Source organism: Xiphophorus maculatus, chromosome 7, assembly GCF_002775205.1.
Source record: "Xiphophorus maculatus strain JP 163 A chromosome 7, X_maculatus-5.0-male, whole genome shotgun sequence".
In the NCBI taxonomy this organism is placed as follows: Eukaryota; Metazoa; Chordata; class Actinopteri; order Cyprinodontiformes; family Poeciliidae; genus Xiphophorus; species Xiphophorus maculatus.
The window spans coordinates 31,133,066-31,388,367 of record NC_036449.1 but is presented as its reverse complement, the minus strand read 5'-3'; the positions used below and the strand labels follow the sequence as shown (position 1 = coordinate 31,388,367).

The 255,302-nt window shown below is 44.6% G+C and overlaps 6 protein-coding genes, 1 non-coding gene and 1 pseudogene across 15 annotated transcripts; 6 read left to right on the top strand and 2 right to left on the bottom strand.

Annotated features, from left to right (window-relative positions):
- The first annotated feature begins 15,564 nt into the window (after positions 1–15,564).
- Positions 15,565–23,085, top strand: LOC102224211 (ARP3 actin related protein 3 homolog). Its single transcript, XM_023337313.1, has 12 exons — positions 15,565–15,749; positions 18,576–18,631; positions 18,722–18,846; positions 19,262–19,372; positions 19,456–19,551; positions 19,627–19,734; positions 20,695–20,838; positions 21,172–21,345; positions 21,455–21,547; positions 21,625–21,750; positions 21,871–21,954; positions 22,493–23,085. The coding sequence occupies exons 1-12, from the start codon at positions 15,706–15,708 to the stop codon at positions 22,586–22,588; spliced, it is 1,257 nt and encodes a 418-aa protein (XP_023193081.1). The 5' UTR covers positions 15,565–15,705; the 3' UTR covers positions 22,589–23,085.
- A 3,257-nt stretch (positions 23,086–26,342) lies between these two features.
- LOC102222048 (inactive dipeptidyl peptidase 10-like) lies at positions 26,343–111,362 on the top strand. Of its 3 annotated transcripts, none has more exons than XM_023336891.1 (26): positions 26,343–26,494; positions 80,741–80,855; positions 83,129–83,224; positions 95,362–95,456; positions 97,162–97,236; positions 97,826–97,878; positions 98,854–98,935; positions 99,156–99,276; positions 100,522–100,676; positions 101,368–101,465; positions 102,311–102,434; positions 103,088–103,126; positions 104,229–104,336; positions 104,421–104,512; positions 104,625–104,672; positions 104,769–104,890; positions 105,485–105,529; positions 105,763–105,861; positions 106,200–106,269; positions 106,589–106,783; positions 107,051–107,105; positions 107,179–107,278; positions 107,717–107,775; positions 107,923–107,995; positions 108,306–108,379; positions 108,460–111,362. In XM_023336891.1, the coding sequence occupies exons 1-26, from the start codon at positions 26,435–26,437 to the stop codon at positions 108,595–108,597; spliced, it is 2,391 nt and encodes a 796-aa protein (XP_023192659.1). In that variant the 5' UTR covers positions 26,343–26,434; the 3' UTR covers positions 108,598–111,362. The 3 variants fall into 3 exon arrangements, with proteins under 3 accessions (XP_023192659.1, XP_023192660.1, XP_023192661.1); XM_023336892.1 differs by lacking the exon at positions 26,343–26,494 and adding an exon at positions 48,158–48,498; XM_023336893.1 differs by lacking the exon at positions 26,343–26,494 and adding an exon at positions 60,443–60,468.
- A 1,971-nt stretch (positions 111,363–113,333) lies between these two features.
- On the bottom strand, positions 113,334–154,322 carry LOC102221776 (inactive dipeptidyl peptidase 10-like). 2 transcript variants are annotated; one of them, XM_023336889.1, is made up of 26 exons: positions 154,151–154,322; positions 141,702–141,813; positions 141,541–141,636; positions 137,479–137,573; positions 137,209–137,283; positions 134,207–134,259; positions 134,055–134,136; positions 129,547–129,667; positions 128,813–128,967; positions 128,182–128,279; positions 123,299–123,422; positions 123,179–123,217; positions 121,010–121,117; positions 120,818–120,909; positions 120,617–120,664; positions 120,390–120,511; positions 119,880–119,927; positions 119,312–119,410; positions 119,125–119,194; positions 118,341–118,535; positions 117,426–117,480; positions 117,241–117,340; positions 117,092–117,150; positions 116,910–116,982; positions 113,682–113,755; positions 113,334–113,580 (listed from the first exon to the last, which is right to left on the bottom strand). In XM_023336889.1, exons 1-26 carry the CDS (start codon positions 154,205–154,207, stop codon positions 113,443–113,445), a joined length of 2,388 nt encoding a protein of 795 aa, XP_023192657.1. In that variant the 5' UTR covers positions 154,208–154,322; the 3' UTR covers positions 113,334–113,442. The 2 variants fall into 2 exon arrangements, with proteins under 2 accessions (XP_023192657.1, XP_023192658.1); XM_023336890.1 differs by lacking the exon at positions 154,151–154,322 and adding an exon at positions 143,467–144,360.
- A 7,313-nt stretch (positions 154,323–161,635) lies between these two features.
- Positions 161,636–174,779, top strand: cops8 (COP9 signalosome subunit 8). Of its 2 annotated transcripts, none has more exons than XM_023337364.1 (7): positions 161,636–161,744; positions 167,372–167,442; positions 167,712–167,760; positions 168,442–168,574; positions 173,937–174,098; positions 174,168–174,230; positions 174,460–174,779. In XM_023337364.1, the coding sequence occupies exons 1-7, from the start codon at positions 161,673–161,675 to the stop codon at positions 174,537–174,539; spliced, it is 630 nt and encodes a 209-aa protein (XP_023193132.1). In that variant the 5' UTR covers positions 161,636–161,672; the 3' UTR covers positions 174,540–174,779. The 2 variants fall into 2 exon arrangements, with proteins under 2 accessions (XP_023193132.1, XP_023193133.1); XM_023337365.1 differs by having other exon boundaries at positions 173,991–174,098; positions 174,460–174,658.
- On the top strand, positions 171,139–172,503 carry LOC102222566 (annotated as a pseudogene).
- A 1,817-nt stretch (positions 174,780–176,596) lies between the features above and the next one.
- Positions 176,597–176,670, top strand: trnai-aau. Its single transcript has one exon. It is a non-coding gene; the product is annotated as a tRNA-Ile (tRNA).
- A 9,824-nt stretch (positions 176,671–186,494) lies between these two features.
- LOC111609315 lies at positions 186,495–194,944 on the top strand. The gene is made up of 2 exons (XM_023337019.1): positions 186,495–186,600; positions 188,067–194,944. The coding sequence occupies exon 2, from the start codon at positions 191,072–191,074 to the stop codon at positions 193,631–193,633; it is 2,562 nt and encodes an 853-aa protein (XP_023192787.1). The 5' UTR covers positions 186,495–186,600; positions 188,067–191,071; the 3' UTR covers positions 193,634–194,944.
- A 72-nt stretch (positions 194,945–195,016) lies between these two features.
- On the bottom strand, positions 195,017–254,766 carry col6a3 (collagen type VI alpha 3 chain). 5 transcript variants are annotated; one of them, XM_023337014.1, is made up of 45 exons: positions 254,580–254,766; positions 249,223–249,330; positions 242,819–243,415; positions 240,586–241,176; positions 239,008–239,616; positions 238,320–238,919; positions 222,479–223,090; positions 220,486–221,106; positions 219,807–220,403; positions 218,067–218,678; positions 217,601–217,935; positions 217,438–217,516; positions 217,209–217,354; positions 217,025–217,117; positions 216,886–216,939; positions 216,731–216,802; positions 216,606–216,632; positions 216,483–216,527; positions 216,322–216,375; positions 216,169–216,231; positions 214,670–214,735; positions 214,535–214,588; positions 214,419–214,454; positions 214,276–214,338; positions 214,036–214,098; positions 213,890–213,952; positions 213,610–213,672; positions 212,617–212,667; positions 212,443–212,478; positions 212,307–212,369; positions 212,144–212,206; positions 210,422–210,454; positions 210,274–210,310; positions 210,166–210,177; positions 209,590–210,083; positions 209,413–209,515; positions 207,873–208,574; positions 207,699–207,789; positions 207,564–207,619; positions 206,403–206,663; positions 205,329–205,388; positions 204,739–204,924; positions 202,221–202,280; positions 201,751–201,936; positions 195,017–195,564 (listed from the first exon to the last, which is right to left on the bottom strand). In XM_023337014.1, exons 2-45 carry the CDS (start codon positions 249,305–249,307, stop codon positions 195,527–195,529), a joined length of 8,832 nt encoding a protein of 2,943 aa, XP_023192782.1. In that variant the 5' UTR covers positions 249,308–249,330; positions 254,580–254,766; the 3' UTR covers positions 195,017–195,526. The 5 variants fall into 5 exon arrangements, with proteins under 5 accessions (XP_023192782.1, XP_023192783.1, XP_023192784.1 ...); XM_023337015.1 differs by having other exon boundaries at positions 195,017–195,561; XM_023337016.1 differs by having other exon boundaries at positions 238,320–238,916.
- Positions 254,767–255,302: the final 536 nt, after the last annotated feature.

Sequence of the window (255,302 nt, the reverse complement as noted above, 5' to 3'; positions counted from 1 at the left end):
AGGCAAAAAAACAAAGAACGAAATAAATCTACTATTTATCTCAGAGAAATTAATAAGAATTTATTTTTAGTTCCCCCACTACCATTATTAGAACAATGGTTCAGTCCAAAGTAGGAGGAGCAACAGCAGCTGAACGGCGCAGGCTGTTCAGAGCTGCTGAAGAGAGCAGCTAGCTGTTAGCTGTTAGCTGCTAGCTCTGCAGCACAAACAAAAAACCCTCCAATAAGTAAATACTTAAAGCAAAAGACATGTAACACCTTTTATTTACTTTCACTGCTCAATAAGAAGAAACACATTAACAATAAAGATCAGACTGCAGTTTGTTATTTTCTTACTTTGGCTGAATTATCATTAGCAAAACTGCTACACTGCTTTCATAGACTTGAGCTTTTTTTGTTAACGGTAGCAAACATCTCATTCATATTTAACTCCTTAACTTTTAGTTCATTAGAAGAGTTTGAAACGTGAGGAGAGGCAGACAGCTCTGTAGGAACCGAGAACAGATAGAAAAAAGAAAGCTGTGCTTTAATTTCTATCTGTCTTCAATGTAGAGCCTTTAAAACCACAAAATAAAATTGAATATTTTTCTATATAAACCCTGGTGCTTCAAGTGCTACGTTTAAGTTATAATACCCCCCAGATATTCATTTCTATCTACCTGTTGGTTCTCAGCCATCCAGGGCATGGCAAAACTAAAAAAGGCTTAAAAATAAAGCAACTTAACACATTTTAATTTAAATAGCCCATAACTTGTATTGGGAACCATTTCAATAAATCAATATTTATGAGGATTTTTATTAAGAGCAGTTACTCATTAACGCTTTTTTATTGAGAAAAAAGCTTTTCTCAATAAAAAAGAGAAAAGCTTTATTTTCTCTTTAAAAATAAAGAGAAAATAACCTTGGCACCTTTACAAGGTGCCAAGGTGAAATTGGCACCTGTGTGCAGCAGAGATTAGATCAGACTGAACAAAACTCGTATCTAAGCAACATTTAAATTTTAGTTTTATTTCTCGGCAGGCTGTTTACTGAGAATAAAACATGTTTGATGTGCATTACTAGTCATTTTTGGTCCTGCAGCTTGAATGTGGTTGAAAAACTTGTTAAACCACATTTTACGTTGCATTTCACTGGGGAACGTTTTTCTTTTGCGTTCCCTCGCAATATGCTTACTGCAATATTTGCTGGTCTATTTTGTATACAGTCACAAATGTCAATTTAAAATGTCAAATATATACACATTTAAAGAAGTGTTTATTCATTACAGAGAGGACATGGGGAAAACATTTCTTTTGCATTCCCTCGCAATAATGTACTGATGAGTTCATGCTGCATAACTGAATCCTGTAAGCCTTTCTTACTGCATAGTTTGTCCTGTCAGTCTGTCACAGTCCTTGTAAAGTTTGAAGCATAATAATCAAAATGGAATAAATCGATAATCGTGGCCTGGAGCAGAGATGATTGACACCCGGACAGATGAGATTCCCTGAGTTAACCCAGTGCTGCTCTCATTTAGGCTCTTTAAATGTGTATATATTTAAAATGTTAAATTGACATTCGTGTCTGTATACAAAATAGACCAGCAAATATTGCATTAAACATATTGTGAATGTGAGGGAACGCAAATTTTTTAAAATAAATTATTATTTATTATTATTATTAGTACCTGTTATTAATGTTATTACTAACATTTATTAATACAACTTCAACTTTTTTAGTGTGTCAAACTAAATAAATAAATAAAATAACATTGTGATATTAGCTGACAGGTTAAAGAATGTCCGCCATATTGGGTATGGAAACACCTAAACTGGTTATAACATTATTATAATTGAATTTTAATCTTTATTGTTTTAATCTTTATTGCAAATAATGACAACTGTGCATTTAGTATGTTATCATAAAGAACAATGATATAAGGTACAAAAAAGGAAACAAATTACAAAGCTTAAAGATAACATAAGTACTTTTGTGACAAAAGGAAAACATGACAAGTGTTTCTAACAAGAAAAAATTAAATCACAATAATTTAGTCACTGGAATTCTGCTTTATTAAACCTTTTAAGGTTTCAAGGTATTTTATCAGTTTCCCCTCAAGGTTTGTTCTCATTTTTCTTGTATCTTCAGAAATAGAATTATAAATTTAACTTTTGAGTAAAAATTGAATAAAACATTTGAGGTTTCAGTTCCACTAAATGATTATTTGTGTAATGATTAGATGTGCTTTAATAAGATTAATAATTTAGAATATTATTATTATTATTATTATTATATAGAATAATATTTAGAATTATATACTTATATATACTTATATGGTTTCTGTTATGGTGTTTAATAAGATTTAATAAGATTAATAATTTAGAATAATTTCAAATTCTTTTCTATATATATATATTGTATATATATTATATATATTATGTATATATATACTATATATATATTGGTTTCTGTTGGATCATTCTCAATGCTGCATTCACATTCTCAATGAGGCTTTCTGATGGTACTTCACTCAGCCGTTGTAATTGGATCATGATTCGGGTCATGATTTTCTCTCTCAGGTCAGCAGCCGTCTCGTTCAGCTGGGGGCCGTGTATCCCCTGACTGGGTGGGGACCTGTAGTTAAGTCCCCACAGTTCTGACATCCAGGTTCCTCCTTTTTGCCGTAGCATTTGTGTTGTATATCGTCAATTTCAAGTTGTGATAGCAGTTGCCGTTTGCGGATGTTCGAACACTGAGCTACTAGTTGTTTAGCGCTTAGTGTTGACTGGGGATGTCGAAGTAACCATTCCTTCACCAGTCTTTCCATGTAACCTCTCTGATTAGGGTTACTTGAGTAGTAGCATTCCAACAGATCCACATTTTCATCTCTCGCCCATTTCCGTCTTGTTCCAGTAGCCCATTTATCATCAAGGTGCCCTGGTTCCCCAACACCTGACGCAGACCTTGTTTGGCCGGGCGACGTCTGAGCCGGCATGTTATGCATTTTAGTATCTCTCATGGTATGAGGTAGGCAGTAGCTTGAAGGGTCTTGCCTAAGGACCCAGACTGGATTCGAACCCCGCCCTCTCGGCGGGGTTCGAACAGACATATACTGATGTCTTATCTATTGAGCTATCCAGTAGGCTAGTAGGGTCTCACTCCCAGAAGGAACAATAGCAGACATAGAGGACAGTTACAAGTACCTAGGTATACCACAAGCAAATGGCAACCTCGATGAGGTCACAAGGAAAGGAGCCACAGCTAAATACCTCCAACGAATAAGGCAAGTCCTGAGAAGCCAGCTCAATGGCAAGAACAAAATCCGTGCGATAAACAGCTATGCCCTGCCAGTAATCAGATACCCTGCTGGAATAATTAGCTGGCCAAAGGAGGAGATAAAAGCCACGGATATTAAGACTAGAAAACTACTAACAATGCATGGAGGGTTCCATCCCAAATCCAGCACCCTGAGACTGTACACGAGCCGCAAGGAAGGAGGCAGAGGACTAGTGAGTGTGAGAACCACAGTCCAGGACGAAACAACTAAGATCCATAAATACATCAGGGACAAAGCCTCAACAGACAATGTGCTCAGTGAATATCTCAGACAACAGGGAACGGAGGTTGAGGTGCCAGAGATTCCATCATGGGAGGACAAGCCCCTACATGGGATGTACCACCAGCAAATAACCCAAGTGGCTGATATCAGTAAATCCTACCAATGGCTGGAAAAAGCTGGACTCAAGGACAGCACAGAGGCCCTCATCCTTTCCGCCCAGGAACAGGCCCTAAACACCAGAGCAATAGAGGCCCAGATATACCACACCAGACAAGACCCAAGGTGTAGGTTGTGCAAGGAGGCCCCTGAGACAGTCCAGCACATAACAGCAGGGTGCAAGATACTGGCAGGGAAAGCGTACATGGAACAACATAACCAAGTTGCAGGCATAGTGTACAGAAACATCTGTGCAGAATATGGACTGGAAACCCCGAGATCAAAGTGGGAAACACCCCCAAAGGTGGCGGAGAACGCCAGAGCTAAGATCCTGTGGGGCTTCCAGATCCAGACAGACAAAATGGTAATGGCGAACCAACCAGACATTGTCGTAGTGGATAAACAACAGAGGAAAGCTGTTGTGATAGATGTAGCAATACCAAGCGACTGCAACATCAGGAAAAAGGAGCACGAGAAACTAGAGAAATACCAGGGCCTCAGGGAGGAACTGGAGAGGGCCTGGAAGGTGAAGACCACAGTGGTGCCTGTGGTCATCGGGGCCCTCGGGGCAGTCACCCCCAAACTGGACCAATGGCTACAACAGATCGCAGGAACAACATCAGACATCTCAGTCCAGAAATGTGCAGTCCTTGGCACAGCCAAGATACTGCGCAGAACCCTCAAGCTCCCAGGCCTCTGGTAGAGGACCCGAGCTCAGAGGATAAGAACCACCCGCCGTGGGTGAGAAGGGAATTTATATATATATATATATATATATATATATATATATATATATATATATATATATATACACTGCTCAAAAAAATAAAGGGAACACTTAAACAGGTGTTTAACACTTAAAGTGTTCCCTTTATTTTTTTGAGCAGTATATTTAACCAAATGTTAAACCTTTAGCTGTAACTGACAGTGGTGACTGGTTCCTCTTCCTCATGATGAAGTCATCATCACTTCACTTCTTCCTGTTTTTGGTTGCCTCAGAAAATGGAACAATAAATTTAAACATGACATTTTAACGGCGCCTCTTCAGGAATTTATCTCAGCAGAATCTGAAAGTCCAGACGTTTCCAGGGCTGCTGCTGCGTTTACCTGCTTGCTTTAACTCACCTGTTGGTTCGTTCATGTCGTCGACAGCTGAAGCTGCTGAGGTGTGAGACACCAACATTTGTTTTTAAACCAAATTTTATTGTAGAAACAGCCAAACACACACTTCTTATGCAGCATCTTGAGTGACTAGCAGTAGCAAAAAACCAACAGGATCACAGAATGACATGAAGCCAAATGACACAACAGGTGATTATTAGAAAACTAAATAAACATAAAGCGTAATAAACAGCTGGAGTTATTGTATGGGGTCTTAATCATTAAATAGATAAATGTCAAAAACCAAACAGGACAAAGTGAAAGAGCACAGCAGCATCTTTGTCTCGATCATTTTCACAGAGTTGAACAGAAGTGAATTATTTTTACTTTATTTTTTACGAATCCTGGGGGTCATTTTCAAAAGTTTATATTTGTGTAGGTAATATCTGGTTATTAACTATAAATTCCAACTTTGTGTACAAAAGATAAATGCCCAATTTAATATTGTTGTAAGTTAAAGTTGGAATATTTAAATTGTTGGTTAGCAACCAATTATGAAGATCCTTCCAAAATTTAGTTGCATAACTACAAGAAAAGAATAAATGTTGCAAAGTTTCTACATCAGATTGACAAAAGGTACAATCATTTTCCTCAGACGGCGTCTGAAGCGCAGGACCGAGTTTCCTGTAGAAAAACAAAAAAGAAAAATGGCTTTTGGTTTTCCATCGTCTTTAAGACCCTTGAGTTGAGAGAAATGAACGATAAATTGGCTTTCAGAGAAAACATTAAACTGTAGCAACAAGAAACAGTTCTGAGTAAATTAAAAATCACGAACAAGAGGAAAAGTTTTTTTAGGTTGTAAACTAATAGATTGATTCTAGTAGAACCAGTTGATTCTGTTACTTTGTGTTTCTGTGTTTGTAATGACGTAAAGCAGTTTGAAATGACTTGCTGCTGAAATGTGCTACACAAATAACATTTGATTTGATTTGATTTTTTTGACTTTAATAAATTATTCCTCTTTTGAATACGATCCCACATATCTGAAGTTTGTTTGTTACAAACAGGATTCAAATCTGGATGAGGCGGCCATTTCTGTAACCATGAAGAAAAGGCTTTTTCTCCCGCTTTCCTATTGGCTGATGTGAGGCAACAGCCGCCTGGCAACCAGATCTTCCTTCCTTAGATCCTCGGCTAATTTAACTCCAGCATCTTGACAGATTTTCAACTCTTCATCTTCCCAAACGTGTCCCTGAGGCGGCGTCTGGAGAACTGGATGATGATGTTTTCTACTCCATCTGTTCCCCGGGCGGTGCACCGTGTCCTCCATGTCCTCCGTGTCCTCCATGTCCTCCGTGTCCTCCATGTCCACCGTGTCCTCCATGTCCTCCGTGTCCTCCATGTCCACCGTGTCCACCGTGTCCTCCATGTCCACCGTGTCCTCCATCCTCTGCTCCCAGTGCGGCGCCACTTTACTCAGCAGGTGAACCACCTTAGCTCTGGTATCTTCACTTAGTTTTTCCTTTAAGCCTTTTAGTCGGACATTCCATTTTCTTTTATATCAATCTTGTTCTTTGAATTTCTCCTTTAGCTCCACATTTTCAGCTTGTAGCTGTTTAACATCTTCCTCCATCGCTGCCAGCCTGGACTGACCGTCTTTAACCTCTGAGGAGGTGAATTCAGAGGCCTTGGTGCCGATTGCAGCAGATTTAGCTGCATGCTAAGCTCCTCAATCTCTTCTCCTGCATATCAAATCTTGCAGCAAGTGTATTAATTGCTGCTGGGATCGCCCTTCAAAACCTAAACCTAACGAGACTTCATCTTCGTTAGGTTCAGCTATTTTTTGTGGATGGTGTGGAGGCCGACAGGCTGATATTCCAGCTTCTTTTGTCGCCAGAGCTTTTGGTCTCCATGTGGTTTCCTTGCGTGTAGTCATGTTCCATTTGTTGGTAGCATGTCGCTATATTATATTTTAAAATTGGAGGGGGGGGTTCTAAAGTTCATTAACTATTATTTGATGAATTCTTTAAGAGAAGAGCACTAGTAGAAGTGCTCAGCCTGCCATCTTGCCCATCTGTTAGACACCAACATGTCAGCACTTCCTGTTGCCTCCCATTCACTTCCTCTGTTTATTTTTAGTATGATTGACCTCCATTACATGTTGACGGTGCAGAGTTTGATTTGCTCAGGTCAGTGTAGAGAGGCCTGTTAAATGGTAAATGGACTGAACTTATAGCTGTCATGTTCCTGAACTGGGAGGAAGCTGGAGTACCCAGAGAGAACCCTCACATCCACAGGGAGACCCAATAATTCAATTCAAAAAGTGAAACTCAGTTAAGATATAGATTAATTCCATACACACTTAAAATGTTTATTTATGTTATTCTAATGATTTTGGCTGATAGATAGATAGATAGATAGATAGATAGATAGATAGATAGATAGATAGATAGTGTAGAAGACTGTGTGCGTCTAAACAGGCGCTAAATCCAGATCTCTCGTCAATCGACTCTTCCTCGGTTAGAAGGACTAGGGCGACTCCAATGGTGCAGCTCAAAAGTTTATTGATGTTTTGTATATGAGGGTGTGTGTGTGTGTGTGTGTGTGTGTGTGGTCATATCATAAAAACGCACACAGGTTTCGTACACAAAGGACCCAAGATAGGTTGATGGTGGATGTCAGCGGATGCCACTTTCATGCCACCGAGCCACACAGTAGCACAGAAAAACAAGCCACTCAACTACGTGAAACGGAATCACAAAATGAACAGATGCATCTTGGGTAATGTAGTAAACTAAACTAACAGACGGACTTTTAACAGCCGCCCCTGTATTTGCAACAAATACACTCATACAAGTCCGCTAGTTGGAAGGACGATCCAAATCTTCAGGCACTTCAGGAAGCTCCACCAGTTTGGTTACCGGGCGAATGTAGAGACTGTCCTTGACCTTCACCTCAGCAGCTCGAACGACACCATCCGTCCCAGGGAAGACCTTGGCGATGGTCCCGACAGGCCATAGTCCTCGGGGAAGGTTGGAATCAGCGATCATCACAATTTGTCCCACAGCAGTATTATCAGTAGATTTCCTCCATTTCTGTCTTAACTGAAGTCCTGGGAGGTAGTTCTGGATGAAGCGTTTCCAAAAATGATCAATGACAACCTGACTGTGTTGCCATCTTCTTTTGGACAGGGCATCATGAGGACCATACACTGCTTGTGGTAATCCTGCATCCCGCCGCCCCATTAACAGAAGGTTTGGCGTGATGGGGTCCGGGTCAGCCACATCAGAGGAGGCATAACCGAGAGGTTTAGAGTTAAGGATGCCTTCAACCTCCATGAGAGCTGTTAGAAGCACTTCCTCTGCCACAACCTGGTCTTTCAGGACAACTTGTAAAGCTGATTTGACTGACCTGATTTCCCTCTCCCAGGCTCCCCCAAAGTGAGGAGCATGCGGCGGGTTGAAGTTAAAGTTGATGGTCTGTTTGGCTAACTGTTGCTGCAACACTGGGGCCATGTTTTCAAAGGCGCTCTGCAATTCTTTGTGGCCTCCCCTGAAATTGGTGCCTCTGTCGGACCACAGCTCATACGGCTTTCCCCGGCGAGCAATAAACCTGCGTAATGACATCAGGAAAGAGTCGGTGTCAAGGCTAGGGAGGAGATCCAAGTGAACACATCGAGTGGTCAGACATTTGTAGATGATCCCCCAGCGTTTTTCTCTTCGACGTCCAATCTTGACTAGGTAGGGTCCAAAACAGTCTACGCCTGTAGACCAGAATGGGGGTTTGTAGAGTCTCAGACGAGCTGAAGGAAGGTCAGCCATCTTTGGTGTGGAAGGTGAGGCGCGCCATCTCCTACATTCCACACACTGGTACTGGTGTTTCTTAATTGCCTGCCGACCTCTGAGAATCCAATATGTGCGCCGTATCTCTGCATAGAGTCTCTCTGCACCTGGGTGAAGCAGCTGGGAGTCGTAGTGCTTTATGAGGAGACGAGTCAGAGGATGATCAGGAGCTAACACAACCGGATGGATGCTGTCGGGGTCTACATCTATAGCTTGGCGCAGGCGGCCTCCAACTCTGATCAGTCCACTGATGCTGTCATATTCAGGGGAAAGAGCACTAAGACGACTGGTTGAGCGGACAGAGTCACCTGCACGGAGGGCTCGGACCTCTTCTGGGAAGCTGTCCTTCTGTGCAGAGCGAAGCAGCTGAGTCTCTGCCTCTAGACGCTCAGCAGCAGTGAAGGAGGTGGCAGCTGTCCCATGTAGAGATTGGTGAGTGGCCAGAGCCAGGTCCTCTAATGATGTGCTCTGTGCAGGATCTGGTAGATTTTGAGATATAGATGTGAAGCTACAGAAAGCAGTCTTTCTGAGTTCGTCACTGCCACAATCTGGGAACTCTGTTGGGGGTTTTGGCCAGGTGTCAGGAGTCTGTGTGAGAAAGTGTGGGCCCTGTGACCAGCGGCTGGAGATAGTGAGCTCTGACAGTGGTTTCCCTCTTGTGATATCATCAGCTGGATTTTCATCAGAGTTCACATACCCCCACTGCTCTGAGGAGGTCAACTCCTGTATTTCACAAATCCGAGTCCCAACAAAAACTTTGTACCTACAGGAACTAGACTGGATCCACTGCAGCACTGTAGTAGAATCCGTCCACAGGTAGATAGAGTGCAGGGGTAATGAGAGTTCAGTCTGCAGAACTTTGGCTAGTTGGGCTCCGGTCAGCGCAGCACACAGCTCCAGTCGGGGAATCGACACCTGTTTGCGGGGTGCAACTCTTGAGCGTGCCATGATGAAGGAGGTGGAGATGTGTGCCTGTTGCTCTGTGGCTCTCAGATAGGCAACAGCCCCATAGGATCTCTCAGAGGCATCACAGAAGATGTGAACCTCGTTTGTAGCACCAGTGATGCTGTGCGGGCTGTAGCAGCGAGGGATGCTAATCTGCTGAAGATTAGACAGTTCTTCCTCCCATTCAATCCAGGACTGAAGCAGATTTCCTTCTATGGGCTCATCCCATCCTCTCTCTGTACTCCACAGGGCCTGCACAATGAGCTTTGCTCTTGTGGTATAAGGACAGATATAACCCAATGGGTCATACTGACTGGCTAGCACCTTATAAATATTGCGCAGCGTGACAGTTGTGTAGGACACTGGGCGATGCTTGTATCCCAGGACATCAGTTGGGCAGTGCCAGCTGAGACCCAATGTTGACTCCTGTGGATCAAGGCTGTTGAAGTTCAACCACAGTTCACAGCTTTCTGACCTGGCCGTACTGGGCAGATGGGCAACCACTTCAGGGAGGTTACTGGCCCACTGTCTTATTTCAAATCCACCTTGGAGGAGCAACTCTCTCATCCTGTTGATGAGCAACTTGGCCTCTTGTGGGTCAGAGAGGGACTGCAGGCAGTTGTCAACATAAAAGGCTGTATGTACAGATTCATAGATGTCCTTATGAGTGTCTTGATGCTCCTTCACATGTCTCTGAAGGGCAAATGTAGCACAGCAGGGGCTACATGTTGTCCCAAAGGGCAAGACTCTCCACTCATATACATCTGGGAGCCTCTCTGTTTCACCATCTCTCCACAGAAACCGTAGCAGGGGACAGTCTTCAGGGAGCAGGCGGATCTGGTGAAACATGGCCTTTATGTCTCCGCTCACTGCCACAGGATACTGACGGAAGCGGAGGAGTACACCCAGTAGTGTAGGCCCCAGTGTAGGGCCTGGCAGGAGGTAGTCATTTAGGATGGTGCCCTGGAACTCAAAAGAGCAATTAAAGACCACCCGAGCCTTGTTGTTATGGTGTACCATATGGTGTGGCACGTACCAGGATTCAGTAGAACTATGAATCTCTTCTGGAGTCAACTTCACCACATAACCAGAATCAACCAACTTCTTGATCTCCTGGTTGTATGTGTGGGCCAGGTCCGGACGTTTAATCAGCTTCCGCTCTGTGGACCTCAGCAGACCTTTAACTACTTCTGGAGGGACGTGCATCCGAGGGAAGTCCTTCTTCCTCAGCAGAGGAGTGGCATATCTCTCCACGCCATCTACAGACATCCTGATGGTCTTAGTCTCTAACATGGCTATGGCTTCTCTGTCCTCCTTTGAGCGTGTGACCTCCTTCTCAGGTCTGTGTATGGGAGCGTCTAGTTGCCACAGACGTTGAACGTCCTGATGCAAGGCCTCAGCAGGAGAAAGGCATGATATATTCAGGCAGTGCATGTCTCCCTGCTGTGTAGGCATACTACTACTTGGACCTTGGATGGCCCACCCCAGCTTGGTGCAAACAGCGACAGGAGCACGGGCTGGGCCACGCCTGACTGGACGGACAGGAGTTATAAGGTGAGCATTGTCTGAACCGATTAACACAAGAGGCTGTATCTGCTTGAATCCCTCCAGCTGCACTTGCTGCAAGTGGTGATACTTCTCCTTCAAGAGCTCCACTGGACACGACTGTTCAGCTAGGCTGAGCTGTTGAGCAGTAAAGGCCTGTGTTATTTTATAACGCAGTTTTGGTTGGGCCTTCGGGGACACCTGGAATGAGACGTTGCCTCCCTTTATCTGGATCACATCTTGACGGATGGTGCGCAGAGATAGAGTTTCCTCTTCTGGTGATAAGCCTAATAACTTAACTGCAGCTGGGAGTATGATGGTTTTCTCTGAGCCGTCGTCGAGGAGAGCATACGTGTCTAGAGATTTCCTCTGATGGTGTAACTGAATGGGCACAACCTTGAGCATTACACGGCCAGAGTGACTGACAGGACCCAAAAATACTCTGCTGGTACTGACTGTTAGGATGTTAGGGTCCCGCCTTCTAGCCTCAGCCAGGTCATGAAGCACTAATAAGTGCTGTTCTCCACAGGTTGTGCACGGCTTCTTCAGAGTGCACTGTTCTGGAGTGTGTTTACGGCCGCAGCGCCAGCATTTGGATTTATCCTTTAGCCAAGTGGCGACAGCTGTGAGGTCTAGCTTCTTAAAGTCTACACAGCCACTGAGGTAGTGTTCTGTTCCATCACAGTATGGGCAATATGGCTTAAACTTCTGTTTCTTCTTGGAAGGGGAAGAAGGATTCACAGTGTCTGCCTTTGGCTGTATTTGAGCAGGATCTGAGCCATAATATATGGATGCAGACTTACTCTGTGCTTTAGATCCTGTGGGTGCTCTGAAGTTACTTCTCTCCAATCGTGGTCTGTCTGATGACTGAGGCTGAGTCGCTTGCCTGGATAGCTGAAGAACGTGGGACTTGCGTTCGAGCCATTCAGAGAGGTCATACATGTTGTATGTGCGGCTGCTACCAGTGCGTATAATGCCACGTGTGATACAGTACTCGATGAAACTATCTCTGTAACTAGGAGGGAGTTTAGTGAGTAACCTGTCTACATGTGAACCACACTGGAGCTCACTGGCTGCTACATCATCCATAGTACTGAGGAGACCTACAAGGCTAGACACTGCCAGGGAGAAATCTTCAAAGGCTTGAGGGTCACCGGCCTTAACAGGAGAGCAGTTAAGGATAGCACTGAGTTCACTCTGGATTAGTTGTCGAGGCTGTCCATATCTCTGCTCCAATGCTCGAATTGCACTAGTGTAGGGAGTGCGGTCGTGAATATAGCGCCTGGCAACTTGTAGAGCACATGGATGCTCTAAATGATCCAGCAGGATGTGATATTTATAATCCTCTGTGAGGTGTGCATGGGGCCCTAGCAGGCTGTCCAATCCTTTCTTCAACAGTGCAAATTCACTCTCTCGGCCTGATTTGAATGTTACCAGTCTAGGCTTTGGGATGCCGTATGATGATGCCACAATCATCTCCAACAGCTTTGGCTGGTTGACTTCTGCTGTTGAAGGTAGGGAGGCTGTTGGCTGGTATTCAGCTGGAGGTGATGGATAGGCAACAGAGTAATGTCTGGGAAAATCAGCAGGTGGAACTGCATAATGCTGGCTGTAGTTCTGTTGTGCTGCCACTCTCTCTGGTGGCTGATGCAGAGGTGTAGCGGAGGCTGCAGCGAGGTTGTATGATGGTGCAGGGTGCAACTGGTTGACGCAGCTTGGTAGCTGCGGATGTTGGTATCTCTGACTGTATAGAGACTGAGCTTGCTGTGGTTCAAGCTTCCCAAGCTGCATGGATTGTGATACTTGGATGTCAGGTTGTAGAGCAGGCTGTATCACATGGTTCACTCTAGGAGGCGGAGCTGGTAACGATGCTGGCTGGATCGCTGGATAAACCGGAGGGCCTCTTGGCTGTGGAACAGGTGAAGGTACAGACTGACCTACAGGCTGGAAGGCCGTGTTCGTCCAAGGCTGGGACGCAGATGGTGACTGAAGCATATGCGGAGGTGCTGTAAGTACATCTGGCTGTGGAACTGGCCATGGTGCTGTCTGTACCCTGGGGCTTGCCTTTAGAGATGAGAAGGATGCAGCAGGTTCTACTGGTCTTAGTAGGTTTACAGGTGTTCTGTTGTCCTGCCTTGCTGGTGCCATTATGTTCAACTGATCCCTGGTGTGACTGCTGTATGTATCCACACTGCTAGGATGTGGTAGGAATGCAGGAAGGGATTCTGCTCTACCATGTTGTTGAGCGTGACTGTGTGGTAGGAGAGGGCTGCATGACTTACATGTTCTCTCTAGTTGCTCCACACGCTTGGTTAATGCACCACTGGTCTCCTTCATAGTGACTTGCATCTCATTCATTGCTTCTAAAACGCTGCCCCATACTGCCTCCATCTTGTCCCATCTTTGCTTCTTATCCTTATCAGGTTCTTCTGAGCTGCTGCTTGTTGACGACTCTGACTCCTCTGGATCAGGTAGGTCATGGTCATACTCTGCCAGATGTCCCGGAAGCTTCCTGCTCCTGCGTGGACGGGGACTATGCTTGTGACCTTTCTCCTGAGAAGCGTTGTCTTGTGAAGTTGCCATGTTGTTGATTCGACCAACGAGACTCCGGCTCGAAGGACCACTTGTAGAAGACTGTGTGCGTCTAAACAGGCGCTAAATCCAGATCTCTCGTCAATCGACTCTTCCTCGGTTAGAAGGACTAGGGCGACTCCAATGGTGCAGCTCAAAAGTTTATTGATGTTTTGTATATGAGGGTGTGTGTGTGTGTGTGTGTGTGTGTGTGTGTGGTCATATCATAAAAACGCACACAGGTTTCGTACACAAAGGACCCAAGATAGGTTGATGGTGGATGTCAGCGGATGCCACTTTCATGCCACCGAGCCACACAGTAGCACAGAAAAACAAGCCACTCAACTACGTGAAACGGAATCACAAAATGAACAGATGCATCTTGGGTAATGTAGTAAACTAAACTAACAGACGGACTTTTAACAGATAGATAGATAGATAGATAGATAGATAGATAGATAGATAGATAGATAGATAGATAGATAGATAGATAGATAGATAGATAGATAGATAGATAGATAGATAGATAGATAGATAGATAGATAGATAGATAGATAGATAGATAGATAGATAGATAGATAGATAGATCGACCTAGGTCTGCACCATTGGCATGCTAGCACAGCAGGAGTTGCACCAGGTGGGCGGAGTTCCTTCATGTTCTAAGTTATAACAATCATGTTGCAATGTAAATGCTAAAAATGAAAATAAATGTTAAAATTCATAATACAATGAAGTCACAAAACTAGTTGAAAATGATATTCATGATTTCCAGTAATGAGCAGATTATTTCTCCCTATTGCCCATTTATATTAATGATGTCATGGGGGGAAAATCTGAAAACAAACAAACACAACAAAACACAACAAAAACCCAGCTGGAACGGTCCCCAAAGTTCTGACACGGAAAACAACAAATCACCAAACCGAAGTCCAGTTCAATATGGCTGACATGTAAAATCTAAGAGTTGCAGGTTTATTTGCACTTTCCACTTTCTGTTTCCTCTTAAATCTGCCGCATTGAGGACAGTCTTCTGTTATTAACTTGTTCCTTCTTCACAAGACATTAAACAAAACAAAGAACCCCAAACAACTTTACTCTGAGTGAAATTTGTTTCTACAACATAAAGTATAAGTGACCCCAGACAGAGGTGTCCCTGAGGACAGAGGAGATAGAAGAGCTTCAGAATACAGAAAATGTCCTGATTTTAGAGGAGCTGCACTAACTCCTCCCACTGGGATGCAGCAGGATGAAAACATGGTAACACTGGTGAGCCCCGTTTGGGCGCGGCTCCATTCCTGCATCAGAAATGTTCAGTTTCTCCAGTTTTATCAAAATCCATCCTGAAAAAAGGCACAAGACACCTTCCTTTGTTTCACTGGATTTATTTAACCTGATTTCAGATAAGTTAACAAAAACCTTCCCAACTTATTTACAAATTAGCAACTTCTGTGGAGTTGATTATTGTATTCTGTTAATGAATACAATTTAGTCACACTAGAGTGGCTTTATTCACAATAATCAAACAGAAACTGAGCTGACAGAGAGACAGGGAAGACATGCAGCAAAGGTCAAAGGTCAGGAACTAACTGTTTAAAGGCCTACCTCTACACCAGACTTAGTAAATTAACTCAAACATGACTTTACATCCAAAGTATAATTCTTCAACATTTAAGGGAACCCAGAAACTATTTGGATTTGTTTAAAAGCTTAAGAGATTATTTTTTAGGAACCTCCGGGATTTGAACCAAACATCGAACCTGAATCGTTTGGGTGACGCCGCCTGCTCTCGGGCCGCCCTAGCTGCCGGCTGGCTGCAGAGGAGCGAACCCCGCTGAGTGACAGCCGCCCCGCCTCCGCCGCTCCGCCCGGCCTCCGCCATCTTGCCTCTCCCTGGATGCCAGAAGCCGAGCGCGGAAGAGGAAACGGTTGTGTGCGGGCTCAGCAGGGTTCCGCCTGTCCTCCAGCCTCCACCAGAAAGCAGCGCTTCAGCAGAGACCCGGGGCAGAGATGGCTGGACGGCTACCGGCGTGTGTGGTGGACTGCGGGACGGGGTAAGCATTTGGAGCCGGGAACGGAGCGGCGGAGCGGGGCTCAGTCCGGGGCTCGGTCCGGGGCTCAGTCCGGGGCTCGGTCCGGGGTTTCTGTTTACCGAACTTTGACTGACAGCGCTGGTTCTGTACGCTGGTTCTAAGCGTACAGAACAAACGGAACCAACCAGAACCGGTTTAGTTATTACGGGTCGGTTTCCTTCAGGTTGACGCGATGGCTGCTCTAATTTCCCAGTAAACCAAACATTATAAATCTGTTCAGCTACGCATGCGCGGTGCTACTTCCTACACTCAACCTGCACTTCCTCATTCAGCCTTTTTAGTCCATATATGGTTGTGACTCGGCACCAGAACCCGGTTATTACACCGGGACAGTACAGGACCCGGTTCTGGTTCTGACAGTGGGTTCATCCTGCTGCTCTGCAATCGGGATGGTTCTGGACATTTGGATCCGATTCTTGTGGAGACACTTCCCTCTGACTGCAAACCAGTCTGCAGCCTCTGACCCGGTTCAGCAAAAAAAAAGTAAAAAAAGTTCTGGTTCTGTTAGAGCTGATGCAGTACTGTGCAAAAAGGCCATTCTTGTTCTCCTTTAAGGTAGTCCTGAATAGTAGATCTGTTGGGTTTTTAAGTTGGTTCTGATCAGTTGGATTTCTGGATGATTTTCAGTTATTTTTCTAGACTTTGCTTTGTGGATGATTTGCAGTCCAGTCCAGCAGAACCTTATGGGCCAGCGGCCTCCTAAGCTTTTGGCCAGACTCGGTCAGTGGACCTGATGTTCAGCCGGTTCTGAAATGTTTCTGTTTGTGCAGCAAAGGGGAAAAGTGCCCGAGGCCAAAGAAAGCGGAAAGACTTTGAGAAACCTGGAGGAAAGATCGCGTCTCCTAGGAGACGGACTGGCGGACGGACTGACCGACGCCCGTCCTCCGTGAGACCCAGCACAGGACCGGTTTCTGCTGATGAGCTCGGTACCAGGAGGTTCTGATGATGCCATCAGCTGTTGCTGTCCACAACATAGACATAAATAAAGAACAGGCGCCTCATGGCCGCTCCTGCCTATTGTAACTGACAAGTTTTAGGACGGCCATCTTGGAGAGGTCGACCGCTCCACTCAGCGTTATGTGTTTGACAGGCACAATGAAGTATCAGCGCATTTAATCGATCATAACTCGCTAAATACTAAACATATTTTCACGATTTTTTAATGTCAACCTCATTCAAACAGCTTTCATAGCTACATTTACTAGAAAGTTAGTTTTTAAGTATTTTTGTACTGACTGATACATGGTTGAGCATATTTACAGAATAGATTTGGAATAGAATATTTTGATATTGATGAATGATGAGCATTTTACAAAACATACAACCAGTCATAATTTTTAAAAATATATTATTTAGTAATATCAATACATATTTATATAAATATACAAACAAAATAATACAATCATAGAAAAACAAAGATGATTAAATAATGATGAACATGGTTATATACATAATATCTACATAGGTTTTATTCATGTTTTCCAGCCGAGGAGAATTAAGAGACCCATCAGCAGAGGATCCGTCTCTCCTTAAACACATTTCTGTCTTTATCAAACCTTCAAAACTAAAACGGGAGCTACCTTACTTTAGACAGAGTGAAAGAATTACACATTAATAACAGTCTTTCCACCTTCTGTCGCATAATCTAAATCAATGTTAGAGAAGATTTACAAAATCTTAGCGGGGCTGAACCCGGTGTTACACCGTTAGCACTATAGATAATATTAGCTGGCTTTTTGCCGGTGGATATAAATATTACAGTTTAGTAATATTCTATTCATAAAATATAAACACTAATATGTCCATCTTACTTGTGAAACGTTATCCCCCGAGATCTCACGTCAATAGTCCGTAGATCTGAACAAAAATATCCGGCAGTGCTGAGGCTCCTGCTGCCGTTTTGGTTTAGCCAAGCAGGAGGGACGACCGCTCCAAGATGGCCGCCGTGTTTCCCAGAGCAGCCAGTGCGGGGTCTGTGGTCCACAAAGTGAGAATTTCACTTCCTGTTCTGCAGCGGTTCTGGGTTCAGCCGGACGGGTCGTCATGGTGACGCCGCAGCAGAGTGGACCTCTGTGCGGTTCCGACCCGGATCAGAACCGCGCTGCGGGTTGGGCTCCCCGGCTGCATGCGCTGCATATTTGCGGCGTGTCGCGGCAGGTTGCAGCCGACATGCTGGGACTGTTCTTTGAAATGAGCCGGGTCAGACGGGTCGCAGCAGAACCAGCAAAATGTTCTGACAGTTAGAGGCGGCGCTCTGGTGGTGGGGATGATGATGATGATAGTGACGAAGGGCACCAGTAGAATAAACTAGCATCATGCTGGGTTCTGTTCTGGCCCGGTTCAGGAGCTCTTCCTCAGATTCCAGATATTTGTCTGTAAACAGGAAATGCTTTGATCAGGTATTGGATCACATCCTGTATTGTTGGAGCTGCTGTTTGGACCTGGACGGGTTCTGTTGGGTCAGACAGACCAGTGGACATTTGGACCCAACAGGAAAGTGGTGGAGGTGTGGTAATGTGGAGCCTCAGTTTTCAACAGAACTGCCTAGTCAAAGTCCAGACCTCAGCCTGATCTCAATGCTATGCTTGGACTGAAGGTTCTCCAGAACCGCTGCCAGGTTCTGATAAAAAAAACTTCCTGCTGTCCAGAACCTGAAACAACATGGAGAGCATTGACTTCCTGTTGGAGCCCAACCAGAACTAGAACCATCAGCAGATTAAAATAACCGGGCCGATCAGAACCTCTGGGCCGGGTTCTTACAGTAACTGGACTGTTTTCTTCTCTTAGTTACACCAAGCTGGGCTACGCAGGAAACACCGAGCCGCAGTTCATCGTTCCCTCATGTGAGTAGAAAGGAAGTCCTCCTCCTGCGGACAGGAAGTCCTCCTCCTGCGGACAGGAAGTCCTCCTCCTAACACTACTTGTTTCTTCAGGCATCGCCATCAAGGAGTCGGCGAAGGTGGGCGATCAGGCCCAGCGGAGGATGATGAAGGGAGTGGACGACCTGGACTTCTACATCGGTGATGAAGCTGTGGACAAACCCACGTACTCCACCAAGGTAAGAGGTCAGAGGTCAGGAGTCAGGTTTGAGCAGAACCTCAGGGGGTCACGCCATCGTTAATCAGCAGAGAACCGTCCGGAACCTTCTGGATTTATTTATCCACACTTGGCGGCCAACCAGAGCAGCCAAACTACTTTACACTTTACCCAACTGGACCGGTTCAGCTGTCTGCGGTCCATGTACGCTTTAAGTGGTGGTTCTGGTGGACAGGACGGGTTCTGGAGGTCCAAACAGAGCAAGGGTCATCAATTTGGTCAGGGTCCGATCCTCCATCCAGAGTTCTGCTGATACTGTGAGCTAGATCAGTTCTGTTGGACCTTCTGGTCGGTCCAGCTGGTCTCTGGGCCAGGAGGTTCTGCTGAGTTCTGGACCATGCTGTCCTGTTGCTGACCTCTGACCTCTCCTGCCCCAGTGGCCGATCCGCCACGGGATCGTGGAGGACTGGGACCTGATGGAGCGCTTCATGGAGCAGGTCATCTTCAAATACCTGCGGGCCGAGCCGGAGGACCACTATTTTCTGCTGGTGAGTTCTGGACAGGCCACCAGACCAGACCCGGGCCGGTTCACGGCCAGCCCGGTGGGTCTGACCCGGTCTCCTGTTTGCAGACGGAACCTCCTCTGAACACGCCGGAGAACCGGGAATACACGGCCGAGATCATGTTTGAGTCCTTCAACGTCCCGGGGCTCTACATCGCCGTGCAGGTCAGAGGTTCTGGTCCTGATCCAGCTTTTCCTGGTTCTGTTTCATGGTTCTGATCCCTTCTGTGTGTCCTGCAGGCCGTTTTGGCGCTGGCAGCCTCCTGGACTTCCAGGCAGGTCGGAGAGCGGACCCTGACCGGAACAGTCATCGACAGCGGAGACGGCGTCACTCACGTCATTCCTGTGGTGAGTCCTCCATGGGGACGTCCTGTTGGACCCTGCAGGTGATTCTGTACGGTGGCCTGGAGGTCCAAAACAGCTGCAGACTCAGGAAGCTGCTTCTGGTTCTCCTGCATGTGTGGTGGCATGCTGCTGCCACCTGGTGGTCGCTGTGGCTCATTGCAGGTCGATCTGATGGCTCATTTAAAGCCCAGCTCTGCTTTTCTGATGATTCAACAGTTTTCTAAACGTTAAACCAGCAGAACCGCTGAGTTGGGTTCATCAGTTTTTCTGAGGGATCTCCTGTTCAGCATCAGAGACGTTTTTAAATCTGCTGCCACTGCTGAAATAACATTTTTATTCAAATAAAAATGTTAAAACTGAATTTATTGGAAACATGAAAACAGTCCAGATGGAAACTTTACAAACTAAGTCACTTCAAAGATGAACGAACAAGAACCTGATATTTGAGACGATTTCCTGAACATCTGTCCCCTCCGTTCCCTCTGTCCTCCTCCGTCCCCCTCTGTCCCCCTCCGTCCCTCTCTGTCCCCTCTGTCTCCTCCGTCCCCCTCTGTCTCCTCCGTCCTCCTCCGTCCCCCTCTGTCTCCTCCGTTCCCTCTGTGCCCCTCTGTCTCCTCCGTCCCCCTCTGTCCCCTCTGTCTCCTCCGTCCCCCTCTGTCTCCTCCGTTCCCTCTGTGCCCCTCTGTCTCCTCCGTCCCCCTCTGTCCCCTCTGTCTCCTCCGTCCCCCTCTGTCTCCTCCGTCCTCCTCCGTCCCCCTCTGTCTCCTCCGTTCCCTCTGTCCCCTCTGTCTCCTCCGTCCCCCTCTGTCTCCTCCGTCCCCCTCTGTCTCCTCCGTTCCCTCTGTCCCCTCCGTCTCTCTCTGTCTCCTCTGTGCCCCTCTGTCTCCTCCGTCCCCCTCCGTTCCCTTTGTCTCCTCCATCCCCCTCTGTCCCCTCCGTCCCCTCTGTCCTCCTCCGTCCCAGGCTGAAGGCTACGTGATCGGCAGCTGCATCAAGCACATCCCCATCGCAGGCAGAGACATCACCTACTTCACCCAGCAGCTGTTGAGGGACAGGGAGGTGGGCGTCCCCCCGGAGCAGTCCCTGGAGACGGCCAAGGCGGTCAAGGTGAGTCCTCAGCTGGACGGAGATGAACGTTCATATCACCCTGAATATTAACCTAAATATCACTGAAGGTTGATTATATCAGTCTGGCTGTTTGACATCAAGACAGAGCAGGCTCTGCTGTTCTTCATGTGGCCACCAGGTGGTGCTGTTGGTCTGTAACTGGTTTTAGTTGGACATGAACATTAGCCGATACGAAACTAAGCAGCTTCAGGTAGAAATCCACATCCTGAAGCTTCACTGAAGCCGGTCAAAGACTTTAGATCCACCAGAGCTCTGGTTCCCCTCATTCATCTCCATGTTCCCTCTGATGTTCCCCCTCTCCTTCCCTCTCAGGAACGGTTCAGCTACGTGTGTCCGGACCTGGTCAAAGAATTCAGTAAGTATGACTCGGACGGGTCCAAATGGATCAAGCAGTACACCGGGGTCAACGCTGTCAGCAAGAAGGAGTTCACCATCGACGTGGGCTACGAGCGCTTCCTGGGCCCGGAGATCTTCTTCCACCCAGAGGTCAGTCTGGTTATTATTGCACAGCGACGCAGCGGGTCATGGTTCTGACCGCATTAGGACGACCCGACCCGACTGTCGGAACCTTCTGACCCGCTGTCTCTGGTCCCAGTTCGCCAACCCAGACTTCACCCAGCCCATCTCAGAGGTCGTGGACGAGGTCATCCAGAACTGTCCCATCGACGTTCGCCGTCCGCTCTACAAGGTAACCGCGGCGTCCCGGCATGGCCCGGCCCGGTCAGGTTCTGCGGTTCCATAACCCAAATGTTCCTCCTTCCTCAGAATGTGGTTCTGTCCGGAGGCTCCACCATGTTCAGGGACTTTGGGCGGCGGCTGCAGAGAGACCTGAAGAGGACGGTGGACGCCCGGCTGAAGCTGAGCGAGGAGCTGAGCGGAGGAAAGCTCAAGGTGGGAACTGTCGCCGCAAAGTTCCCAGGCCTCGTTTCACAGTAGATGTCTGTTAAACTTTCCAGGCTTTGCTTTCCGGTTCTGTTTCCATTAATCAGCCTGGTTCTGTTCTCTCTGCAGCCCAAACCAATCGATGTTCAGGTCGTCACTCATCACATGCAGAGATATGCCGTGTGGTTTGGAGGATCCATGCTGGCATCGACGGTAAGCATCTGCAGACGCTAACATTAGCGTTAGCTGTTTACTCAATAATCACACTACTGATGTTAGCGTCCACACTTTAATGGTCGCCATTAACATAGCTAACAACATGCGCTCCAGCGTTCCTCTCACAACAGCATGAACAGTTCTCGCCCCGCCTCCTATTACCTCGCATCCAACACATGCGCAGTAAGCTACTTACAACTTAACATTAGCTGCTACCATGGAGGCTAACATTAACGTTAACTGTTACCGTGGGTGCTAACATTAACGTTAGCTGTTACTATGGGTGCTAACATTAACGTTAGCTGTTACTATGGGTGCTAACATTAACGTTAGCTGCTACCGTGGGTGCTAACATTAACGTTAGCTGCTACCGTGGGTGCTAACATTAACGTTAGCTGCTACCGTGGGTGCTAACATTAACATTAGCTGCTACCGTGGGTGCTAACATTAACATTAGCTGCTACCGTGGGTGCTAACATTAACATTAGCTGTAACAGTTTCTGGTCAGCTGACTTCTTCTTCCTCTGCTCTTCAGCCCGAGTTCTACCAGGTCTGCCACACCAAGAAGGACTACGAGGAGATCGGGCCGAGCATCTGCCGCCATAACCCCGTGTTTGGGGTCATGTCCTAACCTGCTGAACCCACTGCATTCTGACAGCGAGGGTCTGAACGGCGCCGTCAGGCCCGGTTCCATGATTTTCAGATGAGACCAAACTGATCAGCCGGGAAATTTATCCAGAATTTTTGTTCTGCTTCTTTTGTATTTTCTTCTGAAATATGGGAAAAGCGTTTGTAAGCCAAGAATATTCCTGGTTCTTCGGACCTTTGGGAACAATATTTATAAATAATAATCTGGACTTCAGGCTCAGTTCCCCTACAGGTACAACAGATTGTTGAGTTTTTGTCCGACTTTTTCTTTCTGCTCCAGCTCGGTTCTAACTGGTTCTGTTGATCCGCTTAGAGCCTGTTTTTGCTTCTTAAAGTTTTTTATGTTTCAGTCCATAAATTGATGCCAGTATCAGTACCAGGCAGAACCTGCAGCAGCTTTTAATAAATTCAGACGATACGTTCTGATCAGTTTGTATATTAATGCAACGTTCCAATAAAGCCGACCCGTTCTGTCTAAGAGCTTCTGTCTGGAAATTCTTCATCTCAGGACAGAACTCTAGCAGGTTCTGACTGGACCAAAGGACAGATGATGGAGCCCGTCCTGCTGGTTCTGACGGGCCACCAGAGACCCGGTCGGGGATCAGGTCCATTAATCGGCTGATGAGAGAGGCGGCAGCGGCAGGATGGTTGCCGTAGCGATGAATGTGTTGTTTCTAGATGGATCTGCTGAAAGCTACTCTTCTTGAAACTTCATCAGGAGGAAGAGGATGGGCAGCGCCGCTGACGGCTCGGCTTTACTCCGCATGACGGCGATGAAGAGCGGCTCGGTTACACATCAATAACTCAGGTTCTGGTTCTAAAAGATGTTCAATACACTGTAAAACATTAATAATAATGTTCAATAAAGACCAAAAGTATTCACACCCCAGCAGATTCTCCTGTTTCTGACAGGAAGGGAGTCGGCCATCTTTCAGGAGAAAATAAACTTTAAAAAGCAACAAATGAAAAAACCTGACATTTAAAATGATTAATGCTAAAATCATAAATCCATGGAAGATCGTCCTGACCAGAAGAAGAATTTTTATAGATTTCATGGTCCCGGTTCCGAGTCCTCCAGGTCCCTGCCAGCCGTTCTGCAGCGGCCTCCTGCCTGTCTGGTGAAACGTGAATCTGGTCGTCTCTGCTGAGCCATTTGCAGGCTCCAGTAAATGAACTGGGCTAGTGTTGGTTCTCCTGCTGGTTTTTATGGCCTCCTTGAGTCTCCCAGTAATTATTTCTGCACCAGTTTATCATCCGAGAGAGAAAGAAGAGCGCTGTGGACCGCAGCAAGCCTCTCTCTGTTTCCCTCCACAAACAGTTTGTGCCAAGAAGCAGATTTATCCAACAACCAGCAGCTGCTGCTCCCTCACAGCAATGTTTGGACTAAAGTTGCTCCATGTTGCTTCGAGTTCCTCCAAGTTGCTCCATGTTGCTTCATGTTGCTCTGAGTTCCTCCAAGTTGTTCCTAGTTCCTCCATGTTGCTCTGAGTTCCTCCATGTTGCTCCGAGTTGCTCCATGTTGCTCTGAGTTCCTCCATGTTGCTCCATGTTGCTCTGAGTTGCTCCATATTGTTCCTAGTTGCTCCATGTTGCTCCGAGTTCCTCCATGTTGCTCCTAGTTGCTTCATGTTGCTCCATGTTGCTCCTAGTTCCTCCATGTTGCTCCGCGTTGCTCCATGTTGTCCGAGTTGCTGATGACCCGCTAACAGATGCTAACGGCGCCGGTTCAATGTGCTGACTCCTTCACCGGTCGGCTGGTTGCTGACAGGTCAAAGCTCACAGTGAGTCTGACAGGATGTCACTTTTATATTTCAGATTTCTGTGTTTGGTTTTTTTGGGAATTGTTCTGATCCGAAGCGCCTAAAACTTTCCTGCACTGAAAATAAAACTGAATCTGTTCATTTATCTATGGTGGATTTCTTCATTAATCAGTGAAACATTAGTAGCTAAATAATGAATAATAATATTTCTGCTTTATTATCAGTATTCTGTGTTTCTGAGATCATCACTGATGATGATGATGATCCAGAATAAAGTCTGTTTATTGGCTGCTATGAAGCAGTTTCTGCCTCGCTGCTCCGTCCCGGTGGAACCCGAGGTAATTAAATCCCTGAACCATAATTAGTCTCTGCAGCGTCCTGACCCTAAAACGCTGCTGATTAATTACTTCGATTAGCCGCAGAGTTCATCGCTGGACGGCTTCATGTCGGCTCACAAACTCCTCTGGATCCGCCGTGACACGTTTACCCTCCGCTAAACTTTCTCCACTTCATCACACCTCCAATAAAACCAAACAAACTATAGAGCATCTAAGAATCAGCAGCGCAGCAACTGGAGCATTTTGGTGAAATATAAAGTCTGTTAACCAGCAGATGGATTAAAACGTCTCATTCAGGGTCAGTAATTCATGAATATTTCTTAACTACATCTTCATCATCTTCAATTTAAAATCCATTTTACTGCTAACTTACTGAATAAACATCCATCAGAGATATTTACAGATTTCATCTTCAGGTTCTCCATCAGTTTGGAGCAAAGAGTTTTTCTATCCAGTCAACTTTCCAGAGTTTCTGAGATCATTCACGGACATTCTTTCCAAATCTGAACTGTGTATGCTAACATTAGCATTAGCTGCTACTATGGATGCTACATTAGCATTAGCTCATACTGCGAACACAGACATTAGCATTAGCTGCTACAACTTTAACACTGAGATGCTATTATAGGCTTCAATAGCTTCACTGACATCAGCCATTTTGTTTGTTCTACCTCACCTGAAAAATGATGATGAAGATGAAGATAATGATGAAGATGATGAAGATAATGATGAAGATGATGATGAAGAAGATGATGTTGATGATGAAGATATTGATGAAGATATTGATGAAGATGATGATGAAGATGATGATGATGATGATGATGATGATGATGATGATGATGATGATGAAGATGATGTAAGTGCGCTAAGCTCCCACTAGTCTGGCCCCTTAAAGCTCTTTGATACGCGACACGTTTAAAAACAGACATCTTGGATCCGACGGTCATTTTAGGTCTTTACTGAAGATAAAAGAAAATAAAAATAACAAACAGATTCAAAACAAATAGAAAGTGACGGTCAAAAGACTGTGTTACTCTCCAGGTGCCAGACTTCTACAAAGAGCAAGTACTTTCATCTTTCATAAACTAATTAGTCACTAACCAATCAAAAGGCACCATGTCATAAGATCAAACACAATACAATTACAGACGCTTATCTTTTATTTAAATAACAGAGTCAAACTTAACTCACATAAACACAAAATAACATTTTGTATTAAGCTCCAAAAATGTATATATGGCTCCTACAGAAGATGTTAATGATGATGATGAAGATGTTGATGATGATAATGATGATGAAGATGATGAAGATTGATAAAAACAACAAGAAAAAGTTTGAAAGTTTATTCAAATAAAGTGTGAAAGTTCTGCCAGAACCCAGAACCCAGAACCTGGTTCTGGTTCAGTTTGAGCTTCACATCATCCAGAACCCAGAAACAGAACCAGAACCTGGTTCCAGAACCCCTCCTCTCAGGTCTGGTACCGCCTCTGGTTCTGCAGATTAAAGTCCATCCAGTGAAAACTTTACTGTTATCTTCTGACCCCCCCTTCCCGGAAGTCGCCCCCCCCACCCTGGATTTCCTGCGGTCGCCCCTGGTTACTGCTGCTGGTTGCGCACGCAGCTTTCCCCGCGCAGCGGACTGAGAGCGGTTCGGATCACATCAGTTCTGCTGGACGGAGCGGCTGGCTGTTCTCCTCCAGGCTCGGTTCGCTGGACGCTTTGGACCGGAACATGAACCAAACGGCCACCGTATCCCACCAGGTGAAATGCCAGTCCACGAAGAGCATCAAGGTGAGCTTCCCGCCATCAGGCTGGGCTGGCATGAAGGAAAGTTCTGCTGAGTTTCTGGTCACATTCTGGTCAGGTTCTGGTTCGGTTCTGCTGGCGCGCTGTGGAACCGGAGCTCCGGGTCGCCGTGTCCGTCCTGAAGTTGCGGCTCCGGAACACGCTGCGTGGAGCCGCGGCGGGTTCCACGGACCTGCAGGCGGACAGTTCTCATTCATGTCACGTCCCGGTTCCGGTTCGGTTTGGTTCTGGTTCGGCTCCCACTCGGATCGGTCAGAGAAAGTCCGTCCGCAGAGCAGAACTTGGAGCAGGTTCCGATGGCACTGAGGGTTCTGAAGGTTCTGGTTCCGGACCTGTTGGGTTGTGTGTGTGTGTGTGTGTGTGTGTGTGTGTGTTGCCGCAGTGTTCTGCGTTGGAATCTGCGCAAAATGCGATGTCAGTTTGCGGCTGTTGAAGCTGGACCACCAGGTACCGGTTCGCTCAAACTCAAACTCTGAGCCCCGACATTGATGAACTGGCATCCAAGAAAAGATGCCAGGTATCTGGCTTGGCTGCATCAGAGTAGATCAGTGTGTCGCAAAATGAGCAATAAATAAGTTTTCTATGCACCTTTTCTTGTTACTCCAAGGCCTGAATGTTTATTCATAGTTTATTTAATGATTTATTCATAGTTGTTATGTTATTTTATTTTCTAATTTATTAGTTTGTGTACGAAGCTAATTTTGACATTTACCTCAGAAAGGAGGCTTTCAATTTTTATTTAAACTTTATTTAATATGCCATTTATATGTTTTATTATTATTATTAGCAACTCAATTTTGCACGCCTGCACTTTTAAGTTATATAAGCCTTGCTTGTTCAATATTTATTGTTAAATCAAAACTTGTTTGGGTCCATATTAAAAGATTCATTTGTTCAACCTTGGCCCGCGGCTTTGTTCAATTTAAACTTTTGGCCCACTGTGGATTTGAGTTTGACACTCCTGCTTTAGAGGCTGATTCTGCAGAGATTTTTAAACTTCTCTCTGATTATTGATTAATTATTAATAATTAGTCCTGACCGATGAACTGATCAGACTGCAGGATTCTCATTTGGTCTCAGGTGACCCGTCTCCTCCTTGGATCAGCGGTTCTGCAGGCTCTGCAGTCGGGTCTTCCAGAACCTCGTTCTGACTCTGAGCGTCTTCTGATTTATTCTGCATCTAAAATAAATCCTGCTGACAGAAACCACTTCCTGCTCCTGAAATAGACTTCCTGTCAGCAGCTGGAGCCTTTGATCCGGTTCTGAGTCCCAGATGTTCTGACGGGTTCTGATGCTGCAGCTGAACAGGAAGTTGAGCGAAGAGGACGGAGGCTGCAGAACCTCCTGCCACTCATCAGGAGGTTCTGACCTCCAGCCTTTGCTTCCTCTTGCAGCTGACCCTGTGAGGTTCTCCGGTCCAGAACCGCCTGGTTCTGGAGGAGTTTGGTCCCTGCTGTCTCATCGTGGCCTAAGGTCTCGGTGGTGGCAGCTGATGCTGAGGGATCCTGAGCTTGGTGCTGCAGCCTGTTTGTAGGAAGAAGAGCTTTCCCACGTCTTCATTTGGCCTAGTTAAAGTCCCAGTGGAATTTATGTTTGTGACGGTAGGACAGGAGAGGCCTCCTACTGACGTCATGGACTGGCTGCTCTGGTTGCTATGGAAACGTGGAGACCAGCCCACCAGCCGACGACGTGGCGGTTAGGTTATTTTCTAGAAACCAAAACCTGGACCGGAGTTCAGAGCGACGGACCTGGAGAGACGACGATGAGTGAACACATCGGGTCACATGGTTCCGCAGCGGTCTGGAGGATCAGAACCTTTCCTGGGGAAGGCAGGCCTTCAGAACCGCGGCGTGTCAACGCTGTCAGCAGGTGTTGGTGGATGGAATCGCTGCAGGCTTCAGTGGTTCAGATGGTTAACCATAACCCTAACCTGGTTAAAGGGTTGACTGGCCTCTAAGAGGATGATGATGATGATGATGATATCTGGTTGTTCTTTGTGTCTTCATCAGCAGTAAAATGTATTTTTAGACGTTTGTTGTTTTGTTGTGATGAAAGCGACTTCAGAGTCTGAAGATCTTTGGCTCAATGTTTCCATCATGATGAAGGCGAAATAACCTGCAGTCGCTACATCACACACACACACACACACACACACACACACCCACAAACACACACACACAAACACCCACACACACACACACACACCCACAAACACACACACACACCCACACACACACACACACACCCACAAACACCCACACACACACACACACACACACACACACACACACACACACACACACACACAAACACCCACACACACACACACACACCCACAAACACACACACACACACAAACACCCACACACACACACACACACACCCACAAACACCCACACACACACACCCACAAACACACACACACAGTCACTGATCTGATGAGGTTGCATCATCCATCCATCAATCAATCAATCATCCATCCATCAATCATCCATCAATCAATCAATCATCCATCCATCAATCATCCATCATCCATCCATCCATCATCCATCAATCATCCATCCATCATCATTTCAGTTCCGCCCCCAGAGCCGCTGCTAAAGGTGCTAGCTTGTTATTGCTAATGGTGCTAGGGCTAAGGGTACCAATGCCAACAGAGCTAGCTGTAAGTGCATTTATGCTAACGGTGCTATCCCACAGCTAACAATGTTAACAATATTAACAATATAATAATGCTAAAGGTTGTAGCCTGCATAGGACTAGCTCAAACAAGTTCAGTGCTAACATTAGCATAGCAAAAAACGGTAATTACTGTTGGACCAGTGCAGGCTAGCTTTTATTTTAATATTTACAAAAGACTTGGTTTGTTTTACAGGACACAAGTTAGTAAATAAGAAAAATAAAAACTAAACTAAGTAGAATTAATATTCTGAAACGTGAAAATGAACCTAAAAGCTAAATTACAAACGACGCTTAAACTAGAATCTGTTGCTAAAAGGATCTTCTGGGCAGATTGTAGATCTGTGATTACAGATATTTCCTGCTCTGTGATTCTCAGTGGAAGATCAGAGAACAGCTGGTTCTGACCCAACATCAGGGCAGGACGGGTTCTGCTGGGTTCCTCTGGGTTCTGTCGGAAGCAGAGCTCTCAGCAGGTGTGTGTTGGTGTTTTTAGAGACTTCTCGCCTCGTCATGGAGCAACACGCTGCTGCTGCTGAGGTGTTGATTGGTCCAGGCTGTGAGAACAACGAGCCAATCAACACAGAGTTTAAAGCTGCTGATGAAACCAGAACCTCCAACCGGTTCTGATGAAACCGGGCTGCTGGTTGTTCCTGTTATTTCAGAACAAAGTTCAGCTTTAGAGTCTGAACTGATTCTTTCAGAGACAAACAGATTCCCATAAACCAGACCGATTCATCTGAACCGTTTCAGTTTGGTCTCCCTGACTTCCTGTTGCCTGCTCCCGCTGTTCCCGCAGCAGACTGCCACCTAGTGGTGAAGACAGGAAGCGTCCAGCTGAATGTGGCGTTTCTGTGCCTTGATGAAGCTACTACCGGTTTAAAGTTCAGGGCCTCATGCATAAAACAGTGCGCAGTTTTCACACTAAAACTTGGCGTACGGAAAAATTTAGAAAAGTGCGGCGCAAAAAAAAAAAAACAACAAAAAAATAAACCAGATGCATGAAGTCGTGCACACGCACGTGGCTGCGCACCTTTCCTTTTTAAATCATAATAAATCATATAAATCATAATAGCTGCTGGTCCGCCTGTCGCCACCATCTTAATGTAAATTCATATAAATACCCGGATGTCTGCCGCCATGGCAACGTCCTTGTTTGTAGAAGTAGAAGTATTTATAATAATAATAATAAATAATCCTATATTTTATGAAAAATGTGCTTTCAGGGCACAAGGTCTCCTCACAAAAACAAAACTAATACATTTTAAAGACAAAAAATACAAATTAATTAAATAAATAAAGAGATTCTGTAAATGCCTGTTAGAACATCAAAGTGTTCAGCTGAGATTTAAAGACTCAGAGTCACTGAGAGGAAAATGGACGTTTATTATAAATAGTGGAATCATGAGCAGAAGTTACATGTACAGAGTCCAGATGATTTCTGTCCATAAGGCGCATTCACAAAGCAGGCGGCTCCACTGGAGGACGGCTGCAGCTGGACCGGTACCGGTACCTGCTTTAAGTTCTGCTCAGAGCTCCAGGATGATCAGTCTGGATGAATCTAAACACTCAGAAACCAGCAGATCAATCTGATCTCTGATCAATGGCTCCATGTTCTCCATCAGAGCCAAAGCTCCTCAGGTAGCGGCTCACCTTGATGCAGCTACTGATATACCTGGGATTGTCTCCACACCTGATCACCTGATCAATAATCAAACTGTTTGGAGTTAATCTGCTGATCCAACCATGTTTTCTTTTATTAGTGAGAATAAATGACCCATAGATGTATTTCATTCGCTTCGACGTGCAGACCAACGTTACATCTTTATGAGACACAGCTGAGGAAATGTGTTTATTACATTCCAGTGAGGTTTTCACATCCTACCATTTTTATTTTCTTTATTGTGTGTGTGTGTGTGTGTGTGTGTGTGTTAGCTTATTGTCTGAGGATAAATGCGGTTCAGTTTCATCGTTTATGTTTAAACAATAAAATATTAAAATCATGAACAAACATCAGGTTTGATGCTTCTTGGTCTAATTAACTGAATGTTGTCAGATTTCAGTGGATTTATGAGTTTTGACTCTTTGTAGTTTATTGTCCACAGAAAAAGTTTGTTACTGCTGCACATTTTCACGCCAGCAAAGGTGTATATTTACACAAACTTTGACGTAAAGTTAAATTATACATGCCGACTTGTGCGTAAAATATGGCGCCGCACAGTTTTTTTGCGCACGCTGCTTTATGCATGAGGCCCCAGTGCCGGAAATAAAAGATGGCTGACGTCCTGAGGTCGAATCTCCACTGCAGGCCTAACGGCCAGCTTGGTGCTGCCACCTTCAGGAGGAAACAGAACCTGTTGAACAGCAGCCAGAACCAGAACCAGAACTAACATGGAGGCTTTTCTGGATCCAACCATCAGAGCAGCTTATCACCGAAAACACCTGTCAGTGTAGATACTAGCATTAGCATTAGCATGCTAACCCCTCAGGTCAGATGTTTCTCATATTTCCCATCATGCACTGAAATTCCAAAATAATGGCCATTTAGCAAGATGGGTGCCATTTGCGATCCTTTAAAAACAATTATTGATATAAAACGTGTTTCATGACCTGGATGACCTTTATGACATCAGATGATTTCCTCTGGTCATAATATTAATGCTGCTTGAAACTAATAAACTGTATCAGAATCTGAGGACTTTGCTGCTGGCGAGTTTCACAGCCGCCGCCCGGAAGGAGAAGAGAGACGACGACTCGACCTTAGCGTTAGCTTCAGCTAATATGTTTCGTGGCTAACTGCAGTGAATATTTTGAGACTGAATTTGTGTGAAAATGAAAAATTGCCACCAGTTCCTCCCAACATGCTGAATCATTACAGGGATGAAAGTATCAGATCCAGACGATGTTTCTGCTGCAAAATCCAGAAGCTGATTTTAGGAATCTGCTTTTTGTCCATACCATACCATACCAACTTTATTTATAAAGCACTTTAAAACAACCACAGCTGATACAAAGTGCTGTACATCAAAACACAACATAACAATAAAAAAAACATAAAATAAAAACTTACAGTTTATAAACAAAAACATACAATTTAAAACTAGATCCCGCTAGAGTTGAAAGCCAAATAAAATAGATGGGTTTTAAGACGAGCTTTAAAAGTGGACAGTGACGGGATTTAAATAGCTGTGCGGCTTTAAAGGTCTAAAGTTTCCATCATCAGATCTCCTTCCTGTCCGATCTGATCCCATCAACCTGCAGCTCCAACAAACTCTGCCAGCTTTAATCCAGGGACGGCCGCCGCCCGATTACATTCCCCGGGCCGAGGAAGACGAAGGGGAACGAGGTTAGGGAGCGAAGATTAGCGCAGGCTAATTGCTGCAGCGCTAACAGCTGCAGAGACCAGGCTTTCTCCCAGCAGCAGTGTTGCTCCTCTGAGGCCTTTACAGAGAAAAACAACTGGGAAAACCTGGAAGACCTGGAAAACCTGGAAAACCTGAAACCAAACAGTGGTGTTTCAGACTGAGCTCACTCCAGCCCAGTTCAGTCCGCTTTAATCCGACTCCGGTCCGTTTGTTCATAAAGTCCAGTCTGGCTGGTGAGGTGTGAACGCTAATCGACCTCTGACCTCTGGTCCTCAGAACCTCGGTCAACAAAACCGACGTCAAAACCAATCGACCCAAACTGTGGAAATAAAAAATAAATCACAGAATGTTGTTGAACTTTTCAACATTCTTGTTTCCATCGGCTGTAAAACGTTCTGATCCAAATCCAAACGTATCCGACTCTGAGAACGTGAGCTGTGGTTGTCTGGGAGATGTTTGCTACATCTTCAGTTCAGCTATAAATCATCAATAACATAACAAAAGATCCAGAATAAATCCTGCTTCGCTGCAGAGAAAATTCAACAAACTTTCATCTTCATGTAGAAAAGAAGCACAAAGGAAGCGAAGCCAGGTGGAAGTGATGCTAGCAAAGCTGTCTAGCACAGCTAACGTTGAAATATAATTCAAGCTGGTAGCTCATAATGTCTTTGTTAATGTCAGTGATTTAATTATGATTTTAATTATTCCAATAATCATAGATGTGATTATTGTGACGTGATTTAAAGTATCCATATCTATTTTCATTCACAAATACAAAAATGTATTCATTGAGCTGCAGTTTTTTAACCGCCTGCAGGATTTAAATCCCTCCGATTGATTCCTTCAAATACAGCAGGACCGGCATCAGCCACCAGGGGGAGCCACCGCCATCTCCATGAATTACCCTACCGATACCTCTGCTCATAATAATAATAATAATAATAATAATAATAATAATAATAATAATAATAATGTTAAATACCAAAAAAAGCTAAGAATAAACAGGCTTCCAAAAATAGTAAATATTAGCATAAATCCTTTAAAACAAACTAGAAAACTGCAACAAATAATCATTCTTGCTAAATCACAACAAAATATGCTGAAACTAAGAAATAAATAAAAAACAACATGATTAGAAAAGCATTCTCATTAATCTAAAAATAGTGATGTAAACCAGAAAAATGCAGATGACGAACATTAATTAAATGCAAAAAGAATTATAAAATAATGCTAAGTAATCAAAATGTGAAGCTAGTTTTTAGCTTTACATTTGAATATTTCAGCATAATGTTCAGCTCATTAAAATCATAAGCTGTTCATGGGAGAGGGTAACATTCAGAGGGAAACTGATTCTCCTAAAATCAAAGTCACTGATCTGTTATCAAAAAGCAACAGCGCCTCTGCTGGACGGGACGGGCACTGCATGTGCAGAGAGACTAGCAGCTCTGACTGGTTCCAGCAGCTGGAAACCATTAAAGCCTGCGTTACCTGAGCCGGTAAGCTGACCCGGTTAGCGCCAGTTAGGATCCAGAACGGATCAGACTCTGAAGTCCAGCTGCAGCAGAACCTCAAGCTGAGGATCTGATTGGACATTCAGAGCTCAGCTTCAGGAGGAAGAGGAGGAAGAGGATGTTAGCATGGACAGCAGAGCCGCTGAATGCATCAAACCTGTTGGCTGCAAGTTTCCTTCAGCCAGACAGGAAGTAAGCAGCTGAAGTCTCATCAACTTCCTGTGTGACTCTAGAGCTGCTGGACCTCTAGCTGCTCTAGACCTACTGGGATTTACAGGGAGGGATCTGGTCAGCAGGCTGTTGGTATTCAGACGGTGAACCTGTTTGGCTGGAGTGTGGCTGCGCCCCCTTTATCTGAGCGGAGTGAGGCCTCCTGTTTGCTGCAGCTGCCCTTCATCATCCTGCTCCTCTGCCTCGCTGCTTCACACTTTCATCAGCTAAGGAATCAAAACGACATAATAAAAAAAAAAGTTGGATGCAAAGAAAGAATTTTCCTTGATTTTCTCTTTAAAGTTGTGTTATAATGTTACTGTCTGGAGTGTTGCTTTGTGACATCGATTAATCTCCTTGGCAACCATTCAGCTGCTAAACACCTGGGTGGACCTAGCCCCGCCTTCAAGGCGCAGCTCCTCCCCCACTCAGCTCCTTCAGACTAGCCAGCAGCAATTAGCAAACATCTGCTGAGCTCATCATGCTGCTGGTAAAACCGTTAAAGGGTTAATAGAGGAGCCATGTTGGGATGACTTCCTGGAGGCGGAGCTTCAGGAAGAGCAGGAGCTTCTTAAAGAGACAGAGGCCCAGTTTCAAGGAGTAAATCAGAAAGTCAAATTCAATTTATGTCATATTTGATACATGCAGCATTTTCATAACAATTGAAGGAAATATAGTTATTGCTATGAACATTTATAAACACTGTCCCTTTAAATGGGACGCAGTTCAGTTGTTTAATAGTTCATTTCAGGGTTTGCAATTAATCGATAAAATATCAAAATGATGTCTGTGTTGTTGCTACATGCTAGCTTTGAGATGCTATTTTAGACTAGTATAGCTTCGCTCATAAGCTACCTCCTGCTAGCATCACGTGAACACAACAGTCTTTTCCAGCGTCCAATCAGATTGCTTAGAAGCAGAAATAAACCGAATCAGCTTCATTGCTGCTGTTAGCGGCTGTGCGTCACATTTACGGCTGTACCAGAAACACGTCAGTAAAAAGGTTCCAGGTGGCAGAATGAACCGTTTTTTGTTTGACTTGCTTAAAAATATCCAAACATTATACTAGTAACTTATGTTGGACAGAAACAGCATTATACATTAGCATGTCATTCGTTCATTCATTAAAAGATGTATCCCATCCAGTATTCCAGGAATATTCCTGCTTTTCCAGGCAAACAGAGGAAAACCGTTTGAGGTCAAATCTCCAGAGTGTTCCTGAAATAAACAGATCGTTTTCCCAGAACAGAAAACGTCAAAACGCTGAAGAGGAAACACCTGCTGATCTGATGCTCCATTAAATCCCACAACACTGATTCCATTTTCCACATCATTTCTCTAACAGCCGAGTTCATCGCCACCAGGAGTCCAACGCTCCAAACAGCAAACCCCACGCTTCAGCACAGATCCTTCAAAAGCAGGTCCTGCTTCCACTGACACTCTCTTGGCCTCAGATCAGACAACAACCATAATAACTCGTTACTGTTTCCATCTGGAGGTTTGATTGTAAATTTGAGCCATAATTTCCACCAGTAAAGGAAACATTTCTGTCTGAGCCAGAAGAACCGGTATCTATCAGAACCTCTGCTGCTGTTTCCGGGTCAGCCTGTGTAGAACCCGTTCCTGTGGTTCTGGTTTTAGCTCTGCAGCAGAAATGTGTTTTCTCTCCTCCACTGAGTTTCTCTTTGTGAAACAGAAGAAAATTCAATCCAGAGATTTAAATGATCAGTAATCAGTTTTTCTCCTTTGCTGAACAGCGAATGGCCGTGTTGGTGCCGCAGCAGCTTAATTGCTGCAGCTGCAGGCAGGGAGCCGCCCACCAGCTGTCAGAGGATTCCTCCCGCTGCACCGCTCGCTGGCGGCAGAAAACCTCAAGATGTGGAGAATGGATCCACTGAGTGGGCCTGAAACGGGCCTGGAGTAATCACCGCGCTCTGCTCCATCAGATGGGCTAATTATGGCTCACTGGAGCACAGACTGCTGCTGCACCACTCTGATTTCTGCAGCTGCTTCAAGCTAACAGGGAGCAACAGCTACATGCTAACAGGGAGCAGTAGCCACAAAACATTTCTCCCTCATCTTCCTGGTCACTGCAGAGGACTTCCTGTTTCTGACAAACACCAAACCTTAACCAGGTGGACGAAGACGAGCAGAAGATCTACACCATGCTAGAGCTAATGCTAATCCTGGTAACCACAGTTTTAGCATCATTCTTTTTCTCACAGCACTAAATCAGAATGCTTTGTGTGCTACTATTTAAAGCAATGTAATGAAGGTAATCACATCTCTAACAGACACAATGACTGAACTGCACAGATATGCTAAAGTTAGCATTAGCATGCTAACTAACATTCAAAGCTAATTAGTGATTTTCAGATTTGTCTAAATTTTGTTTGACTTGTTTAAAAATATCCAAACATTATACTAGTAACTTGTGTTGTACAGAAACAGCATTATACATTAGCATGTCAGCTAGCATCCACAACTACTCAGTGATAGTCTTGTCTAAATCATAACATGATTTTAAAGTTTAAATCTACAAATGTGTTGGAATGAAGAATAATAATGGAAATCACACAAATCTGTGAAAATGAACCCAGAGGCCTGTTTTTGCTTCTGAACGATCTGATTGGATGCTGCAAAACACTACTGTTGTGCTAAAGGGAGTTAGCCTATCAGCAAAGCTATGCTAGCCCAAAATAGCATAGTCAGTCAGGAGGGAAGCAGTAAAGATGTAGCAGCTAACACTAATGTCAGTGTCCACAATAGCAGCTAATGCTAATGTTAGCATCCACAGTCCACAACTCTCCATGGATGATCAAAGAAACTGGAAAGTTGATTGGATAGCAAACCTCTTTGCTTCGATCTGATGGAAAACCTGAAGATCAAATCCATAAACGTCTGATGGATGTTTATTCAGTAACTCAGCAGATGTTGCTGTTTTTGTCGATGAATTGTGAACTCTAAGCCTTCGGATCAAGTTGGTTTAAAGAATCCAGCGTCCAGACGAAGCGCAGCAGCAAGTGAAGGTGAAGCCGCAGACAGAGGGAAGTGTTTGTTTGTGCCGCTCTGATGAAAACGCTTCACCAACTTTGTCACAAAGTCTCTGCCTTCTGTGGTGCAGCAGGACAGGCTGCGCGGCGCCGGCATACCGATGAGGCTCCGCTGCCAGGCCCCGCCCCCGCCTGCTGCTGGGCCGTCTGTTAGCCACACTGGCAGCTGATGGGAACCCAGCTGCATGCTGGTATTAGAGTGAACCAGACCAGCAGAGGAACAGGATGTGACATCACCTGTCAGCAGATGATTACTGCTGGAAAATCCTGGAGGAGTCGCTCCGATCCGCTGCTCACATGGAGAAGAGCTAGTCGCCGAAAACCTGCAGCGCAGAGGAAACCAGCACAGGCCGACCCTGAAGACTAGTGGCTGCAGCCCGAGCACCCAGCAGATGGACGGAGGAGGAAAGGTTTCCTGATCTGCACTTCGTCTCAGAGGTCCTGCGGTTTCTGGAGCTGGTTCTGGTTTCAGTGATAAATGGAATCGGACCTGCAGAAACGGCCGGATCATTCCTGACATCAGAGACACACAGAACCGTCTGCTACTCATCGGGGGCCTCATGCATAAAGCAGCGTGCGCAAAAAAACTGTGCGGCGCCATATTTTACGCACAAGTCGGCATGTATAATTTAACTTTACGTCAAAGTTTGTGTAAATATACACCTTTGCTGGCGTGAAAATGTGCAGCAGTAACAAACTTTTTCTGTGGACAATAAACTACAAAGAGTCAAAACTCATAAATCCACTGAAATCTGACAACATTCAGTTAATTAGACCAAGAAGCATCAAACCTGATGTTTGTTCATGATTTTAATATTTTATTGTTTAAACATAAACGATGAAACTGAACCGCATTTATCCTCAGACAATAAGCTAACACACACACACACACACACACACACACAATAAAGAAAATAAAAATGGTAGGATGTGAAAACCTCACTGGAATGTAATAAACACATTTCCTCAGCTGTGTCTCATAAAGATGTAACGTTGGTCTGCACGTCGAAGCGAATGAAATACATCTATGGGTCATTTATTCTCACTAATAAAAGAAAACATGGTTGGATCAGCAGATTAACTCCAAACAGTTTGATTATTGATCAGGTGATCAGGTGTGGAGACAATCCCAGGTATATCAGTAGCTGCATCAAGGTGAGCCGCTACCTGAGGAGCTTTGGCTCTGATGGAGAACATGGAGCCATTGATCAGAGATCAGATTGATCTGCTGGTTTCTGAGTGTTTAGATTCATCCAGACTGATCATCCTGGAGCTCTGAGCAGAACTTAAAGCAGGTACCGGTACCGGTCCAGCTGCAGCCGTCCTCCAGTGGAGCCGCCTGCTTTGTGAATGCGCCTTATGGACAGAAATCATCTGGACTCTGTAAATTAGACTTAGACTTGTACTTTATTGATCCTTTGGGAAGACTCCCTCAGGAAATTGAAGTTACCAGCAGCTCCCAGGCAAAAAACAAAGATAACACACAGTAAGCAAAAGTACAAAAGAATACAAAAATACAAATTAAATACTAAGGTACACACTAAATGTGAGTAACCAAAACCTTAAATTATGCAAGAAACAAGGAATAAGAATATAGAATATAAGTAAATATAAATACAACACAAAAAAAATATAAGAATTTGGTGGATAGATTGACCAGTGATATCGTATTGCACTATGTGGTTTGACCTGATAAGTATGGAGAAAAATACAAGGGGTCACTACTCCTTCTACCCTCTGTCCTGTGTCACCCCCCCCCCCCCCAATGAGGAATTGTACAGTCTGAAGGCATGGGGGACAAAAGAGTTCTTAAATCTATTGGTCCGGCACTTGGGAAGCAGCAGTCTGTCACTGAACAGGCTCCTCTGGCTGCTGATGACGGCGTGTAGAGGGTGGCTGCTATCGTTCATGATGTCCAGCAGTTTGTTCAGTGTCCTCGCCTCTGCCACCGTCACCAGAGAGTCCAGCTTCATGCCGACCACAGAGCCGGCACGCCTGGTCAGTTTGTCCAGTCTGGACGTGTCCTTCTTGGATATGCTGCCTCCCCAGCACACCACGATGTAGAAGAGGACACTGGCAATCACAGACTGGTAGAACATCCAGAGCAGTTTGCTGCAGATGTTAAAGGACCGCAGTCTCCTCAGGAAGTACATCCTGCTCTGCACTTTCCCATACAGGTGGCTAGTGTGTTTTGACCAATCCAGTTTACTGTCCAGCCACAGCCCGAGGTATTTGTAGGAGTCCACAACCTCAACCTCAGTTCCCTCTAATGCGACTGGTCTCGGCTTTGGTCTGGACCTCCCAAAGTCTATAACCAGCTCCTTTGTCTTAGCGGTGTTGAGCTCCAGGTGGTTTGTGTGGCACCAGAGAGCAAAGTCCCTCACCAGACAGCGATACTCCTCCTCTCTGTCGTCCCTGATACATCCGACTATGGCTGTGTCATCAGCATACTTCTGTATGTGACACAGCTCCGAGTTGTAGTGGAAGTCAGAGGAGTACAGGGTGAAGAGAAGAGGGGCCAGCACTGTGCCCTGGGGGGCTCCTGTGTTGCTGACCACAGTGTCAGACACGGTGTCCTTCAGCCTGACATACTGCGGCCTGTTGGTGAGGTAACTATGGATCCAGGTGACCAGGTGCAGGTCTACTCCCATGCTGTTTAGTTTATCCTGGAGCAGAAGGGGCTGGATTGTATTAAAGGCACTGGAGAAGTCCAAAAAAAGGATCCTCACCGTGCCGCTGCCCTTATCCAGGTGGGAGTGGGCCCGGTGCAGCAGGTAGAGGATGGCATCCTCCACACCAACATCTGACTGGTAGGCGAATTGCAGGAGATCCTGGGCATGTTCCACCTGGGGTCTGAGGAGGCCGAGGAAGAGCCGCTCCAACGTCTTCATCAGGTGTGAAGTAAGTGCCACGGGCCAAAAGTCATTCAGCTCGCTGGGCCTGTTCTTCTTGGGCACTGGGACGATGCAGGATGTCTTCCAGAGGGTGGGCACTTCCCTTAGCTGCAGGCTGAGGTTGAAGATCCGCTGTAGTGGCTCTCCCAGTTCAGTAGCGCAGGTCTTCAGCAGCCTTGGACACACCTGGTCCGGCCCTGCTGCTTTCCTGGGCTTGAGCTTCCTCAGCTGTTCTCTAACCTGGTCTGTGGTGATGTGGGGCGGGGGTTGTGCTGAGGTGTGTGGGGGGGTTGTCAGTGTAGTGTCGTCTGGGGGGAGGTGTGTGGTAAGGAGCAGGGGTGGCTGCAGTGAGAGAGGGGGTTGGGGGGCCATGGACTGGTTGAACCTGTTGAAGAAGTTGTTCGGTTCGTTTGCCCTCTCCATTGTTCCCCCAACGACTCTGGTCTTTGTGTTGAGGCCAGTGATGGTCCTCACACCTTCCCAGACCGCCTTCATGTTGTTCTCTCTCAGCTTCTGCTCCACCTTTCTCCTGTAACTGTCTTTTGCTTCCCTCACACACTGTTTCACCTCCTGCTGTAACTAAATGTAACTAAAGGAGGAGGAAGAGGAGTTAAACTGCTGCTACCTGTTGAAAGCTGGAGTTGATCCCAGCTGGTTTAGATAAAGCAGCTGGAGGCGCTTCGCCAGCACAACGGGAGAAACACTTCAGATACACACACACACCAAAATAAAAAGTACATATACAATCCATACACTCCAGATTAAACTCCAGATTAAACAGGGAAGTTCAGCTCTTTACATCCAAACCTGGTCAGGGAGGAGCAGCGACAGATGGGAGGGGAGTCAGGTGTGTGTGTGTGTGTGTGTGTGTGTGTGTGTGTGTGTGTGTGTGTGTGTGTGTGTGTGTGTGTGTGTGTATGTGTGTGTGTATGTGGCCACTGACAGCGCAGCAACTCGGGTTGTGATGGAGGAGGATGCAGTACCGCTTACAGACAGCGGGGGGCAGTGTTGCTCCGGGCCCTGCGTTCAGGCTGAGGACAGGAAGCAGAAACTCAGCAGCTCTTTAATCTGCGCCTCTGGGGAGAAATCAGGAATCTCCCAGGATTCAGAAAATCTGAATGAAATGAGAAGTTTTCGGGTTTTATTAAAACTGGACGATATTTAATCAGTGTTAAAATCATCTGCCCACAAATCAAGCTAGGCTATTGAACAAACAGCTGGTTTGGTGGTCATTTCCTTGAAAACCTTCATCGTGCCTTGAATGCTAATCTGATTATAATCTTTGAAATTCTTCAAGTTCCTCCTCAGTGAGATTGTTAGGAATCAAAATGTTTCAACCTACAGTTAAATGTAGTCAATATTTTTTTTGTATTTATGCTTTAGCATGTTTTGTTCCTCGACCAATCAAATCAGATTCTCTTCAGTCCAAAAACTGTCTCTCTTCTTTAGTTGTCTGGAAATTATTTTTTCATTTTCAGATTTTCTCTTATTAGTTAAAAGTTTTCCATTCTTTTACCATGTTAAACCAATAAAGTCTTTCAAATTAGTTATTCCTGAGATCTTACTGGGTGTCTTACAGTATCGGATAGTATTTTTGCATAAATTTGTAGTTTTTTAAGCTTGTCGCATTGTTTACTTCCTGGTTCGGTAAAGGGGTCCTGAAAAGCCACGCCCACACAAACATCTGTATTTCCCAGCTGCCGCCACCAGTTAATCTATAACACCGGCTCACACATGTTTGTGTCTGATTATTCTCTGCAGCTGATCAGATCCAGGAGTGAGTTCATCAGTTCATGTGAAGATTAAATCACACCTGGCTTACCTGGGCGGTTAGCATACGGCTGCTAACCATCCAGCTAGCAAACAGAAACAAAATTAAACAAAATCAATTCTAACGTATCTCAAAATTGTTACATTTGCTATAATAATCCCGCATAACTTCTATTTGACTAATATCTACTTTGTTTCAAATGTGTTTATTGAACTTTGGATTTAGATCCATACATAAATGGAGCAACATTACAGTTCCTCCAGCAGGGGGCGCTGGAACCGCCCAGACCGTCTGATGGTCCATCAACATGAACATGAAAATATTTGACCTCAGTCAGTGACAAGTGAAGCGTTTATTGATTTCTAATTGATCAGCTGTCCAATCGGATTGCTCCCAGTTCAACTTGTCTCTGAAGTTTGAAACAAACTTCCTGAAGATGTTTTACTTTGACTTGGCCGCTTGTGAACCTGCTCCCCAGTGAAGGTGATTTAAATAACTCGCTCATTAGCCGCCGGCTCTCAGGGCTGCTCTGGCAATTATCAGTTGCTCCCTGCAGGCAACGGGCAATCTGAGCTAATTGAGCTGCGCCGCGCTGCAGGAACAGAGAGACAAGGAGAGAGACCTTTCCATCCGGCCTGGAGGAGCCCATTACACAGGATTCACTGGGAGTATAACTGCTTTAACTGGTCTCCTATTGATGGTTTGCTGCTTTAAGCTCAAAGTGAAACATCAGAACCAGATGGAGGAAACTCTCTGGATTGTGTCGGTAAATCTCTGTGGTCAGAGTCACAGCTGACTAATTAACTGTCCTGATAACTAGCATCTCTGCTAATGTGACAGAGGCCTTAAAGGGACAGTGTCTGGGTTTTACATAAAATCATTTATAGCATAATGCAGTACCTATGTTTTCTTCAGTTGTACATGCTGTGTGTATCAAATATGACTTCAGTGGAATTTGACTTTCTGATTTAGTGCCTTGAAATTGGGCCTCTGTCTCTTTAAGAAGCTCCTGCTGTTCCTGAAGCTCCGCCTCCAGGAAGTTACCCCAACCTCTATTAACCCTTTAATGTTTTTACCAGTGTTTCAATGAGCAGTAGCTCCTATAATGATCTTCAGACATTCATCCTGAGTTCTCTCTCATTTAACTCCCTTATTTGAATAAACTATGTTTCAGTGATTACGGTGGATCATCTAGTTTGAAAGTTAAAATTCAAATATTTACGTAGTTTTAATATTTTACTGAGAATAAAACAGAAAACCATGATATTATTCCATAGCGTTTAACTGTGTGACTGAAACTGCAGGTTTATTTTAATTAAAGCAGCTCTGCTCATTAAACAGAACCTCTGACCCGGTTCTGTTCTGCCCAGTTAATTGGGCCGACCGGTCAGGGTTAGCATAATTTCCTGTCTGAACAGAAAGGATGGGACTCTGAAGGGGGCGGGGCCTAAAGCATCTCTCCTGGTTGAAGACAGGAAGAACGATGCATCTGCTCCCTCATAGTCTGCTGGATTAGTGGAACTGTCAATAAACATAGAGCCATGCTAACGCTAGCTAGCTGTCAGGGCAGAGCTCCAGAAGTCCAGCAGCTGCTTAGAGGCCTGAATAAGAGCAGAGGCTGGAGGGAGGTATGGAAGTGGAGTGTTTTCCCTGAACTAGCTAAATGTTAAGTTTGGAGTAAAATATTTAGTTGGTTAACTCAATGTTTAATATGAAAACAATATTCCTTGTATGCTTGCTAGCTAAATATTTAGCTTGAAGCTTAACTTTCAGCTTCAATTAGCTAACTAGCTTTTGACTTTGAAGGTATACATTTAGCTTGCTGGCTGAATATTTAGCTGGTAGTTATGAATGAATGAATGAATGAATACCTTTTCTTAGTGAACTTGAGAAATGAACCCCCTGGTTTTACTCTATGACCGGCTAAATAACCCAAATTATTGCTCTCACTTTCTGACTAAGTTTTCAGACTCATTCCTCCCAGGAAACTGAACCTCTAACGTTTAGTTTCTCCTCATGTTTCTGCCATTTTGTTTGGTTTTCTGATGTTGGAGAGAATATTGATGTTGACATAGTCTGAGCCTTTAGCCTCATCAGGCAGATCTGTTCAGAAACTAGCAGCTCAGCTCCTCCATCTTTATGAAGTTCAAGTTTCCCTGCAGAACTTCCTGGTTCAGTCTGCAGTCGACTCTCATTGGTTAAGCTGTCAGCAGCACCAGCGTCGGGCCGGACCAGGTTCTGCCGGACAAAGGCAGCTTTATCAGGCTTTCTGTTCTGCATTCAGTCGGCCGGTCGGCGTCTCCGCCTCCTTCCAGCAGCAGAAACACAAAAAGCTGCATTCACATTCAGATCAGACTGTAACGTCCTGAAGCCGCTCCGCCGCGACTCGCCGCATCATCAGATACATAAATTATGTCTCATTTCACAAGATTCAAAGTCACAGTGAAGCTGCAAACTAAAACGTGTCAGATTAACCTGGTTTAACTCAGACATGCTGGTTCTGGTTAGCTTCAGGCTAGCTCCAGGTTAGCTTCGGGATAGCTTTAGGTTAGCTTTGGGCTAGTTTCATGCTAGCGCCAGGTTAGCTTTGGGCTAGTTTCATGCTAGCTCCAGGTTAGATTTGGGCTAGTTTCATGCTAGCTGCATGTTAGCTGTAAGGTAGTTTCAGACTAGTTCCTGGTTCCAGAATCATCTGTAAATCAGCTCAGAGCAGCTGTAGCTTTAGAGCTGGACTGAATGCTGAAGATGATCCAGTCCTGATGAAGGCCAGCAGCAGGAAGACCCTTTAATGTTCGACTGACCCGTCAGAACCAGAGGCCCAGCTGAACCAAACCAACCTGGTTCAGAGTTGGAGCTGGAGCAGAAAGCAGTCGATCTGGAGTCTGCCGCAGGAAACGTCCTGACTGTAGTTTGTCATTATAATCGATCAGCAGCAGGAACACTCAGATGATCTCAGTCCGGTTTTCATCCTCTCACTGGTTCACCGTCCAGCAGTCTAGTCCAAGTCTTCAATGTGCTTCACATCATGACAATACGAAGCAGTAATCAGTGGAGATAATCCTGGATGACATTAGTCCTCTGGTTCTGCAGCTGGTAGAAGGCCCACTTTAGAACCATCTTTATGTGCTCTGGAGGTTCAGAGTTCCTCACTTCACCAGGTTTCAGGCAGAAGCTGGTTCTGGTGCTGGTTATGGTGCTGGCCTCCTCTAGGTGAATCGTCTTGTTGAGTTCAATGGCACCCTGGGGTGCCAGCAGCAACTGCTTGTTAGTATGTGCTGGCGTTCTGACTAAAACCAGGAAGATAGAGCACATAACACCAGTTCTAAAGTCTGGCTCCCTGTAGCTCAAAGAATAGACTTTAAAATCCTGTTGTTAGTTTATAAATCACTGAACGGCTTAGCACCACAATACATTAAAGATCTGTTGTTGTTGTATCAACCTTCCAGACCTCTCAGGTTCTGGTTCTGGTTCTGCTCTGCATCCCCAGAACCAGAACCAAACGAGGAGAAGCAGCTTTCAGCATCTATGCACCACAAATTTGGAACAAACTTCCAGAAAACTGTAAAACAGCTGAAACACTGACTTCTTTTAAATCTCAACTGAAAACCCACCTGTTTAGGATTGTATTTGAAATGTAATCAATTACAAATTTATTGATGGAACTTGACTTAATGATTGATTCTATATTACTTTGTGATTCTGTGTTTGTAATGATGTAAAGCACTTTGAAATGCCTTGCTGCTGAAATGGGCTAATCAAATAAAATTTGATTGATTGATTGATTGATTGATGTTATCAGGTTTTTAACATGTTATCAGGTTGTTAGCATGTTGTTAGCAGTTTGTTAGTATGTTGTTAGCATGTTATTATCAAGTTGTTATCAGGTTGTTAGCATGTTGTTAGCAGGTTTTTATCAGGTTGTTAGTATGTTGTTAGCAGGTTTTTTTATCAGGTTGTTAGCATGTTATCAGGTTGTTAGCATACTGTTAGCAGATTGTTAGCTGGTTTTTATCAGGTTGTTAGCATACTGTTAGCAGGTTGTTAGCAGATTGTTAGTATGTTGTTAGCAGGTTCTTAGCACATTTTTATCAGGTTTTTTATCAGGTTGTTATCATGTTGTTATCAGGTTGCTAGCATGTTAGCAGGTTGTTAGCATATTGTTAGCGGGTTGTTAGCAGGTTTTTATCAGGTTGCTAGCATGTTAGCATGTTGTTAGCTTATTGTTAGCAGGTTGTTAGCGGGTTGTTAGCATATTGTTAGCAGGTTTTTATCAGGTTGTTAGCATGTTGTTAGCTTATTGTTAGCAAGTTGTTAGCTGGTTAGCAGGTCTTTATTATGATCCAAACGGTTCTCCAGCGCCGCTGCAGCCTATCACAGATTTGAAGAGAGACAGAAATCTGCACTTCGGCTGATTTATGATAATTTCTCTGATTGTGGTTTTCTTTTCTCTGTTCTACATGCAGTTATACTCTGATGCTTTGTATACGCTGTTGTTTTTAAATTTACAGTGAAATGTTAACAAAAATAATTTGGATTATTTAGTCTGTCAGTAGAGAAATAAAAGGGGATTTATTTTTCAAAGTCATATTTTTTTATAAATATTGAGCTCAGAGCTTAGAACTACATATTTAGTTAGCAAGTTAAATATTTAACTACCTCCGAGCAAAATATTTAGCTAAATTGTAAATTCACTTCCTCATAATTGGAAGTGGATTATCAAAATAAAAGCTGGGCCTGGAACTCTTTCTGGTTGCTCCTCCTGATGCATCGCTGTCGCTTCAGTTCATTGCAAACATTATTGCTGGTAAAATGGCTCATGATTTATTTAGCAACCAGGAAAAGCAACAATGAGAAAGAGGCAACATAAAGATTCAAAGCAGGAGTTTATAAAGACACAGCTTTTATTTTGGCAGTCCTTTTCTGGTAATCAGCATATATCTATAGACACCATGAATTTCAGGAGTTTATTTTACTTTCTCTGTGCGTCGTTTGTGAGTTGGACGCTTTCTGTCATGAAATATGGAGATGATGAAACTGACAGCAGAGATGCTTTTATCTTTAAATAAATACTGCTTTGTTTTCTCTGCTGTCATCCATTATCATTTGCTAACGGTATATAGGCTAAAATTAATTTTTCATGTGAATTTATATATAAATTCACTAACGGTGCTAATGGTATAGCTATAACTGCTAAAGGTGTAGCTATAACTGCTAACAGTGCATCTATAGCTGCTCCGTTAGCAGCTACGGCTGCTAACGGTATATAGGCTAAAATTAATTTTTCATGTGAATTTATATATAAATTCACTAACGGTGCTAATGGTGTAGCTATAGCTGCTAACGGTGTAGCTATAGCTGCTAACGGTGTAGCTATAACTGCTAACGGTGCATCTATAGCTGCTCCGTTAGCAGCTATACCATTAGCAGCTACGGCTGCTAACGGTATATAGGCTAAAATTAATTTTTCATGTGAATTTATATATAAATTCACTAACGGTGCTAATGGTGTAGCTATAGCTGCTAACGGTGTAGCTATAGGTGCTAACGGTGTAGCTATAGCTGCTAACGGTGTAGCTATAACTGCTAACGGTGCATCTATAGCTGCTCCGTTAGCAGCTATACCATTAGCAGCTACGGCTGCTAACGGTATATAGGCTAAAATTAATTTTTCATGTGAATTTATATATACAAACTTTTTTTGAATCAGTTTTGGATCAAATAAATTTGAATCTTAAATATAGAAAAAACTTTTACTGTAGAAAGTTCTAAAGTAAATCCATCTGTCCTTCATCCTGATCATCTGATTATCAATATTAAAGGTCAAAGATCAATATCGGTATATTTCACGTGTGATCTCTTGTCTGTCTCATTCATGACGTCATTATGAACAGAACCTCATTTATCGATACATAGTTATTGATTTATGATTCCAGACTGGGGATTCCTGTCTCAGGTCTTTGGATCTCAGTTCAGGTTCTGGTTCTGGTTCCGATGAGTCCCGGACTTTGAAAGCTGTTTAACTGGCGGATTGTCTGGGATTGGTGGTACCGAACCTGTCAGAACCCGCCGGGTTCTTCATGACTCCATCAGAACCGTTCATTCTGAGGAGCTGCAGCCCGCCCCTCCCTCTGACCCTTCATCACCTCCTCCTCTTCCTCCTCTCAGGCTGCGTCCTCCAGAACATCAGCCGGATCGCAGCAGAACCTCCGCTGCTCTCTGAGAGCGTCTCGGTTCTGTTTGTCCGGAACCAGCGCGTCTGAAAGTCTCCGGAGGAGGAGGCGTTCAGCCCGGTTCTGCTCCGGTTCTGCCCTGGTTCTCCTCCAGGCATCATCTCCAGTCGTGACGCTTCTCTTTCGGATTCCGCAGCGGAACCGAACCGGGTCCGGTTCTCCGTCGGTTCTAGTAGGTTCGTTTTGGAATTGGACCGGGTTGTGGACAGCAGGGGGACCATGACCGCCACCAAGGAGCAGCAGAACCAGAGACCGAACCAGCCGCAGCAGGATGAGGTGAGCCGCCGCCGCCGCCGCCGCTGCTGCTGATTTCAGGTCCAGAACCCGTCCGGTCCAACAGAACCGGCGGGTCTGAGCCGCTTTTGGGTCCAACAGAACCGGCGGGTCTGAGCCGCGTTTGGGTCCAGCTTTCTGTGCAGATGATGATGATGGTGATGAAGATGAGGAGCGGAGTGAAGTTGCAGCAGCTGAGGGGGTGATGAAGAGGAGTGATGAAGAGGAGGGCGCAGAGTCCAACCTGCAGTCTGACCGGCAGGGGGCGCCGCTCCGCTCAGCTGCAGCTAATGCTCATTAGCAGGAGGCTAACAGCTGATGGAGCAATCAGACGGAAGATCGTTGCTCTGATAGTTGCTCTGATCGTTGCTCTGATCGTTGCCCTGATTGTTGCCCTGATCGTTGCTCTGATAGTTGCTCTGATCATTGCCCTGATCGTTGCTCTGATAGTTGCTCTGATCGTTGCCCTGATCGTTGCCCTGATAGTTGCTCTGATCATTGCCCTGATCGTTGCTCTGATCGTTGCCCTGATCGTTGCCCTGATCGTTGCTCTGATCGTTGCCCTGATCGTTGCCCTGATCGTTGCTCTGATCGTTGCCCTGATCGTTGCTCTGATCGTTGCCCTGATTGTTGCCCTGATCGTTGCTCTGATAGTTGCTCTGATCATTGCCCTGATCGTTGCTCTGATAGTTGCTCTGATCGTTGCCCTGATCGTTGCCCTGATAGTTGCTCTGATCGTTGCCCTGATCGTTGCTCTGATCGTTGCCCTGATCGTTGCCCTGATAGTTGCTCTGATCGTTGCCCTGATCGTTGCCTTGATCGTTGCTCTGATCGTTGCCCTGATCGTTGCTCTGATCGTTGCCTTGATCGTTGCCCTGATCGTTGCCCTGATCGTTGCTCTGATAGTTGCTCTGATCGTTGCCTTGATCGTTGCCCTGATCGTTGCCCTGATCGTTGCCCTGATAGTTGCCCTGATAGTTGCTCTGATCGTTGCCTTGATCGTTGCTCTGATCGTTGCCCTGATAGTTGCTCTGATCGTTGCCTTGATCGTTGCTCTGATCGTTGCCCTGATAGTTGCTCTGATCATTGCCCTGATCGTTGCCCTGATCGTTGCTCTGATCGTTGCCCTGATAGTTGCTCTGATCGTTGCCCTGATCGTTGCCCTAATAGTTGCTCTGATCGTTGCCCTGATCGTTGCCCTGATAGTTGCTCTGATCGTTGCCCTGATCGTTGCCCTGATAGTTGCTCTGATCGTTGCCTTGATCGTTGCCTTGAACGTTGCCCTGATCGTTGCCCTGATCGTTGCTCTGATAGTTGCTCTGATCGTTGCCCTGATCGTTGCTCTGATCGTTGCCCTGATCGTTGCCCTGATAGTTGCTCTGATCGTTGCCTTGATCGTTGCCTTGAACGTTGCCCTGATCGTTGCCCTGATCATTGCTCTGATAGTTGCTCTGATCGTTGCCATATTGAAATAATTTGTGTTGCTGATCTCCACTCAGTGGATTTAAAATTTATTGATATTTTTGATACATTTTGAAGAAACAACAGTTAGTTTTGGGATAATTTAATGTTATTAATTGGAATTTATGACGAAAAAAGATGAACGATGCTACAAATTAACGGGGTTTTTATCACTAGGAGATTTCATCTGGTTTATTCCGGTTTGTTCCGGTTTAATCCAGTTTAATCTGGTTTATTCCGGTTTGTTCCGGTCTATCGGCTCAGAGGCGTTCAGGTCCAACTGGTTTTCCAGAGCCGGGTTTGGATCCGTCTCTCTGTCCTCCAGTTCATTCCTCCAGAACCAGTCGACCCAAATGGACCCAGAGTTTCCCCCAGTAAACCTGCTCAGCCCGGCGGGCGGTCCACCATGTTTTTGTATTAAAAGATGTTAAGTTGACAGGAAATGTAAAAATATTACTGGGTAATTAAATGTTACTGGAAAACATCTCCAGTGAAACGATATTTAAACCCACAACTAGCCTGAAAAACAACAAATCAAAAAATACAATTAAAATGAATATTAATTATTTATTAATAATAATGAATTATTATGAATAATGAATAATTATTCATAATAATTATTATGAATAATAATTCATGATGTAAATATCCATACAGGTCAGCCTGAGTCCAGTTTGGGTGAAAGGAGGCGATCGATCGGCTGTGATTGGTCCGCTCCCTGTGGGTTTATGAATTGACTATAGATCATCTTTTAGGAATAAATCTGCTCCGCCAGTGAAAAGCTCAGCACAACAGAGAAGCTTTCAGTCCTGCTTATTTAAACAAACAAAAAAAGCAATTCTATTACTATTATTGTCCTTATAACAAAAACAAGCAGCGCTTAGCCTGGCGGGCTGCCAGGCTAATAATACACTGAGGGAAACCCAAGCAGACTGAGTCCAGGCGGTTCTGTGAGACGTTCCTTCTAAGATCTTTAGTTATTTTCCAGAAGTTCATATTGAGCTTCGTTCTCATTTATCCTTCATCAAACTTCCTTCCAGTTTTTCTTTGATTAGATCTGAATCTGATTAAAGTTTGTTAAATTGAATTAAATCAGATTCTGATATTTTTCTGTTTCTTCCAGCTGAATAATTGGAGCCGTTTCAGTTTGTCTGAGTTGATCAAATTTGATCACTGATGGCAAATCAATGAGTGTAAATTAATAAACTGCAATGACAATAAATCCAGAATATTGCACTTCATTTATTCTCACTTTTATTAATGTGGATAAAAACCAGAAACATTAGAGAGGCAGGAGGAGTCTGAACCAAATATGGAAATGAATAACGCAGCAGTGAAACATCTGGACCGCATCGCTGCGAGCTGCCAGGCCTGAGAGGCAGAACCCAGAGAGCCGGATCAGTCTCAGGATCAGTTTAATCATCCTGCTGAAACAGGATCTTTCTGCTCCGATACTTTAAAAAATAACTTGATTACTGATTACTCCTTGAAAAGTAACTTAGTTATGATAGGTTTATTTTCATTCCTATCTAGCAAGGATTCAGACCAGTCGTGATTGTCTTTTCTGCAGAAAGGAGGGAAGATCCGAGACGCGACAAATCGCTGTAAAACACTGTCTGGGATCAACTCTGCCAGATCTTTCTCTGCATTTGGCTTTATTAGAAAATACAAGGAAGGAGGTTGGGCCTTCTCACATAGTCACACAAAGAATTTGACCAATGACCTTTTTCTATAGGGTGCTCTGAAACCTTCTGTGGGCATGCCCTTAAAAGGGCATGGTTGACCACAACTAATCAGTTACAGATGGAAGCTGATACCACAGGAATGTGCAAAGTCTCTAGCCTCCAGGCAAACATCCTACAAATGGTTAATAGAATTTCACAGAAGAAAAGAAGTCAAGTAACATCAAATAATAATATGAAAACATAACCTTTCAAATAAACTCACAAGTAAATGAACTTAGATAATTATTCTAACAAGTTACTTTACTGATTACTTCCACCTGGTGCTGGAAATTAGCATCTGGCTAATCTCTGTGTATTATTAGCGTCAGTATTAGGTATGATTAGTTATGATATCTAACGATAAATTGTCCCAGATGTCCCAATAAACGATAATACTCTCTGCTAACGATGCAAGATCAACTGGAGCCGGAAAACATTTTAAATATCCAAAATAAATAAACAAAACGAATAAAATGAATTATCAAGTTTCTGTAAACAAACTGAGAACAGAACTTCATCGTCCAGTTTTTAGAAAAAAATCATAAATCATGCAAATAATTCTCATTTTAATTTATCATGTGATTGATGGATTTACTGCGACAGCATGAATTGAACGTTCATTAATATTTATTTTAATATTTATTGACCCGTTCACAGAAAATCAATTCAATATCTAACAAAAACTTTCATCATAAATGGATTTCTGCTGGATGTGTTGATCTGTGGGTTCATAATTAATATGTATTTATGCTCTAATATCATAATTAATATGTATTTATGCTCTAATATCATAATTAATATGTATTTATGCTCTAATATCATCATTAATATGGATTTATGCTCTAATATCATCATTAATATGGATTTATGCTCTGTATCCAGTTCATGGCTCAGCTGGATGGTAGTTTGTGTTTCTGCAGCTTCAGTCATCGATTCGTCTCCCACAGGCTGATCTGACAGCACCACACACACACACACACACACACACACACACGCACACACACACACACACACACACACACACACACACACAAGCACACACACACACACACACACACAGTCCTCTGAAATATTAGTTTGTATTTATATTTAGGTTAGTAAAGATGTTTTCCCTTAATGAACCATTAATTTAGTTTCTATTAAAGGAGATATTAAAGTTTCCATATTGTTGTTTTAATGATTTTGCTTTAAAACGTAAATACCGGCTGGATGAATCCATAAACATTCATGTGTCCATAAACACATTTTTAAAGATCAACCGTAATATAATTGAGCCGTTACATTTATCAACGCAGATGGCTAGCTTAGCTCTGGCAATAATACAATATTATAATTCTGAGTATTATAAATCAGATTGTTTTACATTTTCCATATCAGCTTTGGATCTGTACCATGTGTGCAAATAAACTAGAAAAGCAGCTCAAATTATTAATTGAATTTCTGTTTAAAGTGTTTAAAAGTTTACATTTCTTTGGTAAACATTTTTTTGACTCTGAAAGGGAGAGACTGAGGAACCGTCTGGCACAAGTTATTTCAATAATAGTAAAATCTGCAATTTTTTAATTCTGCAATTAAGTTAGCAGAAGGTGAGCATGCTAACATTAGCATTTGATTGACCGTTTAAAATACGGCTTCAGATCACATTTACAGATTGTCATGTTGAGGTCAATCTTTCGAACCCACATGCGCAGAACACACTCTGGAGACGGGTAACGGTAAAGGTGATTTATTAAATACTGTGCAAACAGGAATGTACAAAGGTGATCCGGAACTGGTGCTCGTCTGTGTGGTTCTGGATTTCTGGGTGGAAATAAGACAGGTAAGAGGGGTTTCAGAGATCGTGGGAATGCAGTCCAGCCAGAGACCTACTTGCCGGTGAGCTCGTCAGAGCACGGAGAGGTGAACCGCTAGGATCCGGAGCTGCAAGCTGGAACGAGGGCGTGAGTTTCTCTAGAGGGCGGACAGGTGGATGGAGGGAGATCTCTGACAGGTGCCGGAAGGGATCCGGTTCGTAGAAGTTCGGAGATACTCAGGGCTTCACGGAAACAATCTAGGAAAGGCAGCACAAGAGGAGGTTACTTGGAGAATAGGTGGTCGGAGGTGAGCAACAATGATAGTACCATCACAGGCTAACACTCTGGCACTGGAGTGTCGGCGGCTCCATCCTGATAAACCCCTCCAAACAATGGTAAGTGGCAGCAGGTGTGCCGCTCCAGGTTCACGCCCTCCGGAAGGTCCCAGGATGCCCCCTGGTGGAGAAACTAGAGACCCCCCAACCAGCCTTCCCCAGATCCTAACAGTACCCCCCCCTCAATGACCGCCACCCGGCGGTCCAGCAGACCCAGAAGGGAGAGAGGAACGGTAGTCCGAAATCAGAGACGGGTCAACAATATAAGAGGAGGGAACCCATTGACGGTGCTCAGGGCCATAACCCTCCCAGTCCACTAAATATTGCCAACCCCTACCCCGCCTACGGGAATCGACAATCTGGCGGACAGAGTAAACGGGGCCCCCTTCAAACTCTCGGGCGGGCGGAGGGGGTTCTGGTGGCGGGTGCAAGGAACTGGAAACAACGGGCTTGATTTGGGAAACATGAAAGGTAGGATGAACTCTGAGTGAAGAGGGTAGCTGCAGACGGACCGCTGATGGACTGATAACCGATTCGACTTTGTACGGCCCAATAAAGCGGGGGGACAGCTTCTTAGACATAGATTTTAGCGGTATATCCTTGGTCGAGAGCCAAACCTGTTGACCGGGAGTATAGACAGGTGCAGGTTTCCGTCTGCGGTCAGCAAACCGGCGGTTCTGTTCCAGGGTGCGATTAAGGGCGGACACCGCAGTCTTCCAGATGGCCCTGCAGCGGCGGATGTGGTGTTGCACTGAGGTGACAGCAATGACCTTCTCATCTGAAGGAAACAACGGAGGTTGGTAACCTAATGAGATTTCAAAAGGGGAGAGACCAGTAGCGGAGGAGACGTGAGAATTGTGAGCATACTCGACCCACGAAAGGTACTTGTTCCAGTCGGTGGGGTTGGTCGATGTGAGGCATCTGAGCATAGCTTCCAGCTCCTGGTTCATGCGTTCAGTTTGGCCATTACTCTGTGGATGATAACCAGAGGACAAGGAAACCTTAGCCCCCAAAGCTGCACAAAAATGTTTCCATACCCGCGCTACGAATTGAGGTCCCCGGTCAGACAGTATCTCCTGCGGGATGCCATGTAGTCGAAAAACGTGCCTGACCAGGAGCTGAGCCGTCTGAAAGGCAGAGGGGAGTTTCTTTAAAGAGATCAGGTGGCAAGCCTTGGAGAACCGGTCAATAACTGTGAGGATGGTGGACATACCCCCCGAGACGGGTAGTCCTGTAACAAAATCCAGAGCAACGTGAGACCAGGGTCGTTTAGGGGTAGGAAGCGGTTGGAGCTGACCAGCCGGAAGTTGATGGGACGGTTTATTACGAGCACAGACGGAGCAGGCTAACACATACTCCCTAATGTCCTTGTAGCTCGACGGCCACCAGAATCGACGGGATATGAGCGAAATGGTTCTACTGACCCCTGGGTGGGCAGAGAACTTGGTGGAGTGCATCCAATTGATGAGTCTCGGTCTGACAGAAGCGGGTACATAAACCTTGTTGGGAGGACCGGTACCAGGATCGGGTTCAGATAATTGGGCCTGTTTTATCAGATCTTCAACCTCCCAAGTGACTGACGCGATGGAACAATTGGGGGGCAGGATGGGGGCCGGAGATCTGTCAGAATCGTCAGGGGAGTACAACCGGGAAAGCGCGTCTGGTTTAGTATTTCTAGAGCCAGGGCGATAAGAAATGGATAGGTTAAACCGGGAGAAAAATAACGACCATCGTGACTGTCGGGGGTTAAGGCGCCTAGCAGTTTTCAAATAGGCAAGATTTCTGTGATCGGTCCAAACCAGTACAGGGTGCGTTGTGCCCTCCAGCCAATGTCTCCACTCTTCAAGAGCCAGTTTGATGGCGAGCAGCTCACGGTCTCCCACATCATAGTTTCTTTCAGCTGGAGACAATCTGCGGGAGTAAAAGGCACAGGGATGAGTCTTATGGTCAGAGTCTGAAAACTGTGAAAGGACGGCTCCTACACCAGAATCTGAGGCGTCCACCTCAAGGACAAACTGTTTGGTGGGGTCAGGTTGGACGAGTATGGGTGCATTAGCAAATAACGATTTTAGCTTCGAAAAGGCGGCGTCTGCTTCGGGAGTCCAGGAGAAGGTGGTCTTGAGTGAAGTTAGAGCAGTCAACGGCAGGGCGGTTTGACTGTAATTTCTAATAAACCGCCTATAGAAATTTGCAAACCCGAGGAACCTTTGGAGCTGTTTCCTGGTTTCCGGAACCGGCCACTCTAGAACTGCTCTGATCTTGTCCTCTGATGGTCTGACCTGTCCACCCTCTAAGACATAACCGAGAAATGTAACAGATGGTTGATGAAACTCACATTTCTCAGCTTTGACGAACAGCCGGTTCTCCAGTAACCGCTGGAGAACAAGACGGACATGTTTCTGGTGTTCTGGAAGACTTTTAGAATAAATCAGAATGTCGTCAAGGTAGACAAACACGAAAACGTTCAGAAAATCCCTCAGGACATCGTTTATCAGGGCTTGAAAACAGGCTGGGGCATTAGATAAACCAAAAGGCATGACTAAATACTCGAAATGGCCTAATGGGGTCTTAAATGCAGTTTTCCACTCATCCCCATCCCGTATGCGTAGGAGGTGATAAGCATTTCTTAAATCCAGCTTAGTAAAGATGGTGGCTCCTTGAACAGGCTCGAACGCAGATGAGAGGAGGGGTAATGGATATTTATTTTTAACTGTGATTTGATTGAGACCTCGGTAATCAATGCATGGTCTGAGAGACCCATCTTTCTTTTCAACAAAGAAAAACCCCGCCCCTAACGGGGAAGACGAGGTGCGGATTATCCCTGCATCAAGGGACTCCTTAATGTATTTTTCCATGGTTTCTCTCTCTGTCCGGGAAATATTGTACAAGCGACTGTTAGGCAGGGGAGCTCCGGGTAACAGATCTATCACACAATCGTACGGCCGGTGCGGAGGGAGTGACAGTGCTTTTACCTTGCTGAAAACCGCGGCTAAATCGTAATACTCCACCGGAACAGCTGAGAGATCAGGTGGGTCTGCCTCCTGCTGGCCCTCCGGTGACGGACCTGGCGGCAAGGCTGAGCGGAGACAAGATGAGTGACAGTTAATGGACCAGGAAATTATGTGTCGTTCAGACCAGTCGATGTGGGGATTATGACATTCTAACCAGTCGAAGCCCAGGATGATAGCGGAACTGGCTGCGGGAAAAATAAAAAATGAAATCTTTTCATGGTGATTACCAGAGATCAGAAGATTCAGCGGAACAGTTTGGTGGGTTATCTGATGGAGTGCTCTGCCGTCCAGAGCTGAAACCTTCAAGGGGACCTTTAAAGGAACAGTTTCAATGGACAGTTGTTGCGCGAGGCTGGAATCCATTAAATTGCGCTCACAACCGGAATCAACCAGGGCTGAAAGCGTTATAGATTGATCGTGAACAGAAAGAGTGATGGGTAATAGTAAACGAGGAGATTTTTCTTTAATTTGATAGTCCGCCAGCCTCCTCGCATCTACCAGCGGACCCTGGCTTTTACCTTTGTTGGACAGGAAGCGATGAAATGGCCCGCTGCGCCGCAATACAAACAGAGTTTGGCATTCATTCGTCTCTGCCTTTCTTCGGGGGAGAGGCGAGTGTGCCCTATCTGCATGGGCTCTGCTTCTGCTGCCGGCGGAACGACTGCAGTAGAAAGGTTTGGTGACAAGCCCTCCACAGCCACTCTCACAGATGGATTTCTTTTACCTCTAGCCCGAGCGCGGGTTCTGTTATCCAAACGGATAGCCAAACTAATCAACTCCTCCAGGGTCTTGGGCTCGTCTAAAGTTGCTAGTAAGTCCTTTATGTTATCTTGGAGGGCGTTGTAGAAAGCACTTTTAAGTGCCGGAGGGTTCCACCCAGACGCCGCCGCTTTAATGCGGAAGTCAATGGCAAACTCAGCTACGGTTCGCTGACCCTGTTTAATTTCTAGCAGATCTCGGGAACTTAAAGTCTTGTCTGAGTCTTGGTTAAACGCTTGTTTAAATTCTTTCAAGAACTCCTCAAAGGTGCAATCATAAGTTGTGGATGAAGAAAACCTCGACTCTGCCCAGTCTAACGCCTGGCCTGATAAGTGGGAAATTAAGAATGAGATCTTGGCTCCGTCATGGGAGAAACAGTGCGGGGAGTGATTAAATAATATAGTGCACTGGAAAAGAAATCCTCTGAACTTACTCCCGTCACCTGAGAATCTTTCCGGGTTAGGTGGCCAGAGTGTTCTGTCATGTTGAGGTCAATCTTTCGAACCCACATGCGCAGAACACACTCTGGAGACGGGTAACGGTAAAGGTGATTTATTAAATACTGTGCAAACAGGAATGTACAAAGGTGATCCGGAACTGGTGCTCGTCTGTGTGGTTCTGGATTTCTGGGTGGAAATAAGACAGGTAAGAGGGGTTTCAGAGATCGTGGGAATGCAGTCCAGCCAGAGACCTACTTGCCGGTGAGCTCGTCAGAGCACGGAGAGGTGAACCGCTAGGATCCGGAGCTGCAAGCTGGAACGAGGGCGTGAGTTTCTCTAGAGGGCGGACAGGTGGATGGAGGGAGATCTCTGACAGGTGCCGGAAGGGATCCGGTTCGTAGAAGTTCGGAGATACTCAGGGCTTCACGGAAACAATCTAGGAAAGGCAGCACAAGAGGAGGTTACTTGGAGAATAGGTGGTCGGAGGTGAGCAACAATGATAGTACCATCACAGGCTAACACTCTGGCACTGGAGTGTCGGCGGCTCCATCCTGATAAACCCCTCCAAACAATGGTAAGTGGCAGCAGGTGTGCCGCTCCAGGTTCACGCCCTCCGGAAGGTCCCAGGATGCCCCCTGGTGGAGAAACTAGAGACCCCCCAACCAGCCTTCCCCAGATCCTAACACAGATAATCTAAAACATTTCAGACATCTGTGGAAATACTTCAGATGTTAGCCTGCTATGCTAATGTTAGCCTCACAATGACAATGTTAGCCTCACAGTGCTAATGTTAGCCTTACAATGACAATGTTAGCTTCAAGGTGCTAATGTTAGCCTCACAGTGCTTTGACAGCATGACATATTGACATGATGCTCCAACAAACCAACTTTATTCCTAAAGCACTGTAAAACATGAACACCTGAGACAAAGAGCTGCACAGAACTGGAAACTGTAAACAATCAAGGAAACATTGCAAAAGAAATATGACTACAGCAAAGACATGATTTACTAAACTCTGATATTATTTACCTGACCTGATGTTTTAGTTGTCCCAAACGTTATGCAGGAAATGTTTCAGTTTTGGCTCCTAAACTTTAATTATTAGACATTTTTAGCTTCCTTTAAAATAATCTTTGTGCACTAGTGTTGACCCAGTGTAGATTTATGAAAGCTTTAATATCTGCTTACTGTGCAGCAGACCTGATGATGTTTCAGTGAATATCATATAAACTTCAGCTGAAGGATCGATCTGGATTCAGCTCTACAGCTTCGTTTGTTTTTCTGTTTTTGTGGAGAAAATGAGCTTTAAATGAGCAGCTTCATAATCCAGAGGGAAATATAGAGAAAATGAAACAGAGCCTGGAAAATGTGAGCAAATATTATCCACTGAGAGCTGCGCCTCCTACAGGCCAGCTGGTGTAATAGCTCTGTGGGGTTGATCATCCTGAGCTTTAGATCAGATCGCTGTCTCCAATCAATCTGATTGACCAGTTGGTGTCTCTCACCTTTTATCTCCAACTGACAGGTCAAAGGTCACAGATTATCTCTGAGACAAGCACTGGAGAATTTGCTGCTGCAGATTTTGCTCTGATTTCAACCACAACATTATAATAAAGAGCCCAATAAACTCACAGGATTCCTGGAAACTGGACAGATCCGTCTGCCTGGTTCTGTTTGGATAAAAAGGTGACGTCAGGCGTCAGAGTCTGGCACTGAGTGTTGGTTCTGGTCATCAGACCCGAAGTTCAGAGTAAAACTACTGCAGGGTAAACAGAAAGAAACAGACATGGTGACCAGCAGATGCTCTTCTTCTTTTTCTTCGTGTGAGAGGAGGGTGTGTGGAAGAGCGAGTGACAGAGTGCTTGTATATTTTCTATGCTTTGGTTTTTTCTTACTGTTTTTCTCTGGTGTTTATGTTACTTGTTTAGTTGTGATTTTGTGTTAGTTTGTCACGCTTTAAGGTTTTTTTTGGGTTCGGTTGTGGCCGTCAGGTCGGCGTCTCAGGACGCCATGACAGCTGGTGGTGGGTCTTCCTCCATGCTGACACGGAAGAACGGCATCAAGGTGGGAGCTGGTTCTCTGTGCAGCGTGGAGGAAGTGTGTTTTTCTGTGGGTGAGGTGATCGGACATTGGTCCATGGACCTTACCAAGCTCCGCCCACAACCGACCCACCTGACCGCAAGTCTCACAAACAAAGCCTGGTTGTTTCTCTGTAAACATGACTATTAGTGAATCATTTCTAGCAGATTTTCACAATAAATCAGCTACTAAATGGACAGAGGAACTAACAAGTTCATGTCATCATCTGGGAGGAGGTTACTGGTTTCTCAGTCACAAACTGGTTGCAAACCTGAGGCCAGCAGGTGTCAGTCCGTTATGGTAGATCTGAACTTTGACCTCAATATGAGAAGCTACAGACTGATAGGAGGAACCAAAGAGCTCTGTAAAGGTAAAGGCAAATCTTCTGAAGTTGGGATATAATTCATTTAATTTCACATAATTACCGCGGTAGAAGCCATTTGTTTGTTAAAATTTAATGAAATATATTTGTTCTATTTGATGTTTGTTGTGAATGACGTAAACTCACAAACTAACGAGGTAATTAGTCCAACGTTTAGAAACTACAGCGGCTGTAATGAGCCACAGCAAAGGGAAACAAAGGTAAAATAACCTGAACAGGTGATCAACTCAAAACCACTCCTACCTTTTTACTCTCTCTCTCTTTGTAGTTTAAGCACACCTGTTACCGTGGCAACCGCCTGCACCCCGCAAGACAAGCAAAGATTACGTTAAAAACATAACATTCAGTTCGTTACGGTATCAAGTTTCCAGGCTTGATATTTATTTATCGATTATTAATCAGAGCTTCCCTGAACACAGCGATGGTTGACTGACTAGCTGTACTTGGTGCTAACGTGGCTAACAGGAGTAACAGTTTAGTCCAAAGCCTTTTCTGCTAAAATAAAATCTTTAGTGTATGTCAGATACAGACACATTGCATGTTGATCTGTTTAGCTAACGTCAGACTGTGTAGCAGACAGGCTTCAGGGTGTAGAAGTTGTATCAGTTCTGCCTTTATGCTGCACTTAGCTAACGGGAAGCTAAGTGTGTTTGTGAGACGGCCACGCTACTACGTAGAATGGGCATCAGCCAATGAAATGCGGCCCTGTTATAAGGTCCATTAGGTCAGCAGCTCGAATGAGTGGAGCTGCCGTATGTTTCGTTGAGAAAGTTGAACAGGCTCAGCAGTTGGTGGAAGCGGACATTTCTATTAACGGCTTGTTTTTACAGGTTTCGCCACAACTAAGGCAACTCTGTCAAAGGTCCCTCCGTTCATTAATGACCAGTTTTTGGTTAAACAACTGTCTCCACACGGCAAGGTGATGTCACCGATTAAAAAAAGTTCCATCCGGGTGTAAATCACCTTTGTTAAAACACGTTATTTCTATTCATGTTGTTAAATCGACGCCACGAAGAACTTAATTTGTGCTTTCATGTCAGAATAGATGATTTTGATGACATCTTGTTTGCTCATCTTCCAACATGAAGTGTTTTGGTTGTGGTCAGGAGGGTCACATTGGGCCGGACCGGTGTTATGGATTAACTGGTGGCTAAATTAACTGGTTGAAACCTATGCGCACCGCAGATGTTTCTAAATTGTAGGTGGCTGTGTTGATGCCTGTTTAAAAATGCTACTTGTGTGACAAAACCGTTTGCAAAACTTTACTATAAATTCCATTTGAAGCAAATATGTTTAATGTTGCACGTGAAAATTATATTTCAAAACAAGTTTCTACAGAGCAGCGTTGAGTTCGCTTCAAAAACATCACATTGGAGCAAAACCAGATCAATGAGTAACATGACAATCCCATTCACATTCAGCTTCACCAGAATAAATTAATTCCAACTCATGAAATTAACATGAGGCAACCACAATAAGTGGAAGGTTTCTGCTTTTTAGAATAGAATGGAATAGAATAGAATAGAAGTACTTTATTCATCCCAGCAGGGAAATTACTTCGCAGTTACAGCATAGAGACAAGAGACAAGACACAATAACAACGTCCGGGTGTTTAGTCTGGAGTTTGGCTGCGGTAGAGCTGATGACGTCACAGGCCACCGCTGCATCAGCTGATGGGGGAATGTAAACAGCGATCAAAATGGCGGACGTAAACTCCCTCGGTAAATAACACGGCCGCATTCCCACAGCCAGAAGTTCAATGTCCGGGCTACAAATCTGTTCCTTCACGTTAACATGACCGGGATTACACCACCTCTCACTCACATAAGTGCAATCCCACCGCCCCTCTTCTTCCGACTCTTGGAAGGGAAAATCCAGGAACCTCCACGCTGCAGTCCAGAATAAGCGAGTGCAGCCAGGTTTCCGTGAAGCAGAAGATACTGCACTCCCAGTACTCCTTCTGGGTCCTAACCAGCGCCGTGAGTTCGTCTGTCCTATTCCCCAAAGACCTCACGCTCCCCACAACAATCGCCGGTACCGCTGGTTTGTGCCGTCTCCTCTTCTCCCTCCGTTTAACTCCAGACCTGCAGCCCCGTCGTCTCCTCCGTAACTCCTCCGGAACCACAGGCCCGTCTCCGGGCAGCAGCAGAGGCCCACACAGCGCAATCAGCCGTTCACGCAAGCAAACAATGCCGCCACTCCGTTCGGCAAGGTTCTCCGCAACAAAGAGCAGAAAAAGCAGCAGAAGAACGCGGAGAACAGCGACAGAACCACATCCAGCCACCGCGGACAGCCCAACCGACGATCCATGGGTTCTTTAAGCACGGATCCTTAAGCGGTTACAGCAAATATACACAGATTAACACACATGACGGGAGCTGCGTCTGCAAGCAGCCAGCTGTGCCGGCACCATCTTGAAAGAAACCTTATCTTATAAGATAAGATAAGATTTATTGTCATTGTCATCAACAGATTACAACGAGATTGAGATTTGCTCGACTCGAGTTAAGATGCAGGTTATGTGTATTTACATAATATACAAAGATAAAGAAATAAATAGTACAAAATGAGAAATAAATAGACATCAGAAGATGGTTGCAGCGCCTCGAGGTGTCGAATTTACATTTTTAACCAAGTGGTGTCAAGAGCAGAAGTTCTTATGCCTTTGAATTTAGTGCCATGATTGCCATCGGGTAAAAACTGTGTTTTAGGCGATTTGTCCTGGTTTTTATTGCTCTGTATCTCTTGCCTGATGGCAGCAGCTGGAAGAGACCATGGCCAGGGTGTGAAGAGTCATTTAAAATGTCCAAAACTTTCTTGTGGAGCCTGGAAGTGTAAATCTGTTCCATAGTGGGGAGGGGGCAGCCTATGGTTCTCTCTGCTGCCCTAACAACCCTCTGGAGCGCCTTCTTGTCCGCGGATGTGCTGCTGCCGTACCAGACACACAGACCGTACATGAGCACACTCTCTATGGAGCAGCGATAGAAGGCCTGCAGCAGGTCTGAGGGGAGACGGTTCTTCTTGAGTATTCTCAGAAAGTACAGTCTCTGCTGTACCTTCTTCAACAGCTCCTTGGTGTTGGTCCTCCAGGTTAGCTTGTCCTCCAACTCCATGCCCAGAAACCTGAACACTGGGACCCTCTCCACACAGGTCCCACTGATGGTGAGAGGCTGGATGTCCGTTTTGTTCTTCCTGAAGTCGATCACCAGCTCCTTTGTTTTGGAGGTGTTGAGGAGCAGGTTATTGACTTTGCACCACTCTGACAGCCGCTTCACCTCATCCCTGTACTCCAGCTCCCCCTTCCCGCCTGAGATGAGACCAACAACAGTCGTGTCATCTGCAAACTTTATGATCTTGTTGCTGAGGTGGTTGGAGACACAGTCATGAGTGTAGAGGGTGTAGAGAAGTGGGCTGAGCACGCAACCCTGTGGCGATCTGGTGTTCAAGCTCAGAGCAGTGGAGGTGTGGGGGCCCAGTCTGACCCTCTGGGAGCGACCTGTTAGGAAGACCAGGATCCAACTGCAGGTGGCTGATGGGAGCCCAAGGTTTGCTAGCTTGGACACCAGACGTTAGGGAAGTATGGTATTAAATGCTGAGCTGAAGTCCACAAAGAGCATTCTGACGTAGCTCCCCTGCTTCTCTAAGTGGGTCAGGGCAGCATGAAGTGCAGTGGATACAGCGTCCTCTGTGGACCTCTTTGCTTTGTAGGCAAATTGGAGAGGGTCCAGCTCAGCAGGCAGGCCAGCGAGGATGTGACTCCACACCAGTCTCTCCAAGCACTTCATGATGATCAGTGTGAGTGCCACTGGACGGTAGTCGTTCAGGGTGTTGATGTTGGTTCTTTTCGGCAGGGGGACAATGGTAGAGGACTTTAGGCAGGGAGGGACAGTGGCTTGAGACAGGGACTGGTTAAAAATCTTTCCAGCCAATTGGTCTGCACAGTCTTTAAGCACCCGTCCCGACACACCGTCAGGTCCCGCAGCCTTCCTTGGGTTCACCTTCCTCATCACCTGCCTCACTCTCCTCTACTGTGAGAGCAGAGCTGCTGTGGACAGGCAGCTGTGATGGAGCTGTGGTAGGTGTCGCCTCAAAGCGGGCAAAGAAGATATTCATCTCCTCTGCCAGGGAAGTGGTTCCCTCCGTGCATGGCTGGTTGCTGGATCTGTAGCTTGTGATGTGCTGAACACCCTGCCACACCTGCCTGGTGTTGTTGCTCCTGAGCTGCTTCTCTATTCTCCCTCCGTATGATGCCTTAGCTTGGCAGATGCCTCTTCTCAGGTTGGCTCTGGCAGAACTGTAGAGTGCTTTGTCCCCAGACCTGAAAGCAGCGTTCCTGGCTTTCAAGGGGCCCCGGACCTCCTTAGTCATCCAGGGTTTCCTATTCGGATAGATCTTCATGAGTCTGTTCCTGGTGACATTGTCTGTGCAGAACCTGATGTAGTCCAAGACTGCTGAGGTGTAGTTCTCCAGGTCCTGATGTGCAAAATCCTCCCAGTCAGTTCTCTGGAAGCAGTCCTGTAGTTGGTGAGAGGCATCCTCAGGCCAGATGGTGACAGTCCGGGTTGTACTGGGGACACGTTTCCACAGGGGGGTGTAACCAGGGATCAGTAGCAGGGACACGTGATCAGACTGGCCAAGGTGTGCTAAGGGTTTAGCCCTGTATGCTTGTCTGATGTTTGTGTCCAGCTTGTCCAGAGTTTTATCACCCCTGGTTGTGCACTTTACGTGTTGATGGAGTTTAGGGAGGACTGATTTCAGATCAGCATGACTAAAGTCCCCAGAGACGATGTGAACAGCCTCGGGGTTCTGGTTCTGGTTGTTGCTGATAGCATCATGCAGGAGTCCCACGGCCGAGCTAGCGTTAGCATCCGGTGCTATCGGGTCTGCATTTAATTGTGATGAACTCCACGCCTGGAGAACAGTGGCTAACAACTACTGTGGAGTTCGTACACCAGCTGTTATTTACATAAACACATAGTCCACCTCCTCTTTTCTGACCGGAGCTGCTGATCGGTCCTGTCGGTGTGCTGTGTAGCCTGCTAGCTCGACCTCCGGTCCGGTATGGTTGGATTTAACTACGTCTCCGTGATCAACAGGACGCAGCATTCCCGGATGAGGTTGTCAGTTGCAATCCACAGCTTCCATTCGTCCAGTTTGTTAGCGAGAGAAAGATGCTTGGTAGCGGTGGTTTGTGTGGCTGTTTCCTGAGCCTCGCTAACACGCCGCTGCGACGCCCCCTCTTCTGTTTACATCTCTGCGCCGTCGCCCTGTCGCAGATACTGGGATTATAATCCAGGGAGAGCCCGGTGTCCGAGCAACATCGACCGGAATGTTGCTGTGGACACGGAAAAGCTCCAGTGACAGACTTCCCCCGATTGCTTGACCAATGGCCAGTAAATGTTGTCGGTTTTAGGTGTTTTTAACCAGCAAAGTGGAAAAGACGAACTTGGAGTCGCTGAGCACAGAGCCGCTGCGTCTACGCGCCGCCATCTTGTTGACAAGTAACCAGCACTGATCAGGAAAAATATTGGAATTGATTCTCAAGTTCCTGTAATGTGATTTATTAACACTTCTAGGCTAGTGAGTGTTTTTGGATCAGATCCTGTAATGCAGCCGCACTGTTTCTGGACTTTTTAAAAAATTTTTTTTTAGCACACTACCGACAGTAAGTGTCGCTAAACAATGAGGTTGATGTCATCACATTTAATAAAATTTAAATCACATACCTGATGGTGTTGCTTGTGGTGTTTACGTGTCCAAATAGAGAGGAATATAAAGTAATGTCTATTAGTTACACTGCAATAAAATCTCATCTAAATGATATAAAGTTAACAGCCAATGTTGTAGTTGGTGGTTATATCCAAATTGACGAGCCAAAATTATAATTATAAATGTTCCTACATTATACTGTCAGATACCAACAGATTATGATCCATATCTACAGTATTTATCTGTGTTCTCTACTGGGAACCAGTTTGCAGGCTGGTGACCAGGGGAAATAAACTTAAAAACAAAACGAGCCTCATTAAGACTTAGATTAACTAACGGGCTCCTCAACAAAGATGTTTGTAAAAAATTAGGTGGCTGTGTCGTTTCCTGATCAAAACGCTACAAAAGTAAATAAACAGAGTAGAAAATGTCTCTTTCTCTATGATCTCTTCAAAACAATCATAATTCTTTGTATGTGAAGGAATATTGAAGAATATATTAAAATATCACCAAAATATACCAGACTTCAGGAGGAGACTGAGCTAAACTAAGAATTTCTACCATCACCCAGCATTTAGAGAACTGATGATTATTTTATATTTTCTCGGTCTTATATTGACTGATATGTTCTGCAAACATGTCAATAAATGTAAACGGTTCTGATATCATGAAAACTAATTCTTTGCTCACTTAATAGAAGCCACTTTATTTCGTTTGCACCTTAACTGGGCTGCAGACACAAAGCTGTAATTTAGTAATTTCACAAAATCCTTACAGTTAAAAGTTTGCCTGGCAAACCTGCTAAACGATGTTACCTCCAAAACATTGGCAGCAAGTGAATTTTATTTTTTTTAGACAATGAAATAAACTGGTCCAAAAAGTAAATCAGACTAAATCTCTAACTGAACTGGAACCAGCGGTCACTGAGTTCAGAGAGCCGTTTTATCCACTAAACTATATCGGCCAACAAAAATCCAATAATCACCTGTTATTGATCCTGATCTATCAGACACTCTGCGCTTTAAGAGGCAAACCTGGATTAACTGGTGACACTTTCAGAATCTCAGTTTGAGTGAAGATTTGAACCTGTTTCTGATGTAAAAGTATAAAAGACAATAGTTTTTTGTCTCTTATAGTTGAGTATTAGAGTCACTTGATGAAAAGAATAAAGATGTTAAATTATGAGAAAAAATATTGTAACAATTCTGTGTTTTAGTTCTGCTGGGGTCCATATGGTTATGTGTATTTGTTATAAGTTGCATTGTGATCCTTTTTGTTATATGTAGAGTTATGGGCTTCCCCTGTCTGACCGCTGGCTCCCACTCTCATGTGATGGGCCCGACATGTGGGCGGGGGATCGGTGGAGCGGCAGGACCAGGACTGGAAGTGGGGAGAGTCCAGAGTTGGGTTAGCAGTGAAGCTATCAGTTGAGTGAACCAGTTTGTTGGAGGCGTGAGCTGCAGCCTCAGGAATATTTTAATAAACTCTGTTCGGCGGGACTACATCTGCGGTGTTGGTGTCATTACAATATCAACAATAAAGAAGAAATGACACTGCAACATAGATCTGCCATGTCTTCTGTAAATGAACTAGGAAATAAACTATAACATGTTACAAAAACAGTGTCTAAAAAGATTTTGCTATAGTTTCTGTGGATATCTAATTGAAATATACAATATGAGGGAGATGTGGAAAACAACAGCCAGTCGATCTTTTTAAACATTTTATTTTAATCCCATGGGTCTTCAACATTTATGTGGCTTTCAGGGATGCATCTTTGCTTTCAGATCTGCTTATGGCATCTTGAGATCTTCCTTTGATGAGTTTCAACCTCTGAAGCAACACAGAAATCAGGACAAATTCTGCGTAATTTACCTGTTTTGGTGATTTTGCAGATTAATGTAAAAAAATAAATAAGGCAACATGCCATGTTAGACCAATAAAAGTCTTTCTACTTAGTTATTCCCGAGATCTTAATGGTTGTCTTATGGAATCGGATCGTATTTTTGCAAAGATTTGTAGTTCTTTAAGCTTATCGCATTGCTTACTTCCTGGTTCGTAAAGGGGTCCTAAAAAGCCACGCCCACACAAACATCTGTGTCTCCCAGTTGCCGCCACCAGTTAATCTATAACACCGACCCCTCCGAGTTCCACTGCTGCTGAGCGAGGAGGAGGAGCAGGAGGGGGAGGAGGAGGAGGAGGAGGAGGAGGAGGGTTAGGGGCAAGGCGAAGCAAAAGGAGGAATGTGGTGATGCTGTGCAGGTCAGCAGGCAGGTCAGCAGGCAGGTCAACAGGCTGGTCAGCAGGTGTGATGGATTGAAATGTGGTTATTTCAGAGGCTGGCTAGTCTGATTTGGCTGAAGCAGTGGTCAAATCCAACCAGCAGGGGGAGTCTAGCGCTTGCGCTAGCTATAGTGAAGAGCACCGGAACTTCCTCCTTAGTTAATAATAACCGTTGGAGCAGAAGCACCGTGTCCAGCTCTTTTATTAAAACACTCCCCTTCTTCAGGTATGAGTATATATATATATATACACACCTGTATATTGTAAATGAGTTTATTGACTTTCAGAAAGCTGTGAGTTCTTTTGGCACTCCGAATGTTAAATTCTGTTGTTAGCTCCGTTGTTAGCGCTGTTGCTAACATACTGCTGTTAAATCGAGTTAATAATAACCGTTGGAGCAGAAGCACCGTGTCCAGCTCTTTTATTAAAACACTCCCCTTCTTCAGGGCATTTACATTTGGAGGCACCGCTGGGATGTTGATGGTGAGGCGCTGGAATCCTACAGCAGAGGAGAACGCCCCACATCAACCATCCCATTATCAAAACCCAGGTAGTGGAGAGTGCAGCTACAACAAGGTGACGCCCAGCCAGGAGGACTGTGTATTCTGAGGTGCAGAAAAGCTACTAGGAAACAACAGTTCTGCGGTAACTGGCAAACACTGTTCTTCAGCACACTTTACCACTGACGTAGAAGAAGAAAAAAATATATATACATATATGAAAAAAATGGATTCAGAAATGGACAATCTACAGTTTGAGATTAAAGGAGCCCTCTTCCAACTTACCAGTGACCAGCTGAGCGAAATATGTGATTTCCTGGGAATTTCAGGAACAAGCAAAGACAATATTACAGGCAAAAGTCGTAATATTCTTGTTTCAATGATCAGCAAGTATGTTGAAAGTGACGAACTGAGACAATTAGAGGATGAAGGAATGTCAGCTTTGCTGAGTTTAATGGACATGATAAAATCAGTGCAGACAGTTGTCAAAAACAGCGCAGCAGAAAAAGAAAATGAGGAGGAGGAGAAATTAAGCAGAGAACTGGAACAACTAAAACTCATAGTTCAACAGAAAGAAACTGAAATGAAAACCCTGGCAAACAAAAATACAAAGGACATTAGAACAGCGTTTGCCCAGGCTTCCCCTGCCCATGAAAACAACCCCCCATGGAGAAAAGAATTTAAGATCTCAGGTCAAATTGGCGACCCTGGACAAAAGGACAGGTTAACATTTTCCAGTTTGGCCCGCCAAATAGACAATGGTCTTAGCAAAGGTTACCCTGAACCAGAGATAGTGGATGCTGTCATTAGGGCAATAGTACCTGGCCTACAACTGCGCAGCTACTTAGAAGGAAAGAGTGACCTGTCCCTTCCCACTCTTAGGAGAATCCTTCGTTCACATTATCAAGAGAGAAGTGCAACTGAGTTATATAAACAACTTACCACAGAAGTGCAGAGCAGCAGAGAGACAGCACAGAATTTTGTGATCAGAGCAATGGACTTGCGCCAAAAAATATTGTTTGCTTCACAAGAGGCTGAGTCTGGCCTTAAATACGATCCTGCATTAGTGCAAAGCATGTTCATGCACACGGTTCTCACAGGCCTTCAGAGTGATAACATAAAGACTGATCTCCAACCTCACTTGTTGAAATCAAGTACTTCAGATGAGCTGCTCTTAGAGGTTCTCAATACTGCCTCTGCTAATGACAAAGAGAGACAGGATAAGAAGAGAAACACCACACAAAGGTCCACCGGTGTGCACGCAGTTCAGTCTAATGATACAAATAATGAAAGGAGACATGGGGGACACCAAAATGTTGCTGCACTTCCCCCAGATGTGCTGTCTGACCTGAAAGAAATCAAAGCAGATATGGTTTTGCTCAAAGATCTCAAAACTGAAGTTGCACAAATCAGAGAATCCATTTACAACAAAGAAGATAAAACTAAATTACAACCTGATGTGTGTCAAGAAGCAGAATATGGTTTTCCCCACCATAGGGCTTATGCTACTCCACAGCTTGCTCCCTGGAGCACCGAGGGTGCAGCTGCTCATCATCAAAGAAGACCTCTGCAGGAATATCAAGGAACCTATGATCCGAGTTCTTATGATCCGAGTTCAATTAGAGCAGGGGTGGGCACTCCTGGTCCTCGAGGGCCGGTGTCCTGCAACTTTTAGATGCATCTCTACTTCAACACACCTGAGTCAAATAATGAGGTCGTTAACAGGACTCTGGAGAACTTGACTGCACTTAGGAGGAGATTCAGCTGTTGGATTCAGGTGTGTTGGACCAGGGAGACATCTAAGAGTTGCAGGACACCGGCCCTCGAGGACCAGGAGTGCCCACCCCTGAATTAGAGGAACTACTCAATTTCAACAGAGATTTGCACCACAAAGATACCCAGTGCCACGCCCCAGACCAAGGTGCCTTGCATGTCAGCAGCAGGGAGAAAATTTCTGCCAGCACTGCTACAGGTGTGGAAGCAGCGAACATTTCCAGGCTGGATGTAGAGGATATCAACGCACGCCCTCCACTGCAAGAGAACACCCTTTAAACGAAGGAAGGTTGCCCCCGAGGGACAGGGAGTAACCATGTGCACCAAAACGTCCCAAAAATGTGCCAATTGTGGAAGAATGGAAGGATCCCAAACGTTTGGACAATGTTCAGTGTGCAAAAGAGTACTTTACTGTTCCAAGGAGTGCCAGGAGAGTCATTGGCCAGAACATAAAGAGTGTAAGCCACCCACAAACACTGAAACAACTGCTGAAAACATACATCTATGCACAACTATGACAGGTAAAAAGAAAAACACACTGTCACAGAAAGACTCTACATTAGTTGACCTTGTTGGGAAGAAGTGTCTTGTTAGCTGCTATCTACAGCAGAAGAAAACACAGGCGCTCTGGGATACTGGTTCGCAGGTTTCTGCAATTGATGAAGCCTGGAAAGCGGAGAACATCCCAGATGCGAAACTTCGAGATATAGCAGAAATTGTTAACTCAGATGATCCCCTACAACTTGAGGCTGCTAATGGCACAGAAATGCCATACATAGGATGGGTAGAAGTAATGTTTAAACTAGCAGCTGGTCTTGAAGGGTTCTATGTTCCAATGCTTGTTATGAGAGGCAGCCATCTTCCCCGTCCCATAATAGGCTTTAATGTTATTGAACGTATTATTATTAACAGACAGAAACAAATTAACTATGAAGAGACAGAGGAACTTTTAAAAACAGTTAACATGGCTTTCCCAAAACTAAAAAAAGGAAATGAAAAAGCTTTCATTAAAGCAGTGAGTGTGGAGCGAACAAGTGAGTACCTAGTTAACACAGCATGTCAGAGAATGACTGTACCAAGCTGTAGTACCGTCCAAGTAAAATGCAGAATAAATGTCCGACCTTTCAAAGAGGACACAACTCTAGTGTTTGAGCCAGATGAAAACCCACTGTGGCCAGAGGGACTTCAGTTTTGTGACACACTATTTCGAATACACAGAGGTGCACAGCCCAATGTTATCCTTAGTGTACAAAACCCCACTGATCGTGACATTACACTAACAAAAAGAACAGTTATAGGCACAGCACAGTCAGTTACATCTGTGTATCCATTCAGCCTAAACGACGATTCACATTTGTCTGCTTCTGTAAATCAGATTCAGACCCACCATACCAAAGATGACGCTTCCACAGAACCCTGGGATCCACCGGTTGATCTCAGTCACCTGAATGAGACTCAAAGACAGATCGTACGTGAGATGTTAAGGGAGGAGTCAGATTCTTTCTCCCTATCAGACAGTGATATTGGCTGTATAGAGAAACTACAGTTAAAAATTAAACTGAAAGATTCTGAACCGGTTGCTCGTACCTACATGTCTGTTCCTAAACCATTGTACAATGAAATGAAGAACCACCTAACTGATTTGATTGTGCAAGGATGGATTGAGAAATCTCACTCATCCTATGCTTCCCCCATTGTTTGTGTCAGGAAAAAGTGTGGTTCGTTGCGTTTGTGCATTGACTACAGAGAACTAAATCGGAAAACTTACCCTGATCGACAGCCAATCCCCAGAGTTCAGGATATTATGGATGGACTTGGTGGAAACACCATGTTCTCACTGCTTGACCAGGGAAAGGCGTACCACCAGGGGTTCATGGTGAAAGACAGTAAGGAGTTGACAGCTTTTGTCACGCCCTGGGGCTTATATCAGTGGGCTAGGATTCCATTTGGGCTTATGAATGCCCCAGCAGCCTTCCAACGCTGCATGGAAGAGTGCCTAGAAGGGCTGCGTGACAAAATATGTGTACCATATTTAGATGATACACTAGTTTTTAGTAAAACATTTGAAAGTCATGTTAATGATGTTCGAAACGTTTTGCAAAGACTCAGACAACATGGGATAAAACTAAAACCCAGCAAATGTGAGCTGTTTAAGAATGAAGTCCGTTACCTCGGGAGGATTGTATCAGCCGAGGGAAATAAGATAGATCCTTCTGACACTGCAGCTGTCCAGGTTTTAAAAGACAAAGAACCAAAAACAGTCGGTGAGTTTAGGCAAATTTTGGGACTGTTAAGTTACTACCATGAGTATATCAAAGATTTCTCCCGCATTGCTGCCCCTCTGTATGATCTAACTAAGGGGCCAGTTAAAGATCAGAACCAGTCGTGCTATAAGGGGAGGAAGTCACAAAACTGCAGGAATGCAAAAGTAGTGCCATCCCACACTCCAATTGAGTGGACAGACAGTCACCAACAAGTTCTTGAGCAACTGATAAATTGTCTGACTCAGCCACCCATATTGGCATTTCCAGATTTTTCTCTCCCATTCGTTCTTCATACAGACGCATCCAGTAAAGGCCTTGGAGCCGTACTGTATCAAAAACAAAACGGAAAGTTGCGCGTCATTGCATATGGATCGCGAACACTGTCAGCACCAGAAAAAAATTATAATCTTCATTCAGGCAAATTAGAATTTCTTGCTCTTAAATGGGCTATCACAGAGAAATTTTGCGATTATTTATACTATGCCCCCTTTTTCACCGTTTACAGTGACAACAACCCCCTAACTTATGTGTTATCAACTGCAAAGCTGAATGCCACAGGGAGTAGATGGGTTGCAGAGCTCGCCGACTTTAATTTCACAGTTAAATATCGTCCGGGCAAAGAAAACATTGATGCTGATAGCTTGTCTCGGATGCCACTGGATGTAGAGAACTTGATGGCTGAGTGCACAGAGGAGATGTCTTATGATGCTGTAGGAGCGACTGTAATGGCAGTAGAGACAGTTCGAGCCAAATGCCTCCTGGTCAATGCCTACCTCTATTTGCAGTATGCTAGACACTCAGGGGAACTCTGTTTCATTAGCCCCAGCAGCTATACAACAAGACCAAAAAGATGATTTACTTATTGGGGTGGTGTTGCAGTCCAAATTGTCTGGAGTGAGACCCCCACGACATGAGCTAAACAGGCTTGGGCCACAGGGTCGGTGTTTAGTAAGGGAATGGGATAAATTGGAGTTGGATGAATCTGGGGTGCTTTGGAGAAAGACTGCCCACAGGAAGCAATTGGTTCTTCCAGAACAACACAAAGCAAGGGTCCTAAATGACCTACATGATCAGATGGGCCATCAGGGCACCGATAGGACAGTATCATTGATCAGGGATCGTTTTTTTTGGCCCTACATGCAACGCGAAATAGAACAGTATGTAATGAGATGTACCTGTCTGAAACAGAAAAGACCTAGCCGTGAGACAAGGGCTCCCCTTGTAAACATAGTCACCACACAGCCCTTTGAACTTGTGTCAGTGGACTTTCTCCATCTAGATAGGTGTAAAGGTGGCTATGAATACATATTAGTGATTGTGGACCATTTCACACGATTCGCACAGGCATACCCTACAACATCAAAATCTGGAAAGACAGTAGCTGACAAAATATTCAATGATTATGCACTAAGATTTGGGTTCCCAGCACGGATCCACCATGACCAAGGTGGCGAGTTTGAAAACCAACTTTTCTCTCAGCTCTCCAAATATTGCAGTATGGCAGGATCAAAGACTTCCCCATACCACCCTCAGGGAAATGGTCAAGTCGAGCGCTTTAATCGGACACTGATTCAGATGCTCAAAACCCTCACAGACAGGGACAAGACAAACTGGAAAGACTCTCTGAATAAACTTGTCTTTGCCTACAACTGCACACGCACAGAGGTGACAGGATTCTCACCATTTTATCTGTTATATGGCCGCTCCCCAAAACTACCCATTGACTTGTTGTTCGGTCTACCAGCAGAAACCGGTAACCAGGATCACCATGCTTATGTTGAACAGTGGAAAGAAAGGATGCAGCAGGCGTATGCCATTGCACAAGAAAATGTGCAGAAATCTGCCCAAAGAAACAAAAGAATCTATGATGCAAAAGTAAGGAGCTCAATGTTGTTTCCAGGAGACCGGGTGCTAGTGAGGAATTTGACTCCTCATGGTGGTCCTGGTAAACTCAGGAATTATTGGGAGGATGTCATACATACCGTTGTTCGCCAAGTGGGAAAAGATGTCCCAGTGTATGAACTAAGACCTGAACATGGGAAAGGAAGATGTAGAACACTTCACAGGAATCACATCTTGCCTTGCGATCACTTACCACTGGAAACTAGGACAAACAGACCTGTAAAGAATAAAAGAAAAGCTACAGCAAAAGAGGACACTAGGGAGGAATGTGAGGAAGAGGACGATGAGGATGATTATTATCCCATGAACTTATTTCATTCATCAATTCAGCCAGCGACATCAGCAAGTGAGGCACCTGTAGCTACACCTGATTCTTCTGAACCAGCACCAATGGAGCGCGCATTGGAAGCTCACCAGCTTGACTTTGATTCTGAACATCAGTCAGGAAACCAGGTGATTCAAACTCAACACTCACCTGATACTGGTGCAGCGACATCCATGACCCCAACTGATCACACTTGTTGCTCTTCTGAATGTGAAATGGACATAAGACCACATCGACCACAAAGACTGCGTCGGCCCCCAAAGACACTAAAATATGATAAAATGGGTTCTCCATCGTATTACAGTATTGCTGCACTTCCCTATTATGCAAGACTTCCAACTTGGATGCATCCTGTACAGCTATACAACAACCAGCACCTTTACTTGTATGGACTGTAAAATGAAATATGTGGACTTTTTCCAAATGTGGCACTTAAGAAGTGATAAGGAAAACAGACTGGTTTTGAGGATGCTCAAGGCACCAGAAGTGAGGACATTATAAACTTGCTTATATGATTTGTAAGAAATACTGTGAACTGACTTATGTGGAAATTTAAAATTTCAATGTTCTTTAGCAGTGTTCGTGAAGCTTTTCTAAGTTTATCGAGTGACAAAATGTGACTCAAAAGATTGTATGTTTCATAACTCCAGGTTTGTAAGACTCATTGTAGAACCGCCCTTATAAAAGTATTTCATGATGTTGAGGACAACATCTAACTTTGAGGGGGAGTATGTGATGGATTGAAATGTGGTTATTTCAGAGGCTGGCTAGTCTGATTTGGCTGAAGCAGTGGTCAAATCCAACCAGCAGGGGGAGTCTAGCGCTTGCGCTAGCTATAGTGAAGAGCACCGGAACTTCCTCCTTAGTTAATAATAACCGTTGGAGCAGAAGCACCGTGTCCAGCTCTTTTATTAAAACACTCCCCTTCTTCAGGTATGAGTATATATATATATATATATACACACCTGTATATTGTAAATGAGTTTATTGACTTTCAGAAAGCTGTGAGTTCTTTTGGCACTCCGAATGTTAAATTCTGTTGTTAGCTCCGTTGTTAGCGCTGTTGCTAACATACTGCTGTTAAATCGAGTTAATAATAACCGTTGGAGCAGAAGCACCGTGTCCAGCTCTTTTATTAAAACACTCCCCTTCTTCAGGGCATTTACACAGGCTGGTCAGCAGGCTGGTCTGCAGGCTGGTCTGCAGGCTGGTCTGCAGGCTGGTCTGCAGGCTGGTCTGCAGGCTGGTCTGCAGGCTAGCTTCTTACTCAACATGGATTCTTTTAAAATAGCATCTTTGAATCTTAACGGGGCGAGGGAGGCTGAGAAACGTGCTTTAATTTATCAAACACTGAACCAAAAGAGAATTGATGTCATTTATTTACAAGAAACTCGCAGTGATGATTTAAGTGAAACCGACTGGAGCAGAGAGTGGAGGGGGAGGTCATGTTAAACCACAGCACCTCCCAGAGGACGAGGCCTTCCTGTTCTCTAGAGCTTTCACCCCAAACGCTACAGAAATTCAACACGTCCTTCAGGGGAGGTGTTTTTTAGTCAGAGCGAAGTTTGATCATTTTAACATGGTTTTTATTAATATTTATGCTCCTATCACTAATGCAGAGAAAAAGCGTTTTTTTTTAATTGGGGAAAGGTTGGGCGATTGTGGATCTGAGGATTTTAATTGTACAGAAAATGAATTTTTAGATCGTAATCATGCAGAGCCGCATCCAGCGGCCCAACACGCTCTGGGTCAGCTGGTCTCGTCTCACGGCCTGGTGGACGTATGGAGGAGGATGAACAGGCTCCAGGCAGCACACATGGTCCCACATTAAGGAAAACTGAATCTCTTTAGCTCGACTTGATCATTTTTATTGTTTTAAACAGCATTTTAACGTGTTTAAAACATGCCAGATTTTACCGGTGGCTTTTACAGATCACTCGTTGCTTTTAGGTGGTTTTTATCAGAAACATTTTACCTAGAAGCGCTTACTGGCATTTTAACTCAGCTTTAACTTATGATCAGGGTTTTAAGGAGATTTTAGGTTATTTTTGGACTGGTTTTAGACAGAGAAAGTCCAATTTTACTTGTCTGAGACAGTGGTGGGACCATGGGAAAGTTCAGATAAAACTGCTGAGTCAGCAGCACACTCTCAATGTTATCAGTGACATCACCGGATCTATCAGGGATCTGGAGATGAACATCGTGGAATTAGAACAACTTAGTGAATCCACAGGAAATCGAGAGCACATTGAAGCTCTCAGATCTAAAAGGCTAGTATTAGCAAACCTACTGGAGAATAAAGTCCAAGGCGCTTTGGTCAGGTCCCGGGTCCAGAACATCACAGAGATGGATGCTCCCTCTGGCTTTTTCTTCAGCTTGGAGAGGAAGCACGGGCAGAGGAAGCAGATCCACTCTCTGCTGTCACAGGGCAGCAACTGAGTGAACCAGGGCAGATCAGGAGGAGGGCTGTGGAGTTTTACCGTTCTCTGTTCCACAGCGAATATGAGGAGAACGAGGAACGTTTAGAGGAGTTCTGCAGTGAACTGCCTCAGGTCTCCGAGGAGACCAACACTGACCTGGAGCGCCCCCTGGGGATCCAAGAACTCCACACAGCCTTCCTCAGCATGCAGGGCCAGAAGTCCCCAGGCATTGATGGGCTCACGGTTGAGTTTTAAAAGGCCTACTGGGATCTTCTGGCCCAAGACCTGCTCGATGTCTATAATGAGAGCCTGCTTACTGGTTCACTCCCTTTGTCCTGCCACAGGGCAGTTATCACCTTGCTGCCCAAAAAGGGAAATCTGCAGGACATGAAGAACTGGCGCCCTGTGTCCCTCTGGGAAAGACTATGGAGCAGGTCATCCACCGGGATCAGACATATTGCGTCCCCAGCAGGTCCCCATGGTCCATGGTCCCCAACGTCCCATCTACCTAATTCGGGACGTTGTGGAGGTCTCTGGTTCATTGGGTCTAAACACTGGCTTGATTTCACTAGATCAAGAAAAGGCTTTTGACCGCGTTGAACACGGCTTCCTCTGGAAAACCATGAGGGGGTTTGGGTTCAGCGAGGGTCTTATCGCCAAGATCCAGGTTCTGTACAGTGACATTGAGAGTGTGCTGAAGATCAACAGTAGCCTGTGTGCTCCTTTTAGGGTGTGTAGAGGCGTTCGACAGGGCTGCGCGCTCTCGGGGATGCTCTACGCACTCTCCCTGGAACCCCTCCTCCAGAAAATACGCTCGAGTGTTTATGGTCTGGATTTACCTGGTTTTAAGAACAATGTGGTTTAATCTGCCTATGCTGACGATGTTGTTTTTATAAAAGATCACCAAGATGTCACTGTTTTAACCAAGATCACAGAAAAGTTTTCTACTTTGTCCGCTGCGAGGGTGAACTGGGGAAAGAGCGAAGCTCTGGCCGTTGGCTAGTGGTCTGACGGGCTCCCAGTTCTCCCTCAAGGTATTTTATGGAAGAAAGACGGTTTTAAATATCTTGGTGTGTTTTTTTTAGGCAATAAAGATATTGTGAGTAAGAACTGGGAAAACATTCAGCAAAAAATTAAAAGCAAGTTTGCAGAGTGGAAGTGGCTGCATTCCCAAATGTCCTACCGGGTCAGGGTGCTGGTTTTAAATAATCTTATTACATCACAGCTGTGGCACAGATTTTAACAATAGCTCAAACATCCACTTTTCTCTATGCAATATGTAATTCTAGAGGTAATATACGATTCAGTCCAGCATCGATCCGTTCCTGTTCCTAACTTCTGTCCAGGAGGAACCACTTCGTCTCCCATCACTTCCTTATTGCTTCAGTTTATCATCATTTCTGCTCATGTTTTGCTTCCAGTGGTTGTTTTCTGTTGCTTATTTCTCTTTATGGCATTTTCTTGTTGATGCGTTTGTTTGCTGGTCAGATTTGCATTTCCAATTGGCTCCGTTGCTAGGTAACGCAGGATGCAGCCACCCCGCCACACATCAGCAGCATTTGGTTTTTAAGCCTTTTTCTTTTTATTGATGTCTCAGAAAAATAAAGACTGAAAATCTGATTTTATCAGGATGAGGGAGCGACCCGCAGCCTGTCGCCATGACGTTTACGGCAGTAAAGATGGCCGCCGCGGCGCTCCGTTTATGGCAGATGGAAAATTCATGTTTAAGTTTCATAGTCTGGCTGCATTAAACATCCTGAAGTGTGATGACTGGACTCTGGGACCAGTCCGGTCTGGGACCAGTCCGGTCCCAGCAGGGCGTTCCCCACGGTTCAGTCCTTGGACTCCTAATATTTAGCATCTATTATCTATAATCAGATCAGTTACCATGACAACGCTCTACATTATGATGTCACCAGGAGACTCCGAACCATCCAATCACTGAACAGATGATGATGAAACAGGATTCAGTTTTCATTCAATTGTGAAACAAATTGTGATCAAGATTACCTTAGCTAACAGAGGTGGCTTGGTTCTGGTCCTGGTCCTGGTCCTGGTTCTGGTCCTGGTCCTGGTTCTGGTTCTGGTTCTAACCCTAACCGGTCCGGCTCCTGGTTCTGGTTCTGGTTCTGGTCCTGGTCCTGGTTCTGGTTCTAACCCTAACCGGTCCGGATCCTGGTTCTGGTTCTGGTTCTGGTCCTGGTCCTGGTTCTGGTTCTAACCCTAACCGGTCCGGATCCTGGTTCTGGTCCTGGTTCTAGTAATGGTCCTCGTCCTGGTTCTGGTTCTGGTCCTGGTTCTGGTTCTAACCCTAACCGGTCCGGGTTCTGGTTCTGGTTCTGGTCCTGGTCCTGGTCCTGGTTCTGGTCTTGGTGTTGGTCCTGGTTCTGGTCCTGGTTCTGGTTCTAACCCTAACCGGTCCTGGTCCTGGTTCCGGTTCTGGTCCTGGTTCTGGTTCTGGTCCTGGTCCCGGTCCCGGTTCTGGTTCCGGTCCTGTTCTGGGTCCCGGTTCCGTTCCTGGTCCTGTTCCGGGTCCTGGTTCCGGTTATGGTCCCGGTTCCAGTTCCGGGTCCTGGTCCCGGTCCTGTTCCGGGTCCTGGTTCTGGTTCTGGTACCGGTCCTGGTTCCGGTTCCAGTTCCGGTCCTGGTTCTGGTTCTGGTTCCGGTCCCGGTTCTGGCTCCGGTCCTGGTCCTGGTTCTGGTTCTGGTACCGGTCCTGGTTCCGGTTCCAGTTCCGGTCCTGGTTCTGGGTCCCGGTCCCGGTTCTGGTTCCGGTCCTGTTCTGGGTCCCGGTTCCGGTCCTGGTCCTGTTCCGGGTCCTGGTTCCGGTTATGGTTCCGGGTCCTGGTTCCGGTCCTGGTCCTGGTTCTGGTTCTGGTACCGGTCCTGGTTCCGGTTCCAGTTCCGGTCCCGGTTCTGGCTCCGGTCCTGGTCCTGGTTCCGGTCCTGTTCCGGGTCCTGGTTCTGGTCCCGGTCCAGGTCCTGGTTCCGGTTCCGGTCCTGGTCCTTGTCCTGGTCGTGGTGCTAGTTCCGGTCCTGGTTCCGGTCCGGTTCTGCTGAGTAACTGTGGTTCTGCTGTTTCAGGACCTGGGCGCGGTCAGCCCTCCTCAGAGGAACTGGAAAGGCATCGCCATCGCTCTACTGGTCATACTGGTGGTCTGCTCCCTCATCACCATGTCCGTCATCCTGCTAAGCCCAGGTAAGAGCTGGTTCTGACCCGGTTCTGACCCGGTGTCCTAACTGTCTGTGATGCGAGCGTCGCCTCGGGTTCTGCTGACTCGGCAGAACTCTGGTCATATCATATTAGTGGTAAAATCTAATATTCTAGAAGTTATTAGTCCAGATTTTGTTCTTCTAGTTGAATATTGCTGTGATAATATTGGTGATTATCAGTGATTATCGGTGATTATTGTTAGAGAGAACATGATATTTTCAAGCTGTTTGGCTCAGGGTCGGGTCACTCTGGCCGGTGTGAGAGAAGACACACCGGCCAGAACCAAGACCGGCCAGAACCAACTGGAGTCAGAAGGATTTTCTGTTTTCGGCGCCGCTGAGACGGAGCAGATTTTGATTTCCAGGAAGTCCAAAACCGATTCCTGGAAGTCCAAAACCAATTCCAGGAAGTCCAAAACCTTTTCCTGGAAGTCCAAAACCAATTCCAGGAAGTCCAAAACCGATTCCTGGAAGTCCAAAACCAATTCCAGGAGGTCCAAAACCGATTCCAGGAGGTCCAAAACCGATTCCAGGAAGGCCTGAAACCCAAATAGTAGAAGTTGAGCCAGAATAAGGGCAGCAATGCCATTGGTCCAAACGTTCCAGTACACACCAGTAGAGATGAAGCCCAATAAAAAGTGATGTATCCAGTAAGAGCTGAGAGATTTTGGATATTTGTTACAGATGTGTTTTGTGATTCCACAGACATGCGATTAAATCTCTTCCCACTCGGCCTGAGCAGGGAAGAACCCGAGTCCTGTGTGTTATTTTATATTCATATATTCCATAGTTAGTCACTTTAATTCTCCTGTATTATTAGTTCCGATTTATAGTCAAGCTGCCAATGGAGCTGGTTAAAAGCCTTAACCTGAGTTAGTTTGATTTCATTTACTGATGAAAAGATGTTTCCAAACCAACCAGAGGCCTGAGAGACGATGACAGGAAGCTGAAGTCCTGCAGCTTGTTGTTGTAACCCTAACCTTGAACCTTGACCTTTCCCTAACCTTAACCTTGATGCTTCCCTTACCCTAAACTTGACCCTTGACCTTTCCCTAACCCTGACCTTTCCCTAACCCTATCCGTCCCTTACCTTAACCTTGACCCTTGACCTTTCCCTAACCCTAACCTTGATCCTTCCTTACCCTATCCTTGACCCTTGACCTTTCCCTAACTCTATCCTTACCTTAACCTTGACCCTTGACCTTTCCCTAACCCTATCCTTACCTTAACCTTGACCCTTGACCTTTCCCTAACCCTATCCTTGATCCTTAGTCCTTTCCTAATCTTAAACCTCAAATCTTTCCCTAAGCCTCTTAATTTTTTTCTTTTTTTTTGTCCTTTTATTTTTATTTAATTTCAAATACTCAATTTTAAAATTTGAATCTTAATTTAATTAAAATTTTTATATACAAAAAGTAATATTCAACAACTAAATTAAAATAGAAAAACAATCAATGCACATAAAACCATGGTAAAAGATTTAAAAATATCACGCAGTGGAACGTAGGGGGTGGAGCCTCCCAGGGGAGGAGAGTATAAATAGGAGGGAGCGCTCTCTCTCTCCCCTCACTGTGAGCGACAGCGAGACAGAGACGAACATTAACACAGAACAGTCTTCCTGTGTGCCTTTGCCCGATGAAGACTTATTAAAGTCGAAACGTTGCGATAGGCACACATTTACTTAATAAATTCATTTAATTCATCACTTTTTTTGCAAAACAAACAAATATTTGTTCATTTTTTTTTCATTTCTTTTTTCTAAAAAAATACTAAAAAATTAAAAAAATAATAGACACAAAAAAATAATTATAACTAATTAGACCATAATAATAATAACATATATACAGATTATATATAAACAAATAATTATAGTTCACATAATATTTTTTAAGTAATAAGCCTAACGGGAAACATAATACAAAAAACCGGAAATGTGGCAAGAGAACGAGTGGCAGGTGGTGCGTTATGGGAGGAAACGCAAACAGCGTCCCCCTACCCGCACGCATTTTGATGGGACATGGAGAAGGACGGACCGCGCAGCTCCTGTTCCCTATAGGGAGCAGGCTAAAACCTTTTTTCTTAGCCCTAACCCTAACCCCAGCCTCAGGGAGAGGACAGAGCGTGTGACCCACTGCTGGAGCTTTGACCTCTGTGGCAAACAGAGGCAGCTAAATTATGGATGTTTAATTTGAAACAAACTGTATGTAACTGGATGAAGAGTGGAAAGTGAAACCTGTCTGCTTGTGTTTGTGTTTTCAGTCGATAGCCAAGCCAGCAGCGACACCAAGCTGACCGTGGAGGATCTGTTCAGACCAGAGTTCAGGGTGCACGACCCGGAGGCCCGATGGATCAACGGTGAGCGGAGCTAATCTGGGTTTGAGTTTAATCTGCCAGCTCTGTTTGATGGGGGAAATGGTGGATTATTCCAGCAGCTTCCCTCTCGCTGCTCCTTGTTGATCAGGTTTTGCCGGGATATGATGGTTGCAGCAGCAGTCAGTGCTGCAGCTGGTAGAGTGGCAGCTGGTAGAGCTGTAGTTGTACCAGGAACGGCTGCAGAAGCAGGCGGCCATGTTTAATCTCTTCATGCTAATCCAGACGTTCCCATTTAGATTCCCAGCGCTTCTTTTAGCCGTATTGATTCCTGATTTGCTGGAGCCGCTGCTGACCTTGGCTGTAAATAAACAACATGAGATCAAACCAGAGAGCAGGGAGATGGATGGATGATGGATGGATGATGGATGGATGATGGATGGATGATGATGGATGATGATGGATGATGATGGATGATGGATGGATGATGGATGGATGATGGATGGATGATGGATGGATGATGGATGGATGGATGGATGATGGATGGATGGATGATGGATGGATGGATGATGGATGGATGGATGGATGATGGATGGATGGATGATGGATGGATGGATGGATGATGGATGGATGGATGATGGATGGATGGATGATGGATGGATGGATGGATGATGGATGGATGATGGATGGATGGATGATGGATGGATGGATGGATGATGGATGGATGGATGATGGATGGATGGATGGATGATGGATGGATGATGGATGGATGTGCAGAGCTCAGACAGAAACAGAACTAATTTGTTTTTCTGCTATAAACTAAATTTTTTGGTGTTTTTAAAATCGTTTGTCAAACTGATCAACTTTTTTATCTGATAAGTTTATTAATTGAGTGATGAATCGTTTTTTAACTCACTGAATGATAAACAGGATTCTTAATATTCACTGTTTATTTTGGGGAAATGTTGTTTCCAAATAATTTATCCATCAATTATTGATCATCATTATAATGAAAAATGTTTAAAATGATGGAAAATATGTAGAAAAATCTGAACTTTATTATCAGTGGAAACCAAAGTGTGAGCAGAGAAAATTCAGCCATTCATCCTGGTTTCATGTTTTCAGAGGAAGATTAAAGTTTGTTATTTCATGTTTTCTGACGTTTTAAACTCCACCGTTCTGAATAAAACATTCTGAATTATGATCAGCTACAGATAATAAAATACACTTTACTCATTTAAACCAGAGTTTTAGTCATCATCACAGAGGAAAAAAACATTTTTAAAAACTAAATTTATAGAAACGTGTTTTTGTTTTGTTCCCTGCTCATCAATAAACGCCGTGGCCCTGGTTTCCATGGCAACACGAGAAAACCAGGCGATCACTCTGTGTTGCATGGGACATTTTTGCGTCTTTGGGGCCGCACAGACTCGGTTCCGGGGCCATGAATGGCCCCTGTGCCTCACTTTGAACACCCTTGCTTACAGTAGTGGCAGTTCACTGAATAAATGTTATGTTGTTAATTTTAGGCAATAAAATGTTTAGTTTCTCATTTAAAATGAGCTAAATTGTTTGTTTATTTGTATCTTTCAATGTTTTTCTAATATTGTATAAAATAATCATCAGAATATTTTTATCTGATTATTGTTCAGAATCGACTTCCTCAGTTCAGCTCCTGGTTCCCCTCTGGTCTGCAGTAAACCTCCACCGATCAATAACCAATCAATACTATTTGCTTGAAGCTGTTTGTGTTGGAGGGTGCTAGCAGTAGTTAGCAGCTAACGGCTATGAGCTAGCAGCTAGCTGACAGATGACTGAGCGGCGAGCGACTCCCCGGAGGAAGTGGCGAGCCGGCCAACAGGAAGCAGGAAGCGGTCTGGTTCCCCGTCATGTTTTCAGGTTTCTTCTCCTCCGACTCTCTCAGGATTTTTGCTTTTTTCTGATCAAACATCTTGTCATAATTTAACAGTTAATCAGAAACTCAGTGTTTATGTTCTGTCAAGTCGCCCGACTTCCAATATTATTGAGAATTTGATTCTATTAAAGAATTGATCGGTTTGAACCCGATTATTAAAACAGATTAATTAAATGAGTTGGCGCCCCCTGCAGCGCGGCGCCCTGTGTCGTAGCCACTTACTGTTCTGCTGCCTGCAGTGAACAGGATTTCATGTTTATCTGAAGATGATCGGGTCATGGAGCTCCTCGGACTTCCAGAACCAGAACCAGCTGTTCTTGTCTTCTGGGTCGCTCTGCTGCTTCACCCCATCTAGAGATTCTTTCATTAATTTAATTAGCTGCATGATTGGTCTAATCAAAGTCTGTCCCTCATGGTTTCCATGGCAGCAGGAGATGAAGGTGCAGTCAGTGACCAGCAGGAAGCAGCAGCGGCCCCTCCTGGTTGTGGTTCTGTTCAGATCCGGTTCAGAACCCGTCTACTAGCAGCAGCAGTTAAAAGTCTCTTCTCTCAGTTCAGGAATGCAGAACCAGGTGATGTAGAACCGGGTGGTGTAGAACCGGGTGGTGTAGAACCGGGTGGTGTAGAACCACATTAGTAATCTGGTCCTGGTATTGTTCTGCAGCTGGTGGAAGGCCCACTTTGGAACCGGCTTTATGTGACTCTGGAGGGTCGGGGTAGAGGTCAGAGGTCAGCCTGATCTCTGGCTGACCTCCATCAAACTGAAGGGAGTTTGATGGATTATGGATCCAGATTATTAAATGCAGATGTTTTCTGGTGATTATTAACTCTGATCAGGCGTTGCCTGACGGTTGGGTTGACTGGACTCTTGTTGCCAGATGAGTTGCTGACTGTAAATGTTGCGACGTCTCTGCAGCTTGTTGTGGATGAACAGCAGCCAGGCTTCAGGTTCAGCAGTTAGCATCAAGCTAAAAGTGAGAACAAATCCTGATTGTTTCTGGAGAATCAGCCGCTGTTCATCAGAGAAACTTCCCAGCATGCCGTTCTTCACGCTGTTATTAATAACTCATCATGTTTCTGGAACTGCAGCGTTTTCTGCTCCAGGTTAGTGAACAGCTGCTCAGGTTAAAGAGCGGCGCTCTGAGAAATGCTGAGTTTCTGGTTACCATGGCGATGGCAGGACAGGATGCAGCGTTCATAGATCCGTTTGGATCCTGAGACGAAGGAAGGCTTTAGGTTTTATTAGCATTAAATAACATTTAATATCAGAAGAACGTTAACCGCTAAACAGCGTTGCTATGGCGACAAACAGGTTAAACTTCATTGTTCTGTCCTGGATCAGAAATATACATACAACCACTACCTGGAAAACCTGGAAAACCTCCTGACTTTCTCTTAGGGCAGAAAGAAATGAAACTGAACCTGATATAAACTGTAAAAACAAAGAAATATTAATAAAACAAAAGTCAAACAATGAGATTAAAAGAACCAACATGGCAGAAATAAAGAAAACCAACAGAAACAGAAACACGTCTGATTCATAACAGCAACGTGTTTTTGTTTGTAACGTTGGATGGTTACAGCGTCTGGAGCAGCAAACCGATAATTCATTACTCAGAGCTACTGGTTGGTTTCTGTACTGGTTGGTTTCTCTACTGGTTTCGCTGCTGGTTTCATCGTCTTCTTCCCGTTTCCATGGAGATTCCTCACAGTCAGAAATATACAGCTTAGAGCCGCACTCTACGTCTGTCGGTGAACGCCTCACTGCCGGGCTGAGTGGGGTGACCTGGTGACCTCTGACCCTCCAGGCGAGGTCGTTTGTCCCGTTTCAGCTCAAACCAAACGGTCGCTTCATGAAAACGTTGGAACAAAAATGTTTCATAAGTGGAAACAAATCAAAAAAAATTTCTGATGCTTCAAAATAAAGAAACGTAGATGAAACAGGTTTACTGTGAGAAACCAGTTGAGACCAGTTGGGACCAGTTGGGATCTCCATACGAGTCTAAAGTTCCAACCACATGGAGACTCAGAAACTGGTTTCATCCTGAGGCTGAGAAACTGATCCCACCAGATTTGATTCTCCTAACTGAACTCTGATTCACTGACGACCAACAGCAGCTGCTGGTTAACAAGTCGCCTGGTAACGAGTCGCCTGGTCAACGAGTTGCCTGGTAACGAGTCGCCTGGTCAACGAGTTGCCTGGTAACGAGTCGCCTGGTCAATGAGTCGCCTGGTAACGAGTCGCCTGGTCAACGAGTCGCCTGGTAACAAGTCGCTTGGTAACGAGTCGCCTGATAACGAGTCACCTGGTCGCCTCCTGTCCAGGTGCTGGACTCGGTTGGTTCTGTCTCTCCCAGTAGAAAGGCTGAGGAAGTGATGGGAACACTGGGAACAGTGACTGTTATCCTCCACGATTGTGTGTGTAGCAGTGAAACTTTTGTTAATGAAAAGTGCATTACAAATTAAATGTATTATTATTATGAACAGTGGAAACAGAGGCAGTCAGTCTGCAGGTTTCTGACTTTCTGGATGTTTTATTCAGATTTTGAATCTTTTAGATCCTGGTCAACCTGCTGCAGTTTGTCCATCTGGACCTTCAGCTGCTGTTCCTGTTGAAGTCTTCCTCTGCGCGGCTCGCTAATGTCTGCAGCACTTAGCGCATCTGCATTTAAAATGCTGTTGCCTAGCAACACTAACTCAGCTGGTGTGTGATTAATCTTCTATCAGGTCGTTTGTCCCGAAGCGGCTTCCAGCAGATTTATCTCTCGTCCGTGGCACCTGGAGCTGGAAACGTCTTTCTATCAGCAAATATTAAAGTTTTCTAGTGAATCCCAGAGAAAACACAAAATGTTTCCCTGCAGCAGCAGCAGCTGCTTCAGTTCCTGTCACATCAGAAACCTCCAGACCAGCTGCATCGTCCTCTGAACCTTGGCTTAGCTGTTAGCATGTAGCATGCTGTCAATGTGATCCTGGCGGCTTAGCTGTTAGCATGTAGCATGCTGTCAATGTGATCCTGGCGGCTTAGCTGTTAGCATGTAGCATGCTGTCAATGTGATCCTGGCGGCTTAGCTGTTAGCATGTAGCATGCTGTCAATGTGATCCTGGCGGCTTAGCTGTTAGCATGTAGCATGCTGTCAATGTGATCCTGGCGGCTTAGCTGTTAGCATGTAGCATGCTGTCAATGTGATCCTGGCGGCTTAGCTGTTAGCATGTAGCATGCTGTCAATGTGATCCTGGCGGTTTAGCTGTTAGCATGTAGCATGCTGTCAATGTGATCCTGGCGGTTTAGCTGTTAGCATGTAGCATGCTGTCACTGTGTTACTTCCAGAGCTCGTATGAAAACGATTTCTGCTGATGAAAGCTTCCATAACCCAGCAGGTGAACAGGAAGATGGATCTGGGATCCAGTCTTCTAAAAGCGAGCCACACTGACCTTTACTTTGAAGGAAGCCCCGCTAAGTGCTGTAGCCGAGCCGCTGCGGGCGGCGGCGGCCATCTTTCACCTCCGAGTCAAGTCGTTTCATTATTCATGGCGCTGCAGACGTGCAGCATTAATTATACATTATAGTCTGTTCTTTTTTAGCTCTGAATGGTTCATTATTTAAAGAGACAAGTGCAGAGAACCAGAGCAATGTTTTAAAGATCACTGCAGCCATTTCTTTTGATCTTATTCATCTGTCTCCCAGTGAGGAGCCGCGTTAGGTCTGCAGGAACGGCACACAACACAGTTTAACTGTAAAACCAGGTTTGACTGTAAAACCAACTCAAACTGAAAAAAAATAGGGATTTATTGTGATTTCTTCTCACCGCCTCAGAAAGGTGGTTTATAGGCCGTTTGCACACCTGAGTGTCCGGTAGATTTGGTTCGATTGGGGACCAAAATTGCAACATTTGTTCCATTTTAGTTGGTAGAGTTTTATATATATATATATATATATATATATATATATATATAAAAATTCCCTTCTCACCCACGGCGGGTGGTTCTTATCCTCTGAGCTCGGGTCCTCTACCAGAGGCCTGGGAGCTTGAGGGTTCTGCGCAGTATCTTGGCTGTGCCAAGGACTGCACATTTCTGGACTGAGATGTCTGATGTTGTTCCTGGGATCTGTTGTAGCCATTGGTCCAGTTTGGGGGTGACTGCCCCGAGGGCCCCGATGACCACAGGCACCACTGTGGTCTTCACCTTCCAGGCCCTCTCCAGTTCCTCCCTGAGGCCCTGGTATTTCTCTAGTTTCTCGTGCTCCTTTTTCCTGATGTTGCAGTCGCTTGGTATTGCTACATCTATCACAACAGCTTTCCTCTGTTGTTTATCCACTACAACAATGTCTGGTTGGTTCGCCATTACCATTTTATATATATATATATATAGGAAAAAATAAGACGGAACTATTTAGTCTATCAACTCTAAAACAATAAATCATAATCATAGAATCACATTATCAACCATTTGTGAATAGAGCAGATTAACAAGCTATAGGTAAATGTTGTCATTTACAGGGGTTGGACAATGAAACTGAAACACCTCTCATTTTAGTGTGGGAGGTTTCATGGCTAAATTGGACCAGCCTGGTGGCCAATCTTCATTAATTGCACATTGAACCAATAAGAGCAGAGTGTGAAGGTCCAATTAGCAGGGCAAGAGCCCAGTTTTGCTCAAAATATTGCAATGCACACAACATTATGGGTGACATACCAGAGTTCAAAAGAGGACAAATTGTTGGTGCAGGTCTTGCTGGCGCATCTGTGACCACGACAGCAAGTCTTTGTGATGTATCAAGAGCCACGGTATCCAGGGTAATGTCAGCATACCACCAAGAAGGACGAACCACATCCAACAGGATTAACTGTGGACGCAAGAGGAAGCTGTCTGAAAGGGATGTTCGGGTGCTAACCCGAATTGTATCCAAAAAACATAAAACCACGGCTGCCCAAATCACGGCAGAATTAAATGTGCACCTCAACTCTCCTGTTTCCACCAAAACTGTCCGTCGGGAGCTCCACAGGGTCAATATACACAGCCGGGCTGCTATAGCCAAACCTTTGCTCACTCGTGCCAATGCCAAACGTCGGTTTCAATGGTGCAAGGAGTGCAAATCTTGGGCTGTGGTACGGTGGCCGACAGGTGCAAATGCGCAGCAAAAGAGAAAACATGCAAACAAAAAAGAAGACACCCCCGAATGAAATGCAGCAAACAAAAAGTGTTGAAAACGGAAGTGCTCCAGACCACTAGGGGGAGTCAAAGAAAATAGTATTCATTTCTATGGGACCAGATGCAAAATTCTTCTTCTTCTTCTTGGTATTTATTGGCGGTTGGCAACAAACTTACAGTAGCATTACCGCCACTTACCAGTATGGAGTGTGGTTCGAGATGGTCTATAAACTTTCACTTTCTACCTTTTCCCTCCATTAACTCCTGATTAAACATACCCCCACACATACACACCTGCTTATATTATCCAACTTGCTTATAACTTTATATACCCCTCTTTGATATTCTTTACACATTCACACCCAACTTGCTCTACTCATATCCTATGAAATAGCTTTGTTTTTTTAAGATACCGAATAATTATTTGAATATGTCTACTCCCGAAATCTCTCCTCAAAAATTCTATTAAATTAAACCTTTCTTTAATACCTACACACTCTCTCAGCATGCATCTTCTCTCTTCTTCATACTTACAACACTCTAAAATAACATGCTCTATTGTTTCAGACTTCTCACAATAATCACACTTTCCAGATGCAAGATTCAGAGAGATACCTTTACTTTCTTTCAAATTTCTTTCTCTGAATCTTGCATCTGGTCCCATAGAAATGAATACTATTTTCTTTGACTCCCCCTAGTGGTCTGGAGCACTTCCGTTTTCAACACTTTTTGTTTGCTGCATTTCATTCGGGGGTGTCTTCTTTTTTGTTTGCATGTTTTCTCTTTTGCTGCGCATTTGCACCTGTCGGCCACCGTACTGTGGACAATGTGAAACATGTATTGTTCTCTGATGAGTCCACCTTTACTGTTTTCCCCACATCCGGGAGATATATAAACAAACTTTGTCCAAAAATGTCCATTTAACAAAATATCATGTGGTGCGACCATCAAGAAATTATCATTTTTGGACTTATATTTTGAAATCCGGTCACAAACAGGATGTTGCATCATCCAACAGTCTGCCAAGAACCCCTGAGACAGCAACAGGTTTGTTAATCTTTGTCAAACTTCAGAAAAAGTGTCACTTTCAGCAGGAGGCCTGTAGTTGCCATATTTAGGTGTCATGTGGTATGACCTCAAAAAAACTATTAATATTTAAATATTCCTACAATTTTCTGTTTTGATTATAAATTTCATATTTGCCTTGTGTGGGAAGCTAGCTTGTTTTTTTAAGGATTCAAATTATTTTCCTGTTGAAAATGACTGAACATGAAAATATCATTTGGTGCGACTGTTGTAATGATACATTTATGTTCTTGAAGGGAAGTTTCTGTGCTTTTATTTTGGAATTCAAGACTCAAATGCAAAAGAAATACTTTGCATGACCATTTCCAGAATGTTTGTAGTCTTTTTTGAACAATATCATGATAAAAATACAATGGAACATGGAACATTACGGCATGTATTTAGTCATTTATTGTTTTGATCTTGTTTACCAGACGCTGCTGTCATCAGACTGAGCTGTGATGAAGAACCACAGGTACTTCAGGATGTGGGAGAAGAAGTCCAATCAGCACCACGCCTCAGTCTGATGACAGGAACCCGTTCACCTGCTCATCAGAACCAGAACCTCATGGAGCTCCAGCCAAGGCTGCTTCTATACCTGCTTCTAAAAACTGCTTGAAAATAAACATTTCCCTTCATGCCGATCGATCGGCCACCGATCATAATTGACCGATTTCTGTGAAAAAGTGTATCAGTGATCACTGATCAGAAAAACCGATCAGCTCATACTGGGCAGCCTGCTTTTCCTTCACACTGAACAAGTGGAGGTTTAACGCTCAGGGGAAAAATCACTCAAAATGCATCAACACAACAAATGTGACTGATTTCTGTTCCTGATTGTCCTTTAGACTGAAGGCTTGCTGCATTGTGCCTGCATGTATTGTATGTTTTTGTCTAAATTGGGTGATTTTATGGCTCCATGTTGCCAAATCACAGAGTGTAGTTTATACCTAAAGCGAAAAATTAACAGCCAATCCGAAGATCAGTATTGTGATGTGTTGTTTTTGTGTAGCGTACTGTTACTGGATGTAACTCTGTCTTTATGTGTTAAAAGGATTTTGACCCGTTTCCTGGCCGACATTTATTATATAAATCATTTGGTGCGACAATTAAAGAAGTGAATGTATTGAATTCAAAATAGAATATCTAGTATCTGGAGCATAAATTTTAATCACTAAGGCAGTATCCTCAAGTGACTGGCATTTTTTATTTATTAGCACAGTTTGATGCAATGGTGAAGAAAAATATTGGTCGAGTCAATTATAAATGGAATTTGACAGTTTTTGGGTAATAATTGCCAGAAAAACACAAAGAAATTTAAAAACTTTGTTTCTAAACACCTTAAATAAATGGAAACTTATAAAAGAAATGTTTAGCACATCATGGATAAAATACCTTATTTTAAGATAAATCACAGCCAAATCATATTGATGGAAAACCTGTGAAAAGTCTCATTTTAATGTGAAGTTATGATTCTGTGTGCACATTTCAAACATTCTAGTAATTGCAAGGGATATGAGGACCAAGCAAATTTCTCTTTTATATTGGTGAATAATTAATAATTGCCGCTGTTAAAATTAGTTTGTCAAAATGTAACAAACCATGAATCATGCTTTATGAAACGGTTTGATGATTGTTATTAAAACGAGGTAAATAGTTCAGTTTTTGTCATTAAAGGTTTTAAGGTGACACCGGCTGCAGTTCGCCACGGCAACAGGAAAATAAGCAGTAAAACAACTTTAAACCATTTATATTCTGCTTTTTCTCGCTCTCTGTGTCGGCACGCAGACCCGTTGCCATGGCAACCAACACAACATCTCCGTTAACCCGCGGAGAGTAATATATTACCCAGAATGCCCTGCACTGTAGCCAACTTCCTGCTTGTGGAGCGGTCTCCGGTCCGTTTTGCATTCTCACTGCCTGCCAACCGCATCAGAGTTCACTTCAGAGGTTAGGGTTAGGGTTCAGAGGTCGAGGTTTTCAGGCGGATCAGAGTTTTGGATTCAAATTTGCATTCACACTCCCCAAACGAATCAGACTTTCTAGACAAACAAATTAGAGTCTGATTAAAGCGAACTAAACAGGGCAGGTGTGAATCCATCCATAGTTCACAGTGATGAGAAAATCCTGACCCGCTTCCCCCTTCGTTCAGTTCAGTTCAGTTTTTTGGAGTCGTTTCGTCTGGAAAAGTTCATTCATTTTGATCTGAGTTATCAGTCAGAGCATCAAGTTCAGTTCATGATTCTAATTAGTCCAAAGTTTCTATCTGAGGAAACCCAGCAGAGTGTGGCGACATCACTCCTCCTGACCAGCAGGGGGCGACAGTGGAGAGGGAAACCTCTCATTTAACAGGAAGAAACCTGCAGCAGAACCTGAAGTCTGGTACCGATACGTTCTGTCAGCAACATCTGGACCGATCAGCTCTCTGATTATATATGAGATAATCTGAGATTATAATCTGGATTAGCAGGGAGTCGATGAAGAGAAATCCAGTCAGGATCCAGACAGTAGTTTTCCACCAGAACCAAGTCCAGTTGGTGGAGTACAGAGGTTCTGGAGCCAAACCCGGACATGATTGACGTGCTGTTCTCACCTTGGTGTGGCGTCGTCTCCAGAACCGGTCCAGACAGGACAGCTTGATGGTTCTGTGACGGTCGACCCGGTTATCTCCATCAGAACCGATCTCTGGTTCTGATGGTCCCTCCATGTTTCAGCAGCGAGGACGAAGGCCTCCGTCTCTGGAGACATGAAAGCAGGAAGTTACCTCACAGTTTGAAAAGTTCTACAAAGTTCTGCCTGTCCGCCCCGCTGAGCATTCTGGGCTTTGTAGTCCAGAACAGTTGGTCCATTTGGGGCAAGTCAGTACCTTCCGCTCTGGAGGGAACCAGATGAAGGTCCAAACGTTCAACCTGAAGCCAAAACCTGGGATGAAGGTTTACCTGAGCCTGGCACCCAATCACAGCGGAGCGGCCCAGCAGGTCCGACTCTGGGACCAGAACCGGTTCCTGCGATGGCTCATTAAGGTAATTATGGAAAGAGGAAGTGGAAGTTTGCCGGAGGATCAACCGACACAAAGAAGGAAACGCTGAGCGGAGGATCTGACAAAGATGCCTGGCAGGCAGAGTGATCGTCTACCTGCATCCGCCGCCCGCTGGACCCTGCCCAACGCTAATTGGTCTCCATGGAAACGGTGATTATTCATCTCAGGAGTCACTCTATCTGTGCCCAGAACCGCCGGACCATCAGGCAAACTGTTAGAAATGTGAAGGCAGAGAAACAGATTTCTGCTCAACTTCAGCCTGAAACTGCAGACGGGTTCAAGGCCTGAAAGTTCTGGTTCTGCCGGGCTTCTGCTCGGTCCTGCCGGTTAGACCGACCCAATAAACACGATTCATGATGGAGAACCGTTCCTCACCTTACAATCACGATCAGGAACGGGATTAGCATGGCATGTGGAGAACTGCAGGGTTCTGGTTTAGGTCCAGTTCTGTTTGGCTCGTTCTAGAACAATGGGTGGATGGATGGACAAATAAATCTTCACACCTTGTGAAGATATTTTTGTTCTGAACCAGATTGCGACTCTGTCGCCAGAACCAGAACCTGAGACTGGATCAGTGAAATCTCTTTACCTTCAGTGTTGCTCTGCTGGATAAAACCCAACGACTGCTTCATTCTGACTGATTCTAGATGTTGCCGATGGTTTCTGGATGTTGCTGATGGTTTCTGGATGTTGCTGATGGTTTCTGGATGTTGCCGATGGTTTCTGGATGTTGCCGATGGTTTCTGGATGTTGCTGATGGTTTCTGGATGTTGCTGATGGTTTCTGGATGTTGCTGATGGTTTCTGGATGTTGCCGATGGTTTCTGGATGTTGCTGATGGTTTCTGGATGTTGCTGATGGTTTCTGGATGTTGCTGATGGTTTCTGGATGTTGCCGATGGTTTCTGGATGTTGCTGATGGTTTCTGGATGTTGCTGATGGTTTCTGGATGTTGCTGATGGTTTCTGGATGTTTCTAGCAGCATTTCCTCATCTCAGTGTTTCTCTTTCCAGATTCTGAAGTCATCTACAGGAACAGCAACGGCCATGTCATCAAGTTCAACCTTCTCACCAATGAGACCGAGATCATCCTGCCAAACACAACATTTGTAAGTAATCCCGCTAGATGAAACTCATTTCTCCGTGTTTTATGCTGTTACCTCTGGCTCTCTGGTTAGGGGGGAGTGAGATCCCTCTGAAGTTCCTCAAAGCTCTGGTTGTTTTTGGTTGAGTTGGTTGATGGACTCTCCAACGTTGCGTGGAGTTCCCCTTGTTCAGAGTGGTGTTGTTGCTCCTATCTATCAATAGTTCCAGCTACGTCACAGTGCTCAGCCCCCTTGTCCGGTCAGTCCAGCAGTTTTGGAGAGGAGAGACCATCAGATAGTCCATCCTGAGGTTTTTGAGCACTGTGGTTTTCGTGCTGGGAGTTCGCCCAATCAGTCTGCATGTCCATTTTGCAGACCTGGGGAAGATGTTGGGCTGTGTAATTCAGGAAGGTACAGGGCCCTTTGATACAGGGTCCCTGACCGGTACCAGTACTTGGTTCAGACTGCCAGCAGTAAGTCAGGCTCGTTTTTGGTGAGAGTTGGACTTGCCAATGCTAACCTTTGTCACCGATTCTGTTCATAACTTGAATATCGGTTTGTAGACCAACCAAGGTGTGGAGGGGGTCCGTTTTGGTTTCCTTAGGATCACATCTGCTTTTTGTGGATGATGTGGTTCTACTGGTTTCATCAGGTCGTGATAGACAGCTTTCACTGGAGCAGTTTGCCACTGAGGCAGCCAGGATGAGGATCAGGGGGGATGTCCTGCCCCAAGGGGAGGAGTTTAAGCGTCTGCAGTGAAGCGGGCGCTGTACCGGTCCGACGTGGTGAAGAGAGAGCTGAGTCAAAAAGCGAAGCTCTCGATCTACTGGTCGATCTACGTTCCCATCCTCCTCTATGATCATGAGCTTTGGGTCATGACCAAAAGAACGAGATTGCGGATACAAGCGGCCGAAATGGGTTTTCTCCGCAGGGTGTCTGGGCTCTCCCTTAGAGAGAGAAGCTCAGTCATCCGGGAGGGACTCAGAGTAGAGCCTCTGCTCCTTCACATTGAGAGGAGCCAGTTGAGGTGTGGTTAGGGGTTCATGTTCCACCATGAGGAGACCTGGAGAAAGACCAGGACATGTTGGAGAGACGATGTTCCCATCTGGGTACGCCTTGAGATTTCACCAGAGGATCTGGACTCTGATCAGAAATCGGGTTCCTCCCATAAATGAGCTGCTAAAAATGTTTTGTTAAATATACTGTGAGAATAAAAGCTGTTAAACCGTTCTGCTCTCTGTGGTCTGGAAGGTTATTTGTGTTAAACAACAACGCTCTCGCCTCTGCTAACACCATTGACACATACATGCTACGCTAAGTGCTAACTTTAGCTATGGAGGGAGACGTGGAGAACCTGAATGAAATGCCCAGAAAACAACAGAAACCATCAGAAATGTGGAAACATTTTAAACTGAATTGAAAAGATGACAAGTCAGTGCAGCACTGCAGAGCAGAGTTAGCTTTCTACAGCAGCGCGTCCTCCGTGTCGCAGCTCCTCAGCTGGGAACTGACCCTGCAGACCTCAAACTGTGTCGCCAACAGGAATCGTTCATTTTATTCACCTCCATCTGTGATGATCTGTAGCTAACGCTACATGTAGCAACTGATCATAGAAGCTAGCTGGCAGAGTGTTAGCTAATTATGCAGTTCTTCATGTGAATGTGTAAAATGATGATAAAAAGTCATCAAGGAATAATTATTGTGAATTATTGTGTTTCTGCTGTTTCAGGTGAATTTCAACGTGGCAAAGTTTTCTTTGTCTCCAGATATGAAGTACGTTCTGTTCGCCTACGAAGTGAAGCAGGTGAGTCTGTTAGAGACAACCACATGCTCTCCAGCCGCCATCTTGGTTTCTTCTCGTCTGCATCTCACCTTGAACAGGTTTAGCGCACTTAGCACATTAAATAGCATGTTAGCATACGCTAAACAGCATGTTGGTCTGGTGCTTCGGCGTTAGTGGAGTTCATTTTTAGGGTTAGGACAAGCACAGCTAGCGTCTAGTAAATGCAGCTAGCTTGTAGTTAGCTGATTGTTCTGGTCAGAAGAGCCTGTGGTTCTGCAGAGAACGTTCCAGAACGTAGCTGCTGCTTCGATGCTCTGAATGCCTGGCCACACTCTGGCCACTTTATTAGGTACAGCTACAACATTTCCAGAGGTTTCCTGTGTTTCCTGGTAGCCAGCGCTCCTCCCTTGGGTTGTGTTTAGGCGTTCGGACTAAAGACATTTGTCCTCCCTTCGTCTCCAACCTGAAGACGCTCTCTGCCACCATGTGAAATGAAACGTCTCGCCATTAACTGTCAGCATGCAGATGAGATGCTCCAGGCTGAATCAGAAAGCGGCTGCTCCGCCTGAGTATTTCCTGCTGATGTCGTCCTTCTCTGCTCTGTCTGCAGGTTTACCGTCACTCCTTCATGGCGTCCTACAGCATCTACAACATCCACACACGGTGAGCAGCTGGACCACAAGCTGCAGGGAAATGTTGAAACGTTCCTGTTAACCTCAGTTCACTGGGTTTAGATGGATCCAGGATGTCTGTGGCAGCATGAGGAGTCTTGGAGTGGCTGAGCTACAGTAGCAGTTGGCCTGCTAGCTAACAACAAGAACATTCAGGTCCGGTTCAGATGTCCGAACCAGAAAAGGACCTAAAAACGTTTCCTGGTTCGACTTGGTCCCCCTGCTGGTCACAGACAAAACTTCATTTCAGTTTCTTTATCCAAATTAATAAAACAAAACCCAAAATAAACGAGTTTGGCACAAAGAAAACGGTAGTTAGCTCCAGAGATGATGGACGGAAGACAGCAAGAGGGTGGAGAGACGGAGGAGGATCAGATTATAAATCTGTGTTTCTGTTTAAATCTTTGTCTTTATTCTGCTAACGTCCAAAATGGAATTTTCATTACATAAGAAATTAAATCAAAATCACTCATGAATAAACTTGTTCACATGTTAGCGCTAAAAATTTTAATCAAAAAATAAAATTGGTAGAGAATTTATGTTCACATTTCAATTGACTCAGTTCTTTGGTGATCCGGGATGGCTGCAGCAGCGATCCGGGATGGCTGCAGCAGCGATCCGGGATGGCTGCAGCAGCGATCCGGGATGGCTGCAGCAGCGATCCGGGATGGCTGCAGCAGCGATCCGGGATGGCTGCAGCGATCCGGGATGGGCTGCAGCGATCCGGGATGGCTGCAGCGATCCGGGATGGCTGCAGCGATCCGGGATGGGCTGCAGCGATCCGGGATGGGCTGCAGCGATCCGGGATGGGCTGCAGCGACACAAACTGAGTTAAAAAACTTTCAAAGAATTCCAGAAAATGTTCCAGAACGCTCGGAGAGCTGATGGAAACTTCTGGAGCAGATTCTAATGTACTCCAGTCTGCCTAGAGGTCAGCCTCCAGCTGACCTCTGGCTGTGTGTTTCAGGGAGGTGTGGGAGCTGGACCCTCCGGAGGTGGTGAACTCGGTGCTGCAGTACGCTGCGTGGGGCGTCTCTGGACAGCAGCTGGTGAGGTCCAAACCCGGTTCTGTTTTATCCTGAGACATTAAAATAAACCTGAACCAGAATATCGGCTGATGCATGAAGGATTGGTGTTGAAGCTCTGCTGCTGTTTCCTTCCAGCCTTTATGTCATCAGATGTTATTGTAAATCATGGTTGGATGCTCCACAGATAAAGTGCTGATCTATTCTAGGATCTTATTGTTGCGCCCGTATGCTGTATGTGCAGATCTACATATTTGAAAACAACATCTACTACAGATCTCACGTGAAGAGCAACTCTCTGCGGCTCACGTCTTCAGGAAAGGAAGGAGTCATCTTCAACGGAATCGCCGACTGGCTCTATGAAGGTTCAGCCCGTTCCTACTCCGTCTAGATCCAGAACCGAACGTTTTCTATGTCAGTTCCATGTTCTAGATCAGAAGTCTAAAACACGGGCGTCACATTGATAAAATACGGAGTGATACGGTGGCGGTGCTTCCCGTCAGACGGTTGGATGAAACTTGTTCTCAGTTCAAAGCAGCGCAGAAAATAAGAAAATAGCTTCTGTTTTATATTTTTAAACGTCCTCTAAGTACATGGAAGTGATTCCATGAAGTTTTGTTATTGTTATTTTATGAACCAGCTTTATGTAAACTATGCTTGGGGAACGAAAATACTGTTCTGCGATGTTAGCTTTGTGGCTAGCATGCTAGTTGCCCCGCTAGCTTGTTAGCTAGCAGTGGCATTACTTGACAATAATATTATTCAAACGTGAAATATATAAATAAATATTTATATATAAACGTCGACCTCTGTTCTAGGTTACAATGACTTGTGTTAAGTACAGCGAATGATTCAGCTGAAGGAGCTGCTGGAATATTTCAGCATGAGAGAGAGTTATGAAATATTCATGGTTTTAGTGCAGATTTCTTCCCTCTGGCTGAGAGGAATTCATCTGTGTTTTTACTTTAAACCTAAAAATGAGAGCGGCTGCTGTAACGGTTTCACTGTTAATTATTTTCTGAAGTATAATTAGATACAAAACTGCAGCCTTTTTCAATTAGCAGCTGTTTTTTTTCTACCTCTGTTTATATCCGTGGCAACACGAGAATATATTTAAATAATATAAGGACATGGAATATTTTAACAGCATAAATGTAAATCATTTAAAACTAGAGATATATGGAGGACGAATACTGCCAAAATTATGAAAATGAAAAAAGTCAGTGTAAATTAGAAATACTTATTAAATGATAACATAAAATGAAAAAATATAGTAAATACAAAATATGAAAAAAAGACAAAAAGGAAACAAACCTATAAGATTGGAAATAAAATGGAAAATTAAATAACAGTGACATGGTTAAAATAACACTTTAAAATGATAAACAATAATTCATATCCTACTGAATAATCAAATAAGGATCCAGTATTTGCCACATTCTGTCCTTTATAAAGCCATTTACTTATTTCTGCATTTACTGCCAGTTTTGCCAGGATCAGTCCTCCATAGAGGCTGGACCAAAGATAAATATCGTTAGCAATAGCTCTGAGCTAAACGTAAACATGCTGTCCTGGTTGTGAATAATAACTGGCAGTTTGTGTGGGAACAGAGGAGATCCTGGAGAGCCATGTGGCCCACTGGTGGTCTCCAGACGGGGAGCGGCTGGCCTTCCTGGTGCTCAACGACTCTCTGGTCCCCAACATGGTTCTGCCGCGCTTCACCGGCGCCACATACCCCAAACAGAAGCAGTACCCCTACCCCAAGGTACCGCTTCTACACACACCGTCTGGGACAAATAAACACACCTGCTTCAGTTCTGGACGTTTACATCTCAAAATCTGATTTAAAGCAAACAAATCATCACCAGCTGTTAAAATAAGGAACAAAAACTCATCATGTTACGCCAAGGCAGCATTTATTTAACAAAAACTGTCAGTAACAACCTGCTGCTGCCCGTCAACCTGGGAGGGGTCAGAGGTCATCTGTAAATCATCTGGGGTTAAAGACACAAATGGAAGGTGGTGAACCTTTGTTCTAAATGGCTTTTTATTCCTTTTAATTTTGTAACTTGATATTTAGATAAAAATGTTTTTCATTCATGATTCTTCTTCTGTTTTTTGGAGGAAGTTTGTTAATGTATTGTGTTTGTGTTGGTTGTCCCTGGAGGGACCACACACCGTCTGATTTGAAATAAACAAGAAAGAAATCAGGGATGAAATTCATCGTCTGAGTGAATGTTGCTGATCTGGACGTTTTTATGCTTCCTGAAATTAAGGCATCGATCATTTTACCTCTTTTTATTAACAAAATATGACTTTAGCCAAAAATGATGCCATAAAAAGAGGGTGATGTTTGACTCGTGCGCCGTTATTTCATGGAGGTGACGATGTGTTCTCCATCCGGAGTGGTTGGACTTCCTGTGTGTGATCAGCGGTGTTTCTGATTGGCTGTTCAGGCGGGCCAGCCCAACCCGGCCGTCAAGCTGTTCGTGGTCAACATCTACGGGCCGACCCACACGCTGGAGCTGATGCCACCGGAGGCGCTCAGGCTGCGGTGAGCAGAGCTGCCGGAGCGCCGCTCCTGCCAGCCATCGTCATGGCAACAGCTGCCAGCATCAAGGGAGACAGATTCACCCTGAGGTCACAGAGTCAGCAGACTGAAACATAAACTGGATTAATGAGCGTTTTAGTGGCAGCGTCTTCATCTGGTCCACCGTCCTCCTCAGGTTGATGATGACTTCCTGTTCCTCTGCTGATCAGACCGACCTGCAGGCTGATGATGGTGCTTACAGGCTCCAACAGGGACGAATCATCAGCCAAGCGCTCTGCAAACACAAACACAAATTCCAACAGAAAAACGCTGCTGCCTCTCCACTAAACCTCCAGACCACTAGGGGGAGTCAGTGGACCAGACTGGAAAGATGGAGGTCCAGGAGAAAGAAGAGCTATGTTATGCTCCACATCTTTTATAATACCATAGAGCAGACTCCATACTGCCCCTGCTGGTGTGGAGGACTTTCTTTTTGTGGAGCCACAACTTGTTTTTACCATTAGTTGCATTTTTTCCATTAGTTTCTATTTCTGAGGCTGCAGTATTTTTCTGTTGTGTACTTTTAGTCTCAGTTCAGTTTATTTATATGTCAACAATTCACAACAAAAGAATTTAAAAAAATAATCACTTCATTTCAGTCACTCAGTCATTTGCCTGATGCTAGTTAGCGCAGTGAGCTAACGTCATTATTCACATCAGATTAAAACGTTTCTAAGGAAACTCACTCCTCCTGACCAGCAGGGGGCGGCAGCAGAAAATCACTGCTTTCTCATGCCGATTGTCCTCAGAGCAGAGACTTTAACTAGGCCGCTGAGCAGCAGCAGACAGTAATGGTGTTGTTCTCCTAGGGAGCATTATGTGAGCACAGTGAAGTGGATCAGTAAGACCCGGACGGCGGTGCGCTGGCTGAACCGGGCCCAGAACGTCTCCATCCTGACGGTGTGTGACACCACCACCGGAGCCTGCGTCACGGTGCGTCCTCTCCTCACGCCACACACTGTAGACAAACCTCCAGAATCCGCCTGTATCTGATCAGAACCAGCGCTGACTGCTGCAGAGCTGATGAGTCTTGGTTTAACAATGTAGCACGCCCCGGTACTCTGACACCTCCAAATAAAATGTGCTGAAGCCTTCAGAGGGCCCCTGATCAGAACCAGAGTCCAGATCAGGGGTGGGCACTCCTGGTCCTCGAGGGCCGGTGTCCTGCAACTTTTAGATGCATCTCTACTTCAACACACCTGAGTCAAATAATGAGGTCGTTAACAGGACTCTGGAGAACTTGACTGCACTTAGGAGGAGATTCAGCTGTTGGATTCAGGTGTGTTGGACCAGGGAGACATCTAAGAGTTGCAGGACACCGGCCCTCGAGGACCAGGAGTGCCCACCCCTGGTCCAGATGTTCAGGTTTGTAGTTAGCTGCTTTTGGACAAACTCTCTCTAGTATCTGAAAAGTTGCTGGATGTAGCGATAAAGTTAGCAACAGAGCTACCTAACTGGGCCAGGTGGTTCTGGTTGGACCCACCCAGTTCTGGTCCAAGAGAAAGCCTTTGACCACACTGATAAAACAACCCAATTGGAGAGGCTTTTATTGTGAAGTGGCTAACCTTGTGCTCTTTGTGTTGCAGAGACATGAGGAAAGCTCGGAGCTGTGGCTGTCTAAGCAGGTAAACCTTCATCATCATCATCATCACCATTTAAAAAGCTGATTCAGTTTTCTATTATTTCTGAGAATCATTCATATTTCTGGTAGAAACTGAAGCTTGAAGTTATAACTTCCTCTGTATGCCTCTGTGGAGGAAACGGGTCGAGCTGCTGCAGGAACAGTGTCTAAAAGCAGAAGCCTGCCCCTGGTGGTAGCAATGAAAATTACAACCTACGCCGTCCAATAAGCTCACCTTCAGAGAACCAACGCTAGGGGGCACCGCTAGTGTTCAAGACTAAGAAAAAAATTAATTACATGCATAGTCATAATAATTACCAAAAAACATGTTTTGTTGTATGACTTTTTGTCATACGACAAAAAAGTAATTTCAAGAAAACAGGCATAGCAATACAAGATGGAAACTTGTATACTGAATAAATTCAGATGTAGCGAACGCTGCCATCCACTGGTGGGTCTGAGCATTACCAGAGGAACCAACCTGAAACATTTCAAACCCTCCAGCTGGGCAGGACTCTCTGCTGCATGCTAGCTAGCAACTTCTACTTCCTGTTTACTACAGCCATGCGTAGCATCAACGCTAGCCTGGTTAGCCTGGTTGGTTCACTCCGAACTGGGAGATGGAGACATTTTCACATTTTCCTCTTCTTTCTCTTTTTTCAGAAGTTTGACCAGAATTTACCCTTTCAAAATAAGAGCATGAATATAAACACCTAACCCAGGGGAGCCCAAAGTGGGTCCCTGAGGGCCGGCATACTCCATGTTTTAGTTTTCTCCCTGGTTTAACGCACCTGGATCCAGTGATGGATCATTAGAGGCTGAAGGAGAACGTTGACCTGCTGAAAGGTTGTTACTAAAACCAGGGACAGACTAAAACATGCCAGATCCGGGCCTCCAGGAGCCTTTGGGCTCCCCTAGCCTAACTACTAACGAATTATTAACCGTCGATAAACTTCAACACAGACATTGGACTTTACAAAACAGTCAAAAAAAATTTGCTCTTTAGAATCCACGTAAGCTAATGCGCTAAACGTTTTCAAAGTTAGCTAAAGCGCATAGCTAAAAGCCGGTTCTGACCCACAGCCGGTTCCATCTTGTCTCTCCAGAACCAGCAGCCCGTGTTCTCCAGGGACGGGTCCCGGTTCTTTCTGACCGTCCCGGTGAAGCAGGGCGGACGGGGCGAGTTCCACCACATCGCCATGTTCACGACGCAGGTCAGGCTCCGCCCACACACGCGCTGACACGCCCACAGCCTCCGGTTGCCATGGTAACCCCAACCACTGCTGTGTCCGCTTCAGTTCAGGGCGGATCAGAACGAGGTCCGACACCTGACCTCTGGGAACTGGGAGGTGACCCGGATCCTGGCCTATGACGAGCCCAACCAGAACCTGTGAGTACCGCAAGGTTGGTTCTGACCCAGGACCGGTTAGAACCTCACTGGTTCTGTAACCTGTAAACCGATTAAATCAGAACCGGACTGACTACTTCCTGTCTCTTTACAGTTACTTCCTGAGTACTGAAGGGTCGCCACGGCAACGGCAGCTCTACAGGTCGGCCTGTCTAAACATTTCCAGGAAGCGGTTCTGTTTGAGCCGGTAACCAGTTTGGAGCGGCTGATTGTTTTATTGTCATTGTCATCTGCTCAGCGTTAAAACAGTGGGTCTGTTTCCACGGCGATGCCTGACCTGTGACCTTCACAGAACCAACTGCCTCTACTTCAGCGCCGACCTCAGCCCGTCCAACCAGAATCTGCTGCTGCACTGCCAAGGTAGGCCCACTTCAGGAGCGGTTCTGGTGGAGTGAGGTCCAGTTAGAGTGACAGACTCGGTTCTGATGGGTTGGTTTGGCCCAGACTGATAGAGCTGTGGTACTGGTTCTGGTTCTGCTTCCAGTACACAAACAGAACAGACAGCTGGTCCTGCAGTAGAACCTCTCTGGGTCACTGTTCGACTCGGTCCATCACAGTTCCCCATCAGAACCGATCCGCTGTGATCTGGACAGACGGTGCCTCCCTGGTCCAAAGTTCTCCCTCATGTTGTTAAGAACCGGACCTAGTTGGGGTGTGCTGTGGTGGCGCAGGGGTTAAGCACAACCCACATATAGAGGCCTTAGTCCTCGACGCGGCTGTCGCAGGTTCGATTCCCGGCCTGGCGACCTTTGCTGCTCCTCTTCACTGTCAAATAAAGGCCACTAGAGCCAATAAAACCTTTAAAAAAAAAAAAAAAAGAACCGGACCTGGTTCTGGTCAGACAGGCAGCTGCAGTGTAACTGTAATGTTAACCATGAACAGTACTTTGTTTGTCCTCCTGTCAGCCAATCAGCAGCCAGCGTTTCTCAACCTGCTGGTGTTTTCCTCCTGCAGGTCCTGAAGTTCCCACTGTGATCCTCCACAGCCTCAATAACTCCAGTAAGCTAACGCTCTGCTATCTACTGCAGCTCATTGTCTGTTATTTTCGTCATGTGGTTTTACTTTTCTTCCTTTAACCGTCTAGCTAACATTGGCATGTGATTAATATGCACTGTCCCTTTAAGACAGAAGTAAATGCATGAATATACTTGATTTTGTTTCCGTTCTCCACCAGATAAACCGTCACTCTGCTCCAGATTACAGTCAATTTAATCTGTCATGGTCCTCCTCAGATTACTATATCCTGGAGAACAACTCAGTGCTGAAGGCAGTTCTGAAGAACAAACGGATCCAGAAAAAGGAGTACCAAACCGTCCGGGTCGAGCCTTTTGGTGAGGACAGAACACTTTGCTACTGCAGGAAGCCAGCAACAGGAAGCTAGCAGCAAAATGCTAGCTGCAATAAGCTAGCTGCAGGGTGTTAGCTGCAGGAAGCTAGCTGCAGGGTGCTAGCTGCAGGTTGCTAGCTGCAGGGTGTTAGCAGCAGGAAGCTAGCTGCAGGAAGCTAGCAGCAGGTTGCTAGCAGCAGGGTGCTAGCAGCAGGAAGCTAGCTGCAGGAAGCTAGCAGCAGGACGCTAGCTGCAGGAAGCCACCTAAAGGGTGCTAGCTGCAGGAAGCTAGCTGCAGGAAGCTAGCTGCAGTCCAGTCTGATGCCTCCTTTGTGTTCCCAGATTTCCCTCTGCAGATGTGTTTCCCTCCAGACTTCTCTCCGTTGCGTCAGTACGGCCTGCTGCTGGTCATGTGAGTACCGACCAATCAGGACGCAGCATCACTGCTTTTCTCTGATGCTGAGTCATGATTTCATCTTATAAACAATTGAAGTACTTCACAGTTTAAAGGTTTAATTCTGGAGCTCTGGTTGACCAATCAGATGATTAGTTTGGTTGACACCATAGTTGACCCTGACGTGCTGTGTGACAGGAAGTTGACGTGCTGTGTGACAGGAAGTTGACGTGCTGTGTGACAGGAAGTTGACGTGCTGTGTGACAGGAAGTTGACGTGCTGTGTGACAGGAAGTTGACGTGCTGTGTGACAGGAAGTTGACATGTGGTGTGTGCAGTGACAGCGCCCCCGGTGGCCAGGCGGTGAGCGAGCGCTTCTCCCTGGGCTGGGACTCGGTGCTGGTCAGCTCAGACGGCGTCATCGTGGCCCGGCTGGACGGCCGGGGCAGCGGCTTCCAGGGCCAGCGGATCCTGCATGAGGTGCACCAGAGGCTGGGCACGGTGGACGTCCTGGACCAGATTGCGGCGCTGGAGTGAGTGCTGCTGCTGCGCCGCCAAAACCCAACCACCCCTGCAGGCTTTTATTAACCTTTACTGGTTAAAATCATCAGTTTGTCTTTTTACATGTCAGATTTTAATCATTTAAAATAGTTTTATTGTCAGCTTGAGTTTATTAAAACTGCTGGAAATTGAAACTATAATGAAACTTAAATGAAGGAAAAATAAAAGCTCAGTGTCCTGCAGCTTGTAGTGAAAAATAAAGTTTGGATGTTCAGGATGTCGGCCATGTTTTCCTGCAGGTTCATGATGAAGTTCTCGTACATCGATCGCTCGCGCATCGCCGTGTTTGGACAGGTGAGCAGACAGGAATCAGTAGATGCTGACATCACTTCCTCTTGGCCTGGACTCACCAGTCTGTCGTGTTCAGGGCTACGGCGGCTACCTGGCGCTGATGATGCTGAAGTCGACAGACAGCCTGGTGAAATGCGCCGCCGCCATGTCGCCCGTCACCGACTGGAGGCTCTACGGTGAGTCAGCAGCTTTCAGACCAGAACATCAGCTTCCCCTCTAACAATATTTTACATGTTTTAACATGCTTTGTTACAAAATATAAAAAACAATGAATTGGGTTCAAATTTTGAGCACAATAAAATCTATGTAATTTATTTTTTCTGTTTGTGTTTAGGAGTTTGCATCATTCATATGTTAACTTCGCGCTAGCAGCGTATTAGCTGTGTGCTAGCAGTGCTTTAGCTGCATGCTAGCAGAACGTTAGCTCAGTGTTAGCAGCTGTCAGCCACTATAATAAACAAAACGTTGCTCCATATCGGGAGAATAAAAACACTGGAACTGAACTCAAGCTTTTCTGAAAACAGAAATGATTTGAAACAACCTGAAGGTTTCAGCCTGAGCTCCCGTTTCCTGTCCAGTTAGCAACCGCTAACCGTCTGTGGTTCCTTCCACAGCGTCGGCGTTCTCAGAGCGCTACCTGGGCCTGCCAGTACGGGACGACAGCAGATACCAGGTGAGCTTCCCGGCCTTTGACCTCAGCAGAGCTGCAGCAATCCTGATCTGATCACTGAATATTCATGGATTCTGTCTGTGCAGAGAGGAGTGTATACAGGGCTTCTCTGAGTGTGTGTGTGTATCTGACCGGCCTGTCTCCCTGCAGGTGTCCAGCCTGCTGCAGAGCGTCCAGGCGCTCCGAGAGCAGACGCTGCTGCTGCTGCACGCCACGGCAGACGGTGAGGCTGAGAGTCCTGGGAGGGAAGGGGTTAAAAAATCATTACTGCTGATGCAGCCTGGACCTGCAGAGGACAGTGGTTCTGATGGGTCCGTCCGGGTTCTGAGACCAGCTGATGTCCTTTCTGTCTTCCCTCCTTCCCTCCTTCCCTCCTTCCTTCCTTCCCTCCTTCCCTCCTTCCTTCCTTCCTTCGCTCCTTCCTTCCTTCCTTCCTTCCTTCCTTCCTTCCTTCCTTCCTTCCTTCCTTCCTTCCTTCCTTCCTTCCTTCCTTCCTTCCTTCCTTCCTTCCTTCCTTCCTTCCTTCCTTCCAGCAAACATTCACTTCCAGCATTCAGCTGAGCTGGTCAAGAGCCTGGTGAAGGCCGGAGCCAACTACTCCATGCAGGTACCCCCACATGCTAACAGGCTGCTGCTAACAATGTCGAGCTAACAGGCTAATGAGGAGCGTTCTCCTCGTCTCCTCAGATCTACCCTGATGAAGGTCACTTCCTGTCGGCGCCGAGCCGCCAGCACTTGTTCTCGGCGCTGAGCGGTTTCTACAGAGAGTGTCTGAAGGAGGAGCTGCTGCCGCTGCCTGACGAAGACGAGGAAGAGGAGGAGTGACAGCTGCCGGTTCTCCGCCTGGACTCAGCCGCCGGAGCTGCTTCGGCCCGAATGAGCGCTTTGTTGTGTGAATGTATAAATATGTGGACATGAAGGACAGCGGGACGCCGCGGGGACAGCAGGGGGCGTCCTCGCCTCTAGCATCAACTTCTTCTTCTTCTGGATCGCTCACGATCCCAGCTAAGCACACGGAGAACTTCCTACGTTTGTTCCAGGTTCTTCAGACTGCAGCCCTCCACACCAAACACGTGCACCACCGCCGCACTGGTCTCCATGGAGACGGCAACACCGCCATCACCGCACGACAAGATGGAGCTCCACCTGACGCCAACACTGTAAACCGATGGGAGCAGCGCACTGATGAAGAAACAATGCCCTGTTAGCATCCAGTTAGCCTCAGATTTCACATCCTGTTAGCATCAGCTGTTATCCTCCAGTTAACCTCCTATTAGCTTCAGCCCTTAAAGGGACAGTCCTCCTGACAAACTGGGTTTCTGAGCTGTGACCTTCTGCTGACCTTGGATGTCTGGGATGAAGAAGTGAAGCTTCATCTGCAGGTTCTGCTGCAGAACCAGAACCAAAACCAGAACTTTCTCATTCTGGACCCATCAGTTGTTGACATCAGATCTTCAGCCTCGAGAGTTTTCAGACAACCGGCCGATCTGACCTTTAACCTTCATTATTCTAATAATCATTCCACAGTCCGTTTCCTGCAGTGAAGCAGCGAATCAGAACTGAGTCAGTAGTTACAGTCCAGTTCCAGAACCAAAGGTCCAGTTTGGTTGTCCAGCCGACAGAAACCAGCAGAGTTCTGTCAGAAAACACACCAGACTAAATAATAATATTAATAATAATAATCAATGGTGGGCTGTGCTAGCTACAAAGCTAGCTGCGCTAACTCTAACGCACAAATCATAGTCAATGTTTCTGCTAACGCTAAAGTGCTAACTTCAATTGAAATTATATTATCCCTTAAAACACCAAAACCTTCCAATTTAATTTGGGCATAATTTAAATGTTCTGTTATTGATATTGTATTTATTTCTAGTTTTGTCCATTTTATTTTGTTTCTGTATGTTTCTTGTTATTTTTGTTACAAAACATGACAGGAAGCGGAACTGGCGTCACCTACTTCAAAATAAGAGCATTAATGTAAATGTCTAAACTTGATAAATTATTATAATAATCAAAACATCAACACAGATGTTGAACTTCAACAGAAAGTTTCTAAAACAGACAGAAAAATGTATCTTAAAAAAGTTCATTTATAAAAACCTCAGTGCACAAATGCTAAATAGAAAGTTAGCTCGACTGTTAGCCGATTAGCTCCATTTTGTCCTGTCTGAAATCATAATAAGCCATAGATAGTAAAATGTAATTATCTACCAATATATTGGAATTAGACAGCAGAGAAAACAATAAAAAATAAAACTAAGATTTTGATTTTTCTAAAGTCATCATGTAAGTTCCACCTTTTTGAGTTTTCTATCATGTTATAAACACCTGGAGTGTTTCCTTGATCGCAGGCTTGCTGCTCGAGAACTGGACCAGTTAAAGTAACGGATAATGTGGAAGGACAGCAGCGAGGTTTAAATCTGGTCTAATTAAACCTCCAGACTGACCCAGTTCCATCACAACCCAGCCAGCCATCAGCTTCACTGAGCAAGCACACGGCGACAGTGGAGACGAACAGTTTGGACAGCTAAACCTAACAGCTGCTGCAAGGTCAAAGGTCACGTCCAAACAAATCTGAAAGGAGCATCAGTTTATCACTTCCACCAACAACTCTTTGTATATTTGTAATAAAAAATAAAAGGTCAAGTATGGGGCAACATTTGGGCCAAAATTAAGACAACAGCCCATCCAGCTGTAGCTACTTCCTGTAACGATTAGCATGTCTAGGCTAGTCACTTGCTGAGTTAAATTTTTTTTTGTTTCAGAGAAAACTTTATTAAAGAAATGGGTTGACATTCTTTTAATTTTGGCCCTGATGGCGCTCCGTATGCTGGAACACGTCTGGTCCAGCTGCTGGATCAGAACCAGCAGCTGGATCCAAGAGCTGGGTCAGAACCGGCTTAATTTTTAGTTTAGCGCTTTAGCTAACTTTGAAAACATTTAGCACACTTAGCTTCCTCTAAATGTAATTTTTCTGGATAAATTATAAGGCTCTAATTTACTTTGTGGTTTTTGTAATAAAGTTGAAGGTCCAGCTGCTGATTCTGACCCGGCTGCTGGTTCTGGTCCAGCTCGCCGCGACACACAGCCCAGATTAATCGGATTTTCTCTTTAATCTGCACCTACTCAGGCTCTCCAGAGGTGGCGCTGCAGTCTGTGTTATTCCGATATGGATGGCAGGTTCGGATGAATCTGGTGTGGAGCCATTTGGGTTCTGGGCGGTTCTGGACGGTCCGGACCGCCGGTAGAAGCAGGTTGTGGTGTCTTCAAACTAATCTGGATCACTCCATGGACTTCCGGCAGCAGTTCCGGTGTTTGCATGTCCCTCGCGGGGAGCCGTAGTTTTGTACAGCGGAGTCCAGAAAACAGAAATCTATTTTCAGATTCCCAGAGATTCAGTCCGTGATTCTCCTGGATTCTTGTATATTTCTTATTGTTTCCTTTGGGCGGTTGGTTGATTTTCCTCCTAGGACGGATTTTGTAATTTTGCTTGTTCCGGTTCTTTTTGCTGTACTGGGTCGGGTCGGGTCGGGATTATTGTGATTGTCCTCTGGTGATGATTATAAATGAATAAAAAATGTAAAACTGTGGACCTGGTCTGTTCTGCTCTACTCCCGGATCAGCACCAGTTTCCACACCGTGATGGGAACATTGACCCAAACTGGGCAGATTGGGAGGATCCTTCAGTCCTAGTGGCCTACTCAAAGTCCAGACCATGAGTTAACTGAGATGCTGCGGTGAGTTCAGGCTTTATTCTGGTCTGTTTCACATTAAAGCTCCAGGATATGACATCAGAGTTCTGTCTGCCCAGGCGGCCATCTTGGAATCAACCTGAGAAAGTTTGACGGCAGGAAGAACTGGCTCAGATTCTTATAATCAACATTTCTACTAAAATAGCCTCACTTGTTTGTGATGATAGAAATCGGCTCTTTTTAAGAGAACTCACTTTGGAAATATTCAAATTAGTCAAATTTTCTCTACATTCATGACAAACTGACACTTCCTGTGGAAGCAGAAGGCCACAGCCTGGATTTAAAGTCAACAAAGGATTTGGAGTGGCCTAGTCAAAGTCTGAACTGAGGATTTTGGGGATGTTGAAGAGATGGAAACAAAATGGATTGAAAATTTTCCTGATTAAATCATCGCCTGAGGTTTGGTTTCCTGTGTGAATATTTTATTGATTATTGAACGACTCCCTGGGGTGTGAATACTTTTCCCAGCTTGCTCAGAAACACAGCCATGGATTTGAACCATCAACCTACAGAAACCAACTGGGACATAACTGGAGTTGGACGAAACCAGAAAGATTTTCCAGTTTATTTCAGAACCCGACAAGAACAAGTAAAGCCCAGGGTCAAAGGTCAGACAAACACTTCCTGTTCCTGTGTTCTGGGGCTATCAGCCGGAGCCTGATGGTGTCCGCGACCGGCTGCCGAAACCATAATCCAGATTAATTTCTCCTCAGCAGGAAGAACTGTTTGAATCATAACTTCTATCTTTTATTGCAAACATTTTTCACATTATGGGCTTTTATTCTGAAAATAAAAACAGATTACAAGAAAGAACAGGAAACTCCCACCACTCTAGGTCCTTAAACGCATCATCCGGCAGCGTGGCGCCGCGTTCTGGTTCCGATGGTTCGGGCCACAAACAGGAAAATCTCAGAATTCCTTCATTTTCTGCAGCAGGACATTTAAGGAGACGGTTGAGTCGTCAGCTGGCTGACAGAAAACTCTTTGCCTGGAACCAATAACTAAAAATGGAGCAATTTTAATTGATATGGAAAGTATTTCTGCAGCAAAGGAGAGACGAGGCATCCTGGTTTTCTACCGATGTTAAACCTCATGAGGACGACAACTGAACTGTTTGAATCTTTGTCAAATGTTTTAATTACATTAATACATTTATTTCCATACCAAATAAATCTAAAGCTTTGAACATAAATTCATGTTCTATCATGAATTTATGATAGAAAATCATACATTTTCTATGATTACAAGCTGAATACTTGTAATCATTATTTATTTTTATTGGCCTTAAAATATCAAGACTTTTATCTTTTCTGGGTTTGGGAACGAGATTGATGACACTTTGATTCATAAACTTTTCATAATAGTTCTGAAAACCCCTGATGGCTCGTTCTTTTATGTTCTGTTGTTTTTATTGTTCTTTTGTTCTGTTGTTTTTATTGTTTTTTTTGTTCTGTTCTTTTTGTTCTGTTGTTTTTATTGTTCTTTTGTTTGGTTCTTTTGTCTCTTCTGTTTCTCGGCCTTTTCAGGTTTTTCAGAACTGAGTACATCTGATACCGATACCATGTTTGTTGATATTAATAAATACATTTTCTTAAAACAAATTAACAATAAAAATAGAATTTCTGCAGCAGGAAGCAGCGTCGCAGTTTGATGACATCATCAGAGTCCAGCTGCGCTCTCTGGAGGCTAACGCTACCAGAATGTTCTGATGATCCAACAATAATAAATAACAATGAATAATAATAATAAAACTGAATAACAATAATAATAAAATGTAATAATAACTAATAACAGTATTAATGAGCTAAAGTTCTGCTGCAGCTGTTGGGAGGTGGTTATTTTTCATTTCTGGTGTTTCTTCTTTTAAATGTGACATAAAGACTGAAGTGAAGTCAAAAGGTCGTGATCCTTTGAGGCATCAGTCGTCCTCTTTAGATGTCTCCATGGCAACAGCCGCCTCCTCCTCAAAACAGCGTCTGAAGAAGCTGAGCAGCGAGGCTAGCATGTAGCGCCGACTCTTTACTCTGATGAGATGGTGACCTTCATCTGGGAAGATCTGGACACACACACACACACACACACACACATACACACGGATCAGAGGTTTATTAGTATCTGCTCTGCTGGAGGACAGAAACCAGCTGGGCGGGTTTCTACCTGCAGGGTGTAGTTAAAGTTTCGGGCTGAAAGCAGCTGGACCAGCTCTGCTGAATGCTGGAAGTGGACAGAGGCTGAAACAGAGAACATTGTTAATCATAATAATAATAATAATAACACATAGTATTCAGCTCTTATAATAAATTAAGTCTTATAAAGACTGAAATTTAACTAGAAAAATAAAACTATAACTAAAGAGAGTGATTAAATAAAAAGTATGAAAATAATTAGATGAAACAAATAATTAAGAAATAAAGCTAAATAAATATGCATTTATGTGGCACTATGAAAGTCAAATTAATCAAAATAGTAGCCCCCCATTTTATTTTTATATCCAAAGTAACTTACAGTGAGAAGCTATCATTAAAATCTATTTTAATTAAAATGTATCATGAGTTTCGCCAGCAGAGGGCGCTCACAGCCATGTGCACCAGAGGTTGACGCTCTGGCCGGCAGAAGAAGTTGAAACAGCTTAGAGCAGAAGGACCGAGAAGGACCTGGCTGCAGCAAACAGGAAGGGCGGGACGGACCGCTGTCAGTCTCAGACCTTATTTAGAAATGGGACCATTGCACTCCGGAAGTGAAGGGGGCGCTGTTTCCTATATTATCCGCGGTCTCCCGTTTTTATTTTCTTCTGAAATCCGTGATATATCTTCACCTTTAGGAAGGATTTTCACTCTCAGCATGTATTTGAACTTCTCTCTTTTATTTACTTCAGCTCAGCTCACAGTTTTTAACACATTCTGTAGCTTTCTGTGAACTTCTAAATCTGCTCCTTAGTCACATCTTTTCAGGCCTGATACTGCCTCTAGTGGCGTGGAGGTGGTAAGACGACTAATATAATCCATCCATCCATTTTCTTACACCCTTGTCCCTAGCGAGGTCGGGAGGTACTGATGCCTCTCCAGCTAACGTTCCGGGTGAGAAGCGGGGTCAACCTGGACAGGTCGCCAGTCTGTCGCAGCAACTAATATAATTACATTACTAAATCAGAATAGCACAGAGTCTTTATTATTTGCTATTTATTCCAGTATTACTGGCACCGTAAAAGATAAATTCTCTAATAAAACACCATAATTTTTTATTTTCCATCCAACGACTCTAAAGAGATAAAATAAAACACATTTACATAATCACAATATCAACCATTTGTTCATAGAGTAAAACACTTAACAGGCTATAGGTAAATGTTGTCATTTAGTTTGGTTATGAATAATTATTGCACTGTCACTAAATGATTTCTAAAAGATGTTCTTAGTTCCCAGAGGAAAACAGTAACACCTTCATGAGCTCAGAGGGTCAAACTGATGAATAAAGAGGATGGAGGCTCTCTGCTGAAATATTCCTGCCATCTTTCATGTTCTTTCAGCAAACAGTTGAGACAGAGTTGTTTTTGGTTTCATCACTATTTACCTGCTGTTATACCTGAGATTGAAAGTTTTCTTAAAAGATTGTCTGTTATTCTGCAGCTCATGTGACCAATCCAGACGAGGAGATGAAAAGTTAAAACTTGAGTTAAAATGTTGTTTTAACTTGAGTTGAGTTAAAATTCAAGTTAGAACGTTAAGTTTTAACATTTTAACTCAACAACCCAAAGATCACTGGGTCTTCCAAAAAGACAGAGTCTCTGAGAACAGTTCTTAAAGATATAGCCAGAGTTTTCAGTGTTTTGAGCTGACTGTCCAGGAACGACAAGGAATTTAATATTTGCCTCAGTTTCAACAGGTTGGCCATCAAGTGAAACTGGAATCACTTTCAGGTTTTGTTTATGTCATTTAATTAGCTTGACTTCCTTAAGAAAATGAAAAGGTCTGTTCTTTTGTGAGGGAATTGATCTTTTACTGTTTCAGTAATGCCAACATTAATAATAAATAATAAAGACTTTATGGTATTTTGATTTAGTAATGTAATTATATTAGTTGTGTTACCACCTCCACGCCACTAGAGGCAGTGTCAGGCCCGAAAACATGCAACTAAGGAGCAGATTTAGAAGTTCACAGAAAGCTAATGAAAGTTAGATACATGAAGATGCAGACAGTATTATCAGTGGTGATAATGAGAACTGTAAACTGTTGGGCTATTCTGATAATTGTGTTTTAGGTGAAAGTGTATTGTGCTATTAAGAAAAAGTTGGCCTTTGCTGAGGAAGCGGCTTAGAGCAGATAGTGGGTTGAGAAACAGTAAAAAAAAAAAACAAAGACAAAAGACAAGACTAATTCTGATTCAAAAATAGAATGTATTAATTTTATTTATTGTTTTACTGTTTCTCAACCCACTTCACTAACCCTGTTAATACATACCCTATTTTTGAATCAGAATTAGCCTTGTATTTTTCTCATGTATAGAAACGTGTTTGTTGTGTGCATGTATCTTCTTGCCAGAGGGGGCGCTCTCGTGCCGCTGTGGTCTAACGGGGAGAACGAGTTTCCTGGCTCTGGGCATGCGCGGCTCAGAGTAAACAGCTCTTGCCAGAGTAACGTTGTACCAACTTGCTTCCTCTGTGATCCAGGATTCATCTGTCTGTGCACCGCCTGGTTCTGGCTCAGATTCCAGGTCCGGTGCCGGTAGCACAGACATGACGAGCAGCTGCTCCAACCTGCTGGCTTTGTGTTTTAGAGTTTATTCTAGATAAATATGATACAGTGGAAGTGACCCGGCCCATCATTCTTCGCTGTGCGACATGTATAATCAGAACATAAAACACAATAGCTACATATCCAAATAAAGGGAATATAAATAACTAATAAATACTCTGAAAAGAAAAGAATGTTGTAAAACATGACGCAGAAGAGTATTTCATTAGTAGCTGAACATACTGCTTATTAATGAGCAGTAATTAAAATATTCTTAATCAGGTGGATAAAAACATTAATCACTGAATAATAGAGAAACAATAAAAGCATTTTTAATTTCTGCCTCTGCATTAAATGCATAATAAGAGAAAACATCTGATGAAACGTTATTTCCACCCCATAATAAACAGGTTTCTATGGTTTCCTGCTGTCGTCTCCTAGCAGCAGGAAATCCTGGAAACAATCAATGGATCTGATCCTGCAGCGCCGAACTGGGACTAAACCAGTAAACCCAGTTAAAACCCTACAGCTGCTCCAAAACCCAGATAGCAAAAGTTCTGATGGAATTAGAATACTGAAAAGAACTGTTCATCTTCATGAGGCAGTTCCTAAACTGAACTGTTCAGAGAGGTGAACAGGACTGTGCTCTGCTCACCGTCGGCCGTGCCGTGGACAATCAGGAAGTCCCGGGGACCGGGCCCTGAGGAGCCCCGGATCAGACTGGACAGCTGGCAGAGAGAAACAGTTAGCATGTTAGCATGTTAGCCTGCAGGAAGCACCGTGTCCCTTCAACCTGCAGCTGGAGGACAAACAGGAAGCGTCATCTGCTGTTCCTACCTGGTAGCTCAGATCCGCCTTCACAGGAAAACCAAAGAAGCGCTCAGAACCGGCAGATCCTGGGACGGTCCAACAGAACCAGGAGAGCTCAGTTCATTATTTAGTTTTGATTATTTTGGTTCTGTTACTGGGACTGATGGTTTCCTCACCACAGAGTTTCCAGTTGGTAACTGGAGCCACAGCGACGCCGCATTTAATCACTGAGCTGAAGGTCAGGAGAAGGGCGGACGACAGGAAGCCTCCATACGCCTGCAGACACAAAAATATCACACATTTAGATGAATATGCCCCAAAACATGAGTCGATGGTTCTGGAGCAGCAGCAGGTTTGTCACCTTTCCGTAAACTCCCACTCGGCTGCGGTCGATGTAGGGAAGCTTCGTCAGACGCCTGACAGGTTAGAATGAGATCAGTTAGACAAACAACCCGATTCACACCGACTGCTTTGTTCTCTTGTCTTTCCAGTTTTGATGAGTGGCTGGAAGCAACGTTCCTCGGTGTTACACCGTCTTTATTCCCCAGGGAAACATGACGTTTAGAGTTCCTAGTCACATTTATTTAATGGGATCTTTATAGGAGCCATGAAGTTTCTCTCCTGCACAAACGGCTCAGAATCATTTTCAGACTGATGATCTGAAAATGATTACAAAATGAATTGATTTAAAATCTTTTCACACATTTTTATCCAAGTGTGACAGAAATGTTGCATTGTGTCTCTGAAACATCCAGCATGGTTTTACTTCCTGAATGTTATTTTTTGATTTATGTTTCATTAAACTCTTGGAGGCTAATGTTGTAAACTTTGGTAAAATTCCCAAACAGCTAGGCTGGTTTATGTAGAACCATAAATGACTGTTGATGCATATTCTACACAGACCAAGGATCATTCTGATCAGATCCGCCACTTGGCTGCCATCTGGTGGTCAGAGTTAGAACCAAATTTGATCATTTGAATTGTAAATACCAAATTTATGTTTTATTTGCGCTGTATTAAAACAACAATACAGCCAATACAAACAAGCCTTGTTTGTTCAAATAGACATTTTATTTTCTAAATAATCATAAATTCAGGCAGGAAGGGCTTAAAGGTCTTCCATCAATTTTTACAATAAAAACCAGAAAACAAACCAAAGTCATTTTATCATCAGGCTGAAAAACTCCAGATGCTTTCATCAAACTTTGACTTGTCCTCTATGGATGATAAATAATTAGCATTAGCATGCTATCTGTGTTTAGCTAGCAGAACCTACCGCAGCGCCGCGATCTGGTCCTGAACGTCCACCACCCCCAGGTTCTGGTAGACGGCCTGCAGGACATCCTGACCCCGGCCGGCGCTGCCCCGCCCGTCCACACGGGCAACCACGACCCGATCAGAGCTGACCAGAACCGACTCCCAACCCAGAGAAAAACGCTCGCTCACCACCCGGCCACCAGGGGCGCTGTCTCTACAGACAAACATGTTCAACAGAAAAATTCAACAGCAAAAAAACTCTGGGGTCAGTGGTGGGAACCACTAACGGGACAGCTAGCTGCGCTAACCTTAAAGCGCTAGCTATTAACATTAGTTCTGCTGACGCTAATGCGCTGCACATATTTGAAATGTTTCTATGAATCTGTTTACCAGCCTGGTTGTTCATGTTGGTGTCGTGTTCCTCCATCTACCGCCTTCATTCATTCATGTAAACAGAACTGCTGCTTTACCCACTTCAAAATAAAAGCATGAATATAAATGAAAAACTACCTGAAAAATTCCTGACCAAAACGTCAACAGAGACGTTTAACTTTATTTCAACTCAAAGTTTACAAAACAGACAAGAAGATTAGAGATTCAGAAATGATCCAGAAAGATTACTTTAGAGAAAGCTAAGCTAGGCGTCTTAAATTAGCATTAAGCTAAAAATTAGCTCTGCTATTAGCGCATTAGCAGAGGTAAGCCACCACTGCAGGAGGCAAATTAATAGTTATGTTTTAAACTTTTAAAAAGAGCTTCACTAGTTTTTATATTTAAATGTGTGAATGAAGTGACGGACGTACAGCAGGAGTAACAGCGGATGCTCCGTCGATTCGTCCAGGTCCGACGGAACCAGCAGCTCCAGAACCAATCCTGAACAAGGAGCAGAGAGACAAATTACACCCAAAGACGGTTCTGATGGTTCTACTGGTGGTTTTGATGGTTCTGCTGTGTGCTGGACCTTGCAGTGGACTTGGTCCGGGTTCTCACCAGAGTTATTTATCTGTATGGTTCTCCGGTCCGCCCTCGGTACCGTCCTGTTTGTCAGAACCCGTCTCAGCTCTGCGTTTCTTTCCAGAGTTGTAAATCCTGCCGAAGTTCAGAGAGTCGAGATCGATCAGCAGAAAAAACTTCCAGCAGCGCGGCGAGCAGCTGCTCTGATGCTTCCACGCAGGAAGTTTGGCGGTGAATTGAAAGCGGTGGCAGGAAGTGATGAGCAGCGGCAGGAAGTGATGATAGCGGCGGCAGGAAGTGATGAGAGGTGAGCTGCGGCAGGAAGTGATAATAGCGGCGGCAGGAAGTGATGATAGCGGTGGCAGGAAGTGATGAGCAGCGGGAGGAAGTGATGAGAGCAGCGGGAGGAAGTGATGTCAGACTGATTGCAGCTCCGATCTCCCTGCTGTCATAGGGAGCTCAACGCTGCAGTCCTAAATTCTTCTCCTGTGAGGCGGGTCTGAGTGCTACAGATCTATGTCTGTAATACCAGATGTGACCATCTGGGAATCTGACCGGAACCAGAGAAACACCTGGTGCAGGTCAGTGACCTGAGGGGACTCACTGCTCAGGTCGTCCAGCCGGTGGACGGAGGTCTGAGGAATCCCCGGACCTGCAGGTGACACCCAGAGGAAAGCTGATTATCTTTCATTTTTCCTGATATTCATCCTTCACGTCACTGAGTTATGATCACATTAGTTCACAGCTTTCCTGTTCTGAAATCCTGACCTGCAGTCCAGGATTATTAAAACGTTTCACATTAAAACAAAAGTTTAAAAGTTAAAAGGAATTTTTCTACATTTAGGAACAATTAGAGCTTTTAATGAAGCCGCCTCGTGTTTCCCCTCATTACTGTCTAAACAGATTTTCTATTGATAATGCTAATGCACTAACAGCAGAGCTAGCTATTTATTTAGCATTTCAGCTTGCTCAAAACATTTAGCGTAAATACAGAATAAAAACATTTAAAGAGAAATAAACCTGAAAACCAAAAAACCTTTATATATGAGCAGCCCTGCTGGTTTACAGTGAGGCAAAAGAAGGGTTGCCAGGTTTTCAGGTTGCCAGGTTTTACCTGTGCAGCTGAGCAGAACATGTCGGTGATCTGGAGCAACGGCGGCCTGGTAGAAGCTGCATTCGGGTCTGAACAGAGAGCAGCTCAAACATTCTTTATGGAAACCATTCAACACAGAGAGCCTGAGGGAGCAGAGCAAAGGTCAACATGAAGGTTAAACCCTGGGCTGGATCAGGTTAAACCCTGGGTCGGATCAGGTTAAGCTCTGGTCCGTATCCTTTACCAACCTGTACAGGTGCTGCTGAGTCGATCCTTCTTCTGAACTCAGGAAATATCTGGAAAACAGAAGAAATCATGTGGTTGAATAATTAAGTAAGATATTTACTTCTGATATTACTAATAAGAGAAAAGCTGCAGCTCCAAATAAATCAGAACAATTCATCTGAAGTCATTTAAATTTGGACACGGCTCTGAAACTAGAAGCTCACACTGATCTGGAGATCTCATCGTAGGACAGGACCTCAGAGACGTCCCAGCTTCCAGAGGTCATCTGCTGAACTTTGACCTCTTCCCCGTCAGACTGAGAGTAGAGAGAGCAGTGTTAGCACACATAGCACGGCTAGCTACCACATGCTAACCCTGCAGAGTGCCTCCAGGCCAGCAGAGGGCTCTGCATCTACCTGGCTGGAGATCATAACGATGTGGCTGAACACGCCATGGCCGCCGTCACGCAGGGCGGCGCTGATGAAGAACGTAGAGCAATCTCTGGAGAACAGCGGCTCCTGGTGCTGGGAGGTCAGAGAGACAGTCAGCCAGGTTCTGGTTCTGGTGCTGGTTCTAGTTCTAGTTCTGGTCCTAGTTCTGGTTGTGGTTTTGGTTCTGTTTTGGTGTAGTTCTGGTTCTGGTTCTAGTTCTGGTTCTAGTTCTGATTTTAATTCTGGTTCTGGTTCTAGTTCTGGTTGTGGTTTTGGTTCTGTTTTGGTGTAGTTCTGGTTCTGGTTCTAGTTCTGGTTCTAGTTCTGATTTTAATTCTGGTTCTAGTTCTGGTTGTGGTTTTGGTTCTGTTTTGGTGTAGTTCTGGTTCTGGTTCTAGTTCTGATTTTAATTCTGGTTCTAGTTCTGGTTGTGGTTTTGGTTCTGTTTTGGTGTAGTTCTGGTTCTGGTTCTAGTTCTGATTTTAATTCTGGTTCTAGTTTTGGTCCTAGATCTGGTTCTGGTCATAGTTCTGGTTCTGGTCATAGTTCTGGTTCTGGTGCTTGTTCTGGTTCTAGTTCTGGTTCTGGAACTGGTCCTAGTTATGGTTCTGGTTCTGGTCCTAGTTCTGGTTCTGATTCTAGTTCTGGTTCTAGTTCTCTCCCTAGTTCTGGTTCTGATTTGGTTCTGTTTTGGTTCCAGGTAACTTGTAAATCTCTGTTTCTGTTTGTTTGCTTCCGTTGAATAAAGTCAGCCATCTTTGTTGAGGTTTTGGGAAATCTGTGTAGACGTTTATATTCATGCTCTTATTTTGAAATCTATTTATGCAGCAGTTCCACTTCCTCTCTTCTTTTTCTCCCCAATGGTCTCTTTGCACCTCAGCTTCCGCGTTTGGGGAAAAGCGGCTCAATCTTTTCCGATCTATTGAAAATGTCTCTTTCCACTGGTTGTGTCCAAGGTAACAATTAATGATGAATATCGATCCGAAGCCCCGACAATAAGCTGGAGAAAGGTTTTAAGATGTTCGCCTCCTTATACACAGATATGAAGGTGAGTTTTACTTTCTTTAAACTTTGTGGCTAACATTAGCTTTAGCTTATGCTAGACATTTTTCTTGTAAAAATGTATCTAAACATTTTTCATCCATTCTAACGGACAATATTTTACCTTGTGTTCAAGTATATTACGTGGTTTATTGTCGTTAGTGTCAGAGACCAAGTAACGGGGATTTTACGGTTCAGGCTTTTTGCTTCTGCAGCCTGAGGAACAACAAGCCCATAGCTTAACAGTAGAGCAGCTCTGGTGTCGGAGTTCTAGTTCAGCTGACGGTTCAGGTTCAGTTGTTGCTTTTAGAAAAATATGGCCGTGTTCCTTAAGGTCTCCATGTTATTTCGCTTTATTAGTTTTGCATGTTTCTAGTGAAGCAGGACGGTGTTTCCAGCAGTGTGTCCAGGCGGGTCAGTAGCTCGGCTGTCTGGCTCTGGTCTGCTCTCTGGTTCCCATAAACTCTTTCAGGCTGAATACAGAAGTGAGTCCATGGAAATAACACAGGAGGCTCCTTTACCTTCTGCTTTAGGCTGAACAAGTTGATCCGGAGTGAAGTGAAGGCTGTAAACTTTGCTGTGCTGCGTTAGCTTTAACTGGTAGCAACAAATATTTACAAGCCACCGTCTTCTTAATTCAGGATCGCTTGGAAATCCATGAAAACTTAAAAGCCCTTTATATTAGGAAGACAGCAATGTTCATAGTATTGTTTTATTTGCGTCTGAAATAAGACTTTGACTTTTCTAGCTGTCATGGTAACTCAGAGCGAAAAAAGAGAGCTGGATTTGCGCATGCAGTTGTGACGTCAGCGCAGCAGGTGCAAAGAGCCCGTTTACCACTAACTACTGTTTATAGGTAGCACTTTAGGGCTAGCACAGCTAGCTTTTTGTTTGCGCTGTCCACCATTGAGGGCTGGTTTTACTGGTGTTCAGAATGTTCTGGTCCTGGTTCAGTACTGAAACCAGTTTGGTGATCCAGATAATGTTCATACTGGATCCTTTCTGAAGGAAGAATCTGTTCAGGAACAGGAAAGATCCACATCCAGCTGCTGATTCATCAAAATGCGGCATTAAAACCCGGCTAAGAGGAGAAGAACCATCCAGAACCCTGACCTGCCGGTCCAGCCACGCCTCTGATGTCATCAAGTGTTTCTGGGTAAACGAGAAGAAGTTGGGTCACTGGAGCTCCATGTTTGTCCTTCCTGGGTGACTGATGAGCGTTAGGCTTCCTACCGTCACGCAGGCACCTGACGACGCTTCACACAGAGAAAGAATCGACATGTTTTGAGCTCGATTGACCCAACGGACGCTCAGGTTCTGCCCGGTCACCCATTTCACCATGGTGACGTAGAAATCGCTGCACAGAGATGCAAACAAAAGCAGACTGGATCCCAGGTTGTTCGGTTTGTAGACAGAGACACTCGGCTCTGGACACATCAGACTACATGTTAGTAATCTGGACCTTCACTGATCATGATGTAAATCACAAACTATGTTTTTAATATCTAGAATAATCTAGTTCATGTTTGAAGTTTGTCATAGACATGATACGTAGACGCCTCATTGAGCGCCGAGTCCTACGTTACGTGGCCGCCATGTTGTGTGTGGCAGCAGATCGATCGGAGCTCCGAGTCCTGTGCTGTTCGGACTTGTTTCAACCGTTTTACAAAACAAACTGAATTCATTGGCATTACCTTTCACAGGTAAGGATGAAAGAGCAGAATTACTTCACTTTGCAGCCAGAAACTCGCTTCTAAACAACCGAGAAATATTTCCTATGTAGCTAAATTGGCCCGAAGTAACCACTGATAGCGTAGCTAACGTTTTTATATTGTTTTAATGAGAGAGAGCTGATGAGAAACCGCTGTTAGAGAGGAAGTGCATTAAAGACCAGGGGATTTAGAGAGGAAAGGTCAGTCAGGGTCAGAGCTGGAGCTGCTGTTCTGTTTCACAGCTCAGCTTCACAACGCCGCCATCTTTAGCTATAAAGATGCTACGAGTCAGAGCCCAACACGATGAAATTGTCTTTTTAATGAATGGGAAGGAAAAATAGATGTATTTTCTATTAGACTTTTGGATCATTTCTCTTTTATCCTGGGCTTTAGCCTGAGTAGCAGGACGTCTCAGAACTCACTGGACCTCTCCCAGTGTGACCAGCAGACTGAAGCCCTGCCTGTGGCCAGTGTTCCCAGTATAATAAATAAATGTTTTATTCTTTCACTTTTTGTGTATTTTTAAATATCTCAATCTGAAGTATTAATACAGCATATGTACACCGGCATACGCTTTTATACAGGAATTTTTAGAACATTTTAAACTGGAAAGACAGGAGAGCAAGATTTTAACTACCCATCGTTTTATTATTTCTGTTGTTCAGGACTAGGAACCAGTGACTCCAGTGCGCGGCCTCCTGTATGGAGACGCCACCGCAGTTTGGCGCAATGTGAGCCATCCCGTCCTTCCAAACAGACTCCAGGATGTCATGGATGGTGGCTCATGGGATCCTCCCGGTCAGAGCCGTTATGCTCCCGCGGCATGTCGGCGACGTCCATCTGCCCCAGACCCGTTTGTGGCGCGCCAGAGTCAGTGAGGCTCCTGCTGTGGGAGTGCAGCGCTGCTGTGGACCTGTAGGCGAAGGCCACAGGTAAGGGAGGTCCTCGATGCAAAGCTAGTGCTGTACGGCCGTGGTCCCCAACCCCCGGGTCGCGGCCCGGTACCGGTCCGTGGACCAATTGGTGCCGGGCTGCACAAGAAATAATTAAATATTTCCGTTTTATGCATTATTTGAGTCTAGAGGATCTTTTATTTTGAAAATCCTTTAACCGGATTCTCTCGGTTCCGCCAACATGGAGCCACAAGCAGCAAAATGAGTCAGAAACGGATCAGATTGTTTGGAAAGTTTCTTTGTGAAGGGAAAAGGCCCAGAGAAGAGCCAGGAGGATGGATTTATCCCGGCAGGTGATTCCCACAGTCCAAGCTCTGCATGATATGGTGACCGGATGTTAATGAGGCAATGAAGCTTCAAGCTGCTTCTCCACTAGAGACCAAGAACCCGGAGCATCAGCAACACTTCCGGTCTCATTGTCTCTCGTCTCTCCCAGATGGACCGTCTGGTTGCAGAGAAACAAGCTCAGGGCTCCATTAGTCGTTATCCTGAGTTAAAGTTTTCACCAAAGTAAAATGTTCGTTTTTGTGGCGCATCTGTATCTTATTTTGAAGGGATATGTAAACGTTACCATAGCGACGAGAGTCAGAGAGCGTTAGGGCAGTGGAGAGACGAGAGGAGAGGAGCTTGTGAGTTTTAGGTCTGGTTCACACCATTTAAGGATTGTGGGCCGATTTTCCAAACCTCTGTGACCACAGAGCCGATAAAAGTCCAACAGGTTCGGTCGGTTCGTGAGTCCAGCAGCAACACACCACAGAACCGATTCCAGAAGAAAATCCAGTAAAACCCCAACAGACCAGAATAATCAAACAGGATGATGATGTAGAAGCAGCAGTGATAGTTTGTGGCTCATTTTAAGCGATAAAAAAGAAAAGATGTTTGATAAAAGATGGCGGAGCAGCTGCTCTATTTGCTGCTCTATGATTTGGAAGTGAGTTATGTTTTTTTGTAGTTAACATTTTTAACTGAATAAACAGAACTACATATATAAAAATAACCTTTACACATAGTAATAAATATTTCCACATATCACCTCCGATGTCCACCGGACTCTCGGTTGCCATGACAACTGTCTGGGATTCCCTCCATTTTTACGCCACTGCGCTTTCTGATTGGCTACCTGTCACATTCAACAGGTTGCGTTTCGCTCCCAGCCAGTAAAAACCCCACAGGCTGCAATAATCAGGCCAAGACAATGTTGAATACGAACGATTTTAGATCGGGCGTATTCTTCCTCTTTCATGGAAGAGGAAGTGTGTTAGTTCCCCTTCCACGTAACACACCACACACTACAGCAGGGGTGTCAAACTCCAGTCCTCGAGGGCCACAGTCCTGCAGTTTTTAGATGTGTCACAGGTACAAAACACTGGAATGAAATGGCTTAATTACCTCCTCCTTGTGTAGATCAGTTCTCCAGAGCCTTAATGACCTAATTATTCTATTCAGGTGTGGTGCAGCAGAGGCACATCTAAAAGTTGCAGGACAGCGGCCCTCGAGGACTGGAGTTTGACACCTGTGCACTACAGGATGTTGTAAGATTGTCGTAAATGGAAAATCAAGACAAAATAAAAAGGCTTTAGCAGGAAAACCAACATGCAGAAGCAATATCTGACACCCCCCACCGGGCCGCAGCAATACTGCCAAGTCTTGACCGGTCGGCGGTAATAAAAAGGCTGGGGACCACTGCTGTACGGCAGGGGTGTCAAACTCCAGTCCTCGAGGGCCGGTGTCCTCCAACTTTTAGATGTGCCTCTGCTGCACCACACCTGAATAGAATAATTAGGTCATTAGCAAGGCTGGGAGAACTGATCTACACAAGGAGGAGGTAATTAAGCCATTTCATTCCAGTGTTTTGTACCTGTGGCACATCTAAAAGCTGTAGGACAGCGGCCCTCGAGGACTGGAGTTTGACACCTGTGCTGTACGGGGTGAGCCACCGGAAAATGGCGAAAAAGGACTTCACGGAAATGTGGCTCACCCTCGCCACCATCAAAGACGCCATATAGACCTCCAGAAACTGGCTGGTAAGCAGGCGCAGGCAGACGCCCCCCAAGGCTGTGATCCGAATGGCGGCACCAAGAAGAGAAACATCCGGAGCTGCAGGTGGAGCGCCAAGGACCCAGCCACAAAGAAGAATCGCCCGCGCCTCTGTGGACAAAGGAGCCGGCGCTCCACAGACAGAGGACCCAGCGGTGGCGGCGGCCTGGCTCTCCGGGTGAGGCAGGAGGGAAGGAGCTTTGGGGAGGGGATCCCCTCTGAGCACCAAGCGCTGCTTGGAAGGACGGGACAGGATACAGCTTATGTAATGAAATAAAAATAATTTACTCTGTTAGAATTTCTTTCGCTCTGCTGTCTGTAGCAGAGTTGATATATTACATTGTAATAAATATTTTTTTCTGGAAAAAAGAAAAATATGTAGTTTAATGTTTGACAATGTTTATAAATATCTAAAAAATAAATACAAGAAAATTATTTTTTTTCTTGTATTTATATTATACAATATATTATATATATTGAAATGTTGAATGTACATTAAATTATGGAATCATGTAAATACTTTAATAAAACACTGTAAAAGTGTGTTTGTTCATCAATGTCAATATAAAAACTATCTAGCAACTATCATTTCTAGCAAATTAAAACAGTGTGCTCTTTATTCAGAAATCCCCCAAAACAATTAAATAATCATATCAAAAGTTAGAAACTCTGACTTTAGTCATTTCTTTATATTAGTGTGTGTGAGAAAATGTGTCAATGACAGGAATTAACTTAAAATACTTAGTAGAACCGCACTTTATGAAGTTCGGTCCGGTTACTTGTATTAGCTTACCGTCACATAGGCCACATTCAATATGGCGGACGCTGTGACGTATCGCAGCAACGGGCCGACCTGCTCCATAAGGCGTCTGCGTATTCATGTCTATGGAAGTTTGCAAACTAGAGCTAATGAAAGATGCTAAAAGTTGTGAAACATTATCTAGAATCACTCAATCAGAAGCTAACTTCAGCTCCGTGATGAAGCACGTTTCATGTCAACATCACTGATGTATGACGCTACAGATAATATAAAGTACAAGTCTCAGGTAGCCTGAGAATGCCAGCTGTTAGCCTATCTAATGCTGACGCTAGCCTAGCCAAGGCTAATAACCTTGGCTAGGATAGCTAGAGCTAAAACTAACCTATCTGTGCTAGTAGACAGTAGACTACGTATACAACCCAGAAGATGGCCAGTATTGGTATGCTAGGTGTTAGCCTATCCATGCTAACACACTCATCTATCCAATGTTAATGCTATTCAAAACTAACGCTAGCCTATCCATGCTGTGTGATCCAGTATGTGACCAGCCTCAGAAAGCTAGTCAGCAGCCTCTCCAAAGCTAATGCTAATGCAGCTAGCCCAGTAGGAGTTAGAGTGGTCCTGTGTGTCTGGAGCAGGGGTTAAAGGTCAGACCTGTTCTCCAGGCTGTCAGGAGGCCTGATCTGGATGGAGGCAGAGCTGCTGTCTAAAGAGACGACATGGAGGCTGACGCTGGGATTGATCTGCCCCATCTGCAGGAAACAAAAACAGGATTAGCATTAGCAGCAGAGGACTTAATGAGATGATAGTAAAGGTAGGAGCAGGGTTTCCACGGCCGTCTGGGGAAGATGGGAGTTTATTTCTGCCCTAGGGTTCTGAGGAAACGCTTGTTTATCAAAACCATTAGAATCTGCTTTGTAAATATATATTTTTATTTACCAGTGGAGAGCCGCTCAGCCTGCTAGCTTCTGCTCTTCTGGAGGTAAAGCTGATGCTAACTATGTTAATGAAGCAGTTTTATTGGTAGAAGGCAGAAGGGGCGATTAAACTGATAACTACCTGAGAGCTGTTCTGACCGTTTTCTCTGATCTGAGGATCAGGCAGACAGGCTGAAATAAACACACTGCTCTGATGAAACGCCTCAGAAAGTCAGATCTCAACCAAACTTCCAGGATTCCAGGATACTTCTGGAGATCTGCAGATCTTCTTCCTAGACTAGTTTCTAGGACGTTAAATGTTGCTGCAGACTGATGTAAGCTAACACATCAGCTGGGTCTGAGCCCACCTTGGGGTAGGGGTATTCCGTCCCTCGTGGGTAGAGCGAGCCGGTGAAGCGAGGCAGCATCATGCTGGGAACCAGCGAGTCGTCGATGGTGAGGTAGGCCAGCCTGGAGCCATCAGGGGACCACCAGTGGGCCACCGGGGAGTCCAGCACCTCCTCTGGACACGCAAGGCAGAGTTAGCATAGCATAACATGGCCTAGAGTACCATAACCTAGTGTAGTATAGCATAACTTAGTATAGCCTAGCCTAGCGTAGCATAACCTAGAAAACCTAAATTAAAAGCAGATAAATAATTTTATGGAAATTGATGGGAAAAAAAAGGAATTTAATCTGATTTAAAATTAAAGATCAACATAAATAAATTGAGACAGACATCTTTGTATAAATTTTGATTTAATGCGATAAAGACAATCTTTCAAACTTTTTTTGAATTGATTTTTAAGTGATATTTGTTACATTTTCTGTCGGGAACTCATTTAAAAATATTTATATATTTCTACAGTATCTTCTAAATTTGTCAGCTTCAGCCCTCCGTAGAAGCTCAGGTAGCTGATTTCAGTGAATCTCAGCTTTTTCTGGAGTAACAATAATGACTGGAATCCCTCCTGTAAAAATGTTCATAACTGCATTAATAGAAACAGTTCTGCTGCTACTAGCTTCCCTATTTCTGCTGCTAATGGTTCAGCCAATCAGGTGAACCGGGTCGGCTGTAGTCTCAGCCAATGAGCTGCCCTACCCTCGTAAAGCCAGTCTGCGATGCCGTTGAAAATGGCAGCTTCCTGTCCGGACGAGGTCAGCCTCCAGGAGAAACTCCGGCTGTTGGCCTGGTAGTAGATGTTGTTTTCAAAGACGTAGAGCTGGAGAAGCAGAGACAATAACATATCTACCAGCCATATATCTATCAGCTGATCAGACAGGAAGACACCAACTGACCAGCGTCCAACATGGCTTCCAGCGGCTGCAGTGACTATCAGACTCTTTTGTGTCTTAAAGTTTCTGTGGTTTCAGAAACTTGGAGGATTAATGCTGCAGACAGCCTCTGGTAAAGGTCAAAGGTTAAAGGTGATCAGAGAGGTTTCAGCCTCTCGTACCTGTTGCTATGAGACACCATCATTATCATCTTCTTGCAGGCAGGTTAAAGTGATAAAAGTTGTTTACATTTCTGCTGAAACTTTTTAAACAGTTATTAAAGATTTTAAACTAATTATAAAAGTTTAATTTTCTGTGTGAGACCAGCAGACTGATTACAGAATCACTCTGACTTTGGAGAAATGACGTTTCCTTTGCTCTCACGTCTGAATCGTTTTCTGAAGCTCAGACTAAATATGAGCCATAAACAGCTGAATGAAACCAAACAGCAACTAGATCAGACATTGATTTATGCTGCTTTCTGCTAATTGTTTTTATTATCTGCTCCTCTGATTGCTCTGCTGCTCGCTCTGGAAAATAATGAAAAATACTGATTTTTGAAAACTGACAAAATAAGACAAACAACATAAAAATGAGCACAAAACATAAAAAAATGTCTGAATATTCATCAGAAGCAGCCAATATGCTTCCATTTGTTAATGGGATTAAATATATTTTCATTCATCATGTATAAAGAAAGTCTTTATTTTCATTAATGTCCCTGTTTGATTTTCCACTTTTTATATTATTTATAACTGGAATTAATATCGGAATAAACAGATTATTGCATCAGACAATGAAGAGATTCAGATTTGGTTTTAAAGAAAAACAGACCAGTCATTATGTTTTAACCGAAAGATAAGAGCAAGTGTTGCTAGTCTCCTGTCAGTCAGCACTTTGGGCTGAAATATCCCACGGACAAGAGGAAGAGGAGGATTATATTCATCTTTGTGACTGAACTGCAGCGCACATTCTTCAGAACCGGCTAACGGCTAACAGCTAAGGCAGCACAACACGGACTTTACCGCCATAAACTTCGTAGCCCTGGGACAGCGGAGCGAGGCACATGTTTAGAGCTGTATTAGTTCGTGGAGTTGGCGTTTTTATGTAATGTATTCGTGTTTTGTGTCAAACAAAAGCACTTAAGCAAATGTATTTTGATTTTCTTTTAGTTTTCACGCTTTTTTGGATGCACTTCAGCAAACGTGGTTACGTACGAAGTAAATGTGAATGTACTGCTCTCCGTGTTTTCTTTGGTCTGAGGGACTGCTATACTGTCCACCTTATTCCTGGGAGGCTTACTGGGGAAACCATTATGGGTCTTACTTCCGGCGCATTCCGGATGTAGCAGTATTTCATTGTAATTTGTAGGGTTTTTTGCTAATCTATATTCATGATAGAAGTTACATCTCTCTTTTCGGTTATAATACAATATTTAGTTGAACTTGTTCACGGACACACCGTCTGCTATCAGAGAGCTGCTCAGTACAGAGGATCGTAATTGTGACGGGGAGCAACAGGAACACGATCATTACGTTTTGTTACGGAATGACCGTGAGTTAGCAGCGCTGCTAGCAGCTCGTTTCTCTGAAGAACTGACAGTAATAAAGAAGAGAAAAGCAGAGAAGCTGGTCAGAGATCTGAGCTGCTGTTCTGCGCAGACAGTGTAAAACACCAGAACTACATAATATTAGCTTGGTGTGATCTGAATTTTATGTTTCGCTTGTATTTAAAAAATGATAAAGTTCATGATCTGAGTCTTTATCATTATGCCAGGAATATTTTTATAAGACAAAATAAAATATCTGGGTTCATTTAGTCCATTACAACCGGAACCTCGAGGTTCTCTGTTGCTGAGTGTCGCTGCAAATCAGCGGAGAAATGACCGCAGCTGCTGCGCTCCAGACGGTAATACAGAGAATCTCCCCACTGGACCAGAACCGAACCGAATCACACATTGACCTGTTATAGAGAGCAAGTTGCCACTGGAAAGTGTCTGCCCTTTCGGAGCTCAGTAACTGTTGTGCTGTTCGTGGCTGTACTTTAATAATCAGACCAGGTTTAATCAGTGGCAGCAACAGGTGAGTCTGGAACGGCTCCTAAAACAAAAGCGGTGGTTTTCATCGCCCACCGACAGGTAAGGAAACAAAAAGAACTTGGCTAAAAGTTCTAAACCTGAACATAGAACCCAAAATGCTTTATGTGATCATTTCATTGTGTGGACAGAAAACCAAGGGAAGAAAACCCGCGTCTGCATCCGAAGCAACTGAGTCAGTGAAGGAGCTAACTATGCTAGTGCGGGTAGCTAACTATGCTAGTGCGGGTTATTTACGGCCATTTCTTCAAGTCGCCATCCCTCCCCGCATTAGCTGTAGATAGCGGTAAAACAATATTGCCACATGCAAGTCCCACATATTTCATAGCCTTTACATCATAGGTGTCAAACTCTGGCCCGCGGGCCAAATTTGGCCCGCAGTGTAATTATATTTGGCCCGCGAGGCAATTTCAAATTAATATTAGAGCCGGCCCGCCGGTATTATACCGTGGCAACGCTGTGACGCTGCACTCACCGCTTATACTACAAATCCCATAATGCTCTGCTGTTTTTTGGCGCGTCGATCAGGACAGAGAGAGACACGCCTCCTTCTCTGTGTCAGTAGCACTTATGGTAGCGGACATGGATGTATTAGGAAGGTGGTGATCCGTCTTTCACTCCTTGGGTGAAAGCCCCGGCGCACCCCGCAGCCCCGGGCCTCTCCCCCAAACCTCACTGCGACCTCAAACTACAGCCGTCACTGTGTTACCCTACCAAACAATGGCAAAAAGAAAGACAGAAAACAGAACTTTTCTGGACAGGTGGGAGACAGAATATCTGTTTACATATGTATGTGAGCAACTTTTCTCCTCAGTGAAGATGATGAAAACGTCTCACAGGAGACGTCTGACTGACGAACACCTTTGTTCGATAATGAAGGTTTCCTCAGCTCAAACTCTGAGCCCCGACATTGATGAACTGGCATCCAAGAAAAGATGCCAGGTATCTGGCTTGGCTGCATCAGAGTAGATCAGTGTGTCGCAAAATGAGCAATAAATAAGTTTTCTATGCACCTTTTCTTGTTACTCCAAGGCCTGAATGTTTATTCATAGTTTACTTAATGATTTATTCATAGTTGTTATGTTATTTTATTTTCTAATTTATTAGTTTGTGTACGAAGCTAATTTTGACATTTACCTCAGAAAGGAGGCTTTCAATTTTTATTTAAACTTTATTTAATATGCCATTTATATGTTTTATTATTATTATTAGCAACTCAATTTTGCACGCCTGCACTTTTAAGTTATATAAGCCTTGCTTGTTCAATATTTATTGTTAAATCAAAACTTGTTTGGGTCCATATTAAAAGATTCATTTGTTCAACCTTGGCCCGCGGCTTTGTTCAATTTAAACTTTTGGCCCACTGTGGATTTGAGTTTGACACCCCTGCTTTACATGTTAGCGAGTTGCTAACATGTAAGCAAATGGCAGTTCCGGTTAGAGGCGGAAGTCGCGCCCATAAATCACGCAAAGCCTCATGGGGGCTCGGAATAAGGTGGATATACAGTGAACCCTCGCTATAAGGCGGTTCACCTTTCACGATCTCGCTGCTTCGTGGATTTGTTTGTGCAGTTTTCTTTCACAGTGCATTGTGTTCTGCGTCCTGATTGGCTAAACAGTCTCCGCGCTTCTTCTCTATATACCATAACGTGCCAATAACGTTACGGTATTTAAATATACGTAATACAGCTTGGCAAATTTTGGCAAATATTTTTGCCCAGAATAAAAAAGAGCAACAACAACTACCAATAACTATGTTCTTCTCTTGAAAAAACTCACCTGCCGCTCAGGCTTCAGAAGAAAAAGCCACTAGAGAGCGGAGTCAGGCCGCAGCGTCACAGTCAGAGGAACAGAGAAATACGCCAGTCACAATTTGTCCTACTGTACTTTGTATTGATGATTAAAATGATTATTTTACCGTAGTTATTTGAAAGAAATTGTTCTATTTGTTAAAAACATGCTGGGACCTGAAAACAGGTTTTGTTCTTTGGTTTCAATGTAGAGTATTTAATTATGCTTTATAATAATTGTAAAAAATAAAGGTAACTACTTCACGAATTTCGCCTATCACTGGTTCTTTTCGGAACGCAGATCCCCGCGAAAAACGAGGGTTATTGCAGCCATTTGCTAAAATCAAATGGTTATATTATTTCTCATGTTTACACTCAGCATGCATCTGACAGAAAAAATATTTTTTTTATTAAAACATAAAAAGTGTAAGACAGTCCTGAATGTCTCACCAGCTGCTGGCCCTGAACGCCCCACGAGGCGAACTGCAGGACGGAGTCTGACACCTCCGGTGGGTTGAGCTCCCACACTTCCCTGGACAGTGAACGCACCGCATGAAGCATCCAGAGCGGCTGCAGTGCCTGACATGAGGGCAGCGGCTCACCTGGTGGACAGGTCGTAGATCAGGAAGGACGCCAGGAAGGAATGCTTGTAGACCTGGAACCCAAACACAACATCATCAACCCGTCTCCATGTCAGGTGAAGCAGTGTGCTGCTCTGACCTTCAGCCATCTTGACAGCTAACCAGCTGAGTTTTTCCTCTGCAGACTATTCGCTCTATCAACAGCTGTTAAACACAGAAGCCATAAAATTTCTTCTTCTACATTCTGATGGATCAAAAATATTTTCAAGATATTTTAAATAATGTCAGATTCATCATTTAAAGAGTCACACATCTCAAACGTAACTATGATGAGTTAAAATGACATTTTTATAAATATGTGATTTAAGAAATTACCCACAAAGCCCCTTATTGAGCTGTCCAAACTGATGCCTGCAGGATAATTGTGTTTTAATTGTGGTCAGAAACAGCTGAGCAGTTTGGGAGAAAACAGAACGAGAACTTCCTGAACTTTACGACTGATTCAGAAATCTGAAAAGAATTTCCTTTTTGTTCTCTACCAAGACACAAACATTTTAAACGGCTTTAAAAAGAAAAGGTGCTGCTGGCGACAGGATCAGTGGAGCAGTTTCAAAAACCTTTTCATTTTTTAAATGTAAGCCTCCATTTGTGAAATGTTTTGACAGAGTAATTATTCCAGATATCAGTGACTGACTAGTCAGAATATTAATTCAAGATATGTGAAATATGAAAACCGTTTAGATTCAAAATGTTCCAGATATCTCTGAATGTTTTGGAGAAACCTTTAAAGCAGTGGTCCCCAAACTACGGCCCGCGGGCCAGATGCGGCCCGCCTCCACATTTGGTCCGGCCCCCTGAACAATACCAGAGTATTTTCATATATGTGCATTTTTATTTGATAAGTTGGACTTTTGCAATAAAATAAATGTTCCTTAGTAATGAACTTTATTTATTATTAACTACTAGTTAGTAACTATTTTATACATGCATATAATTGACCCTAACCCTTTTTTTTATGTGGAGAACCCAGTGTTATTTGGTTATTATTTATTTCATAAATAGTGTTATTTCCTAACTTTTGTTCTCTGAAGAATCCAGAAAAGGTTATTTGATTGTGCTTTCTGAAAAACAATACATTTTTATGTTTAGCACTCTTACAATCGTCACACTTTTTCTGTTACAAACTGACCCCGGCCCCCCATCAGAGAAGGGACAAGTTATGTGGCCCTCACAGGAGAAAGTTTGGGGACCCCTGCTTTAAAGGAATCATGAGTTAATTTATCTGAGTCTGCATATAAATTTGCTGATTTATTTCTGATCCAAAATACGTTTAATGGGAATTATGAGGAGTCAGAATGTAATCATCTTATTATGTCTCGTCATAAACAGCTGCAGATATGTGCAGTAACTGGTGATGATGTATGCTTCATGACAGTCGCGAGGTTTTATTTTAACTTCTAGGTTTTCTTATAATATTCCATCAGTGCTGACCTCTGCATAATTTATATATTTATGTTTTTTTTTATTTTATATTTGTTAGATAGTTTTGAAAATTTAGACAGAAAAAAGAACTACAACAGGACAGAACGTATACAGAACAGATATAGAACAAAAACAGGAGGCATGTAAATAGTTAACAGCAATTTGAAAAAAGTAACCCACTTATATATAAACTTAAAGATATAAATTATTCAGGTTCGCATTACTGGCCTTTTCATTTTGAGAACTCAAGAACACGTTCCTATTTTTTAAGAGCAAAAACTTTCCTATTCAGACAATATCTCAATCTCTCTAATACAATAATTTCAGAAATTAAGTTTTTCCAGTTGGATCGAAGGCCGACACGACCGAAACGTTTCATCATCCTGACTCTCTGGCCAAAATCAGCAGGAACTGCACAGTGTGGAGTATCCAGGTAACTGGGTATGAGCCTGAGGAGACCCAGCGATGGGCTAATGCTAACTGTTAGCTAATGCTATGGATCTGTTGCCATAGCAAGCATACTGCTAGATACTTTAATCCTGCAGGATGGAAACAGCCTGATGACTGCTGCTTCTCCCTGGTCACAGGCCTGTTTCTCATTTTTTATGTTAAACATAATGAAGAGTACGGAGAGCGAAGAGTGCCAAGTCTAAATAGATAACCAATTAAATGATTTAGCATGTGTCATTAATTGAATAAAATTTAAAAACATGAATAATAATAATAATTTGCCAAAATGCCCAGAGGAGGCCCGCTAATGCAGACGAGCCCAAACTAGAAATATTCTAAATAACCAGAATAAACCAGCAGCTGTTGTTTTGTTAGATTATTGTGATTTTAGTAACAAACTGTTTATTTCTGAACTATAAACTATAGAAGCAGAATGTTTCCTCTCATTTCTCCTGAAGGAAAGTTAAATCTGCTTTCTCCTGAATTCAGACATTTTCCCTCGATTGTTCCCGTTCAGTCTCTACCAGGGCAACGTTAATCAGCCGTGTTCTGAGACTTACAGAACATCGGATCGGTTCTAATGGAGCAGAACCCGGCGGCCATCTTTTACTCCCCCTGGAGGTTAAACGTTAAAACGAGACATTAATCAGCCGCATTCTGAGGGGGGAGGATGATTATTGGTTATTGTTCCCAAACGGCTCCATCCAAACTTTCAATCATGACCTCAGATTCACTGATTACCTGACCTTTGACCTTCCAAAGGGACACTGTTGAGTTCCTGCAAATTAAACACTAAATCATTTTTTTCCTGATTCTTAGAAGCCAGATGTAGGGTTTAGTCACATGATATGAAGGAACCAATCAGGGACGTGAAGAGCCGTGACATCATCGTCTGGTCTTCCTCAGATCATTTAAAAGGTTTAGTGATAAATAGCATAACAAATTGTTCTATTTAGTTACTGAAACAGGAAAAGTTTTACTATCTGATTTAAAGTTTTAATATCTGATTAGGAATAACTTATGATGTTGTTATAACATGTCTGAACTTTAACTGGTCCGGTGTTTGGACCAGAACCAGACCTGAGACTCACCGGCTGAACGTTGTATCCCAGCAGAACAAACTTCTTGTCTGGAGAAACTGCAAACTTAGTAGCCTTAAACGTTGCCTGTACAGAAAAAGAAATTAAATATTTCTGCTGTACATAAAAACATCAGCCAGAAATAAAACAGCAAATTAATTGTTTACTGGAAAGAGCTGATTGGTGGAAGACAGGAAGTTTAACAGCAGGGTTAGAGCCACCAGCCCTCCACAATAAGAGCTTACTTTTGTTATTTTATCTGAATCTGTTAGTTTGACTCACAAACGTTGAGTTTTTCAGCAGCAGCTCGGTCTCGTTGCTGTCGACGTTGAGTTTGAAAACGTCTCCGTTCCAGCTGCGGTAGACGACTTCGCGCGCTGCAGCGACAGAAACACTAAACGTTTATTTAAAAACAGTAATTAAATATTATTTCCTGTCATGTCGGAGCTGAACCTCAGAGCTGCACCAAGTCCATCAAAATCAACTGCTTAATTGCTTATTGGTTTTTATTCTGTTGTTGGGTTTCTGCTGGTTCTGTTCAAAATTATTATTTCATAAAAATTTCAGATTAAAAGTATTTTATTGCTCCGTATTCTGTCTCAATAAAGATTTTTTAAAACATCCAGACTGTGTTTATCTTTAAGATTTCAGCTTCAAATCCTTCAGAAATGTGAACTATGGACGCTAACATTAGCATTAGCTGCTACTGTGGATGCTAACATTAGCATTAGCTGCTACTCAGTGGTGGGCTGTCAGGGCCTTCTCTGCTACCCCTATAAAATCGAAAAGAAAAAGTGTAAAATGTTTCAATCATTTTTAATTATATCTATAATTTAATTTTGATTCTACAATGGCATGACTGACAGACTAATCAGCCAATCAGAGCTGACATCCAGTGACGGTCCGCCCCGCAGGCCCGGCTTTCCCATCGCTGTTGTGAACCTGGTGTTTACAAAATGGCTCCGCTTCAGCTCCGGTTTACTAGTTGCTGACTTATCAAAATCGCCTTTTTGACGACGCTCTTTCACCTATAAAAAATAAATAACTAAAAATGGAAAAGCCACACCAAGCCTGGATTCACTAACAGACCAGTAAGAACTTTGTGAGGCCTTTTAAAGACTATGAGCGCTACGAGTGGCTAACAGTAATGGGTGAGTGATTCTTTTCTGTTACATTCTCATACAAACTTTACTGAACAGTTATTTATTTTTATTGTTCACATTTAAAATGTGAACAATTTACATTGTTCACAGAACAAGCAAATTATATAAAACATATGATTTAGTATTAACTCTATGAAAACTGATTTACTGACAAGAAGTTTGCTATACTTCTTGTCAGTAAACAATAATATGTACATACATATTATTCTGTATGTACTTATACAGAATAATTTAACATAATATTATAATATAATATAATTTAACATATATTATTAGGACACCTTAACAGAGATGTAGTGCAGTAATTACTAACAGCCAACATTTCCATTTTGGCTACAACTGCCCCAGATAGTATTTAGTTAAGATGTGTCTAGTCATTTTTTAAACATTTTAAAATGGTATCAATAGATGTTTTCTAAGTCTTGTATTTATTTCCCCTTACTTATTACGTTTTCTATTAAAATTCACAAATTTTCTTATTACTGAAAACATCTGTGAAATTCCACGCGCCGTCATCATTCCTGTGTCATCCCAGTGTTGTTGTGACTTCCTGCTAGCTTAGTGTTAGCTTCCCCCTCCCGGACTTTCTCTCTCTCACACACACACACACACACACACACACACACACACACACACACACACACACACACACACACACACACACACACACACACACACACACACACACACACCTGCATGAAACACTCCCTCTTCATGGGGAACATTTTCTCACCTTCTTACCGGGCAGCAGCAGCTAATCTGAACTCTTCCTCAATCTGTCCCTGGTCACGTCTCTCTCATCCTCCTCCTCTGACGATAATAAATCCCCTGAATAATAATTAATTCTCTGCTCCAGCGGTAATTAACATAGTAATGTGTGTGTAGTAATTAACATATCGGATAGTTTGACGCGTATCTCTGAACGTTGCAGTTTTCCTGACCCGCCCCGTCTCTCAACCTCTCACTTTTCTCGGACTCCGGCTAGCAGCTAACCGTTAGCTGAAATGGCGCTATTTATAACCTCGGAGGGGATGGGCGGGCCAAGGAGAACCGAGGAATTTCATTGGATAATCTCAATGTCCGTCAATAAAATCAACCAATGGGCTTTCGCGGTCGATAAAAAATTATATTTAATATATTTTTTTGTTAAATTATGACTGCCTAGGGCCGTCCCACACACAGTATGTGTATCAGTCTGTAGTCCAGACGGTCAGTCTTCACCTGGACAGAAACTAAAACTGATCAGTTTTTATTCTATTCAGCTTGTCAACCCGCCACAGTTGCGGTGAGTTGCTCCAATGGTCTCTTTGCACCTCAGCTTCCGCGTTCGGAGAAAAGCGGCTCAATCGTTTCCGATCTCTTGCAAAAGGCTCTTTCCACTGGGTGTTAGCAGGGCTTGTCCAAGGTAACAATTAATGATGAACATCGATCCAAAGCCCCGACAATAAGCTGGAGAAAGGTTTTAAGATGTTCGCCTCGTTATTCACAGATACGAAGGTGAGTTTTACTTTCTTTAAACTTTGTGGCTAACATTAGCTTTAGCTTATGCTAGTAGGCAATATTCTCTGACATTTTTCTTGTAAAAATGTGCTATTTAAGTATCTAAACATTTTTCATCCATTCTAACGGACAATATTTTACCTTGTGTTCAAGTATATTACGTGGTTTATTGTCGTTAGTGTCAGAGACCAAGTAACGGGGATTTTACGGTTCAGGCTTTTTGCTTCTGCAGCCTGAGGAACAACAAGCCCATAGCTTAACAGTAGAGCAGCTCTGGTGTCGGAGTTCTAGTTCAGGTTCTGGTTCAGGTTCAGTTGTTGCTTTTAGAAAAATATGGCCGTGTTCCTTAAGGTCTCCATGTTATTTCGCTTTATTAGTTTAGCATGTTTCTAGTGAAGCAGGACGGTGTTTCCAGCAGTGTGTACAGGCGGGTCAGTAGCTCGGCTGTCTGGCTCTGGTCTGCTCTCTGGTTCCCATAAACTCTTTCAGGCTGAATACAGAAGTGATTCCATGGAAATAACACAGGAGGCTCCTTTACCTTCTGCTTTAGGCTGAACAAGTTGATCCGGAGTGAAGTGAAGGCTGTAAACTTTGCTGTGCTGCGTTAGCTTTAACTGGTAGCAACAAATATTTACAAGCCACCGTCTTCTTAATTCAGGACTGTTTGGAAATCCATGAAAACTTAAAAGCCCATTATATTAGGAAGACAGCAATGTTCATAGTATTGTTTTATTTGCATCTGAAATAAGACTTTGTCTTTTCTAGCTGTCATGGTAACTCAAAGCGGAAAAAAGAGAGCCGCATTTGCGCATGCAGTTGTGACATCAGCGCGCAGGTGCAAAGAGTCCGTTTACCAGACTTTTACCCGCATCTGGCCAGTGGGGGGTGCTAATTTACACCCCTGGGTATGACGTCTATTGAAGGCCCTGACTGAAACCCTGCGGCACGGCGTTAGCTGCTACTGTGGAAGCTAACATTATTGTTAGCTGGCACTGTGGAAGCTAACATTAGCATACGCTGCTATTCTTTACGCTGACATTAGCATTAGCTCCTGCATGTTTATATTAAGATGCTAATTAAGGCTAGCATAGATTCGCTGATAGGCTAACACTTTTTAGCACAAGTTGAACATGACAATAGTGTTGCCCAGTATCCAATCAGATCATTCAGAAGCAGAAATTAAGCCAGGGAAGTCTCTTCCATCGCTGCTGTTAGTGGATGTAGCTGTGCGTCAGATTTATGGCCGTACTGGAAACACAATGCAAAGGTTCTGGTTCTGGACCTCAGGATGTAAAAATATAAGAGTAAAGCGATTAATTGCATTAAACTTTTTTTTTTTTTTTTTTTACCCCTCCAGGGGGTCTTTTGTGGCTCTAGTGTCCCTTATATGACAGCAGGCTGACAGGAAGGGGGGAAGGAGAGGGGGGAAGACATGCGGCAAATGTCGTCGGGTCCGGGAGTCGAACCCGCGACGGCCGCATCGAGGACTCAAGGCCTCCAAATATGGGTCGCGCTAACTGCTACGCCACCACGGCACGCCCAGCATTAAACTTTTAATTTGTTAATAAATGAAAATTTACAGTTTCAAATGATAATTTTTGGAAAACATCTTTGCTGTTGTCTGATCTGCTGCTCCCCCGTCATGGCTGACTGATCGATTGACTGATTGATTAAAACTTACCGCTGATCCATTTTGCCTCCGGATCGTGGATCTGGAAGCTCTTCTGGAAAAGGTCATCCAGAGCCAGCGGCGTGACCAGCGGCTTACGTGACCCATCTGAGAGCAGGAAGGAGAAATGAGCGCTCAGCGAAGGAGAGAAGCAGCTGCTGCCATCGACTCACCTTGAGACAGCAGGACTATGGAGAGGCCGATGCAGGAGAGGATGGCCATGATGACCATCAGCGAGATGCCGATCCCCTTCCAGTTCCTGTCGGGTCCGATCAGCCCGATGTCCTGATGAACAGGAAGGAAGGACTTCATTAACTACAGGAAAAAACGACGAGTTTACATTGATCTGAGAGCCTGAGGGGAAACATTACTGCCAAACATAACAGCAGGAAGATGGTTATTTAGCCGGTAAGGAGCTCCTGATAGCTGCTCCTGTTAGCCGCTACTGTTAGCTGCTCCTATTAGCATCTCTCATTAGCTGTTCCTATTAGTAGCTCCTGTTAGCAGCTCCGTCTCCGGCTGCAATGTGAACAGTCCAGAGGATCAGTGGGAGGAAAAGTTGGGTCCAGGTTTAATGAATTAATCTGACGTTCCTCCCAAAGTGAGTTTCTGCCTCCAGACTCATTTGCAGAGGTGAGCGGCGCAGATTGAGGTCAGTAGATGCTATCGGCCTGCCGCCTCTCCAACCACCTTTTTAATTAAAAGCTGCTTTTCTCTTTCCCTGAAACTGAAAGTTAAATCTGTTTCCAGGACGGATATCATTTGATTAATCTGCAGCAATAATTGAGAAAAAATATATTGGGAAATCAAACAGACATTTGAAGGAGGATTTCTGCAGAGAAAATTCATTTCAGGACAGAAATGGCTGAAAGGTCAGGACAAACAGCAGCAGATATTATTAGTTGGGATCAATAAAGTATTTTGAATATGATCCATCATTTCATCTGTTCATCATTCATTCATTTTGCTGAATATCTTGCATATTAAATTGAATTCATAACTCATCAAATGAATCCAGCTGCATCGTTCCCTCCAGTTCTGTTCAGCCTGCTTCAATCTGACTCCAGTCTGTCTGCCTAGTCAAAGTCCGGTTCAGTTGGTGAGGCGTGAATGCTAATCGACCTTTGACCTCTGGTCCTCCAAACCTCAGTCTGGGTTCGGTTTGAATGTAAACTCCAAGCGGACTAGAGACCGCTCCAAAAGCAGAAAGTGGACTACAGCGCAGGGCATTCTGGGTAAATCTAACCAAAGCTAGCGTGCTAGCCTAGCGCTAGCAGCAGAAATGGCTCCTGGTCTTTAGTCAAAGACTAAAGAGAAATCCTCCAACACTAAAATCTGACGCCTCCATCTTGTTTCCATCTGGTGAAGAAGGAAGTTGCTCTCAGTGTCTTCAGAGGTTTTTGTGTCGTTTCCTTCAGTGGTTCTTGGTGCAGCGCCCCCACAGGCCAGGAGGGGAACATTTTGGTTTGGGTCAGAGCAGAGAGAAAGAGAACCACAGCAGCTGGAGGTGGAGCAGATGTTCTGGTTCCAGTAGAACCGGGTCGATCGCACCATCAGGAGGAAACCAGACTGAGTTATCATCACGATGTTCTCTGAGTGGAAAGTTGAAAATGTCTCCATCTAGTGGTCTGTTGTGACCTGTAATTTGTCATGGTTTTTACAAGATGGACGGTATTTGGTTAACTCACCATCTGGTTGTTAGAAAGACACTCATTTAATTTAAGCATCCCATAATTTAATCATTTTCTGATCTGCTCTGACACAAACACTCAGGGATTCGTTTCCAGGCGGCCGCCCGCCGATCAATTCACCCAATCAATTAAAGTCATCAGTTTCTATGAAAACAGCCTGGAGGAAGAACTGATTGATTCCAGTTAATGTGGACATAATTATTCCTGCCGGATCCTCTGAGGCCGGCAGCGCTAAGCTAACGCTCACCTAAGCTTCCAGGAAACATGTCATCTTCATTGTTCTCCTCTTCCTCCATCAGCATGACTCTACTTCCTGTTTCCTTCATTTGCTCTGTGGTCTGATGCCTCCCGTGGCTCCGCCTCGGGCCTCCAGGTGGCGCTCTGCTCACACGTTCAGACTGACAGAAACATGCTTGACTTGATTCTGTTCAGGATCATCACCGACTGAGGAAACCTGGAGAATGAAAGCTTCAGGTATCTGATGGAGCAGAGGAGACGTTCCTCCGTCTGGTGACCTCCAGCTGCTGAGGTCAGACGGGTCAGCAGGGAACAGCCTTCATTGCTGAACCCAGAGCTGCAGTGATGAGGAGGAGGAGGAGATCAGAGCGTTAGCTTAGCAGATGATGTAGCTCAGTTAGCGTCTCCCAGGAAAATGACTTCACTGAGGTCGGAGTTATGATAATTTAATTATTTTCACAATAAAAGCCTTCATTTGCATGGATTTTAACAGTGGACTCTCACCTATTTATGGATTTGATTCTGAAATATTTTAAGAAAAAGCAGATTTCTGTTTGTGCTTCGTCTCTTGAAAATGAATCAGCAGAACCAAACGCCGACTTTATGGAGACACAAAGATAAAAGTTTTACTGATGTTTTATGGGACGAAGCTGCAGCATAAAATAATATTACCTCCATTTTTATAGTTCCACTAAAATGTCAGTTTTTATTTTAAATATTATTGCTGAAGGGCTTAAAAGGTTTTAAAATGCTTGTCTAAATCTGAGTTTCCATCCAGCAGGTGAGTTTTATTTAACATGCAGCTTCAGAGACGTGCCCCGCTGCAGCGCCCCCGTGTGGACAGCAGGAGTGATGAGCAGAAAACAGAGCAGTTACAAACCAACAGCATTTATTTTATTTAGGCTGACGTAAAAATACTAATGGAGATTCATTTTACAGTCATATTTTCACCATTCATTTAGAAACATCTCAGCTTCACACTAAATGTTTAGCTTGTTGAGAAAAAGGATTAATTTTACTGCTTAAATACAGTTAATCTACAACATTTGTAACAGTTATGTATAATACTCTTATTTGGAACAGGTCTCGTCTGAGATGCAGGGCCCTTTGTCTCCCCCACACCAGAGCAATAAAATTTACATTCCGATGGGGGGGGGCAAGAGACTTCTTGGCGCCAGGGATCGCCCGTACCAGACAGAGATGACCGCGAAGTGGTCCGCCCTCGGACTTAGATAAAAACCAGACACCTTTGCCAGAAGGAGGGGAGTTTTCCGGGGTTCTTTGGGGGGCCGAACAGGTCCCGGATTGGTCGGGGAGCGGAGCGCCTTCTTTGCATATATTAAATGGGGAAACGCCTCTTTCATTTAAGGGTACGGGTCGGCGAGCCAACGGGGAGTTTTTTTCATCTTTTCTTCACGTGGGCGCCTTTGTCTGTCTTTGTGTTCGTTTGTCTTCCCTTGTGTGTCTTATTTTGTGATAAAATGCATATCTTTGTTCCTCTGCAGCTTTGTTGTTGATTGCTTTGTATGAGATTAAACTCTGTGATCTGTGACGTCAACACGCTTTGTTGTTGTTTCGTTTTAGCAGCACGCGGTCGCTGCACGTCGCTGCACGGAGAGCGTCACTCGCCAAGGACTCGAGGAGAAAAGAGGAAAAGAGCCAAACGTTTTGTCCAAAGCTAGCACTAAATGATCCTCTTTTTTAATAAGCTCTGAGCTAAACATGTAGCACAGACATAGTTAGCTTACTCAAGCTAACTAACCCTGAGCTAGCGGGCCTGTGTAATAGAGCTATATATTAATTTAGCTCAGAAATAGTTACCAAGTTATTGGCTAGCTATAAATTTAGCGCAGCTTTATGGAATAATTAACTATTTCTTAATTAAAAATTGGAATAATATTTCTTGGACAGATTTAGCTTGTAACTAAATATTTAGAAATGGTTCATAACCTAACCTCACTTTATTCACATGAAAGATAATTAAAATCATGTTTTGTTTTGACCACATATTTAGCTCAGAGCTCAACTAAGTAGCTAGCATAATTATTTAGCTGTTTAGTTTGAGCTATTCATTTAGCTTGAAGCTAAAGCTAACATGCTAACTTAATATTTAATTAGAAATTGTGACATTTATTTCTCTTCCGCCCAAATTATTGTTAATTTCCTTTCAGGTCTGAAATTCTTCCATCATTTATTATTTAAGCAGATTTTCATATTAGTAACACCTTTAGTCTGAATTAATGTTAATAATAATTCCTTTGGCAGCCGTTATATTTTTCCAAAGCTTCTGTTTTAGCTCTGTGAGGCTGAGGTTTGTCGGCTAGCAGAACCCGGTAAGGTCCGATGAACTGGACCACCGCAGCTTCTGAAGGCAGATCTGAAATGATCCAGTAAATAACTCCCAGCTGATTCTGGAACAGCAGACCATAAAGACGAGATTTTACCAAATTCATGTGAATAAAAATCCAAGCTGTGGTTCTGAAGGTTCTGCTGCATCACCATCATGGCTGTTGATCTGCTCCTGCAGCGGGAAGCGGGCCGGTTCCTCCCAGCAGAACCTGCTGCTGGTCGGCAGCTCAGGCATGAATAATAGATCCTCACATCAAACAAGAGGCCTCGCTCAATTTTTTTACACTGTGCAGTTTTTCTAAAGATTGAGATACAATGAGAAACCTGTAACGCCGCTTTTGCCGTTTGTTTATTGTTGCCATGGTTACCTAGACATTCGCAAGACAAGTCGCTGTTTGTGGTCAACCATGGTTACTTTAAGGTACGTCAGGTGTCTGTAAGATGTTTCTTATAATTTATGTAGATTGAAATAATTTGTTTGATAAAACAGCGAACCTGAAGTGAACTGAGAGTCCATTTCCTCAGGACGGGTCCATAAAGATCAGAGCTGCAGCTGTTTTTCTTCAGGCTTGTTTTGCAGCTCATCTCCACAATGTCTGCGTTTAGATGCTGAGTCAAAGCCCCATATGTTTTTTCCTGAATGTGAATGAATCAGGGATTATTTTCTATTACACTGTTAGATCATTTGTATCATTCCTTTAACCTGTGGCTAGCCAGATGTCTCAGAAAGCCCAGTCACCGAACTGCTCCCAGTTTGACCAGCAGGCTGAACCCTGCCTGTGCTCTGGGTCGCCAGTATAATATAAATACATTTGTAATGTACTGTACATTTTTCTCTATCACTTTTTGTGTATTTTAAGTGAAATATCTCATTTGAAGTATTAAGGTATTATGACAGTTTATGTAAAGAAATGAAAAATACTTTAGTCTGTTAGATTTTGTTCACACTGCTGTCTATAGCACAGTTGACATATTACACCGTAATAAATATTTATTTTTTTTACCCCTCCAGGGTTTTTTGTGGCTCTAGTGTCCCTTATATGACAGCAGGCTGACAGGAAGGAAAGGAGAGGGGGGAAGACATGCGGCAAATATCGCAGAGTCCAGGAATCGAACCCGTGACGGCCGCGTCGAGGACTCAAGGCCTCCAAACGTGGGTCGTGCTACCCCCTACGCCACCACAGCACGCCAATAAATATTTTTTTTAAAGTAAAAATATGTAGCTAAAGTTTGACAACTATTATCAAAGTTTGTCTTTACAATAAAATGCCTAAAAATTTAAATGAAGTTACGTTTTTTAATTCATATCTTGAAATAGCAAATGCACATTGAATTATGGAATTGTGTTAATATGTTCATGAATACATCACTGTAAAGGTGTGTGTGTGTTCATCAATAAAAACGATTTATCAGAATCAGCTGTATCAAATGTAATTATTGTGCCACAAAACAATGAAATAATCACGTCAAAAAGTTTGAAACGTCCTTTGTTTTTGTTTTTCATTCCTATATAATAATGTGTGAGAGATTGTGTCAGTGACATTCATTAACATAAAAATACTTTGCAGAACGACACTTTACGAAGTTCAGTCCATTTACTTCCATTAGCTTGCTGGCAGACAAGCCACTTCAATATGGCGGACGCTAAAACGTATCGCAACAACGGGCCGACCCACTCAAGCGATAACTTTTGGTTCAAAAGCGCTGTGGTCCAATCAGCGATCTCCCAGAACTCCAACTGGGACATACCCTTTCCGCTTTTGTTAATGTTGTAGTGATTTGCACCTCAGGGCCACCGTAGAAACCTGATAGGAAGACTGATAAAACTGCTGCTGTATGTTTACATCTGATTCAGATTTAGATCTGGATTACCATAACAAACCTGAACATGAACATCTGGTCTAGTATGAGCGTTTACAGTTGCTGATTATCCAGTAAAACAACATTATGTCATTAATAAACTGTTCAGATTCTGGGCTGCATTCAGGACACTGGTGGACAGCTTTGTGGAGTGGTCTGACCAGAATCACCTGAGGCTCAACATTAGTAAGACCAGAGAGATGGTGATAGACTTCAGAAGGAAGAAGATACCTTCACGGCCACTAAAGGTCAAAGGGGAAGTGGTGGAGGAGGTGGAGGATTACAAATACCTGGGAGTTGTAATCGGCAACAGACTGGACTGGGCATCTAACACTGACGCTGTGTGCAGGAAGGGGATGAGCAGACTCTATTTTTTAAGGAAGCTGAGATCCTTCAATGTGTGCAGCAAGATGTTGGAGACCTTTTATCACAGTGTTGTTGCCGGCGCCATCTTCTTTGCTGCTGTGTGTTGGGGAAGCAGCATCAGAGCCAGCGACTCTAATAGACTGGACAAAATCATCAGGAAAGCTGGCTCTGTACTGGGACTAAGGCTGGAGTCCCTGGAAACTGTGGTGGAGAGGAGGACACTGAAGAAGGTTCTGTCTATTATGGACAATAAGCAGCACCCTCTCCACCACATAGTGGACAGACAGCGGAGCACCTTCTCACATAGGCTGCTCCAGCTCCGCTGTCGTAGGGACAGATACAGGAAATCCTTCCTGCCACATGCCATCTCACTGTACAATAAAAGCTAAATCATTGTTCTGCACTAATCAGTACAATTTTGCACAACTGCACTGTGGCACACTGCTGTATATATATTTACATATACATATCTGCATTTTGAATCTTTGCAAGGACTGCTCTAAGCTGCTTTTTATATTGACAGCATGTTATATTTTTACAATTTATAGCATTTTATATTTTATTTTTTATTTTATCTTGTCTCTATGCTGTAACTGCGAAATAATTTCCCTGCTGGGATGAATAAAGTAATTCTATGATCTATGATCTATTCAGAGTGACGCTGCCCCCTGCCGGCGGCGCCACGTCATTACCGCCTCCACACTGACCTACATCTGGCCAGATGTTGCAGGTCGGCTTCATCAAACACTGCAGGGGAGAGACGGCAATCAGGACCGGTACTGCTTTGGTTCTGGTGGTTCTGGTGGTTCTGCTTTGGTTCATCAGCTTTGATAATATTTACATTTTTCTGTTTCTAACGTTTTTATTTTTCATTTTTACATTATTTGATTAATAATAAATATTCTTAATTACTTTAGTTCCCAGTTGTTTTTTCCCATTATTTTTGATTGAAGTGTAATTTTCTTTGATTGGTTCTAATTAAACATTCAGAAATCTTCTGAAGTGAAGAGAGAGAAACTCCTAAAGCTTCTCTCTTCTATCTCATTTTATTTCTCGTTTGTTTTCTGGGATTTTGTTGTTTTCGGCGTCGCCATGGCAGCCATCCCGCTGGTTTCTGTTCACCAGCAGAGAAACTCCTGAGCTCTGATCATGACTGGCAGGAAACATCAGCGGCCATGTTGGATATGCAACAGTTCACGCTTCGCCGCCACAGAACATCAGAGACAAACGGCGCCTCGATGATCCCTGGAAATGATTCACAGAACAGAACCAAGGTTGACAGGAACCGACCGGACCCAATCGGACCTGCAGCAAGCGAGGCGGGTTCAGGGTCTAAAATGGGAAAACATGAACGATGGAGACAGACGAAGTGAAGATTCAAATTGACAACCCACCAATTAAAGAAGAAACTCCTAGCTCTCAACGCTAACCCAGGGGTCACGCTAATGCTAAGCCAAGGGTCACGCTAATGCTAACCAAACGGTCATGCTAACGCTAACCCAGGGGTCATACTAATGTTAAGCCAAGGGTCACACTAACGCTAAGCCAAGGGTCAAGTTAATGCTTACCCAGGGGTCAAGCTAACGCTAACCAAGCAGTCACGCTGACGCTAACCCAAGGGTCACGCTGACGCTAACCCAGGGGTCACGCTAATGCAAAGTCCTTTCTTGCTAAATGCTAACCAGGCGACTGTTTAGGACCTCCTAGCCACCAGGGGGCTCTAAACTGCCCGTTCAGCCTCATCTCAGAAAAGTTCAAATGTTCTATTTTTATCTGAAGTTATCTTATATATTTATTACATCTTTTATATGTTTAAAAAATAAACATTGAATGCAAATAAAACAAACTGCCATTACTAGTCCGGGTGTTTCTGGGTGCTGGTCAAATGACTGACAGTTGGCCGTCATTCCTATTAGCTGACAAAGTGGCATCCAAGAGACGCCTAGTGGCCCAGAAAAACAGAAGAAAAGGAAAATGCAAAAAGAAAAATGATCAAAGGTTAAAGGTGACACATTTGTTGGCGTTGTAGGCTGGATTATTTTGCTAGTAAGGTTTTGGCCTGCTAGCTAGACTCAGATTATTGCTATCTAGCTAGCTGAGGTGAATAACTCAACTTTAGCGTTGAATGTCAAATGTGATTCAGTCTGTGTTGCCATGGGAACATCTGACTCCAGACGTGTTTATTCAGATTCTAGCCGTTTCTATAAAACTCTGAAAATATTCAGGATTTTTGTTGTAATAAAGTTTTAAAATGTGTAATTTTACCTGCAGCCTGTTTTTTGTGTGTTTCTCTGTTTGTCTCCCTGATAAACTGACCTAGTCAAAGCTTGAGACTGTTCTGAAGGCAAAGAGCTCGCATTACCCAGAATCCACCAGCAGGGTCACCATGCTCCCGCTCAGCAGATAGAGCTGCTTTATGCATTCAATGTTCAATGGGCTCTTTGCACCTGCGCGCTGACGTCACAACTGCATGCGCAAATGCGGCTCTTTTTTCGCTCTGAGTTACCATGACAGCTAGAAAAGTCAAAGTCTTATTTCAGACGCAAATAAAACAATACTATGAACATTGCTGTCTTCCTAATATAATGGGCTTTTAAGTTTTCATGGATTTCCAAGCGGTCCTGAATTAAGAAGACGGTGGTTTGTAAATATTTGTTGCTACCAGTTAAAGCTAACGCAGCACAGCAAAGTTTACAGCCTTCACTTCACTCCGGATCAACTTGTTCAGCCTAAAGCAGAAGGTAAAGGAGCCTCCTGTGTTATTTCCATGGACTCACTTCTGTATTCAGCCTGAAAGAGTTTATGGGAACCAGAGAGCAGACCAGAGCCAGACAGCCGAGCTACTGACCCGCCTGGACACACTGCTGGAAACACCGTCCTGCTTCACTAGAAACATGCAAAACTAATAAAGCGAAATAACATGGAGACCTTAAGGAACACGGCCATATTTTTCTAAAAGCAACAACTGAACCTGAACCGTCAGCTGAACTAGAACTCCGACACCAGAGCTGCTCTACTGTTAAGCTATGGGCTTGTTGTTCCTCAGGCTGCAGAAGCAAAAAGCCTGAACCGTAAAATCCCCGTTACTTGGTCTCTGACACTAACGACAATAAACCACGTAATATACTTGAACACAAGGTAAAATATTGTCCGTTAGAATGGATGAAAAATGTTTAGATACATTTTTACAAGAAAAATGTCTAGCATAAGCCAAAGCTAATGTTAGCCACAAAGTTTAAAGAAAGTAAAACTCACCTTCATATCTGTGAATAAGGAGGCGAACATCTTAAAACCTTTCTCCAGCTTATTGTCGGGGCTTCGGATCGATATTCATCATTAATTGTTACCTTGGACACAACCAGTGGAAAGAGACATTTTCACAGAACTCGTGGTTTATACTGGTTTGTGCTGGTTTCGTGGTTTATACTGGTTTGTGCTGGTTTCGTGGTTTATACTGGTTTGTACTGGTTTCGTGGTTTATACTGGTTTGTGCTGGTTTTGTGGTTTTTTAGCTCTGGTTTTCTTGCTGCCACCAAACTGTGTGAAACCTGATTATTGAAGCTTAATTTCTAGTCGGTGCAGGTTCTTCATTCCTGGATCCTCCCAGCTTGGCCCAGATTCCTAGTTCAGAACAGAACCGAACCCGGCCCGGTTCTGCTGATCAGAACCAGCAGCTGGTCTGGATCAAAGCCTGCACTGTGACAGTTTCTTCCTTTATGAATATATTTCTGTTTTCTGAAGCTGGTAAAAATAACTGAGGTTTGCTAAATTAAACTTCCTGAAGTGAAACGATTGTTTTTTGTTGCTTCTGCGTTTGATTCAGGAAATAAAGAGTTTCTATTATTAGAGCAGCATGAAGAGAACCATTAATATTATTACTTTTATTATTAACTCTAATGTGTCAAATCCTGACCAGTTCTCTCAGGTTTTTCCAGAATGTTTCCCAATTTGAGTGTCTGACTCTGGTTCTCCTGATCTGTCCTCACTTTATTCTCCTACTGCTCTGTTATTATTTCCTGTTATGTTTTATTTCCTGCTGCTTCTGATCTGGATTCTGATTGTCTGTGATACCAGGCTGCTGGGACTGACCCGGTTCTGGATTTGGTTCAGGTTCAGGACTGCTCCTGTTAAAGGGGAGGTTTTCCTCTCCACCATCGCCCCCTGCTGGTCAGGAGGTCTGGCGTGCGGGTCAAGTGTTTCTATAGAAACCTTTTACTAATCTGAATAATAAACTGGAAGTTCTTTGAGACATTATTAGAAATAAACTGAATTAAATTATTGATGCATTTTAATTAAAACACCCAAAGTTACTGAAAAATCCAACATTTCTCCTAATTCCACGACAGGAATTATTCGTCTCTTCAGCTGAACCGTTTTGAATGAAATCGGAGGAATTAAAACCAAAGTTGCATTTAAAGTTTGCAGAGATGAAATTTAATATCAGAGAAGAAGAAGCGGCTTTGGGGAGTTTCTTAATTAGCTGAATCACTTTAATGAAGCAGCAACACATGAATAATCCTCCACTAGAACCATCAGCTGATCATCGATCATCAGCAGATTATTGATCATCAGCTGATCATCGATCATCAGCAGATTATTGATCATCAGCTGATCATCGATCATCAGCAGATTATTGATCATCAGCTGATCATCGATCATCAGCTGATCATCGATCATCAGCAGATTATTGAACAGCGGCCTGAGGGAGGCTAATGCTGTTAGCATGTTAATGATCCTTATTGAAATTTAACTCCATTTAAAGCGTTTAAAGTAAATTAACTTGTTCATTAAAGAGCATTTCTACCTTAATGTTAAATGATTTCATCTCCTTATTTTATTGTAGTTGTTCAAATAAAGTTTTAATACTTTATTCATGAAGTTTCTATGATATATTCTCTAAAGAAACTTTTTAACCAACATGAGTAAAAAGCTGAACTCTGATAATGAGGATTAATTGATTTAATTTAGAATCAGAGCCGTCAGAATCAGAACCTTTAGAGTGAGAACCGTCAGAATCAGAACCGCCAGAATCAGAGCCGTCAGAATCAGAACCGTCAGAATCAGAGCCGTCAGAATCAGAACCTTTAGAGTGAGAACCGTCAGAATCAGAACCGTCAGAATCAGAGCCGTCAGAGTCAGAACCGTCAGAATCAGAGCCGTCAGAGTCAGAACCGTCAGAATCAGAACCGTCAGAATCAGAGCCGTCAGAATCAGAGCCGTCAGAATCAGAACCGTCAGAATCAGAACCGTCAGAATCAGAGCCGTCAGAATCAGAACCTTCAGAGTGAGAACCGTCAGAATCAGAACCGCCAGAATCAGAGCCGTCAGAATCAGAACCGTCAGAATCAGAGCCGTCAGAATCAGAGCCGTCAGAATCAGAACCTTTAGAGTGAGAACCGTCAGAATCAGAACCGCCAGAATCAGAGCCGTCAGAATCAGAGCCGTCAGAATCAGAACCGTCAGAATCAGAACCGTCAGAATCAGAGCCGTCAGAATCAGAGCCGTCAGAATCAGAACCGTCAGAATCAGAGCCGTCAGAATCAGAACCGTCAGAATCAGAACCGTCAGAATCAGAGCCGTCAGAATCAGAACCGTCAGAATCAGAACCGTCAGAATCAGAACCGCCAGAATCAGAGCCGTCAGAATCAGAGCCGTCCGAATCAGAGCCGTCAGAATCAGAACCGTCAGAATCAGAGCCGTCAGAATCAGAACCGTCAGAATCAGAGCCGTCAGAATCAGAACCGTCAGCGTCTCTGTCTGTAGAAAAACCAGCAGCGACTTTAAGATGTTCCGTTTTAATCCATAAATCCTCAGAACTTCAGTCTGAAATCTTCCTCCACTCTGACGAACTTCCAGCGGCTCGGTTCCGTTCGGTCCGGTCCGGGTCAGAGCGGCAGCAGGTCAATATTAAATCTGAATAAGTGCAGAGCCATGAATTATTGATGCAGCCGCAGAAGTTCTCCATGTTCTCCTCTCAGCCCGACCCGGGTCAGGAGAACCCGAACCGAACCCACCAGACACATTCACCGCCTTCAATTGAACTTTGAGCAACTTTCTGGGACTTGAGGGAGCGGCCTGCAGCAACTCACCTTAGGGTCAGAGGTCAGAGGTCAGCTTACCTTCTCGTCCAGGGAGAAGCTCCCGGTGTGCTGCGCGGCTCCGGCGCTCTGGTTCATGGCTCCGCGGTTCCGCCGCTGCGCTGCTCCGGATGCTGCTGCGGGGTTCTGGATGCAGCTCGGAGTGGAGCCGCTGCTGGACGCTCCGCCTCCGCCCGCGCTCTCACGCAGCCAATGATGCGGGGCGGCGGAGCGGCGGGGCGGCGCAGCGGCGGGGCGGCGGGGCGGCGGAGCGGCGGAGCGGCGGAGCGTTAATGCCGCTGCGCCAGCTGTTCCCTCAGCTGTAGATGAAATCACACGGAAAGGTTTAAGGTCCATGAAGAGGTTTGTGTTTGTTTGTTGGATCAGAACCAGAACAACAGAAATCTGTTAAATCCACAGAGAGAGATTACATAATCTGAAACAATAAGTGACTTCAGCTCTGAAACCAACAGATAATAATAATAATAATAATAATAAATCTTTCTAAGTGAGGGAGCCAGAGTAATGGTTCAGAGAAAAAGTATATTTTATAAAAATACACAGAAAAAGTCTGTTAGACCGTCAAGATCATCAAAAATCAAAAATAATTCAGATCCTAACAGCTGGAATAAACTCCATATTAGCACATTTCATTTGATGAACATTTTGTTTCCTTGTCCATTTTTATTTTGTATTTTCTGTGGAATAGTTTTGGATATATTTGTCTGAATTATCTTGAATATATATTTGTATAAAAGTCAATGTTTTTAAGAATATTATTAATTTGTGATGAATTTCACTAACGCACTAAAAGTGTTTCTGGGCTCTGCAGAACTTTTTCCTTCTGCTTGGTCAGTTTGATCTGGACCTAACAGAACCTCTTTCAAAAAACACCTGACCTAGTTAAAGCACAGCTCTCCGAAACAACTTCACCTGCTGCCTGCTGGAAGCTTTGGCAGGCGAGCTTTGGTTAGCATGTTAGCTCTCCAAGCTCGGCAGAAACAGGCCGGCTAGCAGCTGTGGCTAACCTGGCTAAGTGGATAATCCCTGTGGTAATCTGGGAGCAGAGAGCAGCTGGACTGATGTAACAGATTATTTCTCCCTCTGAGCTCGCCGTCTCTGTTCCACCTCACTGATCGGTTTCATCTCTGGCTTCACGCTGCCATGACACAACCTGCTCCCTTCATCTGCCATCGGTTGCTGTGTTGCTGCAGAGCGTTGCCGTGTTGCATTGCTGCGTTGCCCTGACCTAACACTCAGCAGCAGGATCATTAATAAATTATTCTGTGCATCTCCGTCGTCCTTTCCTTCCTGTTGCCGGGCAGATTACACTCTGACCGGCTCAGCACTTATCTTCTGTTTTCACCATTTCTTTATTTAAACAATAAACTTTTTATTTTATTATTTTGAATTTGTTTTTTCAGATGAATATTTCTGTTTGCTGCTAAGCTGAAGTTTTTAAATTCTCTGCTCTAAACTTGAAGAAGTTTTTTGTTCTCCTGAGATAAAAAAAAGTCGTTCTGTTCATTTTCTACCTGCAGCAGAATATTCATGTTCATAAATTTTTCTTCCTTTTAATTGTTGAATTAAAACAAAGTGAACACATTTTAGCTTTATGTGTTTATATTTTTATTTTTCTGAACTCAAAATTGAATCATTTAAATGTAACTTCATGACTAAAACTAGTGTGTGGAGAACTAAATAAAAATCTGCGTCGTGTCGTCAGATGAAACCAACCGGATCATAAAGTTTGATCAGAAACAGAATAAAAAGAACATGTTAAAACATTTCTGTTTGTTAAAACTGAAACGTTCTAACAAACAGAAATGCATTGAAATCTTTGGGTGTTTTTGCTGCTGTTCACTTTTCAACAGCAGGAAATCTGATCCGATCTGGAGAACTGGGAGCGAATCTGAGCTCAGACTGAAATATGACTTTCATTTATTAAATGAGGATAAAAAAGTCCAGAAGCAGATTTTATAAAGCATCGGTGCTCTGATAATAAATCATGATGTTTATGAACTGAATGAGCTTTGATGCATCAGCTCTCTGTGAAAACTCTAATAAACCTGAACCTGAACTGAGTCAGATTATGGGATTATAGGCGTTAATCTGGCAGATTCCTCCTCAGGTCTGCAGCCTGTTTAACAGAAAATGTTGTTCGGTTCCAGTTTGTCTCAGATTAACTGAGAATCTTTTCACTCTGTCAGTTTCAACTTTTAATTCAAAAATGTTTGTTAGAATAAAAACCTTCAGATTCATCAGATTAAATCTGGTTCTGCCGGTTCTGGTCGTCTGGAGCTACTTCTGTAGTCATGCTGCTACAGCAAACTTCTCCTACTACAGTTTTGTTAGAAGAGTTTCGTTCCATCAGTGACCATTACAAGATGGCGGCGCGTGTAGACGCTGCGGCTCGGAGCTCCCGTGTTTTCGTTTTTTTTAGCCTGTTTTTATTGATGTCTTCGCTCAACACACTACTGGAAGCCGTTACAACTTACAGCAGATTAGAACTGTGGGACATAGGAACACAGTTTGGACTTCACACACCCACCAAGCTGGACTTTATTCCTCCAGAGCTGCTACGAACACCTGGGACTATGATCATTCCCCCCCTGCTGCCAAGGCGACGGAGGAGGCAGCGCAAACAAAAGAGGGGTAAGAGAGCCGGCGTGCGTGCTAGGCTACAAGCTAGCCCTCATAAACCGGCCCTCCCCAGCCTCTTCCTCGCCAATGCCAGGTCCCTCGTCAACAAAATCGACGAGATGCGACTCCGGATCACTTCTCGCCGGATGGACAGCTGTGTGACTGTTGTCACAGAGACCTGGCTGGAGGATAACATCCCGGACGCAGCGGTGGAGATAACGGGGCGCGCTCTGTTCCGGGCGGATCGGACTGCAGCTTCGGGTAAGGGCAGAGGCGGAGGTTTGGCATTGTATGTACACAATGCCTGGTGTACAGCCACACACTCTGTCGGAACATTCTGCTCTCCTGACTTGGAATATCTGGCGGTGAAATGCAGACCCTTCAAGTTGGTGAGAGAACTCTCGTCCATTGTGATCGTGGCCGTCTACATACCACCGAGGGCTAATGCTAAGCTAGCATTAGAGGAGCTGTACTGCCTGATCAGCGTGCAGATGAACTCCAACCCGGAGGCGGCCGTGATTGTGGCGGGGGACTTTAATCACGTGGAACTGAAGGCTGTGTTTCCCAAATTCCACAAATCCATAAACTTTCCCACCAGAGACAATAACATTTTGGACCAGGTCTACTGCAATATCCCCGGAGCCTACAAGGCTGTAGCAGCTCCACATCTGGGCATGTCTGACCACATCTCAGTGGAGCTGATTCCTGTCTACAAGCCTCTGGCCTGCAGAACTAAGCCGACCACCAGAATAGTTCAGGTCTGGACTGAGGAGGCCTCCTCTGCACTTCAGGACTGCTTTGAGCATACAGACTGGAGTGTGTTCAGGGACGGCGCAGACTTGGAGGAATACTCATCGTCCGTTCTGTCCTATGTTCAGTTCTGCACCGACGCTGTGCTCCCTGTTAAGACCATAAAAGTGTTTCCAAACCAGAAACCATGGCTGGACAGCACAGTACAGGCCCTGCTGAAAGCCCGGGATGCTGCCTACAGGTCTGGAGACAGGTTGGCTTATAGCAGGGCCCGGTCGGAACTGAAAAAAGGTATTAAGCAGGCCAAGCTCCAGTACAAACAGCAGATTGAGGAACACTTCATCAACAACAACCCCCGAAGCATGTGGAGAGGCATTAGAACCATGACGGACTACAAACACAGCACTCAGCTGACCAGCCGCGACCCCACCCTGCCTGACACCTTAAACAGTTTCTTTGTCCGCTTTGACACGGCGGGCAGCAGAGAAGCTGTACATCTACCCCAACTGGAAGAGCAGCACCAGCCTCTCGTCCTGCAGAAGCATCAGGTGACGTCCACCTTGAGGAGTATCAACACCCACAAAGCTCCAGGACCGGACAAGGTGTCAGGCCAGACGCTGAAAACCTGCGCCGACCAGCTGGCAGGAGTGTTTCTGGACATTTTCAAACTGTCCCTGCAGCTCGCCATGGTTCCTGAGTGCCTCAAGTCTTCCACCATCATCCCTGTACCGAAGAAGAGGTCCATCACCAGCCTGAACGATTACCGGCCTGTCGCTCTGACCCCGGTGATCATGAAGTGCTTTGAGAGGATTCTTCTGAGGTACATCAGAGACTTCATCCCCGCAAACCTGGACAGCCTTCAGTTCGCCTACAGAGCGAACCGGTCAACAGAGGATGCTGTCTCCATCACTCTGCACACAGCCCTGACCCATCTGCAGCATCCCAACACCTACGTCAGGATGCTATTTGTAGACTTCAGCTCAGCATTTAATACCGTCATCCCAGACAAGCTGGTGCTGAAGCTACTCGAGGTGGGGCTGCCCGCTTCACTGTGCCACTGGATCAGAGACTTCCTCACCAACAGGCCTCAGGTGGTGAGAATAAGTGGCTCAACATCGTCCCCACTGGTCCTCAACACAGGCACGCCGCAGGGCTGTGTGCTCAGCCCAGCTCTCTTCACCCTGTTTACACACGACTGCGTGGCCATCCACCCCACCAACACAGTCGTGAAGTACGCGGACGACACAACAGTAGTGGGTCTCATTTCAGACAACAACGAGACCCACTACAGAGAGGAGATTCTGCAGCTCACTCAGTGGTGTTCAGCCAACAACTTGGTGCTGAACACAGGGAAGACCAAGGAGGTCATTGTGGACTACAGAAGGTCCAGGAAGACGGATCACACTCCCCTTCTCATAGATGGAGAAGTGGTGGAACGTGTGGACAACATCAAGTTCCTGGGCCTCCACATCACGTCTGACCTCTCCTGGAACACAAACACCTCCCACCTGGTGAAGAAAGCACAACAAAGGCTCTTCTTCCTCAGGAAACTGAGACGGGCTGGACTTTCCTCACGGCTGCTCGTGAACTTTTACAGGGCGATGATCGAGAGCATCCTCTGCCTCAACATGACTGTGTGGTATGGTAGCTGCACAGCACTGGAGAGGAAACAACTGACACGGGTGGTGAGAACAGCACAAGGCATTGTGGGATGCCCCCTCCCAGACCTGGACTCCATTTACACAGACCGGGTCAAGAAGAGAGCTGGATCCATAGCCATGGATTCCAGCCACCCGGGCCACAGACTGTTTGTGCCGCTGCCATCAGGCAAGCGGTACAGGAATATACGGACTACAACAAATAGACTGAGAAACAGTTTCTTCCCCACAGCCGTCAGAGCCATTACTCCCTGCCGCCCCCCCCTCCCACACATATCATAACCTCGCAGTCACACATACATATCCCCCACCCCCACACAGCTATATTGTTCTGCACTTTGCACTGTCACATTATCTGTACTTTGCCATAATTGGACCTGCTGCTACTTCTTTGGTGTGGTTGAGTGCCTTTAGTTAATTTAGTTGTATATATTGTTATTATTATTATTGTGTGTTTGCTTATTTATACTGTATATATTTGACCTTTTGCACGGGAGCTGCAATGGAAATTTCGTTGAATTCTGTTCAATGACAATAAATGCTATCTAATCTAATCTAATCAAATGGGCACCGTTTCATTTTCTGCAGCCAGAAACAAAGTTTACAGACATTAGCAGTAAAAGTGTATCTAAATATTCATGGCCAGTCCTCCGTCCTCTCCTTGCCTCTCCAAAATGTCCTTTCTGATACGAGGAATCTTCCTGTTCCAAATGTACATAGAGGTCATCTTCTCTAGCTTTTTAAAAAATGATTTAGGAATAAATAATGGAATTGTCTGAAAAAGGAATAAACATGAAGCAGTTTACTGAATTTATCCTTCCTGCCAGGAACGACCAACGCTCCATAACCTGCTTATCTGATTGAAGGCAATATTAAAGTTGTGCTTGAATAGATCTTTATAATTTCTGGTTATGTTCACTACTAAATATGCAAATTTTTCAAAATACTCAGTAGGATTCTGTCTGCCAGAATCCTACTGAGTATTTTAGAATCACAACAAAGTGATTCTTACAGGGCGCCAAGATTCACATTTAAGTGGATCTTTACCTTTTTTCATCAACACAGATATGGTTGCCTGTGTCATTGTAGGTGGAAGAGTTTTCACCGAATGTTTCTGTACAGACTTTCCATATGTGGACAGCAGCTGCAGCAGCAGCAGCAGCAACAGCAGCAGCAGCAGCAGCAACAGCAGCAGCTCCAGCTGCAGCAGCTGTAGCAACAGCAGCTGCAGCAGCTTTCAGGCGACTTCAAAGGAAGAGATTAGATCAAAAGACTTAACAACAGATAGAAGCTGAAGCTGAAGCTGGAAGGAGGCAGAAACCAGCTGGCAACAGTCTGACTGCATGACCAGAGAAAAACCATCTAGACCAGCAGGGACGGTTCCACCTGCACTGGGAATGCTGGGTTTCTTATTGTAAGAGCCAAAAATGTTAGTTTTAACATTGTTTCTTTTTTGTATGCTTTTTGCATATTTAGATATTGTCTTTACAGTAAGGTTTTATTTTACTATGTTTTTTATAAAACAGCGCCACCTAAAGGACACAATTGTATATATAAAAAGGGCGGTGTCACTTAAGAGTAAAAAAGAAAAGAATGTTGGATGAAGTGTGGTCGCTTAACCTCTACACAGTTTTTGACCGTTAATTTTAAGGATGCTGTGCAAGACAAAATAATTTTCATGTTATGCCAAAGAAAGTAAAGTTCATACTTTGTGTGGAACCGTAAGTATTGTTTATTATTTAATGCACAAGACATATCAATGAACAGAAACGCGTCAACTAAGAAGAGATAAGCTAACCGATACTAACAAAGAAAACTGAAGCTAATTTATCAATATAGTGGCTTTATAGAAAAGAACAAGAAGCCACTACACTTATTATTTTAATGGGTTTATCATTTCTGAGTTAAATTATTTCATTTTTATGAGGATAGTCCCTAACAACATGCTGAGAAAAGCTCTAAACTCAAGAACTGTAAACCGATCTGATGATCCTTCATGAGCAGAAACCAGAGATAAACCAACTAACCTGCATATTTACTGGAGAAAATAAACAAGTTAAAATACTTGAACAACTAGAAATAGTTGAAAACTAGAAGCTAATATTTAACTAAGCTGCATGTGTTTTATTTCTACTTTCTGTTACGTTTTCTACACAAATTGAACAGATTTGTTCAACAGAGCAACACAAATTGGTCATTTCAGCCATTAAACTCAGGAGTTAATGAGTCCAAAGGTTTTCTTCTAGTTTATCAACCTCAGATAAAAATACATTTAATTCTGTCATCTAAACTTCATAATTATGGATGGAAGACCTTTATTTAAAAGATGATTAATTTAAGTAGTTAAACAATGTCTGAAAAAACAATGACTTGCTTTTGCTATAATATTACAGCAAATAGTTGTAATGTTGTAATTCCGGGCTGTTGTTTCCCCCCGTGCCGCCTGGAGGCGCTGTTGCAGCCAGTCACCGTCCAGATAATAACAGCAGGAAGAAGTCCGGCTGGGCAGCATCATGCCCGCTGCTGTGATCATGGAGGAGAACTTTGATCAGTTATTGGATCAGTGTGAAGCTCAGGAGCTGGAGGTGAGCTGGACGGGTTCGGGTTTCAGTCGTTCCGGGTTTTACGGCTCAGTTTGAAGGTAGAACCGAACATTTGGTTCCCTACTTAGTCCGTTTCTGCATTACTTCGCATCCAAACACTGAAGGATGCTAAAACCAATCGCTGAAAATCATGATCAATAAATGACCATCGTAGAGGCTCTGACTGAGACCTGAGAGCCGAGCGGGTGAAGTTAGCTTCCGACTCGTCGCCTCAGGAAAGAGTTATTTCACAGATTTAAGGTTTAAAACCTGAAACTCTCAGCAGTCGGAGCTAAATTTATCTGCACTGTTTAGAACTCTGAAAAATACATACAATAACTAGAAGCTAATTAGAGCAAACCGGAGCAAGGTAACTACGGTGTCCGGTGTCACTTTGGACACCAGCTTCAGCTGTTTGTTAGCTTGTCAGTTATCTTTAGCCGGCTGCTCATAAATCAGGCTGGAGTGAATCCGATTTGCCTGTATTTACATGTTTACTTTGGTTCTGGAGGCCGTTCTGACCCAGAGGTGTGTTCCGGTTGGCTCTAACACTAACAGGGCGAAATACAGCCGAGAAAAGGACTGCGTGTTGCTAACTGCGCTGCGTGAGCTAACTGCGCTGCGTGACGCTAACTGCGCTGCGTGACGCTAACTGCGCTGCGTGTCGCTAACTGGACTGCGTGACGCTAACTGCGCTGCGTGACGCTAACTGCGCTGCCTGACGCTAACTGCGCTGCGTGACGCTAACTGGACTGCGTGACGCTAACTGCGCTGCGTGTCGCTAACTGGGCTGCCTGACGCTAACTGCGCTGCGTGACGCTAACTGGACTGCGTGACGCTAACTGCGCTGCGTGACGCTAACTGGACTGCGTGACGCTAACTGCGCTGCGTGTCGCTAACTGGACTGCGTGACGCTAACTGCGCTGCGGGTCGCTAACTGGACTGCGTGACGCTAACTGCGCTGCGTGTCGCTAACTGGACTGCGTGACGCTAACTGCGCTGCGTGACACTAACTGGACTGCGTGACGCTAACTGCGCTGCGTGACGCTAACTGCGCTGCATGTCGCTAACTGCGCTGCGTGACGCTAACTGGGCTGCCTGACGCTAACTGGGCTGCCTGACGCTAACTGGGCTGCCTGACGCTAACTGCGCTGCGTGACGCTAACTGGGCTGCGTGACGCTAACTGCGCTGCGTGACGCTAACTGCGCTGCGTGACGCTAACTGCGCTGCGTGACGCTAACTGGGCTGCGTGATGCTAACTGGGCTGCCTGACGCTAACTGGGCTGCCTGACGCTAACTGGGCTGCCTGACGCTAACTGCGCTGCGTGTCGCTAACTGCGCTGCGTGACGCTAACTGCGCTGTGACGCTAACTGCGCTGCGTGACGCTAACTGCGCTGTGAGGCTAACTGCGCTGCGTGACGCTAACTGCGCTGTGACGCTAACTGCGCTGCGTGACGCTAACTGCGCTGTGACGCTAACTGCGCTGTGACGCTAACTGCGCTGCATGACGCTAACTGCGCTACGTGACGCTAACTGCGCTGCGTGACGCTAACTGCGCTGCGTGACGCTAACTGCGCTGTGACGCTAACTGCGCTGCGTGACGCTAACTGCGCTGTGACGCTAACTGCGCTGCGTGACGCTAACTGCGCTGTGACGCTAACTGCGCTGCATGACGCTAACTGCGCTACATGACGCTAACTGCGCTGCATGACGCTAACTGCGCTACATGACGCTAACTGCGCTGCATGACGCTAACTGCGCTGCGTGACTGGACTGCGTGACGCTAAGTGACGCTAACTGGACTGCGTGTCCCTGATTTTAAACACTGATAACTATTGAATAATAACTAAATAAAAATTGCAAATAATCTCTAAAGACCCTCTTTGAAAACGTCTTAATTTATTCTTAATTAATTATGTCAGAAAACTGATTGAACTTAAGACTGTTAACTAGGTTATTAATGCTTGTTTGGGTAAAACCTGTTGGTAGAATAATAACTAGCAGCAGGTCCTTTACTAACCAGTCACACCATCAACACTGACTGCGCTGCGTGACGCTAACTGCGCTGTGACGCTAACTGCGCTGCGTGACGCTAACTGCGCTGCGTGACGCTAACTGCGCTACGTGACGCTAACTGCGCTGCGTGACGCTAACTGCGCTGCGTGACGCTAACTGCGCTGCGTGACGCTAACTGCGCTGCGTGACGCTAACTGTGCTGCGTGACGCTAACTGCGCTGTGACGCTAACTGCGCTGCGTGACGCTAACTGCGCTGTGACGCTAACTGCGCTGCGTGACGCTAACTGCGCTACGTGACGCTAACTGCGCTGCGTGACGCTAACTGCGCTGCGTGACGCTAACTGCGCTGTGACGCTAACTGCGCTGCGTGACGCTAACTGCGCTGTGACGCTAACTGCGCTGCGTGACGCTAACTGCGCTGTGACGCTAACTGCGCTGTGACGCTAACTGCGCTGCGTGACGCTAACTGCGCTACGTGACGCTAACTGCGCTGCGTGACGCTAACTGCGCTGCGTGACGCTAACTGCGCTGTGACGCTAACTGCGCTGCGTGACGCTAACTGCGCTGTGACGCTAACTGCGCTGCGTGACGCTAACTGCGCTGTGACGCTAACTGCGCTGCGTGACGCTAACTGCGCTGTGACGCTAACTGCGCTGCATGACGCTAACTGCGCTACATGACGCTAACTGCGCTGCGTGACTGGACTGCGTGACGCTAAGTGACGCTAACTGGACTGCGTGACGCTAACTGCGCTGCGTGACACTAACTGGACTGCGTGACGCTAACTGCGCTGCGTGACGCTAACTGCGCTGCATGTCGCTAACTGCGCTGCGTGACGCTAACTGGGCTGCCTGACGCTAACTGGGCTGCCTGACGCTAACTGGGCTGCCTGACGCTAACTGCGCTGCGTGACGCTAACTGGGCTGCGTGACGCTAACTGCGCTGCGTGACGCTAACTGCGCTGCGTGACGCTAACTGCGCTGCGTGACGCTAACTGGGCTGCGTGATGCTAACTGGGCTGCCTGACGCTAACTGGGCTGCCTGACGCTAACTGGGCTGCCTGACGCTAACTGCGCTGCGTGTCGCTAACTGCGCTGCGTGACGCTAACTGCGCTGTGACGCTAACTGCGCTGCGTGACGCTAACTGCGCTGTGAGGCTAACTGCGCTGCGTGACGCTAACTGCGCTGTGACGCTAACTGCGCTGCGTGACGCTAACTGCGCTGTGACGCTAACTGCGCTGTGACGCTAACTGCGCTGCATGACGCTAACTGCGCTACGTGACGCTAACTGCGCTGCGTGACGCTAACTGCGCTGCGTGACGCTAACTGCGCTGTGACGCTAACTGCGCTGCGTGACGCTAACTGCGCTGTGACGCTAACTGCGCTGCGTGACGCTAACTGCGCTGTGACGCTAACTGCGCTGCATGACGCTAACTGCGCTACATGACGCTAACTGCGCTGCATGACGCTAACTGCGCTACATGACGCTAACTGCGCTGCATGACGCTAACTGCGCTGCGTGACTGGACTGCGTGACGCTAAGTGACGCTAACTGGACTGCGTGTCCCTGATTTTAAACACTGATAACTATTGAATAATAACTAAATAAAAATTGCAAATAATCTCTAAAGACCCTCTTTGAAAACGTCTTAATTTATTCTTAATTAATTATGTCAGAAAACTGATTGAACTTAAGACTGTTAACTAGGTTATTAATGCTTGTTTGGGTAAAACCTGTTGGTAGAATAATAACTAGCAGCAGGTCCTTTACTAACCAGTCACACCATCAACACTGACTGCGCTGCGTGACGCTAACTGCGCTGTGACGCTAACTGCGCTGCGTGACGCTAACTGCGCTGCGTGACGCTAACTGCGCTACGTGACGCTAACTGCGCTGCGTGACGCTAACTGCGCTGCGTGACGCTAACTGCGCTGCGTGACGCTAACTGCGCTGCGTGACGCTAACTGTGCTGCGTGACGCTAACTGCGCTGTGACGCTAACTGCGCTGCGTGACGCTAACTGCGCTGTGACGCTAACTGCGCTGCGTGACGCTAACTGCGCTACGTGACGCTAACTGCGCTGCGTGACGCTAACTGCGCTGCGTGACGCTAACTGCGCTGTGACGCTAACTGCGCTGCGTGACGCTAACTGCGCTGTGACGCTAACTGCGCTGCGTGACGCTAACTGCGCTGTGACGCTAACTGCGCTGTGACGCTAACTGCGCTGCGTGACGCTAACTGCGCTACGTGACGCTAACTGCGCTGCGTGACGCTAACTGCGCTGCGTGACGCTAACTGCGCTGTGACGCTAACTGCGCTGCGTGACGCTAACTGCGCTGTGACGCTAACTGCGCTGCGTGACGCTAACTGCGCTGTGACGCTAACTGCGCTGCGTGACGCTAACTGCGCTGTGACGCTAACTGCGCTGCATGACGCTAACTGCGCTACATGACGCTAACTGCGCTGCGTGACTGGACTGCGTGACGCTAAGTGACGCTAACTGGACTGCGTGTCCCTGATTTTAAACACTGATAACTATTGAATAATAACTAAATAAAAATTGCAAATAATCTCTAAAGACCCTCTTTGAAAACGTCTTAATTTATTCTTAATTAATTATGTCAGAAAACTGATTGAACTTAAGACTGTTAACTAGGTTATTAATGCTTGTTTGGGTAAAACCTGTTGGTAGAATAATAACTAGCAGCAGGTCCTTTACTAACCAGTCACACCATCAACACTGACTACAGCTGCCAGCAGATGGCGCTGCTACTCCATGAAAATGGATCAGAATAGTTCAAAATGTTTTTCTTTCAGAAGATTTCTGTCCCAATCTCTTTTTCCTAAACCATTTTTCAAATCTGTTTGTTTATATCTTAAAGAAAATGATATACAGCTTCACAAAACCTACACATGAGATACTAACATACAGGTAAAAGTCTAATAAAAACCTTATAAAGTATAAGGTTTTTATATCTGTTTAAAATAAAAAATTCTGAACTAAATTATTTTTCCCTTGTTTACGTGGAATCCAAAGTTTGGATCAAAAATCACAGAAAATGTCTTTATTAGCCAAACAGTCATCCTGTTAATGATGTAACTTTATTCTATAAAGAACATTTGGCTTTGAACAGAAAGACATGCAGCTTAAATGATTCATTTTCAGAAGAATCCTAGGGGGATGAAGGCAGAGATTATTTCCTGGTTTCCATGGAAACCTGATGAGCATATGAGCGTCTGATTTCATGTGAAACCACTTAAAGTGTTGATTCAGCTCATTTTATGTTGGGGAGGAAATAATTTAATGTCATTTGTTTGTCTCTCAGCTGGTATTCTGGAACCTGTAACCCACGGTAACGCATAAAAGCTGTTTTTAATGACGGTTCATACGTTGATGTGACGTGGACTCAGGAATCAGGCTTTACCAGATCTTCCTTCAAGACTTTTCATTCAGGCAGGCGCTGAATGCCTAAAACGTGTCACTTCCTGTCTCATCCACCTTGTTTTAGACCTGTTTTCTTTTATATGTCGTTTTTTTGGGGAACTTTGGTCACTAATATCTTTGATGAGTGAAGATCTACAGAAATAACCACCTGCACTACCTTCCCCAGGCTCCAGGAGGCATCGCAACTCCCCAGGTCTACGCTCAGATGTTAGCGCTGTATCTGCTGAACAATGACATGTAAGTACAGCAGAATGGCCGCTGTGCAAGCATCTCCTTTAGACTGGTGATGTTGGGATTTACCCCCGCTGGCTAATGGGCGTGTAAGTCAGACCATTTCCATGGCGACCTGCTCTCTCCATGTAGAGAGAATCAGGTCCAAATCAGAATATTCCTGATAACCAAACCTTTAAGCATCTGGATTGCATCGTTGCCCATCAACCAGTGGAGCTTCCTGTGTTTCCTGCTCCACTTCCTGTTGACTGAGTCCTGTTGTTTCTGGCCTCTAGGAACAACGCCCGCTATCTGTGGAAGAGGATTCCTCAGGCCATAAAATCAGTAAGTTTGCTCAGACGTCTGTTAGACCGGGTTCTGGTCAGAGTTCTGCTGGACCTGTTGCGATACTCGGGACACTGGTCCATTTCCAACTCCTGTTAAACAGGTGCTAACTCCTGCTAACCAGTGCTACTGCAGCTGCAACAATCTGTTACAAACAAACAGATTGACACATTAAAAACAATAGCGATAAAGTACAAATTGTTGCAAATTATGAGTAAATCCTGAATATGAAATATGAAACTTAAACAGGAAAAATAAAATAAAATGTTCCTACTTAAAATGTGTTTTTGAATATCTGCACAAAATGTAACTTGGTACATAAATTTTGACATTTGTGGAAACAGCAGAAGGCTCGTGCTGTCCCAGTGATGTGCCACCCTGGGCAGAGAGCCATATTAGCAAAAGCCACTGATCAGGATTACCGTAAAGGCTAGAAGAGCCGCTCACTATGAAATGGAGGAAATTAAAAACATGAATATTCAGCCCAAATCCTGGAAAGTAAGTTTTGAACTAAGCTAGCAGCTGTGTGGAAACTGCAGGTGTCTCAGCAGTGCTGATGTCTGTCCTCTGTGTCCTGTGAGGCTGAGCAGAGCAGCTGTCAGACACAGCAGTGAAAATCCCAAATACTCCCAGAGACGTGTCTCTGATTGCTGAAGGCTTCCGTCTTGTTTTCGGCTGCAGGCTAACCCTGAGCTAGCAGCTATCTGGGCCGTCGGCCAGCGCATTTGGCAGAGAGACTTCCCAGGGATCTACACGACCATCGCAGCCCACCAGTGGTCCGAGAATATCCTTCCTGTCATGGAGGCCCTCAGAGGTAACTTCATGCAAGAAAACACTTCAGCATGTCAGACACATCACTGAGCAGCTGCTACTCAGCTAGCTGCAGGGTTAGCTACAGCAGCTAGCTGCAGGGTTAGCTACAGCAGCTAGCTGCAGGGCTAGCCTCCTGCCTTGGCGCTGTGATCTCGGGGTTTTCTCCTGCAGACGTCAGCAGGAGTTTATTGCTTCCTGAGTGATTGTGGCGCTGCTGTTGGTTGTGCAACAGTTTAAAATAACTTCTCTGTATGTTGATCTGATGTTGATGTCACAAACAGAGTTTCATCAGACGGTTTGGTAACAGCTGGCACCTCTAATAAAACTGTTCAAGTAAACATTTGGATTTGTTAATGTTACAGTTTCTGCTTAATTTATTCCACAGTTTGACTCGTTTCAGACGTTTAAGGATTTTACTTGTTGATCATCGTTGTGTTTCTGGGAGTTTTCTCTAAAGCAGGGGTGTCAAACTCAAATCCACAGTGGGCCAAAAGTTTAAATTGAACAAAGCCGCGGGCCAAGGTTGAACAAATGAATCTTTTAATATGGACCCAAACAAGTTTTGATTTAACAATAAATATTGAACAAGCAAGGCTTATATAACTTAAAAGTGCAGGCGTGCAAAATTGAGTTGCTAATAATAATAATAAAACATATAAATGGCATATTAAATAAAGTTTAAATAAAAATTGAAAGCCTCCTTTCTGAGGTAAATGTCAAAATTAGCTTCGTACACAAACTAATAAATTTGAAAATAAAATAACATAACAACTATGAATAAATCATTAAGTAAACTATGAATAAACATTCAGGCCTTGGAGTAACAAGAAAAGGTGCATAGAAAACTTATTTATTGCTCATTTTGCGACACACTGATCTACTCTGATGCAGCCAAGCCAGATACCTGGCATCTTTTCTTGGATGCCAGTTCATCAATGTCGGGGCTCAGAGTTTGAGCTGAGGAAACCTTCATTATCGAACAAAGGTGTTCGTCAGTCAGACGTCTCCTGTGAGACGTTTTCATCATCTTCACTGAGGAGAAAAGTTGCTCACATACATATGTAAACAGATATTCTGTCTCCCACCTGTCCAGAAAAGTTCTGTTTTCTGTCTTTCTTTTTGCCATTGTTTGGTAGGGTAACACAGTGACGGCTGTAGTTTGAGGTCGCAGTGAGGTTTGGGGGAGAGGCCCGGGGCTGCGGGGTGCGCCGGGGCTTTCACCCAAGGAGTGAAAGACGGATCACCACCTTCCTAATACATCCATGTCCGCTACCATAAGTGCTACTGACACAGAGAAGGAGGCGTGTCTCTCTCTGTCCTGATCGACGCGCCAAAAAACAGCAGAGCATTATGGGATTTGTAGTATAAGCGGTGAGTGCGGCGTCACAGCGTTGCCACGGTATAATACCGGCGGGCCGGCTCTAATATTAATTTGAAATTGCCTCGCGGGCCAAATATAATTACACTGCGGGCCAAACACCTTTGACACCTATGCTCTAAACCAGGGGTCTCAAACTCCAGTCCTGGAGGGCCGCAGTCCTGCAACTTTCAGATGAGCCTCTGCTGCCCCACCTGAACAAAATAATTAGGTCATTAAGCCGTTTCATTCCAGTGTTTTGTACCTGTGGCACATCTAAAAACTGCAGGACTGCGGCCCTCCAGGACTGGAGTTTGAGACCCCTGATCTAAACTGAAGCCTCTCAGGTTGTTGAGCAGCAACAGTTGCTCCTCTGAGGTCGTTGCCGATGCCTTTCTGCCCTGGCATTGTGCTAACTCACCTGTAGACGCCACAGCAGCAGTGGACACATGTCCGCTAACAGTGGAGCTAATTTATGTTTAGCATTTTTGCTAACTTTGAAAACGCTTAGCGATCTTAGCTTCCTCTCAATACGTTTTTCTGGATAAATTCTAAATCTCTAAATTACCTGGCTGTTTTTAAACTTTCAGATGAATAAAGTTCAATATTTGTTTTGAAGTTTTGCTTATTAACTGTTTAAAATCCTTCAGGACGTTTCTACTCATGCTCTTATTTTGAAGTGGGTGTAGTCTGATTACACAGAAGCTTTGTTTCCTTACGTTCTTATGATGCGGCGCAGCAAATGACGTATATTCTGAACCCAGAATGCATTGCCGTAGTTCTGTTGTGAACATTTTAAAATGTCCTGATATTCTGTGGTTTCTAACTGTCGTCGTTGTCAGTCAGGCTAAATCTGCGACAGTTAGCAAAACTCAACAACTAGAATCTGAAGCAGGAGTGGAAAGACTCACTTCTTGAAACACAAACCAACCAACTACGCTAGTTGGTTTGTGGTTGGTTGGTAGTTGGTTGGTGGTTGGTAGTTGGTTGGTGGTTGGTAGTTGGTTGGTAGTTGGTAGTTGGTTGGTAGTTGGTTGTTCAGTCTGTGGTTCAACTTGTTTGTTGCTCAGACTGGAAACATTTCCTGTAGGTGTTTTGTTTTGGAAAACATCATGTCGTGTTTATCGCTGAGGGTCTCTGGTCACATGCTGGCTGTTTGTCCCAGTCGCCCGCCCCCCCCCTTGTTTGTTTCCACGGCGACACACAGAGGGGGCGGGGGGGTTCCGTGAAAATGTCCAGGCAGGAATGCGCTCTGGTGGATCGGGTGTCTGTCTGAAGGCTCATATAAAGGCCAGTCGGCCGGCCCCCGGACCAGAATAGACCCGGAGCGCCGCAACAGCAACGCAGCGTCTCGTCTCTCCCAGAACCAGAACCAAGGACATGGACCTCCAGAGGACGGGCTCGGTGGTGCGGCCGCCCAGCCCCATGGACAGCCTGGAGAAGCAGCTGAGCTGCCCCATCTGCCTGGACATGTTCACCAAGCCGGTGGTCATCCTGCCCTGCCAGCACAACCTGTGCCGCGGCTGCGCCAGCGACCTCTACGACTCCCGCAACCCATACCGCTTCTCCGGCGGCGTCTTCCGCTGCCCCACCTGCCGCTTCGAGGTGGTGCTGGACCGCCATGGCGTGCACGGCCTGCAGCGCAACCTGCTGGTAGAGAACATCATCGACATCTACAAGCAGCAGCAGGAGGGGAAGGGCGAGGGCGAGCCGCTGAAGACGCAGGAGGCCAAGGAGCCTCGCTGCCCGGAGCACGAGGACGAGCGCATCAACATCTACTGCGTCAGCTGCCAGCGCCCCACCTGCTCCATGTGCAAGGTGTTCGGCCAGCACAAGGACTGCGAGGTGGCGCCGCTGGCCGCCGTCTACCAGAGCCAGAAGGCCGAGCTCAGCAACGCCATCGACGCGCTGGTGGCCAGCAACGGCCGGCTGCAGGCGCTGCTGCACCAGATGGAGGACGCCGGGCGCGCCGTGCAGGAGAACGCACAGCGCGCCAAGCAGGGCCTGGCGGAGCGCTTCGACCTGCTGTACGCCGTGCTGGAGGAGCGCAAGGCGGTGCTGCTGGAGCAGCTGGGCCGTGAGCAGGACGACAAGGTGGCGGCGCTGCGGGCGCTGGCGCAGCGCTACGGCGAGCGGCTGCAGGCCAGCTCGGAGCTGACGGACACGGCGGTGCGCGCCCTTGAGCAGAGCGGCGCCGCCGAGTTCCTGCTGGCCTCCAAAGGCCTGATCGGCCGGACCCGGGACGCCGCCAAGGCCTCGCTGGGCGAAGAGCGGCCAGAACCCGGCTTCGAGAAGATGGACCACTTCACCCTCAACACGGAGCCGGTGGAGGCTGTACTGGCCAAGATGGACTTCGGAACCGGGGATGATGAGGAGTATGAGGACGCAGAGGAGGAGGAGGAAGAATAGGATGGAGGACGGAGGCGTCCATCAGGACTGAGAGACAGACTCTGATTCTTTACGTCTTTTTATACTTTTGTATTGAAGGTTAGAAATGTTTGTAGCTTGTGGTTGTTGATGCGCTGCTGGAGTCCCAGTCAGTCTGTACTGGAAATAAAGCTGTGTGAAGTTGATCCATGGCCCGGTTCTGGTTCTGGTCCTGTTGGGAACCAAAGCAGGTTATTAAAAGCCTGCAGCAGCGTTGCCTTTGCTGGAGAACCATCTGAGCTATTTCAGGAAGAGTGTGTGTGTGTGTGTGCGCGCACGCACGCGATAGCGTCCAGGAATAGCCGGGCCGGTCCGGTTCCTCTCATGGAGTTCTTCTTGCTCAGCAGCTCTGACCCGACTGACTCTGAGCTAAAATCGTCGTCCAGCTGGTCGCTGAGCTCAGAGACAGGAAGTGACACGCAGAGTGACCTTCTGTTCTGAGCATGCTCAGTGCGACTCTGGCCAGCTCTTATCGATCGTCCTGGTGGAAAACTTTCCGTCTGCCAGATCTCTGTTGGTACACAGACAGCCGTTGCTAGGCAACAGAGGCTGAGAGGCCACGGCGTTGACGTGGTGACAGCAGAACATGTCGGCGTGTCTGAGGAGCCTCAACGCTCACCTGATTAGGAGCTGGGGCTCCAGGTGACCCCCTTGACCCCATTCCTGAGGTTCAGGTTCTGTTCCAAAATCTGATAAGTGCGGCATATGTTTATCCTTCTTTTCTCTGATAACCCCGAATAAAATCCACTGCTGCCTCCAGAGTCCCAACATGGGGGGCAGGGACCCTCTGGAGGGCCGCCAGAGTCCAACTGGGGGTCAAAAGATCATTTTCAGAATCATTATGAGCCTGAAATGATTCATCTTTACCTGGAGTAAAGATGAATCTCATTTGCTGAGAGAACAGAAGTAATGAAGCCAAAACTGAACAATAACATCAGCATTCAAGGTAAAAACATTCAGTTCTATCAGGACTTATTGTGGAAATAATGACCTTGAATGAAGAAACTTTGTCTTCAGGAGATTAAATAATGTGATCTGGCCCTTTAACTCTAAAGCTTGGTTAAAAACACAAACCGGTTTAAAAGTGGGAGGAGCTTCTTGGATGCTAACATATTAGCCAAACCAAAACTGACCTGAGTTCAGTTTAAATTTCTTGTTTTCTTCTGATTCACTTTAGCGACAGGCCGCTTCCTGACGGGCAGGCCGCTTCCTGTCGGACAGGAAGCGGCCTGCCGGACAGGAAGCGGCCTGTCCGACAGGAAGCGGCCTGTCCGACAGGAAGCGGCCTGTCCGACAGGAAGCGGCCTGTCCGACAGGAAGCGGCCTGCCCGACAGGAAGCGGCCTGTCCGACAGGAAGCGGCCTGTCGGACAGGAAGCGGCCTGTCGGACAGGAAGCGGCCTGTCGGACAGGAAGCGGCCTGTCCGACAGGAAGCGGCCTGCCCGACAGGAAGCGGCCTGTCCGACAGAAAGCGGTCTCAGACAGGAAGCGGCCTGAATCTGTTTAAAGTTGTGAAATGAACTATTTGAGTTGTTGTCGGCTCCTGGCTGTGATCAGTGACGAGCTGCGGTTCGTTTAGCTGACATGATGAAGATGATGGCCATCCTCCTCCTCACCATGATGTTGTCCACAGAGAGCAGCAGGCAGCGGGCCTACAGCCTGGTGGCGCAGGCCTACACCTCCATCACAGCCGAAGACTTCGCTGCCTTCGTGGGCTACTCGGTGGAGGAGGCGGTGAAGGGTGAGGCTACTTCCTGTAGAGTCTGTTGGGTTTTCATGGACTCATCCTGCTTTTCCTCGTCTCTCTCAGGTGTGGTGAGTCAAGGCTGGCAGGCCGACCCAGCAACCAGGATGGTAATGCCCAAGAAGCCAGGTAGGGGGCGCCGTTTCCCATTAAATCACACACACTTCTCCTCTGGCTCCTTTTCACACATTTATGTTTATTAGGATTCAGTGTCTAAAACAGCCACTAGAGGGCGAACATATGCTGGATTTATCACAACCCCCCTGCTCTGAGCAGTAACAGGTGGGGGCGGGGCTGCAGATAGAGCTCAGATAAATGGTGGAAACCCCCTGACTTGCTCGCCCTTCTCTCTCTCCAGACCCGCCCCCGGTGTCGCTGGTTCCTAACGAGCAGCAGCTGGCCCGCCTCACCGACTACGTGGCGTTCCTAGAGAACTGAAGGCTCCCCTGGTTCCGCCGGAGGAGAGGCCACCGCTCCTCCTGATGGACTGACCTCCGGCTTCATCCCATGACCCCGCCCATGCTCAGACGGCGACGATGATGATTGGCTGTTTGCAGCCGCCTGATGTGTAAATAGCTCTGATTATTATTGTTTCTGACAAACATGGAGAGAACCCAGTCCAGTTTCCACCCGATTTCCAGTTTTGGCTGCTGAATAAACGTGTTTCTGTTTCTACTGGTTGAGCTTCTGTTTCCATCAGATGCGGGTAATCAGGTTCTGCGGGTCGGAACCGGGTCTCCATACACTTTGATCCATACAAGCTCATAAATTTACATACAGGCTTCAGACAGCTAAAGTAGCCATTAGCCAGCTTGCGGTGCAGCTAATCTCAACTGGGTTTTTATCCTGGATCAGACCAGAGTTTCTACTCGGCTCCAGATGATCAGTGTTAGCCTTCATTCTCTATTCCAGAACCAGTTCTGATCCCTTTGGATTGCCTCAGAACTAGCTGGGTCCAACTAACTGCTGGTTGTGAGGTCAGGCTGAAGAGTCTGGAGGTTCTACTTTATTACTTGATCCTCAAGTATGAAACCCTGCTGACCAATCAGAAGTCCTCCAGGCCTCTAGGGGGAGCCGACCAACTAATGGTGTGGACCGGACCCTCGGTGGTGATTATCATATTTCTGTAGCTGCAGAGGTCAGGATAAGACAAGATGACCCGGAGAAACAAAGGTGAGTTACACTTCATCCATCCATTTTCTTTTTGGGAGGGGGTTAGGGACCCCGCTGGGTCACCTGGACGGGTCACCGGTCCATCGCAGGGCAACACAGAGACAGACAGGACAAACAACCATGCACACACTGACTGTCATGTGGGAGGAAGTTGGAGAACCTGGAGAGAACCCAGCATGCTCAGGGAGAACATGCAGAAAGACTCTGGGCTGGGAATCGAACCCAGGACCTTTTTGCTGCAAGGCAACAGTGCTACCGACTGCACCACTGTGCAGCCTGTTGTACTTCTTGTATTTTGTATTATATTCATGAAGGTGATATTACCTGCTCCAGGCTCCCCCTAGTGGTCTGGAGGACTTCTGTTTTGTGCAACGTTTGAATCTCTGTTGCTTGTTTCCTGTTGCTGCAACATTTTTTTCCTTTTTGATTTCAGTGTTTTTCTGTTTTGGAGTTTGCATCATTCGTGTGTTTGCAGCTCATTTTGCTGTGTGTCCATATTGACTCGTCCAAATCTTCTCCAGAGGACGTTGGTCTCGTCCATGGGGACACCCACACGTCTCAGTCCAGCCCGAGGTGTTAACTTTGAACCGGGTCGGAACCCTCATAGTCCATGACGCTAATCATGGTGTGTAGGGACCCAGTTGGGACCCCGATGGGTTTCGAACAGAACTGTGATCCAAACACACCCAGCTGAACAGGAAACCAACCATCAGAGGAATGCAGACGTGGATCAGTGGGTGTATGTATAATTATGACCCTGAGGATCTCCATTCAGATCACACTGAACTCGGTTCAGGTCCAGAAACGTCCCGGAACAGCTGCTGAGGTTCTAGTATTTATATAAAGCTTCCTTCCCTACAAGGCCCGGTCCATGTTTAGAGGAACCGGTCTGGTACCAGAACATGTGGGCATGAATTCATCTGTTGCCTTCTGCTGCTCATGAAACATCTTTATTTTTAGCCTCATCGTGTTTTTAATTATTTAGATTTTATTGCGTTATTTTGTCTTTAAGCTGCAGATGTTTCTGAGACTCGGAAGGAAACCAGAACCGGAACTCTGGGTTTGCTCTCCTTCAGCTTTTTGTTTCTGAATATTTTCTTTAATATAAAGTATTTTCTTCTAGCAGCGTGTTGAGGCAGTTCGGGTTCACGGTTTGGGATAGCTGACCGTAGCAGCAGGTCGGTTCGGGAGGAAACGGGTCAGCTCGGTGCTGGAAACACACTAAATATAAACCTGCTGAGCCGAACAGAATGTCCAGCTGACCACGGAGAACTGCGCATGCTCATATTTAACTGCACAGCGGGCGCTGTGTGTCGTCATCAGGCCGGTTAGCTCAGCTGGTTAGAGCGTGGTGCTAATAACGCCAAGGTCGCGGGTTCGATCCCCGTACGGGCCATTAGTCCTTTTATTATTGTTTATCTGAGATATGAGTCACCGGTCCCGGTCGGGTTCTGGAATGTTTCTGTGGATAATTAAACTAATAAAAACGTCCCGGATGATTCAACTCTGGATTTAATCTGATCTGATTCTGGACGGAACCACAGGGAGTGAGTAAATGAAACCCAGGAGGAATCCCATCTGGAAGAACAGTGACCTTTAACCCCGGCCCAGATGGAGGGAAAACAAATCTCAAAACGTTCAGGAACCATCTTGAAATGAGGAACGTTCTCAAACCGGTTTACTAATAAACCATCTGATGACAGATTTCCATCAATCGCAGCGTTTCCACATCTGGACCGAATCAGAACCGCCGGCCCGAGCGGACCGGAGAGCAAGACGAGATGCTGCAGGAAGAAAAATGTAATTTATTTTTATTTCATAAACAGTTTTTACTTTATTATTTTATGGGTCAAATTTTGAGGAGTAATTAAATTAATTGATTTTAGAATCGTTTTAAAGTTAGAAAAAGTTTCTGGAAACCTAACAGGCAGTTACCATAGCAACCGACTGGCAGAACCAGCAGACCGGTCCAAACTGTGGAGCTGACCAAGATGAGAGGTCCTGCTTCCAGTTCCAGTTCCGGTCCTGGTTCTGCTTCCGGTTCCGGTTCTGGTGCCTCCCTCCGATCTCTGAGGTTATAATCTGTGACTGATGGCTGATTACAGCAGAGGGCGCTGTTCCCCTGCGGAGGGTGGCATCATGGCCGCCGCTCAGGTCCACACAGCCCGTTTCCATGGAGACGGATGAGTCATGAGGAAGACTCCGGCGGGATGGAGGAGGAAGGCCTTCCAAGATGGACGCCGAGGGGAGACAGACTGGAGTCTAAACACCTCATCATCATGGTCATCATCTTCCCTCCTGCCCTCTGGGAGGCGCTACAGAAGCCTACGGACCAGAACCACCAGGCACCGGAACAGCTTCTTTCCCACAGCTGTCACGCTTTTGAACGCCTCCTGACATAAAACATAAACTATAAGGACTGGACTCCCCTATCCTCTCATATAACAATAACACATGGACTATCCTCACACACACACACACACACACACACACATCACGGACTGTTTTCTTCACACACACATACAACCTGTACATTTTATCTGCCATTATTTATCTATAATCCATTCCCTAACATTCTTGTATATTCTGTATAATCTGTGCATATAGCTCCCTTATTTATATTTATACACAATATCTATATCTCTTGCTATAACCCCTTATAGTCCATACATACATAGTCTTGTACATCTGTAAATAAATATTATGTCTTGTAGAGCACAGCTGGATAGATGCAAACTACATCTCGTTGCTTGTACTTGTGACAGTGCAATGACAATAAAGTTGAATTCTATTCTATTCTATTCTATCTTCTTCTTCCTCACCTGCAGCTCCTGTTTCAGTTTCTGCTGCTTCTCTAATCCCAGAGATTTCCTGACCTGCTAATGAAAGCAGGAGGCGGTTTGGTTCCGGTCCGGTCCGGTTCGGACCTGAAAGGCAGCCTTCATCCACAGGAGTCACATGCAGACGGTAACTGAGCCGACAGGAAATTAAAGGCAAGGATCCACAAAGTTTACTTTAATTAGGACACAGAATCGCTCAGGAAAGTCTTCACACCCTGGCAGTTTTTTTTTTTTTCATATTTATTCATTTCATTGCAAACAAAACAATTATACAACTGAGAAAATATACAAATTGATAAAATGAAAGGCAGCAGATAAAAGAAAAAATCTCATAAAATCTTTTATCCCAAAAATATATTCAAACAAAAACGAAACCAAATAAAAACATCAACTCAAAAAACAATTTGAACAGATTAAAGTTCTGGAGCGGCCTAGTCCAAGTCCTGACTCTGAATCAGTGACCGACAGTCTGCTGACATCACATTTTTATGAGGCACCATTTTAAAGTTGGTCTCAGATGAACGGCAGTAATCTGGATTATTTAACCTGTGAGACATAAATGGGATTTCATTTCTTATCCATGTTTTCATGTTATTCATTTATTAACATCTCAACTTCAAACTAAATATTCAACTGAGACCAAAAATATAAACGCTCTCTTGAAGCAAAATATCTAAATATTTGGCATTACTATAAAGCTAAATGATTAGCTAAGGCTAAACGTTTAGCTTCACACTAAACATTTAACTTATTGATCTTGATTGATTGATGATCGACTTTGTCGTCGTTTCATCGGATCTGCGGCCGTATGTCTTGGACACTCGGGTGAAGAGAGGTGCGGAGCTGTCCACTGACCACTACCTGGTGGTGAGTTGGCTCCGGTGGTGGGGGAGGAAGCCGGTCAGACCTGGCGGCCCAAACGTGTTGTGAGGGTCTGCTGGGAACGTCTGGCGGAATCCCCTGTGAGACGGAGCTTTAACTCCCATCTCCGGCAAAACTTTGAACACGTCCCGGGGGAGGTGGGGGACATGGAGTCTGAGTGGACCATGTTCCGTGCCTCCATTGTTGAGGCGGCCGATCGGAGCTGTGGCCGCAAGGTTGTTTCTGCCTGTCGCGGTGGCAACCCTCGAACCCGTTGGTGGACACCTTCGGTGACGGATGCTGTCAGGCTGAAGAAGGAGTCCTACCGGGCCTTTTTGGCCTATGGGACTCCAGAAGCGGTGCAGCACCAACACTGTTTATATTGGGGATGGTGTGCTGCTGACTTCTACTCGGGACGTTGTGGGCCGGTGGGCAGAGTACTTCGAAGACCTCCTCAATCCCACCAACATGCCTTCCATTGAAGAAGCGGAGCCTGGGGACTCTGGGTTGGGCTCTCCAATCTCTGGGGACGAGGTCGCCGAGGTGGTTAAAAAGCTCCTCGGTGGCAAGGCCCCGGGGGTGGATGAGATCCGCCCGGAGTTCCTTAAGGCTCTGGATGTTGTAGGGTTGTGTTGGCTGACGCGACTCTGCAATATCGCATTGACATCGGGGGCAGTTCCCCTGGATTGGCAGACTGGGGTGGTGGTCCTCCTGTTCAAAAAGGGGGACCGGAGGGTGTGCTCCAATTATAGAGGGGTCACACTCTTAAGCCTCCCTGGCAAGGTCTATTCAGAGGTCCTGGAGAGGAGGGTCTGTCAGATAGTCGAACCTCGGATTCAGGAAGAGCAGTGTGGTTCTGGTTCTGGTTGTGGAACACTGGACCAGCTCTACACCCTCGGCAGGGTCCTGAAGGGTTCTGGGAGTTCGCCCAACCAGTCTACATGTGTTTTGTGGACTTGGAGAAGGCGTTCGACCGTGTCCCTCGGGGAGCCCTGTGGGGGGTTCTCCGGGAGTATGGGGTACCGGGCCCTTTGATACGGGCTGTCAGGTCCCTGTATGACCGGTGTCAGAGTCTGGTCCGCATTGCCGGCAGTAAGTCGGGCTCGTTTCCGGTGAGAGTTGGACTCCGCCAGGGCTGCCCTTTGTCACCGATTCTGTTCATCACTTTCATGAACTGTTGTGATCTGTGTTTTTCTCTGTGTTGATTTGAGTTCTTTTGTGTATTTATTTTGAGTTTCTGTCTCTGAGTCTCCCTGTTGTCCTGTCTCCCCTTGATTACTCCCAGGTGTGTCTCATTTCCTTGATTACCCCCTGTGCATTTAACCCCACCTGTGTTCCTTGTTCCTCGTCGGGTCCTTGTCTAAGCAGTTCTTTGTCTACATGCTTGTCTATTGTATTCATGTCCATTTGTGTAGCCAGTTGCTAACTGTATTGAGCCCTGGTTATCCGCTCAGCAGTGCTGCCTGGTTTTTGGACTTTTTGTTGGATTCTCATGATTAAATATCATCATTTTTCACTACAACCTGGTTCCACCGCGTCTGCCTCACCACCCACCACCACAGCACATGACATGGACAGAATCTCTAGACCAGCCAAGGTGTTGAGGGGATCCGATTTGGTGGCCTTAGGATCTCATCTCTGCTTTTTGCGGATGATGTGGTCCTGTTGGCTCCATCAGGTCATGATCTGCAGCTCTTGCTGGAGCGGTTCGCAGCCGAGTGTGAAGCAGCTGAGATGAGGATCAGTCCACATCCGAGGCCATGGTCTTGAGCCGGAAAAGGGTAGAGAGCCTTCTCTGGGTCCGGGGGGGTGTCCTGCCCCAAGTGGAGGAGTTCAAGTATCTCGGGATCTTGTTCACGAATGAGGGAAGAAGGGAGCGGGAGGTCAACAGGCGGATTGGCGCAACGTCTGCCGTGAAGCGGGCGCTGTACCGGTCCGTCATGGTGAAGAGAGAGCTGAGCCAAAAAGCGAAGCTCTCGATCTACCGGTCGATCTACGTTCCCACCCTCATCTATGGTCATGAGCTTTGGGTCATGACCGAAAGAACGAGATCGCGGATACAAGCGGCCGAAATGGGTTTTCTCCGTAGGGTGGCTGGGCTCTCCCTTAGAGAGAGAAGCTCAGTCATCCAGGAGTAGAACCGCTGCTCCTTCACATCGAGAGGAGCCAGTTGAGGAGCATCTGGTCAGGATGCCTCCTGGACGCCTCCCTGGTGAGGAGTTCAGGTCCCACCGGGAGGAGGGGAAAACCCAGGACACACTGGAGGGACGATGTTCCTCTACTGGCCTGGGAACGCCTCAGGATTCCCCCGGAGGAGCTGGAAGAAGAGGCTGGGGAGGGAAGTCTGGGCCTCCCTTCTGAAGCTGCTGACCCCACGACCCGACCTCGGATAAAGAGGCAGAAAATGGATGGATGGATGGATGGATGGATCTTACTAAACATTTAATTAGCTAAATATTTAGTTGGCCAATTTAATGTTTTGTGTTGAAACTGATAATAAATGAATAATTTGGTGAAAATTTGACTAAAAAATGAACTCCGATCTCTGGGGACGAGAGAGATCTCTTGTTTTATGAGATACTAAATAAACCAAATATAGGCTGTTCATTTTTAACAGTGTAACTTTAAGCTTTCATCCTGGCGGTACCGGAACCGCTGAGTCGTCGCTCGTGTAACAACTTTAGAAAATGTGCTTTTATTTTTTATTGTTATAATGTTTGAAATTTCACCAAATCCTGATTAACATTGAAGAATCCTAGTTTTTTGTTATATTTTAAGAATTTTATTATTTTACTTATTTTGGTAAGACAAAAGAACTCATAATAGATTACAGGAGGAATAAAACGGACATTACACCACTAACCATTGGGGGAAAATGTGTGGAGAGGGTAGCTGATTTCCGTTTCCTGGGGGTCCACATTGAGCAGGGCCTCACATGGAACATGAACACCTTGGAGCTGATAAAAAAGGCCCAGCAAAGACTGAACTTCCTGAGGGTTCTCAGGAGGAACAGCATCAAGGAGAAGCTGCTGGTGTCCTTCTACAAGTGCTCCATAGAGAGCATACTGACCTACTGTATCTGCGTCTGGTATAACAGCAGCACTACGGCTCAAAGGAAAGCTCTCCAAAGGGTTGTGAATACAGCCCAAAAAATCATTGGCTGCCCTCTCCCCTCACTGGAGGACCTGCACAGCGACCGCTGTCTAAGAAAAGCACAACACATCACAAAGGACACTTCTCACCCCGGACCTTCTCTGTTCACACTGCTGCCTTCAGGCAGAAGATACAGAGCAACCAGAACTAGAACCAACGTCTCAGAGACAGTTTCTACCCGACAGCAATAACAAAACTAAATGCAATCAAAAACAACCATTAATCATCATAAATGATGGATGTGAGGATGTGGCTGTTCTGATTTATTAGGTTTTTTCAGTTATTTGTTATTTATTTCTTACATTGTGTGTGAATTGTGAGACAGTTATTTTTTGTTTTTAAGCATATGCACCGACTGATGGCACTTTTTAAATTTTGTTGTTCTTGTGACAATGACAATAAATGCTATCTATCTATCTATCTATCTATCTATCTATCTATCTATCTATCTATCTATCTATCTATCTATCTATCTATCTATCTATCTATCTATCTATCTATCTATCTATCTATCTATCTATCTATCTATCTATCTATCTATCTATCTATCCATCCATCCATCCATCCATCCATCCATCCATCCATCCATCCATCCATCCATCCATCCATCCATCCATCCATCCATCCATCCATCCATCCATCCATCCATCCATCCATCTTTAAGCACTAGTACCTGTACTGTCACTTTAAGAGAGCGTCTTATGACATCAGCACTGTACCACCTTCAGGTGGCGCTAGGCTGCCTGAGAAGAGGTAGAAAATGTTCTTTGCTTTTGGTTACGCTCACGTTTTATGAAATATATAAAATAATTGTAAGTACATGCAGCTGTGAATGTTTAGTTTTAATCCATACGGAGGAATTTTCTTTTTGACAAGTTAAGAACATTTTTCTTAAATGTTAGAGCAGATATTGTTGTTAGTTTCTCCATGTGTTTATCTGCTGGGGGAAAACCGACTGCTGAATGGAAGAGCTGCATGTTAAAGGGATTTTTATTTCTATTTCTGCAGGCCTCTGGCAGCAACCTGCATGAAAGAGCAACCAGCAACCTGCATGAAAGAGCAACCAGCAACTCCTGTGGTCCGACTCCCTTCTTCAACTGAACACAACGCAGAACAGGGCAAGGTTAACTGACTGTATCAGACTGGGTTATCAGGTTAACTGACTGTATCAGACTGGGTTATCAGTACAGAACACTAATAATATACACCAGTTACACTTGGATCTTCAACTCTGAACAGGTCAAACTTCAGTGGACATGAAATGTTTCAGAAAATGATGTGAAACATGTGAAGGTTTGATGCAGCAGAAAAACTTCAGCTTGTTCTGCAGCCAACATGGCCGCCTGGTCTGCAGCTTCAGCCAATCAAACTCTGAGTTTTCATGGCCGAAGCGCAAAGACGAAGAGTTCAAACCTCTGGAGGATCAGAGCCAGAAACCTGCAGCACAACCCAAAACCACAGAGGAGCTGCAGCTAACCGCCTAACCAACTAGCCAGCTATCCAGCTAACCGCCTAACCAGTTAACCGCCTAACCAACTAACCGCCTAACCAACTAGCCAGCTAACCAGCTAACCGCCTAACCAGCTAACCGCCTAACCAACTAGCCAGCCCGCTGGTTTCCAGTAGCGGCGTCGCTGCGGCTGCTCCCAGCTTCAGTTTGTTTGAATAACAGAAACATAAATTTGATGTTTCACATTCTGGAAGCTGCAGCAGGAAAAAATGAGCTGCAGCAAATTTACAATCAGAGCCAAACAGAAGCTTCCAGAAGGACAAAATGGAGGAAACTGGCACATGCGCAGAAGAACCACAGACTCACATTTTCCACTGAAGCGTCTTAAAGCTAACAGGCACCGACTGATTTACTGAGCTGCAGCCGATTCAGACTTTATTAAGATTAGGAAATAATTTAATCAGATTAGGAAATAATTTTTTGATCCCTAAGGGAAATTTGACCTGCAACCCGTCATCAGGTTTGGTTCCTCATCTGGTCAAATCTGCTGCAGTTCTGGACGGGTTCTGACTGGTAAACCAGCCGCCATGAAGTTTCATTTTCACGTTTTTTCTGCCTGAACTGAATCTTTTTCTCCTCTGGTTTCCTTCCTGCTGATGCCTTACGGCTGCAGAAGAGCCGGACCGAGCCTCTGGCCTGGGGGCCTCTGGTTGCAACCAGAGACCGCTAGGAGCAACCAGAGGCCCCCAGGAGCAACCAGAGACCCCCAGGAGCAACCAGAGGCCCCCAGGAGCAACTAAATGCTCCCAGGAGAAACCAGAGGCCCCCAGGAGCAACCAGAGACCGCCAGGAGCAACCAGAGGCCCCCAGGAGCAACCAAATGCCCCCAGGAGCAACCAGAGGCCACTAGGAGCAACCAGAGGCCCCCAGGAGCAACCAGAGGCCCCCAGGAGCAACCAGAGACCGCCAGGAGCAACCAGAGGCCCCCAGGAGCAACCAAATGCCCCCAGGAGCAACCAGAGGCCACTAGGAGCAACCAGAGGCCCCCAGGAGCAACCAGAGACCCCCAGGAGCAACCAGAGGCCCCCGGGAGCAACCAGAGGCCCCTAGGAGCAACCAGAGGCCCCTAGGAGCAACCAGAGGCCCCCAGGAGCAACCAGAGACTGCCAGGAGCAACCAGAGGCCCCCAGGAGCAACCAGAGGCCCCCAGGAGCAACCAAATGCCCCCAGGAGCAACCAGAGGCCACTAGGAGCAACCAGAGGCCCCCAGGAGCAACCAGAGGCCCCCAGGAGCAACCAGAGACCGCCAGGAGCAACCAGAGGCCCCCAGGAGCAACCAAATGCCCCCAGGAGCAACCAGAGGCCACTACGAGCAACCAGAGGCCCCCAGGAGCAACCAGAGACCGCCAGGAGCAACCAGAGGCCCCCAGGAGCAACCAGAGGCCCCTAGGAGCAACCAGAGGCCCCCAGGAGCAACCAGAGACCGCCAGGAGCAACCAGAGGCCCCCAGGAGCAACCAGAGACCGCCAGGAGCAACCAGAGGCCCCTAGGAGCAACTAAATGCTCCCAGGAGAAACCAGAGGCCCCCAGGAGCAACCAGAGACCGCCAGGAGAAACCAGAGGCCCCCAGGAGCAACCAGAGACCGCCAGGAGCAACCAGAGGCCCCCAGGAGCAACCAAATGCCCCCAGGAGCAACCAGAGGCCCCTAGGAGCAACCAGAGGCCCCCAGGAGCAACCAGAGACTGCCAGGAGCAACCAGAGGCCCCCAGGAGCAACCAGAGGCCCCCAGGAGCAACCAGAGGCCCCTAGGAGCAACCAGAGGCCCCCAGGAGCAACCAGAGACTGCCAGGAGCAACCAGAGGCCCCCAGGAGCAACCAAATGCCCCCAGGAGCAACCAGAGGCCACTACGAGCAACCAGAGGCCCCCAGGAGCAACCAGAGACCGCCAGGAGCAACCAGAGGCCCCCAGGAGCAACCAAATGCCCCCAGGAGCAACCAGAGGCCCCTAGGAGCAACCAGAGGCCCCCAGGAGCAACCAGAGACTGCCAGGAGCAACCAGAGGCCCCCAGGAGCAACCAGAGGCCCCCAGGAGCAACCAGAGACCGCCAGGAGCAACCAGAGGCCCCCAGGAGCAACCAAATGCCCCCAGGAGCAACCAGAGGCCACTAGGAGCAACCAGAGGCCCCCAGGAGCAACCACAGACTGCCAGGAGCAACCAGAGGCCCCCAGGAGCAACCAGAGGCCCCTAGGAGCAACCAGAGGCCCCCAGGAGCAACCAGAGACCGCCAGGAGCAACCAGAGGCCCCCAGGAGCAACCAGAGACCGCCAGGAGCAACCAGAGGCCCCCAGGAGCAACCAGAGGCCCCTAGGAGCAACTAAATGCTCCCAGGAGAAACCAGAGGCCCCCAGGAGCAACCAGAGACCGCCAGGAGCAACCAGAGGCCCCCAGGAGCAACCAAATGCCCCCAGGAGCAACCAGAGGCCCCTAGGAGCAACCAGAGGCCCCCAGGAGCATCCAGAGACTGCCAGGAGCAACCAGAGGCCCCCAGGAGCAACCAGAGGCCCCCAGGAGCAACCAGAGACCGCCAGGAGCAACCAGAGACCGCCAGGAGCAACCAGAGGCCCCCAGGAGCAACCAAATGCCCCCAGGAGCAACCAGAGGCCCCTAGGAGCAACCAGAGGCCCCCAGGAGCAACCAGAGACCGCCAGGAGCAACCAGAGGCCCCTAGGAGCAACCAGAGGCCCCCAGGAGCAACCAGAGACCGCCAGGAGCAACCAGAGGCCCCCAGGAGCAACCAGAGACCGCCAGGAGCAACCAGAGGCCCCCAGGAGCAACCAGAGGCCCCTAGGAGCAACCAGAGGCCCCTAGGAGCAACCAGAGGCCCCCAGGAGCAACCAGAGACTGCCAGGAGCAACCAGAGGCCCCCAGGAGCAACCAGAGGCCCCCAGGAGCAACCAGAGGCCCCCAGGAGTCCTTAGAAAGCTACAACCAAGCAGCCTGAAAGTGACATGATGCTGCAGGTAGAAACGTTTTAGTGTTTCAAGATGATCTGATCTAATGAACTTTTCAGATATGTTTCATTTTTTCAGGTTTGTAGAAATCAAAAGCAGAAGAAATCTTAAAGTGAAACTTTCCACTGCTCTGTGGTCCAGACTGAGGAGGTCAAACGATTTTATTCCAGTCATTAAAGAGTCAAATAGGAAATGCATTTCTATTTAGATTCTACGCTAAAGAAGGCACCAGGTTCACTTTCTATGTTCATAGATCTTTATTTCAGTTTGATTATCTATTTACAGAAAATTGAGTGAATAATTCCCAGTCAAACATTCTGACTTAAGATCAGCTCAACCTGCTGTCCAACTAAATATTCAGCTGTTCTTGTTCTGGATCCCCACTAGAGCGCGTAGTTGGACTGATAATATTGGGTCAGGCAACAGCTAGGACAGCTAGTTGTAAATTGGGGTCCTTAACATGCGCTATTTCGTGCAGTGTCATTTCTGCAGGCAAGGAAGTTTGTATGTGTGACTGAAAACGTGAGTTTCTGTTGTTTCATATGATGTTGATATGATATGTCATGTTATGATGTATTTCCTGCAGCAGTGTTTGTTGTGAGTGTTTTGTAAGTTTGCAGTATAATTAATCAGTGTTACTGATGAGAGCTAATTTAGCGAGCTGGATGTTACATATCCTGTCCACCTGTTGTTCTACACCCAATAGAATGTCTCTTTATTTATATCTTTATTTTATTTGATTTTTTCCATCACCTCCACAAAAGTGGTATCAAAACATGCGGCTCGATGCCGAGAATGGAGATATTACTTTTAGTGGGATTTGGAGTTACCATAGCGATGAAAAAAGCGAAAAAACGACGCCACAAAATACAATGTAAATCAATGGACCTTACCAAGCTCCACCCACAACCGACCCACCTGACCGCAAGTCTCACAAACAAAGCCTGGTTGTTTCTCTGTAAACATGACTGATTAGTGAATCATTTCTAGCAGATTTTCACAATAAATCAGCTACTAAATGGACAGAGGAACTAACAAGTTCATGTCATCATCTGGGAGGAGGTTACTGGTTTCTCAGTCACAAACTGGTTGCAAACCTGAGGCCAGCAGGTGTCAGTCCGTTATGGTAGATCTGAACTTTGACCTCAATATGAGAAGCTACAGACTGATAGGAGGAACCAAAGAGCTCTGTAAAGGTAAAGGCAAATCTTCTGAAGTTGGGATATAATTCATTTAATTTCACATAATTACCGCGGTAGAAGCCATTTGTTTGTTAAAATTTAATGAAATATATTTGTTCTGTTTGATGTTTGTTGTGAATGACGTAAACTCACAAACAACGAGGTAATTAGTCCAACATTTAGAAACTACAGCGGCTGTAATGAGCCACAGCAAAGGGAAACAAAGGTAAAATAACCTGAACAGGTGATCAACTCAAAACCACTCCTACCTTTTTACTCTCTCTCTCTTTGTAGTTTAAGCACACCTGTTACCATGGCAACCGCCTGCGGAGGAGAGGACGAGTGAATTTCAACGCTCTCAATGTTTTCCTCTGGGATTTCAACTCCTGGTTTTTCCTAACAGGCCTGAAACGTTTCCCTCTCCTGAAGGTCGTGAGTAACAAACTGACTGGGTTACATTTGTTTAGGACTGTATGTTGATATAATTGGACATTTCTTGTTGTGTCCTGGTTCGGGGAAAAAGGTGGCCATTAATATTTTATTTGTTCTGCCTCATGTAAAGAGGTTTATGTTCTTTAAATCTTATTGAAGGGTCTTTTAACTATAAAATTACAGTGGTGACTAAATAATAGGTTTTCTGTCACTTTAGTTTAATAAAGTTAAGCTGAATCATTTTGCCTAAAATTCTAATGTTTCTCTGGGTCATATTTGTCATAAACTGGGTCATTGGTGCCGCTCACCGATTAGGGAACCGGACTGATATCAAGCCCAAGCACCCTCCATTTTAGTTTTCTCACATAGAATGGAAAAAGGTGCTACATAAATAATGTTACTTTTACAAGGTTCTTTGACTCCGGACCAAAGCTAAAATGTTTTGAAATTATAACAACTTTGAGATGTTTTTATGGCTTTGCAGCTGAATCTGCAAATAATTTGGCATGTAGCGATGTGTGCTGAGTGTCTTCCAGCTTCGCAGAACGATCAGTGGCTTCCTCTTAAACTTTTAGCGCTTATTTTTAGGCCTCTTCATGTTCTGGCCTCGCCGTGTTTATGATGTTTTAACCGTTTGTGTAAATCAGCGCCTGCTGGAGGAACCGGGTCTAAAAATATCACCAGTCGATCTTCTCTCTGAAACTCCCCTCTGACCTCTGACCTCTGACCTGGGCCTCTTCAGATCAGGACATGTTCAACATGTTCTGACATTTTTTATTCTTTTCACTTTTTTCTATCATCATCTGTTGAGTTTTATCTTATTTCATCCAGGCTACACAAATACATTTATTATTATATTGGCAAGCTAGCTAAATTGCTAGCTGCATTTTAGCTAGCAAGTATTTAAATGTGCTAGCTAAACGTTCAGTTTGCAGCTAAACGTTCAGTTTGCAGCTAAACGTTCAGTTTGCAGCTAAACGTTCAGTTTGCAGCTAAACGTTCAGTTTGCAGCTAAACGTTCAGTTTGCAGCTAAACGTTCAGTTTGCAGCTAAACGTTCAGTTTGCAGCTAAACGTTCAGTTTGCAGCTACACGTTCAGTTTGCAGCTACACGTTCAGCCTTGAATGATGAAACCTGAACGCTGAGATTCTGCAGAGCGAGAAATAATTCCAGCTGTTTGCTGGTTGCTGGGAGCTAACCAGCAGGTGAACTGGTTCCAGGTGGAGACTCTGGTTTGAAAAGCAGAAGCTGAAACATTCCCAGCAGGATGCGGACCGATCCTCGGTCAGTGATGATAAAAACAGACAGATGACATTCCTTCCCTCTGACTCAGAGCCACCAGGAAACAATCTGCACTTTAAAAAGTTTTATCAGCTGATTTATTTGGTGTCGTATCCCAGAGGATTGAAAGTTGGTCTCACGTTGTTTATTGCTCTGAAGATGCTTTTAGTGTTTGAGCTCAGCAGCATCAGAACAATTTAATGTCTTTCAGCTGCAGCTTCATAACAGACACATTTACCAGATCAGCAATCAGAGCAATCAATTCACCAGAAACAGAAACGCCAGGAAAAACCCAGAGAGACGCTTCCGCTCTGAGCTGCTGCATCTGCAGAACCAGCAGCAGAACCATTTTTATAAGGTTGAATGTAAAATAAACAACATTCCAGAGTTCAGCTCTGCAGACAGACCATAATAGAGGCGTTTCCTTGGAGACAGAAACTAAAAAGATGAACAAGAGAAAAAAAACCCTGAGAACAATTTGAGGATGGAATGAATCTACTGGGATCTTTGACCTTTGACCTCTAGATAAGAGATGATGGTTGGATGAGTCTGCTAGCTGTTCTGTTAACGGGATGAAGCTACGCTCTGCTAGCCGCTGAGGCTCTTTGCTTTCGAAGATAACATGGAGGCAACATGTTGCCATCATGTTGGCTCTGTGTTGGCTCCAAGTTGCCATCATGTTGCCTCCATGTTGCCATCATGTTCCCTCCAAGTTGCCATCATGTTGCCTCCATGTTGCCATCATGGTGCCTCCAAGTTGTCATCATATTTTCTCCAAATTGCCATCATGTTGCCTCTATGTTGCCATCATGTTGCCTCCAAGTTGCCACCATGTTGCCTCCAAGTTGCCATCATATTTTCTCCAAATTGCCATCATGTTTTCTCCTTGTTTTCTCCAAGTTGCCACCATGTTCCCTCCATTTTCCCTCCATGTTGCCATCATGTTTTCTCCATGTTGCCATCATGTTTTCTCCTTGTTTTCTCCATGTTGCCATCATGTTGCCATCATGTTCCCTCCATGTTGCCATCATGTTCCCTCCATGTTGCCATCATGTTTTCTCCATGTTGCCTCCATGTTTTCTCCTTGTTTTCTCCATGTTGCCATCATGTTGCCACCATGTTGCCACCATGTTTTCTCCAAGTTGCCACCATGTTGCCTCCATGTTGCCTCCATGTTACCACCATGTTTTCTCCAAGTTGCCTCCATGTTACCACCATGTTTTCTCCAAGTTGCCATCATGTTGCCTCCAAGTTGTCATCACGTTTCTCCAAATGGCCATCATGTTGCCTCCAAGTTACCATCATGTTGCCTCCATGTTGCCTCCATGTTTTCTCCTTGTTTTCTCCATGTTGCCATCATGTTGCCTCCAAGTTACCATATTTTCTCCAAATTGCCATCATGTTGCCTCCATGTTGCCATCATGTTGCCTCCAAGTTGCCATCATGTTGCCTCCAAGTTACCATCATGTTCCCTCCATGTTGCCATCATGTTTTCTCCATGTTGCCTCCATGTTTTCTCCATGTTGCCATCATGTTGACACCATGTTTTCTCCAAGTTGCCACCATGTTGCCACCATGTTGCCTCCATGTTACCACCATGTTTTCTCCAAGTTGCCTCCATGTTGCCACCATGTTGCCTCCATGTTACCACCATGTTTTCTCCAAGTTGCCACCATGTTGCCTCCATGTTACCACCATGTTTTCTCCAAGTTGCCACCATGTTGCCTCCATGTTACCACCATGTTTTCTCCAAGTTGCCTCCATGTTGCCACCATGTTGCCTCCATGTTACCACCATGTTTTCTCCATGTTGCCATCATGTTGCCACCATGTTTTCTCCAAGTTGCCACCATGTTGCCACCATGTTGCCTCCATGTTACCACCATGTTTTCTCCAAGTTGCCATCATGTTGCCTCCAAGTTACCATCATGTTGCCTCTATGTTGCCATCATGTTCCCTCCAAGTTGCCATCATATTTTCTCCAAGTTGCCACCATGTTGCCTCCATGTTGCCATCATATTTTCTCCAAATTGCCATCATGTTGCCTCCAAGTTACCATCATGTTCCCTCCATGTTGCCATCATGTTCCCTCCATGTTGCCATCATGTTTTCTCCATGTTGCCTCCATGTTTTCTCCATGTTGCCACCATGTTTTCTCCAAGTTGCCACCAAGTTGCCTCCATGTTACCACCATGTTTTCTCCAAGTTGCCACCATGTTGCCTCCAAGTTACCATCATATTTTCTCCAAATTGCCATCATGTTGCCTCCAAGTTGCCATCATGTTGTCTCCAAGTTGCCATCATGTTTTCTCCAAGTTGCCATCATGTTGCCTCCATGTTGCCATCATGTTTTCTCCATGTTGTCTCCAAGTTGCCATCATGTTGGCTGTGTTGCTTCCAAGTTGCCTCCATGTTGCCACCATGTTTTCTCCATGTTGCCTCTATGTTGCCATCATGTTCCCTCCAAGTTGCCATCATGTTGCCTCCAAGTTACCATCATGTTCCCTCCATGTTGCATCCATGTTGCCACCATGTTTTCTCCAAGTTGCCATCATGTTCCCTCCATGTTGCCTCCATGTTTTCTCCATGTTGCCATCATGTTGCCTCCATGTTGCCACCATGTTTTCTCCAAGTTGCCATCATGTTGCCACCATGTTTTCTCCAAGTTGCCATCATGTTGCCATCATGTTGCCTCCAAGTTGTCATCATGTTTCTGCAAATTGCCATCATGTTGCCTCTATGTTGCCATCATGTTGCCTCCAAGTTGCCACCATGTTGCCTCCAAGTTACCATCATATTTTCTCCAAATTGCCATCATGTTGCCTCCAAGTTGCCATCATGTTGCCTCCAAGTTGCCATCATGTTGTCTCCAAGTTGCCACCATGTTGCCTCCATGTTACCACCATGTTTTCTCCAAGTTGCCTCCATGTTACCACCATGTTTTCTCCAAGTTGCCATCATGTTGCCTCCAAGTTACCATCATGTTGCCTCCAAGTTGTCATCATGTTTCTGCATATTGCCATCATGTTGCCTCTATGTTGCCATCATGTTGCCTCCAAGTTGCCACCATGTTGCCTCCAAGTTACCATCATATTTTCTCCAAATTGCCATCATGTTGCCTCCAAGTTGCCATCATGTTTTCTCCAAATTGCCATCATGTTGCCTCCATGTTGCCATCATGTTTTCTCCATGTTGTCTCCAAGTTGCCATCATGTTGGCTGTGTTGCTTCCAAGTTGCCTCCATGTTGCCACCATGTTTTCTCCATGTTGCCTCTATGTTGCCATCATGTTCCCTCCAAGTTGCCATCATGTTGCCTCCAAGTTGGCATCATGTTGCCTCCAAGTTACCATCATGTTTTCTCCAAGTTGCCATCATGTTCCCTCCATGTTGCCTCCATGTTGCCTCCATGTTTTCTCCATGTTGCCTCTATGTTGCCATCATGTTGGCTGTGTTGCTTCCAAGTTGCCTCCATGTTGCCACCATGTTTTCTCCATGTTGCCTCTATGTTGCCATCATGTTCCCTCCAAGTTGCCATCATGTTGCCTCCAAGTTACCATCATGTTGCCTCCAAGTTGACATCATGTTGCCTCCAAGTTACCATCATGTTCCCTCCATGTTGCCACCATGTTTTCTCCATGTTGCCATCATGTTGCCTCCATGTTGCCACCATGTTTTCTCCAAGTTGCCTCCAAGTTACCATCATGTTCCCTCCATGTTACCACCATGTTTTCTCCAAGTTGCCATCATGTTGCCTCCAAGTTGTCATCATGTTTCTCCATGTTGCCTCCATGTTGCCTCCAAGTTGTCATCATGTTCTCCAAGTTGCCATCATGTTGCCATCATGTTGCCTCCAAGTTGCCATCATGTTGTCTCCAAGTTGCCATCATGTTGTCTCCAAGTTGCCATCATGTTGTCTCCAAGTTGCCATCATGTTGTCTCCAAGTTACCACCATGTTGCCTCCATGTTGGAGGGGACGGTGGTTTGCTTTGGCCTCCATGACGATGACATCACAGCGAGCCGCTCTCTGAACTCTGGAAACTTGGACCAAAATGTTGAACATTTTGCCAACAGCTTCCTGTTCTGCTGGCGGCTGCAGCTGAAATACTTTCAGTCTCATGAGAGACTGGAGATCAGGATCCAAAGGTAAATACGACGGAGTTTAATAAGCTGTGAACCTGGACGGATAAAAGCTCTTCGGCTGGCCCAGAAAGGCGGTGGAAGGAAAAACTGCCTGGTTGTGGATCAACTGGACAACGGTTTGTTTCCTGCTGTGAGGAACGTTTGGCTCATCATGACCAACACAAAGCGGCTGGTAAATGTGAAACATCTGCAGCTTCTTTATTTATTTATCACGCTGGGATTTTCCTGTTCTCTTCATTCTGTCTTTAATCTCAAAACAGCTTTTCATTCTCAAGCCAAAAAGTCATGAGAATAAAATCATGTTACCACAAAAAGTCAGCATAAGATTTGATTCCCTCATTCTACCGTTTTATTCTCATATTCTGGTTTTATTCTGCAGTAGAAAAGTCCTGAAAATAAAGTTGATGTGTTTAGCAGAGTGAACATAACCTGAAGAATCTAGAGTTCATCTCTGATGCTAATGCTAGCTTAGCTTAGCCAGCATTTTGGAGGGAAACCACTGTTAGCTTGTAGCATGTGGATTCGTCTTGGTTTTAAATGTTGAGCTAATTTAAATCTTTTATCTGAGCTGCTGAGTTAAAGTAAAACAAAGTGAATTTTAAGAAGAGGGACAGTAAACCTCAGCTAATGCTAATGCTAACCTAACGTCCTGTAACTCTTGGTCCTTATAGCGTTAGCCATTTTGAGAATCTGATTTTATAAAGTTAAAATTTTATCCACAAATAACTGTAGAACAAATGAACTCATCTTACAGATCCAGATTTTGTTTCCTCATGATGATTAATTTGAATCATTTGAAGTTATTTTTAGGTAAAAGCTGAATTGTTTCCCATTTAAATGAATAAACATGCAGACTGAAGGTTTGCCGTCTCCATGGCGACCAGATCTCACACAGAGACAAATAACTTCATGTTCAGTTTCACCACCAGCTACTTTCAGTTTTAATATTCAGCACAATTACAGAATTAGCTGCTTTAGATGTGGGAGGCTCTGAATTTGGTCTGTGTGACTTTAACTAGGCCGTGGCAGCGAAGCCAAACCAAAAGGCAGAAAATCAGAGAAGAAATTCTCTAATTATGCTGGAAACTGAAAACTTTCCCCTCATGTTGGATTTAGGTCGGGTTGTTTCACTCGTTTGTTCGGCCTGAAGTTCAGCTGCTCGCCGTCCAGAACATCAGACCCGCAGGTCGCGACCTCAGATTCCTCCAGACCGCTGCGGAAAACGGCTCCGCTCTGGATCCGGACCTCATGAGACCCACTTTAATTCAGAAGTAATAATTCAGTAATAATCACAGCTTCTTCCAAACGTTGTCAGGAAGATTTAAAGGTTTTCCTTTGACTTCTGAATGTTGGACAGTAAACAGTTGAACAGAAAAGTCAGACGCTCGTGTTTATTACAAAGTCTACTTCATTTTATTTCCCCCAGACAGACTGACGGACAAACCTCATGAAAACCAAAACAAAACCAAAAACCAGAGTGACGTTACATTCTGTTTAAGTAGCAGGAAACGGATCTGGAAGTGACTTTAACTGGACATCAGAGCGGTGGGTTTCTGGGTGACGAGCATGTAAAGAGCCGCGCGGCGCTACAGTGGAGAAAGTCACCGAGGTTCAAGTCCTGCTGTTGGATTCATTACAGATCCATCATAGAAACATTAAAAGCTGTTTTACTTCATGGTTCGAGACAAACTGCTGCATTTAATCAACTCGTTTAGCACCAATAGATTAAAGTTTTCACGCAGCGAACTGTCTTCCTTACATCTTGTCGTCAAACAGACTACTTCAGGAAGTCGGGGGTCAAAGTTCATGTGTGTTGAGTCCAGTGCTGCCACCATTGCTTCAGCAAGGCGTCCTTACAGTGCGGCCCTTCGCTTCTGCAGACGAGGTTGAGGCGCCACTCCTATGTTCTCACTGCGGCCAGGAGCCCCGGGTTCCCTGCTGGGAGGAAACCAGTCAGGTTAACTGGAAACACAGCGAGCTGCAGCAACCTGCTGCAGCAGCTTCCTATTTATGTTTAACATTTTGCTAAACAGATTCTTCTGTTGAAGTTGTATCTCCTGACGTTTTAGTTGAAAACAGCTTTTTAAAAACTCATTTATGTAAAACTTTGTCAACATGCAGCAGAAACGACGGCAGGTGTGTAAATGTTTCTGTGTTTTGTTCGACTTTACTAACCTTTAAACGTGTGGATTTGTCAGACATCATCTAAATAAACATGGTACACATTTCAGAAAGCCACGTGTTTTAAACATGAGAACCAACAGGGGGCAGTGTAGAGCAGAGCTAAAACCTGTCAGCCAATCAAAGGCAACAGAATATAAAGTTATTAGAACTAATGATGCTGATCGGGAATCGTCTCAACGCCACGATGTGGAAATATCGGCTTATTGCTTGTCGCAGACACGAACTCATAAATACGGAGTTTATTCACATCTATGATGATATGATGGCGGCGCCCTGTATGGCTGCGGCTGCATGGGCTCTCGACAGCTTGCGAGTATTTGAGCAAAATACGCCGCCTAAAACGCTACAAACTTTGCATCCACTCAGTAAGTTAGCATATGATTGCCAGCGTCTGCTGGAATTACGATCATCAAGTAAATACGAACTACTCTGGAGTGTTTACGTGATCTCGGAGTGCTACGGAAGCAAGACCCAGCGGCCCACAGCGCAGCGGACTCGCCTAGCAGCACTAGCCGGAGAGGAGAAAGCGAAGGCGGTGCGACCGGCAGCGGAAGCGCGGCTGTCGAAGTGGACTAACAGCTAAGCTAAACGCTAACCCCCACAGATCACCGCTTCCGTCCATCTTCCTCTCCAACGTCCGCTCTCTGGACAACAAAATAGACCATGTGCAACTAGAACTGTCTTCAAAGAGGGAGTTGAGGAACTGCTGCGCTCTCATTCTGACGGAGACATGGTTCAACTCGTCCATACCGGACAACGTTGTTAGCCTGGAGGGGCTCGCTACATTCTGCGCAGACAGGAGCAGCGCTCTCAGCGGTAAAACCCGAGGAGGGGGGCTGTGTATTTACATCAACAACAACTGGTGTAAAAATGACATGACTGTCGCCAGTTACTGCTCCCCGGACATCGAGCTTCTGACTGTTAACTGCAGACCATTCTACCTGCCCAGGGAGTTTACTGTGGTTAGCATGTCAAGAAAATCCGAGCTCATCCCACTTCCCCATGCTGGAGATTTTAGTTTAACAGTAATAATAAATAAAGTTATCTTTAAAATGAATCACTCAAGTGATATCTAGGCCCAACAGTAGACTTAAGTGTCAATAAAATAAATCTGGTTGTGTGTGTTGTTTTTGTCTCATGCAAACTTTGCTTTAATTTTACTTTTTTCTATCTAATCATAAGAAATCATAGTCAGTCAGAGAGAGTCATTAAACAGGAAAAGCAGGTTTCCTGGAAAAAGAGGAAGTAAGTTCCAGCCTGCAGATTTATAAAAAATAGCTGAGACTATTTCTTATTTTAAATCATGAAAGTTTTAAAGAATGAAATCTAAACATTTTGGTAATTTGATAAGATTCAAAGTAAAATACTTATATTAATATTGGTTTACTTGTAATAATATTTACAGTTACATTTGTGGGAACAGTTACAAGAAAAACAAGTAACTGTAACTTTAGTATTAAATAATTAGAATCATGGATTATTCTTAGTTTCATTTTAGAAAACATCTGTAATAACTCACATTAGGATTATAATAAGTATAATTAATAAGTTATGGTTATAAAATCATAAATGAATGCTAAATCAGAGAAGCTAAAGAAAATAAATGTGATATAAATGTGATTTTGACATTGAACTTGAAATGATGTAAAAGGTGTAACTGCAATTAAACATCACTGATATGTTGGAGGTAGAGAGTAGGTGAAAGGTGAAAGGCAAGGAACTAACAGGAGAGCAGAGATGATCAACGCCTTATTTAGAGAGTAGGTGAAAGGTTGTGCAGGCAATGGACATAGGAGGTTGAGCAACTCTGAGACATTAGCACAGACATCAGGAAATGTCTGTAAGACAGTGATGGATATGAGATCATCTGTCTAAGCAGTCAGAAACCCTATAAAAGGTGAGTGCAAAAGAGGAACCGTTCGTTGGATCCTCCGGGCAGCTTCGAGCCAAGATCGAGATGGACAAAGAACTCTGCAGCTGAAGAAGAGCCGGGGCCACGGAGCCGAAGACTGTCCGGCCATGGGGACCAACCCGTCAGCCCCACAACCTGTGGCTTCGAATCGCACTTCTCTCATCGGCTGGGTTCAGACCCCAAAGACAAAGATGAAGACAAAGGCAAAGACAAAGAAGAAGAACTGGTGCCTTCCTTCCTGCCAGCACCAAGTCCTGTGTGACCTCACCATCCATGCGGAGAGGAGGCTCATCAGACCTACAGAGATCCCTGCCTTCATCGATCGGCGTCTTCCTCCTGCTGCAACACCTTCTTCATCATCAGACCTGCGGAGATCCTGGCCTTCATCGATCGGCGTCTTCCTCCTGCTGCAACACCTTCTTCATCATCAGACCTGCGGAGATCCTGGCCTTCATCGATCGGCGTCTTCCTCCTGCTGCAACACCTTCTTCATCATCAGGCCAGGTCTGGGGTTCGAAACACCAAACTCCGTCCGTCTCTCTCAAAGGTTCCCTTTTTTTTTAGTTCTCAGTCAGCAGTAGGGAAAGACAGACTAGATGATTGATTTTACTTATTTGATTATTTCTGCTACTGAATTAAGCTGTACTGACCCTTGCAAAAATGCCTTACTAATAAAATATTTAGCATAAAGAAAATCTAAAAGATGTTGTGGACATTCAGTTAATGAGTCACCTTAAAGTTCTTTGATGGTTGTAAAATAGCTATGATGTTTGATTCTGGAGAGGAAGAAGTGGAAAATGTTTTATAGGTTGCTGGTAGCCCATATTTAAAACAACATCCTTGGGACTCGCCCGAGTCACTAAAACCTACCTGGTTCAATAACAAATGCAAGTTGTAAAATAGAGAAGGAGCGACCGTTAACAGGTGTGCTCTGTGAAACTAGTTGGCTGTAGGCTGCTCAGTCTGGCTAATTCACAGAGGGAAGAAGGGTGAGACACCTGGATGTAGGCCGTTAAAAATCAGGTGAATCGTTTCTCGAAACCAGCTTAAACAGAGTTTACTTCAGTTCTGGACAGGGTAAATCCCGGCAGATTTAGGAAACTCAATTAACCCGTTAGATGGAGAGCTGGTAGCACATCTCCCCTCTCAGAAGAGGAAGTAGAGAGTGAGAGAGTAGAGACAGAAAGGAGGGGGGGGGTGTTGCGCAACAACAAGCATCACTGCCGTATATGTGCCCCCCAGTGCTAACACTGAGTGTTCTCTACCGGACCATCAGTGAGTTGCAATCCTCACACACAGAGGGCGTTTTCATCATTGCTGGGGATTTTAACCAGGCCAACATGAAGACTGTTCTCCCTCACTTCAACCAGTATGTGGATTTTCCAACCAGGGGAGGAAATACTCTAGACTTGGCCTACACCAACATCAAAGAAGCATTCAGAGCAGCCCCCCGCCCCCACCTTGGCTCTTCAGACCACCTATCTGTTATGCTAATTCCTGCATACAAGCCCCTGCTGATCAGAACAAAACCTACAGTGAGGCAGGTGAGAGTGTGGGCAGAGGGGGCCATGGAGGCACTTCAGGACTGTTTTGAGTGCTCTGACTGGGAGATGTTCAAGGCAGCAGCCACTTACAACGACCAGATCAACATCGATGAGTACGCCATGACTGTGTCAGCCTACATCAACAAGTGCACAGAGGACGTCAGCATCACTACGAACATTATCACCCGGGCCAACCAAAAACCCTGGATGACTAAGGAGGTACGGGAAATGCTAAAAGCACGAAACTCAGCCTTCAAGTCTGGCGACAAGGAGGCACTGAGGACAGCGAGAGCCAACTTGAACCGTGCTATCAGGTTAGCAAAGTGAACCCACAGTCAGAGAATACAGGAGTTCTTCCACGACACCAGCAACACCAGGAGTATGTGGCAAGGCATAAAGGCGATCACAGATTACAATCCATCCTCCCCCCCAGTGGGTGAAGTTGATGCTGACTTTCTCAATGGACTCAATAACTTCTTTGGGAGGTTCGAGGCACTGAACAGTACTCCGGCAAAGAAAACTGTTCCCCACCAGGAAGAGGAGGCACTCTGCCTGGACACAGCCGATGTGTTGAAGACTCTGAAAAGAGTCAACCCACGGAAGGCCCCAGGCCCCGACAACATACCTGGACGGGTGTTCAGGGAATGCGCAGGTCAGCTGGCTGGTGTCCTAACAGACATTTTTAACACCTCACTGGACCAAGCCACAGTGCCAGCCTGTCTCAAAACTGCCTCCATCATTCCGGTGCCAAAGAAACCTCAAGTCACCTCTTTCAACGATTACCGGCCTGTGGCACTGACTCCCATCATGATGAAGTGCTTTGAAAGGCTGATAAAAGAACACATTGTCTCCAGACTCCCCCCCACATTCGACCCGTTCCAGTTTGCCTACCGCCGAAACCGCTCCACTGAGGACTCTATCTCCTCCGCCCTACACCTGAGCCTGGCTCACCTGGAGGAGAAGAACACTCATGTGCGGATGTTGTTCCTGGACTTCAGCTCAGCGTTCAACACAATCATCCCACAGCATCTGGCAGGAAAACTGGGACACCTGGGCTTCAGCACCCCCCTGCGCAACTGGCTGCTAGACTTCCTCACCGACAGACCTCAGTCAGTCCGGATCGGACAACACACCTCCGATGTCATCACCCTCAGCACAGGCTCCCCTCAGGGCTGCGTCCTGAGCCCTCTGCTGTTCACTCTGATGACACACGACTGCGTCCCCAGGTTCGCCACCAACCACATGGTGAAGTTCGCGAACGACACAACGGTGGTGGGCCTCATCAGAGACGACAACGACCTGGACTACAGAGAGGAGGTGGAGCAGCTGGTGGACTGGTGCAGAGACAACAGCCTGATCCTGAACGTTGACAAGACGAAGGAGATGATCGTCGACTTCAGGAAGAACCGGCCCAGCCACGCTCCACTGCTCATCAACAGCTCGGCTGTGGAGGTGGTCAGCAGCACCAAATTCCTGGGGGTGCACATCACTAACGACCTCACCTGGACTGTGAACACCACGTCTCTGGTCAAGAGGGCACAGAAACGCTTGTATTTCCTGCGGAGGATGAGAAGAGCACACCTGTCCCCGCCCATCCTCAAGACGTTCTACAGAAGCACCATAGAGAGCATTCTGACCAGCTGCCTCTCTGTGTGGTGTGGAGGCTGCAGCGCCTCCTACTGGAAGAACGTGAGGAGAGTGGTGCGGACAGCAGAGAGGATCATCGGGGCCCCCCTTCCCTCCATTCAGGACATTTCATCCCAGCGTTGCGTGTCCCGAGGCCGAAACATCGTCAGTGACCCCTCACACCCCCACCATGGACTGTTCTCCCTGCTGCCCTCTGGAAAGAGGTTCTGCAGCATCCGGTGCAGGTCCACCTGGTTCTGAAACAGCTTTTTCCCACTTGCCATCAGACTGCTGAACTCTTAACTGGACTGCACTTAAAATCTGGTCTCCACTTCATACCTTACACATGTACAGAGCTAAATAACTTCTATTTTACTGTCAGTCCTGCACTTTATATTTTATATTTAGATTTATATTCATATTTTATACTGTATTTTATTTTATTCTGGAGTAACCTCACAACATTGGAACCTCAAAACATTGTCCTGAGCCGTATGCAACGAAATTTCATTCTGTATTCACCCTGTGCATGAAAATGACAATAAAGTCAGTCTAAGTCTATCTCTAGTTTGGTTGCAGTTTTCATAAATATTTTTTGTGATATTAAACAGTTTCATGTGGATGAACGGTCGAAATAAATAAAAATATGTTTGTTTTCCCAGATATCCGGCTACAGTTTGGTGAGGCCTCCATTAATGGCTAATTATTAGTTTGAGCAATATTAATAGAAGCTAATGTTTTATTTGCAACACAGATCTTTTTAAAGGGCCATTAACTAAATTCAGGTTTCTATGCATTAATGACGGAGAGTGAATGAGGCTTCATTCAGAGGATTTGACTACACCGAGCGACACGTACCTGCGGCTCCACACGCCTTCATGCACTGCTCATACGTGTCAAAGCGGTTCTGGTTCCCGTCGCAGCCGCCATACCAGAAGCGGCTGCAGCTGCTGCTGGCGGCATCAAAATGCCACTTCAGAACAAACTTTGCACATTTTCCTTCTTCTTTGGGAAGCTGGCAAATGTCCACAGACGTAATGGCAGCTGGAAGAGAAGAATAAATGAGTAAAAACGAAGCAGCTCCACAGCCAGCGCAACACGCTCAGCTGCTTTCATCTCCACCGATTGGAGATGAATCGTTTTAACTTCTGATGTCTGATCATAAGAACAGAAACATTTTACAAACAATCTGGCTGATGAAGCTGTAATTCAGTGTCGCTCCTGAGAAGATCAGGTCTGAAACAAACCACGGTTTCATCTGGACTTTGGTTTTTTACTCTTTTTGGATGAATTACTTTAACAATAAACCCGATAATGAAAGTTCTCACCAGGAGCCGGAAGAATCTCCAGCTGTTCGCCTCGCTGCTCCTCTGGCTCAGGCTGCGGCGCTGCAGAGGCAGAAACAGAGGAAAACATTAGCAGGGCAGGAATCCGGTGCATTTTGGCTCCCAGGTTACTTAAAAATATACCACAAAAAATTGTGTTTCTGAACACTGCATCTATTGAAGGACTCTCTGAACCTCCAAGAAAATATGTTTCCCCACCTTATGCATGAAATCCAAACATTAATACTAATTTTTAAATTTTTTTTTTACCCCTCCAGGGTCTTTTGTGGCTCTAGTGTCCCTTATATGAGGCTGACAGGAAATGGGGAAGACATGCGGCAAATATCGTCGGGTCCGGGAGTCGAACCCGCGACGGCCGCGTTGAGGACTGAAGGCCTCCAAATACGGGTCGCGCTAACCGCTACGCCACCACGGCACGCCCCCATTAATACTAATTTCTTTGTTTTTTTTGGTTGCTTTAAGTTCAACCCTGTTATGGGGAAATTTGATTCCTCTATGACTGAAACTCTATAACATAATTAAACTAATTCTTCCAGTTCCTTTGATTTGACCTGTTTAAATAACTCATTGTAAATCTATTTTATTTTATTGTGAATCATAATAATTAGACTGATAAGTAGAATATGGCAACTTGATGTAAAAGTGCTTTTTATAAATAATTCATGTATATTTCTTACATTTATGTAGCCTAAAGTATACCTAAAAAGGTTTATATTAGTAGAAATAACTTGCAGTTACTGGCTATTTTTATTTGTTTTCTATTCAGTGAAAACTTAACGTTGGTCAGTTGGGTCATGATCATTTGGCTTCAACAACCCATAACATTTTTCAAAACATAATTTTTAAGATATACTTGCATAATGATATATATATATAAATGGATATTTCCATTTATTGATTTTCTCATAAAATGGTTTGCATTGTATGAAAATCTTTGCGATAAACCTGAGACACAAAATGCACCGAATTCAGAGAATGACCCAGAAATGTGGGAACTTCCTCCTCAGGTTGGTTCCTCGTTAAAATCAGGACCAGCTGCAGTTTCTTCCTGCAGCTTTTTGTGAAACAAGTTCACAGCAGAACTTTTCCTTTTGTCAGTGTGAAAACCTCTGAACCGATCTGAGCCGATGGACGCTGCAGTGGGCGGAGCTATGAGGAGCCAGAAAAACTTTGTTGTTGTTCCTCATATTTTGCATAAAAACTTTTTTGTTTGTTTTTCTGCAGAGTATATTCAGCCTTTAGCCTTTTCTGGTTAATTTTCATTAGCGTATGGTTAGCTTGCTCAGGCTACTCCTAGTTTCAAATTGTTTTACTTTTTATGATTTATAGATTTTTTTTCTCATTTGCATTTTAAAATAAGTTCAGATATTCTGAAAACACGCTAAAATCAATAACGCTATGCAAATGTGTTCATATTAATAACCTCTAGTTAACTAAAGCTAATTTTAATGTCAGCATTTTGACTCAGCAACTAACAGATCAACATATTGAGTGACTGATGTTATTCATTGAGTTTTATAAACACTGTACAGGTAAATTGTTACAGTACATAAAAAATAATTTCTAACTATGAAGTTTGTTCAGTTCCTTGAGGTTTGAACCAAAATAGCTGAGTTAGCATTTCTCTGACAGACTGCCTGAAAGATGGAAAATATATAGTTTGATTTCATGTAATTCATAGTTTTATTGACATTTTGTTTTCAGATAACCTAAATAAAATTTAAAAAATCCATAGATCCATAATCCTGTGATGATATCTAATCAATAGTATCCTGTGCTATTAGCACTTTTAGCTTCCAAAGGCTACTTTAACAGTTCAAGGTATTTTTTTGATTTGCTGTCATTTCTAGATTAAAAAAAGATTTTCAGTTATCTCCTTAAACTCCATTAAAAATGTTAATATTATTAGAAAACGAGAACTCAAACGCTACGGTAGCTAAAGTGCTGTTAGCTGGTGATGTTGGCTATTATAGGAATATTTTATTCATTTATTTAATATTACATATTTAATTTCAGACAATCTCTTAATAAAAAAAGATTTATAACTAAATGTTAGCTAGCTGCAAACTCAAATTTAAAGGTCAGAAAGTTACTTTTTAATTGATTTAAAACTTTTAGTCTTAAATTAGCTTACAAACAACACAAAATATTTTCTTTAATTTTCTTATAAATTTCTGTTTGCACATTTAAAAATCTGAAAAAGACAACATGCTGATTTTATCCCTATGCTAGCTATGCTAATGTTTCTTAGTGCTAACATTAGCTTGCAAGGCTAATTTTTAGATTAGCATTACATTATTTGATTTTGTTCAGCATTCACACCATTAAAAACATGAGTAAGAACTTCTGGAAAAACTTACAGAAGTTTGGACAAGAATTAATATTTAGTTTTCAAAAATTGGGCAAATTATTTAAGTTAAACCTAAATCGTCATATTTTCGCCTGAGTGTTAACAGATAATCCCAGTTGGTTTTAATTCATTCCTCCGGCCGTAACTCACCTGACCTCATGCAGTTTTTCAAGCAAAGTTCTTCTGAGTCGAACCTATTCTCATTTCCTCCACAACCTCCAAACCAGAACTCTGCACAGAACCCATTCTGTCTGTCAAAGAACCACTTAGCCTCAAAGTCTTTGCACGGCATTCCCGGGTCAAAGTCAAGTGAGCAGGGGTCTGCCAGGCCACTAGCTACAACATGCAGAAACAGAAACACACACATGTGCAGAAGGACAGACAGGGAGAGAAGGCGTTTGTGTTACGATTAAATTTAAAACATGAAAGATCATGTGTGTTAAAATCAACAGGTCACTTTACTATGCAAGCAGGTTTATAAACATTCAGAGGTTTTTCCTACAAAAACAAGAACCTATGACCTCCAGAGCAGCTATGTTATCCAAAATGAAGTCAGGAGAATGAAAGTGGATTAATTTGGAGTTTTTACAAGTGAACTGAAAAGTTAGTTATGACTACATCTGCTAAAATGTTAGTTTATTTAGTAATTTAGAGGCTTTTTGTGGTCCAGGTCGTGAACCTCAGCAGCTGCTGACTAAATCCACACTGGTTCTTACTGGATGGTTTTCAGACCAGCTTACCAGGCTCCGGTTTGTCCAGCGGCGTAGTTTTTACAGTGCTGCTGCCGAGGCTGGCTGCTTCTGTGAGGGGAAAGAGGCAACGATGAAGCTACAATAACAGAACAAACTTTATGAAACTACGGGTAATTAATATGAAACTTCAGGAAAGGCTCTTTTACAAACGATTCTTTAGGTATGAAGCAGCTTTTGAAGATGATAAAAGTTTTAGTTTGATGATTCAACAAGTTTAGACAGGAGAAATCTCACTAAACTGAGCAGAAAGTATAAACAGGGTTCAGTACGTTTTAATCCGACTCCAGTCTGCCTAGTCAAAGTCCGGTCTGGTTGGTGAGGTGTGGATGCTAGCTGACCTCTGACCTCTGGTCCTCCAAATCTCGGTCTGGGTTCGGTTTGAATGTGAACACCAAGCAGACCGGAGACCGCTCTAAAAGCAGCAAGTGGACTACAGCGCTGCATTCTGGGTAAATACAACCAAAGCTAACATGCTAGCCTAGCGCTAGCAGCAGAAATGGCTCCTGGTCTTCAGCCAAAGACTAAAGAGAAATCCTCCAACACTAAAATCTGACGCCTCCATTTTGTTTCCATCTGGTGAAGAAGGAAGTTGCTCTCAGTGTCTTCAGTGGTTCTTGGTGCAGCGCCCCCACAGGCCAGGAGGGGAACAGGTTGGTTTGACTCAGAACCACAGCAGCTGGAGATGGAGCAGATGTTCTGGTTCCAGTAGAACCGGGTCGACCGGACCATCATCTCATAATCTCTTTTTGCAGCTGAGTTATAGAATAAATGTTTTTAATCTGTTATTTAGGTTTTTCAAATGTTAGATTGTTTCTTTGAAACAAAATGCTGCCCCAGTGGAACAAGAGAAGCAGCTTCTTCCACACCGTTTGTTTGTGAATGTCGCTAATGCGTCAGATTTATAAACGTACCAGAAAGTTGCAAATACAAAAGTTATACAAAATGCAAAAGGAAAATTTTAATGCAATAAATCTCTATAGCTAACTAATCAAAATTAGTCCCAGGCCTAATTATGAAGAAATGTGTGTGACGCAGTCTGTAGGTTGTGTTTGTTGAACTTACTGGTTGTGACGATGCCCTTGCGGGCCGAGACGACCCGGCCCTCTGCTGTGTACGCCGTGACCACAGCGTGATACGTCTGAGAGCTCTCCACGTTGAACACCGCGATCTCTGAGCCTGAAACGTTGGTCTTCACCACCAGGGTGTGGTCCTGCAGTCGGGTCACTACCACCTCAAAGTAGACCAGCAGTTTGGGTTCGGGGTTGCTCCACCGCAACGTGAAGCTGCTGGCGGTGACGTTGGAGACGTGCAGCTCGTCGGCGTCTGGAGGGTGGAAACAGAAAATGTCAGAATAAAGGAAATCTACAAGCATTGTTTTTTATATCAGGATACAAATATAAAAAGGTTTAATACTGATACAACTACTACTAGTGCAGCATTTCACTGTAAAAATCTAAGTGTGGAAACAAGCTTAAAAGTTAGCATGCTAACCCCATGCTAACATGCTAACCCATTAGGTCGGATGTTTTCATGTTTCCTTCAGCTACTTGAATTTCATGATGGCCGCCTTTTAAACCAATTATTGGCATAAAATGCTACCAATTTTCAAAACAAGCATGAACTTTAATCACATCAGGAGTTTCCCACTTTGGTCAACATATTCATACAACTTTAAAATAAGAAAATGCGGCAGAATCAGAAACCGAGGACTTTGCTGTTAGCGAGTCTCAGACCTGGAAGGACATGAGATATTGACGTCTTAATGTTAGCATTAGCTTTGACTAATGTTTCATGTGTTACTAAATCTTTTGTATTTCGTGGTTTAGCATTTGCTTCTGATAATTTCTTGTGTTAGCATTAGCTTCTGCTCATGTTTTTATATGTTTAGCGGCTTAGCATTAGCAGAGCTAATATTAAGTAAATTAATGCTAAGTGAAGTTAGCTTTTTGGTTAGCTTCACTAACTGGCAGTACCTACTGCCAATTTTAGTGCAAACATAAATCCTCATTACAACCATGTCAGCCATTTTGAAAAATGTCCACCAGAAAAAGGAAACACAAAGTAAAGAAAATATATGATATCTATGGTTGAAAATGTTTAATTTGACATAAAATTCATCTAATTGGCGATTTTAAGGTAAAAACCCATTTTCCATGACAATCATGGCGGCCATCTTGAATAATTAAAAGGAATATCAGTAAATATGAAGTTTGTGCATCTTACTATTGAGTTTTCTCTCATGAACTGCTTGGTGGCCGTCATGATGCTTCTGGTGTTTCCTAGGGAATGAACATTGGTGAAAACAGCGATTAAAGACAGGCTAACGGTGGGAACTAATCCAGAGGTTTTCTGGCTCACTCCTGGCGCTGTGAAGGTGGCAGGGGGCTCTTCAGCGGCTGGTCGCTCTGCGTCCACTGACAGGTCTTAGATTGTTCAGGTCGGTTTTCAACTATGAAGCAGAGAAGATGTCATGAATTTCAGGCTGGAGAAGGATTGTGCAACAGGCTGCAGAGGAAAATCGGTTGGACTCACAGCTGATATACTTAGCAAACAGCTGGCCAAACGTCTGGATGTGTTTGTCATAAAAGTGGGAAATGAGGTCGAGGCGCTTGAAGAAGACATCAGAGGGTTCGCTCGCCATGCGCGACAGGACGTGAGCGTCCCTGGGCCCCACCGACTCGCCCACGCCGAAGATCACCAGGAAGTAGCCTCTGCATTTGACCTCGTTGGCGATGCGGACCAGCTGATCCTCGTCCTCCGCCACGCTGCCGGTCACAAACAGCACCATCACCTTCCTGTCGCGCTGCAGCGGCGCCTTCTCGAACACCTGATCCACGGTGGCCTCGATGGCTGCCGGCAGGGCGCGGCCGCCCTCCAGCTGCTCCGTCTTGTCCAGCAGGAACCGGACGACGGCCTGAGCCGAGGCGTGGTCGGTCAGGCCCAGGTCCACGCGGATGGGTTGGCCGGTCCGGTTGTGCATGAACTCGTAGGGAGCCTGCTGGACGACAGACACTCTGGCGTGATGGACGGAGGCGGTGGGATCCGAAGACACGTGAAGAGCCTCTACGATGTGAGCGATGTATCGTTTAATCTCGATGAAGGTGGACAGGAAGGTCGACTCGGAGCTGTCTATGATGAACGCCATGTCGATGTCCACATCAGACGTCAGAGATCGCCGATCGCGGCTGGCCGACGGAGGCAGATAGTCACAAAGCTGGTCTGGAGAGCAAGAATCTAGAAAAGACAGTATTATTACTATTACTAATGATCTAGTTATATCAAACTAAACACAGTCTGAATGTCTCAGTGGTTCAACTGGCTGGAGGAAATGTCTGAATGAATCTGATCGACATGGAGACTGATCAGGGATCTGCTCTGATGAGACCAGAGGGAATCAGACCAGATGAGTCCCGAGGTATTGAGTGTGAAACATTAATTAGAAACTCTGGCTCACATGGCACCATTCGAACTTTTGTTTTCAAAGCCTGAGAGAGCGCTCACACCATAAAACATCGCAGGTGTAACAGGTTTGGTTTTACAGTGTGATTGGAGCAACACAAACGATTTCACTCAAGATGGTTCAGAGTAAACAAACATGGCCGACAGCTAATGGAGTATATTTAACAGAGAAAACATCCGTTGATTTGGATTCCCTCCATGTTTGCTTTCTGCCTGGAACTCGGCGCTAGCGAACTTTACGGTGAAAGGATTTGAACTGTGGTGAAAAGTTTTTATCAGAGGTTTGATCTCCAACTTTAGCACCACCTAACTGTTCTTTATTCCTACATTTAGTTTTTCTTTTCACAAAATTTACTTAAAAATTAAGACAACATCTTTGAACAATTTTCTGCCACTTGGACATTTTTTTTCCAAAATGGTCACTCAGAAATTAATGGATGAAATAAAAAGCTAATCTCCTACATTTTCATGTCATTTTCTGTGACATGTATTATGTAAATAGTCAAATGCTTTAATTTGTGTAGAAAGTTTATTTTTCCCAACTAAAATACGGTGAACATGTACCGGTACTTTGCGTCCCAGTTTAACCCTTTATGAGCCGTAAGCGTCTCACCGTAGCAGACGTGGCAGCTCAAGATCTTTTGGAAGACAGACTTGTACTGGGAGCTTCCCGGGGAGGGAAGGACGATGACCTGGGCCAGCGCCGTGTTGTTGACCTGGTTTAAAGGAGAATGAATGAGATGAGCTGCTTTTACAGGACCTGTCCGTCCTTTCGCTGGTTGGGTCGTACCTGAACTGCCCGGCTCAGCTCTCTGCTCTCGCTGTTCACCAGCAGCAGCGTGGCGATTCCGGCATCGTGAAGGCGAAGGGCAGCGTTGGTGATTCTCTGGGTCTGCCTGACACGATGACCAACAAAGAAGACGGCGACCTTCCTCATCAGGAAGCCGCTGCGTACTCTCTTGAAGGTGTTCTGGGCCACAAAGCTCATGGCTGTGTCCAGACTGGCCTCCTTACTGGACCGCGGTTTCTGCAGCCCCTCGATGTGATCCACCAGCGACCGCTTCTTCATGGAGTCGGCAAACCGGAACTCGGTGATCACCTCGTTGTTGTACAAGGTGAGAGCGACGCGAGCTCCTCTCGGACAGTTGCTCTCGGCGATGGTGATGTTCCTGACCAGGAGGGCGGCCGTGTCCCGCATGTTGTTGAAGACCTGGCGGTCTACGGCCTGGGAGACGTCCAGCGCGAAGGCTAGCTCAGTGGGGTACAGCGGACATTCCTGCTTACCTAAAACCAAAGACACCCGGATCTCTGGAGAAACACGGCCACCTGAAGCATTTCCTGCAAATCAACAATCCTCTATACTCACCATAACAGCAAGCTAGGAAAGAAAAGACAAGAAAAGAGTGTAAGAAACTGATTGTAAAGGAACAAAAACACATCCATAGGTTAAAAAAAAACAACAATGAAAACTTACGACAGTTATCTCTGATCTTCTTGACCAGGTCACATTGCTGAAATGAACAAACAATAAATTATTAGAAAGCTAAAATGAACTAAATAGATGCAGAGGAAAGTTTGATTTATTAGCTCTGTACAATTTATTTGATAAAATGGAGACATACCACAACACCTGGTCCTCGTGGTCCTTTGGCCCCCTGTAGAGCGAAAACAAGTCCATTAAATCTCAACCTAACCCCAACCATCTCCATCAGTGTTTTTGATCATGTTCCCTCATTAGCACAGCAGCTCTGGGTCCTTTAATGAAGGCTTTGAACTTTAGCTAAAATTGCTAAAAAAAAACATCAATGTTTTAATTATAGACACAACAAATTTAGGCTTTAGCAGTTTTTAAGTTTTTTTCATAGAATAATCACATTGCAATTTCACAACACTGACACAAAATGTAGCAGTGTCATATATTTTAAGTCTATTTTTCTTGTTAGTTTGGAAAATGTTTTTTCCCACCATTCAACTAATGTCCATCCTCTTGCAAAAACCTAAAACTATAAATGTAGTAGTGGTTCTTAAAAATTATAAGAACTTTCCGATAGAAGATGTTTATAAAAAAATCAAAAGGTCATTTATTTAAAATGGAGTATAAAATGGCCAGATTAAAATAATTTTGTTTTTTGAAGTTACAAGAGTATGATTTTGTTTGATGCACGTAAGTGTTCTGTTTTAAATTTTGTTTGATACAAATAAAATGTCTTGTCAATATATTTATAATAGTACCATAATAAAGTCAACATAAAACCAGAATAAATCATGAATAAAGTAGTAATTTTATGAGAACTTATATACCAAAAAGCCTCATGTATTAAAATGAAGAATGCTGAGCTGCTTTGATCCAACATGTCTGCTAGTCAGTTGGCCAAAGCTTAAAGGCTTTAAGCTTTATTGGAATAAATCAGAATCTTATCTGCATATCACCATGTAAGCCATAGCTGTCAGGTTTTCCCGCCGTTCTCCCGAGCCGACAGAGGACACTAAAGTTAGCATCCACAGGTATTCACTGTGAATGTTCTACCTGTTGAAATACCTGAGCTCCTTTTTACCTGCTGTTGTCAGAGCCAGCCAGTCTGTGACCGTTCGCTGCGGAGCTCCTTGGTTAGAATAGAGCAGAATTTGCTGCAGCCTCAGACAACAGCGCATGCTAACAGATGCTAATGTTAGTATCCGCAGCTAATTATTATGATTTTTACGCTCTCTATAAAAACAACTAAATAGTGCTTTTACAAATTTATCATGTTGTACAATAGGAGTAAAAGAATAATGCAACGAAAGTAGTCAATAATGCACTGAGGCCTGAGATAACCGTGATGAGCTACATGGTTAGCATCATGGTTAGCATCATGGTTATCTGAGCTACTGGAGATGCTAATCATGTTACTGGCTGCTCCTTTGCTTTATGATTGAAGCTGCCTCTGATTTAAATATTTTTATTAATTCATGCCAACACATCCTGAAATGATGTTTGAAGTTAACAATAGTTCACTTTGAGATAAAGACTGTGCCACATTCAAATTCCAGGTCAAAGGTCAGCGTACTGTGCTGAGGCTGCCCTGTTTGTGGCACCATATAACATATCTATTTATGCTACTCTTGCTGAATATTGTGATGATATCGATTAGGATTGAGCCAGTTATTCCTGAACTTTCTCTAAATTTCCTCTTTGCTTTAGCATCCAAATCACTTGGAATATAAATCATTGATGGGCATCAAGCAGTGTGAGGGGAAACGCCCTAAAGCATCCAACTGGTCCTATGTGATGGCAATACTGTAAAATTTGACATTTGGATGATGTGATTTGATTTTTGGAAAGTTTAGGGGTTTGAAATGCTCACATAAGGTCCAGAATATCCAACTTCTCCCTTCTGTCCAGGTGATCCAACATCCCCAGAGACACCCTGGAAAGAGTCGGCATGAAGTCAGGATGCATGCAAGGTGATTTCCTTCCACTGCTGCAAAGATCTATTAGTGTGAAACAGAGAACGAATGTGAACGTACTCTTTGTCCACGGTTCCCTCTGGGTCCGGGTCCTCCGCGGGGTCCAGGGTCTCCGGCTGCACCCTGAAACCATCAAACTCATCAAACATTCTGCAGACAATCCAGAGTGTGACCTGGAAACGTGACCTCGCCTGACCTTGAGTCCAGGGAATCCTGGGAAACCATCATCACCCTTTAAAGAAGAGCAGATGGTATGAAATAATTAAATTCACGTCTTCATGAAGCAGTGAGTAGCCAAACAGTAAACACATAAAATCAATTAACCAGAACCAGAACCATCAGACATGTTGTGTCCTGAACAATCACTTGCCTTCCTTCCTTTTTCTCCCTTCGAACCGATTCCATCTCTGCCATCTTGACCCTGAATAGAAAATAGGAACAAAAAGCTGTGACCTTGAGATGCCGTGGCTTTCTGGTTTCCTCATGGACTCGTTTGCTCATTTTCAAGCATCTTCAGCTTTATGTAAATTAATATACCTTATATTTACTAGATATTTATCAAAAAGAAATTTCATAATTTAAAACGACAAAAGATGTAATTGAAAATATTTTATCCTTAAAAATTGTTTGCCTGTCTGCTTGATCAAACTGCCTCTGTTGATATTTAATAACTGTGTTTTTTTAAACAGTTATGTAAACATACTGATCTTTAAAGAGTTAAATTCCTTACAATATGATCTCTTAGTCACAGTATTAACATTTACGTCAACATTTCAAGATGAAGATGTTTGAAAATATTAACTTGCACAGAGTGAGAAAAAATATTTTTCCTATTTGTCACAGGAAACAAATATGCATCATAACCATAGTTACTGTGTATGTCTGTCACATGAGGGTCACAATAATATATGGCTAAGACTTTCACACATTAATTTTGATGAATTTTATGGATTTTAATGCATTAAAAATATTAACACAATTATTTGCATCTTTTACTCATTCGTGTGTTTCTGATGCAAACACTCTGATTGGACGCCGAAGCAGCGTCTCGACCCACCGGGGGTTAATTTCTGCTTCTGAACTGATCTAGCAGTTAGCCTCTCAGCAAAGCTGTGCTAGCCTAAAATAGCATCTCAAAGCTAAACATGTAGCAGCTAACGCTAACGCCACGTTTCTATAGAAGCTCCATGATCCGGAGCTGGAAACGTGAATGATTCACGGCTGTGAGTTTTAACAGGTCATGCAATAAAATATTCTGAACTACTGAAAACATGAAAAGAGAAAATAATTAAAATGTGCTCGTAATAAATATGTTTCAGTGAAAGAAGTGGGGACAGAGAGGTTAAGAAGATTTTATCCTCACAGGCTCTCCGTGGGGGCCAACCGGTCCAATCACACCCTTGGGTCCCGGTTCTCCCAGTTCTCCCTACAAAGAAAGCGTGAGAACCAGATACAGGGAATGAGGACAGGAGTATTTTTTGAGAAAATGCCAAAGTAATGAATCATGAGGGGAGTGTTTCTGTGGGCTGTAAGGTTCGGTTCCACAGATTTAGTCAGTCTGTGTGTGTCCAGTCATGTGAAGCAGCTTGGTTGTCCAAACAGTCTCAAAATGAAACTTGAGACTCGTCACATTCGCTCCGTACCTTGCGACCTAGAGGTCCTCTTCTTCCGTTTTCTCCGTTTGGACCAGGATTACCTCCAGGACCCTGAACGGTGAAACGTCGGGACATTTTGGGTTAGGTGAGCAACACGACCCTAGACACAGAAGAGCTGAGTTTGGTTGGCTTACTCTGGGTCCTGGGTTGCCATCTTCCCCTTTGGGTCCTCGTGTACCGACTGGTCCAGCTGCACCCTGGGAGAGGACAGGGCACGTCTTTACATCGTTCGTTCATCTCATCAGCTAATGACTAATGAATGAAGTCAGCTACAGTCACACAAAACTTTGTTCGGATTTGTTGGGATCCAATGAAACAAGAAAATTATGAGATCTTTTGTATTCATCTGATAGAAGTAAAGCGACTAAACTCACTCTTGAGCCTGCGATACCAGGCTGCCCGGCCTGGCCTCTGTCTCCAGGAAGCCCGCGGTTTCCCTTTAGATGAGCAGCACAGTGGTGTGTTACTGTGAGAGTTACTCAGATATTGGGATGCGATTCTTCAGAAAGGAACTTACAGGTTGTCCTGGCTGGCCTCTTCTGCCATCAAGTCCCTTAAAAAGCAAAGGATACATTCAAGTCAAGGTTCACAAGAAACCTGAAAACTTTGTAAGTGGTTTAATGAGTCATTTACCCGTCTACCACGATCGCCAGGGGTTCCTTTCAACCCATCTTCACCAGGAACTCCCTGTCATTTGGGAACAGATATCCCTGTCACCATAATTACATCGAAATTAAACCAAAAGAGCAGAAAAAGATGGGGCTGTACCGGCGGTCCGATATCACCGCGCTCTCCTTTAGGTCCCGGACTGTTGTTATCTCGCCCCCTCGTCCCCTAATGAACAGAGACACAATTACCTCAGTTTTACTTCCACTTAATGTTAAGAAACCTAAGTAAAGGCATGTTTATAAAAATATCAGTGGAATATGATTACTCTATTTTTAGTTGTAAAAGAAACCAAGAACAGAAGCAGAGACATTTTCCTTCCATCCTAATGTCCGGCGTTCAGTGAACAACAAGTCCCATCACCAGAAGAAGACAAACACCTAAACATCCACCAGCCATGTTTCCATAAAACTGTTGGGATAATTTTACTAATGAGTGGTGGTTTCATCTACTGGTTTGGAGTGAACCAGCCAGGCTACGCAGAGCGCCATTTCGTTGGGATGTTGACATTACGAATGAATGTAATAAACAGGAAGTGAGGCAGAAACTGCACATCGCAGGGCAATGGAGAGAGAGTTTTCAGGAATCCCTTGCTGTTGGACATGTAATTGTTCTGTCATGTCAACTAGTATTGGCAACGGTTCGTGTTGTCTGGACATGTAGAGAAAGAAATGCAATTCTATCGAAGGCCGTCCTCGAAAACAGCTGATGGGTCACGTGAGCTCAGTATTCACTATGTCAGAACCCAGTTCAGTCCGCTTGAACCCGACTCTGGTCCACTTGCCTAGTCAAAGTCCAGTTCAGTTGGTGAGGTGTGGATGCTAGCTGACCTCTGACCTCTGGTCCTCCAAACCTCGGTCTGGGTTCGGTTTGAATGTGAACGCCAAGCGGACCAGAGACCGCTCTAAAAGCAGGAAGTGGACTACAGCGCAGGGCATTCTGGGTAAATACAACCAAAGCTAACATGCTAGCCTAGCGCTAGCAGCAGAAATGGCTCCTGGTCTTCAGCCAAAGACTAAAGAGAAATCTTCCAACACTAAAATCTGACGCCTCCATTTTGTTTCCATCTGGTGAAACAGGAAGTTGCTCTCAGTGTCTTCAGTGGTTCTTGGTGCAGCGCCCCCACAGGCCAGGAGGGGAACAGGTTGGTTTGACTCAGAGAACCACAGCAGCTGGAGGTGGAGCAGATGTTCTGGTTCCAGTAGAACCGGGTCGACCGGACCATCAGGAGGAAAACTGCCTCATTCTGTAAATGTGCTTTCGTTTCTCTTTCAATAGTTTTTTTTGTTGGGTTAAGCCAAAAACCACCTGAAGCAAAAGCGTCTTTACAAGACTGATGAAGTTTTTTTGAGTTTTGCCATCTCCAACCTTTTGTTATGCGATTCCTCAAAATGTGGATAAAGAAAAGTTGATGGAAACATGGCTGTAGTTGGGTTGTTAGAAATGACAAATTCACCTGACATCTGTGTCTTTTGGACTGTGGGAGGATGCTAGAGTACCTTACACACACGGTGAGGACATGAGAAGGTTTCAGCACCTTCTAGCTGTGAGGCTACAGGAGTTATGCAAACAAAGCTCAGGGTAAATGTTATAATACGCACAGGGTCTCCTCTGATTCCCATTTGTCCTATGTCGCCTGCTTGTCCTTTGGCTCCTTTAGCACCCTAAAAATAAACAAACACAATGTTTTTGTTTTTTCATTCATTTTTTAAATACATCAGAGGAAATAAATAAAACTGTGTGACATTTCTTACTCTCCTGCCAGGGTTTCCTCTGTCACCTGGAGGTCCAGCAACTCCACTTTTCCCCTGTAAAGATGTTAAACGCACCATTAAGCCAAGCATTGTGAGAAAAACAACAGAGAACTGAAAACACAACATGATGCAACTGATTCACTATATCAGAATAAACTTACTTCTTCTCCATTGATGCCATCAAGCCCAAGTTCTCCTAATTCACCCTAAAGCAGAATTAGATGCTTAGACAGCTGTAGATATTGTATCACATGTTTTTTATTACTTAGGAATATTACCCTCACCTTTTCTCCTGAGAACCCACGAGATCCCTGGAAAGAAAATATGTAGCTTTGATTCACTGTTGCTGTAATTTAATTAAAACTTATTCCTTTATTCAGCTGAAAGGTGAAAAAATAATTCAAATTACCTTGACACCTCTCTGTCCAGGACATCCCTGGAAGCCCTGAGTACCGTTAACACCAGGAGGACCTCTTTCTCCCTGGGATTATAAGAAATGGAAGCTCAATACACAAACATTAAAGATGTGAAATGTGGCTGATGTAAAAAGACATTTGGACTCACTGGTCCACCCTCGTCACCAGGATGTCCCGGGCTTCCTGGTAATCCCGGACTGCCCTGCAGCAGAGCAATGAAAGTATTAGTTTTCCCTTAAGAAGCTAACCCAGGGTTGCAGAAATATACCGTTGTCCAGTTGAGGTACCTTAATCCCAGGCAGGCCCACGCCCCCTCGGTCTCCTCGGTTCCCAGTACATTTGCATGGAACGCCACAGCACTCCCTCTCTGCGATGTTGCTCTAAGGAGGAAAACAAAAATATTTTTTCAAGAACTTTCTAAGGACATTTAACCTCCAGAAAAGACTTTGGTTGGGTTTTATCTGTACACACCAGTTCCTCCATAAGTTCATAGTCCAGGTCCATGACGTTGAGTTTTAAGGGCCTTGTGTACCTAAAGCCGCGGCCAAATTCCAACAGCAAAGCCTCTTCAAACTGCTCCACCCGCTCCAGCCCAACCAGAATGAAACTGTTGACTCCTGATTGAGGTTGTACAGAAACATCCTGTTGAAAAAAACAGCTGGACGGTAATCAGACTCTTTCTCCTGTGAGATCTCCGTACCCGACCGATGTAGCTCCTCAACTCGTCTCTTCATTTCAGCGTATGGAGCATCAAGACCGTCCGTCAGATGAATGATGACCTTTAGGTTCAAGGTGGAAACAATGATCAGTTTATGATTTTCCAATAGCTCTGCAAGTCGTTTCCAAGTGTTTGAGGAACCAACCTTGATGGTGTCGGCTTGTCTGACTCGGAACCGGTTCATGTAGGCTTGGATGGTCTGAGTATTCAGGATGAAGGGACCCTGACTCCGCAGGCCTCTGAAGGCCTCAAACAGCTCATCAGGGTTGTCCTTGAAGTCGATTTGGACCGGCTTGGAGGCAGAGTCCAAGGCCAGCAGGCCCACCTGGATGGAGGGGTTCTGCCCTCCGGAGCAACTGATGGGGGCCATTTTGGAAATTCTCTGCAGAATGGTGTTCATTTTGCTCTGAAGGTTACTTTGAGTGCTGAAGATGTTCTGGCCAGACACATCAAAGCCAACTAACACCTCGACATTGCAAGCTGTAAAACACCATTTTTGCATTTTAGATATTTTCTTATCAAAAACTTTGAAATTCTAATCTGAAAAGCAAATTTTAGGTTTAGCAGCTCTATGGTAGTTAGTTATGAAGGCCAGAAGAATTTCCTCTTACGTTTGGCTGCTTGTGGTGTTTCAATGCAATAAGTCTCCTTCACTTCATCGTCCAAAGCCTCCAGGATTTGTTCATTGAGCTCTGACAGCTCCTGGAAGGTTTGTGCTCGGGCCACAGTAGACGACTGACTCGCAAGGTTTTCCAGCTCATCCTGAATGTCGCCCACTCCAACAGCGAAGATCCTTACACCTTTGTTCTTCAGGCCCAGCGCGGCCGTCTTCCCGTCATCCTGTGAGCGACCTCCTGTGACAAGCATGAGGATCTGAGGAGTACCTTCATCTTTCCTACTGCCTCTCTGCTTGCTAAAATGGACGTCTTGCACGTGGCGAATGGCGTCGCCCGTCATGATTCTGCGTCCGCCTTTGTATTCTATCTTGCCGATAGCTTCGATGACGTTGTCCCTGTTGCTGTAGGTGTTGAGGAAAAAGGCGTCGCTCACATCTGTGGCATACTGCGCAAGGCCGATTCGTAGGTTGTCTCTCTCGTTGTAGAACAGATCAATAAGATTCATGATGAAGTCCCTGACGTTGTTGAAGTTGCTCTGGCCCAGGTTGATGGATCCATCCATTAGGAATACTATGTCAGCCTTTTTGGGTTGTGGCAGATCTTCCGCTAAAAGGAAATAAACACGTAGCAAAGAGTCAGAATGGACATGAGGCAAAACAGGGAATGTATCCAAATTTTTCTTGTTTAAATTTCTGTCAGTTTTGACTCAAACCACAAAGCAGTAGATATTATTTATACTTATGTTTTGCTACAGTTTAGTATAAGTTTAATTTAGTTTTTTAGCTGAATCTCACTTTTGACTACATAAAAACTAGAAATGCCCAGAATAACAAAAGATAAAAATCTACTCAGAAATGGTAAAATATTTAAATAATAAGCTATTTCATTAGCAAGAAATAATAAAATGTATTTTGTTGTGCTAAAATGTAATCATGTCTGTATTTTAGATGAACAAAGATTATTTAGTCAAAACTAAATGATACAGAAATCAGATTAATGCTGCCAGTAAACATCTTCACCAGAAATTAGGGTAGTAATTCTGGACAGAGATTCAAACATGATGGTCATGATGAGAAACACTTTACCCAGAATGCATCGCTGTAAAACATCTGAACGGTTCTTGTGCTGTGGCTACTGAGGTTCACATATCAACCCTTAAATCTCCAGTGCCTGCAAAGATTTTTCCTTTTTATTGTTTTATTTATTTTCTTTTCCAGCCTTTTATTCTAATTGTTGGAAACTCAGAGACTTGATCCAGTTTGACCAATTGGCTCTTAAATGTGTTGTGGATCAAATTAAACTGTGTCACTGAATTTATTTCTGTCTGATTATATTGGCTTAAATTCTGTGTGATAGGAAAGAATTGTGTTTTTTTTTAGATGACATTTGTTGTGAATTAGAGCTATGTAAATAATCTGGATTACCCTAAGATCATTTATAAAGAGAGAGTGTAATAAATAATCTATTTAGAATAATGTTAATTATTTAAAGACTATCCTATCTCAGCATCTGTGCAGAAAAAAATAATCTACATTTTTATGAATAAGTGCAGTGCATTTGACTCACTTTACTTTTCTGAAGTTGTACTAGCTTCCAAAATACTTTTGTACACTTGGCTATTATCTACTTTTGTTGATGTTTTCTTTTTGTTTTTAGGCCATATTTGTGGTTCCATTTTTCCCTCTAATGAATCTACCCCATAGCCAGGTGCACACGTGAAGTTATCTTACTTACTTGGATAAACATATGTGGGGAAAGCAGTCCCTGTGGAGCCTCTCAGTCTGGAAATAACCTTGTCTTTTGCTGTCGGTAAGTTGGGGAATGTAGGCACTGTAACAACATCTTCTGACGACGTGGCAATTTGACTTAGCTGAGATCTGTCAGCGTTGCCAGTCCCAACACCAATGCAGTTCACCCGCTTGTTCTTCAGCAGCGGTCCAGAGATAGAAACCGGTTGGGAGGACGGTCCTCCTGTGAGAACCACAAGATGCTGGGAGGCGTCAGACAGACGAACGCCAGCCAGTGGTTTGACCTCGTTCTCTAAGACATGATCAATGGCGTTGGCCAGCTGAGAGGAGCGTCCGCCCATCTGACGAAGGCGTTTGACAGCAGACAGCACAGCCTGCTTGTTGTTGTGGGTATTGAGTGAGAACTCGGTTTTAGCTCTGTCTGCGTACTGGACAACAGCAACACGAACTTTATCAGGCTGCACATCTAGCTGTTGGACAATGCTGACGATAAAGTCTCGAATATGGGCAATCCCATTGGGACCTGTGGTGTCCGAGCCATCAATGAGGAAGATGATGTCCTTTTTCCCAAGATCTAGGGTGGCTGCAAAGTAAACACAAATGTGACAAAACATGAATTCCAGCAGGTTACCACTAACCGTAAAGTAAAAAATAACATTTCTTACCTATATCCACTGTTGGAATATAACTTCTGATAATGTCAGTGGTGGATATTGTTTGGACTGAATTAATGAGTTGTGGTTCCACTCTTGGAAGTTGTTGAAAAGTGTCAACAGAGTACACAAGCTCTGGCTTTAAGGAAATCTGTCTCAGCTCATTTAGATCTGCGTTTCTTGAACCAATGGCAAGGGGTGCAACCTGATTTCTCTTTAACTGGTTGGCTTGTGTGGACACATCATCTGAAGACCTGCCGCCTGTGACCAGAATGAGGAACTGAGGCACGCCTTCCTCGATGCGGCTTCCTGCAGATCTCTGGTAGATGTTCCTGGAGACCCATTCAAGAGCCCGGCCCGTGTTGAGGCGATTTCCACCGCTGCTTCTGAGTTTCATCACAGCCTGCCGGACTTCGGCTTTGGTGGAGTGTTCGTTGAGGAGGAATTCTGGCTTCGGATCGTCGCTGTACTGTACAACTGAGACTCTGACCCTGTCCAGTCCTACATCCAGCTGCTCCACAACTCTTCTAATCATGTCACGGACGGATGGGAACTCACTACGTGTTGCAGAAGAGCCATCAATCAGAAAGACAACATCCCTCTTATCTCCTGTTGCTGCTGGTGGTGTGAATTCTGTTAAGATACAAGCAAAAAAAAACGCTATGATTAATGCTCCTTTACTGGGATGTAGGATTAAAAACATGGGGCATGTAGAAACCCTAATCTATGACAATCATATACAGAAGGAGACCAACAAGACCTTTAAAGTATTTGTACTTGTGTTGACCAAAAGATTGAAACACGTTAAACTATTTTGTTTCGATCATTGCAGGAACCAAAGTTGTTTCTATGTTTTCAGATTTCTGTACCTTAAAATCAGGATTCCCCCTCCAGTGGCCCACTGTGTAGTTGTCTTACAAAATGTTAATAGGAAATTCGAACATTTGACTATATAATTATTTTGTTCTTTTGGAAGACATTATTGACAATACTTAAAAGAAACAACTATAGAGAGTCTTAAAAAGGCAAACACAATGAAATACAATTCAAATATATAGCATAGGTTTTTGCACTTCAGTTTACATCCAGATTGAGTGGATTTTAAAACCGATATGTCATCTTAAATTATATCTTAATATATCTAATGCTGGTCAGATATAAGTAAATATAAATTTTTTAAAAATTACTTAAAACAAACAGTGATTATTAAGTATTTGTATGCTCAACTAAATATTCCTAGAGGACGAAATTAAAGTATTGTATAAAGTTTTCTTTTGTTCTCTTAAATCCACCTGTTGTGATAATAATGACTGCAGCTTGGTGCTGCATTTTGATCTACTGGTTGTGATTGGTTACTTGTCAAAGTGAATGCAGTATTTACTAGAAATACTCTGAATGAATGAAAAAATAACGATTTGTGTTTGACCCTTTCATTTACATACTTTTCTAAAAAGTATTCTTTCTACTCAGATTCACATTCCTTTGGATCAGTTTATTAATTTTAATAATTGCATAGTATTTCATGTTGTAATATTGCTCTTTCTATGCAGTATATTATTCTTCTGTTTTATGTATTTAATATTTTTATCTTTGTGTTACTTTACATGTTTTGATCATCAGTCACTTTTCTGCTGTTGCAATGCTTGAAACATATCTTTAACTTGGAAGGTACTATAGATATACTTTTAAAGCATTGCCAGCACTCAACATAAAGGGTGGAAAACTATGTATTCATAAATTATTATCAGCACTCCCCCTAAAGTAAACACCAAATCATCTGCAGCTGTTCTAGCTGTGGATGTGTTACATGTTTCCCGGTTAAGAACAGGAAACGCTTTCAGATTACACAGGACCAGGAAGTTCACCTTTAGAAATGGCCCAACTGATGTTTCAGCACTAAAGCTTGTTGTAATCCTGGTAAGTAGTAAGTAAGCTTTTAGCACAGCATCCTTCAGAGCTAAAAAAAACTAGAGATTTAAAGAGAAAGGAAATAAAGACTATTTACCTTCATATATTGGGAATTGAGGTCTCAACTTTGCAATATCCTCGTCTGATAACTCTGTTATTGTGTTGATGAGATTTTCTTGGACTATGTACAAGCCGGGGAGGTCATCAACAGTAAAGGAGAAATTTGGGACATATGACACTACTTTTAGTTCTGTGGGGTTGATCTCCCTTGTGCCAATGCTGAATGAGATGACTCCAGATTGCTTGAGGGAAGAGGCTTGACGAGTGATATCATCTGTTGAGGGCCTACTGGACACAACGATAGCAAACTGTGGCACACCTTCTTGCTTCCTGCTACCTCGTGCTGGTATCATAACGTTCTGACTGAGAAACTGCAATGCTTGGCCAAGGTTCCGCTGTCTTCCTCCAATCTGTCTCATTTCTCTGATGCCGTTTAGGACTCCTTCTTTTGTTGTATAGGTATTGAGATGCATGTCAGCCTTGGCAGAGTCACCATACTGGACCACACCAATTCGGATCTTGTTTTCACCCACGTTGAGACTCTCGACCACTCTGCGGATGAACTCTTGGATGATAGCAAATTCTCGCCCAACACCATCCGATCCATCAATAAGGAAGACGACGTCTTTTCTTGGGCCTTGTGATTCCGCTGTAAGAAAAACAAAATGACAGTGCATTAGTCGAAATTCAAAGTGATCTTAAGCGAGTGATCAAAATGATTTGATTTCAATGCTGTGGACCTCATTGAGATATTACTCGATAGGCCTTTTTGCACTACAGAGCCTGACCTGTTCTACCACAGCCTGGCTGTGTGTAGACTGAGAAGGCTGCCACCTCCACACTGGGCAGGAATCAAACTAATTCCTGCTGAACCCAGAGGCTTTAAAATTACCCCAGCTTTGCCTTTTTAAGTCAGTGAATAATAAAAAGTTTCATCTGAGAAGGAGCCGCCTTAATGGAATGCTTTTCGTCTCTGAGTGGTTATTGTAAACAATGACAGAAAAAAAATGAAGGCCACCTGTTATACTGATGAATTCACACACAACCCCTTGGTCCCCATACCCAAACATTTTAACTGCAAGCACAAAGTACATCATGGATGTACCTAAATTTATAAAATCCCATCTGAGTCAGTTATGAACAAAGCACTTTAGAGTGCATCTGGTGAGGGAGTGCGTTCTGCTTGGATTCCTTCCACTGCCCAACTTCTGATTAGAAAAATGTTCTAATGATGTTGTGATGCTTGTAAGGATCACATCATTCTTTTGCATCTCATCAACATCAACACCCTAACACATTTGATTACACACAATTCATGTCTATGTTCATAATTGAAGTGCAATTATTTAATTTCATTGTTTTATGTAGTTACTCTGACCACAATCAGTGGTTTTAGTCTGAAGAAAAAATACATGTATTCAGCTGCTTAATTTGTGATGGCATCATGTGGATTTTCTGTTTGACTTGTTGAATATTAATTAAATCTTAGGAAAATTATTACTTAAAGACTGATGGATAAAAAGAAATTATGATGATATTTTTGATGCCGTCAGTCTGAAGTGAGGATATCAAGAAAGTCCAGTGGAACCTTTGAAAAAATCTGGAAGACGACTTGTTACTGTATGAGGCAACTGAACCAATCAACTGCTGAATCAAACCTTCAAAGACATAAGACGTAATATTTTTATTTATCATTATGTTTTTAGATCATAATGAAATTGGAATGGTACCCTCAGTGATAAATACAGTCTTAAACTGTCCTTAGGATGCAACATAAGGGTGAGGGTGTGTCTGCAGGGGGCAGAGAATGTGGAAATGGACAGATAGATTTCTCAGCTCTTGGGGAAAAGCTGTTTTTAGCCACGTGGTTGTGCATTTTATGTATCTGTACCGTTTCCCAGACGACAGCAGTACAAACAGTTTGTGTGCTGGGTGGGTTGGATCAGCAGCAATACAACTGGCCTTCCTTTGCAGTCTGCCAGTATTAGATCCAGACTTGGTAACTAACTCCCCACAGTCCACTGGGCAGTTTTCACCACCTGGGCCAAGTTCTTTTTGTCCTAGATTGTGCAGTCGCTGTACCACACACTGCTCATGCTGAGGCAGAGGATGTTCTAAGTCACAGCCCTGTGTAAGTTTTTTAGCAACTGAGCTGGGAGTCCAGCCCTTTTCAATTTCCTGAGGAAGAAGAGTTTCTGCTGGGTGTCCTCATCAGAAAAGAAGTGTTCAGCGACCAGGTCAGAGGTGATGTGGATGCCAGGAATTTGATGTTGTCTACACATTCCCCCACCTCCCCTTGTATACTTAAAGGTGGGTGCGCTGTCCTCCTGGACCACCTGTATTCCACTACGACCTCCTTGGTCTTGCTGGTATTGAGCACCAGGTTGTTTACTCAACACCACTGGGACAGGTTCTGGACGTCCTCTCTGTACAGAGGGTCTCATCATTGTTTATCGGACCCACTGCAGTGGTGTCATCTGCAAACTTTAGAACCATGTTAGAGGAGTGGATGGCTTCACAGTCGTGGGTGAACAGTGTAAGAAGACCCGGACTAAGCAAACAGCACTGTGGTTTGGTCAAATTAAGACACCCACTAATTGCACGAGCAATTAGAGGGTGTCTTAATTCCTTTTTGCAAAAGGAATTTAGTTTGCTTTGTAGGATACACTGTATAGTCAAAAAGGTGTTAATAACTGTGTTAGTTTTCATTACTCTTAATGTATAAATGACCACATTAAGAGGAATGATTCTCAATGACAAAGGTTAATCTCATACTGCTAGTGCATCTAACGTGGATTTTTGACATAGCCTGGGAAATTTATACATGAACTGACTTCAAACAACATCTTTCAAAACCTTGTCATGTTATATGTATCACTTTCTTACCCGTCACTGTTGGTGGCAAAGGTGTAACCCTTGCTAGCGCTGTGCTCATGACAGAGGTGAGTTGTGCTTGGACACTAGGGAGGTCGGTGAATTCAGAGACTGATAGCGCATAAGTAGGCTCATATGATAACTTCTGCAACTCTCTACTGTCAGAGGTCCTTGTTCCAATACCAATCACAAAGACGCCCTGCTGTTTGAGAGCAGAGGCTGGGGCGTCAACATTGTCAAAAGACCTTCCCCCGGTTAGCAGGATCAACATTTGTTTGACACCTTGCCGATGTCTACTCCCCGAGGAGGTTGTAAAGACATTGTCCCTGACATATTGGAGGGCTGCCCCGGTGTTTAGGGGTCTTCCTCCTCTGTGTCTGAGCCCTCTGATTGCATCCACAGTATCCTCTTTTGTATTGTACGTGTTTAGATAGAAATGGACTTCAGCTTCTCTGCTGAATTGGACCACAGAAACACGGTCTTTGTTTTCTCCCACATTGAGCTTTTCCACCACTTTTTCGACAAAATCCCGCATGGCAGGGAAGCCATTCCTTGTGCCGTCAGAACCATCGAGGAGGAATACAATATCCTTTTTGGCAGTGTCAACTGAGAAAAGAAGGGAAGGCAAAAGAGTCAAAACCTTTGATCAAAGATGCCTCCCGGGTTCCCTGTCTACTAGAGGACTGTTTTGAAATGACAATATGTCTTAAGGTCTCTCACTTCTTACAGAAGCTAAACATGGCATAGATCATCACAGCAGGCAAACTGGAAACTAAGCATGTATCCAACAATTTCTTATCCTACTTGTGTTTAGAATTAAGACAGGCAACTGCTTAGGTCACCTTCAGAGGAGCATGCTTGAAAACCTACCGAGTACAGTAGGTGACTCAGGGGTGACGTCAACAACCACAGCTTCCACAGAGGCCTGAAGCTGCTGTTGGACACTGGGAAGGTCAGTGAATTCGGACACAGACAGAGCATAATTGGGATCGTGGGATACTTTCTGTAATTCTCTGCTGTCAGAGCCTCTACTTCCAATTGTAAAGATCAAGACGCCCATCTGTTTGAGGGCAGCGGCTGGTGCGTCAACAATGTCGAATGATTTTCCGCCACTCAGCAATACTAGGACCTGTGGAACTCCTTCCGGCCGCCTGCTTCCAGCAGAGGAAGTGAAAACGTTATCCCTCAAGTACTGGAGAGCTGCTCCCGTATTGAGGGGTCTTCCGCCTTTGTGCCTCAAGCCCCTGACAGCATCAAGGATCTCTCCTTTTGTCGCGTACGTGTTCAAATAGAACTGGACAGCTGGATCCCTGCTGTACTGAACCACTGAGACACGGTCTTTGTTGTCATCTACACTGAGTGTCTCTACTACCCTTTGGACAAAGTCTCGCATTGCTGGGAAGCCAGTTCTAGTGCCGTCAGATCCATCCAGCAAGAACACCACATCCCTTCCTGCTGGCTGCTGTCTCACCACTAGGGAACATAAGACAATTTCAGGTTGAAGTAGCAAATTCTGCCCCTATGCAAGTCAGATTATAAAAGCTGATCTCCAAACATCAGAGTTATTTTATCAGTGCTAGTGAAACTCTTGTATTTCAGTTTGTAGATTTTTGACCTAGCCTGGGAAATTTATACATGAACTGACTTCAAACAACATCTTTCAAAACCTTGTCATGTTATATGTATCACTTTCTTACCCGTCACTGTTGGTGGCAAAGGTGTAACCCTTGCTAGCGCTGTGCTCATGACAGATGTGAGTTGTGCTTGGACACTAGGGAGGTCGGTGAATTCAGAGACTGATAGCGCATAAGTAGGCTCATATGATAACTTCTGCAACTCTCTACTGTCAGAGGTCCTTGTTCCAATACCAATCACAAAGACGCCCTGCTGTTTGAGAGCAGAGGCTGGGGCGTCAACATTGTCAAAAGACCTTCCCCCGGTTAGCAGGATCAACATTTGTTTGACACCTTGCCGATGTCTACTCCCCGAGGAGGTTGTAAAGACATTGTCCCTGACATATTGGAGGGCTGCCCCGGTGTTTAGGGGTCTTCCTCCTCTGTGTCTGAGCCCTCTGATTGCATCCACAGTATCCTCTTTTGTATTGTACGTGTTTAGATAGAAATGGACTTCAGCTTCTCTGCTGAATTGGACCACAGAAACACGGTCTTTGTTTTCTCCCACATTGAGCTTTTCCACCACTTTTTCGACAAAATCCCGCATGGCAGGGAAGCCATTCCTTGTGCCGTCAGAACCATCGAGGAGGAATACAATATCCTTTTTGGCAGTGTCAACTGAGAAAAGAAGGGAAGGCAAAAGAGTCAAAACCTTTGATCAAAGATGCCTCCCGGGTTCCCTGTCTACTAGAGGACTGTTTTGAAATGACAATATGTCTTAAGGTCTCTCACTTCTTACAGAAGCTAAACATGGCATAGATCATCACAGCAGGCAAACTGGAAACTAAGCATGTATCCAACAATTTCTTATCCTACTTGTGTTTAGAATTAAGACAGGCAACTGCTTAGGCCACCTTCAGAGGAGCATGCTTGAAAACCTACCGAGTACAGTAGGTGACTCAGGGGTGACGTCAACAACCACAGCTTCCACAGAGGCCTGAAGCTGCTGTTGGACACTGGGAAGGTCAGTGAATTCGGACACAGACAGAGCATAATTGGGATCGTGGGATACTTTCTGTAATTCTCTGCTGTCAGAGCCTCTACTTCCAATTGCAAAGATCAAGACGCCCATCTGTTTGAGGGCAGCGGCTGGTGCGTCAACAATGTCGAATGATTTTCCGCCACTCAGCAATACTAGGACCTGTGGAACTCCTTCCGGCCGCCTGCTTCCAGCAGAGGAAGTGAAAACGTTATCCCTCAAGTACTGGAGAGCTGCTCCCGTATTGAGGGGTCTTCCGCCTTTGTGCCTCAAGCCCCTGACAGCATCAAGGATCTCTCCTTTTGTCGCGTACGTGTTCAAATAGAACTGGACAGCTGGATCCCTGCTGTACTGAACCACTGAGACACGGTCTTTGTTGTCATCTACACTGAGTGTCTCTACTACCCTTTGGACAAAGTCTCGCATTGCTGGGAAGCCAGTTCTAGTGCCGTCAGATCCATCCAGCAAGAACACCACATCCCTTCCTGCTGGCTGCTGTCTCACCACTAGGGAACATAAGACAATTTCAGGTTGAAGTAGCAAATTCTGCCCCTATGCAAGTCCGATTATAAAAGCTGATCTCCAAACATCAGAGTTATTTTATCAGTGCTAGTGAAACTCTTGTATTTCAGTTTGTAGATTTTTGACCTAGCCTGGGAAAAATAAAACTTAAATCTCACTGTAAGCTGAACCCTATTTGCAGTGATGTGAACGTGTTTATCCTTCTTTTCTTTTCAGTTTTATCACATATTTCTCCGACATTGTTTCAGAACAACTAATCAATTAAAAATACTGGTCATAGAAAACAGAAATCCATAATATCAACAGTTTTAACTGGGTTTTTTCTTATTGTGAGAGACATATCCAACCTTATATTTTTGTTTGTTGGAAAAATTATTGCTGTTTAAACTTAATAAATGGAGAAGGTCTGTTGTAGTAAAATTAGAGGAGTCTTCATGCTTTTTCTGCTCAGCAATGGTCTACATTTTTTAACTCTCCCATGCAGGCCATTTTCCCGCAGTTTGTTATGGTGTTAGCTTGACCTCTGACCCTATCTGAGCGGATTTCAGTTCTGTTGATTTTGTTGTAGGGTTTTTGTGACTTCTTGGGTGAGTAAGTATGATCTTCCAGTCACTGCTTGAACGGTTCATCACTGTTCCCTGTTCCCTCCATGTTTGGATACCGACTCTCACTTTGGTCTAAAACTTTCCCAAACTTTAGAAATGCCTTTCAATTCTTTTCTATCCATTTCCCAAACTGATAGACATTAATTACCTTATCCCACATTTGTTTCTGACAAACATCATGTTGGATCTCGACATGATGTCCAGCTGTTGAGGATCTATTGGTGTTTTTCATTTTGTCAGGCAGGTCCTCTTTTAAATAGAGATGGGCCGATCCCATATTACTATCAGTATGAAAAACCAACACCTGTGATACGTCTCCTGCTGTAACACCGGTTCCTAACTGTAGAGCTGCACAGTTTCAGGGGATGTGTAGGGAAAATCCAGAGCTGACTGTTACACAAGGCTTAATTTACAACTCAAACTTTATTTTGCTTTTGGTCAATGAGTGTCAAGTTTGAAGTTTTAACATGGCTCATTAACATCTCCAACGCATCACTCAACCCACACCGGTAAGGGGCGTTGGAAAAGAAGATACGTCAGAGATGACAACATCCATGATAAAGATACCGGTGGAAAGACAACAGTGCCAGAAGTACAAATGTAATCGGAGGAATTTATGTCTGGAGGAATGTTTTTCGGTTTCTCAGGGTGAGTTTCAGAAATTGTATTACTTTTAGAACATTATTACAATACATAGCATGCCACTGACACACATATCTAGGTCTGCCCTTTCCTGGGCTGCACTGCTAAAGCTACATTTGTAACACCTACAATAAAATAATTATTATAATTTCCTTTGGGGTTGAAGAAAACATTTTCTACTTGTTATATTTATTATTTTCTTATCATTATATGAGGGAATCCTTTGTTAGCTGGTCCCAGGCCTGCTAACAAGGCTAACAGGACCGAAACTCAAAGCCTTGTTGGAAGATGGAACAAAAGCTCAAAACTTCAAAAATATATATTTATAAGTGAAGTCATACGAGTTGAGAGGCGTGATGGGACAATTCGATTCCGTGAACGGTAGGAATGGCGATCTTTGTTTTTTTTTTACAATTTAGCTTGCTAATGATGCTTCGCATGTTATTGAAATACAACTGGTGCCAATGGGTGGAGAATATAAATATTTCATGGTGCAGAAGAGGATGTTTGTTTCTGTATTTTGGTTCAAACAAATATTATTTCTGTCCTTTCCTTCTCCATTTATGATCTATTTTACATTATGTTTTTAATTGCACTTTCTGACTCATGTGACCGAAGGTTTGGTGCATTTTATATTTGCAAGTGTGTCCAAGGTAGTTAACCTATTGCTTTTGTCAGTTTCAGTTTTTTTATGTTACATTTACTGTTCTGCTCCTGATTGCATTTACTGAACAAATTAAAGTTATTCAGTAACAACTGAATCTTGTAAAGCAATTGGTATATTGAAGTATGTTTTACTGAGCTATGGAATAAATTTGTAATTCACTACATTTCTGTTTGTTTAAAAAAACTTTTAAAGTCAATTCAGCAGTTTTTCTGTATTGGTTTGGTATTGGCAGATACTAAACCTCAGATATCTGTATTGGTATCGGGAGTGAAAACGGTGGATCGGTGCATCCCTAGTTTTAAATGATGCCTTGAGAACAAATGAGTAATCAGGCTTGGAGCTCAGGTGTGGTAAATCACTTTTTGCTTTAATGGGGGCCATACAGGTTTAAAAACACAATTTAAAAACTTCATGTCATGTTACTTGTCGTCTTTGACTAATATTTTAATTGGTTTGATGTTCTGAAACACTGAAGTTTGACAAAAGTGCAAGAAATAGGAAATCAGTAAGGCGCAAACACTTTTCACGCCACTATGTATATATGTGACTTTTAAACATTTGCCCTTACCTTCTGTCGTCTCCTGACTCTTCATTCCAGTAAGTCGCCTCATCAGAAGTTGTTGAATACGAGGCAGATTTACAAAGTCAGGGACAGAGTAGGTGTAGTCTGTGTCAGATGAAATGGCCTGCATTTCAACTGAATTCGACTGTCTTGATCCAACTGCCAATATGACAACGCCCCCACGTTTTAGTGCTGTTGCCGGGCCCCGCGGTGAATCTCTTGACCTTCCCCCGGCCAATACAACGAGTATTTGCTTGGCCCCTTCATTTTTTCGTCCACCAGCGTTTGAGACAAAAACTTTGTCTTTTACAAACTGTAGAGCTGCCCCAATATACTGAGGTCGGCCGCCTTTTGGCTTAAGGCTCGCAATGTGCTGGAGAACATCATCTTTTGTGGCATAGGAATCGAGACTGAAACTGATTTCAGCATTGTTGCTATACTGCACAACAGCAACTTTGTCCTGTTCATGGTCTAGATCAAAATTTTGAACCAGGTTTGCGATAAATTCACGAATGTTGCTGAATGTGTTCCTGACGTCATCGGATCCATCAATGAGAAATACAATATCTCTTTTCATTGTGGAACTTGAACCTAAGAATGTGAATCATCAGATACATTTTGATAGTGCTGCTGAACAACCAAGTATAGTCGTCACCAAAATATAGTCAATATAGTTGAATGTTCTGTCTTTTAAATGAGAGAAAGATTTTCACTTACCAATCCCTGGGCTAACAGAGCCTCTGAGAGTGGCAGTGGCTGACAACAGCTGTTGTCTCACCAGTGGAAAATCAGATGATTCCCTGAGAAAATACCACGCCCCTGGGGCCAACTGCTCCATCTCAAACCTGTCTGCACTTTCCACTCCAACAGCAAATAGAACAATTCCAGCATTTTTTAACATTCCCACTGGGCGTAAGATATCATCCTCAGACTTTCTCCCACTTGCAAGAATCAGTACCTGTGGGACTCCCTGCTGGAGCCGGCTTCCAGATGAAGCAGTGAAGATTGTATTCCTCACAAAATCAATGGCTCTGCCGGTGTTTACTGAGCCACCTCCTTTCAGTTGCACATTGCTCAGGTGGTTCAAGGTGTCCTCCTTCAGTGAGTATTTATTCAAGGTAAAGTCAGCAGTGGGTTCTGTGCTGTACTGGACCAAAGCAACCTGTGCTTTACTTGGCCCAATTTCTAACTTCTTGACAAAGTCCGTCACAAACTCCAAAATTAGTCTTTCATTAGGTTGCATGTTATCGGATCCGTCAACAAGGAAAACAATATCAGCTTTCTGATGATCTGTTTCTACATCTGTAGAAGTGTCTGAAATGTATACAAGCACATATAGACAAGTTCATAAATTTGAAAAGAACGTTAATTATCAGCCATCTTGAGAACTCTTATATTTTGCTTCTTACCAGTTGTGAACTCAGTGGTTTCTTGTGAGTCCCTCAGTTTGGTTTCCACAGATGTGTAAATTCGTTGCAGGTTTTCATAGTTTGGAACATAAAAATAATGTCCAGGTGTGTAAGCCACTGTTTGCATTTCCAGTGTATCGGCATTCTTTGTTCCAATACTCAAAGTCTTAATCCCCTTGGCTTTCAGTATCTGTGCTGGTCCTCTAACATCATCTCCAGACCTACCACCACTAAACAAATACAGATGCTGAGAAGCCACATCGGCTCCTCTGCCTCCCACTGAAGCAGCAAAGACATGGTCCTTGACAAACTCCAATGCTTTACCGATATTAAGCGGCTGTCCCAGCTTATGTCTCATCGTTCTAATGGAACTGAGCACATCGCTCTTAGATGAATAGGAGTTCAAGTAGAAATTAGCTGTGGCGTCACGGCTGAATTGAACAACAGCTACTTGGTCTCCGTTATGACTCACGTTTAAATTTTCAACAATTCTTTGAATAAAGGCTCGAATTTCTTCAAAGCCATTTCTTGAGTCATATGAGCCATCAATTAGAAAAACTACATCACTTTTCTTTGAATCTGCAACAAAAACAAGAAGCATAGATTAAAGGCAGTCAGGTTTTCTCATGATGACTTTCCAGTCTGATTCTTTTAAACAAAATCAGAATCAGAGCAGATCTTACCAAAATCTACTGAATGCACCACATGTTGGGAAGGCTCTCTCAACAAAGACAACACATCCTGCTTGACAGTGGAAAGTTCTTCGTAGTCAGTAACAGAGAGTGCATATCTGGGTTCATGAGATATTGTCTGAAGCTCTAAGGTGTCTGCATCACTAGTCCCGATGGCAACTATAGAAACACCCATTTCCTTTAGCAACCTTACTGAGGTTCTTATGTCATCCCCAGATCTTCCTCCGCTCAGCAGGATTAGTATCTGTGGGACGCCCTGCTGGATCCTACTTCCTGACTCTGGAGTAAAGACATAGTCTCTCACATACTGGAGAGCAGCTCCAATGTTTTTAGGATAACCTCCTTTGTGAGTCAGACCATCAACCGCTTTGAGAACATCATCCTCAGTCACGTAGTGACTGAGGTTAAAATTAATCTCAGCGGTGCTGCTGTACTGGACCACAGCCACATGGTCGCTGTCGGGACCAACGCTTAAGTCTCTCACTATTCTCTGGACAAAATCTGTGATATCTGGGAATCTTCGCTGAGAATCATCCGAGCCATCAATCAGAAACACAATGTCTCTGCTGCTGGGATCTGTAATCAGATGAACCAGACAAGTTGGCTGATTCAGTGAATGGAGACTGACTAAAACTAAGTATTCATCAAGCTGTGAAAAGGTGTGAAATCTAGCTGTTAAAATCTTACCATAAGACGCTGTTGTGGCAACATACTTCTTACCCGTCTGAATGGATGTGAGGATTTCTTGTTCAGTGTCTGACATGTCACTGGAATCTGCTGCAAGGAAAGCATGACTGGCTTCCTGGGAAACGGACTGCATCTCAAGGATGTCTGCATTCTTTATTCCCACCACAAACATCATCACACCAATTTCTTTTAGGTTTTCCGCAGCTTTCCTGACATCGTCATTTGACCGTCCGCTAGTCAGAAGAACCAGAGTCTGAGGGACTCCTTGTTGGCGTCTACTTCCAGAGGAAGGTGTGAAAACATTTTCCTTGACGTAATTCAGAGCTGCACCTGTGTTGCGCGACCTGCCTCCTTTGTGTCTGATCGTTTTTAAACTGTCGGCAGCGCTCTGCTGTGATTTGTGTGTGTTCAGGAGAAACTCAACAGAAGGTTCATTGCTGTATTGAACCACAGAAACTTGATCTTTCCTCTCACCTACAGTGAGTTTCTCCACCATCTGCTCAACAAAGCCACGCACTTGTGTGAAGTCACTCAACATTTCATCAGAGGAATCCATTAAAAACACAATGTCTCGTTGCATGAACTCTCTTTGTTGCGTGGAACCTTAACAGAAAACAAAACGTGGAGTTGGTGGATTTTTTCATGAGCTGTAGCTTCATCCTCAGAGATAGCTGCTTGTCCCTTAAAACACAAACTGTCTTGTAGATTAAACTTTAAAAACTCTTTAACTGATTAGTTTGTTCCCCATTTTTAAGTCAATACAAATCTTTTAATAATCAATAATATGATTGTAGGACACGCTCTGTTTCATCTCCTATCAATCCAAACAGATAATACATTTCTCTGTTATGAATTCCAAATTATTTGACTTGTGGCAAATCAGAATCAATGCATGTTGCATAACCACTTAACAACTTATTTGGCTAATGTGTTTTCATCTCCTTTAGTGCAATAACTAAAGGTACTTATGTACCTCTTACTTACAAGAGGTAAGTAAGAGGTACTTACTCTTACTTACCTCTTGTAAGAGGTAAGTAAGAGTAAGAGCAGTTATATACAGCAGTTATCTGTATATAACTGCTGTATATACTGTATAGATAATCTACTCCTGTTTACAGTCTGTACACTCATAGCCTGTATATACATATATTTATAGTTTCAGCATATTTAAAAAAAACCTTCAATGTCCATATTTAATATATAGTTGGGTTTTTTTGCTAAGCGCTTCTGGATGGATGCAAACTGCTTTTCGTTGCTTTGAACGTGTGACGTGCAAAGACAGTAAAGTTATTCTATTCAAGTTTTTATGCTCAGGCGTTCACTTACAGTTACTGTAGCTTGGCAGCAAACCTTTTCACCTACAAATGCAAATTGTTTCTAGGTGAACAAAGTTAGATGCTAAACTTGTGTAAAAACTTTTCCACAAGTTATTTGTCTGAATCTACTCAGAAAATGTCTGCTCATCTGGCCAGAAGGGCAAATCAAAGCTGAAACCGTTAGCATCGTACTCAGGTCTTGATGTCATGCGTCTCGTCTTTATCTTATTAAATGTCTGCTGTCAGACCCGGCATTCCCTTTTACTTAATCCAACCTTGGACAACATTTTATGTACATGTGAAAATATGTTTTTACTGACTTAAAAACAGAAAAATGTGCATTATTTTACTAAGAAGCGCCAGTTTTTGGAATCAAATTTGGGATGATTTAGTTCTTTAAGGGATGGTTGGGTAAGCTACTGCCTGCTAAACTCAGATTCAGAAATGTACATGTTCTTACCTAAAGCATTAAGTGCTCTTTCTCTGGGCTGTTGCCGTGGCACCCTTTGCACCAAAGACACAAGCTGCTGATGAATGCTTCCAATGTCATCAAATGTAAGAACAGAGAAGGCATAGGATGGGTTGTGAGCAACCGATTGGAGCTCTAAAATGTCCGCAGTTTTTGTTCCGACGCAGAAAGGAACAACTTTTTCCTTTTTCAGATCTGCAGCAGCTCTTGTGACATCGTCTCCGGATCTTCCCCCAGTCAACAGAATCAGTATCTGAGGGACTCCCTCCTTGTATCGACTCCCTGAGGATTCTGCAAAAGTGTTCCTCCTCACCTGCTCCAGAGCTGCGCCAGTATTTCGGGGTTGGCCCCCTCTATGGTCCAGCTGTCGGACTGCATTCAGAACGGCTTGTTTGTCTGTGTAGGTGTTCAGACTGAAATGTGTTTGTTGATCTTGGCTGTACTGAACCACAGAAACACGGTCTTTGTTTTCACCAACACTGAGGGTTTCTACTACTTGTTGGACAAAAGTTTTCATCGCTGGGAAGCCACTCAGCGTGTCATCGGAGCCGTCCAACAGAAACACAATGTCTCTTTCAGGAGACTCTAGCTCAACTAGAAGAGAATGCAAGTTTTACGATTAGACATAATGTACAAAAGCTGTAGATGTGCTGCAAACAGTTTAGCAGAGCAAAACCAGTTGGGAATGAAAGACTAAGAAGTTTTTGCAGTAAAAAAGTATTCAAAGCTTAAATACTTTGGGCAAATGTTTAATCAAGAAGAATATTTGAAACGAAGGGAATATTCCTCTTTCTTAAATTAAAGATGGAGAGAAGCAACACATTTTATATTTTTATAAACAGTACAAGGAAACTGTACTTGCATAGTTCTTTAAGTCCAGCGGACCTGAAAGCACTTCACACTACATTCAGTCATTCACCCATTCATGAATAATACTCAGTCAATGATGTGTTTATCATTGGCTCAAGGAAGAGCTGCAGAAGCAAGAGAAATCTTCTCCAAGGTCCAAGAAGAAAAATATTCAGAGCAAATCAAGAAACAATGCAACCTAGATGTTGCATCTTCCAAAAGGAACAAAAAGCATGAAACTGATCGACTGATGAAGAAGATGATGCAGTTTCATTGGCATTAAACTCTGCAGAGTCTGTGGCAGCGGGACACGAGCAGGGAGACTGTAAATCTGTGATGCTTCTTACCCACGCCAGAAGGAGGCTGAGTTTGTACTTCAGTCTGGATGAATGCAGCCATCTCAGGCTGAACGGACAGAAGTTCACTGAAGACAGGAAAGTTGAAAAGAAACCTGGAGGAGGAGGCAATTTTCTCAAGTTCCTCCTGGTCAGCATCTTTCATTCCAATGACGAAAGAAAAAACTCCAACTTGCTTCAGGTCCAAAGCAGCGCTGGAGACATCGTCACTGGACGTACCACCGGTCAGCACGACCAGGACCTGAGGGACTCCCTGCCTGCTGCCAGAGGTCGCTGAAAAAACATGTTTTCGCACAAACTCCAGTGCAGCGCCGGTGTTACGAGTTCTTCCTCCTTTATGTCGAAGCGCCCTGATGGCATAGATAACTGCCTTTTTGGTTTTGTGGGTTGCCAGGTTAAAGTAAACCGTGGCATCATCACTGTACTGCACAACAGCTAACCGAACACCATCTTTGCCAACGTCCAGCTCTTCTGCCATTCTTCTGACAAACTCTCGGAAAGCTGGAAGTCCGTTTCTGGAATCGTCTGATCCGTCAAGGAGAAACACTACGTCCCTCTTACTGCTGAACGTGTCAACTGGTTGATACATGGATAGACAAGGTGGTTGTAAATGGAGGATTTCTGTCTTTATGTTAGGAATTATGTTTTTGTTATATATTAGAACTACATGAAGATCGATGAACAATTAAAAAGAAAAGAAAACAATGATTTGGATGTTTTAGTGGGAATAATCACTACCTGAACAGAAACAACAGAAATATTCCTGATTTCATCCCAACCTTTGATTGACTTAAAGAGGTTTCACTCGTCAATAGTTTTAAAGTAATAAAATATCGTTTACATTTGGTGTTCTTACCTACTAAGTCAGAAATCCCATTCTTGGTTTCCTGATTGTCTTGATGTATGTTCAGTGCAGAGAGAACTTGTGTTTGGATTGAGTTTAAACTGGAAAAGTCAGTGACCTTGAATGCAAAGCCAGGTTTAAATTCAATCATTTCCAATTCTGCAAGGTTAGCGTCTGCCACTCCAACCCCAACTGCCACAATTTCATGTTCTTTAAGGGCAAATGCTGGTCCTTTCACACTGTCTGCAGACGGTTTGCTAGTGAGGAGGATTAAAGTCTGAGGCACTCCTTCCAGCCTCCTGCTGCCCGTGGACGACGTGAAGACCCTGTGCCTTACGAACTGGAGAGCGGCACCAACATTGAGTCGCCTCCCACCTTTGTGCGCTAAGTTATCAATGGCGTTCATGTTGTCACTTTTGGTGTTGTGGGAATTTAGATGAAAGCCCACCGTGGGTCTGTCAGCAAACTGAACCACAGACACTCTGTCAAGGCCCTCGTCAACATAGAGGTGCCCCACTATGTTTTTAACAAAACTCTTTATGTCTGTGAATCCGTCTCTGGTGTTATCAGACCCATCCAGCAGGAACACAATATCTCTTTTTACAGCATCATTTTGCACTATGACACAGATAAAGTTCAGTTATTCTGGTCAAGCAGCAAAACATGAGAAAAAAAAGCAGCATTTCATACAACAGCTTCATCGCACCGAGAAGGAAAGGTTGTCTGTCTTACCTTGGCGTAGGGCAGCTGCCAGCTCGTCCTTCGGCAGGGAAACATAGGTGTTGATCCTGGGCGGTAAGGGTTCCAGTTCCCTGAATTCCTTCACATTGAAAGCAAACGAAGGGTTGTGCGCTATGGCCTCAATCTGCTTCTTGTCTGCATTTTTGACACCAACACCAAACGGTACAACTCCGTCCGTCTTCAGTTCCCCAGCGGGTTCCTTTACACTGTCCATGGATCTGTCTGCAGCCAAAACAATCAGAAACTGAGGGACGTTTTGAGCAGCGCGGCTGCCGTTGCTGTCAGACATGACGGTGGCCTTCATGTATCTCAGAGCGGCTCCTGTGTTCAGGCTGCGTCCACCAGCCAGAGCCATCCCCTGAATAGCTCTTATCACCTCCTCTTTGGTTTGATAAGTGTTGAGGTAGAAGACCGGGGTGGGTCTCTCGCTGTGCTGAACCACAGAGACGCGTACTTTGTTGAACCCAATGTCAAGTGGTTCAATCACTTTGAGGATGAAATCCCGGATGTGGGGAAAGTCTCCTCGAACACCATCAGTCCCATCAATCAGGAAGGCAACATCTCTTTCACTTCCAGTAATCTCAATCTCTGCTGGAAGGCAAAGAAGCCAGTTAGCCAATGTGTCTTGCATTCATTAGTATTCAACTTTTCAATGTTAAAAGAACATTTGGAGACTTACCTGGTTGATCAACTACAATGTCACCAACCACAGATATTAGACTCGGCATGATATCATCGGCCAAGGCTGGTAAGTCAAAGAAGCTCTGTTTGTGATAGGCCAGGGTGGGAATAAAGGCAATCTTTTCCATTTCTTCTTGGTCAGCTTGCCCAGAACTCACTGTAAAAGTCAAAATACTTCCCACAGCCAATCTATCAGCCTCGTTTCTAGCATCATCCTGCAGGGGGCCACCAGTGATCAGGATCAGCACTTGCACTGCGCCCTGGAGTTTGCGTGACCCAGATGATGTCTGGAACATGTTGTCCAAAGCATAACTCATGGCAGCTCCAGTATTCAGCACCGAGCCTCCAGTCAGCCTGAGTTGAGAGATTTTTTCCACGACGTCTTGCTTGTTGTCGTAGGTGTTCAGGTAAAATTCGATCCTTGGCTCCTCCGCAAACTGCATGAGTCCAATCTGGACCTGCTCAGGACTTATGTTCAGCTGATTGACGATGTTGATCATGAAGTCTCTCACAAATGGCAAGTTGTTGCTCCCCACGTAGTTTGATCCGTCCACAAGGAACACGATGTCTCGAAACACTCTCTGCGTCTGCACCGTGGTGATCACCACTAAAGCACAAAAACACAAATGTTATTTCAGGGCAACTTTTCTAGCTTTGGTATCAGCAACTTTTAACCCATTTATACCACTGATGAACAGTTGTGGTCCTCAGTGAGGTCATTCCTCATGGCCTTGTCTTTTCTTTAATAAATTTGATGCAATGTGAATAAAATTAGTTTAATTGAAATGCATAGAGATTTGATATTTTAAAGTGTAACTATAAACCCCTGTGAAAACCAAGGCAGAAATTTTAAAAAACTCCACCAAAGTGGGCGGAGCCAAGCCACATAGTGGGGATGAGAGATGGGGTTAGTGTTGCAGTGCTCCAGATGAGGGAAAGCACTGTTACCAACTTAGCCACTTTGTAGCTATGTTTAGCAACTATTTTCACAAACGCGACAAGCGACGAATCTTTTCTGTTACTGGAGACTTTTATGGCAACAACACATGAAAGCACCAGAGACTCTGCAGCAGCTGAGCGAGCAGCGAGGGCTGCCGCCAGCCCCGCCCTGGACCTGCAGCGCCGCGGTCGGTCCGTCGGAGCGGAGCGGACCCGTTCCACTCCGTCTCCATATTGCAAATCAATCACACATGAAGCAGAGGAACAAGGGGGCAAATCATGAATTACAATATTTTAGTCCAGAGCATGGGGCAGCGATGACATCAACCAAGCTGGACCGTTTGAACGAACTGGAATTTTTTTTTTAAATGGCACAATTTGCACATAAAGATGAAGGGCCAATGTAGTCAGCATATCTGCAAAGAAATGTGGATTTGGAGTTTAGTTTCTCTTTAAACACTTCAAATTGAGAGGGATTTGTTGAAACTGGAAAACAAACATGCAGATTCACCCAAGTGAATTTTGTTCAAGTGTAAATGTTTTGATGTGCCTTTTGTTTCATTTTTATTGGCTGGGATGTTACAGTTTTTACTAATTGACCAATTTTGGGAAGGTGGTTAGTAAAATGAGGAATTACCTGGATCAGTGGGAGGTTCAACCATCCGCCCAGAAAGCGTTGACAGGGCATCGGTTATCTCCCTGGCGTTGCGAAACAGTTGTCTGAAGTCCTTTGATATGAACACCATGCTTTCGGGAAAGGCGATCTGTTTCAACTCGGCCTCAGCTGCGGCCCTGGAGCCCGCGGCCAGCGTCAGAACGCGCAGGTTCTCCAGAGCCTGAGCCGGCCCCGCCACGCTGTCGCTGGACCGCTTGCTGACAATCAGCAACAGGAGCTGAGGAACGCCGCGGCCCATGCGGCTGCCCTTCTCAGGCCTCAGCATGTTCAGCCGCACGAAGTCCAAGGCGGCTCCGATGTTAATGGTCTGTCCCTGTCTGGGTCTGATAGTCGCCAAACTGCTGAGCAGCGATTCTTTGGACGCATGGGTTTGGAGGTCCATGACCAGCCTGGTGTCAGTGGCGAACTGGGCGATGCCCACTTGGACTGCGTTCGGACCGATTTCCTTGGTGCTGACGAAGCGCTTGATGTATTCCTTCACAGTGTTGATGACCGCCGTTCCCATTGTGCTGTCGATCAGGAAAATGATGTCTCGTTCTCCAACCGTTACGACTGAAAACAGAAAAAAAGAATAAATGTTGATCTGCAGATGTGATGCAGAACTTTTATAATTTAACTTTTTTATTAACGCCTCCAAACGTGTGCAATTTACAGATTTAAGTGTATTTTAATATCTTCACCGTTCTTAAAATCAGGTTTAAATGCTGAAGCCATTCAAATTATATCTGCCATTAAAACTACAACCTTTAAAAATTAATGTAATTTTGACATAATATAAATGTTTCATAATGCTCTTATTGTTGTTTATATATTTTTCTCTATTTTAATTTGTTTTTGTATGTTTATTGTTTAAAATGGGAGGAAACAGAAATACAGTCTTCAGCCACTTCAAATTAAAAGCATGAATATGAACATCAAGCTACTTGAATTCTTAATATAATCAAACCTTTAATGCAGATTTTGAACTTTATTCAGCTGAAAGTTTATAAAGCAGCCCAGCAAATTAGTGCTTTTTAATTTATCTGTAAAATGATCTGAAGTGTGTTAACGTTTACATCAGGGGAGCCAAAGGGTCCCTGAGGGCCGGATCCTGCATGTTTTAGTCCCTTCCTGGTTTTAGTAACAACCTCTCAGCAGGTCCATGTTCTCCTTCGGCCTCTAATGATCCATCATTGGATCCAGGTGCGTTAAACCAGGGAGAGACCAGAACATGCAGGATCCGGCCCTCAGGGGCCCTTTGGCTCCCCTGGTTTACAGTGTTAGCAAAAGCGCTAAATGAGGAATTAGCGTTTTAGCAGCAGCGTGTGCAGCTGCCTCTTTCTTGGTATTTATTTATCCCCGTAGATCATGAACTGATGGCACGTTGTGTCTGAATGTTTTCATCTGTGAGCCGAACAAACCGAGGCCCTGTGGTGATTCATCCTCCTCTTCCTCACTGATGAAGGTTGAACTGGTTTAGATTCATGTGTTCATGCTGAAACTCATCAGTTGAATGCAGACCTTTCTAAATGCGTTGCTGCAAAGTTTACATCCCTGCTGTATTGGCAGTTTCATTCATTTTAAATAAAATTTCTGTTTTTCAGATATTGTAAATAATCTGACTTCTGAGTCTGCGAATTTTCTACACCTAAATTAAGAAAAGTTATCCTTCTGAGTTGTACCTTTAATCTGATTTATTTCTGATAACTGTACAGTATTTTTGTGTTTTAATCTTCAGTATACATCAATATTATTATTCGTCTTGTTTATACATATTTTAACAACCTACATATACTTTAATGAATTTTGCCAGTGTTTGACTGATAAAGGATATTTTTATTCTACCTGCTCACATGAGCAACAGACGCCATTAAACTTCTCGGCTGTCCTGTCTGCAGTCAGAAAACAGGAAGTGACATCATGCTGTCACCAGGTTCTCTGTTCATAGCTGGTCGTTATGTGAACTTAATGTGGAAATAAAAGTAGTGATATTACCTTGAAATATTAAGGTAATATTAATACATTAATATTAATGTAGCAGATTATTAAATATTAATAATCTGCAGTCATGAATGGATGTTAAAAAGCTTCAGCAGCAGAATTACTGAAATCCTGACATTATTCATCTTAACCTACCTGAACCTGTCAAACAGTTCATGAAACCCTCCAGCTCTATAAACCCACCAACCCACCAACACCAGAAGAAGTTACATACCTTCAGTGAATTCATTGTGAAATATAATGGAGCGCGTCGCCAAGCCGTTAATGTAGCCATAGAGATTATCATCGGCGGCGGTCAGATCTCTGAAACTGTCAGCTTTCAGCACAAAGCTTTTATCTGTGGCCACCTCTTCCAGCTCTGCAGCAGCATCGGCACCGACCGCCACCCCTAAAGTGACCACACCGGCCCTGATGACGGCCCGGTGGCCGGCGCCGGTGTCGTCACTGGACGCTCCGGCACTGATGACCACCAAAACCTGGGGCGCGCCCTCCTCTGCCCGGCCTCCGGCCGACTCGCCCAGCAGGCTGTCAGCCACCTCCTCCAGGGCTGCCCCCAGGTTGGACTCATCATCGCCCGAGAAGCTCAGACCCTTCACCGCCTCCAGGACCGACGACTTCTCATAATAGCTATTCAGATAGAACTTTATTTGTGGGTCGGCGCTGTACTGGACCAAGGCCACCCTAATGCCGTCCCTGCTCACAGACAGGCGCTCAACGATTCTCGTAACCAAATCACGCACATAGGGGAAGTTAGCTGCTCCAACGTTCAGTGATCCATCAATTAAGAATATTAGGTCAGTTGAATCTGGTGCTTTAAGGAGAGAAAGAGAAAAAACAGAACAAATGGAAATAGTGAAAGCAAATAATCTAGTGAGACAAAGACATCAACCGAGTTAGAAAATCACTGCATGTGTGACGAAACACTCAGAGTGAATGAATCAACAACAAAACATCATACTGCATGTAGGCTGAACCAAGGAGGATTCCTAAGGTGTTAGATCTGAAGGCCTCCTGCTAATTTCTGTTTGTTCAGCCGTTTCCATGATGATGAACATCCCTGTCCACAGATTGATGTGTAAAACTACAACATAGAAAGTATTTTAGAGGTTTCCTAACACAACACTCTGAGGTGCACCTTCTGTGGAAACTCACAGCTGAACTGTTCCCAAACACGTTGCATCTTAGCCAGATTATTGTTCATTACAAATGTTAGTATTATAACTTCTGCTGTTGGTGACTTTATTAAACACCAGATATTTGTATCCATTTTGGCTTTCAGATGGCAGCTGCTAAAATATTCTGAGTCCTGGGGTAACTTGTAACTGGGGTAACCTGTAACTGGGGTAACCTGTACTTGGTAACCTGTAACTGGGGTAACCTGTAACTGGGTAACCTGTACTGGGTAACCTGTAACTGGGTAACCTGTAACTGGGTAACCTGTACTGGGTAACCTGTACTGGGTAACCTGTACTGGGGTAACCTGTACTGGGTAACCTGTACTGGGTAACCTGTAACTGGGTAACCTGTAACTGGGGTAACCTGTACTGGGTAACCTGTAACTGGGTAACCTGTAACTGGGTAACCTGTACTGGGTAACCTGTACTGGGTAACCTGTAACTGGGGTAACCTGTACTGGGTAACCTGTAACTGGGGTAACCTGTACTGGGTAACCTGTAACTGGGGTAACCTGTACTGGGTAACCTGTACTGGGTAACCTGTAACTGGGTAACCTGTAACTGGGGTAACCTGTACTGGGTAACCTGTAACTGGGGTAACCTGTACTGGGTAACCTGTACTGGGTAACCTGTACTGGGTAACTTTTGACTGGGGTAACCTGTACTGGGTAACCTGTAACTGGGGTAACCTGTACTGGGTAACCTGTACTGGGTAACCTTTGACTGGGGTAACCTGTACTGGGTAACCTGTACTGGGTAACCTGTAACTGGGGTAACCTGTACTGGGTAACCTGTACTGGGTAACCTGTACTGGGTAACCTGTACTGGGTAACCTGTAACTGGGTAACCTGTAACTGGGGTAACCTGTACTGGGTAACCTGTACTGGGTAACCTGTACTGGGTAACCTGTACTGGGTAACCTGTAACTGGGGTAACCTGTAACTGGGGTAACCTGTACTGGGTAACCTGTACTGGGTAACCTGTAACTGGGGTAACCTGTACTGGGTAACCTGTACTGGGTAACCTGTAACTGGGGTAACCTGTACTGGGTAACCTGTACTGGGTAACCTGTAACTGGGTAACCTGTACTGGGTAACCTGTACTGGGTAACCTGTACTGGGTAACCTGTAACTGGGTAACCTGTAACTGGGGTAACCTGTACTGGGTAACCTGTACTGGGTAACCTGTAACTGGGTAACCTGTACTGGGTAACCTGTACTGGGTAACCTGTAACTGGGTAACCTGTAACTGGGGTAACCTGTACTGGGTAACCTGTAACTGGGGTAACCTGTACTGGGTAACCTGTACTGGGTAACCTGTAACTGGGGTAACCTGTACTGGGTAACCTGTAACTGGGTAACCTGTACTGGGTAACCTGTAACTGGGGTAACCTGTACTGGGTAACCTGTAACTGGGTAACCTGTACTGGGTAACCTGTACTGGGTAACCTGTAACTGGGGTAACCTGTACTGGGTAACCTGTACTGGGTAACCTGTACTGGGTAACCTGTACTGGGTAACCTGTAACTGGGGTAACCTGTACTGGGTAACCTGTACTGGGTAACCTGTAACTGGGGTAACCTGTACTGGGTAACCTGTAACTGGGGTAACCTGTACTGGGTAACCTGTACTGGGTAACCTGTAACTGGGGTAACCTGTACTGGGTAACCTGTAACTGGGGTAACCTGTACTGGGTAACCTGTACTGGGTAACCTGTAACTGGGTAACCTGTACTGGGTAACCTGTAACTGGGTAACCTGTACTGGGTAACCTGTAACTGGGGTAACCTGTACTGGGTAACCTGTACTGGGTAACCTGTAACTGGGGTAACCTGTACTGGGTAACCTGTACTGGGTAACCTGTACTGGGTAACCTGTAACTGGGGTAACCTGTACTGGGTAACCTGTACTGGGTAACCTGTAACTGGGGTAACCTGTACTGGGTAACCTGTAACTGGGGTAACCTGTACTGGGTAACCTGTACTGGGTAACCTGTAACTGGGGTAACCTGTACTGGGTAACCTGTACTGGGTAACCTGTACTGGGTAACTTTTGACTGGGGTAACCTGTATTGGGTAACCTGTACTGGGTAACCTGTACTGGGTAACCTGTAACTGGGTAACCTGTAACTGGGGTAACCTGTAACTGGGGTAACCTGTACTGGGTAACCTGTACTGGGTAACCTGTACTGGGTAACCTGTAACTGGGGTAACCTGTACTGGGTAATCTGTACTGGGTAACCTGTAACTGGGGTAACCTGTACTGGGTAACCTGTACTGGGTAACTTTTGACTGGGGTAACCTGTACTGGGTAACCTGTACTGGGTAACCTGTACTGGGTAACCTGTAACTGGGGTAACCTGTACTGGGTAACCTGTACTGGGTAACTTTTGACTGGGGTAACCTGTACTTGGTAACCTGTACTGGGTAACCTGTACTGGGTAACCTGTACTGGGTAACCTGTAACTGGGGTAACCTGTACTGGGTAACCTGTACTGGGTAACCTGTAACTGGGGTAACCTGTACTTGGTAACCTGTACTGGGTAACCTGTATTGGGTAACCTGTTCTGGGTAACCTGTACTGGGTAACCTGTACTGGGTAACCTGTAACTGGGGTAACCTGTACTGGGTAACTTTTGACTGGGGTAACCTGTACTGGGTAACCTGTAACTGGGGTAACCTGTGACTGGGTAACTTGTATTGGGTAACCTGTACTGGGTAACCTGTACTGGGTAACCTGTGACTGGGTAACTTGTATTGGGTAACCTGTACTGGGTAACCTGTAACTGGGGTAACCTGTGACTGGGTAACTTGTATTGGGTAACCTGTACTGGGTAACCTGTACTGGGTAACCTGTGACTGGGTAACCTGTACTGGGTAACCTGTGACTGGGTAACTTGTATTGGGTAACCTGTACTGGGTAACCTGTAACTGGGGTAACCTGTGACTGGGTAACTTGTATTGGGTAACCTGTACTGGGTAACCTGTGACTGGGTAACCTGTACTGGGTAACCACCTGTCCCGTTGTGAGCTCCGTTGCGTTCAGCCTCTCATGCAGACTCGTGTTACAGACCTGAGGTGAGCTGACCAGTCATGAACCGGCGGTCGCCCTGCTTCCTGCTGCAGCACCTTACAGCTGATTCAGTCTCGTTGCATTCAGACCTTATTGGTTCAGGTGATGCTTTGTTCAGAATCATTTTTCCTTTCAATAACTGTACATTTGAACTCCCCCCTCTACTGGCCAGGTCCAGTACTGCAGCAGGTCGGGTCGGTTCCTGCCAGGTTCATAGCTGTTTCATTTCCTGAACATGTTTCACAGAGACATCGTGGCTGATAAAGACAGACAAACATGTGCAGGACACATATGCAGTGGAGCGTGGTTAGCTTTGGTTAGGAGCTCCATGATTTCAGGTTGGGACGTTTTCAAAGTAAAAGCATCCAGGAAATCAGGCTTCCATCCGCAGGTTGGTCAGATTAAGTTGTGTTAATCTGAGGAGTTTAAAAAATCTTTTTGCTGTTTATGATTTCCAAACTGGAACTTTATCAAAAAGCTTGTTTGTGGCGCAACACAGGGATTAGTCCTCCGCTCCTTTCTCTTCTAATTTCAGGAACGTTTTTATGTTTCATCTGATTATTTCTTCTAGATGCCAGTAAAACCCAGCAGATTTTTCTTCAAACTAACTTTGTTGCTAAAAATCCTGACTAGCCTAAAATTTCCTGACGCTCAATGACGACAAATCCGATTTAATTCAGATTGACTCGGGTTTTTCCTTCAATCATTTTTCAACCAAAATTACCAACAATTAGCTAACTTTCTTAATATTTGGCTACAAACTAAACATTTAGTTTGTAGCCAAATAGGTAGTTAGTTTGCTAATTAAATGTTTATAAATTCAGTTATAAACATTTGTAAATGAATGAATGTCTTGATGAAACCCAACTTCTTCCTGTTATGAAAACGTTGCTGTTAATGTTTGACTGTAATTTTGCAAACGGTTTCTGATCATAGTTCAGTATAAGTTACAAAGCACTGCCTGGTTCTGTTGGTTAAAGCGGTCCGTCTCATTTTCTGTCAGTTCCAGTACCGGAACCGGACTTCGTTTAGAGACCTTATGGGTTCTGGTTGAAGGACGTTGAAGTCACTTCAGCTCCGTTCCTCTGAGACGTTTTGGGAATTATTCTGTAAGTTTTGGAAAATGACCCAGTAATTTCCGTGTCATGTAAACTCTGTAAAAGTAACTGTTAGTTGCAGAAAATAACCTGTTAGCACCAGGAAAGTATGAGTTGCACTTGGCATCAGGTTAATGTTGCAGGTGGAAAAGTTATGGTGCTAAAATGGAATTAAAAACTGGGTGGTGTTAATAGGAGGTTCCTGACCTCAGCAGCAGCTTCTTCCTGCACATGTGTGCAGGTTAGTGTGGTAGTTTAGGTGGGACCGTTGGTTACCTGTCCCTCGTCCAGCCACTAAGGCCTCACTGGCCAGCGGAGGGCCCCCTACCCGGCTCACTGCACCACACACTCACAACCAAATCTTGAATTATATCCCGCAACTTGAGGAAGGAGTCTACATTGAACATGTGAGTTTCCTGAGCTCCCAGAGCTCCCAGAGCTCCCAGTCCACCGCGTCCTAAACGCCGACCGCAAACACCTCCACGCCCGCCATGCGCAGCGCCTGTGCCGGCTCGGCCACGTCGTCCTGCGAGCGCCCGTCGGTCAGAGCCAGCACCACCTGGGCCGCCCCGTCGGCCGCGCAGCTCCCCGCCGCAGACGTCAGGTGTGTTCGGATCAGGAAGTCCAGGCCCAGGCCGGTCCGGGTGCCGCCGCCGAGGGTTGGGTAGGTGTTGAGGTGGAACTCGGTTCAGGGTTTGCTACTGTACTGCATGAGGGCGAACTTAAACCTCCAGCCTGCATCGATTTTATCAGGCTGTACAGAAACGTTCTGATCAGGTCAAAGTTCTCCGGCCCCAGGCTCCACGACGAGTCCACTAGAAAGTACACGTCAGCTGCCGAGTCTTCACAGGACAGCAGACCGACCGAGAAAAGACACTGGGTGTGTTTATTATGTGACAAGGCTTCACATTAAACTGATCTGTTCACTCTGCTCTTTTTGAGAGGGACAGAATTATCCAATCATCCGATCAATCAGCTAATATGGATCGATTTGGTAAACTTTACAACCAGCTTTACAAAAAAGTCCATTAAAATTTAAATGAAAACAAGATGATTTAGCCAGGAATGTTTCTGAATGTTTCCAGGTTTGACTTTGTGGATCTAGTGAGTTTTTATCGACTTCAGTTTGAGTCGGTTCATTTATTTCACATTCAGTTTCATAAAATGCAGCACCTGCAAGTTTTTATTTAAAGTTCTCATCATCAACGTTTTTGTAAGCTTGGCTGAGGGGAGGAAACAGGTTTGTTTGGAGAAAAGGTGAGATGGTTCAGCTTACCGTCCTGAGCATGGAGTTCAGTGGGGAGCCCTGCGAACAGCGCCCCCAGGAGGACACACAGGGGCAACAAGCGCTGCCGCCCCATCTTCAGGTGAAACTAGCACGCACCTGAGAAACAGAAAAACAGAAAAACTGAGCCGAGCGAAACATCAGAATATTCACTTTAATTTTCTGCTTTCAGTTTGGCCCTTGAGAAGTTTCTGGTCTTTAATTATTTCTGTTTAGATTTAAACCCACAACCCTGAAGCAAATCATCTTCAATAGTCCAAACAAAAGAGAAAAAATCTATTTTTTTTGTTCCAGAAACTTTTCAAGCTCCATAAATTAAACTAAGTTGTCCTTTTGTTCCTGAAGGCAACACGCTTCTGCCAGGAAGTAGCAAGTTATAGCAGAGCTAGCGCTAAAACTACACTGCTGGTTCTGGAAAATACGTTATAAAAGGATTATAACTGACCTTAAGTAACTTTGCACTTTTAGTCTCAGATTAATGATCTGTAAGTTTCAGGAAGTTAGATGTTTAACAAAACCTGCATGTTTCAGAAAGACTCAGAGCTTTGGAAAGCAGCAAGTCGCCACATAGCACAGCATCCTGCAGTTTTATGAATGTCATTTTAACATTTCTTACAACATCCTGTAAGTTCTGGACAGTAGTCAAAGTCTCCACTTAAAACAATCCGGTACCTGAAAGTATTGTGTTAGTTTGGCAAGTTACAGAAGGCTCTAGAAAGTAACCTGCAGCTTCCTGAAAGTGTCTGAGAGTAATGGGAAGAAGTCGATTCCTACATTGGCTAATGTAGCCACATAAGTTTAGGAAAGTAACAGGTTGCAGGTTACAGGTGCGGCCTGAAGGTTCAGAGAAGGTAACCTGGAACCTGAAAGCTCCAGAAAGTAACATTTTCTGTGTCACATGATAAGAAAACCTGATTGTAAAATATAATGTCTGCTATGATTCAAGAGCTTCTGGACAGGAAGAGCCTCGTCTCTCCCGTTTCCCGTCACCGGGATTTTCCCGCCGCTCTTCCTGGCCGCCATGTTTCTCTCTGCTTCCAGCCTTTTAAACATCGCAAAAAATAAAATAACCTGAATTCAGTCTGCTGGTCTGTAGCCAATCAAGCAGGCGGCAGAGCGAATCGCTACTGATGGCGCCGATAAACAGGAAGTGGAGGCTGGTTAGCATGAGGCTCGGCTCACAACAACAGAGAGGTTTCTATGGGACAGGCTGGAATCGTTCTGTCTGCTGCTGATGCTACAGGATGTTTGGAGACGTACAGAGAACAGGAAGCAGCTGCGCAGTCATGTGACGTAAACATTCGCTACATCAGATTTTATTCTGCAAAGTTTCAATGAAATGTTTTTCAGAAAAGCCAAAAACAACCTGAAGGAAACATAAAACCCTTGTTGTGTAATTTAGTCAGTTATCTCCAATTTCTCCATTTCTATGAAGCTTTTCTAAAGCGAAATCTAAAACGTGCTTAAAGAAACGTTGATGGAAACGCGGCGTTGCATCGTCAGACCAACCGATTGGGTCAGAAACTCTAAGCTGCCTGTTGGTCCTCAGAAAGTATCTGGAGGATATTCCTAGAGAACCTGTCAGTCTGGGGAACGCGGCTGCATGTTTGGAGAGATTTAGATGACAATCTTTGACTTTGGTGTTTTATCTGCTTATAATCAGGCGTTTATGCATTGAGCCGGAGTCTGTGGGTGTGAGGCGGAGCGGGTTCGGTAGTCAGAGGGCGATGATTGGAAGCAGCTGTTTGAGCTGCCAGATGGAGAAGTTTAGTAATTCGGTCTCCTGGGGAAACGCTGCACTTTCCTCTCACATTATTCTGTGTTTTTTAGGAGGACAGCAGGCCGCTGCTGCTTGCAGGAGACTCACTTTTTCCTACAGCAGGATGTGAAGTCATGTCCCAGGAAATAAAAGAGGCTCTTTCTACTTCTTTTTCAGACAAAATTAAACCTTCACACCGAGAGCCAAGGCCTGGCATTTCTAACGCTTTTAAAATAAATTTATTCCTTTTACTTCCTAAATGAAACCAAAGTTCTGCTTGTAATCAGCAGACGTGTGATTTTAGCCATTAGGAGGAGTTTTTATGAGGCAGTAAAACCAAAGCTTTGGCTGCGGTTTGGGAGTAAAGATGCTTCACAGTAACAGCACAAAGTAAAAGTGATGCTGCGGGACGATGAGTCGGCATCGGTCTGCTGAGAAACGGAGATTTGGATCTTTATTGGTTTCTCAGCAGAGAAGTTTCCATTTGCTGCTCAGAAACAAGCGCTGACATCTAGTGGAGACTCAGGGAAGCAGCAGCTTTCTGTTTCTTTCCTCATCCTGAATGAGGAGCCAGTTTTTATCCTACATACTGTACAAAAGTTTTAAACCTGCTTTGTTCTTCTGGTTTTACTTTGAGCTTTCAGCAGTTTGGCTGCTTTTCGTCTCATTTTCCTCCAATGTTTGAGAAAAGTAGATCTGCTCTGGAGGATTCCTCTGAACGTCTTTAATTTACAGAAACAGGAGCTAGCCATCAGCCTGGCGGTCTGTCCGTCAGCCTGGCGGTCTGTCCGTCAGCCTGGCGGGCGGAGCCTGCTCTCTCTGGGATGTTTGGCTACAACATGGTTCCATCCTGGAGCTCGGAGCCTTTTAAGCACAAAGGATTCATGATTCAAACCAGAAAGAACTGTTCACTGAAAATAGAAAAAGATTTAATAAAATAAAAGAACCAGCATCTTGAAAGAAGCTGCAAGGTACCAAATTTTTAACAAATAAAATCTTGAACCTTCTGAAAATCTTTAGAATTTGAAGATTAATAATCTGTAAACGCTGAAATGAGATTCAAAGTTATGAGCAGAATTTCAGCTGCAGTGAAATTAAAATATTTCTGATTGGAGTTTAAAACCAAACCTGCAGATTAAATGAACTAATTTAGAACTAAAAGAAAACCAAACATGGCTTCAATTTGTCCCTTAAGACTGGTTCTGACCCGGCTGCAGCCGGTCCAAACGCAGGAACCACATCGTCTCAAGGAATCCAGGCTGCTCGTTTCCTCAGAACTGTGGTTCTGATTCGGGTTTGGGTCAGAGTGTCAGCAAAACATCCACACACTGCAGGAATTCATTCATTCACACCAGAACCACCAGAACCAGAACCAACAGAACCATCAGATCCAACAGAACCAACAGAAGCACCAGAACCAGAACCATCAGATTTTGGTCATTGGTCCAGACCTGCATCGGGTCGGAACCATCCTGAATCAACATCATCATGGGAAACCACGGCTAACGTTAGCATCACAGTACTTAGCAGAGGCTAATTCTGAAGCGCTAACTTCAGTTCAAATTATTTCTGCCCTTCAAAGACTAAAAACTACAAAGACTGATTATTAATTTTATATCTTTACTGTCAGTTTTGTTTCTTCTTTTTTATAAAGCTAATGGGTCGAACAGAACCGCTGCATTAACAGTCCTCTCCCCTTCAAAGTAAGAAGTTCAATGTTTATGTTTTAGATCATCTAAAATCTAAACTTCAACACAGATGTTGAACTTTAAACTGAAACTTTACAAACTTTAGAATTTATTGAGGAAATAAAGTTTAGGGTAAGCTAAATGCGCTAAACGTTTTCAAGGTTAGCAAACACGCTAAGGCGCTAAGCTAAAACTTAGCTTGTCTTTCAACGGGTTAGCAGGAACTCTGGAGGTTGTTTCAGTTGTTGGTTCTAATCTGGTCAGATTAAAACTTTCAACTTCAAACATTTTTATTCATGAACAGCAGAAACCTCCAGCTGGATGTCTGCTGTGTGTCTGAGTAAACACACACACACACCAACACACACACACCAACACACACACACACCAACACACACACACACCAACACACACACACCGACACACACACACACCAACACACACACACCGACACACACCAACACACACACACCCCTCCATCAGCCCCACTAGCAGCAGGCTTTCTCAGGCCGGACGGCTCCTGCAGCCGTTGCAAACACAGAGACTCGACAGAACTGGATCAAACGGCTGGTTCTGGTTCTGATTCTGCTCTGCTTCCAGAACCAGAACCAAATGAACCCAAATCTGGAACAAACTTCCAGAAAACAGAAAAACAGCTGAAACACAGAGCAGCTGGGGGGAGTTTATCTGATTATTGATAATAAATAAAAATTGATTTTCATGTTTATTTGACGAGATGTGAAATTTTTATTATTTCATAACTGATGCAACGTTTTCATGGCATAAAGATTTTGAGCTACTGAACAGAACCTGAACAGAACCTGAACAGAACCTGAACTCTGGATTTTCCCTGCCAGCAGCCGAACCGTCTTTATTCCTTTAAACGGATCCAGATCTGCTTCTCTCTGGTCCAGGACCAGTTTTAGCTTCTTCTCCAGTAAACGCCTGACCTTTGACCTGTGAGTCACTCTTGAATAAAAACTCTGTGATTGGATGATTAAATCTGTGAGGAACAGAAACTCTGATAATTCAGGAGAAAGAAACTTTGTGTTCCAGTTTTCAGGAATTTGAAAGTCACAGAAAAGCTGCTGAACCGAGTCAGAGAGAAACGGAGCAGCTCTGCTCTCTGATCCCATGAACCACAAACCCAGCGGCTGCCGGGCCACATGTGCTGCAGATGCTGCAGGATGAAGGAGGAGGATGAGGAGGAGGAGACTGACATCTGGAGCCTGTTAGTCCGTCTGACACCTGACAGATGTTCTGCAGCCAATCAGAGCCGGGATCATAAATTATCAGCAGAGACACAAAACTATTTTTACTGCTCTGTTTTTAAACTGCAGCTGCATCAAAACATGGAAACCGTGGAAACCGCCGTCGCCATGAACACAAAACCTGAAAACCTAAAAACGGTTAATCATGACGCTGCAGCTGACTGACCTCTGAAAACAGAAACAGTTCAACTTTCAGCTTCTGTGACCATCAGCTGCTTTCAATCAGACCAACCGGGGGTCCATGACTCAAACCTGGCCCAGTAAAACCAGTAAAACCATCCCAGTGGTTTGGGAGCGTCTTCCTGCGCTGACTCAGGGTGTGGCTGCTGCAGCTGCTGCTGCAGCTGCTGCTGCTGCTGCTGTGGAAACTTGTTCCTGATCATCCTCAGAGTTTTTCCTGCTGCTCGTTACGGATCAGCGCCACAGCAGAACCATCTGCTGGTTTTACCGTCTGCAGCAGAACTTCCTCCTCTTCACCTCTTGGCCTGACGCTCAACCCAAAGTACAGCTTTCAGCGCTAAACGTCGCTGCCGCGTCTTTTATGGGCTATAAACCAGAAACGTCTCAGAGCTGTAATTATCACAACCATCCTGAGTTCACACGGAGCCGAAGCTCTGCAGCAGGACTCACCCTGAGCCGAAGCACAGCCACTCCACCGGACCGGACCGGGCCGCTTCGTGAAGAACAGAGACCAGAGCTATGAGAAACGGCAGCAGGCTGGACCTGTGGTCATTATCCTCCTGGTGAAATCCTGCGGCTCCCTGCTGGGACGGAGCTGAGCGCCGACGAAGATGCAGACAGACGGAGGCAGCAGCGTCCCGCTCTGCAGCCAGAGGAGGAGTGGGGCAGAGTCCGCGGCTGGGACGGGACAAACTTCAACGGCCTGGAGGTTTGCCATCCTGATCCTCTCCTCCCACTTTCTCTGCAGAAACAGGAAAAATGTGAAGAGGAGGGAGAGCGGGGTAAATGAAACCAGACACATCTCCCTGTTTGGTGAAGATCTGAGCAGAGCAGGCTGAGGTCAGGGAGCCACATTTTACTCTTCATTCACCTCAACCTCCAGGATTCTCATTTTAACACGATGCCCAGTTATTAAAGCAGGAAGTTTGGTAAAGCAGAACCAGAACCTGAAGAGCCGTTCATGATGGAGATGGAACAATCAGATAAAAGCTGCTGCTGCCTGAAAACGTTACAGAAATCATTTTTTCACCCGACTTTACAGAGTTTGTCTTATTTAAATCAGGATTTCATCAGTTTTGATTTGAAAAAGTCATAAAGAGATTAAAACATCCCAGGTAACCGTAGTGGGCAACGCTAACTAAACAGCTAGCTCTGCTAATGCTAACGCTGCAG

What these genes read in the sequence shown, in the direction of transcription:
- cops8 (XM_023337364.1), top strand. Translation starts at nt 161,673, where the DNA reads ATGCCCGCTGCTGTGATCATGGAGGAGAACTTTGATCAGTTATTGGAT. An exon ending in GTGAAGCTCAGGAGCTGGAG is followed by an intron (nt 161,745 to 167,371) that starts GTGAGCTGGACG and finishes TACCTTCCCCAG; the next exon opens with GCTCCAGGAGGCATCGCAAC. An exon ending in TTCCTCAGGCCATAAAATCA is followed by an intron (nt 167,761 to 168,441) that starts GTAAGTTTGCTC and finishes TTTCGGCTGCAG; the next exon opens with GCTAACCCTGAGCTAGCAGC.
- LOC111609315 (XM_023337019.1), top strand. Translation starts at nt 191,072, where the DNA reads ATGTTACCACCATGTTTTCTCCAAGTTGCCTCCATGTTGCCACCATGT.
- LOC102222048 (XM_023336891.1), top strand. Translation starts at nt 26,435, where the DNA reads ATGAACCAAACGGCCACCGTATCCCACCAGGTGAAATGCCAGTCCACG. An exon ending in TCGCCATGTTCACGACGCAG is followed by an intron (nt 104,337 to 104,420) that starts GTCAGGCTCCGC and finishes TGTCCGCTTCAG; the next exon opens with TTCAGGGCGGATCAGAACGA. An exon ending in GCTGCACGCCACGGCAGACG is followed by an intron (nt 107,996 to 108,305) that starts GTGAGGCTGAGA and finishes CCTTCCTTCCAG; the next exon opens with CAAACATTCACTTCCAGCAT.
- LOC102221776 (XM_023336889.1), bottom strand. Translation starts at nt 154,207, where the DNA reads ATGAACCAGAGCGCCGGAGCCGCGCAGCACACCGGGAGCTTCTCCCTG. An exon ending in CCTGACAGCCTGGAGAACAG is followed by an intron (nt 123,423 to 128,181) that starts GTCTGACCTTTA and finishes ATCTCTGTGCAG; the next exon opens with CGATTTCTACGTCACCATGG. An exon ending in TGTTCTGCTCAGCTGCACAG is followed by an intron (nt 119,928 to 120,389) that starts GTAAAACCTGGC and finishes TGTCACCTGCAG; the next exon opens with GTCCGGGGATTCCTCAGACC.
- LOC102224211 (XM_023337313.1), top strand. Translation starts at nt 15,706, where the DNA reads ATGGCTGGACGGCTACCGGCGTGTGTGGTGGACTGCGGGACGGG. An exon ending in GGCTCTACATCGCCGTGCAG is followed by an intron (nt 19,552 to 19,626) that starts GTCAGAGGTTCT and finishes TGTGTCCTGCAG; the next exon opens with GCCGTTTTGGCGCTGGCAGC. An exon ending in TTCGCCGTCCGCTCTACAAG is followed by an intron (nt 21,548 to 21,624) that starts GTAACCGCGGCG and finishes CTCCTTCCTCAG; the next exon opens with AATGTGGTTCTGTCCGGAGG.
- col6a3 (XM_023337014.1), bottom strand. Translation starts at nt 249,307, where the DNA reads ATGGGGCGGCAGCGCTTGTTGCCCCTGTGTGTCCTCCTGGGGGCGCTG. An exon ending in CCCCACATATGTTTATCCAA is followed by an intron (nt 218,679 to 219,806) that starts GTAAGTAAGATA and finishes ATTTCCTTTTAG; the next exon opens with CGGAAGATCTGCCACAACCC. An exon ending in AACACCACAAGCAGCCAAAC is followed by an intron (nt 217,936 to 218,066) that starts GTAAGAGGAAAT and finishes GGTGTTTTACAG; the next exon opens with CTTGCAATGTCGAGGTGTTA.